Raw genomic sequence first — 242,094 nt, 5'->3', positions numbered from 1 at the left:
TATACTGGATACAACCCAGGATTAAACTGTGGGAGCTGCTTCAAAACGGGCGCAGCAGGACAAGAGGGTCCCACATCCACGGGGTGTACACTCAGGCTGGGTCTGAATAACCCCATTCCCTCCCTCCTGTCCTTTTCCCTGGATACAGGGATGGAGACACAGGGCAGGAAGATGCCATCAACCTGCCTCCAGGCTGGGAATCCCCTTTGCCCCTTCCCCATTCCCCTGCCACTGTTCCTGCCCCCAGCACCTCTCCCCCCATCTCCTGCTACGTTGTGGAGTTGAAGCACGGAATTGCTCATCGCTGGGGCTGGTTGTTCCCAGAGTTCAAACCCATTATTTTTATTAATAGAATCCCCAAGGTTATATAAGCTCTTTAGAAAAAAAAAAAAAGTAAAACAAAATGAGCCAAATCCCAACGTTTCCACCCAGTTCTGCAGCTCGCAGCCGCCGGCACTCACGCAAAGGGATTAATTCAGCACCGGAGCAGCGGCGCTGGACACAGCTCAGCGCTGGGTCCCATGGGTGCTGCTGGGGCAAGGGGACAACCAGCTCCCTTGGTGGGGACAGGAGGTGACTCGGGGGCTCCCGGCCACCCCCTTCCAACCCATGGTTCCCGACACGTCCGGTTTTGAGGTTTCTGTTCCCAATGGGAATGCCAGTCTAGGGATGGGAATGCCGGTAGAGAGAGAGCCGAGGGCTGCTCCGCTGCCAGGTTCGGAGTTAAGCTCCCAATCCCTGCAATAAGCCTGGCATTAAAATAAACCCAAATATTTCCCTAATCCCCCCCATCACAAAGGCATCTTCCTGGCTCCCCCCTCCCGCCCCAATCCTCTCCCGCCGCCTTCGCAGGAGGCAGATGCTCCTAAAACTCGACACTAAATCCCAGCGCATCCAGCAGCAGCGGAGCCGGGCTGGGGGTAAGGCAGAGCCTGGGAAGGGTCCCTGTCCCTGCCACAGCCAGTGTGAGTCTGCAGCGTGCCACAAGTTATCAGAAAGCAGATTTGGCCTCAAAATCTCCCTCTGGCTGAGGGATGAGGGGCTCTCACCTGGAAAAGGCTTTGGCACGGGATAGACTCCACCATTCCAGCAGGGATTTAACCCCAGCATCTCCCCGGGGAGTGTGTTTCCATCGCTGTCCTGCCCTGCTCCAGGATCCCATGCTGTGGGTGTCCTGCACATCCTCCCCCTGGGAAGCTGGCACAAGGAGCAGCTCAGGCTGCAACCCCAGCAATGCCTGACAAACGGAAAGCACCTCCTTTTTCCTTTTCTTTTCCTAAAATACTGCGGCTCTGAAGCCGTTCTCCTGAGTTGGGGAATAAACTGATTTTGACATTCCCCCCTTGGCTACACACCAGAGGTGTCCAGAGAGAAGAAAGGAGATAAAAGCTGCCGGGAATCTTTCTGGGTCTCTTCCAACAGAAGAAAACCCTGTCACCATCCCAGCACCCACCAGCAGCTCCCAGTCTGCAGCAGCAAAGCCTCCTCCAGGCTTGTCCCAAGAGGTCAAACTTCCCCCTGCTGTGACCCCAACACGTGTTCCCAAGACGGTGATAGATCAGTCTCAGGCTCATTTTTGGCTGGGGACACCCGTTAATCAATCATAATTAACTGAGGTCCCTCATAGAAGCTTCCACATAAACCCAGTAACACTCATTATCACGGTGCAGGATGGATTAGCCCCTTTCTCAGCAGGAACCACCTTCTGGTCCTGGGCTGGAGGGTCTCACACCAGGTTTTAACTGGGTTTATGGAATATCTTCCCCTTTGCTGCAGCACAGAAGACCTCAGGTGTGACCATCCTCTGCCTGTCACCCAAAGGTGACGGTTCCTCACTCTGAACATCCCTTGTTTCTCTCCAGACCTCAGTTTCCCCAAGGGAAGGTTGGGATGAGTGAGGTGTTAACACACCATCACCTCCACTAAGCACTTGCTGATGGAAGCATCACCTCCACGCAGGGTCAAGCTGTGGAGAAGCATCTTGCTGGCTTCCCATCTTCAGGTCATACATCCCAGACAGCAGGCAGGAGCCAAGAGGCCAGAATGGGATCCAGGACAGTGGGATACAGGGAAAGACAGCGCTGAGGTGGTTTGGGGACACGGAGGGGTCTGTCCCTTTGGTTTCCACTCTGTGCTTGATGGGCTCCCCAACATGAGATGGTCCTGATGGGGAAGTGGGATGCAGCGACAGGCGGGAGCGAGGAGAGCCCCCAGCTCCATTCACCTTGACTTCCCCAAAGTCCTGGCTGCTCCCAGAACAGGGCCATGTGCCAAGCTCTTCCCAGCCCCTCAGGCACATGGGAACATCCAGCTGATGACTGATGACACGAGCTCCCTCACCCAGGTTGGCTCCGCTCATCAGACTCATCCCTAAGGCCGGTCACCCCGCGCGAGGAGATCACACAGCTTGGATGGATCCTACACAGTGTCATACCCCTGGAGAAGGGGATCATCATTCCAGCTGCTTCTGACAGGCCCATTGTTTAAGGAGACAATAGAAAATGCCACAGATCTTGTGTTTCTCCCCCGAGCTGATGCCGAAACCAGGCCATCTGCATTGCTCAACGCGTCCTGATAGGAACCACATGCAAATCATTAATAAATCCAAATTCAAGATATTGCAGGCATCTAAATTTAAATGGAGAGAGGATATCTAACGGTGCTTTTCTCCTCGGAGGAGGAGGAGGGGGAGGAGTGGGAAGCTCAGGAGGGATTTCCTGGGAGAATTCCTGCCTCTGGGAAGCGGTGCAGGGTGCAGAGGACCCGGGGATGGAGGCTGCAGCCACGCACCTTGCAAACCCTCATGGTCAAAAAGGAAAGGAAGGAGAGGAAAGAAATACGTAGGCTGGGATTTCCAGGGAATTAGGACCAAACTCTGCCTGAATTTGGCACCTTCCCTGCTGCTCCTTTGAGAGATCCCTGCCAGAGCAGCAGGAGGAGGGACTCCAGGGGGCTGCCAAGTCCTTCCCGCTCCCAGGCCAGGCCCAAGTTATCTGGCGGGTACAAGCACACATAAACCCATCTCGTCCCACCCCAGGGACCCGCATCCCGCTCTCCCTGCACACAATGAAGTTCTCAGCTGGGGTTACTTTTGCCTCCAGCGTTTTAAACCTCCCCTTTATCACCACCTACAGGAATCAAAACCCACCCGGGAGCAAGATGGGAGCCGTGGGTCCGGCTGTGGGTGCTCCCCCCAGCCAAGCTGAGCCCCTTGTGCCAAAAGGACATCCCCATCCCAAACTCCAGGAGCTGCTGGATGATTTCCACCCACTTCTCCTCTCTTGAGTGTCCACATCAAACCCTGCATGGGGATCAGTTGCATGACTCCCTCCTCACCCCAACCCTCTGCAAGGAGACTAGATGGAACTAGGTGAGCTTTAAGGTCCCTTCCAACCCAAACCATTCCATGATTCCACGATTCCAAGGCTCGGAGAACTGCCAAAAGCACTGGGGTTTGCCTGGAGCTGCCGGTTGCTGCCCCGGACCCATGTTCTGGCCATGCAAAGGTGCGTGTGCCCACACGTGGGCTTGCACACGAGTGTGTGCACCCATCCATGCAGCATGCGTGTCAGCGCGTGTGCATGGGAGTGCGGGCTGCACGCGTGTGCATGGCCGGGTGTCCCCGCGGGGGCTTGGTGGCTGTGGGAGCGTGTTCGTGTCTGTGGGTGCTGGGTGCCTGTGGGTGCTCCAAGTCCTGTGCACATGGGTGCCCCGGGTCTGTGGGTTCCTGGTGCCTGTGAGTGCTCCATGTCCATGGATGCCCCATGACCACAGGTACCCCAGATCCGCGGGTTCCCAGCGCCTGTGGGTGCCCCGTTTCCATGAGTGCCCTGTGCCCGTGGGTGCCCCAAGTCCATGGGTGCTCCGTGCCTTTGGGTCCCCCGGCTCCGTGTGTTCCCGGTGTCCGTGGGTGCCCCATGCCCGTGGGTGCCCCGCATCCGCACATTCCCGGTGCCCGCGGGTGCCCCATTTCCCTGAGCGCGCTGTGCCCGTGGGTGCCGCGGATCCGCGGGTTCCCGGTGCCCGTGGGTGCCCCGTGGGTTCCCGCCGCGCATCCCGCTGCGGGCTCATTGTCCCCCGGGGCTGATGTGAGTCTGTCCGGCAGGCGCCGTGTCCGTGTGTCCGCCTGGATCCCCCCCTCACCCGCTCCAGAGCCCGCCCCCCCCCCCCGGTCCCGCACTCACCGGCGGCCGCCGAGCCGAGCGCCTCCGGCCGGGGCCGGGGCCGGTCCCCGGGGGGCAGCGGGCGCTGGGCTCCGCCGCCGCGGCCGGGGCCATGGAGCGGCGGGAGGCAGCGGGGGGGGGGGGGGGACACAACGCGCGGCTCCTCCCGCCTCCCGGTTCGCCGCCGCCGCCGTCTGGGCGGGGGGGGGGGGCGGTGAGTTCCGCCCGGCCCCGGGTCCCCGCCCCGACCGGCCCCGGCCGCGATCCCGCGGGGGGCGGAGCGCGGCGCTCGCGGGGAACGGGCCGGGGCGGAGCGGGGGGGACACGGGCCGGGACCCCCCGGCGGGGCCGCAGCCGTGGGAAAGTTGCGATCGCGCTGCGGGGCTCGGGGGGGGTCCAGTCCAGGGAGCTGGAAACAAGAAGCCCGGGCCGGGGCTTCCAGCGGGGTCCCCCCCCCCCAAGCCGTGAGAGCGCGGAGGGTGCAGCGGGGGGAAGGCAGCGGCCGCAGCTCGCTGGGGCAGCCCGGGCGTGCGGCGCAGAGCCCGCTCAAAGCGCGTCCCAAAGGAGGCTTCTCCTCCGGGCAGCACAAAGAGGAGCTGCAAGGAGCCGGCTCGGAGCGCGGCGCTTGGCTTCTCTTCCTCTGAACTTGGCAAAGAGACGCATGAAGACCTCGCTGTGAGCTCCAACGATCCCCACATCCACACCCCCACATCCCCATCCCTATCCTTCCATCTCCACATCCTTTTCCCCACATCCCCATCACTTCATCCCCATCCTCATCCCAACAACTCCATACCCACATCCCCATCCCTATATCCCCATCCCTGTGTCCCCATCCCTGCATCCCCATTTCCCATCCCCACTGAGCAGCCAGCAGCATCCCACAGCTGTAACCACCGCGGGCACACTGTGATGCACTGAAACAACCGATCCCAGCTTTCACAAACACACCCCTGCACCAACACCCCAACCCCACACGCTGGTAAGTGCTGAGGAGATCTGACCCCATTACACCCAGAGCCACTGCTGTTCTGCAGGCAGAGGCTGATTATCAGCCTTTAATTAACAACGCACCGCGCTCACATTCCCCCTTCCCCATGGCTGAGGCAAATCTCAGCATCAAACCAAACCCCTGCCCACAAAACACAACCCTGCCGTGCCCAGCATGACTTAGCCACCAGCACCCCGCAGTCTGAAAGCAGATGTAGAATCCAGCCATCAGGCTCTGTGACAGAGTGCTGCCCAGGAAAGGGGTTTGGGGATAAAGCTCAGAAATGAGGCACAGGATGAGCCAGGTTCCTCACCTGCCTCTGGCAGACGAGCATCATCTGGCGAGACAAGGATGAGAGGAATAAAATCCCCACTTCTGGGTGATGCTGTGGAGATGCTGCACAGGGTCGTCTTTCCCCGCCCTCTGCCAGGCTGTTAAAGTGGTGTTTGGGAAACTTTGGAGCTTCTTCTCAGAAGAGAAGGCTCCTTAAGGGGAGACCTTAGAGCAGCTCCAGTGCCTAAAGGGGCTCCAGGAAACCTGGAGAGGGGCTTTGGACAAGGGCCTGTAGGGACAGGCCAAGGGGAATGGCTTTAACCTGCCAGAGGGGAGATTGAGATGAGCTCTGAGGCAGAAGCTCTTCCCTGTGAGGGTGCTGAGGCGCTGGCACAGGGTGCCCAGAGAAGCTGCGGCTGCCCCATCCCTGGCAGTGTTCAAGGCCAGGTTGGACACAGGGGCTTGGAGCAACCTGCTCTAGTGGAAGGTGTCCCTGCCCGTGGCAGGGGGTTGGAACTGGATGAGCTTTAAGGTCCCTTCCAACACAAACCATCTGTGATTCTGTGATTCCATGATTCTTGGGTGCTGGGAAGGGCGAGGGGTTACAGCTGCATGTCCAAGGTGCCAGCTCCACCGCTGGACTGGAGCAATACCTCCCTCATCCTGGCCACCCAGGCAAGCCTAACAAACCCAGCTGCCTGGGGAGGGATGATATTTGACTTTGGCTTTTCACACTGTTCAAGTGACACGTTCCAGGTCTCCCTTTGCTGCTGCTGGAGACCATCTGGGCACTCCACGATCCAGAAGAAATCAATGCTTTTGAGCAAAATCTGATTCCTATTCAGAGGCTGTACCTGTGCCAGGGAGAGCCGGCCAAAGAGCCGGAGGGGAAGCAGCGGGATCTCAGGAGCAAGGGTCAGTGCTGCCGGCAGCATGAGCTGGCAGAGGCTGTCACACTCAGACACTGCCCATCCCTACACAGGAGCCTGCTCTGAAGCAGTTTTCCAAGTGCAGGCTCCCCATGGTTCTACCATTCACGTGTTGGAAGATGCTGGAGGCGGGCACAGGGATGAGGGCAGCTGCCTGCAGCTCTCCAGGGTTAAAGCTGGACCAAGCAGGGGACGAGGCACCATGGAGGAGCTCAGCCCTTTCCTTCCGTGCCCAGCTCATGGAAGGGAGATGGATGTTGCTGTTGCAACATCCTTGCAGACTGTGGGACCACCTCTGGAAGAGCAAAAGAGTGAAGAGGAGAAAAGGACTCACTGGGGACAAAAGTGATGGCAGGGAGAGAAAGGAAGGAGCTCAGGGAGGAGGCTCCGGAGCAAAACTCATGGTAGGACAGGAGACGTGCAGGACCAAAGGCTCGGAGCACCCTCCTCGATGCTCTGGGAGAGGGTGTGCAGCTCTTATAGACACGTCTTGGATGGGAAGGAACAGCAGCAAACAATACAGCAAAGAATCAACACCACTGCCTTCAGAGAGAGAAAAACCAATCTCATGGTAGTTGGGAAACTCCTCGTGGTTTTGGGGGAGGGAGGGGATCCGAATCCACCTCGCTTCAAGCTCTGCTTTGTCCTGGTGGAGCCTCCTCTGCTCTGCTGCCTCGGCTGAGCCTGGGCAGGAGGAACCGTGTGGCTGGAGGAAGGAGAACTAGACAGCGAGTGATCACAGCCAGGCTCTGAGATCAGAGAGAAGGAATGTTGTTATGGAGAGGCTGAAAGCTCGGGGCGGGGATGACTCACGCTGGAGAACATACAGCTGCTGGAGCGGGACTTGGCACCATGCGCCTTCCCCACGAGCAGAGAGGGCGAGAGGAGCCTCCGGCCTGCAGAGGCTGCTGGAGGCGATGGGCAGGGGGCCGCTGCTGCCAAAGGGGGTCACAGACCAGACAGGCCCTGTGGGCACTGCAGGGCTCGGCAGAGAGGGCTCTTATAGCAGGGTCCCTCCTGGCTGAGGGATCGCATCCTTAGCGCAGGGGCTTTGCTGCCCTGGGAAGGGGGATTTGGAGCAGTGGGGATGGGGCTGGATGGGTCAACTCTGCTCAGCTCCAGGGCTGCAGCTCTGAAGCCCAAGGTATGAAGCAGACATCCCTTTCCCTTCCTAGTAATGGGGGAACTGAGGCACAGAGCCAGGATGTGATGTATTCCCACCACCAAGGCGGCTGTGGAGGTTAAAATAAGCCTTGTGATGGCTCTTGCTCGCTGCTGCATCCGTGGCCTGTGGTCACACACTCCCTGCGCTGGGAAGAGACACAGTTTTGTGGCTGGAAGCAATCTCTGGCTGAGGCGTCACTCCCCATCCCCTCCCAGGCAGCTGATGCTTGTGGGGCACGAGAATCCATCCAACCTCCATCCAGTGGGACATGCTGCAGCAGCTTCCCCAGTATCCCCAAAGGTTGCTGCAGACAGAAGGGGGAAAACCATTCCCCCCATCCACCAAAACCAAGGAAGATCTGGGCAATGCATTAGGAGCAGGAAGATGAGCCAGCATCTTCCCAAAGGCCCTTTCAGAGATGGGGGGGTTTTGGTGTCATGCCTGGAAATAACCACAGCACCAGATTCCCATTCCTATGGGATGAAAAGCTCCATGGGCTGCTCCGGAGGTGGCCCTGTTCCAGTGGTAAGCGTAAATATAAACAGGCTTGTTCCTAATCACGTTGTGTAAATGTGGAGTCATCTTTAGATCCTTGGAAAAGTGATTATCTCCAGCTTTTCAATAAGGACTTGGAAAAGCCTGAAGACTCGAGTTCTGGGAATGTCATCTGTCCCCACGTAGAAGAAAACCTGAATATTTTCACAGATTAATATGAATTAACCCAACCTACAAAACGAGCGAGTTCGAATGTGTTTCCAAAGCTTCAAGTTAAATCCCTCTTCTCTTGCCAGCGATTTATAACGCTGTTCTGCAAACTTCTCCTGTATTGCACATACCAAACTGTCCAGATGATGCTGTGTCTTATTCTCTCCCCAGTGGTACTTGTACAGGAGGCAAGGTGGGATCTGATTTACAGGTTCTCTCCTCCACTGCCATGGAAAGCAATTCCTCCTCGCCTGACCAGGCTCACACATTGCAGAGCTCTGTGTAAAGAATGATCCTTTCCACACAAACACCCAAAAAGAAACATTTTCCAGCTGAAGGGAACATCGAGCTGATAACTTGAGGCCAAAACACAGCTCTGCGAAGCTTCATGCAACTGAGAGTCCATAGAAACATATCCACGCTGGACAGAAAACACTTCGGAAGATGCCACTGCCTGCAGCGTTCACATTCCTGATGATCCTGGTCCCCCAGCAGCCACCCGGGAGAGCAGGAGGAGGAGGAGGAGGGAGCAAGATGCTGTAGACCCAAGACCAGCACTAGCCAGAAGCCATTTGCCCACTGCAATTCCAGCTCTGACAATGTGGCATTTGCACAAGCTGGGGGAGGAATTCTGCACGGAAGCTGGTTTTAATTTCACCCAGTGTCTCTTTAAAGCAGAATATACTTCGCATGTTATGAAAGGAACAGAGAGCCGGAGGGAAGGTGCCTGCTCCCATCACCTTGGTGAACACCTAATTTTAAGCCACCAGAAGCATTTCTTCTCTGGAGTAGCCACATCCGGCCATCACTTCATCCTCTTGGTCACACAAGGGATGAAGATCCAGCTCCTGATGGGAAGAGGGGCCCATCCAGGAAGGATTATCCCAAAATGCATGAGCAGGCTCATCCTTTGAGCTTTTCCCCAGTTTTCGGAAGAGTTTCTGCAGCAAAACATTCTGGTTTGTCATTTCAACTCTATTCCAAATGACGAAGCATTAGCGCTTGCTAATGTTGAGGTAACACAAATAAAAGCTGGAGGGAAGAGCTTTGGGATGGGATATTTCACACAAATGGAATATTCTGAGATTGCCTTTTCATTTCAAAATGAGCCATAGCAATTCCAGCTCCACGGAGCTCTTGGGGAGAGGGAATATGTGTTTTCAATCCTCTCTTGCTGTGCTGGAGCGGGCAGGGGCAGGTTGGGCTCTTGCAGGTAAAACCCCAGTGAGAGATGAGGGATCTTGGTGATGTCTCATCCCACAGCAGAAATCCCAGGGGAATCCAATGAAGCCATCAGGACCAAGTTTAAATATACACTGAAGGAAATGGGTTTTCAGACCTGGTGTAATTGTTGAACCCATTGCTGTAGGAGCTCAAGAACGAGCTCAAAAGGGGAGAACTCAAACTGAGAAGAGCCTTGTTGCCACTAACAGACATGATCCATAGGATGATGTCTGCAGCCACAGAATCCTTCCAGGCATCAGTGCTCCAAAGGGATGGAGCACACTGGGAAAGCATCATCCTCTGCACGCCAGGCTCCCACCCCAGTCCCCAACCCCTCCGTGCCTCCCATTCCTTGCTTGGCCCCTACCTGGGATCCAGCATGGATGGGGCTTGGAGCAACCTGCTCTAGTGGAAGGTGTCCCTGCCCATGGCAGGGGGTTGGAACTGGATGAGCTTTAATGTCCCCTCAACCCAGATCACTCTGTGGTTCTATGGTTCATGAGCAGCTTGCTGTGCCGGTGTGGCAGAGCAAGATGCAGCCCCCTGCTCAGTGGAGGTGACACCAACAGGCCCTGGCAATGTCCCTGCTGCTTGTTCCCACCATCCTGTGCCAAACAGCCCCTTCCCAAAATGCTTTGATCCTCATTTCACTGATGCCAAAGCCGAGCATCTCTGTCACACGAGGCAAACCACAGGACTCAGGCATTTGGGCAGGCACCAGAGGAAAATGTCCCCTCACCTGCCTCGGTCCACAAGCTGAGAACACACCTTGTGTCAGCACATTAAATAGGGCTCATTGGCACTTAGATAACTGAGCCCTGTGTTTCCCAAACACTATGAATATCCCCAAAGCAGAGATGTGCCCTTACCGGTATTTGCTGAGTGAGATGGTGTCTCTTGCTGTGTCTGAGCACCAGCTCCCCAGGCAGCCACAGGGAAGGCTCCCGTTCTGCTGTTAAGCCTCTAAAGGATTAGTACTTTTATAAAAAGAATCAAAACATCACCCAGTGCAGTTCCACAGCCTTGTCTGGTCTATTCAAGTTAGTTCCTGTAGGTCAGGTAGGAGCAGGAGGAGCCCGAGCAGCATCTCAGCTCTAACACATTTATCTGCTCCTCAACTCATCAGCTGCATCGTAGCATCTCTCTAACGTTATTGCATTTATCCATGTCCCTGCTTCAAATAACATCCCATAGTGCAGAGATCTTGGGATGGGGGAGGTCTTGGGCAAGATCCCTTGGAAAAGGAGCCGAGCCCGACCTGGAGCTCAGACATAAAGCTTTCTTGATTTGGGATATTCATCTTCATCCCTGGATACCAGCTCATCCTCTGCAGTCCTTTCCTCGGCAGATTCGGATCCCCCACCCACATGGCTTCACAGGCACGGAGCCACCGCGAGCAAAGAGCATCTCGCACTTCCCAAGGCTTGGGAAGATGCAAAACGCTCCCACACATTCCAATGTGATGCTCCTGGTGGGCTCAGCCAGGGATTCCAGCCCTATTGCACCAGAACCTCCGTGTAGCCCCCCCAGATCCTCCCTACCTGCTCCCCAGTAACACCAGTCTGGCAGTGGGGCACCCCGGTCACGTTTAAAGGTGATGGTGGTAAAAGGAGATGCAGGGCCAGAGTAGGGTGATGGATTTGAAGCTAAGAGGGAACCAAAGGATGGAGCACCCTTTAGCAGCATCTTTTGGGGATCTTTTTGGCACCTCTGACAAGCTCAGACCTGGAGGTTTATCTCAGACACTTGATTTTCCCTCCCCTGAGAAAGGTCTGAGGACCCCCTGGCTGCTCAGTGAGATGCGATGTGGTGGCCTCATGGGGTTTATGTAGTGGTGGGATTCACCCAAAGGCCACATTGCCACCCAAAACAAGCCAGAGCAGAGCTGCTTTGCCATATGGCATGGCCGGCGAGCAGCTGGGAGGAAGGCAGACCAGCTCTGCACAGTTCCATCTTTGCAGCATCTTCTCTTGAGTGAGAAGATCAAGAGGAAGAAGAAACAGAGAGGGGACATTTGCTGGCATCCTCCTCCTTCCCTGTTGGAAAGGTCGGATGCTGAGGATGGAAACCTGGCACACCAGTTATGTTTAGGAAATCTGTTGGGCTCCAGCATCTCTCTGTGCTTGACCTCCCCAGTAAAGGCTGGGCAGGGATGGGAATGGGCTCCATAGATGGAGGAGAGCAAAGAGAGCTATTAATGCTAATGGGTGGGAGTTGGCCATGAATAAATCAGCAGCATCTTTCCAGCCATCAAAGCATGAAACCCTCCAGTGTGGAGCAGGAAGCAGAGGGGATGTGCAGATGATGTTTGGTGCATGACAGGGGCTGTTACCTACAAACCCAAGAGATTTGGGCCTGGACCCCCACCCTGCTGCCATGGGGTGGGATTTTGGATCTCATTCCCCAGCCCCATGCAAACAGCCGTCCCCAAAGCCACCCCTGAACATCAGTGAGTGAAGCTTTTCATTCCTGAGCACCTCCAGGCTGGATCTGTGTGGGGGTTTCATGCTTGTCCTGCTGCAGATGGGAGAGAAGATGTGGGCAGGCATCACTAGTTCAAACCTCCCTTTAACCAGACACATCCTTCCACCTCCAGCCATCCAGCCTGGCCTCGGTAATCCCAAATCCTAGGTATTAGGCATTTAATCTTGCATTTTATGTCTCCTCTTACCAGGGGGTCTGAAATTAAAAGGGAAGCCGGGAAGAGCTGAGCTTCTGCGGGTTTAATTGGTTCTGGCTGCTGGATAAGGTGGAAGGAGGAAAAGGCAGCAGCTTTCCTCGGCGTTTCCCAAGGATCTGTGGTTATTCTGGGAGAGAGGAAGAGACGCAGCATCACGGGAGGGAGGGGAAAACATGCCCCGTCCCTGGACAGGGAAGGAACTGGTGTGTGAGCCCCAGCCGGGCAGGAGGGAGCTGAGCGGCTCCGTGGAGCTGAGCCAGCCGCCTGCCGAGAGTATTTTCCATGATGCAAACTCAGGGAAGGGGGAGAGGGGCCGAGGCGGGACATGGGGTTGGTGCCTTTGATGTCCTCTCCTGCCTCGCAGGAAAGCTGGAGGCATCTCCTTGGCCTGGGCTGGGGCTGGTCCTGGTCAGGCTCAGCACTGGAAGCAGCAGCAGGATGAACTGGGGATGGAGCAACGAGCCAGGGATCTCCATTTCCAAGTGCTGATTATGGCTGTGGCTGCCAGTGGTACCCAGTGCAGGTCCCAGCTCCACTTTACTGATGCCCTATGGATTCTGGGATATAAAAATCCCAGTTTCCATCCCCTCCCCCCAGCCTGCTACACATCCCCTGGACATCCCCATGTTTTACTCCAGAACAGAAGTCCCAATACAGGATACTTCACCACTCATGCCACCTTGCTAGTCCCCCCTGCATCCTACTGCTGCTAACAGAAATGGAGCTGCCCTGGCTAATAAAGACACTTGTTTAATTATTATTAGCAGAATTAAGGGCTTTTAGTTGCATTTCCCCATCCCCCAGAGGTAACCAGGGACTGCACTTTGACCTCAGTTGAAATATGTATTACCAACAGGTATGTACCTTCAATATGCTGTTTTCTAGCTAAAAATAAGCAGATCCACAGCTGATGGGATGCAAGAAAAAGCCCAAATGGTGAAGCTTTAACCCCACTTTTCCATATTTACCAGGAAAAAGGGGGATGTGGGAGCTCCCGTATCCTGACCAAAGGGAATCACTCTGGCGGATGCTGCAAACCCTCACCGCTGCCAGGCTGTGGGAACCGCTGCAAGATGAGGTTGGGATGAACTACACGCACTTAAGGAATAATGCAACCTGCCAGGCACTTAAAGCAGCCCAGATGAATGGAACCGGCAGCTGGAGCTTACCCAGGTAACGCTGCCAGAGCAAGAGGGCTCTGGGGACAGGTGATGAGCTCGGGGATAAAGTAGGACACTTTGGGAGCCGATGCTGCGAGTTCCTGCCCTGCGGGGTGTGCAGAGACCAGCGCGGCTCTGGAGATGGGATCAGATGGGGAGGTGGGACCTTGCTCCTCGTGGTGATGCTCTGCAGCATCCCATTGCACTCGCAGGACCGGGCTGTGCCACCACGTCCTCGCTGCTTGAGCCCTCTTCAGTTCAGAGGGCACTGCTGGTGATACGTGGGTGATAAATCATCCAGAAATACACAGATTTAGGCCACTGAAGTGGCAAATGCCCTCCTCCAGCAGTGAGCCCGCTCCCCCGGCTGTGTACCTGCTAAAGACTGCAATGAAGATTAAAGTCAGTTTTTGCAGCAAGTGCGTTTTCACCTTAGAAATAAGAAGAGGAAAAAAAAAGAGAGTGATGGGTGAACCCTGCTCTCTTACATCTTCTTTACAGCGTGTTCCCCCTGCTCCACCTCTCCTCTGTGCCAGCCTCAGCCTCCTCCATGTCCCTGTACAGCAGGAGCTGGTGCCCCCACCAAAAGCCTCCTGCCAGGCCAAAGGCTGAGTGCAAACATGCAACCTAAGTACAACAACACCAGAAGACATCCTGGTCCCCTGCCCCACGCTGTGCACTGGGAGATGGGGCAAACCCCCCCCCACATCAGGATGGTTTCATGTCACAACATTGGCTACACATCCAATATATGAACAACCCCAAAACAGCCCCTCTGCCAGCATCCTGGGCTGGCACCCAGCAAGGAAAAGGTGCCCACAAATAACACTTTGCAGCTTAAACCCTTGGAGAACCAGGCTCTGCCCGCTTCCAGCCAAGCATCCTCAGCACATTGCTCCATATGGCAACCATTACTGCTCGCAGCACCGGAATCGTTTGCTCCATGCACACACACACGCTCCCTCCCCTGCCAGCCTCCTGCCCCTCCTTGCTCATAATCAACCCCACATGCTAAAGAGCAGCCGTGCAAACCCAACCTGCCCCCCCCCGCAGAGCCCTTGGCTTCCCGCACAACTCGGCTCTGGATCCTGCTCCATCGTGTGCTTTGGATCTTGGGGAGAAACATCCAAAAGGGCTCCTCGCATCCAGTGCTGGGCTCCTCAGTACAAGAGACAAGATGCTGCTGGAGAGGGTCCAGCGGAGGCCACCAGGATGCTCAGGGGTCTGGAGCATCTCTCATGAGGAGAGATTGCAGGAGCTGGGCCTGGTTGGTCAGAGAAGAGCAGCCTGAGAGGGGATCCCATCAATGCAGAGCAGTGTCTCAAAGGTGGGTGCCAGGAGGATGGTGCCAGGCTCTTTCCAGTGGTGCCCAGCGACAGGACGAGGAGCAATGGCCATAAACTAACACACAACAAGTTTCACCTCGACATGAGGAAGAGCTGCTTTCCATTGAGGGTGGCAGAGCCCTGGCCCAGGCTGCCCAGGGGGGTTGTGGAGTCTCCCTCTCTGGAGACATTGAAACCCAACCATGGACACACGTTCCTGTGTGACCTGCTCTGGGTGGCCCTGCCTTGGCAGGGGTTGGACACGATGATCTCCAGAGCTCCCTTCCAGCCCTGCTGGTTCTGGGGTTCTGGGATAAGCTGCTTCTCCAGCCCCTGGGAGCAGCTCGGGGCAGGACTGGACGCGGCGGTGGCGCAGCGCATGCAGTCGCTCTGTGAGCAAAGCCAGGAATGCTGTTTGCAATTACAACAGCCCTTCCCACTGCAAGAGCCTGCTCCGTGCCGCTGGACCTCAGCGAGCTCCAAAGCCCTTGGCTGGAGTTCCTTGGCACCGGGTGAGCTTTCCTTGCTCCTCTCCAAGAGCCCCTCGCTGGAAAGGACTCGGCTGCTCGGGCTGATGGCACGGAGCGGAGGTGAGGAGGTTGATGCATGGCCAGGGATTCAGGAGGTGCAATAACACCAGTTATTGTGCTTTGCTGAGGGGTTTCACCTAGAAAACATTGAGCCTTGTACAACCCATCCCAGTCCATACATATGGATATATATTTATCCCTAAGACTGGCGGGCCACTGCAGCCCAGTACGAGTCCCAAGATGGTCACACCAGTCAGTGCAAAGGCAACAACAACCATGGAAAATGCTGGCTATAACCCCTGGATTAAGCCATGCTGATTTCAGAAATAAAGACATTTTATGGCCAACCTAAGGACTGAGCAAGGGAGGAGACACCAGAAAACTGATCCAGGATGGAGGGAGCGGGAACAACCAGAAACAGGGAGTTTTTCGGGGGGAGCAAAAGGCATAACTTTCGTTGAGGGAACCTGACACTGTTTCCCCCAGCGAGTTTCCAATTACAGAGTGGCTAATGGAAAATCCTGGCATAATTGTGTCCATGTTGTAATGTTATGGAAAATACCATAATGAGATTAGGTCTGCGCTGGGCTCCTCCAGCGAGCAGCGTGGCAGCATGCACAGGATGCCCTGTGTCCCCTCCAGCATCTCCTGCTCCCCAAAAAGATCCCAGGGCTTGGGAACCCTCGTGGTCCCCAAAACACCATCATGCTGCGGGTTTCTCCCACTGTAATCACGAGCTGGAAGGGAGTCAGTGAAGGTCTCGAGGGGTGGTGGCTCCGGAGGAGGCTCTCCAGACCTCGGATCCTCTCCAGCTTCACAGTTTCCATCAGTGAGATTTTTCCTGGAGACATTTATGGCTCTTTCCGTGTTGCTTTCCATGTCCCACTGAATATTGCATGTGCTGCCGCTCCCCAAGGAGCGATAGTCTGAAGAAAGGCTGATTCTTTGCAGGCTTTTCTAGAGCTGCTAAATGGCACCTCTTCTCTTCTGCACATTACCACTGGTGTTTGCAGGCATATTTGGGGGTGATTATTAGCTGAAACCTGCCAAGAAGCCAGGCTCGGTTGTTAGAGCATCCCTAGGGGCTGAAGTGGAAAACCAGGAGCAGCATCTTTCCTTTCCACAAGGGCACATGTTGGAGGCTCAGCAGCGCTGGGTGCTGGCAGAGCCACCCATGAGGGGTCCGAGCCACTGACCCATTGATTCCCATCCTCCTTGCCATGGGGCATTTGGCTGGAGATCCTGACCCAGACATGGATAATGAGACGGGAGGACTAGGAGCTAGAAACAGGGTAAAAAAGGGCAAGAAACAAGGAGAAGAGGAGATGTACAGGTCGAAAAGGAAGGTGGGGAAACTCTGCTGTGAGGCAGGAACTGTACAAAGCTCTGTTCCTTACAAAGGCGCTTGTAGAGATTATTATCATTAATTTATGTAGCTCTACATTTGCACGAGAAGAACTCAAGAACTAATTAATCAGCAACTGAAGAACAGCCCTGGCTTGGCTCTCACCCAGGGAGAAGCAATTCTGGGAAGAAACAATCCTGTACTGAGAGGGAACTCGGCTGTGGGAGCGCTGCTTTTCTCTATGTGCTTCGTCGTCCTAGAAATGATACAAAATCTGGGATGATTTTCTGGGAAAAAGGGAAACAAATCAGCTCACAAACCCTGGAGCTCTCCCAAGGCAACAGGGCAAGCTCTTTTGGCATCTCAGCGTGGCAAAGCGGGTTCCCTCTCCGTGATCCAGGGGAAAGGAATCATCCGATGAGCAATGATTTTTGACTCCATCTGAAGTCGAAGTCTCCAAGTGACTGTGCCTAGATGAAAACCAAGGGGAAGAAAGGAGATGCCATTTGAGAGAGTAATTCACTAACCCCGCTAATGGTGCCAGAGCAATTACACACGTGGCTCTAATAGGCAGGAAAACAATTAACACTCTGCCAAGGGCTCCAGTGGTGATTTTATGAGTCCTGCTGGAGCCAAGCTCCCAGAGGAATATCAGAGTGGGGGTTATTTCTCCACCCTTTTGGGACTATTTCATGCTCTCACATGCAGCTATTGAAGTTTTCCATCGTGGATTTACACTGAGCTGCAGTGAATTAGTCGATCCTCTTGCCCTGAAAGAGCTCCAAGGGACCTCACCTCCAGAACCACACCACAACCCTCCAGCCAGGGAAAGCAGCTGATGGTTTCCTCAAGCCAACCAGCGTTTGCTGCACATTGCAAGGAGCTTTTCGAGGTTACTCACACCCGGAGCCTGTGCAGGCCTAAGGGAAGAGGAGAAAATCCCTGCCATGTTATTGTAATAAAACATGCAGTAAATACCACTGAAAGCATTCCATACATCCTGCCTGTGGGGATTCACCGCGCCTGACCTCAGGCATCTGAAAATCAGCCGTCCTCTGGGCTCTCCCAAGAGCTAAGGGGGGAAGTCAGCGTTTCCACACATCCGATCCCAAAATAGCTGGGTAAGAAACAGGATTCATTCACTTCCACAGATGCTGGTTTCTTCTCCTTTGTCCGGTTCAGGAGCAGAGATGCCTCAGGAGGAGAAGTTCAGCTTTTGGAGGGTGATGCCAGTTGAAAGGAATCGTACATTTGACATTGTCCTATGTATCTCTGGACCACACCAAGTCACATAAAACATACCCCACCTTACTTCCCCCTCTCCCTTGCGTGCTAGGGAGAAGGGATGAATGCAGACAGCACTCACGTGCAGCAAAACAGGATCATTTGGAGCTTTTGTCCTCACTTGCCCTCAAGCTGAGCAGTTGATGCTCTGTGTTGTAGCTACCAGCACCCATCTGGATGATGCTCTACCTTGAAACCAGGCAAGAGCAACACACAACAGTCCCTCATAGTCTGAAGCTCTTTGGCTTCTGCCGGAGAAAGGAGAGCATGATGAGAGTAACAGAAGGTAAAACCATCCATATCTCTGCCATAGCAGGTCATACCCCATGAGATCAACAGAGGACTTGGTTTTCTTTACCCCTTCCAGTCATTAATCAGTTTTAGTGCTAAACAAAGCTGCGTCTCTGAAGGGGAGGTCTCCTATATTAAACCTTGTTGCAGAGGAAGCGGTAGATGATCTTAACCAGACGTGTCTTCTTAAAGGGATGCCGCTGCTACTGCTCTGGCTGAAGACTCCAAAGATCAAAAGATGCTCCGAGATTTCACTTTACTACATCCTATTCCTCTGTGAATTCCTCTACCAAATTCCTAACATCCAGGACTTAAACACATATTCTCAGATGTTCCTATCGCTGCAGCTCATGCAGAAACATCACATCCATCTCACCAGGGTGGTGGAAAGCTCCTGAGGAGGTGGTGGGCAGTTGCACCTAGCAGAAGCTCCACTACCTCACCATAAAGACTGCAATACCCCGATGGCTTGGGTGTTAAGCACAATACCTTTCCGGTGTTGGTGAGAGCCAAAGCTCATGGTTGACCTTTTCTGCCATGTCAGGAGTCTCCAACTCAGGTGGATATTGCTTTTGAGGGGTATTAGCATGTTATGCTCCTCCTGGTTATCACCACAAGCTCTTAGTGGCTACAAGAGGACACGGTTCATTTTGTTACTGCCTGTGCTCACGTCCAACCCTTTTCTTTGCAGTTATGGGGCAAACCCCTGTATTTTTATCCTACCTCAAGAAGGCTCCTTGGCTCCAGGATTGGAAGCTCCAGATCCAAGTTTATAAAGGTTTTACATGTGTAGTAAGACAGAGTTCTTAGCAACATCCAGTGGCAACGTGCAATAATGTTATCAATGGCATCACTTGGGGTGTTTAATGGAGCTTGGTTGTGAATAGATGGAAACAAGCACTGGCTTTAGGGCAAGAGAAAAGCTTTGGTGGCTCCATCATGGGGATAACTGCAATAGTAACAGAAGAAGATTCTGCTTCCTGCCCTGCTTACATCAAGTGCTCATGCACATTTTATAAGAGAAACTGCCTGGGTATATAAACAAAATGACTCACTCTGAAACTGATAACATGGAACACAACTCCGTGTGGATCCAAAGCCAGAACTGCTTTAGTTATTTGAAATGTAAATGATTTATCTACTGCCTGGTTCACGAGTTGTTCAGGGCAGTTTCCTTCCAAATGGGTCGCTCAACACAGGCTTTTGCAAACTCCTGGGGAAGCAGGGAAGGTGGCAAGGAACACATGGAAACCCTCTTGGCTGATGTATGGAGAGGAGGGTGGGCAAGGGGCCTCCCTATCCCTTGGGAAAGCATTCCCAGAGCCGCCTTCACTGGAGACTTGCTGTGAGGGTGCTGCAATGAGATGAGCAACGCCACCACCAGCATCGCTCTCCCACTCGCACCAGCTACATCTCGGATGCTCACTTCTCCTTCCAGCCCAGCCTGGTGAGCATCACAGGAGCAGAGAGATCCCAGCAGCATCCAGAAGTCTTCCTCCTTTGAGCGCTGTGGGATTCCCACTCGCTTTGGGTCACCCCATCCTGGCTCCTGCCCGTTGCCTGGTCTCTCTTAAGCTGGGTGAAATCGGTGCTACTTGCTCCTACTTATTCTGGACTTTCCAGCCATGGGAAGGGCCTGCAGCCCATGTGGGTTCATGCATGTGTGTCTTCCCATGTCATGGATGGGAAGACAATTGATGGTGGGAGAGCAGCAAGAATTGATGGATGAGGAAAGAGCTTCATGGGGCAGCGGGGCTGAGCAGGCAGGACCAGAGAGAGGAAAAACAACCCAGGGAGAGAAATGGAGAAGGTGGCACCGAGCTCTGAAGACTCATTAGGTTAATTCTTTCAGTGTGTTGTGCTCTGGCACAGCACAAGGAGGAGGGAAAAATCCATTTCATGGGGGGAAAAAAAATCAAATAAATCATTTCAACTGTTGTGCTGCTTCTGAAATTAAGATGCTTCAAAGGTTTTTTACTGAAACCAAAGAGCAAAACCTCCCTCAGCCATCGCCCAGCAGCAGAGACATGCTTGGGAAAGGGGAAATTTATACTCAAGCCTCTTCTCTGGCCTCTTCCAATTCCATCCATAAGAGAGATGAGTTCAAGATGGTGCAAAAACCATCTAGAGAGACTCATTGAAGAGTTGTGTGGTCCTGCTTTGTAACACAGAGACATACCACAGCTTCCCAGTGCTCCACTTACTGCCAGGGATAACAAAACCCAGAGCCACAGGCCCGGGTACCTGAGCCCGGAGGGGAAAAGCTTTGCTCCAGCTTTAGGAGCTGCTCTAAGGTCTCCCCTTCAGGAGCCTTCTCTTCTCCAGGCTGCCCCAGCCCAGCTCTCTCAGCCTGGCTCCAGAGCAGAGCTGCTCCAGCCCTCGCAGCAGCTCCGGGGCCTCCCCTGGCCTCGCTCCAGCAGCTCCATCTCATTTAACAAGACACCGAGCAGAGGAACCGCGCTGCTCCCTCCCATGGGTGAACCTCTTGGGGGTACAGACACCTCCTTCCCCAGAGCAGCCCCACTGCAGCCCCCCAGGTCTCACGATACACATGGAGGGAACAGCACAGCTCCAGCACAAGCTTTCCTCTCTATACTAACACTATTCACCTTCAACAGCAGCCAGCTCGCACCATCCCCAGCGTATCACCCCAATCGTTGCCACCCTCACCCCGATGCAGCCCCTCTCGCTGGATGATGGCAGGAGCAGAGCTCAGCCCAGCAAATACCACCCAGCCAAGGCCAACACTCTCCCATCACCCCCAGCTCTGGAGGCTGCAGCACCCCTGATCCAGCACAGGAGCTCTGCTGGGCCCACCAAGGGAGGACACAAAGGAGAAGAGGATGGACGGTCACTTGTTTTATGGTGCAGATGTGCTGGAGGTGGGCAGGATGCTGCTTTTCCCAGTTGCTGGCTCTATCCCCACCAGCCACATTTAACCTTTAGCCCATGTTCACATCAGTGTTGATAATAAGAAAAGGAGCTGCTCAAAAGGGAGCTCAAAGCTCTGTGCAAGCAATAAAATCACACAATCCCCTGTCAGCAGCACAGGTCACACCTTCCCTGATGGGAAAACAGCACGAATCCATAGAATCATAGAATCACAAAGTGGTTTAGGTGGAAGGGACCTTAAAGCTCATCCAGTTCCAACCCCCTGCCACGGGCAGGGACACCTTCCATTCGACCAGGCTGCTCCAAGCCCCTGTGTCCAACCTGGCCTTGAACATCCCTGGAAGTGCTCAGGTTGGATGGGGCTTGGAACAACCAAGCAGTTTCATCAAAGAAAGGCAACAAGTGAAGGTTTGAGCTCTTACCTCAACACACAGCTGGGTATCGACGTCCTCGACAGAGCAGAGCTGGTGGAGACGACAACAAGGAGGAGGAGGAAGCAGAGGAGAATGAGGTCTCTTCTGGAGATGCAGGTTAAGGGGTTCACCCTCCTGCTTCAAAGGAGTGTGTGCAAATGCAGCCCTTGAGTCACAGCTGCCAAAGCTCAGGGTAATTACAAGGCTTGATGAAGGAGCTTTGCTCTGGTGGCTCGGGCTGGGCTGCAGGGTTGCAGCCAGGCTCGTGAGGGCAGACATCTGGCTGAAGGATGCTGCAAAGAACTGATGTGGGTGGCACATCCCTTCCACCATACATCAGAGACCCCAAACCCCGTTAGGGAGTCATGCAAGGGCCTTGGAATGAGGGAAACATCAGTCCCAAAGAGCACAGTCAGGGCTGACCATGGCATAACCTCAGCATTCAAACAGGCCAAAAACAAACTACAGGTTTTTCCTGCCCAAGGAGAACTCGGGACAAAAAATTCCATGTCTGCCTGAGCTGAATAATCTGCAAATATAAGCAGGCATTTGAGTGATGAATGGACCCTGCTCTGTTGTCCAAAGCTTGCTTCAAAACCAATCCCTTCCACAGTGAGATTCAGCATCACAAGCGCAATGACACAGCCAAGCATGAATCCCAGGGGAACGAACAGAGCAAGGAAAAGGTAGAACTGGATGTTACTGAGTGTGCGACAAGCATCCCAGCTCAGCAGGCTGGGGATCCGCTCACGGGAATGAAAGCAAACAAGCTGAGGTTTAAATAGAAGCAAAAAGAACCTCGGAAGGGAAAAACCAATGAGAGCAAGTGTTTACCCTGGTGCTGGGATGGTGCAGGAGCCGTGGCCGGGTGCCAGCTCTCCAGTCTTCTTAGTTTCTCAAGGTCTGCTCCAGTGAGTCTGTGTCCTGGTCCCCTCCTGCCCTCGGCTCAGGCATGTGCTGAAGGTGCAGCCTCAGCCCTTTGGCTCTGAGCAGGTAAAACACCTCCGAGAAGCTTGGGAGGGAAACTTCTGGCACCTGGTTTGGGGGGAAAACCCAACTGAAAGCTCATTGCACAGCGGTTTGCAATGTATCACCTGATTACAGCCAGAGCAGAAGCGAATGCCCTGGTGAGTTAATTCAAACTGCTGTGGGGCACACAGTGAAGAAGCCCAATAGGGCATTAAGGAAGATAAACAGAATCCCAGCCTGGTTTGGGCTGGAAGGGGCCTTAAAGCTCATCCAGTTCTAACCTCCTGCCATGGGCAGGGACACCTTCCACTAGAGCAGGTTGCTCCATGGCAGGGGGTTGGAACTGGGTGATCTTAAGGTCCTTTCCAACCCAACCCATTCTGTAAGTGGAAACCACTGCCTGCATTCCCATTGCCAGGTTTAGGGGGAGGAAAAAGAGGGGCCAAACCTCAATGATGGGCAGCCTGCCCTGGAGCCAGCCCAGCCTCCCTGCGAGCACGTGCCCTGCTCAGACCCAAACATGGGAAGAACGAGTCAGGTTTGAACTTATATTAGTTTTATTCACATTTCCAGAAGAAAGCATTGGTGGAGCGCGAGGTCAGGGCCAGTGTGACACAGAGCTCAAGGATTTGGTTTAAAACAGGCAAAACCATTTCAGAGGCTGAACTGAGGCAACGGCTTCCAGTTCCCGGCACAAGGTTCCAGTTCAAGTACCAGGAATTCCAAACCTAAGCATGATGGAGAGGATGTCGAAAGCTTTAAAGCTTGCTGTGCTATAAATCCCTAAGCAGGGCAGGAAAGTAGCAGGCAGGAAATCTTCTCCAGCTGAACAGGCTTATCCCCTGGGCTCAAGGTTGGGGGTTTTTCCCCTTTGGTTGTAGAGTTTTGCCATCAGCATTGCCAAGTGTTTCCATCCGACCTTAATGGGATTCATTACCCAGAGCAGAAATTTGCTGCTACTGTATTACCAGGATGATCACTGGTGATGGAACAGAAGGATTTTAATAGAGAAAAAAGGATCAAAACGTGATGGCTCTGGATGTCAAAATCAGGGCCACGGGAACAAAAACAAGGAGTAAGACCCATTTAAATTGAGAACTGACAATTCCCAGTTGCACTGTCGGCCCATGGGAAGCTGTCACAGCTCTGGGTTGCTTCTAAGTAATAGACTTCTATTTCTAAGTGACTTCTGGGTTCAGTCAGGCCAACAGCTGGTTTCTGCGGACACTGAGCACGCAAGGAAAGCCTCCGAAACCCTGGTGGCATGAACCAGCTTCAGCGCCGCTCACCGCAGAGCCGCAGCTTTTGGCTTTCTGCTTCAAAGTGCATGTTTCAAATTAGACAAGAAGGCATCAGGCAATCAAAGGCATCTGCAGACCCCTCACCTCGACACAGGCCTCCCACAGCACTGAGGAAAGGCAGAGCTTGTCCAGGCAGAGCCTGGCAGCAGAAAGAGGTTGCCGAGCCCCACGTGAAAGTGAGCGGAACGGCACCAGCGACTTCCCAAGTTCTGGGGCTCAGAGATGAGCTGTTTGTCTGGCTTGTAAGTGTTAGGGAGTTTTAAATGTGTCCAGAAAGACACTGGAAATCTTTCTGCCCTCGTGTTATTGTGAAATTGCTTGATTTTGTTCGAATACAGCTATATTTGGGAAGGGAGTCAGCAATAGATGTGTGCGCATTCCTGCTTGCTCTGCAAAGACAATTACTGGATTGCAAAAAAAGGCACAAGAAGCACATTCCTCCTCCTTCTCTCCCTAAAAGGGTTCCTCCTTCCTCCTTGCTGAAAGCCCTGCTCTCGCTGTCACTGAACAACCTCCAAGTACTCAGTTTCATCTTTGATCCAGCTGGCTTGGAAGCCCCTAAGATTAAAGATTTCTGTTCTGTTTGAATCATTTCAATGACTGGAATCTCATTGCTTATTTCACCAATTTTCTTCAACCTCTATCTATATATAGTAAAAGAGATGAAATGTTGTATTTTGGTCTATTGCTGGAGGCAATCTGCTGTCCCCCAACCCAGATTCCCAAAGGAAGGAGGTAAAACAGAAAATCTGGCAGGACCTGCTTGGTAGGAACAAGAGCAAGGTGGAAGTGCACTCACCCACCTGACTGGGCATCACGGAGGGGAAACCGGAGCAAGGAAGGGCTCAGGAATATTGAGCAGGTCACTGGAGAGTCAGAACAAACCAGCCCAGCTACAGATCCTCTGCTCCAGTTGTCAGTGAACAATTTACTTTGCCTAGAAGGCGAGTTGTGTCACTCCAGGACATGCCACTTACAATTCCAGTTGTTACACTGATGCTGGATGCGCAGAGTGGGATAAAGGAATGTGACTCTTTGGTGAATATCCTGGTTATCAGACTAAAAATGTGGTTTAATAATTCAAATTCATACCTTGCCTAGTGCTTAACACTGCATTAAATCACCCTCCTGCCGTTGCCTGGCTCATAGTTAATGTTTCAGCTGTTAAATATCCCACCAGCCCTACGTCTTTTCTGTGGAAGGCTTAAACTCCTTAACATCTACAAAAATAGAAAGCAAGAAGACAAACTGCTCTATGTATTAATCCAGGACTGTATGGCTTCAGTGGTGTGGATTCTGCCCTGTTCACAGTTCTAAGGAACTTACCACTTTAGGCAAGCCACAAGGACCTACTCAGCAGCTGGAAGGTTGGACAAAGGACATGGAGTGACGAGGGAAGGAAGATCAAGGGCGTTCCTTGCGTCACAGACAGCGTGTTCATTCTGTTCCCAGTGGCTCTCAGAGAAGCTGCAGCAACAACACTGGTGGCAAAGATGCCAAGGAGGGAGTGTGAGGTGCCTACAGATGGATCACATCTCATCAGGAGGTGCCCGAGAAACCCATGGAAATCCATGGGCAGAGCTGATGGCACGACTGCCTTAACACACAGCGCTTGGAATGGTTCACACAGACAGGATTCAGCCTGGCAGCTCTGAAGGAAGGGGGGGAAGGATTTCCCCAGCTAGGATGCCTCTAACTGAGCTCCAGAACAGATACCCACCTCGTTTTGCTGTCTGTCTGAACCCCAGTTCCCCTCCAGTTAAACTTCCCCATGTGCTCTGCCTGCCTTAGTGGAGCCATACCCTGCTGCTACAGCACAGTGACTCTTTGGCAGGACAGACCCGAGTCCACCCGGAGCTGAAAAGGCTGAAGCACTGAGTGTTCTCGAGTTTTGATTGTTCAAATAAAAAGCAAATTGTTGCTGGGAACAATTGTGTATCTGTACACACAGACTGGCCACTGCTGCGTTTCCAGCTCATTCCTACCATTTGTCTGACACTGGAGAGGACAAGAATGAACCCACCAAATTCCCAGTGCCCCTGATCGTGCCATTTTGCTGTTAAGATCCTCCTGGTCCAGGCAGCAGTTGCACAAAAGCACTGATGGAAGAATTATAGCTAAAATCTTTGTCTCCTGTGGGAGATACCTTTATGAGAGATCTCTGCCTACCCAAAGCCCATCTCCATAGGGCTTGCTTCCCACTCTGGTGACACAAGGAAGAACATTTTGCTTGTTACCAGGAACGATGCAAGCCATCAGTGATGAAACCCTTTGCCCACGCTACCTCTCTGTGGTGGAAGCAGTAGCCAAGGGTACAGTTAGGATCAGCAGGAGAAACTACAACATAAAAATCAGTCCTGAAAAGGGCATCTCTTGGGTCACGGCATTGAAGGATACAGCTGAGTTGCTCTGAAGTGCATCTTTTCCCTATTTTCTGATGCTCTTGTCTCTTTCCTACTTTCTTATTCTCTTTTCTCAGAGTTTTTACACATATATTAAACATGCTGGTGATAACTCAAGTCTTTTCAGGCACTCTCATTGGACACAGCAGCCACTTTACTCACAGCTTTCTTCTTGCTATTGCAGCTCCACCAGTGTTCCCCTGGATTCCCCTTAGAACCGGAGGTTTCTTCTAGATCTCAAAAAGAGATTGATATAGCAAACCCAAATTCAATTACAAAATATAATAATATCCTCTTCTTGGAAGTGAAGCTGCCCCATATTCCAGACTATGGCAGGAGGTTTATGTCTTGAAAAATACTTTTAATAAGTTCTACTTAAAATACGTCCGAGTCCCAGTCTGCACGTTGTAATGCTCTCAGCTGAAGATCTGTTCCCTGTCACAGTTCCTCAGGGGCTCTGCCAAAGGGCTCTTCTCAGATGTCTTCTGCAGACTTGAACATGAGAATGGAGTTGTAGATCTTCAGGGCAGGACCCAGCTTGATACTGAGTATTTTAACTATGTCGCTCTGGTTCAGGAGCAGGAAGGCCTCACCATCTATCTGCTGAAGGTTAGAAACACAAGAGAAGATGAAGATTAGCATCAAGAGATAGGCAGGATTCTCATTTCTGGTCATTCCAATTAAACAACGTGCTTTGAACTATGGAATGAAAGCATAAACACTGGCCTGATGACTGAAACCTTCTGTTTCTGGCACTCACCCCCTTGCTGCCTTTTCCAAGGGTCTCAGACCTCACTTACCAGCCCTCCTTCTAGAAACAGAGAAGCCCAACTGCAGGCAAGGCTTCTGGAGAGCCCATTAGGAAGATGCTTGTTCAGTAAACCTTCGATTCACTGTAATTGCTCTGAAAAGCCCGCAACTGTCAAAAATCCTACAGACTATTCACAATCTGCAGCCAGAAATGAGATCAGGAAACCCAGACCGTGCGTTTTCAGGAGGCAGCTCTCCAGGAATTAATATATTACACTGATCTACAATGATTAGAAATGTAAAATCACCATTACCTAGTACATTCATTACATACTGTCCTTGCAGAGACTCTTCAACCCCTCTTAAACTGTTCAGGGTAAAATAGAAGCCAAAGGGCTCCTTTTTTTTAGCCAGCTCTGCTAAAAACCTTAAAGATAAGCAACATTCCCGAGATATGAACATCTCCCACAAGCAGGATGTCCTATGCCCACAGACAAGGCTTTGTTTAAAGGGGAAACCTGAAGCTATTGTGAAATTGTGACATTCAGTGGGCTTGCTTAGCACATGGTAAAAGAGATCATGTGCTGTATAAAACAAGGCATAGTAAAGATATGTCACCGTCTGGACTTACATATACACCCTCCTAATGCATCAGCAAGGAAACATTTGAGTAGATTCAAAGGAAGCAAGAGAAAAACATACTGCCTTGTGAAAATACAGGATGCTCTATGGAGCAGTGAGTGAAAGCCTCACATCGGATTCTTAAGAAGAGCTTAAAATTTACTTGGCTTTACAAGAACATCCACAGAGACAACCCAGATATAATTAATACAAACCCCAAACGCTGCAGGGAAGAAGCCAAAGATTAATGGACACAGACAAACACGATGTGTCTCCCTAAGTTATTCCATTAAAGTCCATTTACAGAGACTGACAGTGTCTCATCCTCTCGCTTGATGTTCACCAGTGCAGCACATACCACCAGACACTCAGCTCGCCCACAATAACAATTCTTCTCTTTCTATTTCCACAGTCTTCCTAACTAGGGCTTTTTTGGACGTCAACGACTGGTGGAAGAGGATACATTGAATAAACTTGGACCAATGTATAATGAAACAAAGAGCTGGGAGCCAAGAGCTTTGGTTTCTCCCTCTCTACCCACACAAGAGACTGTTAGCAAGTTACTTCACCTCCCAGTACATACACTGGCACAACAGCAGCACTCCCAGTCCACACATGGCCTTACACCATCCTCAAATCTTATTTGCAAGCTGCCTGGAGTCTCCACTACTGCAATAACATGTGAAAATAGCTTGAAACAAATGGACTGCTGCTTAAATTGAATAATAGAGTCAAAAGGAGCAGAAAACTGCTGGAAAACAATGCTACGTTTCAAAATGCTTTTGAGCTCAATATTATTAGTGCGCTTCGTGTTCACTGCCTTGCCTCAAATATGCTTCTTTTAAACAGACCTTTCCTGAACTGGTCCTAGAAACAAGCACAGGATCAGTGCCTGTGCTTTATTATTCCTTTCTTGGTTCCAACTTATTTGGATGGGGTTTAAAATTCTGTGCACAATTTGTTCTCTTTGTTCCTAACGTAAGCAGCAACTTCTCCCTCTCCCCCCCCAGTCAAGAGAAGGCTGCAAGGGATTTATTTATCCTAACCAGGAGCATTCAAAGGCCTGATGACAGCTAATGGACACTGGAGGTGGAGTTCAGCCCTCCCCTCACTCACAGCTATGCTCTGGCCGAAGCCAAGCTGCTGAAAGGGTTTTAATTTCAAGCTGACCCTTTGGGTTGAGCCTAAACTTGAAAACCAACCCAAGCCCCTCTCATCTGGCATTGGGAATCATACTTGGAGGCTGCAGAGAGGAAGGTATTGAAATAGGATGTGGCTGTGCTGCTCCCTGAACCAGAAAGTGGTCACGGTGTTCAGGACCTGTTTAAATTATGGCCAGATGAAATGGATTGTGAGTAGCTGGATTCACAGGCAGATTTGTTAGTTCCAGCTCACCTCTGAATACAGCTTCATTAGAAATCAGGAGGCACCTTTTACACTCAGCTACACTGAAAGATTGGTTCATTTGAATAAAATTCATTATTCCCCCTATATTCAAGTAAAGAGTATTCCAGAATATTGTTTATTCCAGAGTATTAAAGAATATTGCTACGTTGTGAATGGTTCTTTTTGCCAGCCTCTCTTTCTTTTGCTTTCTATTTTGTGTGTGTTCCTGTTTTTTAAAACAAGGGAAAACAAAATACAGATACATAAACCCCATAAAATGCACCACAGCCTGACTCACCCTAAGAGGAAGCCAGCTTGGGGGAGCAGTCATCTGTTAAAAACCTGCCCTTTCCAGTCACTGCAATGTGCAATGCTTCTCCTCAGTGCAGAGGGTGTGCTCAGCACCACACAGAACAGAGAAAGGGCAGCCCCTGCCCTCAAGCTCTTGCAATCAGAGCAGTAGAGTGATGACAGAAGAGGAGGAACATCTGTGCCAATTAATCAGGGGCTCATAAAGATGCTCCAAGTCACACCTGCAATGTAAGTGGAAGCTGAAGCATCCAGCAGAGCCCAAGTGTCTATGATCCATCTGAAGAAATGAGCTAAAAACCAGGACAGCCATATCCTGTGCCTGCTGAGGTTTCTCTGAAGCCGTGGTGGTTCTCCACAAGCAGGGAACAGAGTCCAGCCCAGCACACGGTAGCAGTGACAGGACACACCACACACAGGAGACGCTCTGATATCCCAGTCACTGCTTGGTCAAGGGAAGGTTCCCCTCCTGCTCTCTCCTCAGCCCATGGGGGAAGCCAATGATTCCTGGGGGGGAAAACCCTACAACTGCCAGCCTGGCCAAGAGAAGCAGGCACATGTGCTTGTTAGAGGGAGCAGATGAGATCTGCACTGCACCATTCCAACAGGACATCTTTATAATGATGCCAAACCCACCACACAAGAGTCCAAGACAGGATGTTAAGCATAAGCTCGGTGATTGGAACTGCAGGGTAAAATTTAAAGCAGCAGAATGCAATTAGCCGTGCTGGAATTCAGCTCCATGCTGGAGCTGCCTCCCAAATGCCACAGGCTCTTTAATGACAAGTCTGAGTATGTCAGTGCATGAGTCTGTGATGGGGTACAAGCCATCCCTCTGCCATGGGACACGCAGTGGCACCGTGCAGGATTTGGGCAGGCTTGCCTTACCTCTTCCCTGAACACAGATGCTTGTTCTTTGCAACCAGGTAGACGCTGGATAAAGCTTACAACCTGGAATGACATGGGAGAAAAGAGAAACACAGTGAAAACGGGATAGCATCAAGCAGAAAGCTCCTGTTTCTGCATGAGAGTTCTATACACAAGAATGTTGAACACTTAAAGCTCTTCCATCAATGAAGGGTAGATATGAAAAACATCACTGGGTTGTTGCTGCAACACCTCTGCAAAGTGTATTCTGGTTATGACCACTTGTCTCTGTAAGAGTCCAGCTTCTCCATTGCTCAAAAGGGTCCTCACAAAACATCAACTAAAAGCTCTCTATGGTTTCAGCTACTTTAAACCCATCCACAACTTCACTTCATGGTACTGCTGGGAAGTAAAACTGAAGAGAAAAATGAATTCAGACAGTGTCCCACGATGACATGCCTTTAAGAGGCAAGATAAACCAAGTGAGTGAGTGCTGCTGGTTTACCAACACACAAAGGAGGTTGGGGTTTATTTAATCCGTGGTTGGGTGCACAGGACCCACGGAACCAACAGGATTAAACGACTAAAAGTTTCCTTTGACATTTCACATCAGGGAAAAACCTTCCTAAGCAGGAAATCTGTGAACATTTGGAATAAGCTCCCCAGAGACATGCAAGCAGCCCTGGAATTACATTATATAAGACTAAGCAGTGCGAGGAGCAGCCGTGAACACAGCAGAGGGTGAGTTAATGTGTATTGTCTTCTCCAGCTGCAGCTTCCCTGGGTCATAGAAGATGTGTATCGAGGCATAATCGGATCAAACATCTCACACTAATTGGCTGCTCCCTTGCAGGAACAGCTCTGTTTCATGAAGCATATTCATGTGAGTTAGTACAGATGTGACATTTCTTCCATGAACACAAACAGTTAGGAGGGGTCACTCTCAAATACAAGCTTCCCTTTAACTCAGAATTGTCAGGCTCTTGAGTCGTGCCACTGCATCCCCAGCTGATCCCATCTTCATTCCTTCCCCCAGTTCCGACCACGCGGATCGGAGCTGTCAGCATGGCCTCGGGCTCTGCTCTGCCCCAGCAAAGCTCAGTTTTGGTAACAGCTCCGACTCCCATGGTTTCCATGATGTAATTTGAAAGCAGAGCATCCCTCTCCTGCTTCACCTCATCTTCTGCTCACAGGGACAGCTCCATTTTAAAGCGAACCCCTAAACCCCATCAGGCAGCAACTCCACATTTTCTTCTGTAGAAGGGCAATCTCCTGTTATAGAGGATTATTACAGAGATCTCCTATTATAAACAAGTAACAAAATACTGCTTTCCTTTTGAATCCCCCTCCCCATTCCTTATTATTATATAATATTATTGTATTATCCTACAAGAAACCTGGAGAGGGGCTTTGGACAAGGGATGTAGGGACAGGCCAAGGGGAATGGCTTTAACCTGCCAGAGGGGAGGTTGAGATGAGCTCTGAGGCAGAAGCTCTTCCCTGGGAGGGTGCTGAGGCGCTGGCACAGGGTGCCCAGAGAAGCTGTGGCTGCCCCATCCCTGGCAGTGTTCAAGGCCAGGTTGGACACAGGGGCTTGGAGCAACCTGCTCTAGTGGAAGGTGTCCCTGCCCGTGGCAGGGGTTGGAGCTGGATGAGCTTTAAGGCCCCTTCCACCCAAACCCCTCTATGATTCTATGAACAGAAGAGAGAGGGAAGGAGGATGCAAGAGGAGAACACAGGAGAGAAGGTCCCTGGGATGAGCCAGACCCTGGGTTCCACTGAGCCACAGTGACCTGCCTGGCCCATCACTGCTGGGTGAGGAGAGTCCCCAAACCGAGCTGTGGCAGTTGAGGGACAATGGAAGCTTGGGTGCACAGAACACAGTAACACTGGGGCTAGAGGAAACCAACACATTCCCACAGCAGTGACAGTGAAGCCCCAAGCCCAGGGAAAGGGTGAGGCCAGAGGGGCTGAAGATGAGGGTGGGAGAGGTGTTGGACAGCTCAGGAGCACAGTGGGATGGGGTTCGGGAAGCTCAGGGCTTTTCCTTTGAGGAGGTGAACGCCTGCCTGCCCCTCCTGCTGGGAACAACCTCAATGCTCAGAGCTACCTGGTGGAAGCGTGTGACACTACAAGTGCACACTAGTGAAGGGAAGGAGGGTGAAAAAGAGCTTTATGGAATTCTGAGAACACCTCGGAAACTCCATGCAACCCTATGGAAGGTGCTGATGCGATCCCAGATGCGTGTGATGTACTGAAACCAGCACAGTACTGATCCACGTTGTTGGGACAGCTTGGAAGGAAGCCTCACACATCTCTTCAGCATCAAGTTACAGCAGAACTGACAACACCTCATGAGACTATGCAGAGAGGAGCTGGGTTTTACTGGGATTCAGTAACCCACGAGCAATTAGCACAAGGACGGTCCCCCCAAGGTATGAGCATCTGATGCACGATTAAGTAATGAACAATACAACTGCAGCACATCTTAATGTTCTTTTGTGATTCGATATCCTTCACTAGCTGTGCTCTGAGAACATGACAGGAAGCTTTCAATAAATAACCAAGCTGCATTAAAGTAACTACTCTTGTTTTCTGTTCAGTGTTAGCAAGAGATTTTTAGCTTGAGGGCCCCTAAATGCTGCTGCTGCTTTCCCATTTCAGCTGTTCTCAACCAACACAGAATTAAAGCAACGTTTTTTTTCCTTAATGTGGGTTTTATAAAATAAAACCAGCTCTTCTGTCTGCAACCAAAGGGGAATTTTACACCCCCATTGCTCCTGTTTCAGATCAGCAGAACGGGCTCCTTTGTGCAGCGGAGTTCAAAGCACAACCCAAAGGCAAGTGTTTGCCCTATAGGGAGATTTAGGAGCTCAAATGGTGACAGATCACATCTACTTTGGACTCACTACAGCACAGAAAGCCCTGATGCTTTCATCTGCCAGACCTGGGGCTACATTCCACTGCACATGCTGATCCTGCAAGTGCTCGTACAGCGGCCAAATAGATTCCTATGGGAATTTGTGAGGAGCATCATTTGCAAAACCAGATCCCACTTTCCTGAAATCCAAGACAAAACCTGTACTGACTTTAGCCAGCCCGTTGTGGTGCTGCAGCTGAGGGGGTTCATGTGCCACTCACACTCCTACTGCCCGAGTTCACCCCTTGTTTCAGGCTGCAGCAGAGAGCCCAGTTCAGTGTATTGTGGGTTCTGAATCCCTGGATCTCGAGTGCCCTGCATTCCTGCCCTGTGCTCCCTGCTTCCATTCATCCCTTATCAAACTAAAACCCCGGTTAAATTTACCCAGCACCTGCTTTAAAGGTCAATGGCAAAGGACAAACTGTATTTGGCTTGTGTTCTGGCTCACTTCCTCCATAAACCAGCCTCCATGTTTTATCCAAGAGAAAGAGATCCTGATTTCCATGTCGGAGGATTAACTGCTTTCTGCCTTTATTGATTTTCTAAAAGGCCTTTTGGAAAAATCATTGGAAGCTTTCTCAAAAGGAGGATGAGAACAGCAAAGCTTTCAGGGAGATTTTGTTTCTTCCTCGCTACGAATTTTGTTCAACCTCATTTTTATACCAAAACCACCACAAACAACAAAACCACCAGCAGAAAAGGCCCACGTTTTAAAGCAGCAACGCTAAGTGCTCTATCCCCCTCCCAAGTGCTGTGGTTCCCATCTCCTGTGATAGCGCAGTCCCACCGGACTCCAGCATGAAGAGCAAAGTCAAGATTGGATTCCTGTGATGGAAGAGGCACTTAGGGAAAATGCACTTTGTACAAGTCTCGGAAGATCCTCCCTGCAGCATGACAAGCAGCACCTTTTCCCTGCTTTGCACATTACCTCCAGCCTTGCAAGCACAACATCGCCGCACATTTCTCTCGAATTAAATGGGCTGTGATTAAGCACCTGGATCCAAATTGTCACCATTTCCCATGCAGAGATACAAGCAGTATTTATGCCCCAGGCATTAAGGCAAAACCCGACCACTCAGCACACAAAATACAGTGGCTTTTTCACATGCCACCTCATCACAGGAGACATCTCCAGAGCTAAGGCTGCAGAGACACGTCCCCAGCTGCACAGCTCCCTCTGTCAGAAACGAGGGCAGGCTGTGGGCAGTTTTGTTCCAGGGGAATGGGGAGGAGTGGGCATGCACAGTTGGGAATGATGTGCAATGTAAAAGTGAATCAGCAGCAAAGTCACAGGAGAGGGGGAGGGAGATCAGGGAGAAACAGGAGTCTGCTGTCAGAGTCATGTTTCAGGCCTGAGGACTAAAAGATCAAGGGATAATGAAGAAAGGGAGGGAATCCTATACAGGGAAATAAGCCATGGACACCTGAGTGTTAACAGGGATCCTTCCCCTCACTTATGAGGGGGCTTGGGTACAACTTCTAGCTGTGTCAGCAAAGCAAACAGAAGAGCATTCCCTAGAAAAGGGAAGTAAATAAAGATATCTTCCAACTAGCACTCCAGAAGAGGAGGGCTCTGCCGTTCCTGCACCCCAAGAGAGCAGAACAGGGAGCAGGTAACTCACCTCTTCCACAGTCCATTTGGCCACGTGTTTGGCCGTGAGGCCTGAGACCTCTGGCAGGAGCTTGCAGTGCTTCTCCCAGCAGAGATGGAGGCGGTGGGTCGGGTTAGAGGCCAGGGAAGGCATGAAGATGGACTGGTGGAGGGCCTGCTGGAGATCCAGGTCAGGGTCTGGAAAAGGAAACAGGACAAGGCAGAGTGAGGCTTCAAGTAGGAGCAATTAGAACAGAGCAGGAGGGAGGGTCACGCAAGGCAGGGTGAGCAGGCGGCCAGGCAGGGCTGCTGCATGGCACACTGAGCTTCCAGGGCGTTCTTCCCACCCTCCTGAGAAGGAGAAAGCAAAAGAAAGCTGAGATTGCCAGGCTGGAGGCTTTATCATTAGCTTCATCCCTGGAAAATGATGTCATGCTGCTAACGGAGAAGATGTTTGCAGCATTTTATTGACAAGGTGGAGGAGTTCTGGTAACAGCATCTTCTGCTGGAAACTAATGGCATCGTTCCAGCTTACAGCTGTAGCCAGCCTGGGAAGAGCACTACGTGTGCCAGCTGATGGCCTGGGCTCACCACCTCCCCAAGCAGGCTCCCAGGTGAGGAGTGCTGCAGGTTACCTCCAGACATCAACTCCCTCCTTGTGCCATGTGTCAGCTTTAAAAATCAAGGCAAAAAAAAGAGGAAGAAATCACCCCTCCCTAATGAGATCACTCGAGTAGTGCAGAGTCATGGTCCTAGGGGGACTTGCCTGGTTACACAACAGGAAGCAAAGCAGAGCAGGGAAACAAGATGGGAAACATTCCTCTGGGTTAGAGCAGTTACCCTGTGCTGTCCCCTCACTGCCCAGCAGTGCACAGGGTGCCTGGCCCCATCCCGTTGTAACCAAAGCTGCCCTCGGCTGTGTTTGCTCAGTGTGAGCATGAAGAGCTGGGAGCAGGCTGGTGTGTGAGGATCTGTGGGGTGTGCAAGTCGCTACGTGTAAAGCACAGAGGAAAACAGTCTTAGAAAGAAAAAGCTGATTTCCACAGTTTGCCTGATTCTCACCAGCTGAAGTGAAACAGCACTGGAGGTAGAGCCTGACCTAGGGAAAGGTCACTCCCCTGTCCCCACTGTGTCATAGAATCATGGAATCCCAGCCCGGTTTGTGTTGGAAGGGACCTTAAAGCTCATCCAGTTCCAACCCCTGCCACGGGCAGGGACACCTTCCACTAGAGCAGGTTGCTCCAAGCCCCTGTGTCCAACCTGGCCTTGAACACTGCCAGGGATGGGGCAGCCACAGCTTCTCTGGGAAAAGTCTGTGCCAGCGCCTCAGCACCCTCACAGGGAAGAGCTGCTGCCTCAGAGCTCATCTCAATCTCCCCTCTGGCAGGTTAAAGCCATTCCCCTTGGCCTGTCCCTCCAGGCCCTTGTCCAAAGCCCCTCTCCAGGTTTCCTGGAGCCCCTTTAGGCACTGGAGCTGCTCTAAGGTGTCCCCTTCAGGAGCCTTCTCTTCTCCAGGCTGCCCCAGCCCAGCTCTCTCAGCCTGGCTCCAGAGCAGAGCTGCTCCAGCCCTCGCAGCAGCTCCGGGGCCTCCTCTGGCCTCGCTCCAGCAGCTCCACGTCCCTCTTGTGCTGTTGCCCCAAAGCTGGACGCAGGACCTTGCACTTGGCCTTACCTTGTCTCTACCTCCCTAAAGGATGTGGGACAGCATCAAACACAGGCCTCTATTTCTAATAATGAGACCAAAGAGGTAGTATTTAAAAAGCATAAAGCCTGAGTAAAAAGTACTTAGTTCAGGAGCTCCTGGTGATGACAGGGCACAGGACAGTGCTACAGGAGGGATGTCACCCACTCCTCCCCTGCCTCCCTGCTGCAGGAGGTCCTATTCAGGCCCAAGGTTTTACATCCTACCACATCCCTGTAGGGTGGGCACTGCTTCTGTCACAGACTGTCCCCTTCACTAAAGCCCAAATCCTTGGAGGTAAGTGTCCAAACCACAACCTAACCAAGTTACTTTCCTTTTGAGAAAGCAGCAGTGCTCTAACAGTTAAATGTTCCGGGCTGGAAGCTCTGGGTAATCATGCAATTACAGGTCAGTGGATTATTGCAGCATTTCCCTGCACTGATTTCCATCCTTGTCTTTCAGGTGAATGTGAAGGGAGGGCAGAGCCATCCCTGCCAGCTGCAACTGCAGCTTGGAGCTGGCCAACTTCTCCAGCTCTGAGTGCACGAGGCAGCACGAGGTAAAAATGAGTATTTAAACAGCGAAACCAAGCAGCCAGGCACCTGTCCCACTTTGTGCCTGCTTAGCTATTTTGGATTGAAGACTTATTACCATGTTAAATCCTCCTAAAAGCCTGGTCAGCTCAGTTCTCTGAAATGGCTTTTTATAGTAAATCTGAGAGTTAAGCATATGGTTTGCTAAAGTGATATCAGAAAGCTTCTCTTAAAACTTAACCTGTCATGTACCAAGGGAAAAAAAAAAACCAGGCACTTTCCATTTAATTGCTCATTTTCTTTTCCATCCTCAGGAGAACCTTAAAAAAGTAACAACCAAAATGACTCACATTATGTTTGTGAATACCCAGGGGAGTCTAAAGAAAGAAGTTGATGGAACTTAAACTATCTGCCAGGTTTTGAGCAACTCTCCCTTGCTGCCTCTGCTGCTCTGACAGCAGAATGGTCACTCACTGACTGGGGAACAAAAGCCCCCTTGCCTCTGCAGAGGAGTGTGTGGTGGTACAGGAGCTGGTGCAAGCTTGTCTTCTCAGTTAATGAATATGAGGCTTCAACCTATGAAGCCTTTTCACTTCTAGGTCATTTTACCCTTCCTCCTCATTTTAAAGGAATCATTACCATTATCATCACCTCTCCCATGTGCTTTCTCTTGTCTGTGTGGAATGAAAGCGAGCTGTCAGGTTTTCAGTGCTCCTTGTGACTGGTATATTGCACATACAGCACACACACACAAAAAGAAGGAAAATTTAACCAACCTTTCCCATTGCTTTCCTGTTTCACCAGCTGGAACTTTATATAGGCATGTGAGCATCCAAGCCTGAAAGCATCAATTACAAAACACTTCAGAAGATACATAAATTGACCTAATTTCTTCTCTATACAGACATTAATGAGACTTACAGTAATCAAATCCCTTTCCCCCTTAAAATAAGCAACAGCACTGCTCCATCCCTGACCTCTGTCTCTAAGCTAAGGACTGTGCTGTTAAATCCATGGCTAGAACTCAGATTTGAGTTAACTGCAGGAAAGAGAGGGCCCAAAAGAATGGGAGGAAGGGAGGAGATTAACCATGTCATTCTAAACCCCTGTTCTGCAAACCTCTTAGCAAACTGGGGCTGTTCTATGATTTACATCTGTATTTCAGCTATAGCAGCAACAGCATCAAGAAACACAACTGCTAATGCACAAAAATACATCAAAAATCTTATTTACTTTTTCTGTTTGGCTTTGATGTCTGCAAAGGAATCCTCTTCACCCCAGTCTCTCTCTTGATTGCTTTCAGACTGTTCCGACAGGCTGTGAACACTGCTTTGACAGGACTTTTCACTGTCTTGGGCAGATCTTCTGGCAAGACACATAAATGACAGGAGCTCAGCTGACACATCCTCTGTTCCCTTTTCCCGCAGGAGAGCAAAGCTGGCTGCTCCTCACAAGTGAGAGCAACAGCTACCACCTAGTGGTAGCAGCTTTCCTCTCCCCACCATCATTACTAGTGCAGCACAAAGTGCTGCTTCTACTCTTCAGCGTGGATTGAGATTATATGTGAAGTAAATCAGCCCCTGAGGACTGAGGCTCTGACCCCAGCAGGTACAAGAAACCCACTGAAACGTGTGTTCTGGTGGAATCAAGTGATTTAAGAGTTTGAATCTTGATACCTTTGGATAACATTTCAGGGTCTCCATGACTGAGTTTGATGCAGAAACTGAGCTAAAGAGCTGCCCACGGAAGTACAAGAAGTATTATCTGCAATACTGAATTCAGACTCCCACTAGCAGGAAATAAAACACTGAAGAGAATATAAATACATTACCATTTTAGAATGCCATTTATGCTGGGAGAATCCCAAAGCTCCCAAGAGAGCTTTAGGGTAACAGTGCCACTGAAATGAAATGAATTCTGGTGTTGAAGCTGGGAAATGGAGACACCTGAACAGCTCTGGGATGGGAGGAGGCAAAGTGGCTGTGTGTGCCAGGGTGGGGAGAGGAGGATCCCATTTTCTGGCCAAATAGCTCTTGAAAATGTTGTAAATCTGAGCAAAAAAACTTTCTAATGTACAGAAACCTTCCTATACAACACAGACCAAAAGAATTGCTGGACTTTGCCCTACTGAGACTGGATTTGTCCAGACTAAAGGTGACAATAATAAAAACCTTTGTATCCACAACACATTTTAACTGCCTCCTGCAGGCCAAGAACATAACACGCAGTTTGCTTCAATGCTACTCAATTCCAAGCTTTTCAGGTAAGAAAATAAAGTAGCTGAAGGAGCTCAACTTGTTTGCCAAGTGACTCACACATAGAGCAGTGCAATGCAGCAGACTCTGGGGTGGATTGCAGTTACAGTGTAATAGTGCCACATAACCTTGCTTGACAGTTTAAGGACAAGGAAGCAAAGGAAAAAGAATATATTTTAAATTGAAACAGCAAGGAAAAATTTATGGAGACAGAATGCAATTTCCTTTGTTGGAATGTGACCAGAGCAGCAGGATTAAGGAATCAAGAAACCTATTAAGGCATATGAGGGTATGAAAGTGCACTGCTCTGCGTTAAGAGTGTCTGGGGCATGGGTCAATATTACAGACAGATGAACTCAATGCTCTGCTGCTTCTCTGCCAATTCCTGTGGTTTTCAGCCTGGTGAAATGGTTTTGCTCCCCAGCACCTCCTCAAGAGAAGGGTTCAGCTCACCTGGATTGTGGAGAGTCCTCCTGAGAAGACTCTCCTGCTCCCAAGAGAAATGGGGCAGGAGTCTCCAGCCTCTTGGCTTTTGGCATGCTGCTGCTGGGGGAAGGTCTCTCCCCACTCAGGCGGTCCTGTAACAAGTTTTCTCTGTTGAGGTTCACATCAGAATATGGGCAGCCAACTAACCTGTGTTATAGAAGAGAAACAGAAGAGAAGAGAGATGATGATGCGTGTTTTTAAGTCATACAGTCTTCCCAGCCTCAGGTAGACATCTCCATCAACAGACGCAGGAAAAGCGAGACCAGATACACTCAGGGAGATGTTATCACCCAGGTTTAGGTGCAGGAAAGCAGGGGGCTGCCATGGCAGAATTAGAAACCAAAGTCATGTTATTAAAGAGTCACCTCAGAGAACAAGAGCAAAGAGCAGCTCTTCCTCTGTAACCTGCTTGTCTGAACAGTAATTCATGTTCAAGAGAGTCCTGCGACTTCCACTCTGCCACATTATACACTACTAGATCTTCAGCCCTCCCACCTGAGATTGTTTTCTTGCTCTTTCAAACAGTTTAATCAAGAACAAGCTTCCTTTGCCAAGAGCACATAAGAAATCAAAAAGCACAGAGTACAGAACATGAGCTAGCTCTCCTCCCTCCTGTACTTTAATAATCACCCCACACTCTCTCCCTTTTTAACTGTCTCCTTGCATGCTGTTCTTGGGTGTATTGTTTTCTATAAAAAAATCTTTCAGGAATGCTGGAATGCTGGAATTGGAGTGAATTCATCTATGTCGGATTGCATTGCAGTTGTAAGGATTATACTGGTGTCAACAGAATCGATGGTGAAACAGCACCTTTAGACACAAGAGGGAGCTGCAATTACAGTTATAACCCTCTCCGGAATAAACACCCTGAGGTGATTTCAGTGCAGTGCAGGTGCTTTTTGCTGCACTGTTAGCATGGACAGCAGGCAGAACCCTTGTAAGAAGAACTCCAATACATACGTATAATGTGTTCCATATCGTGGTCCCCTCACATGGCCGATCCCGTGGCAGCCTGGAGTAGGACACGCTTGTCCCACTGCTCCCGCTCGATCCACAGCTCCTGGGGAAGAGAAGAAAGCAGTTAAAGAGATGTGTCTGCTCCTGCATCTGAGGAGCAGGCTGCACTGAGGAAAGGAGTCAACAGAACGATATGAGATCATCTACTTTACCTAGAGGCACTTGCAAAGCGTGGCCAGTTTTTGCACACCAGCCTACTGGATGGACATCAGGGCTGTCTGCATCGACCCAGAAATCATAGTGATGGTCCCAACCATCAAAATGTATCTAAAAGAAGCACAGCCTCAGTGAGAGACACAGCTAAGGACATGAGTCAGCTTTTATTTTATCTTCCCCCTTTGTTTCACCTTGCTCAGCTTGGGGCTGATTCATTCAATCTTTCAGTCCAGCACAATGGTTCTTTGTGCTCACTGTAACTAGTTCTCTTCCTCATCCTGCATGTACGTTTTACAGAACAACCAGACTCGGGTGACACACTCAGATCACAGGGTCTGCAAGGATGCACCGACCACGGGGTGCCCCAGCACACTCCACACTCACAGACTAAATCTATGCAAACACAATTGCTTTATTTAATTGTCTTGTTTTCCAAGAATCTCAGAACACCATAAAAGCCAACAAGTTTGGTGGGTTTTACAGTGAACAAGCTAGAATTCTCTGCTGGGTGAAAAGACTAGTGATAGAATCCCAAACTGGTTTGGGTTGAAGGGATCTTAAAGCTCCTCCAGCTCCAACCCCTGCCACAGGCAGGGACACCTTCCACTAGAGCAGGTTGCTCCAAGCCCCTGTGTCCAACCTGGCCTTGAACACTGCCAGGGATGGGGCAGCCACAGCTTCTCTGGGCACCCTGTGCCAGCGCCTCAGCACCCTCACAGGGAAGAGCTTCTGCCTCAGAGCTCATCTCAGTCTCCCCTCTGGCAGGTTAAAGCCATTCCCCTTGGCCTGTCCCTACAGGCCCTTGTCCAAAGCCCCTCTCCAGGTCTCTTGTAGGCCCCCTTTAGCTATTGGAAGACTGCTCTAAGGTGTATCAACTGAGTATTGTGCTACTATATATTGGCAAAACTTGACTTCTGTTTGCAATCACAGTGATGAGGCCAAGACTCAAATGGCTAATGGGGAGCAAACTCCACTCCTGACCACATAATCATCTTTTAGGAAGGAGACCCGTGGCTGAGGTTCCTCTGTCAGTGCAGCCTCCACTTTAGCTGGCTCATCCTTAAATTTCCCAGAAGCCAAAGCACAATGCATATTTCTGGCAAGATATTTATGTGCAAAGAATTAGTTCAAATCCATTTATGCAACAAATTCACACTGGAGGATGAAGCAGCTTCCCACATGTACCAGGGTTCAACTTGGTTTGGGTTTTCCTTCAAGCATGCTAGGAAAAACATAAGTGTCAGGTAGCTTCCCATCAACAGAACATGAAGGCTGCCTTCACTCACACAGACACTGCTAGGAGATGGCAAATCATGCTGTCAAATGCTATTTCAAAACAGTTACATTAAAGCAGTAACTAACAATACCAGGCAATTCCATTTCAACAGGGCAAAACAACAGAAATCATTTCCTGCTGGGCAAGCCTGGGGGCTTGCATCATCTGCCAGGCATCAGCTTGCTGCTTCTCAGACCAAATGGGTATATTTTCTATGCTGGCCATCACTATATTCCTCAGGACAAGGGCTCTGCACTTTGAAGCAAGATTATACCTTAATGCGATGGTCGTCTTTGTCAACTATTGTTGCCACTCTTATCAAGATGGGATTTCTTCTGTCCACAGTCTCTAACTTCATATTTACTTGGAATCCGTGAGCAGGACGCTGAAAGAGAGGATGTAAGCAGAATGCTAAGGCTGGGCCTTCAGAGCTCCTCACCTGCTCTGAATGCAATGTGCTGATGAAGTTTTGATCCACCACTCAAACCCCTTTGCAGCTTGGGCTCCTGATCTCCTCAGCAGACTGCTTCAGAGGCTCAACTCCGAGTTTCCGAGAGGATCAAGCTGTCTGTTTGTCAGCAGCCCAAAAGTACTCAGGAGGAAGTGTGGGCTTTCTCAGTGCAGGGGAGCATTTCACAGCCAGGGCAAGAGGCACTTGCCTAACAGAAAACAAGGCCTGATACTACCACGAGCTCCAACAACAACAGACACCAGAGTCTGACAGCAAAAATCCCAAAGACAGCAGAGAGATGATCTCACATCTGACAAGGACAGTGCCCAGTTCACCACCTGCTCACCCCTGAACGCTGGAAACACACCACAGTGTGTTGCCTCTCTTCACTACACTGTGACATCCTTCTTGGCATCAGATGGATTATTTCAAAGCTCACAGAATCCCAGACTAGTTTGGGTTGAAGGGACCTTAAAGATCATCCAGTTCCAAGCCCTGCCAAGGGCAGGGACACTTTCCACTAGAGCAGGTTGCTCCAAGCCCCTGTGTCCAACCTGGCCTTGAACACTGCCAGGGATGGGGCAGCCACAGCTTCTCTGGGAAAAGTCTGTGCCAGCGCCTCAGCACCCTCACAGGGAAGAACTTCTGCCCAAGAGCTCATCGCAATCTCTCCTTTGGCAGGTTAAAGCCATTCCCCCTTGGCCTGTCACTTCATTAAGCAGGTTTCCATGTACTTCTTATGACAATAACTGTGTCTGCTTGTTCCCAGTGACTGCTGAGAACTGTGGTGCTGGCACTCGAGAGCGGCTGCAGATGCTGACCTGCCCTTTCCCTCAAACCCCAGCAGCTAAAGGGCTCTGTAAAACCTCCAGCATGGCCTCTGACCTGATGTCAGCACCCACAGATGTCACCTCTCAGTAACAGACAGCATTTACCAATCCTTCCGTTTATCTTGAAATGACTGACTGCGAATTCCTGCTCTGACCTCCTCAGCTGGGGGTTATGGAGCACTGGATGCTCATTCCAAACACGTCCTTCTTCACTCCTGCACACTAAGGTCAGGATTTTAGCAAGAGATGATAAATCGTGTCTTTGAACAAGCTCAGGTTAATGAAAAGATGATTATAATCATTCTTCCCTCCTAATCTTCCTTACCCTTCCTACTGCTGGGGGCAGGGAAGGAGGCTCACTTCTGAGCCAAGGGGATAACAGGCTCCAAACCTCCTTTCTCTTTAGTCTTTTCACCTGGATGCAGACATTTATCCAGAGGCTTTCAGGCACACGACACACAGGAAGCCAGGCAATCTAAACTGCTGCTAGTTTTAAGACTGTCTTCTTGAACCCAGCCAACCTTGTCTGTCTTCCTTGAGCAGCCTGAGCGCAGGAGAACAAAATCCTGCCCTGAAGATGAGCCAGGCTATTTATTTAAGTCTTGCTGCCTTTTGGCAATAGCTTCTGAACGCTTTGGAATTGACAGCCCACGGAATGAAACAGTGATGCTCACAACGAAGCTGTCTCCTCCTGTGGCTCTGGGTAAAGGAGAAGGCAGAAACCCAGACACAAGATCTGCTATTTGGGCTGATGATCGGTGTCTCCGGGCTACGTAAAATAGCTCTTTAAACCTGTTCAAAACTAATTCAGTGAGAAATGCCTGTTCTGGCTCTCAACCTGTATTTTTATGTACTGATTTCCTGTAATTGCTAGCTGGAATAATAATAATAATAAAAGAAAATCGATAACTGTGACATGTATTTGCACTTCAGACCAACCAAGCCAGAAAAATAATGAGGTTTGATCTTGAAAGAGTTCTATTAACTGTTGATACATCAAATGCCTTTTTGTGTGTGTGTGTCTCAACTTCAAAACACAGTCTTGGACGCTCATTTATATTCTGGAGTTTCATCAGAGCCAGAATTGGCCCTTCTGCTATTCTCTCAAAGCCAGATAGCTGAAGGAGCAAAACAATGGCTGCAGAGATGTATGTAAAACAGGGAAAGAGGCAGACAAGGCAGTGGCATTCCCCCTTGGGAAGACGCTTCATTTTGGAAGAATCCAAAAAAGGGACCACTCAGTGCTGCAAAGCTCCTGAGCAAAGCCCTGTCATCTTCAGGGGACGTTTCTCCACATAATTTATATTCTGAAAATCTGAGGCAAGAATGCCATAATGAGAGATTTCTGAGGGCTTCAGACTGGGAGTTTTAAAACGGTCATACTTCATTGTTGCTTTTTGTATTGTATAACCTGAGAGTGGTTTGGGCTGAAGGGACCTTAAGCTCATCCAGCTCCAACCCCTGCCACGGGCAGGGACACCTTCCACTAGAGCAGGTTGCTCCAAGCCCCTGTGTCCAACCTGGCCTTGAACACTGCCAGGGATGGGGCAGCCACAGCTTCTCTGGGCACCCTGTGCCAGCGCCTCAGCACCCTGACAGGGAAGAGCTGCTGCCTCAGAGCTCATCTCAATCTCCCCTCTGGCAGGTTAAAGCCATTCCCCTTGGCCTGTCCCTACAGGCCCTTGTCCAAAGCCCCTCTCCAGGTTTCCTGGAGCCCCTTTAGGCACTGGAGCTGCTCTAAGGTCTCCCCTTCAGGAGCCTTCTCTTGTCCAGGCTGCCCCAGCCCAGCTCTCATACAGAGTTTTATTACCTTTCCAAAATATTTGTCTCTACAAAATTACTTCTATTGTTCCTCTACTGTGTGGCAGCGCCATTGCTGCATTCTTTTGCACTCGCATTCTTAAAATTCTTGTTTTCCAGCACTGTTGGGATTTTACCTTAGAAAAAGGCTGAGCCTACCCCTAGGAGCAACAAACCTGTCCCACTGACAAGCTTCACTCATTACCCTGCACACTGGCCCCAAGGTGCTTCTTCATACGCTGCGCTGCCCGATCGAAGATGCTGTCTGTCCAGCGCTGGAAAACCTTAATCCAAAGGGTGTCTGGAGTTCAGCAGTGCTGCAGATAACTCCAGCTGTGGCCTTTCAGCTCTCTAAAGAGGCAAAGCCAGCCTCTCCCTATTCCTACCTTGCAACCTTCAGCTTCAAATGGACACCTGCTGAAACCTGGCAATTATCAACCTTGTCTGGCTGGATTTTTACCTCCCTTATCTGAGGCCTCCCTGATTGCTTTTCCTCCTCAGGCCCAAAGAGCTTACCAACAAAATATACAGGAGGGCAGCAGGTATTAACCTGCAACTCTTCATGGAAAGGAATGGAGTGTCATGTTGGCACAGCCAAGTTATTAAACACATTGCAAAGGGGAGCAAGAAGCTGCTAAGAAAAACAAATCATCATCAACTTTAAGGTATGGTTTTTAGAATGAAGTTATTTGAAAGGCTTTTTGTTCTGTTTCTGCTTGCAGTGAGCTTGCAGCTAAATGCACTGAACTCCAAGGCAAGAAAGAAAAGCTTGAGAGAACCATCTTTGGATTTAGTTTGCAGGATGATCTTACTCCATCTAAGAGTTTGGCAGAGACGCTTTATCATGTTAGTTTGCTTCTTTCTGTGGAGGGAACAACTGGCTCCTCTTTAGTAGAATTAAGATCTACATTAGAACATGCAAGTCCTCGATAGGGACTTCTCACCCTACCTTAATTCCAGCCTCACCAACCAGGGGAAGAGGATTTGCACAACTACAAGGGGAAAATATAGGGAAGTTCTTAAAACCTCCTGCAGAGGGGACAGCTGAGGAAGGAACTGCACACTTGTCACTCACACAGCACATACACATCCCACTTCTTCCTTCCTCTGTCCCCACCAAGCATTCCCAGCTGCAGGCCAGTGATATCCACTTCTGACCCCCATGAAGGGAGGGTCTGGAACCAGTTCAACCAGCACCAGTCCTGCTCAGGTGTTAACTGGGAGATCACCCAGTCAGGCCTCAAGCAGAAGACCAGCTCTTTCTCCTCTCTGTGGCAAGATACTGCCCTTCACACATACCTCTGAAAGCTACGGTTCTCTGTGTGGACTGAAGGCTCTCCCCTTAAATCTGCTGATGGAGCAACTGAAGATGTTTAGTCAAAACTCTTCTCTAAGACAGCTTTCCATGGCTTTTTTAAAAGCAGAAGATCTTGCAGCCTGCTGTGTGTTTTGTTTAAGCAGCACCGAGAGATGATCTTAAACTCAGGCTCAAAGTAAAGGATAAAACCTTTTGGCACAGACACATTGAACCCCCATCAAATAAAGCACCTTGCAGCAAAGGGTAGATAACAGCAGCTTCCCCCACCTTCCAAACAAAGAGATTCACCAACCAGTTTGAATGCTCTTGCTGGGGCTGCCTGGGAATTCGTTTCTTCCAAGTATCTCTCCCATGAGAAGGCTTTGGAATCCTTGTATCCTGGCAAAACCAGAGAATTACCATTTAAGTAAGAAAAAAACAGGTTTATTGTTATAAACAACAGAAAGGCAGCTATGTAACACATGGTTATTAGGTTAATTTAGCATTTACAATGGATGGCACTGGAAACTGGGCTGTTTATTCACACACACCACTTAGAGCAAGTTTCCCCACAGGGCTTTAACCCTGACCTGAAAAACCTGCAGGGTTCATGTGTGCACAACTTCATCAACCCTTATTCTCTAGAGAAAGCTGCTGGTGAGAGGGTTCTGTGACGTGCAATGGCATCACCTGATTGATTCCCCTGTTTCTTAGCTACTCTGTGTGTGTGTGCCTGCAAGACTGCAGAAACTCCTCATGTCTTGCTACCTACTCACCCATAGCTGAGGAAAACCTGGAGTCTGGAGATAAAAGGCTCCATCAGTTAGCATAAACTCAGACATCTACATGGGTGTGCTGCTCTAACAACAGTGGGATGGCTCTCCCTGGCAACTACATTTAAGATACTGCTCTATTTTTCCCCCTCCCTTCCTATTTCAGTAACTCTTAGCCTCAGTATTGTTTCCTTTTGGCAGAGGGTGCAATGACTAAACGCGTTAGACAGTCTGCAAACTGCCGCACGGATCTCTCTCAGCAGAGACATCAGAGTTGACTGCAGAGACTGCTGGGGGCACAGGCAATTGTGCTAGGAGATGGGGAGCTGCAGGCCACAGCCCTGGTGCACGTTCAGGAGCAGGAGCAGATGTGGTGTTGCTGAAGAGGAAGCGTTTACAACCCCCTCTGCATCAGCAGCAAAGGCACAGAGGCTAATTCCTCCAACGCAGAGGGATGTTATTGTGCCATCCGCTCTACTACACAGGAATTCTTGCTCCAGGGCTGTCAATTTAGCAAACAGCAGACTCCGTTGTTTTCTATTTGTTATTTTTAAGGTGAATGAGCACTTCCAAGGCCTGAAAACAACACTGATTTTTCCTCTGCGTTCTGTCCTTTTTCATTTGCCAACATTCTCTTCATTTACTGAATTCCAGTGCAGCAGAAAAAGATGAGACTTCAGTTACTCCTTCATTTCCACAAATCCCAGCTGTGAAACCATAACACCGACTCCTCTTGCTTCCAGCTCACCTTAAATGCTGCAAATACTTCAAGGTTCTTTCCTTTGTGAAACCAAACACAACTACAAATCACACCCCCCTGTCCCAGTTTGTGAAAGAGCTCTGAAACAAAATACAGCGCAGTGGCAAAAAGAACAAAGACTAATATTGTTCCGTCTGTAGAGTGCTGAATGGAACTTGGAACTTGCAAACGTAATTATGTGGAAGGTAAAGCTTGCAAGTTACTTGACTGAGGCAGGAAATAAGTCTTGCTTTCAACATACCAGGTGGTGTTGTCAGCGGGGTTCCAGTTTCTTGGCAGTAGCCAACAGGACGGATATATGGGCTGCTAGCTTCACACCTGAATCAAAGAGGGAAAGTTGGCACCAGTCAATTTCCAAGCACCAGGAAAAGCAGAATCTCAAATGCTGTCTGACACGCCTTTGCTGGCTTAGCAGATGCTTTCAGTGGGTGTGGAAGACAAGCATTACCTCGTCAGAGTGTCTAATGCCAAGTGTTTAAGGCGTTCAAGCTGCCTCCAAAACTAGGGAAATATAAAAGCGAACGTCTGGTGCTTTAAAAGCCAACAATAAACACCCCACACATGGACTATACCAGCCACAGGGATCAGCCCAGGTCATTCCAGCTAGAACGAAAGGAAGCAAAGAAGCAAAAACTAACCCCTCGTCCCCAACTGAAACACCATCACTGTGGAAGAAGGGGGAATGATTTGGAAGGTCATTGCCAAGAATTGCACGTAAGCCACTAACTGGAGCTGAAACCTGGTGGTAGTTTGCCTGCTTCCCACTTTGATTGCACGTTTAGGTCTTCTGAGTCCCTGAAGGTGGTGACAGGCCACTGTGAGCCAGCCCCTTTTGTCACATCTGCTCCAAGGAAAGGACCAAAGCAGTCCTTCAGATCTAGGAGAAAGCCTGTGTGTTTTCAGCCAAGCTGTACTTTGAAGCTTTGTTTGCCTGTGTTTCCCATTAAAATTTGCAAATTCCAAACAAACCATGGGATGGAAACAAAGCTTCCCTGGCTCAAATGGTAAAGGGATGAGATCTAAAGTCCTGCGAATGGAAACCCCAGTGTTACAAAGCTCTCGTGCCATATTTATGGCAGAGAAAGAAAAGCCAAACTTGCCACCAAACAGGTGCCTATTCTGAAACAAACAGACAAAAGGAGATGGGGAGAGAACAGTGATCAAATCAGTGCTGGTTTGATAAGCATGTGCCTTGTGTTGCTTTCACAAGCTCAAAGCAAGTTAATCCCTTGATGTAGGTTGGAAAACAAGAGCCAAAAAGGAAGAACATTTCTTAATATTCCACCTGGCCCCAGCATGAGGGCAGGGGACCAAGATTCTCAGGTGCAGAACCACCATAGTGCAGGTCAGGATTTAAAAGCCTCAATGTTGGCAGTCATCTTTATTTTCAAAGGGGTTTAGCCAAACTCTGCTGAAGCGAATGCAAATGCTTTTCACTGATTTCAGTACTGCCTGCTTCCAAGCTTGCAGAGAGACCTGCCAACAGCCACTGCTGGTCCTGGAGGAGAGATGTTACCAATTCCAGGTGGGATCACCAGCGGAGCTTGCTCTTGCTTTAGCTCTGCGGAGGAATGGATAACGTGAGCACTCCCTGACCTGACCTAAGCCAGCCAGAGGCATTCCCTCACATGCTTCTTACTTCAAACCCTTCACAGGCACTTCAAGCTCACCCCACTGTGTTGCACTGAGCCAACTTCCCCCAGTGACAGGGGAAGCCCCTGGGCAAAGCACACTTGGTAAAAACCCAACACAATTACTCAGATGCTTGAAAAGTGATTTAAGATCCCAACTTTAGTGACTACATTTAAAATATAAGCTACTACCTTTAGTGGAAGAGTGACCTCAACCACAGTCTGCTTGTAAGGATGTACTAGAAATAGCATCTCTTTACCAGTAATCATAACTCTCATCCCAGTTATCGAAATGAACCAGCAGGCGGTTATCCACCATGTCCGTGATGGTTGCCACACACATCAGCGACGGGTTCTTCTTGTCCACTGCCTCCAGCTTCATTCCCAGACGAAAACCAGAGGGGGTGACAGGCTGAGGAATAGGTCATGAGGAAAAGGACATCAGCTACATTCTGGGTCAGGCCATTTAAATTACCCTTCTCAACTCGTTTGTTGCAGGTTGTAACCTCGAAACCCGCACACCAAAACACACACCAGCTACCAGGAAGAGGGCTACAGACAAGATTTCCATGTGTTCTGCCAACAAGGAAGAGCTGATGTAGCTGGGAATAACAGAATGTCCAGGTACCCAACACCACCACAGATTCCAAGGCTAAGATGCACATGCCTTGCAGTGATGAGTATTGGCCAAGGATAAGCGTGAGCATTGCAGGTCCTGTCTTATTAGTGGAAAAGTTAAGACAGTCTTCAAGGCAAAGAGGTGAGAGCTGGAAGCAGAGCAGAGCTGCACAATTAGGCCCTGATCCTACTGAAGTCAGTACTTTGCAGCATCAAATGTGCAAGCACCAAATCCATGAGATCATGGAATTCGTGGCATCCGAGTGACACAAAATGGGAGGGAGTGTTATACAGGAATGGAGGCTAACAACCCGAAAAGAAAGCAACAGTGGGTGAAGGATGAAAAAGGCTCAAGATCCACAGCCTCATAATGAATCCCATGGTGCCCATGAGTATGTTGCTGGAAACCAGGAATTATTTTGGAAATGATTAAATTAGAAGGAAGTGACATAAATGTCGTGACTGTAGGGACACAGCAAAACAGACTGGTGTAATATAGCGAATAAATGGTAGTGTAAATCTTTGCCTCCGGTATAAAGGAGGAAGGGAAATACAAATTCTCACTCTGGAAAGTCAGTGCCTGGGGGAAGGAAGAAAAATTGTACTAGTTTCCCATCTTCAAAATAAATCAGAGCAGGAAGTAGCTTCTATCTGATTGTACCACGGCTGCACCTCTGCCGTGAGCATATTAAAACCACGTCAATAGTCTGGTCAAAACTCACTTTGCATCAGACCTATTTGTAACGTCTTGTATTCAATATCACTCACAGTGCTGAGGCTCTTAAAAAGGCTTTTTGGAGCTGCTTGAGCTTTGCAGTTCTTCAAATAGGAAGCCCAAGTAAATTCTCCCTCCTTGAAACCTAGAAAAAGAGATTAAAAGACGGTTTTACACAGCCCTGTTACGTTCAGATTGGGGTTTCAGAACTGGAAATGACCTGGGTGGGATATGAACTTTGCACAATCTTCAGGGTTATGCATTTCAGCTACAACACCTCATGTCCAATCATTAATCTCAACCTTCAAATGTTTCTAGGAAATGGAATGCAGGAAAGAAGCAAGTTCTGAACCCCAAAGAGACTCCCTGCTTTCCACACTCATCCAATAGCTCCTAATTTGCCCCACAACGTCAATCGTTGGCATTATCAAAAGGAAGCTGCTCTGTTCTTTTGTGACTCACTCTCTTAGTTCCACCTCTTTTTAAGCCACTCAGATCAATTTCCACGCTGAAATCATACTAAAAATGAAAGATGCAGAGTCAGGACAACCAGTTCTTCGCAGAATTTATGGCTTCTTGTACACCATTCTATGGTTTTTGTTCCATACCTTTAGGAGGGAGCAGCTTATGACTTGTTTTTTCACACCAGCCGACAGGATGGATGTCTGAGGAATCAGCATTAACCCAGAAGTCATAGCACTCTGGATAACCATCAAAGTGTAATCGCATCCGGTACCCTTGCACCTATAACAAGGGGAGCTCTGATTATCATAAAGGGTCATAAAGAAGTTAAACACTAATCAACCCCTCCTTTCATATTTGGATTTAGAGATACAGCTAAGATCTCATTCATTTCCCAAAAGCCAGCTTAATTTTTCCTCATTTACGTCTCCCAGTTTCCACGTTCTTCCCTCACTTCAAACAGTTCAGAATGAAATTGGTCAATGAGACTTCCCTGCCTCCTGTTCCATACTGATGGAGACATTTCTGTGCAGCAATTCTGGAGCACAAATGCAGCCCAAGAACTTCTATGGCTCTACCAGATCAACACAGATTCCACATAACTGAAGCATGTAACGCTATTCCTTCAGTGTCATAGAATCATAGGATGAATCATCAAATACAGAGTGGTTTGGGTTGGAAGAGACCTTAAAGCTCATCCAGCTCCAGCCCCTGCCACGGGCAGGGACACCTTCGACTAGAGCAGGTTGCTCCAAGCCCCTGTGTCCAACCTGGCCTTGAACACTGCCAGGGATGGGGCAGCCACAGCTTCTCTGGGCACCCTGTGCCAGCGCCTCAGCACCCTCACAGGGAAGAGCTTCTGCCTCAGAGCTCATCTCAATCTTCCCTCTGGCAGGTTAAAGCCATTCCCCGTTTCCTGTCCCTACAGGCCCTTGTCCAAAGCCCCTCTCCAGGTTTCCTGGAGCCCCTTTAGGCACTGGAGCTGCTCTAAGGTGTCCCCTTCAGGAGCCTTCTCTTCTCCAGGCTGCCCCAGCCCAGCTCTCTCAGCCTGGCTCCAGAGCAGAGCTGCTCCAGTCCTCGCAGCATCTTTATGGGTGCCACCTTGAATCCTCCTAACCATTAATTCATTCAAGTACTATTATTCTTATGTTTCTAGTTTCTATTGAAACAAAAAATAATCCTTAATGTATATGGACCTTTGGAATCAAAATCAGGAAGAGCAACTACCTCAGCCACTGTGAGAACGCAAAAGCGAGAGGGGTGTTCAGGATCCAGCCCTTCCAGTTTCATTCCAACCTTAAATCCATTTCGGCCTTGTGGGAATGACTGATACTGTGAGGGGGGAAAGAAAGAAACATTTGGGTTTAATTCCTAAGGATGAAACCTAACAGAGAGCAGTCATTACATACAATTAAAGCTCTTCAACTCAGAAGAGAATTCTTTCACTAAATGATCGCTGCTTTAACATAGGGGCACAGGCACAGAGATCAATAATGCCATAAGCACCATAGCTCACATTTATTTGTCATTCTAATTCATCTCTCAAAAGAACTGAACCACGAGGGTGCTGCAATTAGCTACAAACACATCTTTCAGCAGGTTCACAGCCCAACACAGGAGGGCTGGCACAACCCAAGAACCAGGAAAGCTAAAACCCCTTTGCCTGTGTCAGCATGAGGGCAGCAGTCCAGACTTCCCCAAAAAGTAACTCCTCATCTCCTAATGGTAAAAGGAACAAGACATGTTTGATGTGGAGCCCATTTATACAGTTGTTCCAGAAAACATTTATGTTATTCATTTATTTGCAGTCTTAATCCAAATTAAAACATGTGAAGTACAGAAAAGGCTTAAAAGAAACCAGAACTGGAATTGCAAATGGCTTGTAGCATCCACTGCCATTACCTGACGTTCCCTCTCATCTCCCTCTGTAAGTGCCAACAGCCCTTGGCTTTGAAGAGCTCACTGGGAGCTAAACTTTCCATGTGGGCTGGTGCACTGCAGTACAGAAGCAGCCTCACTGAGGCTAAACTCATAGAATCATGGAATGGTTTGGGTTGAAGGGACCCTAAAGCTCATCCAGTTCCAACCCCCTGCCATGGGCAGGGACACCTTCCACTAGAGCAGGTTGCTCCAAGCCCCTGTGTCCAACCTGGCCTTGAACACTGCCAGGGATGGGGCAGCCACAGCTTCTCTGGGAAAAGTCTGTGCCAGCGCCTCAGCACCCTCACAGGGAAGAGCTTCTGCCTCAGAGCTCATCTCAATCTCCCCTCTGGCAGGTTAAAGCCATTAAGCTCATCCTGCTGCACCTTTAATGCATCCGACTGAATGAACACAACTTCCTCCCTCCCTCGTAACAGTTGCTTCTCACTGTGACCACCTACAGCATCCACAGCACTGACTGACTTGCAGTTTTCTGCTGAGGAAAGCTGGCAGAGGTGTTGTACAACCACAGATGAAGCACAGGACACGTGAAAGACATTAAGCTCTCTCTCTCCAATGCATCTCGGAGGCTACCTAACAGCCCATTTATGCAGAGCAGCCCAAAGCAGATTAGAACAGTCATCGCTCATTTGCGAGTGAGATCCAAGCAGCAGTTTTACACCCTGGTTTGGGATGAGTCTCACAGGACAGATGCTTGTTTCCACAGTGCTTCAGGGCTGGTAACAAACATGTGGAGGTTTTACTGCACCGAAACAACTCATAAACATAACTGCTGGCTTGAGGGTAAGGCTCTAACCCACTGTGTTAGTAGTTCTGTGATGCTGCCTGAGAAAAAACATAGCAAGAGAGTTGAAAAAGCTGCCAACCTCTCTGAACAGTTTGAGGGGAGCAGCTGGCATCCGTTCCTCTTCTAAGTAGGAAACCCAGTTCCATACCTTCTTCTTTCCAGGAACAACTAAGCAATCAAACACAAAGAGAAAAATGAATGTTTCTCTCTTGATTCCTCCCGCTCTGCCCTCTCTCTTTTTCTCCTCCCATGTACACACCGATGGTGTTTTGCACTTGTACCCCAAAGGAGGCAGTGTTAGCCAACTTTTGAGGCAAGGAATGAATTCCAGCAGGAGGAAACCCGTGCTCATTTCTCATTAAAATAAAAGAAGTCGTTTATTATATCCCAGGTCCAATGAGTTGTGGCACCCGGATTGCTGGCAGGCTGCCTGTGGAGAGGTGCCACTGTAAAGTTTGGACAAGATACAGGAACTGAAAATTGTGGGAAAGAATTCCTTTTCCTGATATGTCACGGAGGAATAAGGGGTTAGATATAAACCAGAAGACAGCACAGAAGAGGCATATAATGACAGCTGAAATAAACCTAAAACAAAACAAATGAAAAGCCAAGTGAATTTTTGTTCAGTTCACAAGATCTTTTAGATATAGACAAATACACACACAGAGAGATATTTATAACCTGCTAATACCACAATGCATCTACTAGAGAGGAAGCTACCAGTACAGAGATGATGAAAACAACATCTTGGGGAGGTGCCTGGATTCATTCTAGTAAGACCATGGTTATAACATAGAAAATTACATTGTAAATGCACATTAGAAATCTCCCACAGTTACATATGCTAACTCCTTTCACGTATAGAACGACTATAACCCATAGTCTATAATCAATCACACGTTGTTCACAACTTATTTGCTATTTAGTCTGTGCCTACGAAGCTCTCTAAAGCCAAAAGAAGAAGGATTCTTGTTGTCTTCAGTGAGCTCTGGATCAGGCTGTCTCCTTCCAGCTCCTCTGCACTGTGCCCATCACGCGGGGAGATCTGCTGTGTTCTTGCTAATACACTTCAGAAGACTGGCTGTGGTAAGAGGGTTATGTACCTCATCAGCTACTCTGCATGTGAAATGAGCTCTCCTGTCCTTTCCTCTCCTGTTTACTATGATTCATTTTATAATAGCTAGTCAAAATAATCTATAAACATTAAAGAAAAGAGACTATGAGCTTAGCTCACCTTGTTTTATTGGTTTAGTGTTTCTGCGGCTTTTCATATTATTTGATTTATTCTTCTCCTAGACACAGATATGTTAAAAAGAAGTTTAGCAATATTGTTTTTTCCTCCCTCTTTGATCATCTCACAATGCAGGTACAATAAGGATGTAACATGTAACTAACAGGACTATTAGCTCTCATTATTTTCTTCTGAATAACCCTGTAAGAACATTAGTAGGGTACGTGACACACACAACTTTGATCCTGCAGCATCCCAAAGGGCTTTACAAATCAGTCGATATATGGTACTAAGGTTCATTTCAATGTGGCTACTGAAGAGCAGCAAGGGCCCAAAATCTCATTACAATGCACAGGATTTGCTTTCTGCAATGCAGAATTTACTGCTCACGTAAGCAACATGAGTGTAATGCTCCATTTTCCTTTCAGAGGGTCTTATGTCCATCTATGCCAGGGAATAGATACAGCAAAAGTCATTTAGGAAGCCCTGAAGGAAGCAGAAGCTTCAAGTAACTCCTGTCATAGATGAACACCCCAGAAAACGTGGTCTCCCTGTGTCATGCTCGAGCCACGCTGCCATTCCCATTTCTTCTACATGGTTTTCAAACTCATGTTTAATTCACCCAGGGTTGTCGTTTCTCAAAGCAAACCCAAAAGGGCACAATCTGAAATGCAAAGCTGCCTGCTAAACATGGCCCAGAAGAGACAGGGGGGCAGTTTCAAACGAGGAGGAAGGGGAAGAGACAGAATGCAAGGACTTCTGAGAACATACAGACTTTAAAACATCTTCTACACAGCACAGGGAAAAGCTGAGCAACAAGATGAGTTCAACTGCCCATGACATCAGAAGTTCCAGCTTGCATTCCCACCAAACACCTGCCCCAGTGTCTCTGCATTACAAAAGCATGTGCAATTATGTGAATAGAAACAGAATGGTTCAAGCCTGAGATGCTACACACAAGGTAGCAGAGTGCAGGCTTGCACAAAAAGGCCCCTAAAGGGAGTAAGGTGCTTAATGAAGGGTAAGAAAAGATCAGGTCAGGATTGAGGTGCTTGTGTTCATCCGTCATTAACACAGGTTTCTAGTAGTGCAGGGAGTGTGCTTGCAAGTACCTAATAAAAAGGAATCAAACTCTGTGGTTTGACACTGATCTTCAGTATCACATCATAGTCCTTGACTGCAGTTTGGAGGCATGTGGGTTTATTGCTGTGAAACACACGTGGTGCTCAGCGCTCTACCTACACCTGTACACTCACAGTCTGAAATCTTGACTTTGCCTTCACACAAGCTATCCACCCTTCTGACTCCCCACACTTCAGAACAGATACTCTTATTACTGATGTAAATCAGGTTCAGACCCAGACCAATCTCCTGGGCACAGAACAACCTCCCTCAGCTCAGCTTGCAGTGCTGAGAGCGCTGTCCCTGCTTTCCACAGTTCTCTTGAAAGAAAATACATGCAGCCTCATTTACCTCGTCCTCATCTGCATTTTCCTCGTCATCCTCAGACTCCAGAAGCAGTCTTCTCTTCCTTCTGAGACGTTTGACAGGTCTGTCAGCCTCATTCACCTGACAGCCACTGCTGGGATTAACATTTCTACTATTTCCCCTGTTTCTGCAATCATCTGGAATGTCTCTGGTATCACTAAACATCCAAAATTGAAAACAAAAGCAAATTAAAAGGGCAACAATTGTCCTGCAGCATTCCCAGTGCCTCTGTGCTGCCTTTAGAAGAGTGAGCACCTGAAGGAGTGACTCCTGTCTGCAGCATTTGCCAGATATGTATCTTTTCAAAGCACTCCAAAGTGCTGGCACAGCTCCCGCCACCAGAGCAGCTTGAAAGGGGTTTTAATTCTGCCTTTTTACAACTCGACAGGAAGTTAAGACATCATCCTTATCTGTAAGATGGGGAAGTGAGGCACCAAGCAGGCAGCCAGCACTTCTGCAGGCTGTGAAGAGAAATGGGGATGGAGCTCTGGAGAGGAGCTTCCCTTGGTGGGGCACTGGAGCCTCAAGGGTAACAGGAAGGTCATTGGCAGCTCTGCCACAGCAACACTTGCTCTGAGGACTTCATTCTACTTACAGCAATGCTTTTCTCTAACACAATGTTCTCTTTAAATGTTTTCCAACGCAGAACAAGAAGAACCTGGGTTTTTTTACCTGTCCCTGTGCTGCTGGGAGCCTGGCTGAGTACAGAACTTTCCATTCTCAAAGCAATCCATTGGCTCCCGGGGTTGGAAACCGGAGCAGGGCACGGCTTCTCTGGGCACTGCAGAAGCAAAGACAGACAACGATTACATTAGGATGTGAAAGCACCTTTCATGCAATTAGTCCTGTCAAAGTCCTTTCCAAACTTTCATTAAGTGACCCCTGGTAGCCCATAGGGAGGGAAGGAGTTATTCTCTATGTGCTGGCAGAGAGTGAACCCCTTTTGATCTGTGATGCTTTAGTTTTGGAGAAACCTGCCTCCTGTACAAGTGTGAAAGGAGGATGTAACCTCCAAGCTAGAACGAGGACACTGTCACAAATCTTGTTATAGCTCTTTATTCCTAGTAACCCTCGCCCTTGAAAGACAGATGTCAAACAAGTCCATCTTGTTTGAATACTTATAATATGGTTGGTTAAGTCAAAAAATTTCTGCCTTTATTTATACTTTGTACACAGGAAAATCCTCCACAGGCAGCCTCTAAAAACACCACATTATTGATGGGAGAATAGAAACAATTATTTCTACATCTAGTAAGGGACTAGAGCAATCTTTCATCTGCATGAAAGCACGAAAATGTAAGGAATAACTCCACTATCTCATTTATGTTTATTTTCTCCTATCATCTGAGTTCTTCCTAATGCAAATTACACAGTGATACCCATTAGCAGGCATCTGCTCTGTGCTGATGCTCAAGCAACCTGACGTGCCAATTGTGCACGGTGGCTCCTGCACACACGTCATTCCTGTTGTGCATTCAGCAGCAGTGCTTGCGTGCACTGGTTTGATCAATCCAGTTCTGAACGCACCATTAAACACTTCAGAAGACAAAAGTCCAACCCCCCCCACGCTCCAGAACACTGAGATATGAGTCACTTTTTGCTTTTTCTTTAAAGCCATTTCCACAGTCTCCCTCCCAGCACTTGCACTCATTCTGTTACGACAACTGACGTTATTCATTTCTATTTGATTGCTCCCTCTAGCCCCATGTGGATGTCAGATGGTCCTGGCTGGAATTGGGCAGACAGGCTGCCTGCACACGAGTCCACACATACCTGCCTGTATCACAGCTTAAAGCCTCCCCCTGTGCTGTCAGGGATCAGTGATTCCAAGCAGGGATAAGACAGAACAGGGAAAACTTGCAAGAACCAAGGGTGCTTGAAGAGCTGTGCTCAAGTAGAAGTCACACTGATCTGTGGAAGCACTTGGACTAAAAGGGTGTGAAAAATCCTTAGTGCTGAGGTGTCCACTCTTTGCCTGATGGGTTGACATCTCCTCAGCTCACACAGATGAGGAGAGTAAGCCACAATCAGCAGGAGCATGAGCGAAGGCCTGTAAGCACATCTCCAGAGCTCCTCATGAAATTCAGGGTGAGAACAGCCAGCAGGAAGACAGGGACAAAGCCTTCCTACCCGAAACCAGAAACAGCTCCATCAAAATCCTGGGGAAAGCCAACTGGCTGCCCAGTGGGTGCAACCCCCCTGTTTTGGAGGCTGAGAGTCCTTAATAATGTAGATAGGAGCTGACCATTCTGGTCCTGAAGGCCTGAAACAGGCAGTTTGGTTTAACAGAGATGCAGACTTCTGTCATGAGAAGTAACCACTGGTGTTATTGGTACATTGATGTCCTTGCTGATCCACTTCACCCCTTCAAGAGATCCCAGGACACAGGTTAAAACTCAGCATGAGAAGGACTTCATCAACAATCTAGTCCAGATCATTTCTACAACGAACCACACTTCCCTTGCACACAGGTACCGTTACAACTACACTCACTCTAAATACTCTTTAAATATTGGCAGTAAGACAGTGACTCGCTCCCCACGCTGCACCTGGGAGCACCACCCAACACACCTTTCAGCCAGACCTGCTTCTGGAACCTGTTTCAGGTATGATATTCTCTCCCACAGCAAAAGCTCACCTTCCGAACCAGTGCCAGCGGCAGCGTTGGAAGCAGGAACAAAGCTGGTCGGGTTGGCATTTACTGCTAAGGCTGAAAGAGTTTTTATGGCTTCTGCTTCGGCTTCAGTAATGATTTCTAACAGTCCAAACTCATTTAGACAGAACTGCAGGTTAAGAGAAGAAAGCAAGCAAATAAGTAGGAGTGAAAAGGGTTAGGAAGGGGGGCAGGAAGGAATAGGATTCCTTGAGGAGCGACTAGGTATGGGACAAAAAGAAGTGGCTGAATAGAAGTTAAAAAGCATTAAGTAACAATAAAAGCAAGAAACACCCAACAAAGCTTTCCCTCAAAGTGCCACCAACAGGCCCCAAAACTACCCCAGCAATACATTTTGTGGTCCATGAAGGAAAACGACATTAATTCTACCTGTGTTGGATGTGCTCCCTTTAGAAAACCCAGAGCTCTGATGAACACATCAGCAGAAACACCCTCAGAAAAGCAGTTTAAGCCAAACCTCTGCTGTGACAGTTCAAATTCATCCAACAGAGCACAATTACATTTATTTCAGCTATGACACACAGCAACTTTCCTAAAATCTCAGTGCAAGCAGGAAGCACCCAGCCATTGACAGAGATGTCACGTTCCAGTGGAGAACTGGTCCAATACGTCTCCCAGCTGGTGCTGGCTGGGCTCTAAGGACATCAGAGCACAGCGAGCATCTGGAGCTGCCAGAGGCCAAGCGGTTCCCAACCCTTCTTCAGCGACTCTTGACAGTCTGGTGGGAAATGAACTTCCCAGAGGAGCAGAGGAATGCAGGGATAGGCAGAGGCTATTGATGAGCAGCAGGCACTGAGCAGCAGCCTTTCGTCGTTTGGGAAGTTCTTCCTTGCACAGTCCCACTTATCAGTGAAAGGCACAGTGGGGTCCTGGCTCAAAGACAGAAGGGAGAGTCTCAAATCCAACGCAAGCATTCCCAAACAACCTAGTGTCGTGGTGTAAGCCCAGGGGTAACTCAGCACCACATAACTGCTTGCTCACTCCCCTCCTTCTTCCCGTCCCCGCTCCCGGCAGGATGGGGAGGAGAATGGAAAGAATGTAAATCCCATGAGTTGAGATAAGAGCAGTCCAGTAACCAAGGTATAATACAAACCCACTACTGCTACCACCAATAATGATAAGGGAAATAACAAGGGGAAAGCATATAAAACTAAGAGGGAAAAGGAAAAAACCCAATAAACACAAGTGATGCCCAATACAATTGCTCAGCACCCACTGACCGATACCCAGCCCGAGCAGCGATCTGGGCCTTCCAGGTAACTCCCCCCAGTTTCTATACTGGGTATTACGTGCTGGAACACCCCTTTGGCCAGTTTGGGTCAGGAGTCCTGTCTCTGCTTCCTCCCAGCTTCCCCTCCTCCCTGGCAGAGCATGAGACTGAGAAAGTCCTTGATTGGGGTAAGCATTACTTAGCAACAACTAAAACATCAGCGTGTTATCAGCGCTGTTCTCAGGCTAAAGCCAAAACACAGCACTGCACCAGCTACTAAGAAGGGGAAAAATGATTGTTACAGCTGAACACAGGACTCCTAGAAATACACCTAAGAGAAGCCACAGGCAGCAGGTAGGTAGGTGACACGTACCAGTAAGACCAGGAGTTGCAGTGTCCGAGCTCCCAGTCCCAACCCCCCGAAGTTTAGACCCTTAAGAAACCCTCCATGGAGGCTCTGTTCCAGCTCAGACATTCCTCCCATCCCTGCATATTCCTTGTCCTACTGCAGGCCCAGAGGAAACTCAGATGCAGAACAAGACAATCCCTTGTACCCAGCCAGGAAGCCCTCACACCACAGGGCAGCTGTGGAAATGAATGATAGGCAGCAGATTCCAGACTCACATCCTTTAGGGTTAACAAAACTCTCAGGCTCTGGAGGAACACTTCATCTGTCCAGCTCAAATGATTCAAGCGGGTCAAATAGTGTCGACGTGCATCTTTTATTAGTGCCCATCTGCAAACGCAACCGAGCACTGAGAAATAGATAAATAAATGAAAGAGTCACCTTTGTGATGAGCAAACAGCTCTAAAGGTCACTCCCGCCTTGATCCTACTGCCTGCAACACGGAGCTACTGAACTCCACAATGAAAGAGACAAGTCAGAGGTGGGCTGCATTAGCAAGCTCTGCTCCAAAGCTTTGATTCACAGCACTCGATTAGACTGAGATCTTTTCTCAGCCATCCGCTCTGCTCAAACCTGCTAAACCCAGTTGAAAAGCATTTGCTTCACCTCTGAAGCAGGCTCCTCATTGTATTGAGAAGCACCGTCCTTCCTCTACTCCTGCATGCTTCCTGAGCTCAGGCTCCCGCCTCCAGCACCCTATCAAAGCCTTATCCCCAATGTTCTTCCCTCTATTCCCTTTTCTTTATCGGAAGCCTGTATTTCTTAAAGCTTCAAAGATGTTGGACTTGCTTCTAAAAAGCTCCCTTCTTCCTCTGCAGCCCTGAAGAGCAAGAGCATCGGTTTTATTTCAGCACCAAGAGAAACAATCTACTGCAGAGAAATGACAATTCCAAATGGACCAAGTTTCCTGCGGGAGACCATTCCAGTTTAGAGGAGAAACCTATGGCTTTCCTCAAATGCCAGGAGAGCAGCAGCACAGGGTGCAGGTCCCAGGGGAGCTGGGGCTGCTAAGGACAGCTCAGCACCATGAGCAGGAGGGCAGTGGAAGGAGCATCCCCAGAGCTCTTTGTGCCATTAAGCAGCAGGGCTCAGCCGGAGCAGAGCTCGCAGCAGGAGGTGGGGAAGGTGCCAGTGTCACTCCGGATTAGCAGATGAAGCCCTGCATACAAGTGGCCTGTCCTGATTCAGCCCAAACCAGGCAAGACACAGGCTGTTACCTCCTCCTTTCATGCCCTGATGGTGTCCCTACAGCCACGTGAATGGGGGGAGCCCAGCACCAGAAAACATAAGTTTGTGTTAGACAACAAACATCTTTATGAGCAGTTGCTGATCTGATGCTGAGATCAGATCATGCAGGCAACCTCCAGTGTCATCCCAGGACTCTTCCAGGCAGTATCCCTCATTCCTACGTTCTGGAAAGGTGTAACTGTGCTCCTATCAGGACCGCATCTTCCTTTACACAGAGGAGTTCAACAGAGCATGTTTGCTAATATGAAATCCACACAAATAATCCCTCCTTCCTGAGAATTTCTGGAAGGGAATTAAGGGAAACTATCTTTCCTTGTGCATGCAAGAACTGGGATACAGGGGGAAGGCAGGGGGAAAGGGATTAAACAGCAAAAAAAGTGTCTGACATTTCTGCAGGGAAAAATAAGTGTTTGGCATCTTAAGAATGAAGCAGTTTCCTGTGCAGGGAGTTACCATGTTCCAGCTAAACCCTTCTACCCAGTGGTACTCAGTGCTCTTATATACCTAATATACAATACAATATTATCTGGTGTCTTTCAGTCTAATAAATAACGTGGTGCTTTGTTGATTCTCTACTTTTAAGAGGAATCAATACAGAGGAAGCTGTTTCTGCAAAGGAATGGTAATGCTGTTTAAGAGAAAACCTGTGGCAAGACACTAATAAGGTCTTTTAATAAGCAGAAGTATAATGACTTTGATTAAATACAGGGCAAAAATGATCATAAATACACTGCAAAATGATCACCCACAGGACCTCCATGAAAGCCAATGGAGCCAGCTCCACGTCAGTCGAGCAACCTGCTCTAGTGGAAGATGTCCCCGCCCATGGCAGGGGGTTGGAACTGGATGAGCTTTAAGGTCCCTTCCAACCCAACCCATTCCATGATTCCCTGAGTTTTATGGGAGTGTAAACCAGTGACTCTGAATGCCTGATGCAATACCAACAATCAGATGTTTCAGGGCTCTCAAGTCCCTTCAGCTCCAATTTATTTCACTTGAAATTGATCTTTCTCCCCTCTGAGATTCAGAACTTGCAGCCTGGAGGGTAATTTTATGTATTCATTTTCAGCCATCAGAAGTGCAATCAAACTGAAACAACAGTTGAAAGCAATTTGGGGAACAGTCAACAGTCACTCACCCTCCTCTAACAGAGAACACCATGTTTGTGACCATCAGATCTTGGTTCTGATCTACACGAGAGCTGTATTTGTCAGTACCATGAATACAGAAGATAGAGACATCTATGAGAAGTTGCAAACCCCACCATCACTGACATGAAAAGAGCCTCAAGACTCAACCCCACAACTTGAGAACATTTGTCTTTCAGAGACAAATGTCTTTCTCATGCTGGGCTGAAACTAATGGGATTTCTTGCCTGAGTATGTTGTGTGGACATTACTGAGCATGAGGAAGATCAGGCCCATAACTTCTATTAGCAGAAAACAATTACTTAAAACACTTCCTGCCTTCAGAAATCAATTGAGCAAGAAATTAGAAGAGGAGAGGGAGCATCACCAGCCTAAACCATCACTAAGGCTTCACCACTTCCTCAGTATTGCCAACCCAGTCGTTTATAGCAAAGTGTTTTCCCTGCATGACTTCTATTTGCAAACTACAGGCTTATATTGCAAACACCCTGTGCTGCCAAAGGCTGGGTGGCCTCTTGCATCGTGTGTTCCTTGGTTTCTTACTTGTATGTTGCTACCAGGCAAGGTACCAATGCCGTCTGTCCAGTCTAAGGCATTCAACATATCGTGGTCTTCTGTCGGGATGTGGGTGAACCTCTCCGAGCAATCCTGTTCCATCTTTCTGCTTAAGTCTTTGGGCTCTTTATTTAAATGCTAAGAAAGAAAACTAGGGTGTGGAAACAAAAGAGAAGAAAAGAGGCACAGAATAAACAAGGCCTGTTGCTTGCATTTCACAAAGGGGTTTTTAGAGCAATATTTGTTTCAAAAGATGGGGGGAAAAACGTTCAAACTTGTATTTTGCCCATGATTTGAAGGGAAGGGAAGGGCATTAAGGAGATGTGCAGTTTGAGGACAAAAAGATAAACCAGTAGTTTAACAGTTATTTGAGTTCTATGATGGTTCTGCCAATCCTGGCATCTCTGGGTTCAGCAGGAGCTTTGGTCTGGCTATCAGGAGTACCAGGATTTTAAATTACAGGCTGGGTAGACGCACAAACTCACACACTACGTACAAGCACCAAGTCTGAACAACCTGGAGGGGAGCAGCAGCACCAAACGGCCGCTGCCAGGCCCCTTTTCCTGCTGCAATGTCAAGGCTCTGCTCTAGCAATGCTAGAAAGCTCCTAAAATGCTTAAGCTCCACACATTGCTTTTGCATCGCAGCAAATAAACTAAATGGGCTCCATGAGAAGACTCGACTAAAAGCCCTGCTGCTGCGTGGGATCCCCATAGCCAATCACTCAACTGTTTTCTGCAGGAGTCATTAACCAAACTCTGACCATAAATTAACCGTATGTTCCTTCTCTTTAAATGTAGCCGGAATATTTACACTCTCGGGACAGAACTGCTTGTTTAAAAAATAAGAGAATAAACCCAAGATTCACAACGTTCCCTTCGGCTGTTGGCTTGACTCAGCTTTCCAGCCTGAGCAAAACCACTGATGTGGGGGGGAGCTTGAGATGAGCTCTGAGGCAGAAGCTCTTCCCTGTGAGGGTGCTGAGGCGCTGGCACAGGGTGCCCAGAGAAGCTGTGGCTGCCCCATCCCTGGCAGTGTTCAAGGCCAGGTTGGACACAGGGGCTTGGAGCAACCTGCTCTAATGGAAGGTGTCCCTGCCCGTGGCAGGGGTAGGGACTGGATGAGCTTTAAGGTCCCTTCCAACACAAACCAGTCTCTAGGATTCTGATTCCATTCAGTTTGAAAAAGCAGAACCCAAGTGACAAGTTCAACTGTGGAACCGGTCAAAAATGCCAAGTGTGGGTCTTCTTTGCCCTGAGATTTGAATTCCTGAGTTCAACAAGGTCACTCAGAGCTCTTAACTCAGAGGAAGAGCAAGCACCATCCAAGCACCAGCTGCTTGCTCTGCCTTTGACAGACTGTTTCTCTCCTTGAGCACTGGAAAGTGCCTGAAGACACATGACCAGGACAGGGTTTTAACTGCCAAGTGTTTGAATTAGGGCAGGAGAACTCCCCTCCTGACCTGAAGCCTTCCACATGCTCGACCTTCTACCTACAGGTTGAAAGTGTGTGTTTAATTCAGCCAAAGGCAAAACCACAGAGCTGATGGAGGATAAGAACGCTGTTTGAGCACGCCTGCAGCTCTAACTCGAGCACCACAGCTCTTCTTGAGGATCTTAAAAGCAGGGCAGCTGTTTGTAAACTGCAATATCAAACATCTTGGGGTGTCACAAGGAGGAGGAGCTCCTCTTTTTGCCCCCCAAAGTATAAAATCCCAACTACTCACAGTCCTGCATGATGGTGAAGACGAGTGGCACATGGGCTGGTCAGGAGTGCAGGGGGTGGAAGCTGGAGCAGAGCAGCACCCACTGCAGCACCAGCTCCACTTCCAACGGCTCTAACCGAACCTCAGGCACAGAACATGCACCCCGTGTCCTTGGCTACATGCACACAGCCATGGATCCCACTAAATAAGCCTTCTGGAGGGTGCTATGGAACAACTGCAGCCTCGCCATACGTCACTGTTTGATGTACATCTATAAACCCTTGTTTGTAGCCAGTGTTTCGCTGCCAGTTTCAGCAAAGGAAAAGCCATCATTTTTTAGATGTTATTCTTTGCATTCAGGCTTTAAGAAAGCAGCTCAAGCACCAAGGCTATTTCCAGAGCTCCCTCTGGGAGAAGGAGTTTGGGAGATATTTGGACAGGAGTAATTAAGTTGTAGAATTGACTTAAAACTGGGCCAGGAAAACTGTCAAAAATCACAATGTAGACAATAATCTTGTACTAAGCAGAGAGGACCCGATACAATAATGGGCTTTTCCACCCCTGTGTTTTATAAATCCAGTAAAACCCCTAAAAACATATATAATAAAGAAATTACCTTCCTTATAATGCTCCGAATCAGTAAAATCTACACTAAAATCAAGATAGCCCAATAAAAGGAAGCAAACTGTGCAATTACAAAGACAGCAGAAACTAAGTTGAAACATTCAGAAGAGCTGTAGCGAGGCAGGAATGTTCCCCATTTGTCCCTCTTTGTGATTGCTTTTCATCCTTAACATTTTAAGACTCCAAAACATCAACACAAGAGAAGATAGAGCATCTTAGAGATCCTATGGGAACCTATAGGCAGAGAAGGTTGGAAATACTCAGGTTTTGGTGTCATTTCTGCAGCTGAACCACAGAGCAACATTGGGAAACTGCTTCGTCACTAGTGCAGAAAACCAGCGTTGGCTTTTCACATCCATCCTGCCTTAGGGGACAAAACAAAGCAAGCAAGAAGGTGCAAGTTCCTACAAACAGATAAGAGCGAAGGTTAAATGGGTGGGTGGGGGTTTGCTGTAATTCTCTACACACCATCAGACCTAACAGGAAGGAAACATTTCACCAGAAATCCCATTTCAAGTTCGTTTCCAAGGACATAAGGATTTCAGTGTCTTTCTGTGAGGGTAAATGTGAGAAGCACAACGGTGCAATAAACCCAAAGACTATAAATCAAGTAACACCACTAAAGTTTGCAGCCCTTCTGGCTAGGCTGCCAAGTACCAGGAGGCAAAATCCCATTTGAGAAGCAGCTGGCATCCAGAAAGCCATCTGATCCTGTGCTGTTCTGGGAATACCTGACTTACAAATCACCTTTCTTCCCCGAAACAGAGTGGGAAACCGAGCAAAGGTGGTCATTTCAGTGTGATCTGTCTGCACCCACAGCAAGCTGGCGTTCAGAGCCTGCTGCACGCCCAGGTTCTGGTATGATCTGGCAGCAGTGTCTAACACCCAGCACTTTAGCTCTGCCAGTCTCACCTTAGTGGAGAAGCAAACTGCAACTGAAACAGAAACAGAGTATTTCATGACTTGTTGCAGGGCACAAAGAATCTGCTCTCAGGACCTGCTCTGCACACTCACCACTTCAGACACAAAAGTCATTTGCCTGTCCTTTGCTATGGTGGTGATTGATGACACTTGACTTGCCCATTAAAACCTCCTACTGGCCTCGGGCAAGCAGTATTTGGCAAGGCTGAACTAATGACCATTATCAAAACCCCAACCAAACAGCTTCATCTCCAGGAACCTCATGAGTCAGGGCTTGAAATGAACCCTCAGAGCCTGCAGGGGAACCGCAGCAATGCCTCAAGAGAAAGTGTTAGTAGCCACCAGCAAGCATTTGACAGCATGAAGAACACTGAAGTGCTTTCATCATCTATGTCAGTAAGGAGAAGAAAAAGATACAATTCAGAACTGAGGAATGCCATGCTCCATCCATTGTACTTCCATCTAATTTTTGTTTCTCATGAAAAGAGACAAATTATAACTACACACCAAGGAAAATACTGCTCTGAAAGATCAGAGGGGGGAAATGGTCTTGGAAAGGAGACGGATGCCTTGGGCTTGCAGCATGAGGAGCAGGAAATGCTTTTTGTCTCAGGTCTGCCATGGGACCACTAAGATAAACTCCTCTGGGTTTGGGGAGTTTTCCATGTTCATTTGTACAACACTTCCCAGGTTACCCTGAGTACACGTTCATGTACGGATTATGCTCAGGTGGTGCTGAGCTGGGTGACAACTGAACAGGCACCGTGGCAGCTTAAATCCATTTCTAAGATCAGGCAGCAGTACTGTGAGTTTACTCTAAGCCCAGCAGCTGATCCTAAACCAGCATCGTAGGTTGGAAGCTGCTATCTCTTGGTTTCTTGACACAGTCGTGTCAAACATAGACAAGGACACACGTTTCTGTCAGCTGCTGAAAGAAAAGCAACCGCGCTGTGCGAATGCCCTTTCTGCAACGTCCCTGTGTGACACAAACCCAGGCGGGGCCCAGGCAGTGTCCCCTCGGAGCACAGCGACAAGCACCTCAGCCTGGGACAGCTCTGAGCGGCGCTGCCGCCCTCCCAGCCTCCCTGTCCCCATCTGCAGCCAGAGCCACTTTGCTACCTTCCTCTTTAGGTTTATGTGACAGCGTGGAGCCAGCAAGGACACAGCCTTTCTTGTGTCCTTTCTGCTGCAGGAGCTGCCCCAGGCACGCGGTGCTGCACTGAGAGCATCCTGACCTAGTCCAAAGAGAAAGGGAGGGAAGCAAAATAAGGTACAAAACCTACCTCCATGTCCACAGTTAACACTTTCTGTTCATTTATGGGAAGTGAGGGACAGAAGCACATCTTGCTTTCATTTTACAGCTTTCATTAAAAGCATCTGGTGCTGAGCTTGTCTTCCCCAGCTCTTTGACACATTGAGAGTGCTGGGCTTGCTGAGCCTGGAGAAGAGAAGGCTCCTTAAAGGGAGACCTTAGGGCAGCTCCAGTGCCTAAAGGGGCTCCAGGAAACCTGGAGAGGGGCTTTGGACAAGGGCCTGTAGGGACAGGCCAAGGGGAATGGCTTTAACCTGCCAGAGGGGAGATTGAGATGAGCTCTGAGGCAGAAGCTCTTCCCTGGGAGGGTGCTGAGGCGCTGGCACAGGGTGCCCAGAGAAGCTGTGGCTGCCCCATCCCTGGCAGTGTTCAAGGCCAGGTTGGACACAGGGGCTTGGAGCAACCTGCTCTAGTGGAAGGTGTCCCTGCCCTTGGCAGGGGTTGGGACTGGATGAGCTTTAAGGTCTCTTCCAATGCAATCCACTCTGGGAATCCATGATGATCCATCTCCTCCTGCTTGCAAAGACCAGTGGCTGTGGGAAAGGCAAGTGGCCAAAGTCCTCACACTCAATGGGCTCAGCAAGGAGTCCGAGAGACATCTCCTTGAGACCCTGACACTCTAATCCCAGTCTCTGGAGCCCCTTGTCACTACTGTAACACCCGCACACACTCATGACCGTCACCCAGTGTTGCACAGAAATCATACACCATAAAAACCATCAGGCTCAGGAGCCACCCAAAGCACTCCCTGGCAAGATCCTGGAACTTCAGCCACTCCCAAACCTGCTCCCATTTCTCCAACAAGAGATGCGAGATGTAAATACTTCTCCTCGCTCGGAATCAGAACTATTTCACTCAATGACCTGTCAGGGAGCTGCCACGTTCGTGGTTCAAGACCAAGTCAGTTTTCTGACAACGTAACAACTGCAGTGCTGCGGAAGGGGAAGTGATCCTTCTAATGGGAAACTAGAAGTTCACTCACACAACCCGCATGTTTAACTAAGGCACAAGGAATTAATCTTGCAATAAAACACCCTCTTAAAGTGGAAGTAATTGATGGAAACAACCAAGAGGAGGGATGTCAAACCTCTGCACTGCTTACTCTGTTCTAAAGCCACTTTAATACATTGGACCTTTCCGAACACTCATCATTTTCTGCGGAATGATTCGGGTTGATTATCTAAAGCCCAAACATCTGGTGTTAAAGGGACTCGTCTTAAGCTATAAAATAGAGAATAGAAGTGCACTGAGTGGATGAAGCAAGCTTAAAAACTGCAGTGAAGTGCAGCCTTGGCTTGCAGATCCATCTGATGCCGAAGTCAAGAGGCAGAGCCAGCCCGAGCGCCCCGGTTCTGCTCATATCATGTGCAATACAAACTGCAAAGCACATTTTTCTCCTGGCATTTGTTTCCTAAATAGCTCAGAAGCATGTGCAGTGGGATTGTTATTTGCAGATTTAGCATTACAACAGAATGAAGGAATTAAGAGTAAAATCTGGCACAGATGGTCATATAAAAACATCCCAAGTTCTCTCAATTAAGCATCACATGCTTCTATGAGTTAAATACAAAGAGAAATTGCTAAAATTTTGCTGTCCCTGCTGCAGCAAAGGTTAGGTCAAAAATGAATCTTCTTGGAAGATCATGGGAGTGTGTGAAGTGAAAGGTTTAGTCAAGGAACTAATGAAGCAACCACCTGGGGAAGTCATTTTTCAGGTCATAAGAACAAAGCCCAACTTGCACATGTACATCAGCCATCTCCCATCCCTCCTTTCCCACCTGGAGTTTCAGCAAGTGCAGCTGGATTGTTACCACAGCCAGGAAAGGTGAGTGGGGGAAGAAAACGTGCCACTTTTGCAAGCAGTGCTGCTGTTAGTGATCCAGCACTGCACCACGTATGTGCTTAGTCCTTCTTCATTTCCTAAAGGACTGTGTGTGTGCTTCAGAGCTTTGCTTGAGAGCATCTGTACAATTGCCTGGGATGCTTTGAGAGCATCCCCCAACTTTTCACTTTGAGAAGTTATAACTCAAATTTCCAGCTAAGTTTTTAAAAAGAGAAAAAACCCTCACACACAATCCACACGAAAGTACCAACATTTTCCAAATGTGATTTATGAACATCTTGTGATTTATAAACCAAGGGTAAGCAAATGATACCTTAGGCTCCGCTATCCCTGTGCCAGCTTTAGGACAGGAATAGGAACAAACCAGAGCTGAACTGCTGCTTTTCACCAACAGCCCAGTATTGTGCCCCATCTTGATGCCTGCTCCCTCAACAGCATGAGCAAGGGCAGCTGCAGACCCTCTCCAGGCGTTTCAGAGGCAATTCCTTCTCAGCAGCTCCTTCAAGCAGCCAAGGGTGACCCATGGGAAGCACAGAAATTAGCACCTGGTTTCAATACAAGAAACCTGGAGAGGGACAGGCCAAGGGGAATGGCTTTAACCTGCCAGAGGGGAGACTGAGATGAGCTCTGAGGCAGAAGCTCTTCCCTGTGAGAGTGCTGAGGCGCTGGCACAGGGTGCCCAGAGAAGCTGTGGCTGCCCCATCCCTGGCAGTGTTCAAGGCCAGGTTGGACACAGGGGCTTGGAGCAACCTGCTCTAGTGGAAGGTCTCCCTGCCCGTGGCAGGGGCTGGGACTGGATGAGCTTTAAGGTCCCTTCGACCCAAACCACTCTGGGATATGATTCTATGAATGCAAGTGAATGACAATGAAAAGGACTGCTGAGCAGGTAAGGGTCCTGCACTGTTAAATACACTTTAAAAATACACCTTTATGGGACTGACCTTTTTCCTATGCATTTATTTATTAAAAACCCCAAAACCCAATATAAGCCACCCAATCCTATGCTCTCTCATCTGAAAAGCTGCATTATACCAAACTTTCGCCCTCAAAGTGGACGTAGCTCCAGCATCAACAGGGAAATGGCAGCCCAGGCTGTGATACAGGAGTAGACAGGAGGGAGCTTGGGCTCCCAGGTCCTGCACCACGCTGCCATCCCTCTCTATCCATAAGGACACCCCCTGAACACAGCACAGGGAAGGAAGCATCTCCTTCGAGCCACGAGAAGGGCACATGTGCTTCTTCACAAGGGAAGGCTGAAGCTACTGTAGCTCACCCTGTAAGTTTCCTGCAGCTATTTTCTCCCTGCTCCAGCATTATGAGAATTCATGTTCCAGCTTCTGGAGACACCATCACCCACCATCAGAGAGGCAGCAAAAAACCAAACAACAACCCAACAAACTACGTGCAAAGAGAAAAGAAAGGGTCACACAGGGACACGGAGCAGCACGAATGCGAGATGAGCCAGCACATACTGTTTGAAAAGCCATTCTGATGCAGGTGGGAAGACACAGCACACCCCTGCAAGCCTTCCAAAACTCCTGTCTCCATCAAGCCCACCTCAAAGACACAGAGGAGCAACACAGCTTTCAACAGCAGTGCCTATCTCTGTGCCTTGGATGATGTGAGTGCCAGCAGGGCCTGAGCTCTGCACTGCGCTGCTACCAAGCAGCAGCAACACGTGAGGAGGCTTTGATCTGCCTCACACCCGGCCAGAACAGGCTCCATTGCTGCTCCTGTTCATGGTTTTTGCTTGAATCCTGTGTTTTGTTTGGTTTAAAAAGCTACAGCATAAATAAGGTCATCAAAACAAATCCCGTGTGGTTCATGAATACAGCTTCTATCTCTGTGTGCTCAGATCTACCCCGCTTTTATCCCGTCATTTAGCTGGATTCAATCAGAACTGAAAAAACAAAACAAAGCAGGAGATGAGCCAAATGATGCTAAACCTAATAACAAAACGTCCATTCCTTGGAGGTATTTTACCAATAAGTTGAAGCAGCCTCTGGAACTAATCTGCCAAACTGAGCACAGCACATCTGCACGCAAGCCTCACCTGCAGAGCTCAGTTAGTGCTACTAATGAGGACAGACAGGGCTTGGTCGCATCTCTGCTTGCTTCGACACCAGTGGATTCCACGTGTCAGAGCTTTCAGCCTTCATTAACAGTGAACATTTGGTCCCTTTTCCCTTTTTCCCCCCAGCATCTGATCTTGTTTTGCAACCTTCTTCCCCTTCCTCTACCTCCAGACAATGAGCTGCGGGCGGGCTGGGGAAGAGCCTGAAGTGGATTCAACATTATAAACTATGAGAGAGAGGGGACGGTGTGTGTCTGGGGAAGAAGATCTGACACTGCAACTCAAGAACCACCTTGTTATTCCACATGAAGGCTACAAAGGGCCGGAGTCGCTGCTGCTGGGGCTCAGGCTGGTTTTGTCCCAGTTTAATTATGTTTTCCTGACACTCAAACTGTGCAGTTGTGATAATGGGACTTAGGCCACCAAAACCTTTATCTGAGCAGAGGTGAGGCACGGGAAGGCTGAAGAGATGATACTCACACCTTCATTCCCATCTCCAGCATCATCCTGGTCTGTTTCACCCTTCTCCCAGCATCAGGCTTGCAGCCTGCTGCACTTCTCACCTCTCAACAAATACCAGAGTTTATATGGCAGAGGACAAGGGGGTTATACAGCGGCTGTACCCTCCAATTCATATTCCCCCTGCCAATAGAATATAGCTATTTTTTGTGTGTTTGTATATATATATATATATTATACATAGAAGTGTTTACACTAAAAAATATACCTGGAAGTGCTTAGACCAAAAGCTTTGCATGAAGATAGAAGCAAGATAAGAGAGAGCCAGCCTGTCTCCTGCAGGTAAAACACCACCGTTTCAAGCCAACCATTATAAAGTAATATTACAGATGTTGTGTTCAAATAAATTCTACTTTGAACAGTCCATCTAAAGACCTGTGCTCCTGCTGCTGCCTTACAATTCCAGTCAATAGGGAATGGGTGGTAAAAAGCACAAACAAACAGCATGGCAGAGGCAAAGAAAACTCACCCTTGGGCCACAAGAAGCCAGTGGGTCAGGAACTGTCTGCAGAGCACATCAGTCTGGCACCACTTGCCCTACTGCAACTTACTTATTATGGCAATAAACCCCACAAAAGCAAGATAAATGAATATAAACCGGCGCTGGCGCTGCACACTGTGCCCGGTGGTTGCAGCCAGCAGCTCCGATCCCAGCTCCGTTTCCACCTCTGTCCTCCCGGTGAATTACAATTTATTTCACAGACTTTCAGCCTTAATGGGATTATTCGCAATGAAGGTGCAATCAATTTTAGGCCCAAACTAGAGTGCAGAAGCCACAAGTGTTCTCTGCTGTAAATGCATCTGTAATTACTTTCTAAGACTACGATCCTGCAGCTTACCCTGGGGACTCCTCTTAATTATTATTACGTATCTTACACGGCCAAGTAGAAACACTCACTGAGGAAAAGACTCTCAGAAACAGATAATGTAAGTGGATGGGACAAGAAGAGCAGGGAAGCAAAACACCGACACTAACGAGACCACGTCAGACTCTTGTTAATTGCTGTGTGCTAAGACTTGCAGCATCCCACATCCTTTTACTTCTGTCGTATGATATAGTGACACCTGAACCAAAGAGCTCTGACACAATTTGGCACAAAGGAGCAGAGCTCTTTATCCCTTAATCCCAACCGCAGCCCCACGCGTGTGGGGGTTTGTTTCCTTTATGAACTTATCGGGGAGAGAACTGGCTAAATTAGAGTCAACGTTTTCATATTAAAAACCAAATCCCATTCCTTGTGGCACCGAGCATCAATAGAACGGTCCTAATCCCTTTCTTCACGCACCAAACATCGTTAAGATTGTCCTATCCTGATCTTTACCCGTGGCGCTGATCAATACTTTTAACACGTTGTATTTATCCTCTATTTATCCAGCACTGACCCTCCCTGTGTTCATAAAGGCTGTTCTCATTAGCTCTACTCTTTGAACCTGCTGTCAGAAAGTTTATTTCTTTTCCTTCTCACGTAAAAAACTCTATTTTCAAACTTCCACCTTTCTCCCCCTGTGCAGGTCTCCAGAACGTCTTTCCGTTGCACTCTATTTATGTCTATCTTTTAATATCTTGGAGTCTCCGCGCTCCCGAGCAGTTTCAGCCGGAGCTGGGCGCAGGGCTGGATAACCCCGATGTCCTCCACCACCTCCCGTGGACCCGTTACAAAACGGGAGACAAAAAACCACCCCAGAAACGGTAAAAATCTGCTCTTTCTGCTCCGTGAACAACTTCCGAGCGCGTCCTCAGCGCAGCTTTACAGCGGGCTTCCCCCTTTACAGCGCTTTAAAACACACTTTCCCCACCCCGCTCGCAACTTTAAGCCGAGGGACACGCTGAGGTGTTCCCTCAGCACGCAGCGGCAGCAGAGCCGCCGGGGCCGGGCCGGGGCTCCCTCAGCCCGGCGGCGCCATTTCCCCTCACGGACCCCGCGGCCGAGGCGGGCTCCGGCCCGGCCCGTTTGGGCCCCGTCGCCCCCTGCCACAAGATGGCGGGCGGCGCGTTCCCGCGCTGCCGCTGCCGCTGCCGCCGCCGCCCGCACTCACCGCGGCCCGAGCCCGGGGCCTCTCCCGCGGACCGGCGCTGCTCAACTCCCGCAACAACTCCTGCCCCGCCGGTCCCGCGGAGGCCGCGGCGCATGCGCGGCGGCCCCGGCCGCGGCTGAGGCGGCGCCGGGGGCAGGGCGGGACGGGGACGGTGATAGAGATGGGGTCTCGGGGGGAACGGGCTGGGAGCAGCGTGGGGCAGGTGCGGGGATGGCTGCGCTTGGGACGGGCTGGTACTGGGATGGGGATGAAGTGGGACATGGAAGCACTGGGACAGATTGGGACTGGGGTGGGACTGAGCACTGGGATGGGGATGAACTGGGACATGGAAGCACTGGGACAGATAGGCACTGGGATGGGACTGGGATGGGGATGAACTGGGACAGGGCAGGAACTGGGACAGATTGGGACTGGGCACTGGGACACGGCTGGTACTGGGATGGAGATGAACTGGGACATGGAAGCACTGGGACAGGGCTGATACTGGGATGGGGATGAACTGGGACATGGAAGCACTGGGACACAGGCACTGGGATGGGGCAGGCACTGGGACATGCAGGTATTGGGATGGGGAGATAGTGTAACAGAGAGGCATTGGGACGGGCTGGCAGTGGGACATGGAAGCACTGGGACAGGCACTGGGATGGGCTGGTACTGGGATGAGGATGAACTGGGACATGGAAGCACTGGGACAGATTGGGACTGGGCACTGGGACAGGGCTGGCACTGGGATGGGGATGAACTGGGACAGGGCAGGAACTGGGGCAGATTGGGATTGGGTGCTGGGGCAGGGCTGGTACTGGGATGGGGATGAACTGGGACATGGAAGCACTGGGACAGATAGGCACTGGGATGGGGCAGGTATTGGGATGGGGAGATAGTCGAACAGGGAGGCATTGGGACGGGCTGGCAGTGGGACATGGAGGCACTGGGATGAGCTGGGACTGGGACATGGAGACACCAGGACATAGGGGCATTGGGGCAGGAAGGCACTGGGACCCTCGGACTGTGATCAGACAGGCTCTGGGACAGAGCTGGCACTGGGACAGGCAGGTATTGGGATGGGAATGAACTGGGACAGATAGGCATAGGGATGGGAACGGACACTGGGACAGGGCTGGTACTGGGATGGGAATGAACTGGGACAGATAGGCACAGGAATGGAAACGGACACTGGGACAGGGCTGGTACTGGGATGGGCAGGTATTGGGATGGGAATGAAGTGGGATAGGGCTGGCACTGGAACACATTGGGACATGGAGGCAGTGGGATGAGCTGGTTCTGGGACAGAGTGGGATGGGGATGAACGGATTCATATAAAACATTTCCCCTTATTATCTGCATTTGTTAAACTTGTTTTTCCTGTTATCGAACGTTATTTTCCTCTGTATTTGAATCTTGAGACAATAAAAGCAGCACTGGCAGGATTTTTAATGGTGCTGTGGGGTTTTTCCATGACAGCAGGCCCCAAGCTGTGACCACTGAAACGCAGTTGGGATTTCAGGGGAATAACAAATGAGATTTGAAATGGCTCATTTGAAATACACATCGTAATGGTCTTCATCCCTCGAGCGGAGCACAGAAAATACCGGCTTCCAAATTAGCCAGAAAACAAACGTATTCCTCACCTCATCCGTGTCAGCGAGTCCCAGCTAAATCCCTAATTCCACAGGGGTTTGAAGTACTCATTGGGTCCAGGTTTACACAGATGTCAAGAAGCCAAAAGAGTTTACAACTAAGAAAACTATCCCTGTTTATTTAGACTCATGTTTTGGTTTTAATTGGAGGAAGGTTTTATTGAGATCCCTATTTCAGGGCTTTTTGCCCCTTTATCTCACTGCTTTGACTTAGCTTTTGACACAACCAGCCCTGTGCCTGCCACGAGTTTCTCTTCCCTTCCTCAGAGCTCACCTGCAAGTTGCATTTGCCCTGTGAGATGGGTATCCCAACCCTAAATCAGATTGTGGGGCTGTTTTTCTGGGTAAATCTCTCCAGCGTAAAGCTGAGAGAGAATAATTTAATTATTCCAATAGAAATATTGCTTGGAAATACAGCAGAGCTATTGCAGACATTCCACTGATTATTCTTCTCTGGAAATACGATATTGTTATATTGGTTTATTATTGCTCTTAGGGCTGGAGCAGCTCTGCTCTGGAGCCAGGCTGAGAGAGCTGGGCTGGGGCAGCCTGGAGAAGAGAAGGCTCCTGAAGGGGAGACCTTAGAGCAGCTCCAGTGCCTAAAGGAGCTCCAGGAAACCTGGAGAGGGGCTTTGGACAAGGGCCTGTAGGGACAGGCCAAGGGGAATGGCTTTAACCTGCCAGAGGGGAGATTGAGATGAGCTCTGAGGCAGAAGCTCTTCCCTGGGAGGGTGCTGAGGCGCTGGCACAGGGTGCCCAGAGAAGCTGTGGCTGCCCCATCCCTGGCAGTGTTCAAGGCCAGGTTGGACACAGGGGCTTGGAGCAACCTGCTCTAGTGGAAGGTGTCCCTGCCTGTGGCAGGGGGTTGGAACTGGATGAACTTTAAGGTCCCTTCCAACACAAACCATTCCATGACTGTGACTTCATTAACAGGCAGAGCCCATCTGGATGCTGCGATTCAGAGAACGGGGTTTCCGTGCAGCAACTCCCTTCCAGGAGAGGGCCATGCATGAACTGAACCTTCAATCCATTCCTGGAAATCTGTGATCAACAATTCTCCCCCCATTTTGAGAGGACATTAAGACAAGTGCTGCTGCACAGCACCCAGAGCAAAGACTGGTTTGTGCCATCAAAGTCTGCAACATCCTTGTCCCACGTGGGTCAGACGAACTCCTTCCTCTATAGAAAGTCATGGTTCATGACTGAAATCCCAAACACACAGTCATGGACCACGAAATCAAGTTAGAAGCACAAGTAATATTCAAGTGGTTTTCTAAAGCAAGAAGCCATTCTCTGTGAGGAAATCTCCTGCGAATTCAAGCTTACACCAGCCAATATAAACCACCACCAATCACAACTTCATGTAACCACCACCAAATGTCATCAAGCAAAAATAGTCTTTATTCAAATTTCATGGAAACAGGAATCACTGTACTTTGCAAGACAGGGAAAAAAACATAAAATAAAAAAATAATACAAAACAAGGATATTGCCACAATACGGAATTCTACTTTTCCCTATGGATTTCTGCAAGTACCTCTTTTATTTTCCCCCCACCCACCCCCCTTTTGACTGTGCTATTCACAACTTGAAGTCCAAAAAATAGGGAACAAAAGTAGTATGAAACTTAAGACTTAGCACTTCCACTAAATGGTGTACACCAAAGGGCATCAGTTCAAGGGCAAAGACTGCTGAGGCCATCATACCTACCTATCAGTCAGCACTGCAACCCCCTATACCCACCAAGGGGCGATGCTCATCCCCTGCAAGGCTCTTCCTGGAAAAACAGGGTAATTTGGGTGCTCTAGAAGAGTTAGATTTAAAGAGCAGCTTTCTCTAGGGTAGAGAAATGAGCAGCCTTGCACCAGTGAGCACTGCAGGGAGGGAGCACTGCGTGAACAATGAGACATCCCACCAGGGCTCTTGAAAATATACAGCATCGACGTGTTTTCTACTTCAATCACTTGAGCTACGACTACTACACATGTACAAAAGACTCCTCCAGCCGGTCCAAGTGTGGGTGCAGCAAGGTTAGGATGTGGAGCGAGACCGTGACTGTGATCGGGAATGTGACCCAGAGGCAGACCTAGATCTAGACTTGGAGTGGGACTTAGGCTTTGAAACAGATTTAGACCTGGAACGAGAATCTGATGTGACATTTAATTTTGACTTGGAAATGGACCTAGACCTGGAGCGAGACACCGGACACGTGGCTGCATCCTCACCCCCAACTTTCGCCTCCTTTTTGTCAGGCTCTGCTTTTAGATGCTCCTTCTCTTTGGAGGCTGACCTGGACCGCTCGTGGCCGTCCTTCCTTTTCTTCTTGCTACTTGGTTTGCTGTCTCGCTTGCTGCGCCTCTTGCTTTTCTCACACTTGCTGCGGCTCCTGCTTCTACTCCTGCTGTTATCCCTGCTTCTCTTCCTATTTTTCCTCTTATCCTTACTGTGGCTCCTGCTCCTACTCTCGTCCCTGCTCTTGCTCCTGCTTCTAGCCTTGCTGATGCTCTTCTCCCTGTCCTTGCTTCTACTCTTCTCCTTGCTCCTGCTCCTCATGCTCTCCCTCAGCTCCCCCCTGTCCTTACTCCTGCTCCTGCTCTTTTCCTTGCTGCAGCTCCTGCTCTTTGCTTTCTCATCACTGTTATGGAGAGTGCTCTCAGATTTATCTTTACTTTTGTTTCGGGATTTCTCTGCACTCCTGCTGCGGCTCCTACTTTTATCCTCTTTACTTGGAGTTCTGCTTTTCTCTTTTTGGCCTCTGCTATGGCTCTTGCTTCGACTATGGCTCTTGCTTCTGGAACGGGACACAGACCTGAAAGCAACGGGGAGATCCACTTTAGTGTGTCTTGGACTTGACTAGCACTTAGTGTGCATAATATGGTAGAGAAAGGCAAACAACATTCCTACTGGAGATTCAGGATGATGCTTCTCATTTAAGTGGGTAACCCCCGTTTCTTCCAACACAAAGACATACCTGGATCTTGATCTACTCTTGGAGCGACTGCTACTGGCACTGTGGCTCCTGCTCTTATGAGAGTGTCTGCTTCGCGAGCGAGACCTGGAACAAAATCAATCAGCTCAACATTAGCACATGCCCCCAGAGAGCTGCTGATCCCCTGGTCCCCTGTGGGTAAAACCCCACAGCATTAAAGCATCTTTCAAGCAGCTGAATGGTGAGATTGCCACGCAATAAAGTTACAAACCTAGAGCACCCTCCTCTCTACTGCTACATCTGGAAGTGAGCAGGGTTGCTCATCTGGAAGAAAACGTGCAACCTTATTTAAGATACGGAAGCACGACTCATTTTCCCAGAGTTTGAATCCAGTGAGATGCTAGGACAAGGCTTTGCCTTCAGGTTCTGCTTTCCTAAGCAAGCTGTTCTGTGAACAGAAGAAGTCTGCCCAAGTTTTCTTGCAACAACAAGTTCTACCCCAGAATGGAAAAGGGGAAATACTTGGGGTTGTGTGCTGCAGCAGTTCTCTCCATCAGACAACAATCACCTAACCTCTAACTAACAGGGAATAGGTGGGGGGATCCGAGCTGAGAAAGAACTTAGTCCTGGTGCTTACAGCAGAACACAATGCTCAGAGCCTAAGTGTTAAAAGCACCTTCTGTCTCATCCTGTATGCACAGCTCCACCTGCCACACAGCCTTCTCCTGCCAGACAGCAAGGACTATGGGCTTGATGGAGTTGGGGAGGGAGAGCAGCACACTGTAGCCAGCAGATACATTCACCAAGGGAGACACCGCTGAGCAGAGGCCTCCTGTCCCTTGGTTACTGACAGGTAACTAATATGTTCTCAAAATCTAGATTTATTGAGAACTCTGAACACTTCCAAGGTGTTCTGGGACCTGCTGCACGTTCATGTCAATGCACCTAAATTCAGCCTGAGCTACATTAGACACATACCTCGAATGGCTTCGGCTCCTGGAGTAAGAGCGGCGCCGTCTCGATCCAGGTCTGTCTTCCACTAATCTAATCTTTCTGCCATTTACTTCTGTCCCGTCCAGCTTTTCAAGGGCTCTTTTCATGTCAGAATAGGATTTGAACTCAATCACACCTTCATTTTTCCTTCCTTTGTGTGCATCTGCATATGTCACTTCCCCTGCCTGACGCATATAATCCTAGAGGAAGAGGACAGAATAACCATTGCCTCAAATCCAGAGCCAGGCTTCCAGGCTGACCCTGTTCATTCCTACAATGAGGTTCACTGGGCCTCTTCTGTTTACAGCAATGGCAGCAAAGGGCTTTAACCAAACAGCATTTGCAGTGCCAAGGATTCTGAGCAAGCCAAGTAACACACTTGTGTGTGTGATTAGAACCAAGGTGGTGATAATTTGGAGCCAAACAGTAACTTAAGGTCTTCCATCTCGAGTCTTATATCAAATAAGCTCTGGACTATGAGTTTCAAATTAAAAAGAATATCAAATTAAGGATATCAAATGCTTGCTCTGTAAATCATGTTTTCAAAGGTAACTTGGGAGAGGTGATAAAGGTTGAATATGAAGAGGCAAGAAGACTACAGGCAAGCAGACTTCCCTTTGTCCTCCACTTGGGTAACGTCTCATTCTGCCAGAAGAACCCTCCAGTAAGTAAAAATTCATTTTCCCACTTCATGCTTCCTGGCTTCCCTGTTTCCCCTCACGAAACACCTCTGGTTAGCAGGGAGGGCCATTCTGCCCTGCTTTGAGCAAGCCCTCAGCCACTGCAGGCTTTGGCTGCGATGGCATCAGGGCACAGAACTCCAGCTCCGTCTGGTTTCGACCCAGCTACTCCCAGCTGAAGTCCACTGAAATGAAAGCTATTCAAACCCCAAAGCAGTGCATCCAGTAGAGGATTAATCATGCCATGCTCTACTTACAATTTTTAATACCAGAAGCAAAGACAAGCTACTGATGGTGTGAAGCATTAACAACAAAAGACATTTGAAGAATCTCAGTACATACCTGAACTAGAGTTACATATTCAATTACAGACCAGTTTCTACTACGTCAAAGTTAGTTTAGAACAAGTTTTACACATCCTTAAAAGAGAACCATAAAAGAAAGCGTTCCCGTAAGAACAAGTGCTTTTAACCATTGCTGCTGTGTTTGATAAGGAAATAACTATGCTAAGTTTGATAAGGACAAAATACCTTTTTGCACCTACTATTAGAACTCTGCTCCCTCAATCCACGATGTAGATAAATCAATACTTCACCTCCAGCGTACTCAGAGGTACTGTGGCCTACACAGTGTTACCCAACGCTGCTGATAATCCCCTTCCACTCCTCTGGACTTCAGAAAATACTAGCTTTTGGCAGAGGCTTTGCCCAGTTGCTCCTTCTGGAAGCATCCTTTCCCTGAAACTCCCTTTACATGGTGTGGAAATTCTTAACAGAGGCTGTGCAAGAACGATGCTATCGTTCCCAAACAGCTCTAGCACCTTACAAGTTGATGAGGAAAATCCAAAGTGACAAACTCCTCCATCTCTACTGAATCCTACCGCTGGCTGTGATTAAAGTCTGTTTTGACAGGGCTTAAAGATAAAACACATCTGTACGTGATGCTGGTTTGGGGTAAGGAAAAGAGTTATTCTCCCACTGTCCAGACATTAAGTCTGTAGGTGCAAGTCCTGACATTGCATTCATGATTTCACAGATGCAAATACACTTCCATATTGACTTAAGGTGTGTATTGCTTCCCAAATCTACTTGTATGTGTGTGAGCACATACTGCCAAGTTAAAGAACACGAGTGTATACGTTTTCCTTGTTGAAACAGACACTCACTTTTTTACCCTTTGTGCTTTTTACTAGCGAGAGGGTAAAGAAAGGGGCCCCATACCTTAAGGTCTTGCCAACTGCAGCGGCTTGACAAATTTTCCACAATCAATCTGTATTCTGTACGGGTGGGAGGACCGTACTTATCTCTTCCGCTTCTTCTATAACCATATCCACCTTTAGGAGGTGACAAGCAGACAGCAGTACTTCAACTGGGGCAATGGAGCGCTCGCTCTACATCCACACACAGACTTTTCTGCCCCATATGTTTGCAAAGACATTAAAGCTCCCCCCCATCCCCAAGTCTAAATTCCATCCCCCCTTGGAGCAAACATTACGTAGACCCAAAGCATAAAGAAAAGCTTACTACAAGCACACTATTAAAACAAGGCACATCATTAGAATTACGCTACGAGGAACATGCAATTAAGTTTAAAGTTAATTTTGAGAACAGTTGGAAAGAAGCAACTGAATGAAGCCAGTTTACTCAGGTTACTTACATTGCTTAAAGGCTTTCTGAATATCTGACATGAATAAAGCTTTTCAGGCACCTATTTCAGATTAATCTCATCTGTCTCTAACCCTTGGGATCCTCACCACCCAGGTCTAATGGGAAAAGCTTGCGGTCGTCAAAAGGGCCACAAAGGTCAAAGAGCCACTCATGGAAAGGTAACCCAAGGCCAGCAAATGGAACGGGCAGTCATCTTAGCCTCAAAGGACTCTTTCAATTAAAACATTGAGGTCTTTGTTAAACTATGTTAAACATCACAGTGCAAATAAACCATTCAAATAGTTAAAACGAAATGATAATAATAAAAAAAAAAAATGGTACGAGAAACTGTTTTATTAAGTTATCCATTAAAATCATTTAATACAACAAACAAGTTAATAAATATTGCGATCGACAGTTACATTTACAGTTACAGAACACTAGTCACAACTTGATAGCATTTTCTTTTAAAATTACTTAAAAAAAGGGGAAAAAAAAAGAGCAAAAAAAAGAATGTTTTATTTAAAAGAAGGCACGGATACAAATGCATGTTAGTGCTTACTGCGTCCAGAACCGTAACTGCTGTCGCGCCGCGGGCCTCGGGCATGCTCCACGATCACTCTCTCCCCACAGAGATCTTTACCATTGAGCTCATAAACAGCATCATCCGCATCCCGGAGATCATCAAACTCAACAAAGCCGTACCTAGAGAGAAGAGAGGAAAAGAATCACTCAAGAACTGACCCTGAGGTATCTGTGCTCAAGAACATCCCACAACAGGTTTCTGCTGAGTGCCAAGAGCGTCCCTCTCTTTGTGCTGTCCTTCAGGTGAGCATTGGTTGTAACCTCCTGAAGGCTACCTTGGCATTTCATGGACATCACAGTCTCCATGGATTAGCATTTATCCTGATTTTTGAAAAGCCCTGGGTTCATTCCTGATTCTATTAGGAAGTTACCTTAATTCCTACTCTTCAAATGGGATTATTTGTTCATCTCCACAAACAGAAATGGTCTGTACACCCTGCATGAAAGGTCCAGCAAGAAAGAACATACAAAGGCAGGTCAGGAAAAGAGGTTTTGTTTTAATCATCTTCTTGTCTCTGGACAGTACTGATGGTTTGGGGAAGGAAAGCAACGTGCTCATGCAACAGGCCAGATCTTCCACCCTCCAATACTACTTTCAGCTTCCTATGTACTGTTGCCAAAGTGGTTTATGCCTGCTGCATTTCCAATGTCCTAGCATCTCGGAGAGCATGGAGAGTCCAAACCGTGTTAAGGGACTTAAAATCCAGCAACATGAACAAAAATCCAGCAACATGAGAAACAAGTTCCGTGGGCAAAAGAAGAGTCCACCTGCAGCCAAGAGCCTTGAAGGGCAGTGCAGGTCCAGAGAAGAATAGACAGAGTTTTGTGTTTGAGCCTCGCTCAGGGCTTGGAAGCCACAGTCAAGTGCAAGAGGAAGGCTACAAACTGAACAGAAGAGTTAATGCTTCCTTTCAATATTCAAATGAACATTTTGGCATCAGTTTCCTTTGCCAAAAACAAACACGAGACAGAGAGAAAGGCTTGCAGAGCACTGCCTGCCTGGGAAGTTAATGTCGGTTTGACCTTCAGAGGTGCTACAGACATGAAGGCCAATGCCAGGCTGCTGCAAGGGCCTGATCCCTGCTGGCGAGAGACCCTAAAAGACCAAACACAGGGTTTTAAAGTTACTTCCCCTGGTGCTAAGGGACAAGCTGGTGACTTGCTTATGGCTGCAAAACAAATTCACAGCAGCACCGAAGCAAAACTCAAGGCTGCTGCTTTCTAACCTGACAAGAATTAAACACCTCTTCAAACCCCAGCATTGTGTAATGTCATCCCGATGGATCAGAGGAAGAGGACAGAAAGCAGAGTGCTGCTTATTGGAGTTCAGAGTCTACCTGCAGCTGAAATCCTTTCTCCTCCGGTCACACTGGATCCCAGAGTCCCCCAAGCAACAGCCAAGGATGCTGCAGCCCCATCACAGCCTCTTTTCAGCTGCTGTAGGTGAACCCATCATCCTGAACTCGGGTCTTAGCAAGCCACAGGAGGGAACTTTGGTGAGTGCTGGTGTTTTAAATAACCCAGAACAACCCCCGGCCTCCTCTTTTAGGTCATTCCATTTCTCAGCTTTCTCACCACCTCCCCCAACCACAGCCTTACCAACGCTGCTGTGTAACGGCACCTGCATTAACGAAACACTTCAGAACGTCTCTCAACACCTCAAATAAATGGCTGCTTTCGCATGCAAGCGCCGTAGCTTCATGGAAAGAAAGAGTGATTGATTTATAACAACTGAAACAATCACAGTCATTATAAAACCATTCCAATTGCGACTTTCTCCCCTTCCATTCCAAAAATAGAGCCAGCGAGCGCAAAGGTTTAAATGAGATCTCACCCGAACAGCAATCACTGACGGGTGAAGTGCCTGGTACCACCAGCACTTGCAAGACAATAACGGCAGAGATATTTGAAGCTGGAATAATGGGGGAATAGCTGAATGTGCTCAGAGCACAGCATGGAACTTGGTCTTCCCAGAAGTTGTTTGTTGGTCACCCCAAAGTATGGTACCCCCGGCAACGCCTCAGTGCCCAGCACCAGCGGGCTGGCACCAAATTCCAATGGGAATTTGCTCCCAAGATGGTTCTCCCTCGACAGGACTGGGTCTGGCAAAACTGCAATGGAAAACATTAACGTTTTTCCTCTCTTCACTCATTCCAAAAAGGAATGTTTACCATTTACCCTTACAGTTTTTTTCACCTGGGGATATAGAATCAGGGAATCAACCAGGTTGGAAAAGACCTTTAAGATCATCAAGTCCAACCGTTCCCAGCACTGCCAAGGCCACCACTAACCCATGGCACTGAGGCCTCGGCTACACGGGGTGTGAACACTTGCAGGGATGGTGACTCCAGCACTGCCCTGGGCAGCCTGTTCCAATGCCTGAGCACCCTCTGGGGAAGGAATTGTTCCTCAGCTCCATCTAACCCTCCCCTGGTGCAGCTTGAGGCCGTTTCCTCTTGTCCCATCCCTTGTTCCTTGGGAGCAGAGACCAGCCCCCTCCTGGCTCCATCCTCCTGTCAGGCAGTTGCAGAGAGCGATCAGGTCCCCCCTGAGCCTTCTCTTCTCCAGACTAAACCCCCCCAGGTCCCTCAGCTGTTCCTCATCACCCTTGTGCTCCAGGCCCTGCACCAGCTCCATTCCCTTCTCTGGCCCCACTCCAGCAATTAAATATGTAAGATGCAAGTAGCCCTGGAATAAGATCTTACTCTGATGGAAAAGGAAAAAGCCAAAGTTACAAGAAGAAACTTCCAAGTTCTTTTTAAGACAAACAAGCTCACACAAACCTTGAGGTGACTGCACTCGAAGAATGCTAAAAGTCACTCCCCACATCACTCACACATGAAAGCAACACTGACCCACCTGTTAAATATGTATAATATTGCACTGTATGAGCTAAAAAACGCAACTCAAAAGCCGTCAGAAGCGGTTTTACACCACAGAAAGCCACAACTGCTGACATAGCCTTAACTATAGCAATCTGAACCTGCTGTTATATGACAGCAGTGCAAGTAAATCTTCTTTTAAATGTCTACTATTACTACTTCATATGTGGCATAAAATTACTTTCTAAAAATGCCAATGCAATTTACTGCAGGTAATGTGAAGCTACACCATTTTCTGCTCATGCCTCAGACAAGGGAAAAGCTACAGGAGCATGTCTTCATCCCAAACAATGCCAATAGACTGAACCTCCTAAAAGGTGAGATTTGGGGGGTTTTAAATTTGAAGTGAAAGGAAAAAAAATGTGATTTCCTAAAACTGCTCAATACCTGAAATCAAAGGCAGACCCTCATCTTCCTCCTCCCTCACCTGCATCACTCTTGAGCCCCACTGGATCATCCCAGCTGGGTCCTCCTCCCCACACCAGCTCACGACCCACCTCTACAGCATTCCCCCACTGCTCATGAATGGCTGGTGCTGGGATGTGGAGCCCAAAAGCACAAATTCCACATGCCAACAAGGACCTTGAAGCTGCTGTCAGCCAACAGAGCCAGAAATCCATGCAGGTTCCATGGGTGGCCACCCACCTGAGTTTAACCTACAGCTCCAGAGTGGATCAGGAGGCTCCCAGCAAAGAGGGATCCACTCAATTCCCACCCTGCTCTCCTTGCAACTAACCAAGTTGATGGTTTGGCAGCTTTCCGAATTCCCTAGTACACAACTGCTGCATATGGACATGGTCCCAAACTGAGCCTCCAACATTCCCCCTTGTCCTGTTGCTACAGTCCCTCTCTTGCGTCCTTGTAGACCCCCTTCAGATATTGAAAAGCTGCTTTAATTCCACTGGAATTAAACCCCAATTCGTTAGCAGGTCACCTGAGCATCATCTGGGTGCACTGGGTATCATTATGTTGTGAAACCAAGGTGATTTTGTTTTAATATCAACTGCTTTAACTGAAGTTAATGGCATTAAATATTTTGGTGGGGAGAGTACAAGGAAACCAACCCAACAGTAGCCTGATGAAAGCACTTCAGGATATAAAGCTATAAAAGGAATTAAATCATTGAGTTAATCCTACAAATACAGGCTGAGCTCTAACTCACAGCTGAAGCAATCTGCCACAGAAGCAGCAAAGAGCAAGTGAACAACTCAACTACATCGAGTTTCCTTCTGTTGCCTGCTACTTTGGAACTCTGTCTCCCCCAAGTGAAGTCACCAAACGGACTCTAGATCTGGAATAAAAGTGTTATCACACACAGAACTCCTGGATCTTCGATACAGATGGGCTGTGCCCTGCTCCCCTCTGTACCTGTTACCGTTCAGACTTCAGATGCCACAAGTTTGGGCTGCTCAAGCACGCCCCAAAGTCGACTCCTGCACCCACAGCACCTCCCTGCAGGTGACTTCTAAACACTGAGGTGGCATCATCAGGCTGGTCCTTGATAGATATTTATCAATAAAAGCAAGAAAAGAAGTCCATTAGCCATGTCAGTCATCACTCAGCAGTTCTACATCTGGTAGGAAAGTTTGGTTGGTTTTGGGTTTTTTTTCCCCTACTGAAAGGTTACTCAGCAACAGGAATACTAACCCCCCCAAAAAACCACTTTCAGGGATACACAGTGGGACTGAAAACCAGCACACTCAGATATTCCAGTTACGGGCAATCTTCAATGCAGCCTGAAGCTGTTGGTTAAAACACTGACACATGCACACTCATTTGTTTTAATAATGGACTTTATTCAGCTTATAAACCTGTTGTGTGTCCACCTACCAGTACAACCAGTGGTAAAACTTAATGAGCCTTTTTTTTAATGCTCAAGGACTAACTTTTAGAAGAAATCCCTCTTCTTCATTTCTAAACTGAAATTAATACCTGGCTCTCTGGGCTAATACTAATAATCCATATCCCACTCCTTCCTGAGCAACACTTCAAGCTGGGTTTCTTGTCAAAAGTAAAGACTCCAACACTCAAGAGGCTTAAAGTGTTGAGGAAAAAAGGCTACCAAAAGGAGCAATTTGTTTTCTCCTGGAAAATCCACACTTGTCTGTCCTGGGGAGCAGGATCCAGACCCTCTAGAGGCAGCCAGGGCTGAGCTGCTGGAACAGCACAGGGGTGAGAACATGCAGGGTCTTGGGGGGGCTGGACACCCCCAGGGGATGATGCCACCACATGTGCCCTACCCCGAGGTGCAGATCAGTGGGGGTCCAAGAGTGGATTCCTGCTTGGGAAGGGGGGTCCTACCCACCCAAAAGGCTTGTGGTGGGTGCTCACCCCGGGGTGTAGAGCAGCCTGGGGAGCGCAGGGGAACCCCTCAGGGCCACCCAAAGCGGGCCAGGACATGGGTGTACCTGCAGCAGGGACTCCAGCATCTTGCCCTCCTCCCCTTCCCGTTGCCATGGCAACCCAATTCCCCCCCCCCCCCTTCCATGGACCAAAGCATCCTGCCCTCCCTCCACCCAGGCCCAGCCGTCTTGCCCACCCCGTTGCCATGACAACTGAGGCGTCCTCACCCCTTCTCCATCACCTCAGACACCCGAGCGCCCTGCCCGCCCCACAGGGGACCCGGGGAGGGGGGGGAAGTGTCCTTCCCTCTCCTCACAGCCGCTACCCGGGCCCGGGCCGCGCTCCGCCCGAGCGTGGGGGGGCAGGCAGAAGGAGCCGTGCCGTGCTGAGCTCACCCGTTCTTGAGATCGACCTCCAGGATCTTGCCGTAGCCCTTGAAGAAGCGCTCCACGTCCCGCTCCCGCGCCTGGTAGCTGAGGCGGCCGATGTACACCCGCGGCATGGCGGGGGGGGCAGCCGAGCCGGCGGCGGCGCCACGTCATGGCGCAGCGCGGGAAGAGGAGGGGGGAGCCTCAGGAGGAATACGTCATGGGAGGCCACGCCCCCCAGCCCGCCTGCCGGCTCTTAAAGGGGCCACGCCGCTGTGTGAAAGTGGGGGTCTCATATATAGGGGTATCCCCCCTTCTCCATATAGAGGGGATGTATCCATTTCCCTATATGCAGGGCACTAATGGGAGTCCTCTATGCGTCAGGGTGCTTGTGGAGTCCCCACTTCCCTGATAAATAGGGGGGGGTTCTCCCTTACCCATGGTCTGGGGGTCTATGTGGACGCCCTTCCCCATAGACAGGGTGTTGTTGGAGTCTGTCTTCCCATGGCCAGGGGGATGTGGGGTGCCCTTCCCCATGGGGAGGGTGGCGGTTCCCCTACTCCTGGGTTGGGGGCACCCCACAAGGTCCCCATTCCCCACATTGGTGGGGGGGATCCCCCATATGCCAAGGTGCTTATGGGGTCCCCTATAGGGCAGGAGCTTGTGGGGTGTCCCCAGTACAAGAGATACTGTTAGGCCCCTACATCCCCAAACGCAGACAGGGAGGGGTGTCCCCCATCCCCACATCCGGGGTGCTCAGGGGTTCCCATCCCTCTCTGGGGACACCCCCTATTGCTGGCCGTGCTCAGTCATTCCCCATTCCTGCCGATGAGCTTCAACATCCCTCTTACAGATCCCTAAATGCCATTTGGGGGGACTTATTTTTATCATTTCAATTGACACATTGGATGCCTCAAGCCCACCGAACCCCAGCAGAGGCTCTGGGGAACATTTCAGCTTTAGCAGCCACCACCCCCTAAAAACCCCCCTCCATCACCCCCAAAACATCCATCCTGTACATGTGCAATGCCAGCAGCTGGATTTCCAACCGGGATCCCGCTCATCTGACAAGTAGAGTTAAACTTAATTATTTATTCCTTCGTGCCCTAGTGTAGGAGTAAGCGCTCGGGAACATCATGTGCAAGTGAGTTCTCAAACGCTTGTTAGGTTTTATTGCAGAATCAAACAAACAAGGGGATTAAAGCGTTGCATTAATTTTTCTGGTTTATGTCATCCTTAGTAGTGCTTTTAACCATCTCAAAGTCCTTTTCTTGCTTTTTCCATCCACTTGCTGCATCAATCAGGAAAGCTGTGGGACACACGATGCTGCTCTGCCTCCACAGTGTTGGGAGAGCCCAGAGGAGATGATGGGTTTGATGCTCTGCATCCATGGAGCTATTTCCCTGCTGGGATTTTACAGCAGCCCAGATTCTCCATAGGAAAAGCCAAGAGGCCTGCACTGGGTGTAAAGTAGCCTGAGCCATAACGGACCCCAACAGTTAAATGTAAAGGTTGGAGGCTCCCAGTTTGTAGACAGGGAAGAGCCGAGCTCCTGTGGTGCCGAATGGGAGCCGAAGAGATGGAGACATTGCAGTGGAGCATAGGGGGTATCATAGAATCCCAGACTGGTTTGGGTTGGAAGGGACCTTAAAGCTCACCCAGCTCCAACCCCTGCCACAGGCAGGGACACCTTCCACTAGAGCACGTTGCTCCAAGCCCCTGTGTCCAACCTGGCCTTGAACAGTGCCAGGGATGGGGCAGCCACAGCTTCTCTGGGCACCCTGTGCCAGTGCCTCAGCACCCTCCCAGGGAAGAGCTTCTGCCTCAGAGCTCATCTCAATCTCCCCTCTGGCAGGTTAAAGCCATTCCCCTTGGCCTGTCCCTACAGGCCCGTGTCGAAAGCCCCTCTCCAGGTTTCCTGGAGCCCCTTTAGGCACTGGAGCTGCTCTAAGGTCTCCCCTTCAGGAGCCTTCTCTTCTCCAGGCTGCCCCAGCCCAGCTCTCTCAGCCTGGCTCCAGAGCAGAGCTGCTCCAGCCCTCGCAGCAGCTCCGGGGCCTCCTCTGGCCTCGCTCCAGCAGCTCCACGTCCCTCTTGTGCTGTTGCCCCAGAGCTGGATCAGGACTGCAGGGGGGGTCTCCCCAGAGCACAGCAGAGGAGCAGGATCCCCTCCCTGAACCTGCTTGTTGGGACCTCAACATGCCCTGAGGGACATAGGACAAGAGCCACAAAGGAGCTGTTCCTGCAGCCATGTTCCTCCAAGACTCAAGACCAGGGTGACAGCTTGTCAAAAGACTGAGACATCAGTGAGTGTCCTGGACTAGGGTCTAAGGGTTCTATCTCAAAGAAAAGCAGAGGAGCCCACCCCAAAAATGGTACAGGAGTGCAGAGCACCACTTTATTTCATTTGCAGCATCAGTTCAGGTGGCATTTCACTCATACTTCATCCTACAGAGCAGCACAGAGACCTGCTGAAAGCTGAGAGCATCACCCAGGACATGCACAGCCACGACAGCAGCAGCGCTGCTGAAATCAGAGCAGGGTTATTCCACACAAGAGGGTTGGGGCATTTCTGCACAGGCGGAAGGAGCCCAAGGGGGAAACTTCAGGTCTGGGCACTCTGGTGCCCAACACTGCAGCCTTCCCCGTCCTGCCCTGGGGACCAGCTCCCAAGGGCAACGGGAGGCAGCACGGCGCCAGCAACACAGGCCAAAGGCAAATACACTCAGGGTCACTTCTTGGCTCAAAACAGCTCTCTCCAGGAGAAGACAACGGGGCTTTCTAGCAACTTCTGCTGCCTTCCTGTTGCCAGGACATGGGCACCGCGCATGGAACCATCATGGAACCATCATGGAATACCAGCATCACGGCCAGTGTTCTGGAGAACTTCAGAGGCTGGTGCCACGGCCCTTCCTCCTGCTGAGCAGCAGGACCCAGCCTGGCTGCTTGGGGATCACAGCTCGACATTGGAGCCAAACACAAACCCCAAGTGATAATGGAGATGCCTTCAGCAGAGACATCCTCAGCTTTGGCCAAGCATTGAAGAGGTGACACGGGAGCACCTTGGGGTGCTGCCACCGCACCTCCAGCAAAGGAAAACACCCTTCAAGGTTTCCCTGATGCATCCTGGGCCCTGACCATGCAATTTTGTGTTCCAGAGACCTCTGCCAAGCCCAGCCTGTCTGCACCCTGCTCCGTCCTGATGGTGATGTGGAAGATCATCAACTGCCACCTCTTCCAGCCCATCTGGTGGGTCGACAATGGAAGCTGCATTGTCATTGCAGAGAAACTCTTCCAAAAGGAAATATTTGGCAGGAAGGGAGTACATAAGATCTTTAAGGCCAAGAACATGACAAGATTCCTTCTCCAACTCCATCTCCATTGCTTCTGCTGGATGGAAGAGGATATGGTCGGAGACACCCCCATCAAGGAGGTGCAGGCAGTAGCAGCAGCAGAGCCTGCTCTGGGGCAGGTACGTTGGTTCCTCCGCACAGAAAAGAACCCCCAGGACAGTCGAGGAGAGAGGTTCATGTCCAGATAAAGTAAGTTTTGCCAACAGAGGACATGGGATGGGAGCAAGTGGCCTGCTTTTGTCTCAGGGCTCCTGTTCAGGAGTTCTGGATGTGAGATTGCGGAGGAGCAGCAGTGCTGACAAAAGAGCTTTGGGTTACTTCTGCTGACTTTGAGCCCGTGAAGCACAAAGTTTGTGCCATCATCTGGTGCTTTTCTTGTGCTTGCTCCATATCTGGCTGCAACAAACATTTCAGTCATCTTGTGGCAGCTGCTGAACGCTGACGAGATACACGTCAGCACCAGCGTTACTCCCAACAGGCCCATTCCACACTCAGGTGCTCTAAAATGAGACGTATTTGGGTTTCTCCTTTGGATTTTAGGCTTTTGAAGGCCCTACGCTTCTCTGCTCCCAGCTGCTGAAAACACAAGGGTGGTTATGACTGACCCAAACTCTACCCTAACGTTTTATTCAGCCAAAACCTGAGGTTTAAAGTGACCCAGAAAGCCCTTTTGAATACCCGTGTTTGTCTTTCCTGATGCCGCTGCCAATTTACCAGATCTCTGTCTCCCTCCTCCTTGCGCCGATGGCAACTAACTCCCCTCCTTTGTGTTTTGTAGCTGCTCTTCTACGTGTAGCTGCACCACCCCTATTTTCAGAGGGATTACCCAACCTGCTCAAGATGGAGATGGGGGCAGAAAGTGCTGGTGAGAGGTTGGGAGCGGCCGCTGCAGCCCCCCCAGACCCAACGTGAAGGACACCCACAGGAGAAGACACCAACCCGGTGCTGAGCCGGTGGCAGAGGAGCAGAACAACACCCAGCCCCCTGCAGCCACCCGCTCCACACGCACCAGGCAGGGGGCTGCTGCAGCCACCCCTCATGTCACCCCCCCATGTCACAGCTCCTGCCCCACCAGCCATGGGGCTCCCCACGCTCCATCTGCACAGCCAAATCCAGGTCCCCGGGGCTGGCAATGCCCAGGCTGGCGGCAGCTTCTGCCCTTCCCATGCCAGGGCCAAGCTCCAACCAGCACCACTGCCCAGCCTGGAGCTGTGGAACAAACACCATGGCTGATGGCAGTGGGCTCGGGCCTCAGTGGGGATGGACTGGAAATGGTAGAGCTTCGGGAGCAGGTAAGAGCCCTAGAGCAGAAATAGGTTAGTGCAGGAGTGAATAACCGCGGTTTGTTGTTCTCAAGAATAAACCTTTCCCAGTTGCCGTGTGCTGTCTCTGCAGTCTCACAGTCACCGTTTCCACACCCGGGGCAAGGAGTTGATTCAGGAACACGAAGGTTTTGGCTCCATCCCACTAAAGCCAAAGGCCCCTGGCACCAGCGCTGCGCTCGGCCAAACCCAGTGAAAGGCTTTGAAATGACTTTTGAAGGGACTCACGGCTCTTGTCCCTCTGCCCTGTTGCTCTTAGGATGAGCCTCATCATTCCCATTGCAATAACTATGGGGAAAAATGGGTCTTTGACTTGTGGCACAGATTTGGGGTAAGCAATGCTGGTTTTGGTGCCAGGTAGGTGCTAATGGGGGAGAGCCAGCCCTGTCTGCCCCAAACCACATCCATCCCACAGCTGCTTATCTGCAAGTGTAATTAAAGCTTTATAGGACAGCAAATCCCTGGAATTTGTGTCCCTGCTTGCAGTCCTTACGGTCCTTTCCAACCCAAACCATTCCATGCTTCATGACAAGGAATGGGCCAGGCAGCGAGTACCATTGGTGTGCCACCCTCATGCCGCACATCCCCTGCTCGCCCTCATGTGCCGACTGAGCACAGAGACATTTATTGTCAGCATCTTAAAAAAATAGACTTGTATTAGACAGTGATTTCCAAGAGGTTCTCGTCACAATCAGTAGTGGAACAGCAGCAAAACTCAAGTCCAGGCATTGCAGAAAGCCCCCCTTTGCCCTGTGGGTGCCCGGCCATAAGCTGAATGCCACCACCCCACTATCAGTGCTTGTTCTCAATGCTCCTGTCCCACAGCTCCTGCTGCTGCAGCAGCGTGGGCTGGGCCTTGGTAACTCGATTTTTCTCCTCCCTTTTCTTCGCTATTTGAGCCCAGTTTTGAGATTAAGTGTTGCGAAAGGCTGGAAAATCCCCTTGTGCCCTTGCCCTTGTCCTTGTCCTGCACAGGCCTCCCCTGCCCCTGCCCTGCAGCACAGCATGGGCCAGGCAGGGAAAAACCATGTTAACATGTAAAAATAACTGTTTTTTTCCCTGCATTCAGTGTAGGGTTCCCCAAACCATGGGCACTTGGCTTCTGCACTTGGGAGGGGGGACATGGAGGTGGCTCAGAGGCTGCAGTAGTGAATGCAGGACTGTGCTGGCTGGGAGAAGGGCAGTGACCAGCCCTGTGATACCCTGCAAAGTCACCCAAAAGCAGCCAAAAATCACCTGGAAGGACAGTGCAAGCAGCAGAACCACACTGGCGTCACTAGTGCAGGCAGGAGGCTCCCCAAAGCCCCAAAACACATGTATAAGGGGGAACTGCTGCTCTTCTGACACCCTGAGCTGAGCCAGCGCCGGCCCTGGGCTCCCTGAGCTTCCTCTTGCAGCCAAGCTCCCCCAGCTAAAGCGAGATGCAGCCTCCCCGCACATCAATGACACACATTGCCAGCCATGCGAAGCTGCAGAGGCTTTTAAACCTTCAAATTGACATCTCAAAGTGTAAAAATGACAAAAAAAATCAATGGATCTGGAGGTTTTCCCTCCCTCAGCACCTCCTGCCTGCGGACAAGGCAGCAAGGGGAAGCATGGCTGCAGTGGAGCAGCACCGAGCTGCAGGTCAGAAGAGGAGGATCTGCTTTGAGGACGTGAAAGGCTTCATGGCAGCTTCCAGCGCTTCCTTGTAGTCCTGGAGCGGGACCTCAGTGCAGGCTGGTGCCATGAGGTGGCCCCTGCGGATGAGCTGGCACAGGGCATCCATCATGCTGGCCACGCTCTCCTGGTCTGCAAGGGAAGGAGGGAGCTCTCACCATTGTGGATCCTGTGCCAGAGCCCTGTGGCTGCCCCATCCCTGGCAGTGTTCAAGGGCAGGTTGGACACAGGGGCTTGGAGCAACCTGCTCTAGTGGAAGGTGTCCCTGCCCGTGGCAGGGGGTTGGAGCTGGATGAGCTTTTCCAACACAAACCATTCCATCACTGTATGATGTCCCCTGTGCTCCACTGGGTCCTGGGGTGTGATGTGCTCCCAGCTTGGACATGTGGGATCAGGCAAGATCCCCATGGGGGAACACCAAATCCATGTCCAAGCTATGTCACCCAGTGCCTGTGCTTCAGCTGCCCCAAGGACTACACAGCACCAGCGTTGAATCATGGAATGCTTTGGGTTGGAAAGGACCTTAAGATCACCCAGTTCCAACCCCCTGCCATGGGCAGGGATGCCTCACACTAGCCCATGTCACCCAAGGCTGTGTCCAACCTGGCCTTGAGCACTGCCAGGGATGGAGCATGGTGGTTCAGCACCCATTCCCGTGCTGACCCGCTGCACCAGTGCCACCCCTCAGCACCCCCCGGCTCACCCTGCTCATGGTCCTTCCTCCACTGGGTCATCCAGAAGCCGCGGAGCCGCACGTCCCGGAAGATGAAGGCGCTCTGTGGGAAGAGGGACCTGCATGAGGCCGGTGTGTCCCCTCCCAGCATGACAGTGGTCATGGCAGGCAGGGCACAGAGGGAGTGGAGATGTGACTCCAAGGTGTGGAGTCAAGGTGGGTTTGATGCTCTGCATCCATGGGGCCGTTTCCTGCTGGGATTTTACAGCAGTCCAAATTCTCCATAGGAAAAACCAAGAGGCCTGCACTGGGTGCAAAGCAGCCTGAGCCATAACGGACCCCAACAGTTAAATGTAAAGGTTGGAGGCTCCCAGTTTGTAGGCAGGGGAGAGCCGAGCTCCTGTGGTGCTGAGGGGACAAGGACATCCACAGTGGAGCACAGGGGATATCATAGAATGATGGAATGGTTTGTGTTGGAAGGGACCTTAAAGCTCCTCCAGTTCCAGCCCCCTGCCATGGGCAGGGACACCTTCCACTAGAGCAGGTTGCTCCAAGCCCCTGTATCCAACCTGGCCTTGAACACTGCCAGGGATGGGGCATTTTCCTCTCTTAATGAGCAATTAGGATGATGAGACATGAGGGAAGCTCCCAGCAGGGTCCAAAAACCCCATCCAGAGAGTTTGCTGGTGCTAGATACAGCCCTGCAGCTGCTGGGTACAACCACGAGCCCTGACTTGGGTGCACTGTGCTCAAAACCGTATGGTTCTTTGGCAAGGTTCTGAATTATGGAGCCAGGCGTGTGTCCAGCATCCAAATCAAGAACATCTCCAGTACCCACCACAGGCACCATCACAGGCTGCTTTGCCATCCCGCCATAGGTGACCATGGTGCCTTTGGGCCTGGAAGAGGAAAGGGGTATTTGGTTATGTGGTCCCCAACATGCAGCTTTGACCTTGCAGCCTCCCCCTTTGCCATAACCAACCCCACCACTGCACAGACAGGCCCATCCTCACACCAAGGGATCCCACATCTATCCCTCGGGCTCTGTTTTGCAAAGCTCCCCCCTTGCTCCCATCCACCATCAGCTGAACTTGCAGCTAAACACACCAGTTATAAGTTATATATGGCCAGGGCCTGGTGGACCTTCTTCATACCCAGCCCTCAGCTGCCTCCAGCCACCAGCAGCATTTGAGACATGCAGTGATGATGGGTTAACCTCAAGCCGCTGCTATTTTCCAACCCCACTTCTCCACTCATCTCCCCTCTCCAAACTCCAGTGATGACCAACATCATCAAACATCATCTCAGGCCACCTCTTGCACTCTGGGGCCTCTAGAGCAGGACCCTCTGGTGCTGGTTGATGTCCCCAACCCCATTCCCAAGCCACCACGCAGCCAAACTTACTGCAGATGCCGCAGCATCTCCGTCGTGCTTTTGCCTCCGACGCAGTTCAGGGCGAGCCGGGGCTTTGGGATGCTCTGCAAGAGTTTATCGAGAGAATTCCCAAATTTTAGGGCTCCTTTTAAGGATAGGATCGTGGTTCTTGAGGGAACAACTGCCTTAACCTCAACATTTACTTGGGGTCAGCTAAAATCTATAATCTGGCCCTTGTGGTAGCAGCAAAAGCCCTCAACTTCTGGGGCTAAATCCTGATCTAGAGAGAGATTTGTCCTTCCCACCATCCCTGCACCTTTCCCTGCACCACTGAACTGTAGGGAGAGCCCTGGATGGTCTCTCTGGTGGCATCAGTATTGAGGTACCTTAAATATATCTTTCATTTCTGGCTTTCTCAGCATCTCTTCCGTGATGACGTGGTCTGCACCCAGGGCCATCAGCCTCTCCACCAGCTTTGGGAGATCAGGTCTGGGGAGAAGAAAAGAAACCAAAGACTCAATAAGCCAGAAAGCAGAGGGTAACCTTCTCCTCCCTCCTCCTCAGACACAGCTTGAGGACAAGAGGGCAGAGGCTGGGGGAAACCTTGGAGCAGCAAAGAGGTGAAAATCCTGGCTTGGATGAGCAGGACAACCAGATCCAGCTCCCAAATTTGCCTAACGTCCCACCAACCTCCAGCCCAGGCTGAAGGCAGCTCCGGCCCCACAAGAGACCTTCTCCTCTCCCCATGGACCCACCTGTCCCTCACCACGTTGATGGTCTTGATGCCGGAGGCTTTGGCAATCTGGATAACAGCCTGGCCCACGCCGCTGTTGGCGGCGTTCTGGATGACGGAGTCACCTGGATATGAATAAATCCAGACTTTCACTGCAGGAATGACTGGCAAATCCACCTGGAATACTCTTTCCACCCAGCAAAGCCATACCTGGCGCCAGGGTCTCGAAGTCGGCCAGCATGCGGTACGCTGTGCAGGGGTTGACACTCAGGGTGGCAGCGCACAGCACCGGGATGTCACTGGGCACCTTCAGCAGCATCTTCTCAGGGAACACCCCCTGTGTCCGCCACGTCCCTGGGTACCAGCAGTATCACAGGCAGGAAGGTGGGCAAGGAAAGGAAAAGGGGATGAGACCTCAACTCACACCACAGCCTTGACGCTGGGCACAGCAGCATCGCCATGCTGTGCACCTGGAGAGTGCGTTATCAAACATATTCCCTTATGGATATGGCCAAAACATTGCAAAAGGCAGGGGATGGATCCCCTGTTGCCTGCTGAGATTTATCACCCAGCCAAGTCTAATCATTTCCCAGAGGGATAATGAGACCAGGGCTCCCTGGGTGCAGGGAGTGTGCAGAGATAATGGAAATACTCCCCATCCTACAGATGAGCCCATATATTCAAAGCCAATTTAGTTAGATTTACTCCCTCTATACTTAGATCCGATTTAACCCCCTACCATCCATTTACTTCTGCTTTTTATGTTTAAAAACATCACATTTGGATCTCGACTACATCACTTGCCTTCTCCCATTAAGCAAAAAAAAAAAAAGCCTTTTAAGAAGAAACAAGGCAAAGAACAAGCTGCTGCACTAAACCAGAACCCATCATTTGTCTGGCCATTGGCATTTTGGAGGAGCACAAGAGACATTTGTTGGAAAATAAATCCCCATGCTTTCCCATCAGAGCACTATTAAAGAGAACACTAATGAGATGTAACCATGACCTTGCACAGGGTAAATGCTTTATCCCAGGTCCTTAAAGAAGTTCTAAGCAGATGTGACAAAACATGCTTGTTCACAAAGATTGCTGCGATGCTTTTTATTGGCACAGAAGCCCCATAAAGGCTCTATGCTATAGAAAAGTGGATTATTTCTAAGTTCAAGTGTAGCATAAGTAATGGCATCACTCTTGTAAGTGCTCCAGGTTTTTGCACTGCATGTGTCCCATGCACAGCAGCCTCTTCCTTGGGGACCCCCATCCTTCCCTGGAGCCCCCCTGCATCTGCAGAGCATCACTCACCGTGGTCAGGGATCAGGTAATGAGCTTGCTTTGAGAAGAAATACATTAAAACTAAAGAAATACCCGGTGGAAATAATACAACTTAAACCGAGATATAAAGAGGTGAGAAATGAAGATGCCTTTGTGCAGCTCCAGCACTTATCCCAATGCTTCCTGGCTGAGCCAATCAGCCCATTATATTTATGATCAGGCTAATATGATGCTAAATGGGTTCCAATTGCTGCTTCCTTTGCTCAACATTCCCTAATGGAGCTTTTTTCCCCCCTCATTTTAAGTTACACCTCATTAGATGTAATTGCTGTAAGCGTGAGGGGCACATGGCTCTACCCACACACCACAAAGACGATGCTTTGGAGAGCAGTGGTTTTGCTCCAGGACACCCCAAATCTCCACACCAGCTCCCCAAGTATTGGTTTGCAGGAGAGCATGGCCATGGGTTTGCTCTCAGTGCAGGCTTGGGCATCCCAAAAGTCCCCTGAGAAGATGCTCTGCAGGGAGGGGTGATGCAGGAAGAACTCACCAAGGAGCAAGGATCATAGAATCATGGAATGGTTTGTGTTGAAAGGGACCTTAAAGCTCATCCAGTTCCAACCCCCTGCCACGGGCAGGGACACCTTCCACTAGAGCAGGTTGCTCCAAGCCCCTGTGTCCAACCTGGCCTTGAACACTGCCAGGGATGGGGCAGCCACAGCTTCTCTGGGCACCCTGTGCCAGCGCCTCAGCACCCTCACAGGGAAGAGCTTCTGCCTAATCTCTAACCTGAACTTCCCCTGTTTCAGTTTGAACCCATCGCCCCTTGTCCTATCACTACAGTCCCTGATGAAGGTCCCTCTCCAGCATCCTTGTAGCCCCCTTCAGACACTGGAAGCTGCTCTGAGCTCTCCACGCAGCTTCTCTTCTCCAGGCTGAACAGCCCCAATGTTCTCAGCCTGTCTCCATATGGGAGGTGCTCCAGCCCCTGATCATACTCGTGGCCTCCTCTGGACTTGCTCCAACAGCTCCATGTCCTTATGCTGAGGACACCAGCACTGCACACAGTGCTGCAAGTGGGGTCTCACAGAGCGGAACAGAGGGGCAGGATCCGCTCCTTCAACCTGCTGCTCACACTAAGGTGATCCAGCCGTGCCGTGGCTCCTGGCACTGAGGATGCCGGGTACACACTCACCGAGTCCGGAGGTGGCTGGGATGACCCAGTCCCCGGGTTTCAGAGCCGCCACACGACGCCCGACCTCCAGCACCTCCCCGACACCTTCATTGCCTCCCACAGCCGGCAGCGGGGAGAGGATGGCGTACGTCCCTGCCAGGAAGCCAGAGGTGAGCTGCAGACCTCATCACAGCCCAGACCTCCCCATGCCAGGTTCCACCTCCAAACCCTCCGAGACATCCCGCTGGGAGCATCCCGCAAGATCCAACATGCACAAAGGATGCAGCTGGAGTGGTACCTTGGATCATATTGATGTCGGCGGGATTGATGGGAGCTGCCAGCATCTTGATGTGGACATCGGAGTCCCCCAGCTCAGCCACTTCGAGGTCCTTTAGTCTTAACAGGGAGACACAAAGGAAAAGTGCATTAATTCAGGCTTGGCTGATGTCTTTTGCACCTTGGTTTAAGCTGGAGAGACGTCATAGAATCATGGAATGGTTTGTGTTGGAAGGGACCTTAAAGCTCATCCAGTTCCAATCCCCTGCCACGGGCAGGGACACCTTCCACTAGAGCAGGTTGCTCCAAGCCCCTGTGTCCAACCTGGCCTTGAACACTGCCGGGGATGGGGCATTTTCCTCTCTTAATGAGCAATTAGGATGATGAGACATGAGGGAAGCTCCCAGCAGGGTCCAAAAACCCCATCCGGAGAGTTTGCTGGTGCTAGATACAGCCCTGCAGCTGCTGGGTACAACCACGAGCCCTGACTTGGGTGCACTGTGCTCAAAACCGTGTGGTTCTTTGGCAAGGTTCTGAATTACGGAGCCAGGCGTGTGTCCAGCATCCAAACAGGAACCGAACACCCTCCGGAATGAGCAGGATGAAGTTAGCTCCTTGCAAACCCGCTTTGATCCAAACTGCAAGGCTTCAGCAGGAAAACACGGGGACTCCATCCTGGTTTAGGCTTCAAATAAACTACAAATCAGCATTACAAGATGCAGGGACCCAACCAAAGGCCTCAGCAACAGCATCTCCACACTGTATATATTTTTCTGCCCTGTTAGGCATTTGATTAAATCATTTTGGGTTCTACCACCCCCTGCACATCTAACTACTTGAAATCCCTTCCTTTTTCCTAAAGGAGGTTAAATATTGAGGTTAAAGTTAATACCATGCAGCGCCTCAGCCCTGAGCCAGCACCTTGGGCATGAACTGATTTCCATCCCACTTAAAAACTGATCAGATTGATTAGACAGACAGGCTTTTGATGGCAATACCCAACCACCCAACAAAGCTTTGGTCACCAGGCAGAAAGGTCACTGATCTTAACAGATTCAACTGGTTGCATACAAAAATGCAGCTGTTTGGGGATTTTAGGGCTCATCCTGCCCTGCTCCAGCATTACAGGAACTTGGGTACTTGCAGCACAAAGGAGAAGTGATGAAGCACAAGACTGCCCTTGCACAAGCAATGGGGCGAGGGCTGCAAATCAGCAGCACCGTTGCACAAGGGTCATAAGGGAACAGCAACTATCTGTCCCCCCAAAATCCCCATGGGTTTGGTGCCTGGCTGCACACGGATGATGTTTTTAGGGGTGACCTGAGTTGCTTCGAGGGGGGCAGCAAGTCCTCGAGGTGTCCTCCCTTGGAAAAACAAGGCACAAAATCCCCCAAAATGGGGCTTTCCCCATACGCCCCCCGCAGTGCAGCCCACTACAGCCCCCCTGCACCCCAGTACACCCCCATGTCCCCCCTTACTGCACCACGGCAGAGGGCTCCCCGTGTCGCTCATAGAGCAGACCCCGGGCTCCCCGCAGCACCCGAGCTGCCGCACGCTGCATTTCGGCTCCGCTCGGCTGGACTCGGCTCCGCTCGGCTGGACTCAACTCGGCTCGGCTCGGCTCGGCTGGACTCGACTCGACTCGACTCGGCTCGACTCGACTCGACTCGACTCGACTCGACTCGACTCGACTCGACTCGACTCGGCTCGGCTCGGCTCGGCTCGGCTCGGCTCGGCTCGGCTCGGCTCGGCTCGGCCCGGTTCGGCACCACTCGGTTGAGCCCGGCGCGGTCACCACTACCGTCACGAGGGTAGCCCCGCCTCCTCCGGGTCGGCCCCGCCCTCCGCCCGCCTTAAGGGGGCCCGGCCACACATGCGATGAGCCGGCGGGGTCTCTGCGGGGCAGCCCGAGGGTCTCCCGGGATCACCGGGGCCGGGCTCCTGCTTCGGGGCTTGTAAAAAGATATTAACTCCGGCATGGCCAGAGCCGTGCCAGCCTGGAGGCCAGGGTGATGGGCACAATGGGATCCTGGTGCACACAGCGAGCTGTTTTGGGGAAAATATCCCCTTTCCTATGATTTATGAACTGGTGGCTTCCCGCCACCCTGGAGGGGATGTCTGTGCTTCCCGCCAGCGGGGGAAGCCACGTGCATCAGATGATTCTATCAAACAGCAGATGCCTGACACAAGTGGTGAGAAAAGAAAAAGTAATAAATCCTGATCGTGATTTAATTCACTGTTTTCTATAATTATCTTGAAGGAAAGGTCTCATTTATCCTTCTAATTAAAACTGATGAGATCGGAGGGGGAAAAGGGAAGAGCTGGCGCCTGCCTCACTGATCTACCCGTCACACAGAACAAGCACCGGGTTTAAAACTAATTCCTGCTTTCATAGAGAGGATGGAATTCTCTGACTGGGCACTGGGAGAGCTCAATAAATCCCAGTTTGCTCATCACAGTCTGCTTCTATGTGCAATTAGCAGGTTTCTTCGTTAACACCATCCTTCCCCTCACCCGCTTGGCACCTGCAGCAGTGAATGAGAGCACCCAGGGCATGATGTGGGTGAGAACCTCATGCTGGAGCCTACAAACAAACCCCTTTGGACAAGGGCCTGTAGGGACAGGCCGAGGGGAACGGCTTTAACCTGCCAGAGGGGAGACTGAGATGAACTCTGAGGCAGAAGCTCTTCCCTGTGAGGGTGCTGAGGCGCTGGCACAGGGTGCCCAGAGAAGCTGTGGCTGCCCCATCCCTGGCAGTGTTCAAGGCCAGGTTGGACACAGGGGCTTGGAGCAACCTGCTCTAGTGGAAGATGTCCCTGCCCGTGGCAGGGGGTTGGAGCTGGATGAGCTTTAAGGTCCCTTCCAACCCAAACCAGGCTGGGAATCTATGGTTCTAAGATTATCCCACTCTACACGGCCCTTGTTAGGCCACACCTGCAGGTTTGGTCCTCACTATACAAAACAGATGTGGACGGGCTGGAGAAGGTCCAGAGAAGGGCCACAAAGATGATCCAAGGACCGGGCAGTGTGTGAGGAAAGGCTGAGAGAGCTGGGACTATTCAACCTGGAGAAGAGAAGGCTCCGAGGAGACCTTAGAGCAGCTCCAGTGCCTAAAGGGTGACTATAAAGAAGATGGAAACTCCCTTTGTACAAGGAGTCACAGGAAAAGACAAGGAGTGATGGGCGTAGGTTCCTCCTGGGGAGATTCCAGCTGGACACAAGAGAGAAATTTTTCCCAATGAGAACAGTCACTGGAATTATCTCTTTAGGGAAGTGGTGGATTCCCCATTGTTGGACACTGTTAAGATCTGGCTGGACAGGGTGCTGGGACATCCAGTCTAGGCCATGCTTTACCTAGGAAGGTTGGACCAGATGATCCTTGAGGTCCCTCCCAACCTGGAACTCTCCGATTCCATGATTTTCTTGCTCTGATTGGCAGCACCCCCATTTATTCAGCGTGAATTGTCATGGGAGGTTGGATTTGCTCCTTGCTCTTGCAGCTCCAGGGGATGCCTCATCCACGCAGTGAGTTTGAGAGGGCTCAGAGCAACCCTGGTGAGGGCACCTCGAGGAGCCATCCAGCACCAGCACAGCCATGGAGGGCAAACCAGGCTCTTCCCACATCAGTTTGGTGGGATCCTGAGCACATCCGTGTCCTTGCAGCATCTTTACCACTGGGAAGGAACAGTCCTCAGGTGGCTGAGTGTGGTGGGCACCATCTCCATCATGTCTGGCTGCTTTAAATGAGCATTTTAATGTAATCAGTAATCACAGCAATAAAAGAGTAGGATTCCCAAGAATGCCAAAAGTGCTCCAGGTTTGTTATGGTGGGGTGGCTCCGGCATGGAGGAGGATGCTAGTGTGATGAGAGGAAGTGCCCACACTCTGCACCGTGTGGCAAAGGGTTAATCACTAATTACACCAGCATAATGAGCTGCTTTTCCATACCTTTGGAAATGTATGGACTCCCAAAGCAGGGCTGGCAGACGATTTATGATTATTTTGTTAATGTTTCTCTTGTAAAAAGCGCAGTTTCCCGGTGATTAATGACCACTTCAGAGCCTGGAATTGCATTTTTGTGTTAGTTAGGAGAGAGGCATGAAAATCCACTTTGTAGTTGAGGCTTTTAGGAGTGGATGGCAGGAGGAGGAAGAGGAGACAGTTCCTCAGCCCACGGCGCCGCGGTGGGTGCTCTGGCCGGGGGAAGGAGTGATGCTCTTGCTCCCCTTTCCTTTAACCCCCCATCATCGTTAATGAGCTATTATTCATCACAGCATTGATTAATTAGAGTTATTCGTCCTCATTCATGGCTGGAAAGCAAACTCAATGTTTATGAGGTGGGTTTATTCCTGCAGACATGGAGCCTGCGGGGATGCAGGGATGAGTGGGAGTGAGCTGGGTGACACGAGGGTGACACCAGGGTGACAATTGCTGTGATTTAATCCCTAAAACCTCAAGAGCTGGTTTACAAGGGACACCTCAAGCCCAGTGGGTTCAGCCTGACCCTGGGAGCCCCGCGTGTGCTGTGCTACCTCCGGCTCTCCCAGCCCCGCATTGAGTTCATGTGGAATTATTCATTAACTGCTCACAAGACGGACACACTTTTTAATTAAGAAGAAGAATAATTATCTATTGCCTCTTTGGAGGAGAAAAGGAAGGTGTGTTGGCTTCGCTTAGGAATAATGAAGAAAGCTGAGGCTGGAGAGGTTTTCTTTAGGGGATGCTCAGTGTTGTGTCTCGGTGGCTTTCCCATGGCTTTCTCCAGCCCTTGCAGCATCTCCTTGGCCTCCTCTGGCCTCGCTCCAACAGGTCTAAGAGCTCTTGAAAAGATGCTCAGGTGAAAAAACCCCCAATCAAATCAGCATCCTTTATCCTGTTTAACTGTATTTTAGCTTTTCTTCCCCCCTCCTCTAGGTCCCAATAATATTCCCATTCTGCTCCCATCAGCAGTCCCGAAATATTTCCAACACTGCAGGAAACTGTGAGTGTCTTATCTGGGGTCTGGGTTTTACTGGTTCAAAAGCTGGTTGGTTTTGTTCATTCCTGTTAGGCTCAAAACCTCAGTGAACTCGTTCTGTTGGAAACTGCCTTGGAAAACCACCAAAGAGGTGCTGATGCTCAGAGGAGGACAAACAAGAGAGAGGAGAGCTGCCCCTTCCCCTCTGCATGAAACTGAATCAAAGAAAACCAAACAAGCTGTAAAACCAAGTGAAAAATAGTAATAAATAAATGCTGGATGCAATATTGTTCCCTCCTTTCCTTCCAGCCAGGCTGTAACTGAAGGCTGGATGTTCACCCTGTGCTCAGGCTTCAGCCTGTCAGCGCTGAGAGATGATGATGAGAAATTGGAGCAATATCCAAACCCCAGGCCTGGAAATAAACAGCTTTTGTGAGTTGGGATGTGATCAGAGACCCAAAATGCCCCTGGTTGATTTACATCCCTCTATTCCTCAAAAAGAACCATCCTGAGGCAATACCAGAGGAGATGGCACTGAGAGTTTTGGGGTTAGAAGTGGTTTGTAACAATCCCGGGAGCAAATATTGATGCTCTCAGACAGCTCTGGAGAAGAAGGGAACTGGCTCTGACCTTTGCATCCCAAATAATGGGGTTTTTAACTGTTCTGCGCAGCACTGCTGGTGGATGCTGGGTTTAGGGAGGTGCAGAGCTATTCCTCTACCTCACCCCCACCATCACTGAGGTCTTTGCAAGAATTATAAAAAGAGACAAAAATGACCCAAAATGAAATAAATAAGCCCCAAACAGGCTTATTTAAATGGCATGGAGGAGATCTTTAGGCTGGGCCTGCCCGGGAAGCAGTGAAGTGGCGAAGTGGACCTGTTGGTGCCACCTCCATGAAGGACAGATCCCTGTTGGAATCTGATGTGTCCCTGCAGTGTCACCGCCAAGAAGGACAGCAATGTGAGGTCGTGGTGGGGTGGCAGAGAGGGAAGGAGCTTATCCCTAATAACATATTGGCGTGTTATGTTTTGAATCAGAGCTGTTGCCTCGGACCGTTCCTTTGCCAGCCCAGGAGAGAGGAGCTGGGATTTTGCATCATTCTAGCAAAATCCCTTTAAAATCCCACAGGGAGAATTTGGGGACATGCAGAGGTCAGCCTGAGGTGGCCGGGGCAGTGCTGCCCTGTGGGGACAGCTCCAGAGCATCTCCCATGTGGGCTGGGATGCTGCCATGGGCCATGCTGGTGGTTTCACCTGCAGATTTAGGGGAGAATGCATGCAGCTATGGGAAATGCAGCAGTAGCTTCAGAAAGCTCCTTCTGAGATGAAGACCAACGTTTCCTCTTGCAATCAGTGCCTGGGGTGAAAAACCAGCAGTTTTCTGGATGCATGTGGTCCTCAAACTCAGCCATACATTGGGCATCTACGAGGCTGTGCCATTGAGTGCTGTTGGGGCAGCTCCTGGGTGACGATTTAGCTCTGGTTGTTCCACTGATCCTTGGGCTTCCCAATTCACTGCGGAGAAACACCAGCACCCTTTGAGCACAAACCAAAAGGTGGGTTGGTGAGGGGATGGGTCTTAAATAACACAGAATCATAGAATCATAGAATGGTTTGGGTTGGAAAGGACCTTAAGATCATGGAGTTCCAACCTCCTGCCATGGGCATCTTCTAACATTTTCCTGCCTATTTCCTCTGGGAAGTGTTGTTCATTCGTTGCATTGAACAGGAATAAGGAGGTTTATTTGGATGAAGACATAGAAGTTATTTCATCCTTTCAGGCTGTGATAACTCATCTAATAGCTCTATTACATCCGGCCACGGCACCGCGTCGGGTGTCTGACCGCTCGGGGCTGGACAGACGGGAGGAGAGCATCGGGATGAGATAATCTATTTTGTCTATTAGGAAGGAAAAAGGGGTTTTGGGCATTAGTAAAAGGCAGGTGATTTGAGAAAATAGCTGAGACTTTATTAGAGAGAAAGAACTGGATGGGGGTATAATAGGTGGAGGTATAGGAAAGGAAAAAGGAATGGAGGGAGGCTGACTGTAGGTAAAAAGGGAAAAGGGGCTGAAAAAAGAGCAAAAGGTAGAAATTTGGGTGTGAAATTGCTAAATTTTCAGTGCAAGGTGCTGGGGATTGTGTCTGTGCAGCTCTACAAGAGCTGTTTCTGCTCCACTTGGAGTGATGCTCGGGAAGGTAATGACTGACCCTGTGCCCTAAGGGTTTAATGGGGGAAAATAGGGAATTATTATGCTGGCAGCAAAACGGGGTATTCTGAAGCTAAATTAAAAATGAAAGGGTTTTGGGGTGGAAGCCCTGATCAGTGTGGAGATGTTTGTCCACTGCTTTGGGTGAGGCGGGTGGGTGCTGCAGCTCCATCCCATGGGTGCGGGATAAGGGCTTGGGACAGCTCCTCTCCCTCCATCTGCCTTTTGATGGGAATAACTGGGAGCAAAACAACCCTTCCCAAAGCACAGCTGACTCCGGAGACGTTCAAAGCCCCAAACCTCAGCTTTTTACCCCCAACCTGGGGGAAGCCAAGAGATGTGGTGGGGCTGTGACGGCCGTGATTGAGGCTGCTGTCACCAAACACCCTGGAGCTGAACACATTTCCCCTTCGGATGGGAGGGACGGTTTCAGTCGAGACCATTTGCAATCACAGCAAGGCCTATATTTTCCCTGCAAATGACTATATTTGAAGAGTGATTACTTCATTTGAACTCGATTGCTCCTGCAAAGCGCTTGGGGGCTGATGGCAGCGGGGAGATGGGGCTGGGCTAGGGCTGGGGGGGGACCATGGTCTCACCCTGCAGGGTGCTGAGTGGTCCGTGCCCCCCAAGCCCTCGGCTCAGGGGGGAATCAGGGATGGGATTTGCACCTCAGGAATGGGATGGACCTGGGTCCTGATGGGTCGTCACCATAGCTGCATGGAGCAGCGTTGTCCTTCCTTCCTCCCTCCTTCTCTTTGTCCCTCCTTTCTTCCCTCTGTGCAGGATTAGTGCTGTGCAGGATGGGTGCTGCGCCCGCACCCCCTGTCCCTGGGGTATGGTGGCAGTCCCTTTGCCAAACTTTCCTCCCTTTCCAACCTGTTACACAAGCAGGATCAAACTGGATGTGCTGGAGGGGGAAATGTCCTCACCATGAGCGCCGCAGGCAATTCCTGCTTGTCCCAAACCTGCTGGCAATGGGAATGCACGCTCTCCGCGCATACACGCATGCCCTTGATGCAGCCCCTCTGTGTGTGCATACATCCCACCCATACACCCCTTCCACACATGCCTATGGCCCCTTCACGTGTCCCTTCCATACATCTTCATGCATGCACACAGCCCCTCCATGCGTCACCTCCATGGATGCACACATCCTCTCCATGCATGTACACATCCCCTTCATGCATGCATGCATCCCCTCTGTGCACACATCCTTTCCATGCATATGTGCATCCCATCTATGCATCCTTTCCATGCATCCATCTCCTCTATGCATGCGTGCATCCCATCCATGCATCCCCTCTATGTATCCCTTCCATGCATCCCCTCCATGCATACATCCCCCCCTGCAGCCAGCAGTGCCACCCTGCTGGAGGGCTCCTCCAAACCCCTTTCCTGGGAAGGATCCCGTGGGAGCTATCGGATGCCTGGGGCCAGCGCCAGCCTTTCACAGGAACAAGGCGCCTTTGTGGAGCCCACGTCACCCTCCGGCTCCTCTCATGCAGAATTGGTCCCCATGGGGGTGGCAGGTCCTGGGGCATGAATGATCCTGGTTACACAGCATGGATCTAGTACCAAATCAATCCCAGAGCTCACCCGAGGAGGTTGGGATTGGGAATTCCCCTACTGTGGTCTGGGCTGTGTGGGGTGATGGAGCAGGATGGTGGCCCACTGGGGAATTAGGGATGACTTTGCTGCGACAAAACCCCCCTTCTTAATTTGGTTTGCAAAGGGATTGGTTTGGAAGCACAGTTTTGGGGTTTAAAAGGCTGTGGGAAGCGCGGTGCATCGCTCGAACAGGCTTGAGTGGCTTAAAAGCTCCGTGTTTCCAGGTTATTTCCCCCCAAATCCTAGAAATGCAGGATCATTCAGCTGCTTTTCCCTCTCTAAACTGAGATGTTCCAGTTCAGCTGCTGGAAACCCCAAACCCAACATATTCCTGCCCAGCCTGGGCAGAGCCTGTCCCCAGCTCATCCCTTGGGTGCTGCATGATGCGGGTCCTCTTCCCAACAGGATTTTGGGGTCTTTTCTCTTCCCTGGGGGTTGGGGGGGGGAACCTGCAGAGCCAGCACCGTGCCAACCCTCTCCTGCCTTCACATCCAAGTGCTTAATTCCTTTCTCCCCTCCTCCTCCTCCTCTCCATGGGATGAAGGCCCTGCGGAGCATTCCATTAGCTTTAGCCCTGATTTAGCCAGCGCATCCCGGTTTTCCCGCATGCAGTAATTAACTGATGCTCCATCCCGTGATTCATGCAGCAAAAAGCTCTTCGGCTCCCAGGAAAAATTCATCTTTGGGATGAAGTTGCAATGATGCAGCCGGGGCTGAGATTAAACCCACGGGAGCCACAGACTTTCCTCCCTGGGGGACAGCACTGCTGGGGTACCCCAAGAACCGGCTCCTGATGCTTCCCGGTTTTCCTGGTGAGTGTTTCTCCAGGACTGGATTTGACCCCTAACAAGTAAGCCATGGACATGGAGGAGCAGCATGGCAGCATCCCTGGCGATGAACCTGGAGGAAGCTGGCAACGGCATCATCCCACTTCCAGGATCGGGAGCTTCCTGGTGGATTCACCCATGTTCCTTGCTGGGTGCTGGCACTGGGTGCTGCCTGCCTGCCAGGGCTGCATCACCACAAGGTGCTGCTACTGCCGGCGCTTCTCCTTGTGTTATTTGGGGGACAATTCCCAATATTTCCAGCATCATTCCCTCCATTTCCCAGGTTTTCATCTGCCAAAGCAGTTTTCGCACCCTGAAGCCGCAGCCCGGTGACCCAGGCATGGATCACGCCGGAAAGCTGAGGCAAAGCTCCCCCTTTCCTCGCCCCAAACCTTTGGAAAAACATTTTCCTCCAGAAATAGGGCCGGAGAGGATGTTGTGAACAAGGAGCCTTTCATCCCCGCTGGCACGGCCGATGGGGACACTGGGGGCTGCCAGCGCTGCGTGTCCCTGCCGCAAAGGGACGGAGCTTTTCCTCCTTCTTTGGGGGTTTTCCTCCTTCCCGCTTGCTCCAGGTCCCATCCTGCACCTCCCTCCCTCCGTCACCCCCTTCCCATGCAAGGGGTGGTGGCTTTGCTGGGTGTCACCGGGCTCCCATGTGCTGCCACCACCCCCATGGAGCCTTCTCCAGGTTTCCATGTCACCATCCTGCGGGAGGAAGCATCAGTCCCTGTCTCTTGAGGACATCCAGTGGGACATGGCAGCACCCGGGGGGGGGGGTTCGGAGGCTGAGAACCCCTCGGGGTGGGCAGGACCCTCCATCCCCAGGGCCCATGGGTGCTGGGGAGCACCCACACCGGGGGGGTGTCACCCCACTTTGCTCAGCTCTGCTGCTGCACCCATTGCCCCGATACCCCAATACCCCCTCCTCAGCCTCCCCCCAACACCCGCTCTGCAGCTGCGGGCCCCCCAGGGTCCGGTTTGGTGGGGACCCCCCCGGCCGTGACCCCAGGGACTCCCCTCCTGCAGCCGGGCACCCCCTGAAACCAGAGATCCCCCGAAACCAGGGACCCCCCAAAGCTTTGTACCCCTTTCTATGCAGTGAGCCCCCCACAGCCCCCCTTTGTATCTGGGGACCCCCTGCAGCCTGGAAACCCCCCTGCAATTGCGGACTCCCCAAAGCCTTGCACCCCTCTGCAGCCTGGGACCCCCCCTGCGATTGGGGGCCCCCAAAAGCCATGCACCTCTCTGCAGCCGAGGACTCCCCTGCAATTGGGGACCCGCAAAAGCCTTGCACCCCTCTGCCCCGGGGACCCCTCTTCAATTGAGAACCCTCCAAAGCCTTGCACCCCTCTGCAGCCGGAGACCCCTCTGCAATTGGGGACCCCCCCAAAGCCTTGCACCCCCTGCAACTTCGCACCCCTGCACCCATGGAACCAGGGATCCCCCAAAGCCTTGCACCCCTCTGCAGCTGGGGACCCCCCCTGCAATTGGGGACCCCCAAAAGCCATGCACCTCTCTGCCCGGAGGACACCTCTTCGATTGGGGACCCCCCAAAGCCTTGCACCCCCTGCAGCTTCGCGCCCCTGCACCCGTGCAGCCTTGGAACCAGGAACCCCCCAAAGCCGTGCACCCCTCTGCAGCCGGGGACCCCTCTGCAATTGGGGACAGCCCCCAGCCTTGCACCCCTCTGCAGCCTGGGACCCGCCCTGCAATTGGGGAACCCCCAAAGCCTTGCACCCCCTGCAACTTCACACCCCTTCATCCGTGCACCCCTGGAACCAGGGACCCCCCAAAACCTTGCACCCCCTTGCACTCAGGGACCCCCCCTCACTCCACCCCTGCACCCGGGGACCCCCCCTGCACCCCCAGACCCCCATGCACTGTGCATCCCCCCGCACCCCTCTACCCCCTACACCCCTCTTGCAACCGGGACCCCCCCAGCAGCCTCCCCCCCGTTCCCCATCCGTGCTCTGTCCTGTCTCGGGGGTCCCATTCACCGCAGCCTCTCCCCACCCCCCAGCCCCCCGTTACCGGGAAACCCCCCTCGGGTACCGCCCCCCCCTCCGCTCCCCCCCAAATCCCACCGGCGGGAGGCGGGGCTGGCGCTGCGCGCGGCGGCCGGCAGGGGGCGCCCCCGGCCTGCCCGCGGTGCCGGTGCCGCCGGTGCTGGTGGTGCCGGTGCCGCCGGTAGCGGCGTGTCCCGCGCGGCGGCGCTGACGTCAGGGCGGAGCGAGAAGGAGCCGCCGCCGCCGCCGTGCGGGCACTGCCGCTATTTGAGGTGCGGGGCGGGCGCGTAGCCCCGCTGCGCCACCGCCACCGGAACCGCGGGGCCCGGACCCTCCGCACCCCCCCCACCCCCCGGACCCCCATCCCGGACCCCGCCTCGACCCCCCCTTCCCGGGACCCTCTGCACCACCCCCCCTCTGGACCCTCCGTTCATCCCCCCCGGGCCCCTCCGCTCTCTCCTGCCCCCCGGCCGCACCATGCGCATTGCCCCGGCATTGCTCCTCGCTCTCGCCCTGCGGGTCTACGCGCTGGACACCGAGACACCCGCCGGTAAGAACGGGGGACACACACACACACATACGGACAGGGGGTGCTGGGACCCGTCGGTGGCCGCCGGTAGCTCCGGTACAAGCTGGTTCCTGCCCGTCCCGCCGCGCCGCGGGTGAGCGGCCGCCGAGTTCGGGACACTGGGATTGGAAGGGGGGGGTTTGGCTGCGCCGTCCGCACCGGAGCTGAGCCCGCGGCGATCACCGGGCGGCCTCGGTGCGTGCGGCCCCGGGAAGGCAAAACTTCCCCCGCGTTCGGGGTGGCCCCGGGAGCGCGGCCGGCGGGGCGGCTCCGGTGGGGTTTGGGGAGCCTCCGGGAGGAACAAGTGGGTGCTGCGCCCCCCGGCTCCCTCCCGCCGCGGGGATATAACGCGGGTTTGGGTCTATTTCCTTTATTGTTGCGTTTTTCCTCCTCGCCGCCCAGCCGGACCCTGCGAACAGGGGCTGGGGATGGGGCGGAGGCACAAGCGGGGTGCGGGGACCCATCGGGGGGCTCGGCTGCTGCGGGCTGTTGGATTTAGGGGCTCCCGAGCCCCTACCGGGGGCTGCGAGTGCGTTTTACAGGGGAAACTGAGGCACGGGGGAGAAGGAGCTGGTTCTTTGATCCGAGAGGACCCCGGTGCTGCAGCCTCCAGCTCTGTGCGTTAAGGGGTATTTTTTTGGCTGGTTCTTCAGATTTTTTCGCCTTTACAAACCTGCGTGTTAGTGCATTGATTTTTTAGGGTTTTTTTGGGTAGTGGCCTCCCTCCAAACAACTATAAATAGTGGCACCCATCAGCAGTAAGCAAAATAAGTCTGACCTGTGCGGCAGGGGGACGATGGATGGATGGATGGGGGGAATATGAAGTAGTTGAGGCTCCCTGTGGCTCATGGAAGGTGGAAGGAATGGGTTTATATTTGCTGGGCATCTGGAGGTGGGGGGAGTTGTGTACTGGGTTGGGGGGAGATGCTGCTCTGAGCACCCCCTGCTTCAGGGCAGAGCAAGGAGGCAATGGGGAAACTGAGGCACGCAGCTGGGGAGGGTCTCGGAGCCCTCTGCCAGAGGAAGGGGGTTCTGCACCCCCCGGGTGTCAGAGTGGGGGTCCTGAGCTGTGCTGCTCCCCGGTCCTGGGGTGTGTGCTGTTGATGGCTGAGCTGCTGCAGGCTGTGATGGGCAGGATGGGGACCTGGTGCTGGGGCTGGGGGGAGGCTCTATGGGGAGCAGAGACCCCTCTCAAGCAAACCCTTTCCCCTCTGTGAGCTTCCTTCCTGGCAAGATGGCATTTGCAAAGGGCAGGATCCTGGTGTAAATCAGGAATGTGTTTGTTCCAGCGTTCCCCTGGTAGATGCAGAGCAGGCTCAGCTCTGCGGTGAGGGTCTCATCCAGCCCCCTGGCTCTATGGCAGGCTGCCTCCTACGTGAATCCTGGTGTTCCCTCCTGCCGATGTGGCTTGGCTGGTGGCAGGGATGTTGCTGGCTGCAGGGACATCGTGCTCCGGGGTCAGCAGAGACCCCAAAGCCAGCCACGGGGGCAACCGGCTGCTTGTCTCTGTGGGTATTTAGAACCTGGGTGGTTTCTTGCTGCTCCTTTGCACAGAATGGGTGTAGTGTGATCCCTTTTGCGAGTGGGGAAACTGAGGCACGGCATGCCTGTGACCTGTGGACCTCCATAAGCAAGTGGCTGAGCTGGGGGAGAAGCTGCGTGCCCTGGTCACAGCCTCCCCATTGCTTTGGGATGCTCTTTGCTCCTTCCTGGAGCGCACAAACTTTTGCAGTTCATTAAGATTTCCCAGCGATGAAGCTGTCGGTGCGCATCTGTGTCGTGCTTCTCCTAGAATCCTAGAACCAGCTAGGTTGGAAAAGACCTTTACAATCATCAAGTCCAACCGTTAAGAGCCCTGGAGGAGGTGTGGATGGTGGATGCCAAACCGAGTGGTCCCTTGTGCTGTGTGTCAGCGATGGGGACCTGTGAGCTGCCACCGATGGGATTTGCCAGCTTCATCTTTCCTCTCTGGGCTCTTTGGAGTAGAACACGGAGCTTTTCCTCTCTGAGCTCGGAGCAGGCTGGCTTGAAGGGCTCCAAGCTGGGCCGTGGGGCAGGCTCGGCTCCTTTTCCTCCTCCTTTTCATTACCCCTGCTAGGAGAGGGCACATCTCCACTCCTCTTGCACCCATGCACCCCAAAACTTCAGCAGTAAGTTGCATTCCATGTGTACCCCAACCCACATCCCGCCATGCTCCCGGGCTGTTTTCCAGCAGCCGCCAGCGCTGCGTGGCACTCCCGCTGTAATTATGCGGAAGCTGCTTGCGCTTGGCTTTGCCTTCGTTAGCAGCAATTAAACACATACAATATTTGGGTTTGCAGCTTCCACTTCAGAGGTTGGTGCTGCTGGGAAGCCCTGGACGGCTGTCGGTGCCATCTCTGGTGGCACTAGGGCTGGTTTTGGGGGGGGATCTGAGGGGTGGTTGATGGTTGGGTTGGATGAGCCCCTCGCTGGGGGTCAGGCAGGAGGGTCCTGTCACCCCCTGGGACAGCCCTGACAAGCTGGCAGGAGGCAGCACGGGTGACCCTGACCCTGTGTCGCTGGGTTGTCTTGGCTGAGTGAATGGGAACTGCGGAGCAGACGCTGTCCCCAGGGCTGGGATTGGGGTTGGGAAGCACAACAAATCCGTTAACCATTAACCACAGCGTCTGCAGCAGCGGGGTCACGGGAGGATGCTCCGGGAAGTGCGATGCTGTGTCTGCGTCTCCCCATGCAGGGGCTGTCCCCAGGCAGTGGGGTCCTGGTGTTGGGGTCAGTGTTTTGTGCTCTCTGTGTGCTTGGGTGCCTGATCCTGCTCTTCCCAGGGTTTATTTCCCTCCATCTGGCTGCCGATGGGCATTTTCATTCCTCTCCACCCCATTTGGCGTTATGTTTTCCTTGTCTGCTTGTTTCAGGCTTGGATTTTTTTCCTCTCCCTGCTTGTTCTGCCAGGGAAGAGTCTCTTTTGCTTGCTCCTATATGTGTGTTCTTAATGCCATGGCCTTTCCTGGAGCATCCAGACAGTGCAAACACCCCTCAGGCTCCTGCATGCGGATGTGACCAGGGCAGAGGCTTCCAGCTCCCAAGCCCTTGGCTCTCCAGTGTCCTCTTTCCACGCGTTGGAGCGTGGTGGATCTTTATTATCTGAGAGGGTGAAGAAGAGTTTAGGGATGCTCCAAGTGATAGGGATGTTCTGAGTGATGCTGATGCTCCTGGATGGACCCGTCCCTCTGGCTCCGTATCAGAGATCCACGTTGGAGGGTGGCAATGCCTGTTTTAACTCCCCACCAAGACTCACTGTTGCATTTGCACCGTTCTTGCCCTCTTCTTGCTCCAAAGCTCCTGTTTCATGTGTTGACTCTGGGTATTTGGACCTGCCCTGGTCTGGTTTCGGGAACAGGGATCCTGGTGAGTCACCTCCTGGCTTAAACTGCACATTTTTCCCTTTGTTACCCAAACTAAGACAAACCAGCCCCATTCCAGCTTCCCTGGGAGCTTTCCCAGAGCAAAGCCCAGCAGGATCAGGACCCCTGGGGAAGCAGAGACACCTCCTGGAAGACAAAGGCAGATGCTTGTTGGTGACTCTGGCTGCGACAACCTCCCTGCTGGCTCTTGACGTTGGTTTCCCCCTGGATGGAGCTTTTCCATTACATACAACCCATCACCCCATCCTCACTCTGCGGAGTGGCTCAGAGCCCGAAGCATCCCATACAAATCCTTTCCTGGCAAATCCCTCAAGGATTTGCTGCTTTGCTTTTAGCAGCGATGCAAGGGTTAAGCACGAGGAGATGGTGAGGCAGAGGCAGGTAAATCCCTGCTGCATGCTTGGAGCTGGGAGGCAGCGCAGGCTCCGGGAGCTGTATCCACACATCTCTGCCATCTGACTGCTTAAACCTCCATAAATAAGCTTTTTAATAATCTATTATTAACATGCACTATAATTGTCTTATTAGACATGTCTGGGAACCTTTAGTTACCGCATGATTAAATGTCAAGATTCCCAAACCTCTTCCCCCTGAAGGCAGCTTGGGATTTGCTTTGGATCTCACCCTCCCATTCCAAGCTGGAGAAGCCCACTTGAACATGGGGAAACTGAGGCTTTCTCCTCCAGGATAAGGAGGATTCCCAGCAATTAGTCCTCCGGAGCTAACTGCCTCCTCCTTGGCAGCCTTAAAATAAATAAGTCCTGGAGATGGAGCTTTTCCTTTCCGCTGCAGGTGGCCTGGCAGAAGCTGCCGCCGCTTTTTCCCTGTGCCGGGATGGATGTGGATGGGTGATGGGATGGAGGAGAGGGGATGCCAGCCTCCATGCCTAGAGGGGTCCTGAGGACATAGGCCCTGCCTTTCATTTTAAAGCCAGGAGTTTTGTTCCTGCTGCTTAGATGATCGTTTGCTGCAGCTCATCCCCTGGCTGCTTTTGTGCTCCTCCAGGTCCTGCCTGGGGTGTCATGGTCCTGCTTTGCAGCACTTCCCTGTGCCAGGGTGCTGGTGGTGGGGATACACACATCCTGAGGTATCCTTTAGGTTTAAGGGGCTCTTTGCACCCCAGTTTCTCCCATCTGGAGAGCAAATCCATCCATGGATCGTGGCAGCTCTTTGAGCTGGGATGGGGCTGTCCCTGTGGACCTCTGCCAGACCCCACATCTGGATGCTGGTGCTCTGCCCACTGTGGGAGCAGGACAGCAAAGCTCCCCCCATGGATGTGGGGCTGTTCCCATGGGGAACCATCCCACAGGGTGCCAGGGCAGCTCCGAGGTGGTGTCAGGGCTGCAGTGGGAGCGCAGGGAGGGTGATGCTCCTGCAGTTTGGGGTTCAGTGGGGTCCCGGTGTATGGTTCCTCCCTCTCCATGCCTGTCAGACTCACGGCTGGAAAGAGCCTCCTGACTGGTTTTGGCCATAGATATGTGTATCCTCACCTTCCTGCAGCCCCAAGTGCTCCAGATGTTGAGGAAACAGGAGCTGGGGGGGTTGTTGGGTGCTTAGCACCCCTCATGTACCCTCACTGCAGCTGGATGTGTTGCAGCCAGAGCAAATCTCGGAATGGTTTTGTCATACCCTGTTTTTCATTGTGTTTTATTTGATTTGGCTTAAAAACCATTGGAGAATCACCCCTAACAGGGTGGTTGTGCTGGTGCGGACCTCCCTGGCTGCCTGTCACTGTGTGGGGCTGGCAGAGGGTCCATCATTCCCCATGCTGGGTGCTGGGCTCTGCCCTAAGTGTGCCACCCACTGGGTGCTGGGGACCCACTTGGTCTGGGAGCCCTACATAAGCCAGTAGACAGCTTTGACTTCTTAGACCCCTCCCTCCGTGGATCATAGAATATAGAATCAAGTAGGTTGGAACAGACCTTTAAGATCATTGAGTCCAATCTTTACCCCAGCACTGCCACGGCCACCACTAACCCATGGCCCTAAGGGCCTCGTCTACACGATGTGTGAACACTTCCAGGGATCAGACCTTTCTTGTCATCATTAAGGTAATCAGGATTGTGGCTGGGATGCAGCGTTTGGCTTGAGATGCTCTGAGCTCTCCCAGGACAGGACCAGGGGACGGCGATGACCTGATGTGTCTTAATGAGGCCACTGTCCCTGCGGCCGCTCGGGGTGGCTGCGGATGACAGTGTGTGGACATGAGCCGCTGGGCTCTGGAGCCTGGTGTGCTGCTTCATGTTGGAGACCTGCAGCCTAATGAGCCCAATTAGCCCAGTGGAGGAGCAAGTGCTGCTCTGCTCCAGCGTGCTTCACCCTGCAATTGGACCATCAGCTGCCGCATGGGTCACCGGGAGCAGGATGTCACCATGAGGAGAACAGCGGCCGATCTGGAAGAGGAGATGAAATGCTTCAGCCCAACTACTTCCCTAGTGCAGAGTCTCATCTTTGGGATGCTGCCTGGGGGTCATCTTGCTGTCTGACAGCAGATGATGGAAATGGCTTTTTCTCTGATGGGCCAGAGGCGATGGAGCACTGTGACCGCTCGCTTATGGAGGTGAAGGCAGGCGGAAGGATGGACTATGGACAAACTGCATTTCGTTGCTTGGATGGGTTTGGAGATGTCCATGGAGCTGCTGTGGTTTTGGGGATGCTCTGAAGGGCTCTTTAGGGTGCAGCCCCCTCTCTGTCCCACACTGTGTGCCCTGATGCCTCAGTTCCCCCCACATCTCGAGCTGTGATGGTGGAGCATTCAACAGTGGGGATTCCTAAACCTGGGCAGCAAATCCATGCAGATCCACCCAAGGATGGTGTCTCCTCTGAAGCCTTTCCCCGGCAGCTGGCAGCCCACCCATGGGGACAAGGACCTGTCATGGGGCAGGGCAACCCCACACACCCTCGAGTGCCAGGTCCTGGGTCATGCAAAGCTTCTAACCCCTCCGCAGCGCATCCCTGCACATCAGCAGAGGCACATTAACATGTGATTAGCAGAATGAATGCTCTTCACACCATGACTAGGTGCTGTAACTGGGGTAATTGAGTTAGCAGGGGTGGGTGAGCCCTGGTTACCTCAAAGTCCCCTCTGGGTCACCTGGTTCTGTGAGTTTGGTGGCGATGGGGCATCCATGGAGGTTGGTGCTGGAGCTTTCCAGTGCGTTTTTGGGAAAGGAGCAGCTTGGGGGTGACTTTTAAAGCCCTCCTCCACTCTCAGGCTCTGGCTTCTCTCCATGGGGATGTGCTGCAGGTTTGGCCACTGCCTGGCCAGGTTTTTCCCAAAGGACTTTCCTATTTCTGCTTGTTTTTGACCGTGTTTTCCGCTGTCTGCAGAGTGCTAACATCCCATTGATTTTTTTTCTGCAGCCAGGAACCAGCCTGCTTTCCTTGGCTCCTAACAATATCAAACCAAAGCAGCGCATCTCGGTGTTGGCCTAGTTCTCTTTTCATTAGCTGAACTTCTCATTTCATATCTCACCCGGGCTCCTGCCCGGGGAGCTGCTGCTCATCGTGTCTGGCTCTGTGCAAGGGGCTGTCTCCTGCCTTGATTTCCATGTTCTACTGGGGATGGGAGCTGGGACCTGGCTGGGGCAGGATACATCCCAGTTCTTCCCTGTGAGACGCTGGCACAGGGTGCCCAGAGAAGCTGTGGCTGCCCCATCCCTGGCAGTGTTCAAGGCCAGGCTGGACACAGGGGCTTGGAGCAACCTGCTCTAGTGGAAGGTGTCCCTGCCCGTGGCAGGGGTTGGAGCTGGATGAGCTTTAAGGTCCCTTCCAACCCAAACCATTCCATGATAATCAGTGTAATCCCAGTGTTTTTAGTGAGGATGCTGCAGGTCAGCCCCGCTGTGGGGATGGGGCAACTCCAGGTCTGGAACAGTGGAGTGGTGGCAGCTTTGTGGGGATTAGAGCAGTGAAAGCTGCTGTGGTGGGGGTGATTTTGGGGGGTGCTGCAGGGGAGCCCCCCTGCCCTGTGTGCTCGCTGCTCAGCAATGGTTTTCCTTTCCCTGGAGCTGGGTGGAAGGTCCTGAGCCTTCCCACAGGGAATATGGTGTGGTTGCTGTATTGGGGCTTGCTGGAAATCCATCTTGGAGGGGGCTCCAGGCTCAGAGGGAGGGTGATGCCTTCCCTTGCCTTGGTGGGTTGGGGAAGGGGGCTTGGGGTGCTGCTGAGGTCCCTGTATTGGAGCAACCAGGGTGGAGAGGAGGGAGTCAGGATGGGTGGATGCACCCTCTCAGCTGGCAGCACCATCCATGAATCCATCCTGCACCAGGCTGTTGGCCACAAGTTCATCTTGTGTGACCAAACTCAGGCTTTTGCTATTGGGAACATATAGCAAAGAGCCAGAGCAGGCGCAGGGGCTGGTGTGTGCCTGCATCTCAGCTGCCTCATAGGTTTTTATAGGGCCTATGAAAACAAAGGGGGTGTGGGGGCAGACTTAGAGCTGCTTTCTGGGGAAAAAAGGGAGATTTGATTTGGTTTGGTTTTAGCATTTGCAAAGCAAACGTGGTGCTGCCAGCGACGAGGGGAGGTATTAAAAGCAATAAATAAGCTGGTGAGGAAAGGCATCTGCAGGCGTCTGCAGCTCTGGATTTACAACGTGCTGTCCCCAAGTGCCACTGCTTTTATACCCAGTGTCTGCATAGGTGTCTGCATCTGTAGCCCTGGGGAAATGGTCTGACCAGTTAACAGAGGTTTTAAGCTTTGGGTGGCACTGGGATGCTGATGGAGACCCTGAGATGAGTTTGCTGGAGCTGCTGGCTTTTACCCCAGCCTCAAGGATGGATGAACCGAGCTTGGGGACCTGCTGATGGGGTTTTTGGGCTCACTTGGTCATATCCCCACCTTTGGCTGGCCAAAGAGTGCTTGACTTGGTCCAGCACGCTTCCCCCAGAGCCATGACATGAACTCCCTGGGCACAAAGGGGCTCAGAGGGTTGATTTTGCTTTGCACCGAGACCCGCTCCTGCTCTGCCCTTCCCTTCCTCCTCTCTCCTCTTCCTCCCATTCTGATGTTCTCCCGGGGCTGGGGAGCGGATGCTGGGCATGGTAGGACCGGGCTGCTCTGTCGCTGGCTGGTTTTGCCACGTGAGGGCTCTTTGATAACGCAAGTGGCTCCGTTTTCTGCCTTCAAAGGCCATAAATAACCTGGGAGAGCTGCTCCCCGAGGCCCCATGTGCTGGCGCACGCTCCATCACGGGAGGATTAGCCCACTGGTGTGCTTTGCTCCTGCATCCATCACCGCTGAGGTGGTACCCAGAGAGGGGGGGAGGCTGCGGGGGTGGTGTGGGGGGTAATGATTGAGGGTTTCCCCCCATCTTTCTCCCCTGCAAAATGGGGTTAATTTGGAAAACTTGGTCTTTCCCACGATTTCTGCAGCTGGTGTTGGAGCCCCTCAGGGCTTTGGTGATGCTGCTGCTGTATCATGGAGCAGCTGCTTTCCCTGCCTGAACTTGTACCAGGGGACTATCTCTGTGTCCTCAGGGATTCCCCAAAAGCAGCTATTCATCCTTGGGGCTCACGGTCCTGGTCTCTCTGGGTCCATAGGCACGTATGGTTGTTAGCCTTCAGCATAGCCATGGGGACCTCATGGTAGTAAAGGAGCCAGGGGGGAGAAATGGGCTTTCCTCCCCCCTCTTTTAGATTTATTTTAGTATTTCTCCCCCTTTTTTACCTTTTTCCCCAAAGGTGCCAGGTCACTCCATAGCCCAGGAGCTGTAATTGCACAGTGAGCGGTCGATACCAGCAGGATGGAGGTTTCCAAAGGCCTGCCTTGTTTTCCTTTGCATGGAGCCAAAGAGGCAGCCCTGAGGATGTTAATTAAGTGATGGTTCATTATTAAAGCACTTGTGTTGCAGGTTAGTGGCTTCCTGGCCGGGCAGCTCCAGGGGTTCCTGTGCTGCAGGACCTGTTCTGACCTGGGTGTAACAGAGGAGTGATGCTGGCCCTTCCCGGGGGACCAGATCCGGGTGCTGCGCAGGGACAGCGCTTGGATGGGGTGTTAAATGCACGTATCTGCCTCAGCCATGGGGCTGGAACCTCTTGGCTTGTGCCCCACAGCATCACTGCAGGACAGCCGTGGGGGGGGTTGCAATGCCTGGCTGCATCTGCATTGGGGTGATGCAGCACCTTGGTCCCGGCTGTACTGATCCCTGTGGGAGCTGCTTTTTGGGGTGGGAGGGAAGGGGAGCTGCATATTGCTGCTGGATGTGCCCCACGGAAGGACTCTGGCAAGCAAGATTAGTTATTCCCCCATTACTTTTAAATGCATCTTCATGATAAGGTGATGCATCCTTGCCCACGCACAAGCTGGCCCCGTGGCATTGCAAACCCTTTGAGATTGGTATTTTCTTGCTTACATTTGCTCCCCTCAGGCTTGGGAATGCCTATAACGCATCCATATCTCCTAGTTCCATCCCTGTCCCCATGCCAAAGGTCCCTTGGAGGCTTCTGGGGCTGGGTACTCGCTACAGGAGGTTTAACACCTCCATGGGAATCTACAGGTAGAAACCATAAAGAGTCTTTAACAGCAAAAAGAGGGAGATTTATGTCTTCTATAGTTGCTGGTAGATGGATATTGTTCTCCTTGTTCTGTGCTTTCCAAACACTGAGGTTATCAGGCATAAGTGACTTATTATGCAAATCCTCCATCTTAATATCTGGCTGCTCTCTCCCTGGAATTGCATTGGCTAAACCCCATGCGCTATTGAAGCTGCTAATGTTTACACATTAGCTTCTTTTGGCTAATATACAAGGCTTCAAGTTGCAAATTGATGTTTCTTACAGCTGAGCAAATTATTTTTCTATTAAATGCAATATTTAAAATGATCTGGAGAAGCAAAACAAACTATTGGTGAGAATTTTAATGGAGCTGCTTTCCATATTCTTCTAATCAGCTTTTGGCAGGGACAGGAAATTGGTGATACTTGGTGTTTTTCCCTCCAACATTTCTATCTTGCAGAAGTGGGGAACAGAGAGGAGCAGGGAGGGTGTTTATTGTAATCTCTGTGTGATGCACAAAACCACTTTTAGGTGCCTGTTGCCCTTTGAGCGCGCAAAGTGCAGCTAAGGGGGGATTTAGCTCCTCCTTGCTTGGACTAGAAGAGATTTTCCCACTGATGAGACTGAAATCCCGAAGTGTTTGGGCTTGGCATGGAGCTGGTGGGATGCCCAGTGTGGAGGGGTCTCCATTGGCAGGAGGGCGATGTGGGATGCTGCAGTGCAGGACCCACTCTGTGTCCTGGTTTGCTTGGTGCTGTGAGTCCTGGGCCCCTGTAGCATCATTCCCTTCGGAAGTCTGATCCCCCTGCAGATAGGAACGCAGTTTCTGATCCCATATCTGTTAATAACCTCGCCCGGGAGCCTGTGGTATGGTACGTACGATCTTGCTGGATAAGAAGTAAATCTCATTTGCAGTACGTGTTCCCTATCCCCCGTGTCTGCTGGCGCCCGGAGGAAAGCAGCTCCCACTGTTTCCTTCCCAGGGCGCGTTCCCGTAGGAGTGTGCCGAGGAAATCACCTTTAAATAGCAGCCAGGATCTGGGAGGTGGGAGGCTGGCTCGGCTCCACAGGGGTGCCGGGGAAGGGATGGCATCTCACCAGCACCCACTGGAGCGGGGTTCTGCCTCCCAGCAAAGGGATGCTGTCCTGGGGGATGAGGCTGGGCTGCTGGTGTTATGGGACTTTGCCAAAGCACCTCCGTGCCTCGGTTTCCCCACATGCAGCAATGGCATTAACTATTTATCCTGTGTAAAGAAGATCCTTTGGTGCTGAAAAAGAGCATCGTACATGCATTAAGAGGAGAGGTCTTGGGTTTGATAGTCCAGGGCTGTGTGACTATGTGTAGCCTCCGGCTCCATCCCTGCTCCTGGGAAGCAGTGAAAACTCTGGATTTGCATGACTCACCCCCTGCCACATCTCAGTGTGTTCGCATGATGGGTTATAGCCCTGTTTCACTGTGTGGGGTGTTTGGCTGCTGGAGTGATGCATGTTGTGTCCTATGGGTACCCGAATCCTGATTTCCTCCTGATAATTAGTTGGGATGAGGGGGCAGGAGCTGCTGGAAAAGGCCAGGGATGAAAAATGAATCCTGATTCTGAAAGCTCACAGTGTGCTAGGGGCTTGTGTCTCCAAGCTGCACCCTGAGGATGACCATGGGGCTAATCCAGTCCTGGCTAAGCCAAGATGGGAGCAAAATGGGCTTTTTCCCATCGATTGGCTTTGCTTCTTGTTGGACTGGGAGTCCTGGTTGCCTGCCCTGAATTGCATAGCTCTTACTTGCTAAAGTTTGGGTAGAAACCCTTTCTTAATAAAGCCTTTCCACTTTGGGGCATGTTATTGGTGTAGCATCCCCATCAGATGACGCTCTGAAGGGTCCAATGTCTTTACTCTTGCGGGGTACTGTAAGCCCATCGTGGGTGGTGTCGGGCTGCCCTTTAGCACTGGAGCCTTTTCAAGGCTGCTCAATAAAAGAAACGAGAAGCCCGTGGAGCATGTCCCACGGTGCAGGAGGTTAAACAGAAAAGGTTTAAGTTTGTAATTAACTTTGAAGCGAGAGGAGCGTGGACCCGGCGGATGAAAGAGCGTGGGGCGGGCTGACGGGCAGGCGGCCACATTCCTCAGTGGCCACAGAGGTTTAATTAAATGCCATCCATTGTGCTTGGTTGCTTGGTCTTCCTTTTCCTCCCTTTTCTTTGTGAATCCCTCATTCCTCCCCCCCCCGCCTTGGTTTTCCTCCTCTCCAGCCCTGGGGAGGGGGATGCTGGGTGGCAGCGGTACCCAGGAGATGCTGAGCAGCACCAGTATCCTTATCCTTGGTGAATCCATTAACTCTCCTCTTCTTTTTTGTGCTTTTAAAAGAAAAATTGGTCCATGTGGTGTTTAACCCCCATATTAGAGCTCAAATCTCTGGTCCCCTTTGCCCGGTGCTGCAGTGGTACCCAGGAGGGGTGCTGGGTGGCACCAGAGCCTGGGGAGGATGCTGAGCAGCACTGATACCAGTCTTCCTGGCAAACCCCTCAAGCCACCTCTTTTTACTTTCTATTTAAAAAATATTGGTCCATCTGGTGTTTAACCCCCATGTAAGTGCTTGCTCCTCTGCTCTCTTCGTTTTCGGCATGCTGTGGTGCCATGTTGATGGCAGTGGTACTCAGAATGGGGATGCTGGGTGGCAGTGGTACCTGGGGTGGATGCTGAACAGCACCAGTCCCCATCTCCCTGGCAAACCCCTCAAACCACCTCTTTTTTCTTATTTTAAAGTGTTGGTCCATCTGGTGTTTAACCCCCATGTTAGAGCTGATCCCTCTGCTCCCCTCTGCCTGGGCATGTCAAGGTGCCACAGGGGTTTCGAGTGGGGTGTTGAATGGGGTCCGTCTCATCCTTAGCGCGGGGAGTTTGTCATGCAGTGGGGCAGGCTCTGGGTTTAGGTGGTTTTGGGGTGTTCAGGCATCCTTTCGGATGCATCACCCCCCCGGGAGCACACCATCACACCCCCAGCAGTATTTTTAGCTGCCTTTGCGCTCACATTGCACCTCCCGCGCTCGCTGCCTTCATCACACTGCCCGGAGCTGCTGTTAGCCTGGCCTCCAGCCAGCACAGGGGCTGGGAACTGGGGGCTCCTTGTTTCTGGCTGGTGATTTTTAGGGCACATCCAGACCTGGAGCAGTCCCACAGACCCCATCCTGCTGCCATTAGCCCTTAGCATGGGTATAAGCATCCCCATTGCTGCAGATGGATGTTGCAGGTTGCACTCTCCCTGCAAACACTGTGAAAGCTGCTCCGGGTTTAACCCCTCTGACTTCCCACAGCCCCCCCCTCTAGAACTGGGCTGTTGGCATTTAATTGCTCAAGTGTTAATTTTTATACCCTTCTTAATCTTGTGATGGGGAAGGGGAAGGGACTGGAGGTCAAGCTTCCCCCCACCGTTGCCCTTGGGAGGGGAGAGATGGTGCCAAAAGCATCCCATAGCTCATGGAAACCGAGGCTCTGCAAAATGCTGCTTATTTTTTCCCCCTGTGTATACAAATCATAGCCAAATTTGTTGGTGAGGTGGAGCAGCCAGTGGAGCTGCCTTCATTTCACACTGTGGATGGAGGGAAGGCTCATGCTGAGAAAAGCCATAACAATAAACCTGTCCGAGGAGGGAGATGGATCAGCTCGGCCAGCTGCACCTCCATCAGCGAAAGATCTACTCCATGTAATTGCATTTTAAGCTTCTGGAACCTGGGAGTCGTCTTGTAGGTGGCCAAGGAGCCACCCTTGGGGTGATGGAGCAGTGGGGAAACTGAGGCACGGGACCAGATGGTGCCAGGGGCTGTGCTGGGGATGGCAGCGGGATGCAGGTGGTGGGGATGCAGCCCAGGAGAAGGAGGTTTCATCTCCCCTGATGCCATTAGTGGCTGGGAATGGATTATTGGGGGTGAAGGAATCGCTTTTCCCTGGGATATGGGGCTCTGCTAGCCTGAAACGCTGTTTGTCTCCACTCTGGTTTCTCACACCAAAAAACCCCAAGAACAAATTCCTCCCTCCCAGAATATCCCATTTCAGCAGAACTTGGAAAGAAACACTTGGGGTTTTTTTTTTTCTCTCTAAACCGCTTGGCACTTAGTTCCTGACACTGTTTTATTTGGACTTTTTTTATTTTCTTCCCTTTCCTTCCTGGAAAATTTTGACAGATTTGTGCTTCCCCCCCCCAATTAGGAAGCAGAGCCAAGTTTCAGACTCAAATCCGGTGTGTCTCAGGACGGTGCGGGGGCACATCCGCACGTGGGCTGGGCAGACGCTCCATTTCGGGAAGGAGTTTAGGAAAGCTGTGATGTCTTGGTGCCTCCAGGCATGTGAATAGGAGAGAATTTGTTAAAAAGAAGCTTCGTGTGATTCCAAGAAGAAGAAAAACAACTTTTAGGGGGGGTTGGAACTAGATGACTTTTACGGCCCCTTCCAACCCAAATCATTCTATGAACTTGGTGATGGAGCTGGAGTGTGCCCTTGTGCTTTAAAAAAATGAGTATAAAGGGGGAGAAAAAAAGCCCCAAATATGCTCTTACATGTGAAATTGTTGGGAATCGTCATTTTCTGGGCATTTTACAAGCTTTTCTGCAGTGTTTGGACTCGTGTTTGCAGAAGCGGCGCATCCGAGCATCCCCCACCATGGGGAAGCACAACCCGTGCCGGCAGCAGCGGGGCCATTAACTGGCAAATCCCCGGGTGGTGGTGGGGAATTACTGATGTAATTTGGGGATAAAACAGGAAAAAAAACAGAAGAAATAATCCCCCGGCCCTGCTCCGCTTTCATGCGGGCCCATTAGGGGGATATTTGCCTTTGTTTGTTCCGCTTGCTCAGGGCTTTCTTGCCCTTGTCAGCCCAGGGGCTTGTATGAATTAGTGCTGGTGCCCTGCTCCTCCTGTAATCTGTGGGTTTAATGGAATAATAGGTCAGTGTTAATGAACCAGCCCCGAGTGGCCCCATGGCAAAGCCAGCCCCAGAGCTGGCTGGGTGCAGCATGGGGGGTGATGGATGCAGGGATGCGGGGGGTAGATGTGGGATTCGGGGCTGGATGCAGGATGTGGGGCTGGTTGGCACCCCAGTGTGCTGTCTCCACATTGCCTTGGTCCACATGGGAACAAGTGGCTTCTTGGCTTTTATTCCCATTCTCCGTGCTCAGTCAAGCACCTTGCAGATAAAACCCAACCCCCTGATAGAGAAATGAAAGGGCTCAGAAGTGCCAGCCCACAGCTTGGGGGGGGTCAGTGGTGCATTTGTAGGGGTGTGATTGCTGCAGGTTGTTGGAGGTCCTGCCTGAGACCTGCCGTTGTTGTGTCAGGCAATGGATAGACCCCCAAAGAGCTCAAGGTCAAATCGTTATCCCATAGTTGAGTACCTGTTTCTTGGGAGAAATCCCTTGTTCCATGACTGGTCTCTGGGCAGCGAAGCTGGGAGCTGCATCCTGCTCCCGTGGCTGAGACCTTGCTGGGAATTGAGACCTGCCAGCTCATTTCACTGGTGGGGGAACTGTGTGGGAGAAATGGGGAATAGCAGCAGACGGACCATAACCTTGTTGCAGATGCATGTAGAGGAATGCTTGGGGTCCCCCTGCATTTTGGGGGTGCTGCACACATCCCAGCAGGGCTTTGGGGAATGGACCAGCCGTGCTGTGGCGTCTCAGTGGGGCTGATGGTGTCTCTCTCTGCAGCTGGCTGCACCTTTGAGGAGGACGGAGACCTGAACCAGTGCGAGTACAGCCACGGGGAGGACGATGACTTCGGGTGGGAGCTCATCCGCAGCTACATGATGCCACATCTGACGACTGACCTGCCCCACGGTGAGTCCTGGTCCCCCTCCATGTCCCCAGGGACCTCTGCCCCCAGCCCACCCCTCGGTTCTGAACCCCAGAGCAGGACCCTGTGGCTTCTTCTGGTTTAATTCCTGCAGTGTTTCAGCCTTGACTTGTCCTCGGTTGTGCGGGCAGGGTGTGATGAGCTGTGTCAGCCCTCAGCAGGATGCTGTGTGGCCCTTGGGGAAGGTGTCGCTTGGGAACAGGGGACGTGGGTCCCTGCTGCTGGGGTGTAACAGCACAGCAGGGACCACGCAGTACCTGGAACACTGTGTTCAGCTCCGGAGGCTCCAGCACGAGGGATGTAGAGCTGTTGGAGCGAGGCCAGAGGAGGCCACGGAGATGCTGCGAGGGCTGGAGCAGCTCTGCTCTGGAGACTTGTGCTGCTTTTGCTGGCTCGTGAGAGATTCCCATCTCTGGGAGGTGTGGAAAAGAGGAGAAAATGTGTTTCTGGCTTCTGCAAGTGCAGGAAAGGCTTGTGGCTGCGAGTTGGAGGCATCTGAAGGCTCAGGAGCTGTAAGGAGGAAAATGCAAATGGACTCTTTTCTTTTTCCTTTTGTTTTACTTTATTTTTTTTAATCTCATTGCTTTTAAACCAGTTTCTGTTATTTCTGGGCCCAGGCTGGGGGAGCAGAGCCATGGCGGGGGAGCTCCCTTTCTCCCATGAGGATGGTGTGGGCATCGTGCCTGGGTGGCATGTGGGCCTTTGCTTGCTCTTAGCTCCTCACTGTGTCCCACTGTGACCCCCTTGATTTGTCCCTGTGCCCATTTGCTCTAAGAGATGCACCGGGCTTGAGATGCTCCTTGAGTTTGGGACTGCTGGTTCCTGCCTGGTCCCAGCGCTCTGGCTCCTGCCCAGCCTGGAGGCCAGCAGGTCCCATGCTGAAGATGGGGAGAGCTGGTGTAGAACTTGAGAGTAAAAATGACTTTTTTACTTATTAAAACATAAACTGCTTAATAGAAACTCTTTTCTGCTCCATCGACCCGCCTCCAGCTGTTTATCTTGTGCCTTGTTCATGCCAGGGCTTAATTTGGCTTTTCCCCTCCACTAACCTTCGTCTTCCTTTACCTTCTCCTCTTTCCATTGCCTTTTCCTTTCTTGCCTGTGCTGGCACATCCTGGCTGCAGGGTGAGGGGGAACAGCCCTTACTCTGCCTCTAGAACTGCTCCTCCCTGGATGACTTCCCAAATAATTACTTTAAATGGAACTATCCTAATTCGTGTGTGTCCTGAGGGAGGTTTCCCGGGGCTGTGAGGAGGGAATCGGAGCTGGGAATTGTGGTGGCTCGTGATGGAGAGTCTGAAATCTGTAATTAGTTGGGTTTTCTGCTTGGTTTTCAGCTGTAATTTAATATCACAGCAAACTGCCTGAGTTTACAGCCTGGGGGATGGAAGGGTTGGGTGGAATGGGGCTGCTTGAGGAAATAACCAGGGGTTGGGGGTTTAAATGAATGCAAAGAGTTTAACTCAACGTGGATGTGACCATCCAAGGTTGGATGCTGGGAGCATGGAGCATTGCAGGCTCCAGCCCTGGGGAAGAGCACCCATCCCTGATGCTGGTTGACAGTGGCACCCAAAGGGATGCTCATCACCAGAGGTCCCCTAATACCAGGTAGGGACTGTTTGCTCCTGGTCTTGGGGCACCCAGTGGGTGCAGGAACCCTGTTTTGGTGCAGTTTTACCCTGGTGTGGGTGGAAAGCTGCGCACGAGGCTCCTGCAGCCTTATCTCAGGCTGGTCCCCCCCCCAGCAGCTTGGTGGATGAAGAGTATTTCACATCACTGGGGCCTCTCCAGGGAGCACTTTCCAAAGGAGTCTCGTGGTCTTAGATTAAAATGAGTTTTTCTTGGAGATCAGCCAGTTTCAAGGAGCGTAGGATTTATTGGAGCGGATGCTGGCTGCCGGCCACCTGCCTCTACCTTTCCATCCCTCTTGCTTTTTGCTTTCTTCTTTGGTTATGGGGCTTTTACCCCTTTTCTTCCCTTCTTGACTTGTCTCTCTTGCACTTAAAGACAACAGACGGGTATCTCCCACATTGCAATTGTGATTATTTTATTCTTTTAAGTGATTTAGTTATTGTTTTGTCAAGGAGCAGCTGCAAGGAGCCAGGTAAAGCAGGCAAATGAGGCTGCACCATCACTGCATCTGCACCAAAATAACTCTCCCTGGATCCTTTGGGTGCACTTTGCTCCTGCTCTCCTCCAAGCATCACCTCTGTGTGCCAGCCTGATCCATACCTGCCTTCAGGTTGATGTGTGGCTCTACAATATCTACCCTTGTGCAAGCCCTGCTGTTTGGGGAGAGGAGGGACAGCGTGGTTATTTCTGAGCCACTGGGGTGAACCACAAGTTGGGGTAACTTAACATCAAACTAAACCAGGGTGTTTAGGTTAACCCCTGTATGGGTTTGGATTGGGCTGGTCCAGGATGGAGCAGAGCAAGGGCTGGGTCCCTATCCTCATCCCTGCAGAGATCCAGGGTATCCCTTGGAGGATAAGGATGCCCTGTGGAGCTCCAGGTTCTTCCCTGGAGGTGCAGGCACCTTTTATTGTTTCTGGTTGAATTCATGTGTGGAAATTCAGAGGAGATGAGTTGGGTTGGGAGAAACTGGCAAAAAGCCTCAGTGCAGGCTGTGACCAAGCCATTGTCCCCACCCCAATGAGCTCTGCTGTCCCGCCATCCCCTTGAGGAGTCATGCCTTCATCCAATAGCTCTGGCATCACTTCCCAACCAGCTCCTGCTGCATAATCCATAAGACTGGGGAAAATTAAGCTTCATTCTTGGCTCCTGGGGGGCAGTTACTACAGTCAGCGGCTCTTGGTGCTGGGGCTCCCCTGGGAGATGGGGCTTGGTGCATAAATGGGGAGCGGATACCCCGTTCCCGTGCTGGCTCTGGCACATTGGGAGGAAGCCAGCACAGGAGGAGGCACTGTTGGGCTTCATCTTCCACTGTGACTGCCTGGAGGCAGATGCTGCAGTGCTCAGACCTGCTCCCCTGACACCCCTTGGCTGGCAGAGCCGCCCTCTGCCTGTCATCCTGCCTTCTGCTGCTTCTAATAGCGACATGAGTTATTGTTTTGAACTGTATTTTTATCTCTCGGTGGGTTTGGAGGAGGAAGAACTTGTCGAGACAGGGAAGCGTCGCTCCTCTTCCTGCTGGGCTGCTTTGGGGCTTTCCCAGAGGGATGGAGGCAGCACGCTCAGAAAGGGCAGTGTGATGGGGCAAGCACAGCCTGAGCCTGAAGCTGGGGAGAAGATCCTTTGGAGCTCATCTATCTGCAATTCATGGCCAACATTATTGGAGGTTTGAATCCCAAGGAAGAGCTGATGATCCCACAAGTGGGAAAATCCAGCTTGAGACTCTGTGTGAGGACGTGCAGGGAGGGGAACAGGGCTTTCTGCTCACAGCCCCCTGGGCTTATTTTGCAGCTCAACCCTCATCATCATCGACTTCTGCGTCGCAAATTGATGGTTTTTCCTTAGGGAACATCGCTGGGACTTCTTTCTCTTTTCATTTGTTTGATTGAAATGTTATTTAGTGCTTTTGAGTGTTTTTCTCTTTCTCCACAGGGCACTTGGGCTCTTCTCTAAAAGCACACCTGAAAACTGAATTAAATCATATTGCTGCAGCTGAGCTGGGGGGGAATGCAGAGGGGCTGACTTGTTATTTGTGGGGATGAAGGGGGTGACAGCTCCCCTGCACCTGCATCTTGATTCAAACTGAGCTTAAATTGAGGATCAGAGGAAGGATTTAAGGAGCGAAGCACAGGTTGGTGTGTGCTGAATCCCATCCTTCGGTTTGAAGTCTCAAGCGGGGAATGCCCTGGGGCTATTTCTGCAGCTCCCATTTCGTGGGAGATTTGGAAAGGATTTTCCCCCATCGTGATTTCTGGAGCACATTTTTGCTGGTGATGCCAACAGACGGATAGGGCTCAGAAACAACCCCAGCTGTGATTGTGCAGCAGGGGCTGGGAGAGTTCCTGCCTGGTCCCCCCTAGCTCTAGGCTGCTGCAGCAGGGCTGGGACACCCCCTGCTCTCCATCCCCATCTCTGGCTTTGCTGGCAGGAGTTAAGCTTTAAAACCTTGGCAATTTGCAGAGCTCTTGCCCTGCCTGGGAAAGCTGCTGGATCCAGCACTTCCTTGGCGCTGGCACAGGGTGCCCAGAGAAGCTGTGGCTGCCCCATCCCTGGCAGTGTTCAAGGCCAGGTTGGACACAGGGGCTTGGAGCAACCTGCTCTAGTGGAAGGTGTCCCTGCTTGTGGCAGGGGTTGGGACTGGATGAGCTTTAAGGTCCTTTCCCCCTCAAATCATGCCAGGATTTTATCACCAGCCGTCTGTCCTGTGCTTCCTTGTGCTCCCTGTCCTCCCATGCTGCTGGTGAGAGCACCCAGGCAGGGCTCTGCTGCCATGTTATTGGGGTGCATTAAAGAAAACAACCAAACCCCCTCACGGAACCAGGAACAACCCCAGGGGCTGACAATGGATTTTGGAATTCCCTGCCACTTCTGCAAGGAGCTGCCTGCCCTAGGATTTGTCTGGGCCAAGGGATGCTCCTGTGGAGGATGCAGCACCCCAACACAAGTACCTCTGCTTCTCCTGCAGTAAAACAGCCCCAACCTATACCCTGACTTGAAGCTGGAACAGTTGTTTATGGTGGAGGAGGATATAATTAGCACAAAAGCGAGCGGTGGGATCCTGCTTTTTCCAAGGCAGCAACACTGGGAAGAAAAATAAGCGGGGAAAACTGTGGGGAAGCCCTGCCAGCTGTGTGATGTCTGGATGGATTGCCAGCCGTGTGTGTCCGTGATGACCTTAAAGAACATTCTCAGTCTTCTAAAATAACTTGTCAGTGGTTTAATTTTAGTCTTGGTCTCTTTATTTTGGTTCTCTGGCTTGTTGGTTGTGAAGGAAGGGCAGGAGGAAGGGTCTGTGTGTGTTAGATTTGTATTGGAAGGGACCTTAAAGCCCATCCAGTTCCAACCCCCTACCATGGGCAGGGACATCTTCCACTAGAGCAGGTTGCTCCAAGCCCCTGTGTCCAACCTGGCCTTGAACACTGCCAGGGATGGGGCAGCCACAGCTTCTCTGGGCACCCTGTGCCAGCGCCTCAGCACCCTCACAGGGAAGAGCTTCTGCCTCAGAGCTCATCTCAATCTCCTCTCTGTGAGGCTGGAGGGGCCGGGAGCTGCATGGATCAACAATATGGTGAAAATGTTCCTTTTTGGGGAATTCTTTCCCCTGCCCCAGCTCCCATCCCTGAAGGATGCACTCGAAGATGCACTGTGGTGCGGTCCTGGGCACTGTGTCTCGCCAGCTGATGCTGTGACCCCCTTGGTGTTTCAGGGTCCCCACAGGCATTTTAGGGTCACCCCAGATGTAGCTCTCAAATACTCGAGGGATGGAGGGATGCTCCCTATGACTCCCCACCATCTTTATTAGTGCTGCTGCTTGGTGCTGCTCGCTGGGAGCCAACGGGAGGAAGGCGCACGGATTAGTTTGAATTAACTGGTGGTGAAAGCTATTAATAATGAAGCTTCTACTGTCAGGAAAACAATGGTAGACTTGAATAAATGCCCCAGCTTTTTTAGTTACAGTTTCTGCCGTTATTAAAATGGAAGAGATATTAATAATCCCCTCGCCTTTGGTGATGGGAAGGGTTTGGCAGAGCAGCTTCCCATCTGCCCTGCATCCCAGCCCCATTGCCATGTTGGACGGCTCTGGGAGCTGCCACAATGAACTGGGATTCCTGCATCCCTATCGTGCCTCTGAACTGCTTGGGATGGAGCACGCAGGGCAGGAAGGATGCTGCCTTTGGGATTTCCATCCTGCCTGCCCCGTAAGCACAGCTTTGAGGTAGCACCATGACTCCTGGTTTTGTTGCTGGCGATTTTGGGTGATGGGAGGTGGGGTTCCAGGGGATGCTGGTGGTGGGGAGCCGGGTCTGGAGCTGGTATCCCAGAGAGCCGTGGTGCTGCTGCTTGTCAAGCTGATGAGCGTGTTCCCCTCCCTGCGAGCGCCTGCTGAGCACAGTTTAAACTCGGCGACAACTGCGTGGTAAATGATACGAGGCAATGGGAATGGAAATGAAACAGCTGAGGCCCGGCTGGGGACCGGAGTGTTGATGCAGCCGAAGCTGTGAGCATTAAAGGAAAGCAGGCGGAGGGGCTCCGGTGGCATCGAAGCTGTTACTGACCCTGGCATCTTATCCTGGAGGCAGTGGGTCTGATTCTTCCCTCCTCATCCAGTTGGTCAGGTCCTGTTTTGGTGTTCTGCTGCTGCCCAAATAGGCATCCGACACTGAGTCCATCCTGGTCCCTTGCTCCTGTTCTGCATGTTCCCATGGGTTGGCATGGACCGGTACCCAGTGGGACCTGAGCATTGTTGCTGGGTCATACATATCTTTGCAGTCCTGCATCCTCTGCTTTCTCCATCCCTGCTGGCAAAGCTCAGGAGATGCAGAATGGGGAATACTCCATGCTTTCCCCTCTTCTCCCTCCCACCACAGGCTCCTACCTGATGGTGAACTCCTCGCAGCACGCCCCGGGCCAGAAAGCTCACCTGCTTTTCCAGGCGCTGAGTGAGAATGACACCCATTGCCTCCAGTTCAGCTACTTCATGTACAGCCGGGACGGCCACAGCCCCGGCACCCTCAGTGCCTATGTGCGGGTGACGGGGGGCCCGGTGGGCAGTGCTGTCTGGAATGCCTCCGGCTCCCATGGGCGACAGTGGCACCAGGCAGAGTTGGCCGTCAGCTTGTTCTGGCCCAATGAGTACCAGGTGAGCCTCAACAGACCCCCCCTTGCATGATCCAGACCCCCCGGCAGTGGGTGATCCCTCTGTTTGGTGCTGCAGGTCCTCTTTGAAGCGGTGGTCTCCAGCGAGCGCAGGGGTTATCTTGGCTTGGATGATATTTTGCTCCTGAATTATCCGTGCTGTGAGTGTCGGGGGAATGGGATCTAAGGGTGGGTTGTGGTGGGGTGGGTGCTGCTGGGCTGGGCAGCGGGGTTAATGCCATGGTGCAGCCTGGTGGCACTCGGGTGTCTTCGTGTCACCTGGGCTGATGGAGCATCATCTCCTGGGGTACCTCTGGGGCTCCTTCTTCCTCTCCATCCCCACCAGCTCCAAGAGTGCTTCTGTTTTTATGAAACCCTGGAGAAGCACAGGCTGAACATGTGGCCTGAATGTCCCCATTGAGAGGGGCCACCCGGGCTGGTGAGGACCTGGAATGCCAGGCTGTCCCAACACATTGGCTGTTGGGGTTCACCCCTTGTTTCTTCCAGGCTGGCATAGGAGACCTGCCCCCTCTATCAACTCCATAGCCTGGATCATGGTGGGATACGGGAGAGGAAGGCTGCATCCCTTCCTGGGACACTGGCTGTTGTGTGGGGCCAGGAACAAATTCCTGCCTTTGAGCTGGGCTGTGAGGATGGGGATCAAGCCTGTCTGGAGCTCAGCTCCAGGCCTGGCATCTTGGGAAGGTTTTTGGGCTGTGGCAGGACTCTTGTAGCTACTGGATCCCCATAGAGCTCAGCCACTTTGTCACCTCTCCCTTGGCAGCCAAAGCTCCTCATTTCTCTCGCCTGGGCGACGTGGAGGTCAATGCTGGACAGAATGCCACCTTCCAGTGCGTGGCTGCTGGCAAAGCTGCCGAGGCCGAGCGGTTCCTCATGCAGGTGAGCAACGCTGGTGGTGAAACCAGCATCTCCATCGCTTCTGCAGCACCTTCCGTGCTTTCCCTTTGGGAGAAAACCCTGCTGGGCAGGGGGGAGAAGGGCATTTCGCTCCTCCCTTATAAGCAGCCATCTTTTGGGGATGCGTTTGGTAGCTCTGGATGTCACGCTGTGCCTCCTGGTGACACCTTGTCTCTCCCCGTGGGGCAGAGGCAGAGCGGCGACGTGGTCCCTGCCGCCTCGGTGAAGCACATCAGCCACCGGCGCTTCCTGGCCACCTTCCAGCTGGACGAGGTGTCCAAGGAGGAGCAGGACCTCTACCGCTGCGTCACCCAGTCCAGCCGCGGCGCCGGCGTCTCCAACTTCGCCGAGCTCATCGTGAAAGGTGGGTGACTTGCTGCTGCCCACCGCTGCCATGGATGGGCTATGTCCGCCCCGCTGTCAGTAGAGGAAGAGGAAGGTGGGATGCTCTGGGTGGTGGGATTGAGGTTTCTTGCTACAGATGAGTTGCTACATGTGGACAGTTCAGCATAAAACAAGGAAACTCCCTTTCCTGTTGGCCTTAGAGCGTTTATTTTTGATTGCAGAAGGTGGGAATTAATTAATGATGGTGAAACTGTGCAGCACCACACTGGGCAGCGTATCTTAGATAATTAAGGTTCGATCAGATAAAACCCTAATGCGGCTGTTAAAGCCTTACTGAAAGTGATGGAGGGCATGTGAAGCTAAAGACTGGATGGTGCCCTCCCATACTTTGCTGTTGGCCAGGTTGGATGGGGCTTAGAGCAACCTGGTCTAGTGGAAGGTGTCCCTGCCCGTGGCAGGGGGTTGGAGCTGGCTGAGCTTTAAGGTCCCTTCCAACCCAAACCAGTCTGGGATTCTATGATTCCATGTCTGGGGATGCTGTGAAGCTGCTTCTGGAGGGGGATGCTCCATTTACCCCTTCTCTGCTCTCTTCCAGAGCCCCCAACACCCATTGCACCCCCTCAGCTCCTCCGGGCTGGCTCCACCTACCTCATCATCCAACTCAACACCAACTCCATCATCGGCGACGGCCCCATCGTGCGCAAGGAGATCGAGTACCGCATGACCTCGGGGCCCTGGTCGGAGGTCCACGCTGTCAACATGCAGACCTACAAGCTCTGGCACTTGGATCCCGACACGGAGTATGAGATCAGCGTCCTGCTCACCCGGCCTGGCGAGGGGGGCACTGGCAAACCGGGGCCACCCCTCATCAGCCGCACCAAGTGTGCAGGTGAGTCCCATAACTCATCCTGGTCACCCTGAGTGGCCTTGGGCAAGGTCCTCTGCCACCCCAGGCACCAGACAGAGAGCCTGGTTGGGGCCGGATGGATGCTGAGGGTGTTTTCTGGTGCAGTTGGGGAGCTTGAAGCATCCTTGCTCCGATGGATCCAATTGACTTTTTAGTGGCTGTACACAGCATCTCAGGAGGGACCACTAATTAAACCCATGCTGTGGTCATGGCTGCAGGGTCATGGCAGGGGGCATGGATGAGGCTGGATCCTGAACCAACATGATCAACCTGTACAGAGGCATCAGGGCTGAGGGTTTGTGGTTTTTGGTAGACTCAGATGTGGTTTAAGGCTGGGTTCCTGCAGTGTGGGGCTGTGTGGCTCTTGCTGTGCTTGTCCCTCCAAAAGCAACTGGGGTTTTACACAGTCCCTGAGGGCATCGGGACCTGCAGGAGCATCTGCTGAGGTTGCAGAAGTCTCTTGTAGCCCTGAGCTGCCCCAAATCCTCCACTGTGCAAATCCCAGGGGAATCACGTGTGGGATCAGCTCTGGGGCTGGGTGGACAAAGACTCTCCATCCCTCTCAGTGTCCTTCCCCCCAGCCTTGGCTGCGGAGAGGAGTTTCCTGTTGTTAACCCAAACCACCCGTGTGTGTATATGTGCTGTTGGCTGCTCATTAAAGCTGAGTTCTCCTGTTCACGCCAGTTAGAGCTAATTAAACTCCTTCCCAGCAATGGAACTTGGTCCCTGTCCTTTCAAGAGCCTGATGTGGGCTTGATGAAAATGTGAGGGCTCCCGTCATGCAGGCACGTTTATCTGGTTATTAGGGGCTGTTTGCGGTGCGGATGCTCCACCATGGCAGGGGTTTGGAACTGGATGAGCTTTAAGGTCCCTTCCAACCCAAATGAGTCTGGGATTCTGTGATCTTGTTTCCATGCTGTAAAAGGGTTTTCCCTGATAATACACATAAACCCATGAGATGTGTTGCTGTGTCACTCACCTCTCCCCATCTCTGCCCCCCACAGAGCCCATGCGGGCCCCCAAAGGCCTGGCTTTCTCCGAGATCCAGTCCCGGCAGCTGACGTTGCAGTGGGAGCCGCTGGGCTACAACCTGACCCGCTGTCACACCTACACCCTCTCCCTCTGCTACCGCTATTTCGTGGGCACCGGCCACAACCAAACCTTCCAGGAGTGCGTGAAGATGGAGCGCAACGCCAACCGCTACACCATCAAAAACCTGCTGCCCTACAAGAACATCCACGTCAAGCTCATCCTCTCCAACCCCGAGGGTCGCAAGGAGGGCAAGGAGGTGATATTCCAGACGGATGAGGATGGTGAGTCTGCTCAGGGAGGTTGCATCTCCATCCCTGGCAGTGTTCAAGGCCAGGCTGGACACAGGGGCTTGGAGCGACCTGCTCTAGTGGAAGGTGTCCCTGCCCGTGGCAGGGGATTGGAGCTGGATGAGCTTTAAGGTCCTTTCTAACCCAAACCATTCCATGATTCTATGATCATGCCCAGAAATGGGGCTCCATGGCTGATGGGATGTTTCCTATGGCATGATACACATCCGTGGCTCTCGTCTAGGGGCATGATTGGAATATCTCCTGTGGCCAGTGGACTAAGAGGGAAGGGAAAAGGCTGTTGCAGCCCCAGGGCTGTGCAGGAGGAGGTGAGAGAAAGGAGCAGTGATGTGACAGGGAAATGCTGAATGTTTGGAGCGGTGCGGGGGGACAAGGGGACAGGATGGGGATGTCACTGCAGGAACACTGCCCTTGTCCTTGGAGCAGAGTGGTTTACCGTGCCTTGTCTGGTGGAGGCTGCAAGAGCTGAGTGATGGGCAGCTCCTCCCAGCACGAGTCATCCTTGCTCATTCCTTAGTGTGGAACCAAAGCCTGGCAGTGATAATAATAACAATTAAAACAATTAATGCTTTACACTGAGGTAGCATCTTTTATCTGCTTGGTCGGTGATTAATTCAGCATCGCTACATTTCTGGGAGTGCTTTTAACCAGAGCCCAGTGCGGCTTTGCTCAGCTTCCCCCACGCTCTTCCTTGACGAAGCTTGCTCTTGGGTGGGTTTGGGTTGTGAAACAAGCCCTGTGGATGAGTGTGTGTTGATACAGGGTGTCTGGCCCTCGTTATTTACCAGCAATATTGCTCCTGAGCAGCTGAGCTGTTTCCCTTCTCCTTTTGCTGGCTGTGTCCTGGGGCTGTGTCCCCACTGCTGGCACCTGAGCGGGGCTCATGTCCTCACTGGAGGTTCCAGTGTTGCTCCAGGACTCCTGGGTTTGCCATCTCTTGCCCAGCCCTTGCCTGAGGATGTACTGGAGCTGGGGCCACTGGAGTGATCCCCCAGGCCTGGCCTGACCCTGCACCATGGTCCCTGGCTGCGGCTCCCCATCAGCAGAGTGCTCGGGTTGTTTTGGGCTCTGGAGATGCAGTGAATGCAGCAGGAGCTACAGGGCAGAGCTGGCTCCATGTCTCCGGTGCCACCCATCAGCGACGGGCCACATCCAGGGCTGGCATCTCCCTGCTAATGACTCCTTCTGCTCATCACATCCTCTTCGCTGATCCATCAGCATCTCCTCCCCATGCCGTGATGACTTGGCCTTCAAGGACAGCTGGGCAGCCCCAAAAAGTGCTGTGGCCAGTGGGGTGAGGGGTCTCATCCTGCTCTGTGGAGGGAAGCAGCATTTGGAGCTTGCATGGGGTGCACGGAGCCACTGCACCCCGTGGTGGGTGCTGAGTGTTGGAGCATCCCTGGCTCTCTCAGTGTCACCAGCGCAAACTGTTAAGCAAGAAGGTAATTAATCTCCAGAGCACTTCTTAGCATCAAGAATCAGTGATTAAGGTGGAAGAATTGATAATTGCAGAGGATCCAGCCAGCTCCAGCCCCGCTGGATGCTTCCAAAGGAGAAGCTTGCCATGAAATCCCCCTGCGTGGGACTTGCCTTGATTCGGGAGCCAGTGAAACATGCGGCTTTGTGTGCGCGTTGCTCATCGCTCCCGTTCTCCCAGGCTGGACAGCAAAGCCTGCGCAGCTGGAATGGAGCTGGGACAGTCTCCAGGTCCCGTTTTCATCTCTAAAGCCTGAATTTGGCACCTTTTTCTGCGCATCAGCACTTTGTGTATCCCCAATCCTGAGCCTGCTCGACCGGGGGCACCCAGCTTCACGCTCCTGATGCTTTCTTTTCCAGCTCTAATTGCTTCAGCTGTTCCCAGTGTGCTGTGACTGCTCCAGCTGTTTTCTTATTGAATATTAATACAGGAGCTCCAGATGTCTTTTTGCTGTACTGTAATCACTCCAGCTGCTTTCCCCAGTGCCTTGATTAACGGGGGCTTGCAGCTTCCCCCTTGGATTGAACTTGGGGCTGTGCATAGGTTTGGTCTCGGGGGAGATGGATTGATGGATATCCACCTGTGGATATATTGCAGATATTACACACGGGTATGGTCCAGCATCTCTGTGCCTTCCTGTGAGGGGGAAGAGGGTTTGAGCTAGTAGAACTGGGTGATAAGCAGCTGCCTGTGAAATTAAGCCAAGGTGGTGAAGGCTTGTTAATAATAGGATCTTTGATTGTGGTTTATATTGGCATGAGCTCAGCTTCGGTTGCAGCATCCACCAGTGCAGCACTGAGCTTGTCTCAGTGGGGGGGGAGCCCTGGTGTGGGCTGCACCCCCCATCCCAAGTGGGTAAATCATAAATCCCAGCCTGGTTTGTGCTGAAGGGAGCTTAAAGCTCATCCAGCTCCAACCCCCTGCCACGGGCAGGGACACCTTCCACTAGAGCAGGTTGCTCCAAGCCCCTGTGTCCAACCTGGCCTTGAACACTGCCAGGGATGGGGCAGCCACAGCTTCTCTGGGCACCCTGTGCCAGCGCCTCAGCACCCTCACAGGGAAGAGCTTCTGCCTCAGAGCTCATCTCAATCTCCCCTCTGGCAGGTTAAAGCCATTCCCCTTGGCCTGACCCAACAGGCCCTTGTCCAAAGCCCCTCTCCAGCTTTCTAGTCAACCCCTTTAGGCACTGAAAGTTTTGGGCTGGAAATCCTGTTTCTGGGGCGTTAATAATAGGGCCAATCCAAGGGTGTTGTTCACAGCATCCCTCTTGGACCCTGGGCAAAGTCCTGCTGGCTCCTGTGCAGGGCATAGAGAAGAGAATGCTGCATCCATAGGTTGCCCAGCTGGTGTTTAAGCACCCCATATAGATCCAGTGAAGGCTGGTGACCCACAGCTGAAGATTTTGGTCTATGCCTGCACGAAACAAGGAGACTCAATCCTGGGTACCTATGGAAATACCACTGCAGCATGTTGGTGCTGCAGGGAGGTGTGTGCAGGGAGCCAGTTCCCTCCCTTGCAGGCAGCGTGCATGCAGTGCACGCCAGAATAAATAGATATAAATACAGACATAAATAAATCTATGTGTGTATGGATGGCAGAAAGGTATTCACACACCTTGTGTGACTCTGCTGGTCTCAATGCATGGTGCCTGTGTATATATATAGGTTATATATATAGGGACGCATATTCCTGCCCTACAGGTTTCCATAATTCTCTGTGAATTTAATAAGTGCCTTGTGTACACGTGTAGGACATGGTGCCTCTGATCAAATTAACTTGTAAATCAAGTGGAAATTGTGTATTTGCACGGTGGGAAGTGCATGGAAGGCGATCCCTCTCTCGGCTCTGTAATCAGAACTGAACGGGGGGGGTGCATGTTTCAGGTACTCAAGCCCACAGTGGAGGATGCTGCTGGCGAATGGGGGTCTTTGCTGAGCCGTTGCCTCCTCAACAACCCCCTTGGGTTGAGAAATCCATGGTAAAGGAGCCAAAATTGATGCCAGTGCTGCTGGTTGCTGTTAGTGTTTGCAGTTATTATTGGTGTTGGTGTTAATTAGAGGGGAAGGCTGGGGCATGTCAAGCCTGTCTGCAGCTGAGGATGTTATCGCTCACCATGGGGAGTGCTGGCAGTCTCCTGAGGATGCTCGTGGCTCTGGGAGCATCTGTCTGGGAAAAGAAAACCTGTTGGTTTTGCTTTCCTTGCGCTGGTGACAGCACACGGGGGTCTTGCTGCTATGAGATACCAGGAATGATACCTGCAGGGTTTGTGCCAAACCTGCCCCTGCCATGGCAAAGTGTCACCAGCGGGCTGGAGCATCATTGCCATGGGGAGCAACTCCCTGGGGAGCCACTGCAGACGCCTGGAGGGGTTTCCTGGAGGATTTCTCCTTCCAGCCGGGTTTCTTGCTGCATCCGAGCACATCCCTTCTCCTTCCCCAGTGCCCGGCGGCATCGCCTCGGAGTCCCTCACCTTCACCCCGCTGGAGGACATGATCTTTCTGAAGTGGGAGGAACCAGTGGAGCCCAATGGCCTCATCACACAGTACGAGGTACATCCCGGCTGGATGTGGCACCCACATGGGACACAGCAGGGTCCTGTAGGGGATCTGGGGCAACTGCTGCTTTTGGCTGTGGGGATTAAAGGTGGCTGGAGCATTGCTTCAAGTCTTTTGGAACATGGATCCAGCCTGTGTTCATCCCCCTCCTAGCAGGGTTTGTCCCTGCTGGGGAGTCCTCCTTTTGGGGTCACTGGTATTAACCCACAATGGCTTTTCTGATGAACCTCTGCTTTTGATTCACCCCCAGAAGCATCTGCCAGGCTGCCCCTTGACCATCCCCTTCTCTGAATTCATCCCTTTAACCCCTTCTCTGCCCAGAGCTGGGGTCTCTCCCCTCTCCTGTGGCTGCTGGTGATGCTCTGCCCTGTCCCTGCAGATCAGCTACCAGAGCATCGAGTCCTCCGACCCGGCGGTGAACGTCCCCGGCCCGCGCCGCACCGTCTCCAAGCTCCGCAATGAGACCTACCACGTCTTCTCCAACCTCCACCCCGGCACCACCTACCTCTTCTCAGTGCGGGCCCGCACCGGCAAGGGCTTTGGCCAGACAGCGCTCACCGAGATCACCACCAACATCTCTGGTAGGTTCTCCCCAGCTCCACGCCTGGTGCTGGGGCTTCTCCTCTGTAGTGTTGGACCCAGTGTGGCTGGATGCTGCTACTGAAGGATGCTCGTGGTGGTGGCAGCCGGTGAGCACCGTGAGCAGCCCCCCAAACCCATCAGCTGGTCTCTGGCTGCGGGCAGTCTGGCCAGCCCAGTGTGCTGGTGCTGCCTGAGCTATCAGTGTACAAGCAAGAGATTAATTAGGCTTCGTTAATAAGCCCTGCAGTACCTGGGGCTGTTTGCTTATGCCCGTGGTGTCAGCAGCAAATGGGCTGAGATGAGCCCTGATGGGGACATTGAACTGCAGGGCGGCTGCTAGTGATTGATGGCTTGGGGACCACAGGGCTATGCCAGCCACAAGGGGGTCCCCCACCATTTCTGGGGGTGCTGCTGGGCTGGCTTGGGTATGCTTTGCCCTGTGGTGGGATGCTCACACTGTACTGGTGATTCGGAGTGGTGCTGGCCGCAGGGTGCATCTCAAGGAGCATTGGGGTTCCGCTGAGCTTGGATCCTGCTCCCATCTCCTCCCCTCTGCCAGACTGGTGTTGATAACCCATGCGTCCTCTCTCTCCCTTGTTCAAGACCTTGAGGGGTTTTCTTTATTTGGAGTAACTCACATGGCACCATTCAGTGATATCTTGCCATGGGTAAGGCTGCTCGTGCCTCAGTTTCTGCCCTGACGGGGGGACAGCCCCAAGTGCATCTGCTGGGACCAGGACTCACCCTTCCTGCTCTCTCCTGCTCCCTTTGCAGCTCCCACCTTCGACTACGGGGACATGCCATCACCACTGAGCGAGTCGGAGAGCACCATCACGGTGCTGCTGCGGCCGGCGCAGGGCAGGGGGGCTCCCATCAGGTAGGTTGGGGTTGTGCGAGGGTGAGACCCCCACAAGCGGGATGGCACGATGTGGATATTGGGGTCGAGCTCCAAGGGAAGGGCAGGACCTTCTTTTTCACAAAGCTAACCTGTGCTTGGCCCTCACCAGCACCTACCAGGTCATTGTGGAAGAAGAGCGGCCCAAGAAGCTCAAGCGGGAGCTGGGTGGGCAGGAATGCTTCCCAGTGCCGCTCACCTTCGATGATGCCATGTCCCGTGGCTCCGTGCACTACTTTGGGGCTGAGCTGCCCGCCAGCAGCCTCACTGAAGCCAAACCCTTCACTGTGGGAGACAACCAAACCTACAGTGGCTACTGGAACCCACCGCTGGAGCCCAAGAAGGCTTATCTCATCTACTTCCAAGCCATGAGCAACCTCAAAGGGGTGAGTAGCCGTGGGACCCCGCTCCATCCAGTGGGGTGGCTGGGGTTGGACCAGGCAGGAGCTCAGCTGGGGTCTGGGGAGGGTGTCATTAGAAATGGGACTTGTTATGATCCCCCTCCCTTGGGCCCCTGCTCTGGGCTCACCCCCAGTGTCCTGGGAAGGGGGAGTTGGTGCTCTGGGCCACCCTTAGAGCACATTGGGATCATGGATGAATGTCCTCCTTCCTCTGGGCACCCCTGGGCTGTGCATGTCCCCTTCCTCGTGCTGATGCCAGGGGTGGAGGAGCCCAGCCTCTGCCATGCGCTGTGATATGGACTGGAACCCCAACCCGTGCTGGAGAGACCACATTCCTGGAGCTAATCCCGGCTTGGAGAAGGACCATTTAGGCAGCAAGAGCTGGGTGCGCAATGCTGGGGCTCGCTGCTGACACAGCAGCTGCTGCAGGGAGCTCCTGGGAGGCTGCCCAATTCCCGAGATGCTCTTTCCCTGCCTGTTGCTGCCTAGTCTCCTGGTGGGACCCCCGGGGACCCTTCTCAGCTTCACCTGCTCCAGCAGCTCCCATCCCACAAGGAGGAGGATGAGCTGTGAAAGCAGAGCAGCAGGACCATGGCAGCATCCTCATCCCGCATGGCTCCAACTTGCTGGAACGGTGCTGGCTTTTGAATCCTTTCCTCTGCTCTGGGATCGTTTGCACCTTGCTGGGTTCTAATCAGAGCTGAGATGGACAGGGAGTACGTCTGCTCTGGCTCACTTGGGCATTGCTGGATAATAACTGGTAGCTGACGCTGTCTTACAGCATTCCTGCTGGGAGGCAATGGATTTATCCCAGCTGCCATCAGACGTCATGGGAAAACTGGATCCCAGTTTGAGTTTTTTGTGGGTTTTGTGCCAGATGGAGCAAGAAGCGGGAGCTGGTGACCTCAAGGAGAGCAGTGCCGGAGCCCTGGGCACATTGTGCAGGCAGGTGTTGATCCGAGGGTGGATGGAGCAGCATTGCCAGCGCTGGTGTCCCGAGAGGCTGGAGGATGCTCTGGGAAGATGGCAATCCCGACAAAATGGTGCTTTTTATTTTGCAACAGAAGTTGGATGCTTGGAAAGATTGGAATATTTTAGCTGAACCCATCCCTAAAAATGCAGATGCTCAAACGGTTGGAGACCTGGGCTGGAAGCCCTCATGGGAACCTTGGCAGCACGTGCAGAGCACGGGGCTGGGGCTTGAAAACTGTGATTGATGAAAACCACCCCCATGATGCTCTGAATGATGACCTGGGAGTGTTTCAGCTGGAGATGGTGACATGCTGGTGACCTGCGGCTTGGCTGGGTCCCTCCTTTGATGATCTGGAGCTTTGCTGTCCCCTCTATGCCTGGAGCAGTGACCTTGGCTAAATCTGTGGACACTGATTCAGGGGACACTGGGGACAGATCATTCATCAGCACCTCTTGGTGTGCGTGTCCCCAGGAGCTCCTTTGGCTCAGCAGTGGGTGCTGCAGCACAAAGCACCTGCAAACTCCATCGATGTGGGGGTCAAAGCACCAATGGACCAGCCTGGCTCGGAGCGGAGCCGCCGGGATGCTCATCCATCACTGATCCCTGTTTTTCCCTCCATAGGAAACCCGGCTGAACTGTGTCCGGATTGCTCGCAAAGGTGAGTCCTCCCTTTCCATCTGGTGGGATCCCACTGAGGTTGTGGACCTGAAACTGGGGCTGCTCTGGTGGCCGGGGCTGTGCTGGTGTATGTCATTACCAGTACTGGTGGTGGTGGGGTGCACGTGATGCTTTATCACAGCCCCATCCCACGCTCTGATTTCCCCCTTTCTTTGGTGTTTGGGTTTTTCCCTTGGTTGAGTTGTTCCTCTTAATGCCATTACTGGGGTGGTGGTGGGAGGCTGGAGTTGGTAGTGCTGAATGCTGAATCCAGGGATGGACAAGCTTATGTTGGGTGTGATGGAAGGTGGCACAAAAGGACCTTCTCACCCAATGGGAACAGAGAGAGGGACTTGCCCATGGTCATAGTGTGGCACTGCAGAGCCCCATAACATCTTAGTGCTGCTCAAGGAGCAATGTGCATCCTATGGGAAAAATAGTGTTTTCCTATGTGATGTTGCCACCCCGCCTGGAGCTGAGCGTTGACCCCTCCTGCCTGTCCTTGTCCCCTGGCAGCTGCCTGCAAAGAGAGCAAGCGTCCCCTCGAGGTGTCGCAGCACTCGGAGGAGATGGGCCTCATCCTGGGGATCTGTGCTGGAGGGCTCATCGTCCTCATTATCCTCCTGGGAGCCATCATCGTCGTCATTCGGAAAGGGTAAGGAGACCCGGTGCCTCCATCCGTCCCTTCCTCCCAGCTCAGCCCTTCACCACCACCCCTGCTCTAACTGGGAGCTACTGGTGGTGATACTGATCCCTCTTTTTCTGCTGTTTCTTGGCTTTGTGCTGCTCGATGGTCAGGATCAGGCTTGGAGGAGCACTGGGCCTGGCTGTCCCCATCCCACCAGCTCTCCCTCTGCTAACAGCAGATGGGGATCCCAGGGCGTGCAGCCCTGCACCCCTCCAGGCCCAAATCACATAACTCAGCTTAATCTGCTCTGAGGTATTGTCCCTGGGCTTCCCCACTGCCTTGGATCCATCTGTGGGAACACTGCTGGTTCCCTGCCATTGGGGTGGATTAGGGATGGGGCTGTGTATGGTTCCCTTGCATGGAGTGGGTGTTCCTGGAGATGGGCAGGAGGGGAAGGCATTTGCAATATCACCCTTCTGCTGATCCACTCTGAGATGGCAGAGGAGCACCCAGCATCTCCCGGCACCGGGTCTTCTTGTGGTTGCCTGCACTGGGTGCCCCAGGGTGCAGGTGCTCAGAGCATCCCAGCTCCTCCTGGGCTTGTTTTAGTGGGGAACCACTGAGCTGCCAGAGAAATGAGAGCAATCCCTTGGCAAAAACCTCCAGCTGGCTCTAAATGAGGGGTTAAAATGTGTGTGCACACTGGGGGGGAGGTTTTCCCAGTGCTGATGATCCCTGGGGACCCCCAAACCACTCTCCCAACCCCATGGGATCCCCCTGCTCCCCAGCATGGAGAGCTGAGCGTGCCTGGTTGTGAATGCGGCCATGGAGGCTTTCGCTTGGGAAGCTCAGTGGGGTGGGAGGGAGGAGGACAAAGCTTTTTCGGGACACTCATCCCTGGGAGCACTGGGGATGCGGCTGCTGTTTTCATTCGGGCGCAGCGCCCTGGGAAGTGGTGCTGAGCCGGGGGGGGGAAAGGGCAGCAATTAAATACCTTCTCCATGTAGGGCTTGGGATGATGGGAGGAAAGTACATAAAGAGCCAGGGGGAAGAGAAAAAGAGCAGGGCACAACCTCAGCCCCTGTAAATCTGCAAAGCTCTTTATGGCTTCATTCGCCCTGAAAGGACTCTTGCTGATTACACCCAGCACACTGCCATTGCTCTGGGATGATTCCCATGTGTGTGCAGCGTCGGGTCTGTCCCTGATGGAGCAAATGCTGGCAATGCTGATGTGGTTTTGGGAGTGATGCTGTGGGTAGGAAGCCATGAGTGCGGCTTCTGCCATCCTATCACCAGTGCTTGTGGGCAGGAGGAGGAGGAGCAGCTTTGATTCAACACCCCAGGGTGAACCTGTTGAAGGACAAAACAGAGCCACAAATCAGACCTGGTGCTGAGGGCCTTGAATTTGGGGCTGTTGGGAAGCTGCAACGAGCTCATAAATCTCCTCCGGAGTGTTTTGCTGTTGGAAAAACACTGATGTGGTGGAGTGGAAATGCACCCCTGGAATACACTTGCTGGTAATAAATGGTGCACTGGAAACGTGACATCCTGACCCTGCCTCCTGCTGGGGTTGCCTGGCCCCTGACTGGCTCCCTACATGTTTGCTGTTCAGTCTTAAAAACTGTGGAATAACCCCTTGGACCAAGGGCGTTATGGACACCCCACTGCCAGTGCAGTGATTGGGGTCACCCTGAGAGCCGGTGCTTGGGCTGTGCTGCTGGGATCCCAGCTCCTACCCGGAGTAAATAACTATGGATGCAAAAGAGGAACCAGGTTTCTTTACGGTGCATTTAATTCTCTGGCAGCCGAGTTGCCCCATAACCCCCCTTCCCTATGCCAGAGAAAAGCTGCTTATGCAATTTCTGCTGTTCTCTTTATTTGCACGCTTGCCAGGAGGAACTACTATTCTTATTCCTATTACCCGTAAGTAATTGTCATTCTCTCTCTCCTTCACCCTTTCTCCCAGCCATCCCCCTTGCCCTGCTGCTCCAACAAGTCCTTTTCTCTGCCCAATATGTTTTAAGCCTCTTTGGCTCAGGGAAAATAATGATGCTGAGCTTGTTAGAGCCTGAAGGCAGCATAAAAGGGAAGGGTCAGTGACTCCGGGTGGAATTCTGGATTTTGGCAGTGTCCTGGCCCATCCAAGGTGCCAACATGGGCTCAGATCTCTGGCTGGTCCTTCCCCTTGTTTAATCCCTGCTCTGGCTTCTTGGGAGTGTGATGCTGCCTCTCAAAAACAATCAGTTTGGGTTGGTTTTGCCTAAATGTCTTGAATTTGGATGTGAGGTTCTGTTCTAGTGAGAGCTCCTGGGCTTTTCCAGCATCCCCATTAGGTGCCTAATGGGGACCTTGCACAGGGGTGAAAAGCCTCCCTGGTGGGAGGTGCTGAGCACACGTGCAGTCAAGGGGGTTCAGCCCATGCCTTGGGATGGATTTGGCCCTGTGGCATGGTTTTAGAATTATGAAGTGGTTTGGGTTGAAGGGACCTTAAAGCTCATCTAGTTCCAACCCCTGCCACGGGCAGCGACACCTTCCATTAGAGCAGGTTGCTCCAAGCCCCTGTGTCCAACCTGGCCTTGAACACTGCCAGGGATGGGGCAGCCACAGCTTCTCTGGGCACCCTGTGCCAGCGCCTCAGCACCCTCACAGGGAAGAGCTTCTGCCTAAGATGTAGGTGATATTGGGGAGAGGACGTTGAGGATGAGCAGCTGGAGTTGCTGCAGCCAGTGAGGGATGCTCCATATGGGGCTGCAACCAGCTTGGGGCACCAGAATACCAAAGTGTGGTGACTGCTGGTGGAAATACTCCATCCTGCTCCCTGAAATAACCCAAGCCCAGTAGCTTTGGGGTAGATCTCATAGCACCATAGGGTCAGTCCTGCTTATTGCGTGCTTCTTCCCCCTTCCTCCCGTTTGCATCCTGCAGAAAACCCGTCAACATGACCAAAGCCACCATTAACTACCGCCACGAGAAGACACACATGATGAGTGCCATTGACAGGAGCTTCACTGACCAGAGCACGCTGCAGGAGGACGAGCGCCTGGGGCTCTCCTTCATGGACACCCACAACTACAGCAACCGAGGTAAGGACCGGGAACCGCAGCATCCCCCCCTCCCTGCTCCCATGCAGGGGTCCCAATAATCCCTGAATATCCCAGTAACACCTGAAATGTTTGTCCAAGGATCACTAGCAGGTATTGCACCTATTTTAGCCTGATGTGTGTGGTGCGTTGCAGGCTTCTCCCTGCCCTGCCTAAACCTCCAAGGACATCAATCTCACCGGTGTCTGTAGTAGCTTTTATTATCATCCATCACTTGTGGGTGGCTCAAGCTGGGTCTCTGCGTCTTGACCTCTCAAAGGAGAGATCTGAGCTTGTGGCTGGAAGGATTGAGGCCCCTTGGGGCTCAAACACTGGCTACAGCCCCCTGAAGCTGGGTGAACCCCAACTCTTTGCTTATGCTGAGGTTGAAAGCTTTGCACCAGCCTTCACCCAACACAACCCAGCGTGGCTCTGCTCAGTGTTCTGCACAGCTCTGGGCTCCGAAGGGTTAAAGAGCCACCACGTTCACATCAGAGGGAGACTGATCATTTAACACCCACTGGAGGATGCATCTCCATGCTGATTTAGTTGTAAAATAACTCCTTGAATGCCCCAGTTTCAACCATATGCTAATAACATCTGTTACAGTAACCTCAAGATGCTGCTTACGCACACGGCTCTTCTCTGCCGGCTGTGGGATTAATACACTTCCCGGCATTGTCTCATGGATAATAGAAGCCCAGAGGGCAAACTTTGCCTCCTCTTAATACATCTAGGTGTATTATTTTCCAGTTACTGTCCTCGAAACACTCAAAGCCTCTCAGGGGGCTGAGCTGGGGATGCTGCTCCTCAAATTCTTTAAGGAATGGGGCTTCGGGGCTGGATCCTGCTCCCACCCTCTCCCTTGCTTTGGTGCTGGCTGCTCCTCATCTCTCTGCTTGGTAGAGGGTGGAGGAGGAGATGTGGGGAGCTCAGGCTCTGCTGTGGCGTCATTAATTAATGAAGGTAAATGAATGGGGTGCTCCATGGCTGGGGGTTGTTCCCCACCCTGCCTCAGTTTCTTTGCGTTCAAAGAAGTCCCTAATCCTCATGGACACCTGAGCAGGTCCTCAGCATGTGGAGCTGTTGGCACCTTGGGAATACCTGTAGTTAGTTTCTCATTAAACCCAGTATCTTGTGAGCCCATCGGCTGTGCCATGGGATGCAGCATGGCCCTCCCGTGTGGTCCTGTTGGCTCAGCCAAGTGGTGGCATCTTGGGTGGGAGATGTTTCTGGTTGCAAAGGTTGGAGCATCATCTCCTCTGGGGCTGTGATGCCTGATAGAGCCCCTGTTGTGTGTGTGTGCCTGCACCCCTGGTGCACCCACATTGCATGGGAGGCCCTGCAGGCAGGGGTGAGGGGCTGCTCCTTGCATTCGAGCAGACCAAAAAAAACCCCAAATCTAGGAGATCTGTGGGCGAGATGGCTCACAAGGGTGGTTTTTAGAAGTGTTGTTAGGGGAAACCACATCCGGGATGCACCGTCTTGCAAAGCTGCTTCCCAGCAGCGTGTGGCATTCCAGGCTGGGTGCTGCGGGATCCATGCCTGCCACATCTCTTGGCAGCAGCAGAGAGCAGCAGGTTTTGTCAAGACCCAGATTTCAGGATCCTGTGTGGGACCTTGGCCTGACAAGTGAGGTCTTAGTCTGACTCTGCTGGTAATTACACAGCAAAGGCATAAACCAGGTAAATACTGCATAAACCTCCCCATTAAACAGCAGCTCCCTTTGCGTCAGTGCTAGGAATAAGACGCCGATTTCTAGCAGTGAGGAAAATTACCTGTTAAGTTGGGCTGGAGACTTTGGCAACGTGATTGTTCAAGTCAGGACTTGGTGTGACTATTTGGGCACGTAGCTCTTACTTGTCTGCATGGGAGTTAATTGCCTCAGTCAATGGGAAATAAGCTTATTAACCCCAGAAAGATCTGGTTTCCAAGAGATCTGCTGTGGTCCTCAGAGGCTGTAATGGGTATTTTCAGCTTGTGGTGTAGGATGAGCTGCAGAGAGCACAGAGGGGGGGCTCTGCTTGTGGTCCTCAATGAGAGACTGGCTGCAGCACCAACATCTCCAGGTGTCCTCTCGTCCCTCTGTGGGTGCGAGGAGGTGATGGGGATGAGGTCCAAGGCTTTGCTCCCATGATGGCCTCTGGTTCTCCGTCCTCTTCTGCAGGTGACCAGCGCAGCAGCGTGGTCAATGAGTCCAGCAGCCTGCTGGGGGGCTCCCCCCGCCGCCAGTGCGGCCGCAAAGGGTCCCCGTATCACACCGGGCAGCTCCATCCCGCCGTGCGGGTGGCGGATCTCCTCCAGCATATCAACCAGATGAAGACGGCAGAAGGCTACGGCTTCAAGCAGGAGTATGAGGTGAGAGCACCTTGTGCTGGTGTCTTGGGCAAGACAGGAGGTGGGATGGACAAGGTGGCACGTGTGCAAGGAGAAGATGCTCCAGACTCAGAGCTGCAGAGCTCCAGACAGCAGGAGCCGGAGCTCACAGCTCTCTGGGCAGGTATTATCGGCATGTGGTGTGTCCCTGGGTCTGGACCAGATCCCTGCTTCTGGCAGCTCAGGATTTAATCAACAGCTTGAACAGGTCCCTGAGATGAGCCAAACCAGCCCTGCCAGCCCACACCTCTCCTGCCTGCAGTGCATCATCCTGCCTCTTCTGCAAGGGCTGGCGATGCTTTTCCCTTCTTCATGTCCTCCTGGGCACCACGATGCCATGTTCTGCTCTCCAACACACTTGTCCTGTGATAAGCATGGCCATAACCTAGGACAGGCAAATCCTCTGCAATCTGGCAGCTCTTGTGAAGATCCTAGGGAGAGCCTAGGACAAGGGGGAATGGCTTTAGCACGAGGGGAAATAGTTTTATACTGAGAGGGGAGATCAAGACGAGATCTAAGGCAGAAGTTCTTCCCTGTGAGGGTGCTGAGGCGCTGGCACAGGGTGCCCAGAGAAGCTGTGGCTGCCCCATCCCTGGCAGTGTTCAAGGCCAGGTTGGACACAGGGGCTTGGAGCAACCTGCTCTAGTGGAAGGTGTCCCTGCCTGTGGCAGGGGGTTGGAACTGGATGAGCTTTAAGGTCCCTTCAACCCAAACCAGTCTATGGCTCTATGAGAGCACATGGGAGAGGGCAATCCCGGGTTGTTGGCTGTGCTGTGTCCACCCCATCTCACTGGGCCAAAGCATGCGTAACAGAACGTGCTATTCCCGCTCCTGTGCTGCAGCGCACCCGGTGGGGTTGATTTCCCAACTCCTCGGTGTCCCACAGGTCTGGCAGTTGAAATTTCCCAGTGAAATTACTGTTTAATGCTTGGCTCTTTCAAGTGCACGAGCTTTTTCTTCTCTCCCCTTTCACGTATTGGACAAACCAGGGCTTGCGATAATCATTAGTGCTCCTTGAAAAGCTGCTGTATGTTCTTGGAACTAGTCATTTGAAAGCACTCAGATATTATGGGAGGGGAGAAAACATGTAATTTCCTTCCACTTTCCTCCTCTTACACCAATCTAGGAATGTTACTGTTATTACACAGAAACCTATTCTGTGCTGGGGAGCGAAAGGGGCTGGGGAGGTGGAAGAAAAAAACACAACCAACCCTGGGGAAAAAAAACCAGGCACTGTATAATTTAGTGAAAAATGGGACATTTTGTGGATGCAACAGAAGTGTGTATCTGGCAGAGCGTGCTATGGAGCTGGGGCTGAGGCTGCACGACCCAGGTGGTGGGATAGAAGGGCCATCCTGTCTATCCTGCTCCCTATGGAGGTTTGGAGCTGGATGAGGGGACCCCACAGTCTTGCCCTTGGGTTGTGATGGCCGTTCTTTCCTTACAGAGCTTCTTTGAAGGTTGGGATGCTTCGAAGAAGAAAGACAAGACCAAAGGAAGACAGGATCATGTGTCGACATGTGAGTGCCTTTAGCAAAGACTTAGACACCCCGAACAGGCTTGACCCCACTGGAGACAGGATGCTTCTCACCAGCTCCCTCCAGTCAGTGTGGCATGGCCACTGTGCTTCCTGCTGTATTTAGTGACATGGGTTAGTGGTGGCCTTGGCAGTGCTGGGGAACTTCATGATCTTCATGATCTTAAAGGTCTTTTCAACCTGTTTGATTATATGATTCTGTGTGAATCTCTGGTGATGTTCCTGCAGGGATGGAGACAACAAACTCCAGGAGCTCTGGTGCTCTCCACCAGAGATATCAGGGAGATACCAAGCCCTGGGACCCATGGGGGACACACTGTCCCCATGCTTACAGGCCCTGGGTGCTGATAGTCCCTTCTCCCCTTGTTCTGCAGATGACCGTCACCGGGTGAAGCTGCACCCGCTGCTGGGTGATCCCAACTCTGACTACATCAATGCCAACTACATCGATGTAAGTAGGGATGGTGCCTGTCTCTGGGGAGTCTGGGCTGGAACAGGAGCTTCATATGAACCCTGTAGTCTGCCAGGGTCTGTCCAGCAGCATTTGGAGGAGCTCGGGATGGGCTGATCTGTGCATCCTTGAGATGCACCATGAAGAACCTGCCTGATCTATTTGTGTTCGTCAGCAGTTTCTGCTTGCTGCATGTCTCCCTGCTCTGCTCTGCTCTGTCCTTCTTTCCTCATTCCCTCTCTCTTCCCCTGTTCCATCCTCTCTTCCCTTGCCTGCTCTTGTGGCCATGGGTCTCCATCCTCCATGGGTGGAGGATGCAGAGGTTGAGGGGCCAAACGATCAACTTGGGGATGCCTCCTGATCCTGTCAGTGCATGTGAGTCAGGGCAGAGCTCAGCCCTTGTGTCCTCCGAGAGTGATGTTCTCCAGGAGCAATGTCCCTGTCACCTCCTGCAATGCCGAGACATGGGGAGGTGCAGGAAGAGTCTGTTGGGCACAGGCTTGAGCATCTCATGGAAGCAGCAGCAATCCCACTCTTCCCTCCTGCACAGAGCACACAGTCTGTCAGCCATGGCCCGATGCCACCGTGATGGGTTCCATGTGCCCGAGCAGCATCTCAGTGCCTGTCCCCATGTGTCCTTTCTCCCCTGTGGCTCTCCACAACCCGCTCTAACCTGTCTCTTGTTCTGTGCCTCACTAATGTCTCTGTCTCTGATCTTTTTCTCTCTCAAACCTGTGTCCCAATGGGATCGTTAAGATTCGGATTAACCGAGAAGTAAGTAGATGGTTTCCCTCTTCTTTCTCTCTGCTCCCACCTCCTCCCAGGCATCATACTGGGCAGTGTGGTGCTAAAGAGCATTAGGGAGAAGCAGGCTGGTCCAGGGAAGGGGAAAGTGAGGTCTCCATGACATGTCCTCCATGGGGTGATGAAGAGCAGAGCTCTTGTGCTCAGGTTGAATTCAACCCACAAAAATCCCCTGTGAAAGGACCCATGGTGGATGGAGAAACCAGTGTTGCCTCCATGTGTGTGATGTGGTTTAACTCTGCTGCACCCATGGCCAAGGTGTGGGACACTGGGTCCCTGGTCCCTTTTCTTAGCAGGGGCCTCACTGGGATGCACATCTTGGGCTGGCACGTCCCTGTTAAGAGCTGGGAATGGCCCCAGCAAGCAGCTGGGATGAAGGAGGGAAGCAGGGCCATCACTCAGCGCCATGTGGCTGCTGTGGAATGGGATATCAGTAACAGGGCTCTCGTGGTAGTGTTATCATGCTTGGCAGCGATGCTTGTGGTAGCCGGAGCTGGGATAAAGCTGGTGGATGCCAGGATTGCCCACAGGATGCTGCTGGGGATTGTGGTGCAGACAGGGATGAAGGTTGGGCTTTACATGAGCCTTTCATTGATGTGGGAGGTGCAGGGTGGCTGCTGAGCCTCATCAAGCTGCAGTGGTGGGTAGCACCGCACTGGTGGTGAGGATGTGGGGAGTTGCTACCAGTTGGGTGACTGGGAAATGTCTTCCAGGGCTGTGTCCCAGCACTTGAGTATCCCAGTGTTCCCCCAGCTTGGGACTGATGTCTCTGCTTCCCTTGCAGGGCTACCACAGGTCCAACCACTTCATAGCCACACAAGGTGAGTTGCTCCCTTCATCCTCACCCTGCTCGCTCAGCAGCTCCTGATTTAGCAGCTGGGTTTCATTCCGGGTGGGATTTAACCTTCCATGGTCAATAAGGGGAGGGAATAGACCAATTTGAGGCCAAATGGGATGGTTGAAATGTGGAGCAGCTCCCACCCCTCCTGCTGCCCCCATGGCACTGCACATCCCTGGAGGAGAAGGGTGAATAAAATGGTTTGGGGTGTTAATGCTGTGGAGGCAGGAGGAGAAACGTGGTGGCCTCATGGTGCTGCCATGGCCAGGTTCTGCTGGTGCTGCCTGATCATCACTGGTGGCCTTTCCTCCATCCCGCAGGCCCCAAGCAGGAGATGGTGTACGACTTCTGGCGCATGGTGTGGCAGGAGCACTGTTCCAGCATCGTGATGATAACCAAGCTGGTGGAGGTGGGCCGGGTAAGGACCACATCCCACCCCGCTCCCTCCGGACTCCAGCTCTGCCAGAAGCCTCCTCCACGGAGCCAAACCCCCATCCCATCCTCTCCTTGCAGGTGAAATGCTCCAAATACTGGCCGGATGACTCCGAGATGTACGGGGACATCAAGATCACGCTGGTGAAGTCGGAGACGTTGGCTGAGTACGCCGTCCGCACCTTTGCTCTCGAGAGGGTACGGACCTGCTCCTGCCCTCAGAGGGGGAGAACCGACCTCCTTGGCCCTCTCTACCCATCACTAGATTGGCATTTACCAATACCCTGTTTATTACCCCAAGGTGGGGCTTTCACCCTTGGTTGAGGTGCAACTTCTGAACCCTGGGGATACTGGTAGCTACTTCCCTTTGTGTTTTCCCCTGCTCTGTGACCTACACTGGAGTGAGCGGCTCAGCCCTGCTTTGGTTTGGGTTGTGTTTAATTTCCATGTGAGCACCGTGTAATTGTGACAGGGGTAAAAGATGCTTTTTTTCCTCCAGGCTGGAGCACAGGTTATGTGCTCATTACTCTCCAGTATGGTACCTGGGGATGGAACTGGTGGGATTTACCCCTTAATCTACAGGAATGTGAAATTAGCGAAGGTGCTGATGAAATGAGACCTGAATGAGACCTGTGGCAGCCTCCTTGTCCTCTTTGGCTGGTTTTTAACCCTCTTACAGCCAAAGAAGAGGGAGCTGTGAGGCTGCTGAAGTGATCATCTGGTCCATCTGAGCTGGCAAAATCCTGGATTCACAAGCAAATTACATGCTTTTGGGTGTATTTCCCTCCCCAAACCTCCTCACTCCATCTCACCCTTCCCTTGCAGCGGGGCTACTCAGCCAGGCACGAGGTGAGGCAGTTCCACTTCACATCATGGCCTGAGCACGGTGTCCCCTACCACGCCACGGGGCTGCTGGCCTTCATCCGCAGGGTGAAGGCATCCACGCCGCCTGATGCGGGCCCCATCGTCATCCACTGCAGGTACCTGTGGGGCAGAGCCAGGTGTGGGGGTCTGGGATAGGGGCTGGGGGGTATGGATGGCCCTGGCAGGGATCACGCTGTGTCTTAGGTGGGTGCTCAGCTTCTGGCTCTGAATGATGCTAAAATACTCAGCAGGGTTCAGAAGTTGCCCAGAGAAGCTGTGGCTGCCCCATCCCTGGCAGGTTGGACACAGGGGCTTGGAGCAACCTGCTCTAGTGGAAGGTGTCCCTGCCCATGGCAGGGAGCTGGAACTGGAGGAGCTTTAAGGTCCTTTCCAACACAAACCAGTCTATGAAAATAAATAAATGGGGTTACAGCAAGGGAAGGCTGGGGCAGGGATGTTGGGTGTCCCTCTGCTGCCCAGCACCCATTACTGATGACACAGCTCTGTCCCTGTGGGTGAGGGTGGCAGCTTGGCTGGTGCTGATGGTCAGGATGTTGGGTCTGGCTGAAGGGAGAGGTGGGGAGGGGACAGCAGGATACCCGCAGGGCTGTCCCCACTGGGACACCAGAGCTGTGAGGACACCAGTTGCCCATCTGAGCAGCAGCAGTGGCTTTCTGTGCCCTGAGCAGGCGGGGGTTAATGGTTCTTCCTCCGCTGGGCAAACAAGGAGGAGCTGATGAGTGGGAGGGTATTTTATATTTCTTTTATTTGATTTCTCCTTGTCAACTGCCTCATCAGTATTCATTCACCAGCCACAGCGAGTGTGATTAGTGCCCCTAGCCTGTAATCATTGATAATCACCACGAGTGATTCATCAGCCCCAGAAATTAGGATTTCATTGGAAAAGACTTTGTAGCAAAGGAGCAGGGGGAGCAGTTCTGTTCCCAACGTGTCACTGGGGAGTTGCAGCATCGGTAGGTCTTTGGCTGTGAGTTCAGCCATGCCAGGATTTGGGATATCTTTGCTGCTCTTGGCAGCCTGCTGGGCTCACCCTTAACCTGAGGGTGGGAAAATTCAGACCTATTCAGCGCCAGGGCACTCTCAGGGCCTGGAGCTGAGCATCCTCCTCATCCCTCTTGGGATGGGATCCCAGAGGACTGTTGGCACTCAGATGGTTTAGTGGGTGGTTTTGTGGCAAACCCCATGGTTTTTGCTGTCTTAAAGTAAAAATGAATCTTAGACAGGGATGCCCACCCTCCCCACCCCACAGCCTGACCATCACACACACAGTGGTGTGTTTGGGTGAGGGGTTTAAGGCAAAACTGGGCTGTGGTTAGGGAGGGGTGTGAGGTCCTGGCAGCCCTGGCCAGACCCATACAGACCTTGCTCCCTGCCCGCCGGTGTCTCAAGCTGCATGTGGATGCTGTGCAGATGGGAATGTGTTTGCTGTGTTTTCCTCCTCCATCCCCAGTGCTGGCACAGGGAGAACTGGCTGCTACATTGTCCTGGATGTTATGTTGGACATGGCCGAGTGTGAGGGTGTTGTGGACATCTACAACTGTGTGAAGACCTTGTGCTCACGGAGGATCAACATGATACAGACGGAGGTGAGTGGATGTAATGGACAACCATGGGGCTGGTGTCACCAGCCAGCTGTGGGGTCTCATCCCTCTCCCTTTTCCTGCCCCCCCCCCAAAAGGAGCAGTACATCTTCATTCACGACGCCATCCTAGAAGCCTGCTTGTGCGGGGAGACCAGCATCCCTGCCAGCGAGTTCAAACCCACCTACAAGGAAATGGTGAGGATAGAGCCTCAGAGCAACTCCTCACAGCTAAGGGAGGAGTTTCAGGTGAGCAGCGCCAAAACCTCTTCAACACCCCATTGCTCCTCACCCTCCTGGTGCCCACCACCACCGCCGGGACCAGCAGTGGGCAGAGGTTTTAGCCCTGGTGCAGGCAGGAGCAGAGCTCAGGGACCACGTGTACCCACAGACCCTGAACTCAGTGACTCCCCATCTGGATGTGGAGGAGTGCAGCATCGCCCTCCTGCCCCGCAACCGGGAGAGGAACCGCAGCATGGATGTCCTGCCGCCCGACCGATGCCTTCCCTTCCTCATCTCCGTGGATGGAGACAGCAACAACTACATCAACGCGGCCTTAACTGATGTGAGTGTGCTGTGGGCAGGGAAAGGCTGGTTTGGGTTGTTTTGGGCAGCTTTTCACTGCAAAACCTCAGTGTGAATTTACTGCCTCATTTTGAACAAGGGCATGTGGGCAGCTGTGTGGACCAGTGTTGTGGGGTCCTTCTCCCCTTCTTTTATGTAGCAGCGTTTTGCTTGTCCTGAAAGAGCTTTTCACCTGCTCTTGCAAGCTGCAAACAAAGGGGCTTCAGTTATTTTGCAGTGAGAATGGAACACAGGAGGGAGAGGAAGCTCTGGACGGCACTGGTAGCATTGAGTTCTGTCTGCTGCCGGCACCCTGCCATGCATCCTGCTGGTGCAATTAGGGGGCTCTGAACTGCTCCCAAAGCCCCAGTGCATCCCCCTGGTGCAGTCAGAAAGGACACCCGTGATGGCAAAGCAATTTCCTACCTGCTGACAACCACAAAGCAGAGCAGAGAGGATGCTGCAGGCTCCGAGCCCACACATGGGTCATTTATCACCAGAGCCACTTTCTGCTCCTTGAAATGAGCCAGGGTGCTTTGCACAGGCAGCACTGAGCCCCACTGCACCTTCCCCGAGCCCTCCTGGTCACGGCTGAGCCCTGGCACCAGTTCTTCACCCCACGAGTGATTTATCACACTGCATCTTTGTGCAGAGCTCATCTCCCTGATACCTGTTCTGGCAGCAAAAAGCAGTTTGTAAAGCCTGAGGAGCAGCACCCGCTGGGCTGCAGGCTTTGCCTGCCATGGGATGGGAGCTTTGTTTTCAGCTTGCTTGGTGTTTGCGTATCCATTTTGGTTTTGTACCTCACTGACCCTCCTTTAATCTCTGCCGCAGGGTCAGAGAGTAATGCTGATTTTATAGGCAGAAAAAGCCCCTTGGGAGAAATTCTCACTGTGGGGGTAAAACTCTTCCCTCTTTGAGGGAAAAAAAGCACTAAAAAGTCCTATTTTCTTGAAGTGCCGCAGTGGTTTGCTCAGTCAGTCTGTCTGTCAGTCAGACTAGATGGGTCTGTGCTGCTCAGCATCAGGCTTGGTCAGCACCTGATGAAACCTCCCTCACCCCCTGCTCTCATTGCCTTCCTCGTGGGTAGAAAGCTCTTGCCAAGAGCAGGGGTTTTGCTGCTGCCCCATGGCCAGGGCTGGGGAAAGGTTTGTAAAGGCATTTCCAGGAGCTGAATGAGGAGGTTTTGCAGCAGCCAGAGCACTCCCCATTAGGAGGGAGCTGTGTGATTCACAGGCACAAACATTTACTGCTCTCTTCCTGTATCTGAGGAGGCTCGAGCTGAAGTGTGTTAATGTGAAAGCCTGGTTGATGCAGTGTTCAGCTTGGCTGTGGGCTCCCAGTCCTTTGGCAAGCCAGTGGCAGGATGACTGAGGGGACAAATCCTGTTCAAAGCATGAAGAAGTGCAGTAATTGGTGTCCCTGCCTACGGCAGGGAGGTGGAACTGGATGATCTTTAGGGTCCCTCCAGCCCAAACCATTCCATGATATTCTCTCATATTGATTTATTTCACCCTTCCTCCTTCATGCAGTCTCTGGGGGCCTTTGGTTTGGGGGTTTTATTTTCTTCCTCCAAAATACATTGAGCCCAGGGCAGTGGTTGTGTCTCTGCTGCTCTCAGTACCTGGCAGCACTGCGGCACTGTGGGTGGGAGTGAGGCCATGGATGATGCTTTAACCCAGAGCCAGGGTGCAGAGCTCAGGGCTGGGGCCATCTGGCAGCACCACTTCTGCTTGTTCTTGGCTCAAAGGTGACATCTTTCCACAAATATAACTATGGAAGAGAGCAGAAAATTCTCATCCTGACCAAGGGCAGGCATCACTCTGACCTGTTTTTATAGCATCTCCCCAGCACCAAGGCTTGGAGGGACTAAAGCCGTGCCAGGGAGGCCAGCTCTGCTCAAAGGTGGCTTTGGTGCCACTCATCTTCTGGTTGCATTGGCTTTTCGAAGTGGCTTCAGCATCACTGCCACGTCCTTAATGGTGCTCCTCTTCCCTCTTTGCAGAGCTACACCAAGAGCGCTGCCTTCATCGTCACCCTGCACCCGCTGCAGAACACCACCACCGACTTCTGGCGGCTGGTGTACGACTACGGCTGCACCTCCATCGTCATGCTCAACCAGCTCAACCAGTCCAACTCCGCCTGGGTGAGTGCTGGCCTTGTCCTGCTCCGTCCCCATCGCCTCTGCGGTGCTGCAGCCCCTGCTTTGCTCCTTCTTCTCTGCAAGGGGAGAGGGGACTGGCTGCAGCACCCAGGATTTACCCTCTGGAAGCACAGGGCTAAAGATGCGCTCAGCAGCAAACCAGCCTGGCTTTGTTGTGTTGGCGTTCTGTTGGAGTTGCTTTATTGTACCACGATCTTTGTGGATGCCCCAGGGAGACACAAAGTTAACAAGTATAACCTTGTTGTTGTAAAGAACTGAGTTTTAGCCTCTTTTTTTACAAAGGAGAAATGGAGGCATAAGGGATTTCCAGCTTTTCTCTTCCAAGGGTACTGGTGGTTTGTGAATGCTGCTGTGTAAACCAGCCTGCTGCAAAGCGGCTGTCCCGTGGGATTTACAGTGTGGTGGGATCTGCCAAACTGGAGGGGAGGTGTCCCCTGTCACCCAGGGGAGAGGGGACAGGAGCTGGGGAGGGGAGGACCATGCTTAGCCTTGCTTTGCTCTCCGGGTGCACTGCTTCCCAGGGGAATGCCTGGAGTGCTCTTCCTGCCACCAGAGCAGATATAAAAGCCCGTTACAGGTCTGTAATGTTAATTCAATGAGGAAACTTACTGGCTTTCTACATAAAATTAGCATTATAGACTCTTAATGGATGTCTGAGGAAGACTTCATTAGCTGGCTTATTTTATGAGTTGAGATCACATATTCGATGTAAATGACCCAAAACAGCAGTCGTACCACTTGTCGCAGGGATGCGGATGGATGCAGCACCAGTGCTGACTGGTGTGTAAATACAATAAATATGCTGTTACTTATTTAGATATATACATATACTGGATATGTGCAGAGTTATGGAGTGCACCCACATCTCCCTCTGTGCTGAGCTAATGCCATGTGCTCCAAAGGATCTTTGTGTGGGTTCCTCTGCTTTTCTTTGAGATAGAACCCTTAGACCCGAATCCAGAACACTCAGTGATGTTCTCTCACCCTTTTGCCAAGCTCCCAACCTGGTCTTCTGAGTCAGAGGTTCCACAACTGTGGGCACAGTGACTTCTCATTTGTGGACAGTGAACTTGTAAGGGGCCAGTTGATCAGCTGAATGTTCCTAAGCCTGTGGGGCTGATGGGCTCCCTCCCAGAGCACTTGATGAGCCAGCGGGTGTTACACCAAGACCCCTCTCGGATCATCAGCCAGAAATCTTGGGAGCCTGGGGAGGTCCCTGCTGACTTGAAGCTGCCCAGTGTTATTCCCATGTACAAGAAGGGCGTGAGGAAAGACCCAGAAAACTACAGAGCTGTTAGTCTGGGCTCAGTACCTGGAAAAAGGATGGAGAAGATCATAGTGGGTGCTGCTGGAAAGCATTTCGAGAACAAGGCCATCATCAGGCACAGGCTGGACGGGTTCACCAAGGGCAAGTCCTATTTAAGTGCTCTTATATCCTTCTACAAGGAGGTCACCCACATTGTGAAGGAAGGGAAAGTGGCAGGTGTAGTTTTTCTGGAGTTTATAAGGCTTTTTTGATGGTATCCCTCAGTTGTCTGAGGACCAGTTGTCCAACTGGGAGATGGTGTGCTGGGTGAAGCACTGGCGCAACAGCAGGGCTGTGAGTGTTGTAGTGAATGGGGCTGCATCTGTCTGGGGATCAGTCATGCGTGGTGCTCCTCAGGGCTCAATCCTGATGGTCAGTGATGCTCCACTGTTCATTTTTCATCTTGGTTCACATTTACTCCCACATGCGCTGCGGTACCCATTGCAGACCAAGCGCCCCTTGGAAACCCAGCCCTGCTGCAGTGCCACCATCCTCCTGTCCCCATCCAGCACCTCCTGTCTGCAGCACAAACATCAGCTCCACTGAACCCAGCTGCAGTGGACCGCGGCAGGGAAGGAGGCAGCAAGATTGATTTGATTTCTCTCTCCCAAACTCTTCCTTCATTCCATGGTCCAGAAATGCCCTTCAGCCTCACAGGAGCTGCTGCTCCTGTGCCATCCTCCCCCAGCTCCCAGTTCCCTGCTGTGGCCATTGTCCCCTGGCACTATCCAATTGGAACTCTGCCATTTTTCATCGTTATTCAGCCCTGCCTCACTCTCCGGACGTCTATTCCTCAGGGATGTCTGCGTTACAATATTTAGCTGGATCTTAAATGTTTACCAGTTTAGGAGCAACAGGTAATAAATCAACCTTTACAGCAGGCAGCTCCGAAAGGTGACTTGGAGGGTATATCCCTCACTTGAGCTACATGTTGCCGAAGGAAGTTTTAATATCCAAATTATAGTTGTGAGTCCAGAAGGCTTTGAGATCTTGGAGATTTATAGCCCCCATTAACAACCAATTATTTCTCAAAGCCATTTGCCATGCGGTTAGGCCCAAGCCGTTAGGTGACCTGAGATGCTAAATGCCCTGTTAAAGTGAGGTGACAAACATCATATATTCCGTGTCAATGCTGGTTTCTCAGCTATCACAGTGTGAAAACAATCTCATTCATGACCCTTGGACCGAGCCATCCATCAGTGCCATGGTGGACACGTGGAGGGGGAGCAGGAATTGCTCCCCCATCCTTTCCTGGGGTTGCTTTGACTTGATGGGATGTTGTGGCCATGGGGCAAGGGGGACTGTTATCTCCCATTGTTGTTGCTGATGATGGAAGAGCAGCTTCTAAAGCCAGTGGGGTTTGAGAGCAGACTTGCAGCAACCAAGCCCTGCTCCATCATTGTGCAGAATCAGGCCTGTACTTGCTGGGGCTGAGGCAGGGCCCCTCCTGCATCCTTCTGGACCAGCAAAGTCCATCTCCAGGAGCACCAGATGTTGCGTTTGTGTAGTGGGGAAGGGGCTATGTGGATGCCGGGGGTGGCCTTGACCTTTCAGCTTTGATCCCTCCACAAGGTGGGGGATTCTCTGTCCATCAGTGCACCGTGAGTCCTGTGTGAGGGTCCAGCATCCCATCATGGGGCCACCCCTGGTACCAGCAGCCCCTCTTGGTGTCCAGCACCAACTACTTCAGTCCACTCAATGTTGCCTGTGACCCATGATGTCCTTTCCCTGGCAGTGTTCAAGGCCAGGTTGGACAGAGCCTTGGGTGGCATGGTCTAGAGTGAGGTGTCCCTGCCCATGGCAGGGGGGTTGGAAGTGGATGATCTTAAGGTCCTTTCCAACCCAAACCAGTCTATGATTCCCTGTGTCCCAGTACATGTTCCTGGTCACGGTGAGCTGTACTTCTTCTCTCCACAGCCTTGTTTGCAGTACTGGCCTGAGCCAGGGCTCCAGCAGTACGGCCCGATGGAGGTGGAGTATGTCTCTGGAGCAGCAGATGAGGACATCGTGTCCCGTCTCTTCCGAGTCCAGAACATCACACGGGTGAGGGTCTCTCCTCTGGCTCCATGGGTGTGTGTGTGGGGTGTCATGTGTGTCTGTATGTGCCCAGGTGCCCCATGAAGAGGTGGCTTCATTGAGGCTTTAAATCTCCTGAGGTTTGCCAAGAGGCTGAGAGGACAATTCCCCAATGGATGTCATTGGCCGGATGGGAATTAGGGAGCTTGGAAGGGAGCATGTGGCTTGGCTGATGGCCTGGTTGGGAAGGGAGCTGGGGTCATAGGAGATAAATCCTGATTATTTGGGCTCTTAACACAAAGAGGGGTTTGGTTCACTACTGGGAGCATCTGGCGTTGCTGGGTGTCAGCACAAAATCCTTCAGCAAGTGCTTTGCTCTCAGGTGGTAGAATGTACTCCATGTTCAATTAAAATGCAGCGTGATTGAAATCTCTGGATTTAAGGACAGATTTCCTCAGGGAGCGATCGCTGGAGGAGTGCTGGTAAATGCATGGAGCTGCTTCTTGCCAAGCCTTGGCTGGAGGGGAACCAGGAGTTGGGGGTGTCACGAATCTTCCAGAACCAGACAGAGCTTTCACCTGAGCTTCAGAACGGATCCCAAAGCTTTCCTTCCTGGGCTGTCGGAGGAGTTTGCTCATGGTTTAATTCCACTTACTTGTATCATCTGCCCCCTCTGCCTTCCTGGCTTCCAGCTGGAAGCACAGACTCGAGCCTGGGGAGGTCAGCCCATTCTGGCCACGTCTCCGACCCACATGGGAGCTCCCAAAAGGGTCAGAAGAGCCCCTGTGTGTTTGGGGTGTGCTGGTTGGAGCAGGCACCAAATGCCCCCAACACCGGCTCCGCAGGCTGGGGCTCCCTGTAGAGCCTCAGGAATACTCAGTCCTGCTGGTTGGAGACAGTCTGGTGCTCACGCCACTGATCAGGCATCTGAAATTGGGTGGATGGAGCCTTCCAAGAGCTGAAGATCCTGATCTGTATCTGATGCCCCCTTTCTCCTCCAATGTGTGCTCAAATGTGTACCACCAAGCGCCAAGATGCTGCTGGAGTGTGTGACCCATGGTTTCATCCCATCAGGTACCCCTGATGCTCTGGGTACTTCTTCATCCCTGGCAGTGTTCAAGGCCAGGTTGGATGAGGCTTGAAGCAACCTGCTCTAGCGGAAGGTGTCCCTGCCTGTGGTAGGGGTTTGGAACTGGATGAGCTTTAAGGTTTCTTTCAACACAAAGCGGTCTGGGATTCTATGATTCTGAGCAAATACATCTGCCTGCTAAGTCCTGGCCTGGTTTAGCTTTGTGGATGTAATCCTCCTCCTGGAGCCTGCTAACCAGATTAGGTTTCGACACTAACCAGATTACCAGGGTATTAAGGTGTTCTTCCACTGCTCCCCTCCTCTGTGGGTGGCAGCTTCTCATCAGCCTCCTGGTTTACAGCAAACACAACAAAAACACATCCCCTGGGACCTTCTGCGTGTGAGACAAGGATGTGACAGAGAAGCCGCAGAGAGGCTCAGGGCTCTGGTAACAGGTTTTGGGAGATAGAGTCAGCCTGAGATGCTGTGAGTTAGGATAAACCATGTCAGTGGAGCTTCCCCGGGGTGGGTTAGGGTGGTGGAGCCAGTGTGAGCTGTGGAGGAGATGCTGAACCATCCCTCTTAACGTACCAGGAAAGGGTTTTTCCTCTCTTCTTTTACTATTAATGTGTGGCAACCCCCTCTTGCCCTCCGTCTAACCTCCACTGGTGACAAAGGAGGGCAGCCCATGGGTTCAAGCTGACGAGGTTTGCTTTTCTAGTTGCAGGAGGGGCACCTGATGGTCCGGCATTTCCAGTACCTGCGGTGGTCGGCGTATCGAGACACCCCAGACTCCAAGAAGTCCTTCCTGCACCTCCTGGCCCAAGTGGAGAGGTGGCAGAAGGAAAGCGGCGATGGCAGGACTGTGGTGCACTGCCTGTGAGTGTCAGCTGGAGGGGAGCAGGTTCTGGTTATGGGGGGAGATGCCACCAACTTACGTGTCCACAGTTCTGCCTGGAGAGCCTCTAAACAGCTCTCACCAGGGTGACTTTGTGCCCAGATGGTGCTACTCACAATGTGAGTTTTGGGTGAGGCACCTCATGGTCACAGTGTCAAATGTCCTCCATGAGATGGATGCTCACACAAAGACCTGTGTGTGCTCTCCTCAGATGGGACCTGGCATGTTCACAGATGGGAAGAGGCATCAGGCAAGCCTTTAATCAGGAATCAATTACAGCCTCATCTGTCTTCATTAGCTGAAGGAGAGTTTGAGAACATGCTTTATAAAACACTGGCATCATGTTCTCTCTTCCTCTCCCCATTCCCCTTTTGCTGCCAGGGATCAGATGTGGTGGTGTGGGATGGTTTCAGCCTGGCACAGAGGGATGGAGTGTGGGATGGTTCCTCCAGCCAGCACTACCCAACAGGTCATCAGCCCAGAGGCACCCTGCAGATGGGGAGAGGGTGGTAGAGGGACACAGTGGCTTCTCCAAGGTCACACAAGGAGCTGGTCCATGGCAGGGCTGGCAGCTGAGCTCAGAAGTCCAAGATCTAGCCCTGATGGTCCAAAAAGGTGTTTTCATGCTCTGATGTGGCTCTTGTGAGGGCCAGAGGGCAGGATCACAGCTCCTGCCGCCACTGGGTCTGGTTCAGGTCCCCCAGTTTGGGAAGATTCTGGGGTGTGAGCCCCTGCTCTGGGACACCTTCTGTGATGCAAGGATGGATGGAGAAAGGGGGAATTACTGGGAGCACTAAGATGCACTGATGCCATCTTCTCACCACCAACACGTGTGTTTCTCCCTCCAGGAACGGAGGTGGCCGGAGCGGCACCTTCTGTGCCTCCACCATGATCCTGGAGATGATCAAGTGTCACAACATGGCAGATGTTTTCTATGCTGCAAAGACCCTCCGCAACTACAAGCCAAATATGGTAGAGACCTTGGTAAGCATCAGACACCACCAGTGTCCCTGCATCCCTCCAGCAAACACCTTCTCCATCCCAAACCCTGAGGAGCATTATGGGCATCCTCATGCAGAGCATGTCTCGGTGAGCATGCCAATGCCATGCCATGGGCTGGGGTGGACAAGGAGGTGAGGCAGCTCTTGACAGCAGCCTTGGGCTTGTCTTCATCTCACCGTGCCCATGTGCCCTTGGCATCAGCACTGGGCTTGTTGGAAATCCTTCCCAGGAGGAATAAGGCAGGTTCCCATTAATTCATGGGATGTAATTTTAGTTCTTCAGAGGGTTTGTGGTGCCGGGAGCAGTTCCGAGGTGGAGTCAGACAAATTCCTGCTGGAAATAGAAAAGGGAACTGCATTTTGAGTGAAATTAATTGGTGGGAAAACTGCTGACAATAGCGATGGAGCCACGTTTCATGATGATGAGGCTGGAGGTGGCAGCGGGTCAGGGCGAAAAGCCCATGTCCTATTTCAGGCCCTTGATAACAGGACAGGGGATGGAGCATCACGTGGAGGGATCCAGGTGCCTCGTGATGTTTTAAAAGCAAGTCAGCTGGAAATGTTTACCCTGTTTGGATTATAAAATCCCTAAGTTGCAAAATGAAATGGTTTTGAGGAGGGGATATGATTTGCATTAGGAATTAAAGTGGAGGAGAAGGTGAGGGAGGGGAGAGGGGACCAGAGTGAGGGATGCAGATAATGGAATGATGATGTGACAAGCATGAAGCCACTGGAGCCATTGGGCTAAATTGCAAAGGTATTAAAAGAAAAAAGGCAACACTTCACATCAGGACACAAACATCCTCCAGCCTCAGATGAACCTGAACCAGCTATTCCAGGAATCTCAATCTACCAGCATCCCTTGGAGGCTGGATCCTCGCCTGGTGTAAAGAGCCTCAGCCCAGTGCAGAGCCACCGTTTTGCTGCCCCGAGCATCTTCCCCCTCTATTTGCCCGTGGGGTTTCTTTCTATAAGATGAGGAATGGAAACAATTCCTGATCTTAATCCAAAAAGCTTTATGTGCTTTTCATCTAAGCCCTCGCAGCCTCCTGGCTTTGAAGCCCTTCTCCCTCACTGCCCATTCCCACCTGGGGTCCCTGAGCAGTCACCGCTCCCCATCAGGGTTAACGGGATTGGTGCTCAAGCTGCAATCCCCATGCTGCTGCTGAGGATTTTGGGAGATGAGCTTTCCCCTTTCCCTCTCTGCTGTTGCACCAGGAATGCTCCCACCTGATATCCCAGCACTTGCAGCAGCATCAGAAACCTGATTGATTTGGGTTTTTTTCCCCTGCTCTGGTTAATTTTGCTTGTTGGATGCTCTAAGGAGCAACATCTCCAACTTCCAGTGTTGGAGCTCCTCCGGAGTTCTCTGCACTGTGAATTGTATGAGGGCAGGAGTGCACGAGAACAGGTCACATAAAGGAGGACAAGGATGGATGAGGCTGCCTTGGCAAGCCCCATTTCAATGATTTCTGCTATAAAACCAGGACCCAGCCATTCTGGGGAGCTGGTTAGAGGGGGAGCAAGGGTGGGAAGATGCTGACACTGTCCATAGCTGTCTTGGCAAAGGAGAAGGATGGCAATGTGAGCCCAATCCTTCCGCAGGCTCAGGGAGGACCTTTCCCACTCACACCCCTTGGCTCCAGCCCGGCCATTGCGGGTGGGTCAGGTTTGACCTGAGCTTTAAAGTGCTCATTTGTTTGGGGTTTCCCTTGGAAAATAATGGATTTTGGGAAGTGAAAACTCCTGGGACTTCCCTTTGCGCCTCTTCCTCCCCCACAAAGCAAATGCCCAAACAACCAAATCCCTCCTAGGGATGGAAAATGGCTCTTTGTTATCTGCAGCAAGAGAATGTGTGATGAGGAATTACTGGGGCAGGGCAGCTCCAGTAATCCCACACCCGGACTGCGGATGCTTTGCCTGGGCATGATCCTCATTCACAGCCTCTGCTGACCTCAGAAATGAAATCTCCTTGATTTCATGCCTGGGGTTTTGATTTGGACACCTCTGACCCCAGACTCCACCATTCCCATGGCTCTGCCATCGTGTGATTGAATCACTGTGGTGGTGTGGGATTGGACATAGGTGAGGCTGGTTGATGTCCCCAAAATACAGGAAATTTGGCACATGTGGTGCCTTTGGATATAGGGGATGGATCATCCTCCTTCCACAGCAATGGGTGTCGTTTGTCATAAGTGGAGTTTCTCCAGGCTGTTGGAATCTCAGACTGTTTGGGTTGGAAGAGACCTTAAAGCTCCTCCAGTTCCAACCCCCTGCCATGGGCAGGGACACCTTCCACTAGAGCAGGTTGCTCCAAGCCCCTGTGTCCAACCTGGCCTTGAACACTGCCAGGGATGGGGCAGCCACAGCTTCTCTGGGCACCCTGTGCCAGCGCCTCAGCACCCTCACAGGGAAGAGCTTCTGCCTTATATCTAACTTGAACTCCCCCTGTTTCAGTTTAAACCCATCATCCCTTGTCCTATCACTCCAGTCCCTGATGCAGAGTCCCTCTCCAGCATCCTTGTAGCCCCCTTCAGACACTGGAAGCTGCTCTGAGGTCTCCACGCAGCTTCTCTTCTCCAGGCTGAACAGCCCCAATGTTCTCAGCCTGTCTCCATACGGGAGGTGCTCCAGCCCCTGAGCATCCTTGTGGCCTCCTCTGGACTTGCTCCAACAGCTCCATGTCCTCCTTATGCTGAGGACACCAGAACTGCACACAGTGCTGCAAGTGGGGTCTGACAAGAGCAGAGCAGAGGCACAAAGAGCAGAGTAGAGGATAGGGATAGCTTTGGGAAATAGCTTACTTGGGCTCATAACATCCTCTCTTCTCTCTCCCAACAGGAGCAGTATCATTTCTGCTACGATATAGCACTGGAATATCTGGAGTCCCTGGAGACTAGATAGCACCTTGCCAGGAGAGGGGCGGCAAGGGCTTGCGCAGGGGTTGTGCCACCGCGCGGTTCGCGCTTGGACGTTGTGTTAGTGCTGAAGGTGAGGAGGAAACAGCAAAGGACCCAACGAGAAAACCCAGCAGATCAAGGATAACGAAAGGATGTGGGGACGTGTCGGCTGCTCCCCATCTTCATCCTCCGCTCCCCATCTTTCCTTCCCACCCTGAGCGTGTCTGAGTGGCCGCAGGTCAGATGCCACGACTCGTCCTGTCCCTGCATCGCTTTGAATCATGGTCATGGTATGTGCAGGATGCGGCCCTGTGGTGCTGCCTGGGCATCTCCAAAGCAGCTGGAGAGAAGGCCAGGGAGGGCAGGAGGAGCCGAGGCCGTTTCCCAGCAGGAAGGATGGATTATTGGAGAAGAGATGTTGCTGTTTGAATTGTGCGTGGAATCAAAGCTGCTCTTCTGAGGAGTCCAGATGGTTGCTGGCACGTTTTGCCCTTGGTGGGGACATACTCTGAGCTGGAGCAAAGACCCTGAGAGGAGCCCGTTTTCTGCCTGTTCTCACCAGGAGTTTGATCTTCACATTGTTTAGTTCTGTGAGTTGTCACCCTTTGTGTATCCAGCCCTGGACAGAGCCGGGATGAGGGACGAGAGGTGGGTGTCAGGGAGTGCCAAGTCCCCCTTGCAGGGACTGACCCAGACCCCTCCTGGTGCCTTTGCAAAGCTTTTCAAATGCTGGTTCTTCTGCATCTCCAAACCATCTTCTCCATCTGTAGCAATTGATTCCTCCCCGGCTGACACAAAGGTACCAGCCCATGGGTCCGTTTCTAACGCTTCCCTTGTGAATCGCTGCATATGATGCATCTTTGGTGCCTGGAAACGAAGCCCTCAGAATGTGGGTCCATCCTGGATGCTGCTCTCAGGCAGTTGTCCATCGATGCTGCTTGGCTTTTCTTGGCTTTTCTGGGGCTGGTGAAGTGGGATGGTTGGTTTTGGTGATGCTGTTGGCATGGGGTGAGCTGTGCTGAAGCCTTGAGTCATGGCAGAGCTTTGGGGATGGGCATGAGGAGGTCCCCACACCCCTGGTGCCACCCAGGGACAAGTGTATGGGGCTGGTGATTGAAGGTACCTGATTCTTTTTTGGCTTCATCTTGCTGCAGGCAGGTGTGAGATGTCACCTTTTTGGTCTGATATTGTGGTAATTACAGGGGTTTCTGCTTAGCCTGCTTGTAATAAAGCTGTGGTCAGGGTTTTCTCTCCCTGCAAATGGCCTCAAGAAGATGTAACCACAAGGATGCAGGTCTGGGGTCTAGAGGAGAGGGGAGGAACTGAGGGGAGGCTGCTTCTGTCTTGAGGGCCAGGCAGAACCTTTCACTTTGGGGTCATTTTTTGGAGGGATGGAGCAGAACAAATGAGAAACTGCCCTCCATCTGCTGGAAGTTGCAGATGGGCAGCCCCATCCTTCATTCCCCCCATCCCCGATGTTCCCTCATCCTCCAGCCCCATCTCCCCAGGGCAGGGGCAGCTTCCCCATCCTGCCTGCCTGGCGCCTGGGGATCCCTCTCCCTGGGGAATTACATTCAGATCCATTCCATAACTGAAAGACATGGATTCTGTCTTTGGACCGAACCACAGCACCAAGGCTGCAGAGCCCTGGATGAGCAAACCCAGGAGGAAATTCCATCCACCTTCCCAGGTTGGAGGAGAGCAACAGGATAAATCTCTGTCCTCTCTCCACCTTAGGGGATGTCCTACCCACTGCCCTGCAGACACCCAGGGCTGGTGATGGGCATTTCAACAGCAGTGGGAAGTTTGGCCCAGGCACTTGGATTTCTTGCTGAATAATTCACATAGCCTGTCAATAACTTATTCCAAGGGCTATGCAATATTATTCCCCTTCTTTCCATCCCTGCTGTCTAACCTTGCCATGTGCCCATGCTGCCTCCTGACCAAATAGTCTTTTGACCCCACCAGAGCCTGCAAAATGGTCCCATTACACCAGGACCTGGTAACACTGGTACTTGCATCACAAGCCTTCACTTGGAATAAATCAGTCCAATCCACACCTTGTTTTCCCAATCCCCACCTCTCTGTGGCTGTGTCTGTGCTGTCCTAGGGTGCTGCACGGTGGGTGCAGAGAGGTCCCAGGGTGCAGAAATTGGTTGGTTTTGTATGAAAATGGATGGGTTGAGCCTCTGAAATTCCTGGGGATGGGATAATGTTGGCACCGTTCAGCCCCGGAGCCTGGAGGGGGGCTGGAGGGATGCTCCTGCTTCATCCCAGACCTTCCAGGAGCATGGGTTACCTGCATCCTTCACAGGGATGGAGCATCCTGCAGTCCTTCACAGGTTAAATGTTGCCAGCAAGAAGGCAAATTGAAACCCCATTTAGTCCTAAAGAGACAACAGAGACTGGAGAAGTTGTATATATGTTTTAAAAGGGAGATGATTATTTTTGTTTTAATTCTTTTTAAATCTCCTTGCTGGATGTCTCTGGGTTTTTAGGGCATCTCTTCCAAAAGGCAGCCTTTGAAACCCAAGTGCTATACAAACCACCGTGTTCTCCAACTCCTACTGAGCTGCTCATCTGACAATGAGGCAAGGACATCCTGTACATAGAAATATATATATAGAAATATATATATAAACCTATAAATACTGTTCTTAAGATGGATGATGGTTATTGGTATTACAGATTGGAGTGGTGCTTTTTTAATAATAAAAATAAAACCATAAAAAAAAGAGGAAAACATTAAAATGCAGGGGAAAAAAAAAAAAAAGAAACCCAAACCAACAAATTGGAGCAATTTTGTCTATATGCAGCAAAAGTGACCCTGAAAGTTGGCAGCATCCAACCATGGGACTAGTACCATGAGGCGGCTCCACCGCGGAGGAGGATGGTGCAGTGGGATGGAGGGAGGGATGGTGAAGGAGGGACACTGATGTGGATTGTACCACGCACATCCAGCTGTTGTGAACTGGTTTGTTTGTTTTTTTTTTATGATGATTGATTATTTTTGGCTTTCTTTTAAGGAAATCAGTTGCATAAATAAATGTTCCAAATTTGTGATGGCCTCTGGGATTTCTTTCGCTGGCTCTGGGCTGGGAGCTGTGATGGAGGGAGCCTTGATGCAGGTACCCATGTGGCAGCTTGTAGAGAAGATCTCCACATCAACCATATCTTGCTTTTTGAGGGTTATTTTGGTAGAGTACATTTGCAGGCCAAATTCCAGGACTGCAAAGCCTTTGTGGCACAGAGAAGCCAGGTTTTCCCATCACTGTGCAGGGGAGATGGGGTTGACTTGTGCTTGCAGAGCTTTGCTGTGGGATTCCTCCTAATAACAGTGAGAACTTGGACCTGCCAGCCAAGGTGCCCACAACTTCATGCAACTCTTCTGATGGAAGTTTTCTGTTGCTGGGAAAGGTGTCATGGAGGAAGGAGAAACTCTTTCAATGCATTTCCCAGCTGGAAAATGAAATCCTATTGTAAGAAAAGCCTTCAGGAGAAGAAAGCTCCCACATTGTCTTTGGTGATTTATTTATTACAAAGCAGCCCTCAGTTAAATGTGTTGTGATATTAAACACTTCCAGTAGCACTTGAGTCTTAATTTAATGGAGACCTAGGAAAAAAAAAATAATCTAATTGTCTTGTCAGGGTTGTTTTTCATTGTTAATGAAGGTTCCTGGAGGATGCAGTCATTACGTTATCCCAATAAATAATAAAAAGAGGGATAATTAAAATCAAGAGGTGCACTTGGGGAGGGCTCTGGGTGTGCACATCCCCCCTGGGCTTTAACTTCAGAGGTTAAAGTCTCTCAGAGGGGAGACTGAGATGAGCTCTGAGGCAGAAGCTCTTCCCTGTGAGGGTGCTGAGGCGCTGGCACAGGGTGCCCAGAGAAGCTGTGGCTGCCCCATCCCTGGCAGTGTTCAAGGCCAGGTTGGACACAGGGGCTTGGAGCAACCTGCTCTAGTGGAAGGTGTCCCTGCCCGTGGCAGGGGGTTGTAACTGGATGAGCTTTAAGGTTCCTTCAACCCAAACCATTCCATGATTCCATGCACAGTGAACCAGACACCATGTTCCAGTGGAGACTTCCCATCTTTCCAGTGCTGCAAACACAGCAGGGTAATTTCTTTAAGTAGCCTTTAACAGTCCTGTAATCTGTCTGCTGACAGTGTCACCTCGAAAAGTTCCATCCAAAGGCTGAATGGGAAGATTCTGTGTTTCAAAACAAATATTTCCTCCCGGTGTGCAAAATATCTAATCATGTATTTATCCTGAAGTACTTCCAAAAGTCAACATAATTATTCCAGTCCCATTAAGTTTAATTTGCAGTAAATTATGCATTTAGCTTTAAGTTGAGGTTGCTGGTTAGAGTCAAGATAAAGCTTTTGCTATTTATACAGCAATGGTTCAGTGTGGATATTAAATACAAATGGTTGAACAAGAAAATCCTGCTCAGGAAGTTTGGGAAGGGTTTCAAATAGGGAGGCTAACAGAAAGGATCTGTAAAATGTCTAATCGCAGATGTGTGAGCACACTCAGTCAACTAAAATGAGCTCCCTAACAGCTTTATAGGGACTTGGGCTGACAAAGGAATTTTCCTTTGGCTGGAAAATGTGCTGTTTTTCTCAGGATGTGGTTTTGAAAACCAAATGAATCGTTGAACTTTCCTCCCAGTGTTGTGTCTGTGAGGTTCACGGGGCAGGGAAGAGGTAGAACAGCTTTTATCTGTGATTTCTCAGTGATCTCGGATGTCCCTGAAGATTAGCAGCAGTGGATAATTGATCTTTCTGAGCAGCCTGAAGCTCTTTGAGTCAATAGGAAATAGGATGGTCGATGATGGGCGCTCAATCTGCCCTTCTATGTTAATGGCTGCTGGAGTCACATCTCCATGTGCCGGACCCATGTCTTCATGTGCTGGACCCACATCTCCATGTGCCAGGCACTCTGCACTTCAGGGTCAGTGGCCAAGTGGCGTTTTACCATCCAGCCCCAGGAGGTGAAGAAGGTCATAGGAGGACTTGCGATACCAAAAAGACTGCTTTGGTGGTGCCAGTGGACTGGAAAATCACCCGTTTACCACCGGGCAAGAGTGGAGGGGATCTGGGTTGGCTGCTTGGTTTCTCAGTGGCTCTTTGGGGGACCTTCAGGACAAGATCTCTCAGCACTTCACCTCTTGCTTCCTAAATCTGGGATGATAAAGCAGTCTGTGGGCTGCTCCCCTGGGTGCAGCATCACTGGAGAAGGGCTCAGGGCAGTCCTCTATATGGGGCAGAGCATCTCCCATTGCTCACTGTCACCCTGGGGACAACGATCCTGACATCCTCCTGCCCTCTCGTGCTCTCACGGAGCTCTCGGCCAAGGCCAGCACAATGCTTAGTGAAGCAGGACTTGCTCAGGGCTCCTGGGATGCTGTTGCTGCCCATTAACAAGGGCTCAGCTGGTTGGTAAAGCTGCCAGATTCCTAAAGAGGAGGCACTCAGCCGTGTCTGAACTTTGGGCCTCTCTTGGGGGTAGTCAGAGATGAATGCACCCAGAATTACCAAGGACTTTGGAAAATGGGGCCCTGAAGCATCCCTGCAGGTCAGCGGCAGGATGAAACCATTGCTGGCACTCGGGAAAGTGCTCTGCTGGGAGCCTGGAGGCTGCTGCTGAAGAATCAGTGCAGCAGTGCCCATGGCAATTGCGTATATAGGTGACTTCCAGGAGGCTTTGCCTGCAGCAGTGGGATTTCAGCTGAGCACCAGGGGCTTAGGCACGATTCTCACTTCATTGAGCCCAAATCCCCATCTCCCGCCTCCACCTCCGGCCCCCTAATGCTCAGCTGCCAATTCCCAATGATTTTTCCCTTCCTCTGAACCCTGTCCGCTGCCCTTGGAGCGGAAGTTTCCCGCAGTTCCCCCGGGTGCCGGCGCTGTTTTGTTTCCTAATTTGGGACATGAAAAGCCACGTTGTCTCCCTGGCACCCGATGGCCTGTGTACTTTGCTCCATAGACCTCCAACCTCCCCTGGCTCCATCCCCGCTGTGCCACGGCAGCGGGTGGCTTCGCAGGGCTGGCTTTGAACTTGGCTGCTGGTCCCCTGCAGGTCGCAGCGTGGGGCGGCAGGGTTTCAGCATCCTCTAATGAATCAGCACATGAACACCTCGGGCAGCCCACGCTGGTGCTGCTGATTGATCTGACTTGCACCGGCCTTAAATGGATGGTGTTTAAACAAATAGAAAGGAATATGGAGCAGCTCGTCTCTCCCTGCTCTGTGGGATGCTCAATGAGGTTTGAAGAAGGATGGGCTGACTCGGCGTCTCCGGGAATTTTGCTTTTCTAAAATCAAGATTCATTAGGAATGTTTGGCTGGGAACTAGGCCTCATAGCCCATTTGTTTTGGGTTTCTTTTCTAGTCTAGATTGTGGCGAAGAGGATGGAGTGGCTGCGGGAAGGGCTGGGAATGGGCTGGGAAGGGAAAGGCAGTCGCTGAACTCAGCACTGAGGATGTGCCAGTGGCTCTGCAGAGCCCTGGGAATTCACTGGGGTTCTGATGAGTGCCTGGATTGGGGGCTGTTGGGATGGGATTCAGAAAGTTGTTGCTGCAAGGAAGGATTAGAAAGTCAGAAGAGATTCTTGCCTCTGTAAAGCTGTACCTTTATCCATATGTGTGTCTGTCCCTGCCTCTCTTGGTCTCCCTCTCTGCCTCTTCTTCATGCAACAGCGCCGGTATCTGGTGTAGGGAGGAAGGAGAGCTGGTCCTGAGCACAGCCAGCCAGTGCAAACAGGATTGGAACTGACTCTGGAAATGTTGCTTCGTATGCAAACAAAGTTTCTTGGAGTGAAAATTGCCGAGGAGGGGAAGAGGCGAGCTGGCGCTGCAGGAACAGGCAGCACCACGCAACGAGCTCGCCTCTCTGATTGCTTTCCCCCAGCACAGCCCAAAGGTGTTTTCAAGCTAATGTGCCACATTTGGGCTTGCTATCAATCTGCCAATCTCAACACCAACAGCAGCCTAATTTGGCCCCACAGCCTGATTCTGGTGTCCGTGCCCCACCACGGGCCAGGCTCCAGCACGGAACAGCGGCACGAAGCCTGTGCAGTGTCAGCTCTGATGGGATTTTTCCACCTTGTAGGACAGGCATCACTGCAAATCTTTTTGCGCCTGAATAGCACTGGCTATCAAACTCATTTTGTCCTATCTGTGGTGTCTGGTGTGACTTGGTGCTCCCGAGATCCTGGCTCCCAGCTCCATCCTTTGGGCTGGCTGCTGGCAGTGGGCTGGGTACCACTGGCAGTGGGCTGATGGGCTGTGGGGAGGTGGGCAGGAGGGGCTGGATCCTGCCAAGGGAAAGCAGGGTCTTGAAGCTGTGCTTCCCATCCTGTGTCTGCAGCAGCATCCACACACACCGGACTGGAGGGAGCTGCTTTGCTCATTCATAGGTACACAGAGGGACATGGAGCAACTTGCCCTGGGGAGGTAGAGGAACATCAGGGGGTCGGGCAGGAGCCTCCTCTGAAAGTGGGGCTTAAACATTGAAATGTAGAAATTTTTTCCAGGGGAGGAACCATTTCACAGCAAATTTCACACTTATTTCACATTTTTTAATTATTATTATTTTTTCTTTTTTTCCCTTGGGCTTTTTCCATTTTCTTTTGAAGGAGAACATGTTTCTCCACATCAAAAATTTCTGCTGATAGACACTAGAGACCAAACCCCCTCTGGGTCTTCTTTCACCCATTCTTCAGTGCTAACTCGTCGGTCTGGTGCTCTGTAGCTCTCCTACCCAAATCCCAGAGATGCTCCCTGAATCCCAGATATCCAGGTGCAGCCCCTGACACAGCAGATGGGAAAATGCTCCATTTTGGGGGAAGGAGATGTGCTTATGAACAAGAGCAATGCCCTCAGCTCCCTGCAGCCCTATAGCATGGTGCAGACCATCCTCAGCCCCAAGAAGCTGTGGAGAAGCAGGGACAGATGAAGTGAAGCAGAGATGAAATGCTGCATCCAACGTCATGAACCAGCCAAGAGTTACACATCAAGCTCATGTCTTTTAGGTGACGTTCAGGCCGGGTCAAGCTGTTGTGCAACGCCGAGGTTTGCGCTTCCTATCGAATCATATTCCCCCTTTTTGCTTTCTCTTTTCCTGAGAGCTTTTGGAGGCCATTAAGAGCAACAAGAGGTGTTTGGAAGGTTAAGAGACTCAGTGTCTGAACTTACCATAAAGGGCTGCAGTAATTTACAGCTCTAGGCTGCAAGTGCTCTTCATGGGGGGAAGGGAAATGCAATTTAAGAGAACACAAATAAATAAGAGGCTGCAGCAGCTAACACGCTCTGATTTAATCCCCAGCCCACGAAAAAGATTTATTCTGTTATCTGGCAGTTTGATCACTCCAGGAATCCCATAGGTCAATGCATCTCTCCTGTTATTATCTCCGGGCTGTTTCCACCAAGATGCACAGGGAAGTTTTGTTGAAGAAATGAACCAAAGAGGAACCCCCAGAGACCTTTGTCACTCCCGCGAGCCGCGCAGATGCTGGCAGCCAGGTTTTCTGCTCCAGGTGCTGCTTGGTTTAGGTGCCAGAAAAGGGCGAGTGGGAAACATCCCTTTACAACCCTGAAGGAATGAAATGCAGGTTGAAAGCCAACCAGTGGGGCACCTACAATGGCTTTGCCTCCCCATGGCTCTCCCTTTCACCCTGTTTGGCCATGGACACCTCTTGTGCAACCCCAGCATCCCCTCCCAAACATCCATCTGCTCCCTTCTGTGTGTCTGGAAGGAGACATCAAATAGCCCCTCTGGGCACTGGTTTCCCTAGTTGGCTTTTCTCTGCAAATTAACCATTTCTCAGTGCTTCCCCTCTTCTTCCTTTGCTGTCTAATAATTTTCCATTGCGGACTGTTCCTTTTGCTGTCGGAGCAGCCTGGGAATGGCACCAAGAAGCCATGGGAAACTCTCCTACGCAATCAGGCACATAGCCACAGAGACATATGCAGAGGGAAACGCAGCCCATACCAACAACCAGCCAGGATGCAGATAGAGAAACAGACACAAACAAACAGGCTCTCACCCCCCAGCATGCCTGAAACACATCCACATAGGCAGAGGCCTTAGAAAGCCTCCATGGAGGTACCCAGATGTACAAAGTGCATGTCCATGTGAAGGTTTTCCCCTTCCATGCTGCAATAACAAGAGCAAATGCAAAGGTAGGGCGTAAATGCCTTGAACACCCATGCACATGCTGCCCTAGAGATAGACACCTTGGCAAAGGCCTCTCTTGGTTTGAGTTTCCCTAGGTGAAATTAAATACATTGCCAAGATCCAGAAGCTGAAGTTGTTTTCAAGCCATGCCCAATTTCATGGCTTTCATGGGCTTTTTCATTCAGTGGCAGACTGGCTAATGACTGCATAAGAGTGAGCAGAAATCTGGCCAAGGAAAGGGTGTGAGATGGGGAGATGGAAGCCTTATGTGAACACTTCCCAGGGCAGTGGTGGAGCCACCATCCCTGGAAGTGTTCTCACACCGTGTAGACAAGGCCCTCAGTGCCATGGGTTAGTGGTGGCCTTGGTAGTGCTGGGGAATAGTTGGACCTGATGATCTTCAAGCTCTTTTCCAACCTGGTTGATTCTATTCTATGATTAGAAGCGTTGCTTTAGTTGATCAGAGGAAGGGGTTGGGGGCTGTATTTTTGTGGTGTTTTATTCCTGATCCAAGGTTTTTCCAGCATCAAACAACTATTGACAGCCTGGCTGGCCTCCGCACACCATGCCAAGAGGGGAAGGTGTTCAGCTCGGCTCCAGGAGGAATGATTTTGCGTGGAAAAGCCTGCCAGGGGTGGGATGATATCTTGGAGCAGGAGCGAGAGCGGGTTTGGACACTGCCCTTCTTTTGGGAGCTGGGCTTCACTTCATCTGCGAGTGGTGTGGCAGGAAGCTTGAGACCCCAAAATGTGACTTTGTTTCACTGGGAAAAGAGGAAAACCAATGCTGGAAGTCCTTGGGAAGGAAGAAGCAAAACTGGAAAGGACCTGGCTGCTGCTTTGCATTTCTATTTCACTCTGTAATGTTAAACGTTTCCCTCTGAGGAGCTCGCAGCACTTCATGTTGACATTGGCTCTCCAGGCAAGAGTGAGGTTTGGGTCAGACCGCAAAGTATTTTTCAATCAAAACAAAAAGTAGCATCAAAAGGGCAATAACACAGCACTGGGAGTGCTGAAACTGATATTTGCTTGTGCTTTTGCCCCACCCCAAAAGCCAGAACATATTTGCAAAGCTTGGAGTGCATTTCCAATGGAGATGCAAAGACATTTGTGGGGCTGGGTTCTGTGTTGCCCCATGCCCAATCCCACTGTACACATGCTGATTAAGTCCCTTCTCTTCTTTCCTTTGGCAGGGCTGAGCAGAAGCCCCATCCTGGTTGCACAGCGCTGGTCATTGAATCATGAGATGGTTTGGGTTGGAAGGGACCTTAAAGCAGCTCCAACCCCTGCCACGGGCAGGGACACCTTCCACCAGAGCAGGTTGCTCCAAGCCCCTGTGTCCAACCTGGCCTTGAACACTGCCAGGGATGGGGTCACGCCATGAACTTCCTACACTGACCAGGGCTTTACCTCTCCTCGAGCTGCACCAGGGATTGGTGACAGCCACCACGACCACGGCTCATGTGCTGTGTATGTGCAGTGTGTGGCAGGGCTGGCCAAATGCACTGGCTTAGGATGGGCAGAAGCACCACCAGAGGAGAGCAAAGCTCAGCACAGGGAAATGCCTTGGGGATTTGCCCAGCAGGTTTTGCTGAGCACATGTGGCTCTTCTTCATCATCTTCTTGTCCCCCAGCTGCTCATTTTCACCTTAACTCAATGCCTGTGCTCTTCTGTGATGAGTTCTGCAATAGTTGCTCTGAAGAACGAGGGTATGGAGATGTTGCACAGGTTTCCTGATGATTTATGAGTAATGAGCAGTGGTGGGAGGCCAGGAATAGGCTAGAATTGAATTGTAGCTCTTTCCCTGCTCATTTTATCATCTGCTAATTGCAAGGAGTGGAGGTGGCCAGCTACAGAGTGTCTACAAAGTCCCATGCTTGCAGGGTGTGCTTGCAGAGGTGATGCTTGCAGGGATGCCCCACTGGGCAGGAAAACGTTTGTGTGATCCAGCCGATGAAGTGGAAATCAGGAGTGCTCGGAGAGGAGGAGGAGGACTTGAGTGCTTGTGCACAGGGCAGCAGGAGGGCTGGGTTTCTTTATGGCTGGAGACTTGGGGTGAGTTGCTCCATCTCATTTCCTCTCTTGATGTTTGCCTCCTCACCCTTCAGGCTCTCTGCAGGGCATCTTAGTGCCTATAAACTGCACTTCACACATTCATGAGCACAGCAGAAGGGAAAGGCCTAATTGTTAGAAAGAATGAATAAATACTGATGGAGTGCTCATCCTATCCACTTTGTGGTGCTGGCTGGACTCCTCTGTGCTCCCTCTGCACAGCAATAGCCACATGGCATGACCCAGCTCACTGCTCTCAGGCTGGACATGCCAAAAGGATGCTATCCTCCCCCAGCACAAAGAGTGGGGTCTCCCTCCTCATTCAGGTGCACCCAGATCCTCATGAGGATGGATGGGAATGCAGCTTGGGAGGAAAAGCTGTGTCTGCAGCGTGGGGCTTTGCAGGTTGGCACTTCCCTCAGTGCTGAATCCCAACACCTGAGGCACTGGGTGGTGAAGGCCAATTTGGGGTGGTGTTATTAGCAGCAGAGCAGGCTGCTGCAGTGCTGAAAGGTGCTTGGGTATTCACCCAGAGCTAAGACCTGCTGCTGTGCATTTGGGTAGAGTCCAAGGGATTTAACTTCGTTTTAACTATTGTGTTCAAGGTGTGGGTTCTTCCCAGTGAAGGGCTTTCTGCTGGTGCCAAGAAACAGCTTCTGAGGATGTATTTGCATGCCCTGCCTGCATCCCTGCCTGTGTTGGCCGGGGATGTGTTCAGGGAGCTCAGCTTGAGTTCAGACTCTGTCCTGCTGCTGCTCCATGCTGCACTGACCAGGAAATGCCTGAGGTGTGTAGGAGCTGTGAGTCCATCGTCCCATGTCTCCAACAACAGCAGAAAAGCAGGTCAACAGGAGAGAATAAAGACAAGGTAAGTGTGAAACATCCTTTATGGTGGGGGACTCACTGAGCCCACTGTGTCCAGATTAGCTGTCTACCCATCCCATCCCCATGGATCCACCTGGATCCATCTTCATCCTCAGGGACTGCCCCGCTCCCTGTGCAGACCTTTCCTTTCTCTCATCCATCTCTGGTGCATCATGATGAGATGCTTCACATGTCCATCACCTGCCTTAATTTCTCTCCCCCCTTTGACATCCCTTTCCGCCCCTGTTTAGGGTCAATGAGTTTCCCAGCCTTTTGCTATGAGCTGGGTCCTTCCTCAGCCTCAAGCAGACGTGCCTCTTGCTGTACCTGTCCCAGTCTGAGATGTGTTGCACCATGGAGATACCTAATTTTCCTGCATGCACTTTGGAGTCTTGGCTGGCGAGCTTGGGTTTGAGCATGGGTTTACACATCTGCAGCTTCAGCCCTGCTGCCCAAGGCTCCCAAAGCATGTCAAAACCTCTGTCTTCTGTCCTTTTACAGAGGGGGCTGTGTCTGGAGGATGACCCAGAAAGAGGGAAATCCAATCCCTCAGGTTTCCTGGGCCCTCCCATGCCAAATATGCTGACAAGCACATCCCCATGGGCAGCAGGAGCAGAGCAGGAACAGGGCTGGAGAGAGGTGACTATGTGTGATGGCGCCTCTGCACAGGAGGGTGACAGAAAGGCTTAATGAGGGTTTGAAAGCAACATCTTGTAAACTTTGCAGCAAAGAAGCTGCAGTTTGATGTGAACATGTTTGCTTGGCAGGGGCTGCCTGGGCCCCTGCTGCTGCTGCTGCTTTTACTGGTGCTAATGAGGCAAGTTTCCATCCTGCCAGCGGGAGGCTGGTGCCCACACCAGCAAGCCCCAGCAGGGCTGGTGTCCCACTGCGAGTGGTGGGAAGGGGTCAGTGTGTGTCCTGGCTGAAGGTGGCTCATGTCCTGGGGGCAGCCCAGGCATCAGGGGAGCCTCCTGGGGTGGTAACGTGGCCCAAGGTTGGTGCAAATCTGAGGATGCTGATAGAGGGAACTCCCAGACCCCTGGGATTGGTCATGAGGAATGGGTGGACATGAGCCCCCAGATTCATAGAGAGCACCCTGGGGTACCAGCAGGGATGTGGTGGCACCCTGGGGTTTCAGCAATGATAGAGTGGTCCGGAGCAGGGAGCACTTAAAAACCTTTATGAGATTGGAGCTAACCCTGCTCCCACTGGAGTCATCCTGCACTTTCCCTTCCACTGCAACCATCTGCTGCTTTTGAAGCTTGATAAATATTTCCTTTCCCCCACTGTCTCTCCCCTTCACTCCTCCTCCCAGGCTCTATATCTTGCAATAACCAAAACATCTGCAATAACACTTCCTCCACCCCAAAAGCACTTGCTGTTTTCTTTCTTCCCGGCACAGCTTCATTTCCACGGTGCCTGTTGGGAGATGAGGGAAGGAAATCTGTACTGACCTGCCTGTGCCACGTATGTGCCAAAGCTGTTGTGGCTGTTTTCCTGGTTGCCTTGCACAAGGAGATTAACTCCCTCTGGTCACAAGGATAATCCATCTCCTTTGTTTAAGGTTCTTCGGGAGACAGGTCCCTCTTAATCTATTAAGGTGTCATTAAAAGGGAAAACGTTTGCTGTAGGGCCTCAAATGGCCTTTTTAAACTACAGTAAAAATGTAATTACCCGCTCACTCAGGAATTTAACCCTTTCTCCATGCTAACATGCACAGCTCTGTTTCCATGGGAGTGGTGGCAGATCTGTAAAGATGGGCCTGATTCAGAAACTGGGTAGGAAAAGCCCAAATTTGCCTGCTTGTTCTCTGTTTTCTGTTATCTGATGTCTCTGTTAGGGATTTGCTGCTGCTGTGATGAAGCAGGTGAGTGTTTTACAAGATGCTTAGAGATCTGCAGGGGAAAATGTTGGTATTTAAGACAACATTCATCTTGCCCAAAGCTTAGAGATGTCATAGCTTCCTGAATTTGGATCCCATCCCCTTTGGGATGCTCAGGCTTTTCAGGTTTCATCTGGGCTGGCACTACCCCTCCATCCCAGCCCTGTGCAGAGTGGCTCAGCCCACACTGGCAGATGGGATTTGGAGATAGCTCCATCCAAGCAGCCCTTACACCTCGCGGGTGCCAGCAGCCCCTGCCATATGGGGCCTCCTGGAGCTATATGGATGCATGGAAACAGGCCTGAGGATGCATCAGTCTTACCCAGCCTCGGGATCCCTGGGGCACTGTCATCACTGCTGTTGTGCCTCCATTTGTCACCATGGTACGTGTGGGCAACAGCAGGGCCAGCTCATGGGGGTGTTTATTCCCATGGGTACGTCAAATATGCTCCAAAACCAGAGGCAGTGTAAGGATGTCATCCCAGTAATTCCTTATTTCACATCAACTAATGCTCCTAAAGGCAGATTGCTCTGCTGTGGTTGTTTTCTTGCCTCTTTAGACAAAGAACCCTACAGAACTCCTTTGTGTGCATCCAGCTGGCGCTACAAAGGGTGCACCACATCCATGGGGTCCAGCCTTAGTTGAGCATTGAGCAGGCTCAGCTTGCCAAAGCCACGCTGCTGAAAAGGGGAGAAGAAAAGACACCTTCAGCTGATAAAAGCCAATGATTTTCATTAGGAAGGGGGGGAACCCACAGCCATTTATTCATTCTGTGCCTGTACTTTAAGTTGTAGCAGTTGCACCGTTGAGTGGAACTTAATTATCCTACCGGGAAGCTGGGATTACTTAGTGCGTCTGCAGAGAGGCACTTCCCACCGTGTGTGGAATACAGCCGAGGTGAGCAGGCTCCCATTAAACCCAGCATGATCCCAGCTGCCCACAGCTGTCTCGGGGAGCAGCCTGGCTGACCAGGGCAATTGATGCCTGGCTTCAATAGCGGTGCTGCAGCCTGAATGGCCACTGCCTCTGATGCTTTTAAAGTGGTTTTCATGTTCCTTGTCAATGAGGTTTTTGCCCCTTGTTAAGGTAATAGGGAAGTGGCTCTCCTTGAAAGTGCTGCCTCAGAAACCCTTCAATGAGAGGCAACGCTTGAAGGTCCTAGTGGCCCTGCCACGTGGAGGAGTGGAGAGGTCACCTTGCTTAGAGGTGAAGCGTCTTCTTGATGCCACAGCCCTGTTGAGGAGCACCTTTGTGTTGTTATAAATCCAATGGGTTTCCTTCGAGAGTCTTCCCATGGGACAGTTTACCCAGAGTGAAAATTTGGCCTCTGGAACCAAACCTTCAGTAGTGGGTGCAGATGCCTCCATCCTGCTCCTGACTTAGGGCTTGATGGGTGCCTCATAGAAGCGTGGTGTGAGCAGGCTTTCTGCCCTCTTTCTGCCTTGAAGGTGGAGGGCAAGGGCTGTCGGGGCAATGTGGGAAACCCAGTGGCAGAGACCAACTGCCCTCCTGACCATGGTCAGGCTGTTATAAGAGTTGCTGTAGGAAGAAGCAGGAGATCAAGAAGTGGGGAAATGCTTCCCCCCGGCTCCCTTGGCTTGGCTCAGCTCAGCAAAGGTTGGTACAGAAATGATGGAGGGGTCTGGGGGGGGGGCAGGGGAATGAAGGTCCATGCCCAGCTGATAATGACTGCCTACAAAAGGGTAGGACTGCTGCTGTGCCCCTCGGAGAGTGGGGCTGAGCATCCTCCTCCTCCTCCCTCCCTTCAGGAGCTGCTTCCTTCAGCTTCTGAAGGAGCAGGAGGGAGCTGTAATTCCCTTCTATTTTCACCTACAGAGTTTGTGCTAGTCCCTTCTAACAAGAGACATCCCAGGGAAAGCTGTCAGTCCCCTCTGCTCCTGGAGTTAGTTCTGACCTGGGGCTGAAGCAGGGGAGAGCATCCCAAACACCCCTCATGCTGGGGCTGCTGCGATCCTACCCCATCCTCTTCACTCCCCCTTCCAATATAAGATTGTTTTGTCCTCAGAGAAGCTGAAAACTTCTCTCTTCATCCCAAGGGAAGACAGGAAAGACAGTTTGGATTTATGCTAAACAGCCAATTAGCTGTCACCCGGGTCTGAGCAGAGATAGGGCAGCAGCCCTGCCTGCTGAGGCTGCAAAGACAAGCTGGGGGGGTGAGGATTGGTACCAATGTGCCCTGCAAAGGCCAGCCTGGCTCCTGTCGTGGTCTGAAGTGGCTTGGCCAGTACCTTCCTGCTGAATGAATGCTGTGATGTTATCTTGGATGTGCTCAGAATCCCTTCAACTAGCTCTTGCTTGATGGGAGAGGGGGACAATGTATTGGGGCAGAGAATACATTAGGCACAGCAGGTCCTTTTTGTCCCACCTTGGCAAAGCTATAGGGATTTCTGTGTTGCTGGAATTATTGTTCTTCCCCTCTCTTCCTCCTGAGCACTGTCCAGGGTTGGTTTTACTCTGTGGCAATTTAATTGATCTAGATGTGACAGTGCATGTGAGAGTCTGTTTGGATGAAGCATCCCCTGTCTGCATCCATTCAGGCAGTGTAACCCACCCCAAAATGCCTTGGTGTAGGTTGTGCACTTCTACTTTGATTTAAACTGGAATTACAGAGCTGGAAGTCTGGCTTTCCTGGAACAACTGGCCAAGTCTGGGGCTGCATGGACACAACCAGGCATGAAATCCATAGGAAGAGCCATGACTTCATGAAATGACAGAATGGTTTGGGTTGGAAGAGACCTTAAAGCTCATGCAGTTCCAACCCCCTCGTCATGTCACACTAATGCAAAAATCTTTCCCAAACCAAAAGTCATTCCCATGCAAAGTGTTCCAGCAGCCAGGCTCTGTCCATCATGAGCCTGGAGAGGAGCTGGGTGCAGGCTGGTCTTGAGGACAGCCAGTATGGAGCATGTCCTGTGCAGACATAACTCTAGCTTTAGCACATCACTTTGCTTTCCTTCTTGTGAGCTGACAGTAGTTCTAGCTCCACCTATTGATACAATAGGATGTGCCTGAAATTTATATGAAACTAAGTGGATATTTATGGCAGTTCTCACATGTCTAGCTAGGAATGCTGGATACATCCATAGTTATTGGCCTTTCCCCATCACCCAGGCAGGATGAACTCTGCTGAAGAGCAACTGCTGAGTTCTGGGAAAGCTTCTGCTTTTCAGGCTGAGCTATCATTTGCAGTCAGTTGTTTTCCAGCCCCACAAGCAGCTTCATTCCCCTCTTGGCTCCTGTCTGTGTCTGCTCAGCTCTCTCAGGTGCTGTGGTCTCATCCTGTAGCATTTTGGGGATGGTGCTTTTAGTCAAGCTACAAGCTCCATGGGCTGTAGCTCTCCCCCTGCCCCAGCCCAGCTCTTGCTAAGCTCCTTCAGAAGCCTCTCCCTGCCTTTTACAGTGGGAAAGATGTCCCACATGGGCAAACCCCAAAGCCAGAGTCTGCCTGGCCTCGAGGCTTGGCTCTGTGTGGATCAGGGAGCCCTGATCCCTGGTGCAGAGCTCGGAATGCAATTCCTGCACCCATCCCAGGCTCTCTCATAACCTTCCTGGAGGGCAGACATTCCACCCAGGCAGCCCTGGTGTCAGCTACGCAGCATCCCGCAAGCATCTCGCTTCCCACTGAGAGCATTTAATCACCTTTAATTACCCCTGACTTGGTTTTAATTGTTCCCCAATAACACATCCTGATTAAGGAAGGAGGAGCATGTTCTGTTCCAGCTGCAACACCCTGAAGTTTCCCCCTTGAGTTCAGAAGAGATTATTTTTCCATGCAGGATTATGTGGGTTTCTGTCTATCTCACCCAGGCAGGGGGTGCTGGGAGCATCTCTTCAGGGCAGGCACAGCCTCAGTGGGTTAGTGCTCGTTATTCCAGTTTATGGGCAAAATGGAGAGTGAGGAGGAGGTGGAATATCTGAGATGCTACACTAGGCCGGGGACAGCACTGGGGTGATAACAGCATCTGTCACTCCTTAGCTCCATCCTGCCCAGACTACTCTGGGTCCTTTGGTCTAGGTCCTTCTGCCCTCTCGGCCACTCTACAGTTGTGGTTTTTCCTCATTTCTCTCCATACTGTGATGTAACAGGACGAAATTCAACTACATCAAATGTCAGCTGTCAGGAAGGAGGGGAAAAAAGGGTAATAATGGCAAAGTTTGTTAAACCATGGAATAATCTTCCAGGGGAAAGGGTGGGGGCTCAATTCCTGCAGTCATTTACTTCTGGCTGGACAGAAATACCAGGGTAAAAGAATCACTGGGGGAAAAGCAGTAAATATGAGAGCATCTGGGGGGATATGGGAGCTCTTGCACTGGAAGGTGTCTGACCTTGGTGTGCTTCTTGTATACCTTGAGATGTAAGGGCACACATAGAAGGAAATCCACTTCTAATGAGGGTCTGCTCTGTAATGAGAATGTAAGATTTCTTAGCTGCTCAGGTACCACGTTGTTTGAAGCACACCAAGCTGATTGGGCCCATCAGCTCATCTGCAGGTTAGCTAGGCTGGGTAGTATTCAGACTTGATTTTTATTGAAAATCAACAGTTAGAAAATGAAGCCTGCTTTTAGCTGCTGACATTTATTGCTGATATAATGTATAGTCGCTCTCTTTGAGGCATGCAAACAAGGCTTTTGCATTGCTCCTTAAGGAGCCTGTCCTTTGGGTCACAGAGGTGGATTTAGCAGAGGAGTGTTAGCCAAGTACAGGGTGCATCCCACCCCCCTGTTCCTTTAGGGAGGAGATGCACAGTAAAGAGTGTGAAGAGGATGCTCATGCACATAGGGCAGACATGAGCTTGTGGCAGCAGCAAGCTCCCTGGTTGCAGCTCTTCTTTCTGTCTAGCCTGGGTGTGATTCTGACCCAACTAAACACAGCTGAGAACAGGCTGACAAATTCCTTTGCAGCTAAGCCTCCTCCTGCACTTATAATCCTACTAGTTTCCCAGATTTAGTGGTTTGCATCCTGGTGTTTATCAGGATTTCATGGCTATGACATCAGCACATGTTGCCCTTTCAGCAGTTTACTCTCCTGAGTGGAATGCCCTGGGACTGGCTGTTGTTTTCAGTCCAGGACCTTTAAAATAACACCATAGTTCCCAAGCCTGGCATAGGGATCCACGTATTGCTGCTGGGTTTAACCCTGGCTCTCATCCCTGGGCTAGGGATGGATGTGGAGGTTTCTAGGCTCCTTCTGCACCTCCACAGCTGTCCTTGGGCTGCTCTCAGCCCAGGCCGTGGCATTTGGAAGAAGCTCCCCTTTGATCCCCAGGTTTCCTATTGCTCTCCCTCTCTCTTCCAGACACATCTCCTTGGTGCTGCTGTTGCTGTGGAGAAGAGGATTTCAGGCTTCAGTGCGTGTCGAGCTGGGATGCTTTGGAGATGAGGAAGGAGGATGAAATTCCTCCTTGCAAAATGACACAGTTTGCTGCCCGAGAAAGTTCAGAGCAAAGCAAACACTGGTGTTTACTGGAGGTGCTGTTCTTGTTCTCCTCTCCTGCACCTCCATCTCCTTCTGTGCAGACACATGTGGTGTCACCCCCAGTTTACACCAGCGTCAAGTCCATGCTCAGACCTGGAGCACCTCCAGCGTTGATCCTGAGCACAAAGCTGCTTAAACTTTTGGGAATGCACGTGCCAATGGTAGAGGCTCCCTGCCAGCCCACTCTGGCCAGTGCAGATGGAAGAGAATTCAGCAAAAGCAGTGTGAAACCCACTTATGGGAAGGGCAATTTGTGTTAACAGCACCTAAAATCAATAGAAGCACCAACAGATCCATTTTTAACAAGCTGCCCAGAGAAGGTGAATGCAGCATCCAGACATTGATGAGGCAGGTAAGGGTGACAATGGGAGTTGCATTAACGAAAGAGCTGGTACAAGCACAATTTGGGCAGGGGAGAGATTGACAGCTGAAAAAAGGTGGTCAGCAACATTTCCATAGATGCTTAGGCTTAAGATTGGAGAAACCTCATCAATATTCTTAGGAGAAAGCTTGTGAACACTTGAGTTATGAGGAATAGCTAAATATTTTAGCGATGTAAAGGTGATGGGATTGATGAGAGTACGATGTATACCAAGGGTGAGTAGCGCGGCTTCGTGCAGCTGAAGCAAGGCATGGAGCAGGTTTGGGATACCTGCTGATGCCTGTCCAGCAAGAACACTTTGGTTCTGGTATGTGCTGGTGTTCCCAGGCAGCCTCATCCCTAGATTCTAGGGTGTTCTGGAGCTGCATCATTGCATCCAAACTCCTGCTTCTTGGAGCGACAGACCTCAGTGTGTAGGAGACAATGTAGATGAGAGCAGAACATGGAGACAAAAGCCAGGAGGCACAAACCTCTCTGAAGAAATGGTTGCTGTTTGGTGTGGTTTCAAGACAGCAAGGAAATTCTGCTGCCTGTTCCATGCCCTTGGGATCTCTCAGTTATCTCCATCACTTTCATGTGCTGGTGTCATCAGGCTTGTAGGAGAGACAGAGCTTGATTCAAGAGGCAGCTCATCTCTTAGCCTCCTCTTAGCAGGCTCTGAACAAATCAGGAGCTCAAATCAGGTTTATCTGGCAATGCAGGCACAGAAAGTGTTCTCTTATAGGAGACTTCATTGAGCCTTTTAGCTTTTCCTCCTATTTTTCTGATTTCTTTTTCTTTATACTGATCATCTGACTTTCCTTGGGACTGATATTTAACATGTCACCCCACCAGGGGATAGTCAATTTTCCTTCCAACTCCATTAAAAAGCATGTAATAAAACCTGAAGAGGATGGATGATAGAGCTAGTTAGTAGCATTACATCAATTAGATACGGAAAGATGAGTCCGGGGGATTTCTTAAGCAGTTTAGTTTTATGGATTGTTATTGCAGGGCTCTTCTCGTTGCTCAGAAGAAATGTCCTTCAATGTGTGCTCTGGTGAGACTGACACATCAGGCAAAGCACTGCCCTGAAACTGGGATGCTCACAATGGGTGGTGGAACTGGATGAGCTTTAAGGTCCCTTTCAACCCAAACCGTTCTATGATTCTCTGATAATATATCTTGGAAAGCTACCAGAAATGAGTTAATAGAATAGAATAGCACAAACACAAGAATAACACAAACGATGTGACTTCAAGAGAGTTTTTCCAGGTCTTTCCTTAGGTGAGAGAGGCATCCATCAGAGCTGCCAATGCTATGGTCATTTACACAGAGTGTGAGTTCATGGACATCTGCTGCACAGGCTGGTGGCTGCTTGAGCACCAGCCAGTCTTACCAGGGAAAAGCCAGGCTGCTGCATTGCACAGAATGAGAAATCAATGGATGTGGATTATGATGGCAAAACTGCTTCTGGGCAGCTTCTGCTGCTCTGATGTTGAGCAGTGCCTTACTCCCCCAGCAGCTCCACAGGCTGCTTCTTATCCATGCATCCAGGGAATCCAACCTTCTTGCACAGGACCTTCCTGGCATCTTCCCTGAGCTGATCCATTTATTGCTCCCTGAGACCTGTTGCAGGACATAGTGATGGGCAGAGATACAAGGCAGAGCAACCGTGTCCTAGCATTGGAGGTGCCGAGGAAGGTCGGTCACCCCTTCCTCTCTTGAACAGAGACAACCCCTTTTGTTCCACTCTGTTTTTATGGGAGATAAGACAAGCTGGGAGACAATCTCTTGTGCTGATTCCAGCTCTCAGAGTAACTCCAGTGCTGGCTGCTTTCAACTTGCAGAAGCACATCCAGCTGAGGTCTTTTTCCATCCTCCTGTGCAAGCACACAGGTTGCCAAAGGGGCTCCTCCTACCTCCAAATGTTTTATGGTTATTCAAGGTGTATCTATGTGCACAGGAGGGCATGGTCTCCAGCACACAAAACCTTTAGCAGCCCATATGCAAAATCTTTCCCTCCGTTCTGCTGACTCAAGGAATCAAAGGATGGATTCAGACCACTTGAATCTGGTGTTGGGCTCTGGTGGAGATACCACTGTATTGTAAAAACCTGTTTGCTTGGAAGCCTTCTTGGCAGCCTTGATGTAATGGCCATGGGAGGACAAACATTTCCTTCAGCCTTTCAGATGGTCCCTCCAAGTGAGGGCAGAACCATGTGTGAGTTGAGAGCTCTGCCTGTGTGGTTGCTCTATTCTAAAAGAGTTTTCAGGTTTCTTGTTTGGCAGCTTTAACCAAATTTGCTCAGAAAATGAGAAAATTGCTGTGTATATATCCAACGCATTTCTCCTGTCAGTTCTTATTTAGTGCCAGAGATCTGAGGGGTATGCAGGTAAGAGCAACTGTAATTATCCTCTGAGATATCTGGGTCCCAAAGGAAACCTTTCGAGGAACTGGGTTTTGCCGCAGGGAAGGAGGCTTGGCAATGAATGCTATTCCATGGAGGTTGGAGCAGACAATTGGGAAAGGAAGAGCAGAGAAAGGAGCCGGGACCACTTTGGTGTAAGCTGCCCAAGTCAGAGGAGATGCTCCATGTTGCAAACCACCTGCCTGATTCCTCCAGGTAGGTTGTACCACTGGTGAGTGCTTGTTTTAAGAGTGTGAGTGTCATCGGACTGTGTATCTCTAAAGAAACCACTTCTGATAGTCAGCAGCTCTGGGGCACAATGTTTAGATGTTATCTGATGTCTTTTTGAGGTCTTCCACAGACCTGGATCCCAAAACTAGGGACTGATGTCTCCCAGTTGCACAGGCATAGGAGCTCCTGCCCAAACCTCTTTGGAGTAACCTGGCAGGGAAGGGAGGAAAAGGTTCCTGCAAAAGCAGCTCATCAGCTTTATTATTTTATATTCAGAGCACTTGAGAATTCCCAGAGGAATTCTAGGGATTTCTGGATGTTTGGCAGATGAGGGATTAGGACAGAGGTGACCCTGAAGCAGCCACAGCCTGCATCTGCATCCCCAACTTGTATAGGAGTTCTGTCTGGGTGGAACTTCAGGGACATACAGCTTCTGCTCATGGGAATAAACACAACCATGGGTGTGTTAGGCCCAGGGAAACAAAAGCTTGTTCAAACTCTTCTTTTTGCCTTTTTTTGGGTGATTCTGTATAGATCAACCCCAAGAAGCCTCATTTCCCACATGGCCCTACTGGTCAGATGCATCATGCAGAATACAGGGGCTGGGATTGACTCCTCATGGCTGTTCCCAGGAATGGTTGGAAAGGCAATTGCTGCTCTTGAGCGGAGGAAACTGGAGGCAATAATTTGCAATCTCCTTGTGCCACATGTGCTTTATGTTGAGGAGGAGGCAGAAACCCTGCATCCCCTAGTGAAATATTGAATTTTAAGGGAGATGCAAACAAACACCAATGAAAAATGTCTCTGGTGATAAAGAAAGCATTTGCTAAAATTAAAATGGAATGCATTACTAACCAGGCAGGAGACAGACATGTCAGCAGAGCTCTGGAAGGTGAGGCTGACTACTTAGGTGACCAGATACATTTATTGTTTTCTTTCCATTAATGCCAGTGGCAGTATTAGAGTAAAAGAATCAAATTGCCTGACAACACTTTAGAGTGAATTAAGTCCTATCCTTAAAGAGGTCTTCTTAGCTTCTATCTCAGCATGAATGGAGACTTGAATGGACTCATATCCAGACAGACAGCGATGGAGAAAGAGGAATTAATTTTGCTGAGCAGAAATAATATAGATAATGTCATAATAATCATTAAAAGGACAAGTGGAATTGGGCTGGCCCTTGAAGCAATCAATATGGCCCATTATCCAGTTGAGTTGGCATTTGATGGGAATGGTTCATTATTGTATTGGATGTGTCTGTGTTCCACATCACCAATTAATTCAGAGCCAGAGGTGTATTAATATAGGGCCACGTGTGTTTGCAGGGAGTTTGGAGCAGGTTTGTGTTCAGGAAAGTGCTTGTGTGGCTGCTCTGAAAGCTTGAGCATCCGATGGGATTCATTTGAACACCTCTGGTTGCACCGGTGCAGACTCTGACCAAAACAACCCCATCCAGAGCCTGCTGAAGTTAATGAAAAGCATCCAATGACTCTAATGGGCTTTGGGCCAGGACTGGTGTGTAGAAAAACACACTGCTTGGTGATATAAGCACCATCTGTAGGTATGTAACTGCTCGATGTGCTGTCATGTGCCGGGGCAGATGCTCTTGTGAAAGTTCAGGCCCAGACAAATTGTAGACAACTTGTTCTGGGGGAATTGCCAGCCTTGTTTGATACCAGCACGGGGCTCAGCTACTGGGGAAGAGTTTGAACAAAGCTCTGCAAAGGTGGTATTTCCTGCACGGATCATTGAGGCACAGGTCCTGCAGCTCTCCATCATCCTGTATTGGAGTTTGGAAAAGTGACACCCACATGTGTCTGGTTTGTGAAAGCTCCGTGATGGATATCTAGAGTGCAGCATCTAAGGGTTTTAAGCCCTGAAGCACCCATCTTCCACATGAATAAGGGCTTTCACCCTTTTGGAGAACCATGTTCTCTCTTTTCCAATGGGATACCCCACCCAGAGCTGCAGAAGGACTCAGGGATGACAAAATAGATGCTGAAACATCTGGACTTGCTGGTAAATGGTACTCCCTGGTGAAAGCATGCCGTATCTGGGTGCATGTCTCCCATCTGTGGGATGCAGTAACTCTGCTGTTCTGCCTCATCACTGTGGAGAGCTCTAATTTGCTAAGCACTGAAGGAGCTCAGCCGCAGCAGTGATGGCAGTTGAGGTTGCCACTCTGTTCGGAGGCACCAAATTTCCCCTAAATTCATAGAACCATAAAATCCCAGGCTGGTTTGTGCTGGAAGGGACCTTAAAGCTCATCCAGTTCCAACCCCCTGCCACGGGCAGGGACACCTTCCACTAGAGCAGGTTGCTCCAAGCCCCTGTGTCCAACCTGGCCTTGAACACTGCCAGGGATGGGGCAGCCACAGCTTCTCTGGGAAAAGTCTGTGCCAGCGCCTCAGCACCCTCACAGGGAAGAGCTTCTGCCTAAGAGCTCGTCTCAGTCTCCCTCAATTGCAGCTCTGGGTTTCAAGTACCATTTGTGTTTGGAGATAGGCTGTGGATTGCACTTTACCATGATCATTCTGTGCTGTGTTTGCAGGAAACTATCACCCTTTCTGCTGCTTGGGTGGAGTGTCCTGCCCTGGCATGGCTGGGGAGTCAGCAGATTTGTGATAAGTCATAGAGGACTTAGTCCTGGTGCTTGTGACAGTGAAGTTTACAGCATAGCCTCAATCAGAAAGGCAGCAATGAACAGCTCAGGGCTTCCTCAGCCTCTCGAGGAGCTGGATTTGCAGTAGATCCCTGACCATTGCCACAGCACGGCACTCTTCCGTCAGTCAGGAGACGGTTAATATCCACTTTTAATCCAAGCAGGAGAAAGAACAGAGGTAAAAAAAAACCCCTCGGTGATTTGAGGCAATTAAAGCAGAGCCCACTGGCTCTGTTGCTTTTGGTTTTATTTTATTTATTTTATTTGATATTTCTGTAAATGAGTCTTCCCGGGTCTTGGAGCACTTACCATGGGGAGTGACAATCACAAGCCGCTGCCTCGCCTCTCCCCATGCTGCCTCTCCACAGGAGCTCAAGAAATCTTAACATCCCATCAAAAGCTAATTACATTCTGACATACCAATTGGAGGCATCGAGAGACCGGGGAGGAGAGGGGGAAGAAGAGAGCAGCTTACATAATGGTTTTAAAATGACATGGAGCATGCTGAATGTTTGGTGCTCCGAAGCACCAACAGATAGAGCAGCAGCAGGAGAAGGGTAACAGGAAGGAGTTATAATGGGGTTTGTACTTGAAACTTACTCTGTGTTGTAGGTGCAAGCCCTGATCCTGTGCCTTGTCTTTGCTTTCAAACACTTCTTTTGAAGGGGAAGATGCCCTGAGCTGTCCCCCTCTTTGGTCTCTTTCTACCCCTGGGATCAAGGCATCACTAGAACCAAAGGGACTGGTTGTTTGACTCCTTGTCCTTTGGGAACCCACTCCAGGCCCCAATAAACAGAGACAACCTCTGTCCTGTCTGCAGCCCCAGAAGGAGAGATGGGAAGGCTGTGGGCAAGGTGAGATAGAATCATAGAATCACCAAGTGGTTTTGGGTTGGAAGGGACCTTAAAGCTCATCCAGTTCCAAACCCTTGGGAGTTTTCTGGCCTCTTTCTGGTCTGCAGCACTATGACCCCAGCCTGTATCAGCCCTAAAACCTGCTGAGAGGTGACAGAATCCTACTGGTTGGATGCTTTGCATGGCAGCGGCTCTCTGTGTGTGCTAGGAAAGGGAAACTTCCCAAGCAAGCCTCTGAAAATATAACTGACTCCTTGTCCTCAAACTAGTTGGAGAATCCTCACTTTTGGCTCTTGCTAATGTGAATTGCAGCCACAAATGCCTATCGTGCCATGGGGGTGCATGAGAACAGAGAGGGCTGTGCAGCTGCAGCATTCACCCCACCTCCTCCTGCAGAAGGTGCTATGTTCTGGCCCGAGGTGACCTGCTACCCTAATAGCAATGTAATTTCTTCTTAACAATCTTGCCTGTGCTCAGGAGCACAGCAGGAGGCTGGGTCTGACCGGGCAGCACATTAACTACAATTGCATTAGATAATAATTTATATGATGGCCAAGTATTTTGGCGAGACACTTTCATTAATAGAAGATGCCCTCTGTCCACTGACTATTTACATGCCTGGTTTCTTAGGGACCTCACGTGATGCTTCCCTCTTTAGTGACCTTTATGAAAGAGAGAAAAATGCTCCTCGTTTGCTTTGATTTTTAGAATGGATTTTGTTCTCTTCTGCTTCGAAAACATTTATTTCTCTGGAAAAAAGGTTTACATTTCTCTCTGTACTGGTGTAAACCAGGATTCACACCCAGGTGTAACTTGCATTACAAAAGCTGCTGCATGGCCCTGTCACTTGGGTTTGGTGGGCCCACGCCACAGGCCAAGAGTATGGTGTTAGTGGGTAAATGCCCGTTTGCATGTATAGATGCCAACCAGGAGCAATGGTCAACATCTCAGCCTTCAGAGATGCTGCAGTGTCCCCTGACTGCAGGGGGACTCTCCCTAATTCCAGCATGTGGATTCACTCAGGGCAGTGCAAGGCACAGCAGTATGTCCCCTGTTGTGTCCTGTGAGGAGGGTGGCATGTGGCAGGCTCTAGTGAGGACAAAGACATTGTTCAGCCTGGAGAAAAGAAGGTTCCAGGGAGACCTTAGAGCAGCTCCAGTGCCTAAAGGGGCTCCAAGAAACCTGGAGAGGGGCTTTGGGCAAGGGCCTGTAGGGGTAGGACAAGGGGAATGGCTTTGACCTGCCAGAAGGGAGATTGAGATGAGCTCTGAGGCAGAAGCTCTTCCCTGTGAGGGTGCTGAGGCGCTGGCACAGACTTTTCCCAGAGAAGCTGTGGCTGCCCCATCCCTGGCAGTGTTCAAGGCCAGGTTGGACACAGGGGCTTGGAGCAACCTGCTCTAGTGGAAGGTGTCCCTGCCCATGGCAGGGGGTTGGTACTGAAGGAGCTTTAAGGTCCCTTCAACACAAACCAGTCTGGGAATCTACGACTTTGGCATGTTTTCCCCTAGGTCTCTGATGCTCTGCTCTGCTGTCAGCCAGCCTGCTGGACCCTTCCGCAGTTACATCTGCCTGTGAGCACAGCGGCAGTAGCAGAGGGACCTGCTGGCTCCTCAGGATGCTGCAGACTGAGCTGCTTTGAGGTTTTTCTTAGCTGAAGAAAACAAAAGCTCATTAAACCCATCTCCGAGATCCGGTGACGTGCAGAGGTGACATCAGTGGTGTGTGACTCACAAAACACCAGCGGAAGAGCAGCATCCAGGAGGGCAGGTTGGTGCTTTGTGCTGCTGCGAGGGGAGAGGAGGGAGCTGGCACTCTGCAGCCCTGTGTGGGGGTCTGCCAGGCGTGCAGACACCCATTGCTCCTCCTTGGTGCCCTGCTCCTACGCGAGCAGCCTGGGGGAAAGCTCTGCTGTAGGTGCAGGAGCTGGTGTGGGGCTGGGAGCCCACTTTGCCACCATGTTCTTATTGCACTGTGACCACAGCAAGCTTGGGTCCATCCCCAGGTGCCAAAACTTCCCAGGTCTGCTGCCATCCATCCACCTGAGTGCAGTAAAGATGGCACTGACAGCTCTGGACATTGGCAGTGGCTCCTCTTACCAAGGGAGATGTCCAGCCCAGCCTGGAGAGAGCTCCCTGGCAAAGAAAGTTTCTTTTTACAACCCTTATGGCATGAATCATGCCTTGCGCACCCATGGGACAGTATGATCCAAGCTCTCTGTGCCCTGAAGACCCCATGCTGCCTGGTGGTTGTCTCCATGATGGGTCATTTGTAGGCAGGGGCTGAACTTTTTGGTGGTTTCCCTGTTGTGCATCAGGCAGGGGCACCAATTTTGCTCAAGCTTGGTTGGGAATTAATCGCAAGTGAAGGGCAAAGCCTCCATGGAGTGACAAGCAGGGACAAGCAGCTCCCCTTCCCATCCTCCATCTCTGATTGATTTGCAGAGAAGTATCAGCGAGTTGAGTATCTCCACTTCCTAGTGCTCGAGGGCTGCAATGAAAGCCTCTCCTGGAGAGATAAGGGTGCTCCAGAGCACCACAGCAGCAGCGCTGCCAAATGGGACAGGACATGGTAATGGGAGCTGTAAAACCAGCCAAGCTGTGGCATTGCCTCACTGCTGAGGCTCTTCTTGACCCACTCTGCTGGAAGGACCCTCTTGGTCCCAGAAGGATCATGCCTTTGAGGGATGAGGCATCTCAGCCCTGGTGCACAACAGGATGCATCTCCTTGCTTTGAGCACACACTTTGCTTCCTTTCAATTAGAACTGAGAGGAGGGAGAGGGTGTTGTGAGGTGGAGGGGGGGAAGCAGCGAAGTTTGACTCATCGGCTCAGTTTCAGAGGATGCTGAGGGGGTGTCAGGGCAAGGAAGGTTATTGTCCAGGTCCTGTCTGATCTCCCTTGCTGATTTATTCTCTTTGAATGACACATTATCCCACAGAGCTTCAACCAAAATATGCTGTGATGATCAATAGTGTTACCTGGGCATGGCCTCTGCCAGCATTACTACTTCAGCCCAGGGCTCAGGGTAATGCCCAGACTGAGCTACTCTGCCCCATGCCCCAGCACTGTTTCCTGGCTGGTATTAGCTGGGTAAATAGAACGTAAACTATGGCTCAGCCTGGCCTTTTGCATTACTATGAACTGCACCCAGTGAAAGGAGTATCGGGACTTTGTCTTGAGTCAGTAATAATTAGGATGTGTATTTATTAGTCTCATGTGCTTGGTGGGTCATTGGCTCTGTTCTGGGACACTTTTTGCTCTTCTGCAGCACCAGTAGCTTTTCATTACCTAACACCAACCAAATGAGAGGATTAAACTGAAGTCAAACCCCAGAAATGCATGAACCTACACTTGAGCAGCAGGAGAACCCTTTGATGTCTCTGAAAGGGCTTTTATGGACATCTGGCTGCCCTTGGTCCCACTGCGGGTCCCCCCTAATAAAGCCCTTTCTGCCCCCACCATTCTCTGCCACACAGTGGGAGCTGGTAGGTGCTTCCCAGGCATAGGGAGGGTGAGTTTGCTTGGTCCTGCTCTCATAGGATGCTTCTCTGCGTCCTTCTCTATGCCCTTGTAGAAAGAGAGATGCCTGCAGAGTGGATGAGAAGACAGGCTGAGAACATTGGGGCTCTTCAGCCTGGAGAAGAGAAGCTGCGTGGAGACCTCAGAGCAGCTTCTAGTGTCTGAAGGGGGCTACAAGGATGCTGGAGAGGGACCTTCATCAGGGACTGGAGTGATGGGAGAAGGAGTGATGGGTTTAAACTGAAACAGGGGAAGTTCAGGTTGGATATAAGGAAGAAGCTCTCCCTTGTGAGGGTGCTGAGGTGCTGGCACAGGGTGCCCAGAGAAGCTGTGGCTGCCCCATCCCTGGCAGTGTTCAAGGCCAGGTTGGACACAGGGGCTTGGAGCAACCTGCTCTAGTGGAAGGTGTGCCTGCCTGTGGTTGGAAGCTGATGATCTTAAGGTCCCTTCCAACCCAAACAATTCTATATGATTCTACAAATCCAAATGCAGGGACAATGATGCGGGGAAAGCAGATGCTGAACCAGAAAAATGACCAAAGCAGTTAATATCCTCACCAAAGTAGAACTAGAAAAGCGGCTGTGACATTTACATTTTGCTGCTGACCTAAAACATCACAAAGACCAGCATCAGATGCCCTGATCTGCAGGTTTTTTACAGACACAAGAGTCTGCTTGGCCTGCCCAACACGGGTTCATTTTCAGGAGGAGATGGAGAGAACTGCCATCAATTCTCTGCCTCCAACTTCAGTGTTGCAAATGACTGACAATCAGCACAGAAAGTTTTGCAGCAGAATTGATGATGTTGTGAGCCGCGGAACTGGAACCCTCCCGGTGATTTGAAGAGAGCTGGAAATTGCTTGTGATCTCGTGGTGTCAGGTGTCTCATTTACAATAAATAAATACAGCAAATACACCCCAGACAATTGCTGTCAGATACTGGGAGTCATCAGCCCGAGAGCTCCCTCGGAATTTGGTGGTTTAGGTCAGCCAGGTTTAACTTATTGGAAACTGCAGGCAGATAAATATCAAGGACTTTCTGAGTCAGAGCTGCAGTATCCTGAAGACATTCAGATGTTCGTATGAGGTTTGGGTCAGGCTGCAAATGAATAAATGAAGTGCAGAACTGAGCGAAAGCCACTTCCAAAATCTCCCATGAAATTAAAAAGCAAACCTGGAGTTGTTTTCTATCACTTCCCATGAATATCAAAGGCAGCGAGCTGTAGTGGTGAGCCTGGCAGTGGGTTCAGAGAGCCCGTATGGCACCGTGTGCAGTGCTCCTGGAAAAGGCAGGGCTCATTTGCAGCAGTTCAATTGGAAATGTAGAAGTTTCACTTTGTTCCCGTTGGTCCTGCGGGGCTGGAGATGAAACCTGCTGGCAGCAGTGCTGCTGGGAAGCGCCACTGAGATCTATCACTGCAGCTCAGCAATTTCAACCCCTGTTAATTTGTAAACATAAGTATTCACAGTGGAAAACCTGCTTTTCAGAACTCTGCTCGACTAATGGAAGAGAACCCAGGCTGGTCCAGCCTCTCTGCTCTGCCCCAGCTAAGCAGCATGGCTCAAAATGGAGAGGCCAAATCCTTGTGATGAAAGGCTTGTGGAGGGCCCATTGCCTCTGTACCAAAGCTCCTGCTGGCACCGATTCCACTGACGTCAGCTCTGACATCCCCAGCAGAGAATTTGCTCCCCAGAACTATTCCAAGCAATTGTTTAGTGAATAATTCTGGATAATGAGACTGCAAAGGGGAGGAATTGGAAAGTTGTTCGCTGTCAATTCACAAAAGAGGAGAAATGGAGGATTTTATCATGTCAATGGTTTGCTTATGAATTATTCACTTCCAAAACAAAACTAAAATCCCTTTCTCTCCAAGCCGCTTCCCCCCTCCCTCCATTCCCCCCATCCAAGATGAGGTTCACTGGCTTTGTTATAATGTGGTTTTGATGTTCTGGTTGCTGATAACGCCCCCCACGAGCCCCTGCATGTTGAATTAGACATCACACACATAACACGTGAGTCCTGCTGCTTGAGGGGAGGCCATCCCCGAAGCAGCCAGGGGAAGTAAAACAGTAGTGCTAGATCCAGGAATGGTGCCAGAGAAGCTATAAACAAGTGGAAAGGCTATTAACAGTGTATAACCTGATGCTGCTATACCAATAATGGAGAGGACTCTGCATCAGCAAGGGACATTAGAGCAATGTTTTATTGTCTCCATGCTCCTAAGTATCCATTTGGCAGCACGAAGGGAAATGCCATTGAAAAGGGGTTGATGGAGGGAGGTAGAAGAAATATTCTGTCACAGAAGATGGGAGGCAAAGGAGGGTGGGATGGGAAAGGATAAATGGTTGCTTTTGGCTGCTGTGTGATCAAACAGGAAATCTTAATCAGGGGTTAAGACCTTGGCGGAGATTAGTTGAGGCTAAGGACTGGTCTCATTGAGAAGGGGAAAGGGCAGCACCAACCCTGATGCACATCAGTGCTGAACCTGCAGCTGACCACATGCATTTGATCTTGCTTGGAGATGAGTGAGCTGAGAACCTGGAGCACTTTGCTCCCAAACTGGGACTGGGAAAGTAATCCAGGAGCGGATAAATGGTCAGGAGGAGCATGTGTTTATTTTTCTCTATTGTACTATTGAAGCTTGCATTGATTTAGCTAAAGATGCTATTTAATACCAATTTAAGTTACCATAGTAAGGAGTGTCCACACAAGGGCTTTCAAGGTGTTCACTGAACTGTTTTGAAACCCAAACTAGAAAGTGGTATCATTTACTGGAAGAGGCAAGATCTTACTCTCATTTTCATAAAATACTAGTGCTATAATTGAGCCAATTTCTTAAGGAGCTAAGCTTATAATGCTGTGCTGAGTTTTCACTATAGACATGCATTGTAGACTAAGAAATGAGACTAGGAAAAAAGCCCAATAGAAGAAGGTTATCCTCTATCATGCGTATTACGTTTGTACTCATGCCTTTCTCAAGATCCTCTCAGGACTGGTGTGTGTACAAGCATGGAGTGAGATGTTGCTCCTGCTTCACAGCAGAGGAGAATTGAACAGGTGCAAAGGGACACATCTAAGAAACATCTCCGATGATGTTTTTAGTGCTTTGCATTTTCTCTCATGGCCAGGCTGTGGAGGAGATGCTTCCTTGCATGAAGATCAGGGGTGGCTCTGGTGCTGGGATTCCTCCTGCTGAGTAAGTAAAGAGAAACACAATCTCCCCCATCATTAATTCAGAGAGCAGGGGAGTGCTGTGTGTTGGGTTTGTAAGTACAGTAGGCTCTCCTGTGTGGTAACAAATTGTGGGAGAGGTGTTGTGTTGCTCCTCAGTGACTCTGGCTGTTGCTGGATGCGTAAGTTGGTTCATGGTAGGGAAAAATGTTCTCAGGGAAGTGTTGCTTGTAAGCAGCTATTGATCTTCTGAGATGCTGCAGAAATCCTGTGTCTGAGTATAACGTTCATTTCTGATCTCTCTTTTGATGCTGCCCTGCGTGCCCGTGGTTCAGTGGAAGGGTCATGCGTGTGGGGGGAAAATAAACACTGGGAAATAAGGTTTCGTTATTCCTTGGGGAGACAATTGAGGAAGCTCAGTTTGACAGTCCCTGGGCTGGCAAAGTTTATTCTTTGTGGGTAAGACCAAAGGTGAAAAGATTAATTGCAGATGAGTGTGTGTGACCAAGGTGAGGGCAGGAGGATACTGATGGGCAGGTCCATGTACCAGTTTTACAGTCACAGCCTGGGGTTAAATGGGCTGAAATGAGCGTTGCAGGCTCTGCACAGCAAGAGGAAAGGCTGTTTGTTGATGCTCCCATTGGCTCTGGCCTGTTTAGCAGCACCCATGTATGAACATCTACAATTACCAATGCGGAAAGAAAACTACAGGGTGTCTGGTTTCCAAGAACTTTGTGTTGTGTTGCTTTAATCAATGGGTCAGCCTCAGGGTTGGGTAGGAGCTGCTGGGGTCAAGCCTGGGAGGTCTGTCCCATTACCCAGGGCAGAAGTGGCAGAAACATGTGTTCTCATCTGCAAAGCAAGCAGCTAAAGCCAAGGCTGCCCTTGGTGAGGACTGAACAGGGACAGAGCACAGTGACTGAGCCAACACTGCCTTGTACTGTGCTTTCATGGTGGGTCTGCTCTCCACAGGTAAGGAAAGGTTGCTGCTCTTCGATTATATCTGGTCTCCGAAGCAGCACACTTGCCTCTCATTCCTCTTGATTCAGCTTTGACACCACAGCAGAAAAGGAGGAATACCAGGTTCAGCTCAGCCTGTCTGACACAGGTTTGGTGCACTGCTCTTTGTGGGAGCTTTGGCCTATCCAGCATCAGGGGGTCAGGGTTCCCTCCTGGGTGCTACCCCACTCCCTCTTCACAGCAGAGGGTCACCTTCTGCACCCAGGTTCAACAGGGAGTTTGTCCTTTGCCAGGGGAATGTCTTTGGGTTTGCTCTAGACACAACTAGGAAGTCTGTGGGAATTTTGTCCCTGGAGCAGCTCTGCTCTGGAGACAGGCTGAGAGAGCTGGGCTGGGATTCTGTGATTTTAGGATGTATACAAGCCTTTCATACAAGGCTTGCATGTCTTCCATGAAGATGCTCTAGGCCAGCCAGAAAAACCTTTCTTTCCCCAGGAGAGTAAGAAGGGAATTGTGGAAAGAAGACAACATTTTAAGTCCCCCCCCTTCCTCTCCCCCCCCAAATTTAGCTGTCCAGTTTGAAGGATGGGTCCAGAGGAGAATGGATGAGATGCACAGTGTGCCAGTGCCAGCAGAAAGCTGTGCATGGGGCTGCGTTCCAACCTCAATACATCAGAAAGGCCTTTGGGGAATGTCACTGCTGCATATCATAGGCCTGCATCTGTATGTGATGGGGTGTTTGGGGTTTGTATGTAAGGAGGAGGGAATTAGAGCTCCAGCAGTGAAAGGGCATGGAGATGGTGTGATGGTGTGTTATGCTTTGATTTCCCTGTGCTGGGAGGAGCTGAGCAGAGTAGGGTGGCTGGGCTTTGTGCAGGCATATGTGTTAAAAGGAAAGTGAATTCTGTGGTGTCAAGATAAAACTAAGCAAGTTTATGGGGTGCTTGTGTGTATGCATGCGTGTAGAAGGTGAGAAGTAACAGCACGTGTCATTAATTTGGGAAGATGTTGGACATTTGGAGTGATGTGTATCATGGATTAGTGTGTTTGGATCATGCAGAGGAAGGGTTTTGTGCACACAGAGCTCAATGGTGACAAGCGCACGACCAGGGATAGAAGTCCGCAGGAGGAGCTGATTTTCCTGGGAGTCTCCACTCTCTCCCACTGCTTTGCTGCAGCAACCTGTGTAATCTTTTATTGGTCCCGTTAAAGGCAGTGTCTGTGCGGGGATTGAGTTCAGAGGAGCACAGAGTTAATTCATTTCTAAAATGAAAGACTCTGGATACATAAACCACTCTCTGTCTCCCCTCCACCCTTTTGGATAGGTGAGCCTGAGTATTTCATGCCATTTCCTTGCCTTCTGGAAGCCCTTACTGAGCTTGCAGTGAGGATAGAGACCATCCTTTGCCTGCATGTAGATTGAAGGATAAACCGACAGATGTCTTTCATTAAACATCTCCAGAACGAGCTGTTCAGGAGGCAATATGTATTCAGACGCTATCAATATTTCATAAAGCTGTAATAGATGTTATCATAGATCCTCCATCCAGTATTTATTGCACCATAATCACCGATACATTGCACCAGGGCTCTCCATCCCCGTCCCCCCCTAAGACATGCACCCAGGTACACAGGATTTAAGTGAAGTGCAAACCTAGTGCCACAATAAATTTGAACGAGTTTGAAGTTGTTTGTTACTTCAGGCACTTTCAGGCCCAACGATAATGAAACAAATCTGTTTGCAGAAGGCATTTTTATGGAAGGGTTTCAAAGTGAGTTGGCTCAGTGTAAATCTCTGGGTTGAGGCCATTAGAAAGCATTTAAGCTGCAGCGAGGCAGCGGGCTGTGACTCCAAGTCTGTGGGTGTTGGAAAGTAAAGGCCTAAAATTACCAGTGTGGAAAATGGGAATCCTTTCAGGAGACTCCTGCTAGGTCAAGACAGGCAGGAGAGACCTGAGTGTGGCTGGAGCTGGACCCTTCCCTCCCTCACCCCACCAGCATCCTATTGAGCTTACTGAGCAACTGGGGTGCTTCTAGGGGAGCTGTGTAGGGAAAGGATTGGACCTGAAAGATTTATAGTTCGGATTTTCAAAGGAGCCTAATGGATGAAATGTTATAGCCGTGTCACTCGGGAGGTCAGACCCCTGGTTGTGATGACCCTTTCTGCCCTCAAAGCCCATCACTCTAAGGGAAGCCAACTTGTCACCCTCTCCACTTACTCTCAAGTTGGTCAAACTTGTTAAAAGCATTTGGCTTTGTATCACAGGACATCCTAATGGATAAAGTGGAGCCATCCAAAATCAACACAGGGCACATTAAATAAATGGGGTTTTTAATTGGCTTCCAATGGAGTCCTAAAAGGAGATTCTACATCAAACAGCTTTGTTTCTCGTGGAGACCCTAAATGGCTGTTCTTGACCTTATCCCATTTAATGTCCCCTGCATTGAGCCAGGGGAAAAAGAGGAATCTCTTAAATCTTCATTGATAAATGCTGAACGACACACAAAGTCTAGGAAGATAAGTGGCCCCTGTTAGTGATATAGAGCCTTGGCTTTGCTTGGCAGCCCTGGGTCAAGTGTCAAATGGTGTGGTCAAATGTCAGACCATTAACTGAGGTAATCTCAACTTTAGATATGTGGGGTCCACTTCTAGTTCTAGGAAGGATGGAGGCACCTCCAGAGCATGAGTTGTACCTTAGGTATCCCTTAGAGTGGGATGAATTGCCTCTGGACAACATCTATTCCTCTCTACTGACAGTGGAGATGGCTTAGATGAGTAGCTTGCTTAAAATATGTAACTCCTGGATGGTTAAAGCTCAGGAAGGAAGCCCAGCTGCAGAGCCAGGGAATGAAGAGGATAATTGCAGGATTGGGTAACTGAATACCCAGGAAAGCCCTGGGGAGACAGCTGATCACTGATGAACAACCTGTGATCCTCCAGCTAGTTTTGCATAGGAAGGTTCTGTTTTTCCTGTGCTTGGCATGATACCCACAGTTCAAAAAGGGTGTGGAAATATTGGAGGAGATTCAAAGAAGAGCCAGAAAAAGACTAATGAATAGGAAATCACGCCTTCCGGAGAGCAAATCAAGGAGTGTGATCTGCTTAATTTAGCAAAGAGAGGGTAATAGCTGGTTGATGGTACCATTACACCTGCAGGGATGAGAAGCAGTCATATGGAGAGCTTCGCAACATGGCATGGAAAAGAAAAGCTATGCAAGCATCAGTGTCTGGGCAGCTTTCCCTTGCCAGGACAGCCCATCCCAGGAGCAGGGTGGTGTACTTTAACAGCAAAGGAAATGAGTTGGTCATGTTTCTGGATTTCTCATCACTAGATGTTTTGGAAGCAATCAGCTAAAACCCATCCTTTTTCAGGGGTGTGTGATGCATCCTCCTGTGTTCCTCACGGGAGTTTAAATAGGGTCATGAACTGTAGAAAATGCCTAAGAAACACCTACTTTACTGAACTTTTATCCTCTTCAGGCCCGTGGGGCCCTGCGGTGAAGCAGACCATAAGGAATGTGCACATGCGTATGCAGGGGGAGGGATGGGGTTTTTAGGATGTGTGAAGAATATTACCTTAAAGGCTCTCAGCAGCCTTTAAATTTGGAGAATGGGCGAGATAAGGGCCTTCCCTTCAAAATAAGGGGTCCATGAAGACACTAGGGACCTGGGAGAGGCTGGAGGCGCTGAGGAAGAGGAGGTCTGGGCTAGGACTAGCATCCCAGGCAAGGTTGGATTGAGGAGCACTTGCCATGCTTCACTCCATTGCCTCCCTTTAAAACAACACCCTGAAGCCAAGCATCACCTCTGTAAACAAAAGGGGTTTTTAGCTTTGATTCTCCATCAATCACTGGAGCCATTTTCACTCTGGAGAGCAGTGTGAGGGCTGGAGTGAAATGAGCTGGTTCATGGGGCAGGCAGGGAACGTTCTCATTTGATTCTTTCAGGCCCTTCGAGCCTCGGAGTTCCTGTGGAACAGAAAACATTTGGTGGTGTAAGGGAGCCTGAAATAACTCGGGAAGCTTGGGGGCCGCTGGCACTTGAATAAATCCAACTGTCCTGGTACTTGGTTAAACTTGAATCTGAATATTTGTGTGTGTTTTTTACACCATTTACTTGCCTCAGGGAGCGATTTGTGGAGCTGAAGTAATCCAAAGAGCTGCTTTTTTTTCTTCCCCTCTGCCTGGTATTTCCACCCTCCAGGAAGTGAAAAGCCTCCAGAAGATTGGATCATGCATTATTTTTACCCTTGCAAATAGTTCCCAGGCGCAGGGAGCTCAAGCTGTGACAAATGTGCAGTGCGAGCCCTTGGCGCGCACCGGCTCTTGCAATACCAGCGGGGGAGCTCAGACTGGACCATTCGTCTCATGGATCAAACCTTGATGGGTCCCCAGCTGGGACCACATCGCCTTGAGGTGTCTTGGCAGAAACATGACCCTGTTTTTTCCTCAGCCATCACCCTCTCCGCATTGCTCAAGCGGGAAGATGCACGTACCTTGGTTCCTTTGAGCTAAATTCCCGAGGAAACCTGGCTTCCTGACAACTTGGCTTCATCTGCTTATTATATGTAACACATAACCTCCTTAATATTACACATTGTATGTTTAACTGCTTAATCTACTTTGGGAAGTACTGCCAAGTACAGCTATTCTGTTGACATATCATTTGCATGATAAACTAGTGTATTTTAAGCCACAACTAGGATGCTTCTGTGAGCTATCTGTCTACACTTTTACAAGCTACCAGCAGTGTAGTGTCTTCACTCCTTGAATGAGAGAATATAGCCCCACAGCATGCCTGGGGAGGGAATTCCATTCTTCCAGGAGGAGAGAAGAAGCTCACAGCTTGTCTACAACAGGGAGTCTATATAGAAATTCTTGGGTAGACATTCTCTTTGGACTAAAAATGACTTATTTTTTCCCTCAGAAAAACTATTCTTGTTTGGATACTCCATTTGAACTACTGTGTGCAGTTCTGGTGCCCTCAACATAAAAAGGATATGGAGCTGTTGGACCAAGTCCAGGGGAGGCCAAGAGGATGATCAGGGGCTGGAGCACCTCCAGTCTGGGATTCTAAGATTGGAAAGAATGCTTTTTCCCTAGACAAGGTGTTTCCCTTGCTGTATGATCAAGCCCTTGGAGAACCTCACTGCAAGGAGCTTGCAGCTGGCTCTGACTTGGGCAGACCTTTGCATGTGCAAATGCATTGCTGTACAAGGAGCAGACCCAGCCTGCCTCTTCTGGACCTCAGATCCCTTGACTCTCCCAGACTCCTCCTTCTGGCATCATCTGCATGTCTGTCTGCACCCTCTCCTACGTTTTAGAGGTGGCAGATGATGCTCTGGTGTTCGGAGCCGCTAACAAGCACCTATCCCTCTGCCCTACTCGATGGGGCAGCATCACCTTCCAGCTCTTCATCATATTAACTTTGCAGTCACACAGCACCCTGTAAAGCTTTGAGGCCTTTGAAAACGGAGGGCCCGACATCTTCGAGTCTAATTTGACACATTTCCAACAGGGGAAGCATTTATTACATTAGACAAGTTGATGCAGCTCTCAGGTTGGGAATTGCACTTATTTGCCATAATAATGGTGTAAGGTCCTCTTTCTTTTATTGTGTTATCTCTCTTTAATCATGCAGAGACGTTCCTCGGTAATTTTAATCAAAGGCTCAAGCATCACTTAGCTGAAGACTAATGACTCAATGAGAGGAGAAACTTTGAAGAGCTGCAGTTGAACTGGGAGGAGCAAGGAAAGAGTTTATCCAAAACTTCTTTTTCTTCCTTTCCACGTGTCATTATTCACTTCATTTTAGCTGGAGAACCTTTGTGTGTCTGGTGAGTGGGACGAGCTGTGTCTTGCTGCTTTTCGTGATCCTGCTGTGTTTGGGAGACTGGCCGAGAGAATGAGACACGCTTTCACAAGGAAAATATTCCCACTGGAAAAAGACGGTGTGGTCAAAGCTGTTCTTTTCTATGGAGAAAAATGCCAGATTGCCTGAATCTTTTTCCTTGTCCGATGAGATTATTTAAAAGATATTTGTCTTGGAAAGAACCCTTTTACCTTCAAATGCCATTTCTAACATGGAAAGAAAGTGTCTTTTTTTGCTTAAAATAGAAATTTTAGTGGAAGTCCCTAAAACTTGCAAAAATCCCTCAAAGGGTGTATAAAAGGAATTCATGTGAAGTTTGTAAATAGAAGATTTCTGGAGTTAATTTCTGCTATTTTCACAGAAGTAGCTCATCGTCTATGTTGGAATGTAACTGTTCTGCTTTAGATTCCTTCATGGGCAAATCCCATGGAGCTCCTGGCACAGAGATTGCCTCTTTCCACCTGGCACAAAGGCTCTGCTTGGGATTTGCTGCAGTAGAGTTCTCTGTAGGTTGAGAATGCCAAAAGTGGGTGCCCACCTTGCCATGAAGTGTGTCTCTGGCTGCCAGGGGCTGGGAATTTTCCAGCAATCCGGCCTTTCTCTGTTCTCTTGGCTACAGCAATTAAAAGTGAATCTTCTAAAATGGCAAATGCTGTTTGAATGCTTGCCTAGGTAGAGTAGAGGGTTTTCTAATGGCAGGTAAGCAGCATCGTCCCTGATTTATAGCTTGGAAAATGAGGTTTTTTTGAGGATCTCAATATTGGAAGGAAATTGGAGGCTTCCAAGGCTCCATACAAGCCAAAATGGAGATCCTGAGCCTTCTGGGGAGCTGGTTTTGCTGCCACGTTTTCTGTCCCTGAAGGATTTCCTGCCTGAGGTGCCCAAATCTGCCCATGGATTTCTTTCTGCAAGTCATTTTCATGCCTTGCACAACCACAGCAGGAACACACATGCTGAGCTCTCCTCTGGGGGTCTTTGGGTGTTGATGGGAAGCAGGAGTGAACATTAATCTTTTGACATGTTGTTTCTGAGAGCTGTGCTTTTCAGGCTTGCTCTGCTGGTAGACCTCCTGAGAAAGCCCTGGATTGGAATCCTGCTCATGACACGGTGGTCAAGGCCAAAACTCCCCAGCCAGGACATTACTGCTGCAGCTTTAGTGGCTTCTTCCAACAGTTTCTTCCTGTAGGTTTACTTTGATGGGCAAACATGGGCTAACTGTTCTTCCTCTCACCTTCAAGCTCTTGCTTTGGTCACAGGGGTGAAGAAAAAAGGGAGACACTGAACAAGAGCCAGATTTTGAGTGGTTTTAGCCATTTCCACCAGGCACTTGGCATACTCATGTGTGTGCACCCATAGACAGCCGTGCTTGTAGCCAATTCAGCAAGGGTGTTTTGTGCACATGGATTCCTCTCAGGGATCCAGGATTTGTCCAACCTGCGCTGGCTGGAATAGAATGAACCCTGTTGTCCTGGTTTTATTTTGCAGTGGGACTGACAAAGTGACAGAGACATGTTTCTAATATAGGAGGTTTTCCAGGCATCAAACGCATCCTTGATGATAATAGCATCAATGGGTGCTGTGTTTGCCTTGCAAAGGCCTCATTAGCACAGCACCCATGGTCCCAGGAAAAGAGGGATTCCTTTCAGAGCCACAACCATGCAAAGGCTGCTTTAAAAAGTGATTTAAACATAACTGGTAACTGCTCTGAAAGTGGCTATGCTTTCCAGTGATGTCTCTCTCCTTATCTGAGTGTGGTTTTGCAGCTTCCCCCATCTGTGCCTCCTTCCACACTGCACTAAGAGCCTCCTGCTTTACATCTTGGTGCTCCCAACTTTTGCCTGTGGGTTCCTGTCTTTCTCTCTGGGTGAGGCTGCAGTTTAGAGGTGATTTGTGGCTGTGGGCAAGTCAGAACCAGTGGGAGCTCCTAGGATGGAGACGGCTGCTGGAATTGCCATACTGGTAAGTACAAGCCAAAGGCACCCAGCAATGCCAGATGGCTGCAGCGTTATCTGTCACAGTGGATCGTGGAGCAGATGGATGCTCTATCAACATTTCACAACTGTGGTATTATTATTGATGCAATTACTGTTAACACTATTTATAAGTATTCTATTAACACAAACGTGTCACTGTACTAATGAACACACAGCATACTTAGCATGATTGCTGGTCTAATAATTAATGGCAATGATTGGGAATGCTATCTGCTATTACAACTAATGATGCAATGGCAGCACATCTGGATTTCCAAAGGAAGGAGGGTTTGAGAAAAGGTGGTTGTGATGAATCAGAACCCACGGAAAGCTGTGGGACCTGGAGAGAATGCCCAGCTTCAGAGAAAATTGTCATGGGAGACTGAAAATGGAGGATATTAACGAATTGTGGGTGTTGGGAGGAGAAGTTTGGGGCTGTAGCTGTTCTCAGGCACTATGGCTCTGCAATGACTCTCTGAAACAGGCTTTCCAGCTTTCTGGGCTCTGAATTCTATGTGGCTAGAGCATCTGGGCTAGAGCACTATGAAGTATATGGTTTGTGCTTTAGTGCCAAAGAAAAAGCATTAATTGAGGGATCTTGGACCTGCAACTTGCCTGTGCTCTCATTTCAACTCTGCATCTGACCTGCTGTGTGACTTTCCATAAATCTGTGCCTCCATCTGTTTTGTCTATTTTTATTGCAGGTTTTTTTTGGGCCAGGGCTTGGCTATGTGTCTGTGTGCAGCTCCTAGCACAGCAGGGCACCAAGTCTAATCAGGACCTCTAGATCATGTAACAACGCTGGTAATGAGATGACTGGAGATGCTGGTTTGAGTTCGGGCCTTGACGCTGGTCCAGGGGCAGGGTTTGCCTGGCCTAACCTCAAACACTGGTATGTGTTCAAGTCTGAGCTGGTTTCCACAGCCTGGTGTTTACCTTAGAGCTGGCTGCAGGATGAGATAATTTGTTGGCTTTTTTTTCTCCCTAAGTGTTATGGAGAGAGCCAAAGGTCTGTGTATAACTTGAAGTGCTTGACTTTCCTGTGCCTAATTTAGGGTGAATGAAACTCATCCAAAATCTGGGTTTGAGAGAAGGGCCCATTTTCCCCACACGGTATAAAACTAATACAATACATTTAGAAGGGGCTAATTTTGCTGCCACACACAGAAAACCAAACCAAACCAAAACCCCCAATGTCTTTTCAATACTTTCTTGCCCAGCACATCATGCAGTGGCATGTTCTCTGGTGTGTCGAACCCCAGCAGGTGAGGAGGACTAAGCACAAGCTCTCAGTGGGCTAGTGGGCATCCTTTGAATGCCATTGCATGTCATGAAGCCCCTAAAACTTCCTAGTACCAAGGTGCCTTCCCTGGAGAGTTGTGCAGCCTTGGGACAGGTCCCTGAGAGAGGCGGTAGAGCTGCCATTCCTGGAGATATTCAGATTGTGACTGGACAATGCTCTGAGCTAACAAGGTCCTTCCGCTAACTAGGTGAAGTCCTCTGAGAAGATCAGACTAGAGGCCTCCAGAACTCCCTTCAACCCCAAATTCTGCCATTGATGAAAATCCCTTTTTATTTGCACCTGAATCTTAAGGTATTACTTAAAAAAATCAGGCCTAGACCTCTCTGCTCCAATAGACCTCTTGGAAAAAAAGCCCCAGCTAGCTTATGAATGGCTTTAGAAAATATTCCCCATCTCTATATGTCAAACACAGGAAGGGAATTGGAGGTTCCTGCCCGATACAACAACATGGGAAAGATTCATGGTATGTGCTTTACCCCCCAAAGAACTTGTTGGCTTCCCAGTGCTTTGTTAATGTGCATTGATTATGTTCTGAGGAGTTTACTGCACTGTTAGAAAGTCATTTAGGGATTTATTGGGCTGGATTGAAACACTCAAAGTGAGTCATTACTCTGACCCAGTTGTGACGTGCCTGAGCCTACTGCTGAAGTGCAGGAGGGGGAAAGCACAGGCCAGTAGTGAAAGCCCTATCGGATATCTTTCTTTTGAAGGTAACACATGGGTTAAGCAGAGCTTGTTAAGGTACATCACTGCAAGCCTCAGAGTGCACAGGAATTGCCTAATTTCCTCTTCCACCCCGCTTAATCAGAGATAATAATAGGATAGAAATAGGAATTCAGACCCGTGATGATGAGTGCCATAGAACAAAACAGGCTGCGCAGGCAAAGCCCAGCTCTGCACACTGGTGACAGGCAATGAGGGATTCTTCACTGAAGGATTTCCATTGAAGATCAATGAGGCTTGGCTGTCTGCCTCCCATCATAAATTTGAATGTCTCTATCCTTAGATTCAGATGATTATTGGTGAGACATGTTGGCAGTTTCCCTTCAAACAGAAGGGGATGCCAGAGATTTTCTTAGAATTTAGGATTTGGCTCAACCTGCATCATGGGATGGGCCATTAGCCAAGGAAAAAGTAAACCCCTTCTGGAAGGACCATTCATGCTTTTGTGGGGGTTTTTATGTTGTTTCTTTTCTACAGTGCATTGCTGCAGGGGCATGCTTGTGGTTTCTAGCTGATACAGTAGTAGTAGTAGTAATAATAATAGTAATAATAATGGTAAGACACTGAGCAGTTTGGTTCCTCCCAGCACACAGGCCAAGCTGTGAAGAAATCATGAAACCTTGGAAGACTGAGTCAAGCTCAGGTGAGTCCAACATTGTTGGAGATCATTTGGATGGCTCCTCATGCCCATGCCAGCACTGTTTTGGTGGCAGATCTGCCACCAAATCAGGCCAGCTTAGGGTCTGCTGTAATTTATAGCACTTGGCTACAGCCCCCTTTATCCACACAGTGAGCTTGGAAGTGCTCCTGCTTTGCCAGTCCAAAATGCACATTTATGCCAAATAAAAACATCTCCACAAGGACTCAATAATGTCCTGCAAGCACCATTGCTCTCTGATGTAGGGATTTCCTTTAGTGCAGATATGTTGGCTGTGAGTCCACAGCTGGAGAGGCGAGTCCTCCTTCTCTCCACCCCACAGAGATCTCTGCTGTATCCAATAATGAGATGAACCAAAACAGATTTGCAGGGAAAGGACAAGGCACGTCTAATCCAGCTTTTCCAATGGAAAGGAGCAACATTTTAGCAGCAGAAACAGAAAAATAACACTTCTAGACCTCAATAAAGAGTTAAAATAAGCCAAGTAAAGCCAAACAGTGTGAGAAAAAGCCCTGAGTCCCCCAACTTTAAGAGCTCTACGTCCCTCAGGTCTCATCACCTTGAGGTCCTACAGTAGAGCAGCACATCTTGCTGCAGCGCAGGGTGGTTTTTGGGTACCACTGGAGCAGGTCTGACCTGCGGAAATTGGAGGGCAATGGACAGTTCCACCATCTGGGGAGATTTCAAGGAGAAAAAGGAGTTTATTGCTCTGGAGGGATGAGTTCAGGATGCCTCTGCTGGAAAGGGAGGTTGGTGGCACAGACTTTTTACAGCGGGGATGCACTACGGTGCTGCTGGGTGATGGTCCTCCCTGCTGCCAAAGCTGAGGCTGCCCACAGATGTTGAAATCTCTCCTTCCACCCCATCTGAGCAAATAACCCCTCTTAGAGACAAAGAGGGACATTTGGAGGGGACAGCACAAGGTTTACCCAAGGCTCAGCACGGTTTGGAGCATGGGGAAGGGCTCCAGGCCAGGCTCTCAGCTGCTATAAATTAGTGTCACTCCATCAATGTCAGAAAACACATGTGGGTTGTGCCAGCCCTTTGGTTTTCAGCTCTTGAGGCCCCTTTTGGATACCAGAAGCTGAATGTTGCCTCCAGACTGCTGGAGCTGGGGAGCCTGCAAATGGTTTCGTGCATTCACCTCGGTGCCTGTGTTTGGAAATGATGGTCCAACACCTTAAACCAGATGCTGCAGTCTGGGGAGAGTGAGCTTTAGGTGAGATTACTGCACACATTGAATCTGACTGAGCATTTTCCATGAAAACATCCTTGTTCTATTGGCTTTCTGTAAAAATTGGTATTTCTGCAAAACATCTCCCCTGTAAATGTCAGTTTTGTTGGAAGTGTTCATTTCTTTGGGAAAGGAGGAATGAAATACTTCCCTCTAGGCTGATGTTAAACTGTTTTGTCGGAGTTGCCACAAGTGGAGCTTTCTGGGTAAAAAAAAAATTGTCACCTGGAATGTTTCTGACAGAAAAATCCGAATGGATTTAGTCAAACTATTTTGCAAATTCATGTTGAATTGTGACAGCGAACAAAGAAACCTTTGCACAACACCTGGAGTTCTGCCTTTCAACAGCTTGTAAATGAAATGAGCCTTAATTCAGAAGAACTCCTTTTTTTTTCCTAGACTCTTAATTCTTTTTCATTAAAACACACACATCTCTATAAAAAAGTTAATATGTTCAGTCTAAAGAATAAATTTTATGCCTATCAAGAGGGTTTTCTCCTCATTATTTGTAGCCAGATGAGAACTCAGGTATTTAAATGCCCCAAGGGAGATGTTCAAGACCACAACCTCCTCTTTGGCTCCAGGAACATGATGGATTGTTTTCCCTCTGCACCTCAGGCTCCCAGGGCGCCAACCCAGCCTTGGTGTCTGTCCCACAGCTTTGCAGGGCTAAATGGCAGCGTAGGCAGAGGCAGGTTGATGTCTTGCTGTGCCAAAATGAGCTGTTTTGACACATATCTGAATGGAAATTGCATGGGATTCCACTTCTGCCATTTTTTTCCCCTCTGTGTTTTGAATGTTCTGTCCTCATTTGGGACAAGCAAATGTCAAAACATTAGTTTGGGGTTTTTATCGCCTCTTGTCTCCGAGTCGCTCTGACGATACACTGATTTGCTCCCTTGTATCACCCAGGCTTGACAGATCGGGTGCACTTTGAGCTGCAGCGAGGCAGTCGGCATCACTCCAGGCTTCCAACTGCTCCCAGAAGGGTTTTTTCCCACACCAGCCTGGATATCACTGGTTCTTTCCTCATTTATTGAAGGCAAGTGCTCCACAGTCTTCCTCCCTGCCTGGGTCTGGCAGCACAGCCCTGCCTAGAGCTGCCCCATTGGGGTCTGGTCTAACGTTTGCTGCCTGTACCTCAAAATGATGGGGAAAAGCACTGCCAGAACAAGCCCAGTGCAGTGCAAGTTTGGATGAGGATAGGATGAGGAGCTGGGTGGGTATTCCTCGAGTGGCTCTGGCTTGAATTGGTCCCTCCCCAGGGCAAGGTGGGCATGGAAACCCCCAGCTCACCACCAAGGGCAGCCAACCTATTTCTTCCAAAGAAACTTTCTACTCTGTCCCCCAGTTAAACATGGGGAGTCAAAAAACCCATGCCACGGCACCAAGATCCCTAAATGAATTTGTTTTGAGGCTGGGTGGAGATAGCTGTGGGCAGAGAATTGCCTGACCTGGATTTCCACTCTCCCTTGACTGGGAAGTTTTGCTCTGCTGATGCCTAATTACATCCAGGGAAATGTTATTTGCAGAGCTGTGCTCTAATCTCAGCTTCTAAATAAAGCCATTTGCATGGTGTGGAGGATGAGGAATGAACGGCCACGGGACCATTAATGCTGGTGTGGGAGTTAATGACTCCTAAAGAAATCCTGCATTTCACTGGCTGCTTGGCAGAGTGGACCTGCTTGTAACAGTGGTCTATCAAACTGCATCCTTTTCCCTCCTCTTTTTAAAGTTACTTAATATTTTATGAACATCTGTAGGGCAAGGCATTAGCTTCCTTCTCCACACCAGCCCTTGATAACTTACTTAACGCTTTTATTGCGCTTTAAATGCTTTATGGGAGTGATTGTGGAACCTTCAGAGGTGCTTCCAGTGCAGTCTTCATCGATGACCCTTCGTACAGCAGCAGCCAGCAGTGCGACATGTTGCTCAGTGGTTTACGTCTCATTTACCTTGCAGGTGGCATCTAAAAGCCTCCAATGGGGACCCCGTTCAGCTGCCCCAATGGAAATGGAGCAAAGTCCCTGCTTTGGGGTATTGCCTGGAGTGGATCTCACAGTGGTAGGCAGGGGAAGATGTGGTGTTTCCTGGATGTGAGTCCTGTTCGCTCGGGAAAGGTTTGCCATCAGAGGGGCAGCATTAACAGGGATGATGGACGCGCACAGCGGTGCGTCCTGACACATCTGAAGCTGTGATAGCCAGGGGAGAGCTACCCCAGGGTACCTGTGGTGTCTCTGCTTCCTCCTGAGCAAATTCTAAATTGGCAGTGATGTAAAAGGAAGGGAAACAAGGATTTCTGGTTGTGATCCCTGTGGCTGTGAGGTTATTTTGGCATTCTGCAGGGAGCCTTGGTGATGGTACAAAGATGCACTAGGCTCTGCTCTGAAATTGCACGTCAGGGAATAGGGTTGTGGTGGAGGAATGAACCAGCACAAATGCACATGCCAACATCTGCCTTTAATTCTGGAGGATAACTTGTTTGATTGTTCGTGGCTCTTTGACTTCACTTTCCAGCTTCAGGGATGCACAGTCGGCAGGAGCAGCTAGAGAAAGAGAAGCTCCAAGAAAATACTAAGAGAACATAGAAGAGTGGAAATGGTTTCTAAGATACATAAACCGAGGTATCCGCACTGGGAACATTATCCTAAGAGTTACTGTGCTTCTGTTTAATACTGAGAGTATTAAACAGTGTACTGAGTGTACCAAAACTCAAGTCCCGTTGCTTCCACATATCACCTGCACACTTTGCTTAGAAAAGGTAGCCACAAAAGGACCTGACCCTGCACGGATAGGTCCCATTGCCCAACTTCTAGGATTTATCTTCTTGTGGATGCTGTACGCTGAATTAGGCACTCAGAATTCAGTGCTAGAGGGAATGTGAGCAGCATGAGGAGCCTATGAGAAGCCAATTTGCTGAGAGGGACCCCAGCTGCTTATTGTAGCTGGCAAAACCTTTCACAGCACCTTAGGGGAGACACGAGCTTGAAATCTTAATTAAAAAGCAGAAACCAGGGTTTCATGCTAGGCTGATATTGTGACTCTCTTCCCTTTATGGACAATTCTTATGCAAGCTCCTACTGTGCCTGTGGAATTGCTAATTTAAAGGAAGCTACAGATTGCTGCAGTGCAGGGCCCGTGTCAGCAGTGTTTAACATCAGGAGAATGAGGTGAGGGCTGATCCCTTGTGTTGTTAGGAACATCCTTTTTATTTCTCCCAATCCTTCCTTTCTTGTCATCTGCTTCAGAAACCAGCCGAAGGAGCATCGTCACCATCTGGGGTGAGCAGAGAGAGCACCAATAAACCCAAAGCATCACCATTCAGCACTAAAACTATGTTTATGGTGACATAGCGGTAAGGATCAGCAAGAGGTATCTATCGCAGTGCTGAAGTCTCCTTTGGGAATGTTCAGGGGAAGGGAACAGAGGCGTTTGGACAAAAGCACGAAAGTCTCTGACCAAGAAGGATTTGAGAGACCTGTGATTTATTTTTTGCTTTGAAACAAGCCTGGTGGGAACTCTGGAAAGTCAAACTGATGTTGTCAAATGTGGCCCAGTCTATAACCAGCCTGACAGGACAGAGCTGTCCACCTCCAGCTGGAAATGGACTGAGGATACCAGCCTCTAGAAAGGGTTGGCTTTATTTTCATGTCTTATTAGGGGCTTGCAAACTCCTCTTTTGATGCATGACATTGAAAAACGTGACTTCATTGCTTCAGTTTCTTCAGCTCTGGAAGAAAATAGAATTTTCTGTCCCATTAGATCAGTGTATGGGAAGAGACTTAGAAGGAACCTGGTAGTGATGGGAAAGCTTCACAGGCCTGAAAGTGCAGGTTTTGGGATGGTCCTAAAAAGAACACACCCAGAATTAGGGAGATTTTAGGGACTGGCTGCACCTTATGAAGATAGATGGCTCCTTCATGTATCCCTTGGGCACCTGGATCTTGCCACACACCAGCCCTTGGCCAGGCATGACTTGCACTTCCCCACAGAGTCAGGAAAGATTTGAGTTCAGATTGATGCCAGCAACAGATAAAATTCCAGATAACTTTATCTCTCTCTTTATGGAGGAAGGACTTTTTCAGACAACTAATTCAGTTGTAACAGTCACTGCCAGGACCAGTGGAGACCAAAAGCAGAAATGGGTTTGAAAAGTCATTAGACAAGTATGTACAGAAAAGGGCCATCAAGGGCTTTTAAATACAAGTTACTTACAGATACATCTCCTGGCTCAGGAAGGCCCCGAGCTTCAGATTGTCAGAGTTGGGAAGGGTTTATGGCCACACGCCTGTTCTGTTCCTGTGCTGGCTGTGCAGGAGGCTAGATGGACTTTTGATCTGATCCAGGAAGCTTTTTTCATCCCCTTATCACAAGTGACCTCTGCTGAATGATTAGAGATTGATCAAAATGGGAGCTGGGAGGAAATTCAGATTGGATCTGACTTTGTTGCTAATTCCTTGCAGGAAGGCAAAAAACAGCCCCAAGTTTGCGCACCATTTGGCTCTTCTCCCTTGTTCAGAGATGCTGAAACCTCATCCCTGTGACCTGGCTGTGAGGATACAACTGCAGATCAGTGCATGGAAGAGAAATCCTCTGCCTTCAGCACAGCAGTGGGGCTCATGGGCACGATAGGTTTTCTCTGGGGACTGCTGGTCACGGGGGTCCAGGAGTAAGTACTTGAGCATCTCTAGGCTGCAAAGAGAGTGAGAAGACAGGCTCAGGCTGGTGTTAGGTACTTGTGCTCAGTAATGCCATTCCCAGACAGAACAGGCCAGTGGTGAAGTAGGTTGATGGATTAGTCTATCATCTCAGTGAAGTGAGGTTTGCGTCTGCCTAAGGGTATAGCTGTAAATGAGCCCCTAATGGATTCTGCTCCTGAAACTTCCCTGTAATACAGAAATAGCTGCATTCCTTAGAATTGGGAAAGGGGACAGAGACAGGCTTTGAGTTACAGCGGAGGAAAGGGAGGATGCATCCCCAAATTGGCCAGGATGGCAAGGAAACCTCTCCTGAAGCAGCCTGGGTCAGTGTGGGAGATGCTGACACTGGTTAGAGGCTGTTAAATGGGAGATGGGGCCATCCCCCCTCCCTCCCTCCCGAACTCTGCTTACTAGTATTGCTGCTGCTGTAATAAACCCCCCTAAGTTATTAGTCCCTCTTGAATCTCACTCCAAAGGAACACCGCACTCGGGATGAGGAATGCACCTTCCTCTGATCCTATCACCTCATCCTGCTATCTTTCCTTTCTTCCCGCATCCCTCAGGACCTCCAGTTTGGCTCAGGTATGGGGTGGGAACAGGCGATGGCCTTGGCATATGGGGACCATGTCTTTTGCCAGCCAGGACCTGCTCTCCCTGTGCTCCCTCCCGCAGAGCCACCTCCGCATCACCTCCCATTACAGCATCCTTGCTGTCCTGAGGGGTTAAACAGAGGGGAGATGACTTGGAGCTGCAATTTCCCTGCTTGGCATGGCTGAGGACTTGAAATGTTAATAGTATGGTATCATTTTTCAGTGTCTGCAAACAAACAAATAAATAAATGGCATCTGCTCCATGATGACTTCAGCTGCTAAAAGTTTTCATTGGTTTTGGAGCTCCTGGAAGGACAGAAGTGATCCTGACTGTGCAATTCCAGCCATGGAAATGCCACCACAGACAAAGTGGAGGCTGCCAGATTTATAACTGCAGGAACAGGTATGAGGTGCTGGGGGCAGGTATCTGTGGTGGGGAAGGCTTATGCTGGGTCTTGTGCCTTGTGTTAGCCCTTCAAAATGAACTTGCTATACAGGTGGGTCCTTCTTGCTGCCTGTTTGCTGAAAGCCTCAAAATGCATCCTTAGGGGAGTGCAAGAGCCTCAGTTGCGAGGGCAGAGAGGGGCTCTAACCCATGCTGGGCAGAGCAGGGACCCACACCCCTGGGCTGTGCCCCTCTCTCTGGTGAAGCTCAGAGTTTCTTGCTTGTCCACATGAAGCAGCTAATGCCCATCCCTGGCAGAGCCCAAACCTGCTGCACAAACCCTGGGTCTGACCTCTGAGCCATTCCGGCCACCTCAGGCTGAGGGATGCCCCAGAGCATCACAGATGTGTCATAGCTCCCTATGCGACACTCATCATCTCAGCTTAGCTCAGCTCATCTCCTCGGTCCATCAAGCCCTAACAGTATGTAAAAAGGAAGCATAAACCCTGGTGAGGTGCTGGCTTGGCTTCAATTATGGGAATTCCAGTAAAAGCCTCTCCTGGGTGACACTTCCATCATAAGCGGTGCCATGCTGCACACCCGGTACTGCAGGGCAAGTTGCAGCAATGCCACCAGAGTCTTTGCCAGAAGCTGGGAGCTGCCAAGAGGTGTCAAGCCACTGCCTACGGTCTTGCTCCCACTGACAAATAACTGAGAGCATGGAAGGAAAGCAAGGGAGTTGCCAGGAAGCAACACCCCCTCGCCTCAATGCATGTGCGATCTGTGCTGTCTGATCTGCTCTTTGCTCCCACTCATGCTCAGTCTGTCCTGCCTGGAATGAGAGCAGGGCAGCGTGAAAATCTGGGCTCTATCCCAGCAGCTCCAGAGCTCAGGTTAATATGGGCATGTGTTAATGTCAGAGATGGGGAGATGTGGAAGGGGTCCGTGCCAAACTGATGGAGGCAGATCCAGTCTGTGGCCCTGAAAAGCTCTCAATGTGGGGAGAAAAGCTTCGCAAATGCCATCTCCCTTTTGCAGAGGGGTTAACAGCAGCAGGGAGGTGCAGGGCCCTGCACAGAGCCACTGCAGCAATGCCCTCTCGTGGGGACTTCAGCTGTTGAGCTCAACTCCTTCCTTGAACAAGCTGGAGCTTTAGGATGCTCCAACGAGGGTAAACTTCACTTGTTCGGGGCTGGTTTCTTTGTCTCTTTGATTTTTCCCTTCTGCCAACATGCCTGTCAGTCAGGGTTGTAATTTTGTCTTCTCCCCACAGCCCTTTTAGGCTGCGCAATGCCAGCAATCTTTTTCTAGGCCAGAATTAAATCCCCCAAATGTGGGGTTCTCCAGCCCTCGTGGGACTCAGATTTAGATCATCTGAGTCCCCCACTACCTACCTTAAATGCAGCACTGTGCTTTCCTTACGCAGCTGAGCAGTGATGTCAAGACTCCCCCTGCACAGCAACACTGATGCAGGGATGCAGAGATGAGCAGAGTCTGTTCTCACCTCTTTGCTTTTCAGCTGTGGTCCCACTGGCCTGATAAATATAAGAAAATCAGGCTGTAACTTGGGGCAAAAGGTAGTTCATTTGATATCTTCCTGGAGCTTATTAGTGGAGAAAACAGGGGCAGTTTCAGGAGTGTGAGCAGTGCCTTTCTTATCCCAGCAATGCCACGGGAAACAAACATCACAATTCAAGTCAAGCTGGAAGGAAGTTGTGGGGCTGATTGCAAATGTGGTACAGGCAAGAAGATGGGACCTGAGAGGCCCAGCAGCCCTGGAGCTGCTTTCAAGACCCACTTCCCATTTTGCAGCCCTTCATGTTTGCTGCTACTGAAATTTGCCTTTGAAATGGGCATCCTCCTGCAGCTGCAGAAGTTGCCCTTTGGTTGCTTATTCCTGGCCCTCGCTATGACCACGCCACCCTCTCTTGAGCCCAAAATGTAGTTCAACAGGGAAAAACCCCTCCTGTCTCCTGTCTGTAGGTCACAGGGATGATCTCGGGTGTTGTACAGAGCCTGGCAGACCTTACCTTGCGAGGAACCTTTTTCATCTGCCAGATGAGTTCCTTCCATCATTTTTATGGCCATGCAACCGTGTGCAGGTCTCGTTGTGTCTCAGTGGGAGGTGGGGAATCCAGCTTGGCTTCGCACTGAGCGCCTGATTCATCACTGTTAATTCCTTTTGCCATTTGCCATAATAACAATAATCAAAATGAATTAATTTGATGTTCGTGGAGAAAGAACATTGGAGCTGCATGGGAATGGTGCTGCAATCAAATAAGATACGTGTCAATTTAAACTAAGATCTCTTTATCTCTTTAATAGCTATCTACCTACCTATAACTACATTTTATTCTCAAGGACGGACTATGATATTAATACAACTTAGAGTTACTCTAAAATGTTTTCCATCTTTCACAGCCTGTTCTAAATATTTTAGTCAACATAAAGTGGGTTTCTTCCTTTCATCCGCCCTTAAAATGAGGCAGAAGATGATAAAACCCTCTAGTTTTCCCCACAACAAGCGTACCTTTTTATAGCTTATTGGGAATAAAACAAAATATATCAATTAGATGCTCATGTGGAGCAGCTTCTTGTTTATGGAGTGATAACTCTAGGCAGATAGAAGCAAACTCTCTGGGTATATCTCCACAGAGTTTATTAGCCAAAGATGTATTCATCCGAGGCTAATAGGAAACACCATCAATTTATTAACACTAGATAAAGGTCAGAGCTAATAAAGGACTTGGACATTTAAAATGGGACTTGGGTGCCAGATTTAGGATCTTGTCTAAAATAGATGCTCAGCATCCTCATGGAGGCTTCCCTGGCTGCACAGTGCCTTGCTGAGGTTCACCATCCCTGGTGAGCCTGGGCTGGGGGAAGAAGTGAGGACACAGATCACAGGATGCAGGGAATGTCACCTTGGCTGAGGTGGGACCCGGACCCTGAGTGACAATGGGGGAACAAGAGCAAAGATCATAGAACCATAGAATGGTTTGGGTTGAAGGGACCTTAAAGCTCATCCAGTTCCAACCCCTGCCACGGGCAGGGACACCTTCCACTAGAGCAGGTTGCTCCAAGCCCCTGTGTCCAACCTGGCCTTGAACACTGCCAGGGATGGGGCAGCCACAGCTTCTCTGGGCACCCTGTGCCAGCGCCTCAGCACCCTCACAGGGAACAACTTCTGACTGAGAGCTCATCTCAGTCTCCCCTCTGGCAGGTTAAAGCCATTCCCCTTGGCCTGTCCAAAGCCCCTCTCCAGGTTTCCTGGAGCCCCTTTAGGCACTGGAGCTGCTCTAAGGTGTCCCCTTCAGGAGCCTTCTCTTCTCCAGGCTGCCCCAGCCCAGCTCTCTCAGCCTGGCTCCAGAGCAGAGCTGCTGCAGCCCTCTGAGAGAGGTGCTTCAGCCCTTGATCTGTTCTGGGTGCCTGCTGCCTTAGGCCCATTCAAGCTCTGGTGTCTTTTTCATGATGCTCCAGGGCGTTTTTGACTAAGTTGGGTGTTAGGATTTCCCATTTCTTCCCTGCTTTGTGAGACATCTGTAGTCCTGTCTCAGGAAGATGGTGACGTTGTAATGCTGACTGCCCAGCAGAGATTTCTCATTACACAGAGGAGGTGTGAAGCTGTTCCTTGAGTGAAGGGCTTTATTTTCACCCTTGTGCTTTGCAAGGAGGAGCCACTGGATGGTAACAAGTGCTCTGATTGTGAGGAGATCTCAGAGAAATGCAGCACACACAAGGACCAGAGGAGCCAGCAACCTTCCTTTGGGCATGAGAAACCTCCTCTGTTGTAGGTGATAGATCTATCTGGGCTTCTGATTTGCACCAATGCTGTCCAGGAGCCCTTCTCTCAGGTTTGCAGTAGGTTGCCATGAACTGGCCACTGAACATTCCCCCTTTTATAAAGGCTTCCCAGCCAGTCAAGCAGCTGGCAGCTATGTTTAGCCCCAAGCCATTCTAGGAACTCATTTCTATTTTCTCCCTGTCATTCAGAGACGAACATCATGGGGGGAAATATGAAAGAAGCAAATTAGAATCACCTCGCTGGTGTGACAGGGAGGAGAGCTCTGAGTTGGAGCAGCTGAATGGAATGATAAATCCCATCGCTTAAACCGCGTAATGAATTTTCCTGGAGATTTGTCTCAGTGAAAAGAGGGAGAAAGGGAGGGGAAAAAAGGATGAAATCCTGCTCTGATTTCACAGAAGGGTTGCAGGCAGCTCTGAGTGAGAAGTGTAAAGCTGAAGAGTTCGTGCCTGCAGTGCATCCAAATAAGTTCCCCTTCCTTCCTTCCTAGTCCTGGGTGCAGTTTTGAGTGAAATGTCAAATAATCTTTGCCTGCACTGGCATTTGGTCTAATAACATTATTTTGTCCAAGGAGCCTGGAGAACTAACGTGTTCCAGGAGTAATTCTGCAGCTAAAAAAAGCAAAGAGGATTTTTTTTTTTTTTGCATTACAAGGAAACATTTTTGTGCTCTGAGGGATTTCTGTGGGGGTTGGAAAATCGTTTGCCATTGATTTGTTGGGTGACCTTGGATAAATCACTGTCCCTCTCAGTGCTCGTTTCTGCTTCCTTCTCTGAACTTCTCATGTATTTAGGTTTCAAGGTCTTTGGGGCAGGGACTAGTTTTTGCTGTGTCCTTCACAGCACACACCACCAGGCTCATCCAGAAACAGTACAGACCAGCTGGCGGACTTGGAAATCCTCTTTTTTGTTGTTTTTAATTGCATGAAACAGCTATCTGTGGCCAGTTACAATGCAGGGGCCATGAAATAGAACACAGCTGCTGCTATAGTGTTAGGATTTCCAAAAGAGCCCACAGCAATGAGGTGCACATGTAAGCAGAGCTCTCTAGCCCAGGAAGGAAGAACACCACGGTACAGAGCCTTTCTCTGGGGGGTTATGCAGTAAAACAAGCAAGAAATGTGAAAGAGTCAGACTTTTCCTCAAAAGCAGACCTCGAAACCCAACAGACCTCAAACCCATGCCTACTGCAACCTTCCTTCCCAGTGAACCCTAAAGAATCACATGTTTAATGAATGGTAATCCAAGATATTTATACTAGAGCACCTCCCGTACAAGGACAGGCTGAGAAAGCTGGGGCTGTTCAGCCTGGAGAAGAGAAGATGCGTGGAGACCTCAGAGCAGCTTCCAGTGTCTGAAAGGGGCTACAAGGATGCTGCAGAGGGACTCTTCAGCAGGGACGGTAGTGATAGGACAAGGGGTGATGGGTTCAAACTGAAACAGGGGAAGTTCTCTACTGTGAGGGTGGTGAGCCAAAGAAAGGGGGAGGTTTTTAAGCAATCTTCTGAGCTTCAGGGGGTTCATGGCCTCCAGCTCTCTCCAGCAGTAATCTCTCTCCCTGTCCCTGTTCTCAACAAATACTCAAAGCCCATCCGTCTAGTCTAACATCGGACAATTACGGATTTGCTGCACGAGGTACATTAGTTACATTGATTTGGTTCCCCAGCACCAGCTGAGCTACCTTTAGTTTCACGTAGTACATTAATGGGAGCAATGGGCATGACAACTTTTACACACAAAGGCACTGGGCTACTTACAGCTGGTAAATGAACCTTGGAACTTACATAAAGCAGAAGGTAATGAAGAGTAATAGAAGTTTTAAGCAATTTATTTCTCTCTCTCTCACATTCTCCTTCCCACCATCTCTTTATCTGTTTTCCTTCACCCCTTTCCTTCAAAGATGAGAATGGTCACATCTTGCTCAATGGGGGATCCTAAGGGCACAGCATCCTTATTGCCACTGCTGTTGCTACAGCCAGGGCTTAGGGGGGATCAGTGACACATGAAGGGGAAGCAACAGAGCAGCAACCCCACTCCTCCTACAGGGTCACCATTCCTGCCACCAAACCTGCTCCAGCATGGGCTTCTCTCTCCACGGGCCCACAGAATCCAGTGAGGAGCCTGCTCCAGCACAGGCTTCCCACAGGATCACAGCCTCTTTTGGGCATCCCCCTGCTCCACATGGACCTCCATGGGCTGCAGGGGCACAACCCGCCTCACCATGCTCTGCACCATGGGAATCTGCTCCAGCACATGGAGCACCTCCTCTCTTCTTCCTCACTGACCTTGGGGTCTGCAGGGCTGTTTCACCTATTCTCACTCCTCTTTCTGGCTATTGTTCTGAAGGGTTTTTCCCCCCCTTCTTACATATATCTTATCCCAGAGGTGCCACCAGCATTGCTGACGGTGGCTCCGTCGTGGCTGGCATTGGCCCAGTTGGACATGGGGGAAGCTTCTAGCAGCTTCTCAACCACCTGCTGTGTGATCTTGAGCAGAGCAGGTCTTCCCATTTCCTTCTGGAAAATGACACCCATTGCTTTTACATGGATCGAGCTGTGAAACATGAGGGTGGTTTGTTTGAATACAGCTCAAACTTGCTCTTCTACCCAAGAAACAGCAGCGTGGCACGGAGTGTTGCAGTGTAAATTACACTTCCCTTTAGCTGGGCTTTAGATTATGGAGCTAAAATGAAATTGCAATTCTTGGTGGCAAGGTAATTTTTCCTAATCACTCACACTGCTGCACAGATCCCTACAACTTGATTACATTCTAATTAGATTAATTGGATGGAGAATAATTTCTTTCTCCAAGAAGATCAACTACAAAAGACAAAGTAATTCTATAGACTCTGCAGGGGAAATAAATATACAACAAAACCACCCACCCCTCATTCAAAGCTCTAAAACCAGAGCACAAAATGCACAGTAATTAAATTGGTAAAGGATTTATGAGCAGATCTGGATGAACTAGTTTGGGTTTTTTCCCCTCTTTCATAATATTCACTTGTGCTCTCCCTCTTTTTTCTCCTGACCATAAAATGAGATGTGGAATTCCAATTCCTTCATTGATTTTTGAGACAAAAATTGAAGAAACTCAAGTAACAAAAGGTTGCACTCCCTTGTTCTGCATGTGAAATGGATTGCCTTTGTTACAGGGGCAGAAAATATTGAACTGTATAATGCTGCGAGGTCTTTGGCCTGAATACTAATAGTCATTACTTACCAGAAATGAACACAAGCCAAGGAGGTTCAGCATCTCCCGACTTGCTTTGGCATCCCCACAAAGGCAGAGTGAGGGACAAGGGACTCAAAAAGGGGGTTCAGGGCTCAGTTCTTCTGCCTGGTCCAATGTTACTGAGCTGAGCTGCCTGTGAATTGATGCCACGTGGCTTTTTTGTCGGATGCATCTGGTTGGTAGCACACGTGGTAGTTTCAAAGCAAGCTGCAATGTGCTGTTTGGAGGTTGTGTTCCTGATGTCCTTGCTGGAGTGTTTCATATGCCCTTTCCTTGGGCTGTGCTCACCTTTGCTGAGGTGGGAGAATTCATCGCTATAAATTCATCCTTGCCTGGAAGCAGGTCATTGAACAGTGTGGCTCTTCCTTGTCACATGTCCTGCGTCGATGAAGGATGCTGGGCTTGCAAATGCAGCCTTTGGTGGCTGAGGACCCACAAGGGCTACGGGGAGATGCCAGCTGGAAACTCATCCTTGAAGCTCCTGCTATCTCTCAGCACCAGGACGAGAGGCGTCAGGTCCCGTTAACTTCTGGGAAGGACACGGAGGCTCTTCAATTGCTCTCCGTTGCCTCTTAAAAATCCATCTGTGATTAGATCAGAACGGAAACTTTGCCACTTGACCTTCAGTATGCCTGAGGAGGTCAATTATAAGGGTGCAAACGGGACCAGATTTGTTCTAGTGACTCCTAGGTCAATGCTACTCTTTTCCCAGCTGTCCTACAAGGATGCTGAGAAAATGCACCTTCCTGCTATTCAATGAACAAGCAAATTATACCTATCTACGGTTGCGTTGGAGATCATTGCTGCTAAATGATACAGTGCAGAGCCCTCTCCCTTTCCACTTGCGGCCATTTGTTTCGCCGTGCGACGGGTGGCAGATTTATGCCTCGCTAGTTCAGCGCCTCAGCAAGGTGTTGGGTAGGTTCGTGCTGAATGCTAAGTGTGCCCTGGAGTTTGAAATATGAAAAGTATTTGGATAAAGCAGATAGGCCACCTCGAAGACATAATCCACAGGAATAATGACAGGGCTTGGCAAAGCCAAAACAAGTAGTGAACTTAATAGCGAGAGATATATTACAGGGATTAGCTGCATGTTGTAACACTTACAACTTTATCTCTCAGCAGTTGTGGCAGGAACTATATATTTCCCCAAAACAAATGGCTAAGGGATGATTTATAGATCAGAGAAGGGGGAGAGAAACTTTGCACACTTGAATTTCTAAACCTCGGAGCTTTGGCTGGGGTGAGAGATGGTGACTTGGTCCTCATGGGACATCTCTATTAGTGTCTTAGTTGGCATCAAGATGTGCCTGCGAAGGGACCCTCCTTGCTGTCCCCATCAGCCATGCTTTGGTTCATATGAGCATGAACTGCCCAACAACTGGATAGGAAGGTGTGCTGTGGGAGCATCCTGGTGATGTCCAGAGCATCGGATAGGGCTGGCGTTGGTACAAAGCTCTTTCAAACTCATATGATATAGTCATTAATGTAGACATAGCCAATCACACAAATATTGCCTTTATTTTCAAAGGAGACCTGCGATTTTGAGGACCCTCCATCTCTAGGGAGAAGTTGTGGGGGAAGCCAGTGGGGCTTTGCTGCTTTCTGCACCCACAGCACATCTGCTGTGCCTCCACTTTATCCTCTTGGACAGTGAAACACCATGAGTCACTTCTGAAAAGGTAAAGCCCTGACATTTTGTCAGCGCTAAGTGGACAACTTAAGTGTATATATGCGCATATATCTCTGTATCTACAAGTATTAAAATGGCAGATTGGAGCTGTCAAAGGTCTGAGTGCTGGACTTTATAGCCTCAACTTTTTTGGATGTAATTTTGTGTGTGCCATTTGTAAGATTAAATGAAAAATAAAGCAGGAGATGGAAAGCCAAGCTCCAGGACCACACAGCAGGGGTGGAGCACACTTCTGGATCTTGAGGTCTATGATATTTCACTTGATTCCTCCCCAAGCCCTGCTCAGAGTGGTAACAGCAAAGCTCCCCTTGACTACCACAGGGGGAAAGCCATCGTCTAACCCTTAGTGTCTCGTTGGCACATAGTAAATTCTGGGATGCTCACAGGCTCTTGAACCCTGCGGTTCAGAGCACAGCCTGAGCAGGTCCTTTTATGTTTCCTGACACTCGTTAGCAAGTTTTAAGAGAATGAAAAGAATGGAAAAATCTGATTTAGTCACTTCTTTTACAGTATGCCCCTAAAAGGAGCCTCATAAAATATGAATTCCACTCAATGCGCCTGCTTCTAAATTCAGAACATGTGTCCAAGTGAATTTGTAGCTCAGGAAATGAAGGACAAACTGGGATGGGAGATCTGCAGACAGGCAGCTGCCCTCTCCCTGCCCTGCCCTGTCTTGCTCCCAGACCTGCTGAGCCCCTCTCCACCTCCAAGTAACCAGCCTGCCACTTCAACTGCATGAGGAAACATGTCCCTGCCCTGCCAAATGCTTTGAGTTCAGCAAACCTCCTCTGCCAACCGCGCTGGGATGGGGAGGGGAGCTCTCAAATACCATTTGCAATCTGAAAGCTTTGGCAGAGGAAATTGCTTTTGATCTGTGGAAATGATTCCCTTGGCAATTTTCGGGGAGGTTTTTTGTACCCATTTCTGCCGTGTTAACTTTATGTTTGTAATAATTAATTTTATGATAATCAGCTCAACATTGTGAAACGCCGAATCATTTCAAACCAGAAATCCCTCTTATTGCAAATACCAAAGCTGAAACATGAACAGAGATGGGAATGTCCTGGAGGCAGGGAGAAAGGGGGGGTGTGTGTGATATTGCCTCCTCTATGTAAAGTTCAGCTTTACCAGATGTTTTCAAGAATCCCAGCTTCCTCCTTGTGCTGAGGACTTAATTTTCCTTCAGGTCGATATTCTTCCACTCCTCCTCTAATTTTCTTGGGTTTTAAGGTGTGATATAGTCTTGCTGGAACCTTTTCCAAGGCAGCAGCAATCGTCACTAGCTGAGCTCATTTCTCTTCAGTGGGGAAATTGTGTACCAGGGAGGCAAGAGTGCTGGCAGAGCAATAGGGAACATTTACAATAGTGTGTTGTGAGGCATCAGAAATTACCCAGCGTGGCGTGAGAGAGGGAGGATGGAAGCAGGGTGTTTAATCAGACCCACATCAAGAAGTTGCAGAACCAAATCTTCACTCCTTCATGGGAAAATTGCCCAGTGGAGAGCTGCTTTTAACTAGCAATTTATAAGCTGGTGCCATCCAAATGGATGTGATCCACTGATGCTAAGGGAGATATGGGAGGGGTTTTATACGATCTTTTAGGCTGGGGTCCCTTGTGCACCCTTGGTTGCACCCTGCCTGGCTGCAGACATGCTACTCTTGTCTTCCTGGTGATGATTAACCTGATATTTAATTGGGGAGAGCGCCTGGGTATTTGCTAGCTGTCAGGCTCTACTTCCCTCCATAGCAAAAAACAAAGAGCAATGCAAGTAATTTTATGGGTAATGAAAAGGGTCAAACACATTTGCTCTTTGATGAGAGAAGCTGTAGTAAATCCTTAACTGGGAGCTGGATGGATCAGGGTTTCTGAGCATAGACAGGCAGAGAAAAAATTAGGAGGTGAGATGGGCTGATGGGTCAGTTTGGGAAGATGGATAGATGGATAGATTAAATAAAGATCTACTTAGCCATCCATCTATGTGCCTTCAGTCTTCATCTAGAAGGAGAGCTCACTCTCTATGATGGGAAATGTATCAGGATTTAAGAAGCGAGATGGATAGGGGGAGGAACAGATGGATGCTTGGGTAGCTTTCTACCAATCCATCTCCATCTGTCCTTGCACCTAAATCTTTATCTAATCTAGTCGATGCAAGCAGATAAATAGCTGGAAACCTGAGTAGATGGATAGACAGGGGAAGAATTTAGGATAGTGTGGACAGAGAGAGGTTCTATTCACCCCCAAAAGATGCATGTGGAGAATGAAAAGGAGAAGGACACAGTGTTTTTGGAGCAGCCATGCCTGCCCTGCCCTTGTTCCCTGCGAGCCTGCAGCTCTGCCCTGGCCATGCTGAGGGCTGCTGCTAACCTTGATGTTCTCCTCTGTTTGCTCAGGCTCTGCCCTTGGAGGTAATGATACATTCCAGAGGAGGGGAAAAAAAAAAAGTAGGATTAAAAATATCTCTTTTTGCCTTGCCAGCTGCTAATGTCCCCTTTCCTCGGGCCTGGATGCAGGATCATCCAACAGAAAATGATCGGGAAAGTCACTGCATTGGCTTTTTCTAAACAAACAACACCGTATATCACAGCCTCTGAAACTGCAACACGAATCAAACCAGACAGCTGGAGTGTGTGCATCCCAGTGCTCCCACGTGCCCTGCTCTGCCCACGAGGTGGCTGTGGCCACCCAAAGTTGATGGCTCCAGGAGCTGAGCCCAAAGATGTCACCGAATCATAGAGTACCAGATTGGGAGGCACCTCACGGATCATCTGGTCCAGCCTTCCTAGGCAAAGCACGACCTAGACTGGATATCCCAGCACCCTGTCCAGCCCCATCTTAACAGTGTCCAGTGTTGGGGGATCCACCACTTCCCTGAGGAGATTATTCCAATGGCTGGTTGTTCTCATAGGGAAAAATTTTCCTTGTGTCCAGTTGGAATCTTCCAAGGAGTAACTTGTGCCCGTCACCCCTCGTCTTTTCCATGGGACTCCTTGTAAAAAGTGAGTTTCCATCTTCTTTATAGCCACCCTTTAAATACTGGAGATATGTGTGCTCATCTGTGAGAACAGCAGCTCGCTGACCACCTTTGGGAAAGCAGGCAGCCTGGCCCTGTCTTAGCCGTGGTGATCCAGGAGATTTTAAACAGTAGGATCCCCATTTTTTTAGGGAGAAGGATGTTTAGGAGCTGAGTGCTGTGCCATGCATCTCCAGCAGGCATCCCACTGGGACATCCCTCCAAAATGTGCCAGTCCTCTCCTCCTCCAGGCCTTTTCCCAAAGCCAAGCAGTGAAGTCTGGTCCAAAATGATGACATTTGGCTATCACAGCCACCTTGCAGAACTCAGAGCCTTTCATTCCAGTAAGTGTTCTTGCTCCGTGTCCATCAATACTGAGCAGTGCTATTGTCACAATGATTTGCATCCCCGCTTTGTGTGCCAGGATCGATAAAGGAATCGTGAGTGATATTTCAATAATAGTGATCATGATAATAAATACAGCAGCATGCTGGATGCCACACTCAGATGCCCTTATATTAAAAGATTCTGATCCCCAATAGCTGGATACCAGGAAATCTGCTTATTGATTTAATGACCTTTGGCTGAAGCCATGAGCAAAGAAACAAGAGAGGAAGAGGCAGGCATTGTGGAGGCAAAGTACCAAAGGGACATGTCCTGTTTGCATGAATACATCTTTTTAGGCTCTTCCTTATCATGTCCTGGTGCCCAGCTTGTCAGTCCCTAGGAATAAGGATGCCTTTGTGGATCCTTACTGGCAATTTTGTGCCCGCCCTTACAATCACCAGTTTGGGCAGGGTGGAAGGTGGGTGCTCCAATAGGGTTCTTGGGTGTCATCCTGCAGCTGCAAGTGCTTTTCCCAGCTTTAGGGAATTCTGTGGGTATTTCCCCTCACCCTGAGGGCACCATCCCATGGTGAATGCTCCATTCCTGGCAGTGCTCAAGGCCAGGTTGGACAGGGCTTGGAGCAACCTGCTCTAGTGGAAGGTGTCCTTGCCCGTGGCAGGGGGTTGGAACAAGATGAGCTTTAAGGTCCCTTCTAACATGAACCAGTCTGGGATTCTATGATTCGATGTGCACCAACTTGGATGGCTGGGGCTGGTTTCTGCCTCTCCCCATCTGCTTTCCTCCAGGACGGCGTCTTGCTGAAAGCCTCTCTCCTGGTGAAACATAACCCCATGATGAGCCAGTTGCTTAGCACGGATGAAAGTCAACGGGGAGCCGAGCGGGTGGAGGATTTTAATACCTATCCCTCTGTAACTGCTATGGAAAGGGAAAGTTCATTGGTTGTCGATATTACCCTGCTGTGATAAAAGCTTAAGAAGCTGCTTTGCAGATGCCCACTGCGAGGAGCATGCTATAAATGTTTCCAGAGTGAAGCGATACATCACAGCTCATGGTTGTTCCCACTGAGAAAGATCCCAGCTCTGGCACCTTCCAGGGACACCCTTATAAAATGCAATCTACTGGCACCGGCACAATCAAATGCATATTGTTCCCAGGTACAAAATTGGCCACCTGGGAATTAATACTGAGTGCTTTACTCCTAGGTAGCTCTTCCATATGTCAGTCTCAAAATGAGTTAAAAATAAAAGGGGTTAGCATCAGCATCCCTACGCTGCCATGAGGGAAACTGAGGCACGGGCAGTCCCACTCCTTCCTGCCTATCAGTTGACCATTAGATCCGACACACAGGTATGACTTTGTAAATAGGAAAACTTTCTGTTTAGTCTGTTTCCCTAAGGAAATTAAGCTCAGAAGAAGCTACATGCTGTGTGTATGTGAGTGTGTACCTGTGGTTTCTAATATGTATGTAGCTTTTGAAGGTGTTCTCTGTTTTCAGGCAAGTTTGACAGATGCCTCATGATGCTTCTGCCATCTCCTGTCAATAGCAGCCGAGCAGAAGAGAAAGTCTCCACAAGTGACCTGGGTGAAACTTGCAGCATCATCACGAACTTGATTAGATATGGCACAGGCTACAGGGAAGAAGACAGAGAAGATTTAATGACATGGAAAGTCTCAACCAGAACTCAGAGTCACCCATGAGACACAAACCTGCAGGGAACCAGCCAACCTGGAGGCTGATTGATAGTCACGTAACTCTCTTCTTTTTTGACTCCTGATCTTTCTGAATCACTCTGCTTGTGTATGGATGTAGGGATGTAGAGTTGAGCCTCAAATGCACTGGGGAAAACCAGTGCAGAGAGAGTGGGAGAGGGAGCCATGGCACCAAGAACATCAGGTAAAATGCCCAAATCTGTGTGAGAATAGCTGAGACAAGAGGAGAACCCTTTCCTCCCCATTACCAGCCTGTAACCATGCCCCATTTTAGTATTTCTTCACTTAGATGTCCTGGAGCTGCATAAGAAACCTCTAGAAAGTTATTTGTTTCAGCCCATTTACAGTGATTTCAATAATATACTCTGCAGAGTGGGTTTAGCATGTGAGTTCTTCAGTAAAATCATTACTGTATTAATGAAAGCTAACCTAAAGCCACTGAACATGACTTTAAAAGAATATCTCAAAGCTGCTGTTGAGATGGATGGGAGCGGATAGACCGTGTTTGTAAAATTACACGTAGTCAAATCAAACTGGAACTCATTAAATACAGCAAAATAATTCATGGAATAATTCACTGCAGCTGAATATGAGAAATTTGGAGAACCTTGGGTAGTTTGATTGAAAAACGGCTCATTTTACACTCCTGTGTATGTGACAAAGCAGAAAATATGAGTTGAAGGTGGAGAGCTCCATCACCTTGGTGCCACGGGGCCTTCATCGGAGAAAGGTTCATTAAAACTGAGGATTGACAAACTTTGATTAGAAAGAATGTGCACACTGTGGTTGGGAGGGTAACTAACAGCATTCATCGTCTTTCATGCTAGAGTGGGATGTGTCTTCCCAGGGGCTGCTGGAGCTCCAGTGAGGTTGGTGGAGAAGGTGTTGGCTGAGGGTTTTTGGGGCAGTTCGATCCCACTGCTCATACCTGGAGGAGAGTGCCTTATATCAAGCCAGGCCTTGAGAGTAGTTGGGGGCTTAGTAGCCATGCATCTTGTTTGTTTGCTTGACCTCTAACTCGTGCCTGTCCCCAGGCATCTATAGCTGTGACGAGGAGCTGCACCAGCCCCATACGGGGCTGTGTGTGCAGCACAGCTCGAATGGAAAACATGGGTCTGTGATGCATCTTCTTCTCCTCACAAAGCCAGAAAGCAGCTACAAGTGCAGCTGAGCTTTACAAGGGGATACAGAGATGATACAATCCCACACTGGTTTGTGTTGGAAGGGACCTTAAAGCTCATTCAGTTCCAACCCCTGCCACGGGCAGGGACACCTTCCACTAGAGCAGGTTGCTCCAAGCCCCTGTGTCCAACCTGGCCTTGAACACTGCCAGGGATGGGGCAGCCACAGCTTCTCTGGGCACCCTGTGCCAGCGCCTCAGCACCCTCACAGGGAAGAACTTCTGCCTAAGATCTAACCCAAATCTCCAGCATGATGGTTGGCTCCAGCAGTGTGCGTGCCAGGAGTGCTGCCCCTGTGCAGTTCTCCTGCCCCAAGCAGGGAGAACAGTCTGCTCTTAAGGTAAGGAAAAACTTACCACCCTTCTGTGCAAGTCTGTAGCCCAAATCTCAGCTCTGGTCCTAACTGCTAAGACCTCCCTGCAGCTTTGGGAATGATCACCCTTGTTTTACACAATTGAAAACTCTGGCAGAGATAAGGTGGCCAGTTCAGGTAAGGCGCCTCTGCCCCCCTCCTCCTGTAACCCCCTTCATGCCAGCAGGGAGGTGACTCCACAGTTCGCCCAGGACCCTCCTGGCAAAAGAAAAGGTTTTAAACAAAATACAATTTTACAGTTCATTTCAGGTAATCACAGAGTCTATGTTCTGAAATGATCTTCTCAGCATTGCCTATGGAGAGAAGCAATGGCTGATTGGCATTCCATTACTAAACAGCTAAGCCATTCATAATGCAAAAAAAACAGACTTGATGGGAAGATTTGATTCAGTTTTCAAGCTAGACTAATTCAAACCCCAGTGCTCTATAAATCAGAGCAAGTGTTCTTTATAAAAAAAATATAGCCAGTGCCCATGTGCAGTATCAGATCTATGATTTATGCCTGTATCCCATTAAATTGAAGGACAAGTGAGGGGAGCACAGGGCTGCCACTGAATTCTATATTCCTGTCTTCCCTATAAAAAACATGCTCAATAACTCCAGGAATAGCCTCCATGTCTGAAGGACACCTGGGGACATTATATTTTCCTTCGGGGAGGGGACACAGCTAAGCTCTGCCCTCCTTTTGGTGCAGGGACAGCAAAGCCTGCAGAGGATGGAGCAGAGCAGATCTCATGCCTCGCAGCACCATGGCCATGCAAAGGAGCTCCCAGTCGCAGCTATTTCCAAGGCAGGCGCTGCTCAGGTACAGATACAACACCCTGTGCACTGCTGTGTCCAAACACCGAGGATGCTGCACGCTGCAGACCCAGGCACTGCTCTGCTGTGGCTTTTGGGGACTGTCATGGGGCTGTTTTCTTCCTCAGTACAAGTTATTCCCTCACTCCAGCTCAGCTGAACCCTGCGGTTTTTCCTTCCTTGCTGCACCACCTTATGTCCTGAAGAATCCTGCTTGCAGACAGCAAAGGAAAAACAGCATTTCTCAACGTGGTGACGCTGTGGTCAGCAGCTTACAGAAGGGCTGGTGTGTGGGATGTCTTCTCTGAGCAGCTCTTGGCTCATGGCATGGCTTGGCAGACACACAGACTGCCCAAGGACAGCCTGTGTGGGAAATGCTGGGATCCAGCACCAGCCTCCAAATCCACCTGCATGGGTGAAACCATGAACTGCTCTGACTGTGGGGATGTTTACCCTGCTCTCCTCCACCCTCTGCCCTGCTGAAAGCTGGTGTGAGTTGTGCTGGTGGTTTCACAACGGCAACCAGACTTCTTCAAACCTGGGAAGCTGAGAAATCTGTATCCTCAAGAGCAGATTAAGGAATGAAATAGTAGTTTTTGTGGACAAATGCAAGAGAACAAGCCCAGAATTTACAGGACGAAGCATCCCTTCCCGCAGAGCATGTGTGCTGCCTGATCTCCAACACTTTCATCCTGCAGAGCAGGAGCTGAACTGGAGAGATGCCAAACTGCTCACCCATGTGAGGTCTGATGGAGAAGGAAGACCTGCCCCAAGAGTGCTCACTCTCGAGCTGCAGCAGACCAAAGCATCCCAGAAAAAGCCCTAAATCCATTCCCTTCACCCTAAACTTCCCCATTTGATGGCAGCTCCATCACTCTTTGTGAAAGCCCAACATCCTTTCCAACCTTGGCACAGCCACCGGCATTGCAGGCTGCACTGAATCCCGGCGTTTGGGTTATTTTCTCTGCTCCCCAGGAATGAATTTACAAGCAGACCTCGCTGCCTGTATCCTGATATTGTTTACTCTCTTATACTTCATAAAGTACCGGGTGCAGCCGGGGGCTGTTAACATCTGTTGGCAATCTAGCACTCCTAGGGAAAAGGATGCCATCTTTCAGGAGCCGTCAGTGACATTTTAAAAGCCATGTCTGAAATCCCCAAACAATTAAGAAGCATCTTTTTTACATTCCCTCCCTATCTGAGGCATTACGCAGTCAAGGCACCAGCTGAGAAGTACATGTTGATCTTGACAGGAAAAGCTACGATTAATGAATAATGGAGCACCAGCAATATACAACTTTCAGGCGGAGCCATCATAATTCAATCCAAACAGTAATATCTGGGCCTTTTCTTCGAGGAGTCGGAGCAGCAGTTAAATATTATATAAAAAAGATGACATTTTATTTTATTTTCCTTTGGCAGTTCTGCATCTCCTGATTCAAAGAAGCGTAAGGTAGAAAGTGCCACCGTGGAGGTGGAAGGAAAGTTGACGTGCAAATTCATCTCTCCCCAGCCTGGGCTATGGAAGTGCTTAATGGAAGAAGAGAGCAGGTCTGTGACACTCTGCTGCACTCTCTGGGCTGATTTTCCACCTGGATTTGTGCCCTTTGTCTTTCTGTCATCGTTCAAATTGCTGGGGTTGTTCTAGGCAAAGAGTTCAAACTTTTCTTGCTGGGTTTGAATGTTCTTTAAGACACCCCAGTAACTCACAGCCTGCACAGGAGCCTTGGTCAGTCATGCCTGGCTGAAGCAGATTTAATAACTGAAAGCAACTGAAAGCAATTTAGAGCAACTCTTGCTCTAAATATGGCCCTTTTTTCTTTCCTTTTACTTCTGTGAAGCTCTGCTTCTGTGCAATGCCCCAGAGGCAGCTCCTTGCTGCCCCACTGCCCCGAGGCATTTCAGCTCTCCGCTTCACACCATCACCTTTCAAATCACCTTTTGAACCCCCTCTCCCACCCCATGTCCTTGCTACTAGATCAGAAACCTCCTCTGTGGCCTCTCTGCATGTCTACACCTCATTGACTCCTGTTTCTTTCCAAATCTCACATCGTCCCTTCCCAGGTGCTGTTCCTCTTCCCCTCTTCCTGATGTCAGGGCTGACTGGTTTCATTAATTCCCCCAAACGCTGCCCAGTTCAGTGCTTTCACTAACGACTCCATCAGGCATCTCCTGACATCTGGTATTTAACTCTCCTGACTGTTTTCACATGCGTTTTGCACATGAGCATTACTGACCTGACCATGACAGCGCTGCCCGAGTCAGCTCCCAAGGTGAAATCATGCTGCAGCAGCCACCCTCCTTGCATTCGTATTGATTAAATACATTGTGGTGACTCTTCTGTCACTGACCACAGTTCTCCTCTGTGCTAAGTGTTGTACAAAAATGCCCAGAAATGATGCTCACTGTGAGGAACTGTGAGGAAAGAGAGAACAAACAGGGAGGATGAGGATTTAGGTGAAGCAATGGGTGCCTGATGGGCTGTGGGTGAAGGATGCTCGTATTCAGCCCCTCTCCATAAGTCTCATCCTGTAAATGTATGGCAAATGCACAGGATTTACTCTTGGTTGTTTTTTTCCAACTGGTAGAGCAAAACCTTTACTTCAGCCTTCCAACACTTAAAGGGGCCACAAGAAACCTGGAGAGGGGCTTTGGACAAGGGCCTGTAGGGACAGGACAAGGGGAATGGCTTTAACCTGCCAGAGGGGAGATTGAGATGAGCTCTTAAGCAGAAGTTCTTCCCTGTGAGGGTGCTGAGGCGCTGGCACGCTGGAACTGGATGAGCTTTAAGGTCCCTTCCAACCCAAACCAGGCTGTGATTCAGCGATTCTATGATTCTTGTCCTGATGGTGCCAGGCTCTGCTGCCAGGCAGAAGGGTTGTTCTGAGAGAAGTGGAGGGCAGGCTGCGGGGGTGCTCCATAGAACTGCCAAGAGCATTCCTGGCGTGGGAAACAAAGCCTCGATTCATGCTAAATTGCCTTTGCTGCAAACTGAGCCCAAGCCTGCTCCCAAGGCTTCAAGGGGGTGTCCAGTGACTCATGAACACAGCCCATCCTTGAGCTTGGGAGGACAACACAGCCTGGCAGGAAAGGAGCTGCCTGGGAGCTGCGCAGGGGGCCCTGACACCCAGCATCTCTCCAGGCATCCCAAGACCATCCCCACTGTGCCATTGCAGGTATATGCTTCAAGGCTACCCTGGGCAGAGAGATGCTCTGCAGCACCTTGCTGGTCCTGTCTGAGTGCCCAAGCATATTCTTATTGCCAGGCCCTAGTTATAGCAGCCTCACATTGTGATAACTCCCCTCATCCTCTGCTCTGGCCACATGAGTCAGTGCAAGTGCGAAGTGACAGTCCAAGAGCTCTGGATTTCCCAACAAGAGAGTCAAAAGATGGTGTGGGAAAAGAAATGGAGGCAGGTGATCTAACGCATACGAGATCACACTGCAGGTTAGGGCTGGAGGAGAAATAGAAGGTCCTTTCACCTCTGCAGATCATGCTTTATGTGAGAATACATGAACAAGGACTGCAGAAACACTGCCTCTCTCTCCAGCAACAAAGAAGGTTGCATTTCAGCATTGAAGTCCTGTACAATAACAGAGCTGATCCATCAGATAAGGGAGACAAACAGAAAAGGGAAGAGGTCCCTATCTGAAATTCCGCTTGAATGTAGCGCTTTATTCATGAGACAACACTGCCTCCACTGCAATACAAAAACCCCACTCCCCGAAAAGTCACCAAACAGAGGCATTTAAG

The 242,094-nt window shown here is 50.7% G+C and overlaps 4 protein-coding genes across 16 annotated transcripts; 1 reads left to right on the top strand and 3 right to left on the bottom strand.

Annotated features, from left to right (window-relative positions):
- Positions 1–22,878: 22,878 nt before the first annotated feature.
- Positions 22,879–75,022, bottom strand: LOC115615792 (lethal(3)malignant brain tumor-like protein 3). Of its 4 annotated transcripts, none has more exons than XM_030504382.1 (20): positions 74,951–75,022; positions 57,347–57,455; positions 56,660–56,831; positions 55,190–55,247; positions 54,035–54,123; positions 52,455–52,559; positions 51,374–51,509; positions 50,819–50,910; positions 49,693–49,844; positions 48,043–48,119; positions 46,582–46,667; positions 42,165–42,275; positions 40,611–40,725; positions 40,402–40,501; positions 39,409–39,588; positions 37,934–38,065; positions 37,477–37,538; positions 34,518–34,684; positions 29,997–30,059; positions 22,879–26,645 (listed from the first exon to the last, which is right to left on the bottom strand). In XM_030504382.1, the coding sequence occupies exons 2-20, from the start codon at positions 57,406–57,408 to the stop codon at positions 26,517–26,519; spliced, it is 2,088 nt and encodes a 695-aa protein (XP_030360242.1). In that variant the 5' UTR covers positions 57,409–57,455; positions 74,951–75,022; the 3' UTR covers positions 22,879–26,516. The 4 variants fall into 4 exon arrangements, with proteins under 4 accessions (XP_030360242.1, XP_030360244.1, XP_030360245.1 ...); XM_030504384.1 differs by having other exon boundaries at positions 37,934–38,062; XM_030504385.1 differs by lacking the exons at positions 54,035–54,123; positions 55,190–55,247.
- Positions 75,023–77,964: 2,942 nt separating this feature from the next.
- On the bottom strand, positions 77,965–89,228 carry SRSF4 (serine and arginine rich splicing factor 4). Of its 2 annotated transcripts, XM_030504388.1 has the most exons (7): positions 89,041–89,200; positions 83,398–83,540; positions 82,846–83,066; positions 82,410–82,522; positions 80,495–80,709; positions 79,559–79,642; positions 77,965–79,396 (listed from the first exon to the last, which is right to left on the bottom strand). In XM_030504388.1, exons 3-7 carry the CDS (start codon positions 82,874–82,876, stop codon positions 78,619–78,621), a joined length of 1,221 nt encoding a protein of 406 aa, XP_030360248.1. In that variant the 5' UTR covers positions 82,877–83,066; positions 83,398–83,540; positions 89,041–89,200; the 3' UTR covers positions 77,965–78,618. The 2 variants fall into 2 exon arrangements, with proteins under 2 accessions (XP_030360248.1, XP_030360247.1); XM_030504387.1 differs by lacking the exon at positions 82,846–83,066 and having other exon boundaries at positions 89,041–89,228.
- Positions 89,229–94,323: 5,095 nt separating this feature from the next.
- On the bottom strand, positions 94,324–102,657 carry MECR (mitochondrial trans-2-enoyl-CoA reductase). 5 transcript variants are annotated; one of them, XM_030504619.1, is made up of 10 exons: positions 102,325–102,657; positions 100,869–100,966; positions 100,592–100,723; positions 98,335–98,478; positions 98,147–98,249; positions 97,778–97,880; positions 97,422–97,495; positions 96,856–96,916; positions 96,048–96,120; positions 94,324–95,476 (listed from the first exon to the last, which is right to left on the bottom strand). In XM_030504619.1, the coding sequence occupies exons 1-10, from the start codon at positions 102,405–102,407 to the stop codon at positions 95,313–95,315; spliced, it is 1,035 nt and encodes a 344-aa protein (XP_030360479.1). In that variant the 5' UTR covers positions 102,408–102,657; the 3' UTR covers positions 94,324–95,312. The 5 variants fall into 5 exon arrangements, with proteins under 5 accessions (XP_030360479.1, XP_030360480.1, XP_030360481.1 ...); XM_030504620.1 differs by having other exon boundaries at positions 102,387–102,644; XM_030504621.1 differs by having other exon boundaries at positions 102,454–102,639.
- Positions 102,658–112,650: 9,993 nt separating this feature from the next.
- On the top strand, positions 112,651–174,171 carry PTPRU (protein tyrosine phosphatase receptor type U). 5 transcript variants are annotated; one of them, XM_030504613.1, is made up of 32 exons: positions 112,651–113,011; positions 128,621–128,749; positions 135,266–135,537; positions 135,613–135,694; positions 136,318–136,433; positions 136,641–136,815; positions 137,392–137,685; positions 138,708–139,016; positions 142,960–143,069; positions 143,455–143,656; positions 144,432–144,534; positions 144,665–144,938; positions 146,548–146,584; positions 147,100–147,238; positions 149,105–149,134; positions 150,137–150,294; positions 152,459–152,649; positions 154,115–154,187; positions 154,579–154,655; positions 155,412–155,429; positions 156,244–156,280; positions 156,618–156,715; positions 156,811–156,927; positions 157,555–157,709; positions 159,065–159,200; positions 159,293–159,442; positions 159,585–159,758; positions 161,763–161,903; positions 165,145–165,270; positions 167,034–167,191; positions 168,059–168,194; positions 171,053–174,171. In XM_030504613.1, exons 1-32 carry the CDS (start codon positions 112,939–112,941, stop codon positions 171,113–171,115), a joined length of 4,353 nt encoding a protein of 1,450 aa, XP_030360473.1. In that variant the 5' UTR covers positions 112,651–112,938; the 3' UTR covers positions 171,116–174,171. The 5 variants fall into 5 exon arrangements, with proteins under 5 accessions (XP_030360473.1, XP_030360475.1, XP_030360474.1 ...); XM_030504617.1 differs by lacking the exon at positions 112,651–113,011 and adding an exon at positions 113,579–113,646; XM_030504615.1 differs by lacking the exon at positions 149,105–149,134.
- The last annotated feature ends 67,923 nt before the right edge of the window (positions 174,172–242,094 follow it).

This window comes from Strigops habroptila, chromosome 12 (genome assembly GCF_004027225.2).
Source record: "Strigops habroptila isolate Jane chromosome 12, bStrHab1.2.pri, whole genome shotgun sequence".
Taxonomy (NCBI): domain Eukaryota; kingdom Metazoa; phylum Chordata; class Aves; order Psittaciformes; family Psittacidae; genus Strigops; species Strigops habroptila.
This window is presented reverse-complemented; position numbering and strand designations above follow the sequence as displayed.

Coding starts and splice junctions, on each gene's coding strand:
- MECR (XM_030504619.1), bottom strand. CDS start 102,407: ATGCAGCGTGCGGCAGCTCGGGTGCTGCGGGGAGCCCGGGGTCTGCTC. Junction 98,479..100,591: donor CCCAGCCACCTCCGGACTCG/GTGAGTGTGTAC, acceptor GCTGGTACCCAG/GGACGTGGCGGACACAGGGG. Junction 96,121..96,855: donor AGCCTGTGATGGTGCCTGTG/GTGGGTACTGGA, acceptor CTCTTCCCACAG/AGCGCCTTCATCTTCCGGGA.
- PTPRU (XM_030504613.1), top strand. CDS start 112,939: ATGCGCATTGCCCCGGCATTGCTCCTCGCTCTCGCCCTGCGGGTCTAC. Junction 143,657..144,431: donor GATCACCACCAACATCTCTG/GTAGGTTCTCCC, acceptor CTCCCTTTGCAG/CTCCCACCTTCGACTACGGG. Junction 156,928..157,554: donor GCACCTTTGCTCTCGAGAGG/GTACGGACCTGC, acceptor CTTCCCTTGCAG/CGGGGCTACTCAGCCAGGCA.
- SRSF4 (XM_030504387.1), bottom strand. CDS start 89,147: ATGCCGCGGGTGTACATCGGCCGCCTCAGCTACCAGGCGCGGGAGCGG. Junction 80,710..82,409: donor GCAGTTGGCAAGACCTTAAG/GTATGGGGCCCC, acceptor CTCTTCCTCTAG/GATTATATGCGTCAGGCAGG. Junction 79,397..79,558: donor AAGAGTAGATCAAGATCCAG/GTATGTCTTTGT, acceptor CGTTGCTTTCAG/GTCTGTGTCCCGTTCCAGAA.
- LOC115615792 (XM_030504382.1), bottom strand. CDS start 57,408: ATGGATTGCTTTGAGAATGGAAAGTTCTGTACTCAGCCAGGCTCCCAG. Junction 51,510..52,454: donor GCGTTCTCACAGTGGCTGAG/GTAGTTGCTCTT, acceptor CCCTTGTTATAG/GTGCAAGGGTACCGGATGCG. Junction 39,589..40,401: donor CGATATGGAACACATTATAC/GTATGTATTGGA, acceptor TCTATAACACAG/GTTAGTTGGCTGCCCATATT.